This window comes from Carassius gibelio, chromosome A14 (assembly GCF_023724105.1).
Source record: "Carassius gibelio isolate Cgi1373 ecotype wild population from Czech Republic chromosome A14, carGib1.2-hapl.c, whole genome shotgun sequence".
NCBI lineage: Eukaryota > Metazoa > Chordata > Actinopteri > Cypriniformes > Cyprinidae > Carassius > Carassius gibelio.
In genome coordinates this window covers 14852955-15141312 of record NC_068384.1, presented here as the reverse complement: position 1 = coordinate 15141312, position 288358 = coordinate 14852955, and the positions used below count along the sequence as shown (strand labels likewise).

General features: G+C 36.9%; 9 protein-coding genes and 2 long non-coding RNA genes across 18 annotated transcripts; 7 read left to right on the top strand and 4 right to left on the bottom strand.

Annotated features, from left to right (window-relative positions):
- Positions 1-49900: 49900 nt before the first annotated feature.
- On the bottom strand, positions 49901-143504 carry LOC128026968 (transcription factor COE3). 5 transcript variants are annotated; one of them, XM_052614271.1, is made up of 16 exons: positions 142815-143504; positions 131410-131566; positions 129105-129168; positions 127526-127581; positions 125044-125117; positions 119766-119834; positions 80952-81033; positions 80752-80869; positions 79407-79540; positions 78786-78912; positions 68566-68654; positions 56944-57009; positions 55952-56126; positions 53455-53637; positions 51723-51938; positions 49901-50853 (listed from the first exon to the last, which is right to left on the bottom strand). In XM_052614271.1, exons 1-16 carry the CDS (start codon positions 142946-142948, stop codon positions 50822-50824), a joined length of 1776 nt encoding a protein of 591 aa, XP_052470231.1. In that variant the 5' UTR covers positions 142949-143504; the 3' UTR covers positions 49901-50821. The 5 variants fall into 5 exon arrangements, with proteins under 5 accessions (XP_052470231.1, XP_052470232.1, XP_052470234.1 ...); XM_052614272.1 differs by having other exon boundaries at positions 79407-79537; XM_052614274.1 differs by having other exon boundaries at positions 51723-51812; positions 142815-143503.
- A 2598-nt stretch (positions 143505-146102) lies between these two features.
- LOC128027609 (uncharacterized) lies at positions 146103-153697 on the bottom strand. The gene is made up of 3 exons (XR_008186770.1): positions 153577-153697; positions 147149-147299; positions 146103-146758 (listed from the first exon to the last, which is right to left on the bottom strand). It is a non-coding gene; the product is annotated as an uncharacterized LOC128027609 (long non-coding RNA).
- Positions 151073-184719, top strand: LOC128027608 (ubiquitin-conjugating enzyme E2 D2). 3 transcript variants are annotated; one of them, XM_052615374.1, is made up of 31 exons: positions 151110-151430; positions 155719-155782; positions 155874-155905; positions 156049-156126; positions 156784-156889; positions 156983-157076; positions 159659-159691; positions 162080-162129; positions 163218-163252; positions 164144-164243; positions 166730-166770; positions 167001-167099; positions 170078-170226; positions 170350-170513; positions 171673-171831; positions 172612-172716; positions 174564-174655; positions 174795-174933; positions 175131-175274; positions 175396-175491; positions 176699-176866; positions 177024-177165; positions 177332-177446; positions 177557-177758; positions 177849-178018; positions 178812-178914; positions 179115-179251; positions 179339-179399; positions 180156-180322; positions 180809-180935; positions 182708-184719. In XM_052615374.1, exons 1-31 carry the CDS (start codon positions 151407-151409, stop codon positions 182800-182802), a joined length of 3291 nt encoding a protein of 1096 aa, XP_052471334.1. In that variant the 5' UTR covers positions 151110-151406; the 3' UTR covers positions 182803-184719. The 3 variants fall into 3 exon arrangements, with proteins under 3 accessions (XP_052471333.1, XP_052471334.1, XP_052471332.1); XM_052615372.1 differs by lacking the exons at positions 151110-151430; positions 155719-155782; positions 155874-155905; ... (3 more) ...; positions 159659-159691; positions 162080-162129 and adding an exon at positions 162176-162295; XM_052615373.1 differs by lacking the exons at positions 162080-162129; positions 163218-163252; positions 164144-164243; ... (19 more) ...; positions 180809-180935; positions 182708-184719 and having other exon boundaries at positions 151073-151194; positions 151325-151430; positions 159659-160536.
- A 5346-nt stretch (positions 184720-190065) lies between these two features.
- On the top strand, positions 190066-191936 carry LOC128027134 (uncharacterized). 2 transcript variants are annotated; one of them, XR_008186629.1, is made up of 4 exons: positions 190066-191074; positions 191176-191241; positions 191527-191595; positions 191766-191936. It is a non-coding gene; the product is annotated as an uncharacterized LOC128027134 (long non-coding RNA). The 2 variants fall into 2 exon arrangements; XR_008186628.1 differs by having other exon boundaries at positions 190066-191241.
- A 3776-nt stretch (positions 191937-195712) lies between these two features.
- LOC128027606 (diacylglycerol kinase theta) lies at positions 195713-225753 on the top strand. The gene is made up of 23 exons (XM_052615370.1): positions 195713-196373; positions 200051-200130; positions 206584-206683; positions 210534-210619; positions 211587-211712; positions 213281-213437; positions 213579-213653; positions 213734-213834; positions 213988-214202; positions 215572-215656; positions 215929-215983; positions 216553-216614; positions 216782-216932; positions 217823-217861; positions 218999-219114; positions 219606-219757; positions 219859-220007; positions 220115-220293; positions 221019-221119; positions 221220-221366; positions 221445-221556; positions 222111-222263; positions 222513-225753. Exons 1-23 carry the CDS (start codon positions 196166-196168, stop codon positions 222591-222593), a joined length of 2730 nt encoding a protein of 909 aa, XP_052471330.1. The 5' UTR covers positions 195713-196165; the 3' UTR covers positions 222594-225753.
- On the bottom strand, positions 225733-235616 carry LOC128027607 (metal cation symporter ZIP8). The gene is made up of 8 exons (XM_052615371.1): positions 234905-235616; positions 234573-234732; positions 233465-233634; positions 232781-232903; positions 229386-229508; positions 227371-227563; positions 227016-227200; positions 225733-226195 (listed from the first exon to the last, which is right to left on the bottom strand). Exons 1-8 carry the CDS (start codon positions 235118-235120, stop codon positions 226046-226048), a joined length of 1320 nt encoding a protein of 439 aa, XP_052471331.1. The 5' UTR covers positions 235121-235616; the 3' UTR covers positions 225733-226045.
- Positions 235617-236466: 850 nt separating this feature from the next.
- Positions 236467-242667, top strand: LOC128027610 (protein ABHD18-like). Its single transcript, XM_052615375.1, has 13 exons — positions 236467-236625; positions 237175-237293; positions 237543-237627; positions 237762-237862; positions 237985-238060; positions 238382-238467; positions 238577-238603; positions 238697-238835; positions 238977-239066; positions 240035-240136; positions 240317-240671; positions 240756-240918; positions 241723-242667. The coding sequence occupies exons 2-13, from the start codon at positions 237202-237204 to the stop codon at positions 241775-241777; spliced, it is 1371 nt and encodes a 456-aa protein (XP_052471335.1). The 5' UTR covers positions 236467-236625; positions 237175-237201; the 3' UTR covers positions 241778-242667.
- A 751-nt stretch (positions 242668-243418) lies between these two features.
- LOC128027603 (protein FAM193B) lies at positions 243419-257823 on the top strand. Its single transcript, XM_052615366.1, has 10 exons — positions 243419-243742; positions 245969-246244; positions 247374-247557; positions 247898-248113; positions 251188-251596; positions 251685-251871; positions 253445-253678; positions 254506-255544; positions 255646-255721; positions 256889-257823. Exons 1-10 carry the CDS (start codon positions 243578-243580, stop codon positions 256983-256985), a joined length of 2883 nt encoding a protein of 960 aa, XP_052471326.1. The 5' UTR covers positions 243419-243577; the 3' UTR covers positions 256986-257823.
- A 1285-nt stretch (positions 257824-259108) lies between these two features.
- On the top strand, positions 259109-267447 carry LOC128027604 (probable ATP-dependent RNA helicase DDX41). Its single transcript, XM_052615367.1, has 17 exons — positions 259109-259330; positions 259718-259807; positions 260015-260168; positions 260576-260650; positions 260742-260802; positions 260908-261044; positions 261133-261205; positions 261455-261608; positions 261792-261928; positions 262085-262247; positions 262425-262556; positions 263365-263436; positions 263525-263621; positions 263963-264112; positions 265535-265606; positions 266640-266750; positions 266918-267447. The coding sequence occupies exons 1-17, from the start codon at positions 259304-259306 to the stop codon at positions 267052-267054; spliced, it is 1842 nt and encodes a 613-aa protein (XP_052471327.1). The 5' UTR covers positions 259109-259303; the 3' UTR covers positions 267055-267447.
- Positions 267448-267589: 142 nt separating this feature from the next.
- Positions 267590-277701, top strand: LOC128027605 (docking protein 3-like). Its single transcript, XM_052615368.1, has 5 exons — positions 267590-267783; positions 268441-268749; positions 270740-270821; positions 273258-273427; positions 274170-277701. Exons 1-5 carry the CDS (start codon positions 267727-267729, stop codon positions 275391-275393), a joined length of 1842 nt encoding a protein of 613 aa, XP_052471328.1. The 5' UTR covers positions 267590-267726; the 3' UTR covers positions 275394-277701.
- Positions 277702-278405: 704 nt separating this feature from the next.
- atoh1b (atonal bHLH transcription factor 1b) lies at positions 278406-279541 on the bottom strand. Its single transcript, XM_052614431.1, has one exon. It carries the CDS (start codon positions 279445-279447, stop codon positions 278749-278751), a length of 699 nt encoding a protein of 232 aa, XP_052470391.1. The 5' UTR covers positions 279448-279541; the 3' UTR covers positions 278406-278748.
- Between the last annotated feature and the right edge of the window lie 8817 nt (positions 279542-288358).

Below are 288358 nucleotides of genomic sequence, written 5' to 3'. Positions count from 1 at the left end.
TGAACTCAGAGGGAGTGTCAGCCACATTACAAAAGTTAACAGCTTAAGTCATTTGTGGATTAATGCGTATTGGAGACGCAAACCGTTTCAAACGATTCAGTTCGATTTGGTGAACTGGTTCAAGAAGATCCGGTTACATTGAATGATTCTTTCCCGAACCGGATATCACTCATTGATTGATTAATCATTCAGTAATCATTAATTGATTCTACTTTTTTATTCTACTTCCTATATTTTATTAATCTCAGTTTCAGAAAAATGTATCAAGAATCAATTAGTTTAGAATATTTCAAATTTATTTAAACTAGAAATACCATAAAACGAAAGAAAGAGAACTTTAGAATCTAATTTATTTTTCAAAATTAGTAAGTTACTACATTGATTTCTCACATTTCCAGATGATGTGATCATTTGGAACATGGTTAGTTTTTGTAGCATGCCGTGTGTGAATCTATAAAAGCTCAACTCTTTCTTGCCCTCTCCCAGACCTTTCTGTATGGGCCAGTTGCTCTGGGAGTTGTCCGTACTATATGATAAGTCCAAAATGACCCGCTTGTAGAACGAGCTCTGGATGTTCAGCAACTTTTACATGGTTTTCGCTTTACTCACGGCCCCCGTCTTCCCCGCACAGATGTTGGATACATTACGAAACCTATGAAATATAAAGAATGGCTCAGGGCTGCAAGGCTGCAAACAAAAGAATGTTCTAATGGCAGAAAAAAAAAAGAAAAGAAAGAAATTTGGACAGGTTTAGGATTCAATTACTGTTTGATTGAGTGTCGACATTTTTGAGGCTACATGACAGGAAATTCATTTGAAGCAGAGCAGCTTGGCAAGGATAGTGGGCTGCCGTTAAAGGAAATGGGTGATTATGAAAAGGATGCCGGTGGAGGTCGAGAGGTGAGTTTAAAGGTGAAAATGTTATTCAGGGTTCGCTGCAACTCCTGACATTAATTGAAGTGCCCTGATTTTGCAATTTGCTGTAAAAGTTATTCAGTGATTTGATTTTGGGGAGAATGACAGACATATAGATGAAGTGCTATGACATGTTTTTTTTTTTATTATTATATGAGAAAGTGTGAGGGAAAATCATATAGAATAATGTGCAGACTAAATGGATGTTGAGTATATTCAGTCTCACTGGATCAAGAAAAACCAAAGTAGATCAGCAAAGAGAATACTTTGATAACTGGTTAATGTAGGTGATTTCATAAAAAAACTAAAACAAAAGCAAGCTGTAAAATAAAAATAAAAAATACATTATGTTGTATTCAGACTCTGCTAAACTAAAGTTGTTCATTCAAATGTAGTTTTACCTCAAGATAACTACCTTAATTTAACTAAATTTGTTTGCTTTTTATAATGTTATCATTTACTTGTATTAAGTTCAACATGGAGTATGCTATTAGTAATTTTTCTAAAACTAATTTTAATACAGTTTAGATGTATTATTAATTATTAATAATTAATTCTTTAGTAAATTGTATATTTTTACTTCAATTATGTAATAGCTATATTTTTATTTATCCAATTAAATGCATACTGTGTGAATGTTATGACAGTAGCTTGTTGTCCTGTGGTGTTTGCATTAACAGATAACTGCAGAATCGGGATCCAGTATTCAGCTTAATGAACTTTTCAAGCCTTCTGAAACTCTCTCATTCACTGCTGAACAGTCAGCTTCACACAAACCGTCATCTGCGTTCCCCACCCTCGGCAGCACTGACATAAACACTATGTTGTTCCTGTCAGTCCCAACTTTATGACCGGAATATGTTTCCAAATCATCTCATCCACTCTTATAAGATGCCTGTGGGTTGATTTGGGTGGGGCAAGAACAGAAAGATTTCTGGGTTTTTCAAGGGATAATGGGAAGCATTTAAGAAAGCACAAACAATTTTAAGTGTCAGTTGTTTACACAAAATCCAGCTGTTTACCAAGTTTAAATTAATAACTGGCTTCTTTATTACCTTTACATTAAACTAGTAACTGCATGATTAAGGGACTCACTCTGTGCTATTATGCTATAAATATTTAGCAGGCTATTAAACTTGTTGCAGATTTTGTACAGGTATATCCCATGAAACTGTAATTAGGGTTTTTAATACTATTTGAATGCACCACTGATTCATTAATCAATGCATAGATATTAAATAGTAGCACCCAAATAACTTTAAATGAAAGCTGAATATAATGGCAACATTTATATTGATTTTACAGGATGTGGCTGACCTTTATTAATCTGATCAATTGCTGTAGCTAATGAACCTCTAGATAGATCATTGGAATTTGTCTTTCTTTCTTTCTTTCTTTCTATCTAATGTATTATATTTTGATAAAAACTCTGCAGTGCTTCAACATGTAACACTTCACTAAAAACTCAAGTGCGTTTTCCTTTGGAGAGCAATTTGTGTGTACAGCAGATTGTAGACAAGGGCGCTGGAACAGATATTCACGAAAAGCCAGTTGTTTTCCTTCTGATGGTTGACGGCTGAAGTGGAGGTAGGCTGTGGAACAGATGAAAGAGAAGCAGGAGAATAAGAATGTATTTCTCGCTCTCATCGCCTGCAGTGAGGCAGAGGCTAGAGAGAGATGCAGATGGGCACATCCTCAGGTAACGAGCATCCTTCTCTCTTCATGCATATTCCTGTATCTTTCCGACATCTCTTGTCACTCTAACTCTCATGTATTGAATTGATTATTTTTTCCCGTCCATCGTTTATTTATTTATTAACCATCCTGGCACTGAGAGGCTTAGTGGGATCTGGGAAGAGCAAGGATGGATAGATGGAGGTGCTGGTGGAGTTGGGGGGCCGCAAGGCCTTGTAAAGATTGCTCCTAACACATTTTCTGCCAAGGATTTGCGAACTCTATCTCGGCTAATCACAATGGAACCTATTAGCGCTTGACATTTTTATCCGGTAGCCAAAGACTGCGTCTCTGGCGCAGGAGGCTAACAGCCATGGACAGTGTTGCGGGGCTGCGCTCGGGCACCTCTGGGCCCACCTGAAATCCAATACCTGAGCCCCCACGCCCAGACGCCATTGATTTCTTGTCAGCCACAGAAGTTTTCAGCTTGTGTTGAGGGCCTGGGGTTGGTTAGGGAGATGGGAAAAAAGCAGAAAAAAACAATTTAGAGGGGTGAGAGAAATCTTAATTAGAAGAGTTGGAGGGAGGGGGGATTTACCAAACCTGCGTTCAGCTTTAGGTATCCGGTCAATGAAATGAAGGAATGTAGAAGGAGAGAGGGATGATGAAGCAGGAGAGCAGGAGAGATTAGACAGTGACAGGACGAGGTGATTGATAGAGAGGTGTATAGAGTTGTGTGTTTTCTCTTGTTTTGGGGTGGGGGTGTCAGCTGGAGGGGTGGGCTCTCTGCGGATTTGCACTGTTGAACTCATTACCAAACATCACCCACTAAGAAAACACTCTGCTGTTCTAATTGCCCAATTTAGGACTGCAGCTGGTCGTACAGGGTTCAGCTAAACTTGGACCTGCTTACGGCACCATTTATTTTACTTTTCTCACCCAAGCCCCCTTTTTCATGGACAGGGTAGTCAGTTAGCCAATTTTTGTTTTCAACTTTTTTTCTATTAAATATATACAATCACATTTTCTTATTTATATATTTTCCTTATTTTTTACTATTATTATTTTTTATATCTTCTTTCCATATTTTATTTGTATTTTATATTTTGTATATTTTTCTTTTCTTATTTTCTTTTTATTTTCTACACCTAAATAATTGTATGTATTTTTATGTCTCTTATTAACTTTTTTTTTTTTTCTTACATTCTATTTATTTCTCTCATTATGTAATACGTTATTTTTTAGTAATATTCTAAATATGACTGCTGCATTAGACTGCGTGTGATGGCATAAACATGATGAATAAAATATTTTATTTACTTAATAGTCTAACAAAAACCATGATGTGCTGTGGTAGTTTGTGCACAGGTTATGTAGTAACAGTTTGTGGCATCTTCATTTATGTCATTGGAAAAGTTCAGCAGGTCTGCCAATCGCACTTCAGCACCTTGGAAAAAAATAAATCAAATTTTAAATCTGATAATTCTGATCAAATGTACCTCTCATATGAAAAATATTGTTTTGATTACTCTGCAAACAGTTACTTTCGAGTGCTAAAGCCAAAGCACAAGTTCTTTTGTGCGATCTTTGAGGGAGCTGTAACTTGACTTTGAAACCGCAAGCAACTTCACAGACAAGACACACAATTAGTTCAGAGCGCAAAAAGAGCAGAGCCCACTCGACGCAGTGGAGCAATCCTGCATCACACATCTCTGATCTCCACAAAGGGAAATGATGTCATGGTCCGCAGCACCGTTTGAAGAGGTGTGCATTTATGAGGGGTCAAATACTGTAATGCCTGCTTACGTCCAACCCTTGAGAAGCAACTGAACTTTATATGAAATTACAATCCAAAAAGCCACTGGGCGATGTAACACTGCTAAATCATGTGCTTTCAGTGTTTAGCAAATGGAAAAGAAGGGGAATGCATAAAAATTTATTGCCGGCCACTGAGGTGGCACTTAGCTGATAATATATTTTTGGTCAAGTTAGTCGAGGTACGTCAAGCACAAACTGGGTCAGTTCCAACAGTGAGGGAGATTTAAAACCCCTCCCAATTTCTTTCTTTCCAACTGTATTTGACGACAGAAATGAGGTCTGATGGGTTTGTCAACAGGTAATCCACCCGTTTATGAGGAGATTGATGAATCTGAGGCAAACACAACTGATGCAAAGCCCACATCTATCTTGGTTGAAGGATGTGGTCCGCCGACAGGGTGGGAGGAGGAATTACACGCACGAGAACAACGGCCCCTCATAAATCACTGCCGCCCAGGTACGCCGTGAAAGCCCAGTGGTAGCTGTCAGCCTCCGATTTACAGCCATCCACTGCTTTGCTTTCCATTAAAATATATGTACATGAGACTTGTACTAGCATGGCAAGAGGGCCAAAGAATTTATGAAAGGAAATAGCCCTACATTACTTTTCTATTTTATTGTATTTTCCAGAGAAAGTGTCACGTTCCAGTGCTTGGTGGGAATTGGTCGGAGGAAACAGGAAAGGGAGCCGATGACAACATCTGGTTGTGATTTCAGAGATGCGGGTGAAATATTAAATTGAACCGAGCCTTACAGAAACACATGTTTCAGCAGCAGCTGCTAAGGGCAATTTATTACAATTAATATCATCTTAATGTTACCTTTTGAGTGACAAAATTATTTGCTTTTCATTTTGCCCAATATTTTCTAGGCATGCTTGGGACTTTTCCAGACCAAAGCAATCATATTTTTGTCAGCACGGCTATCTCTTACCTGCTGCAGAGTGTGAATGAATAATTGAAATCCTGACCTTGCAGCAGAAGCTGTCACAAAGCTATGAAACCTGTTGGACCTCCACTGAAGTGAAGCGTGGATACTATATCATGCTTTTTGATGACAGGATATTAGTAAGTAATATGATATTTCATTGCTAATCTGAATAACATGTATTTTACTCAGTTTGAAACACACATTTTATATATTAAAATATCTTTAAAAAATTATGTTTTGTCTGTATGTTTTGTTTTAAAGTTCGTCAACATCACTGTTGCTATATGTGCTGTTAACTAAAAATATTGCTTCCTCCATACATAGATTAATTTGCGATCGCAACATCAAAAATGTTTCATTAAACTTTAATTAGTGAGAAATGTTCTATCTTAAAGGGAAGCTCTGGCAAATTTAGAGACTGGGGAATATTCTTAGAGTCGTACAAACGATGAAACTTCTTCAGATCTTTTGTCTTTCTAATAACTCTCACTTTATTGTCCTTTAATTTGCCATGGAAGATCGTGTTTTTATGTCCCACTGTTGTGGATTTGCCCCAGCACACAGAGTCTCCTGTGATATGGGCAAATATCTGGTACCCTGGCAGGCAATTAGAATAAATATTATTGCAATAGTGGATCAAAAGAGAACAATCTCTTGCAATCAAAGTGGAGTATTTTTTTTTTTTTTTTTTTTGAAAAAGGTATTCATTTACATATAAAATGCTGTGTTTGGGGTGGGAGCCCTGAAGGCAGGGGCCTCTGAGGACATCATGTCTCTGTTGTGCTCAGTTAGAAACATGAGAAGAAAGTGGTTAAAGTATGTCATAAGTCTTACTTAATAAAGGGTTTGAAAGATGCAATCAAGCATGTATTGCATATTTACAGCCTGAAAGAGATACTTCTGATCAGTTATGTTTCGTATTATCTTTCTTATTTCCTTGCTTGATTTGTGTGTGTTGTCTGGTCAGAACAAGTCCAAACAGTCCAGCCAATTAAAACGTTGTTGGTTTGTTTTTATCAGAACTAGAATGATATATATATGTTACTTAAGTATAAGAATAATCAATATTCATTTGAAATGCAAAAGGTATATTATATTTCAATGAAATAGTCAATAGTCAATATATCAACTGAAAATAGTTATTCATTAATTATAATTTTAAATAAATAAAACCAAATTTGAAATGCAAAAATGTTGAAGTGCTTAATCATTTAAAAAAATTATAATAATAAATTCTTATTGACCTGCAATCAGAAACTGCAATAATTAATTAATTACAGTTACTAAAAAAAACTATTGACACAATATTGTATGCCTAGTAGTTGAATGAAAGTTGGAATATATATGGTTTCGTTTAAGTAATAAAGGTGATAATAAAAATAATACAAAATGAATTGACCTGCAATCAGAAACTGCAATAATAACAAAAAAGTAACTAAAATGCTTCTCCATAACTCTTCTAAGACTATTGTTCTGACATGTTCGCAGAAGTGTATTCTTGTGTGTCAGCAAAAACACCACAGCCTACAACCTGTTTTTCTATATATATTCAAACGTTTTTATTATGGATAAACTGAAACTGGCATTGATGAATGGCTGGGTTGTTTAAAAAGAGAGATATTGGATATTATGTGAAATCTGAGGCTGTTATAATACGGGAAAGGGAGGGGATTTTATTTTTTAGGTTTTCATTGCCTGAACTGCTTGTTCTGATAGTTTTGACCAGCTGACCTCTTCCCACACATCCATTTTAACATAACACTGCCGTGCGCTCTAAACGTTCCCCTGCACAGCCTGGAGGTGGAAGTGTTCTTCAATCTCCCCCAGCTGACCTTTGACCTCTTGCTAAAGGGTTAATGCAAGGCCACTTCCCCTGACATGAACACACCCACACACACACACACACACACACTTAGTTAAACAAAAACACATTTACGTAACTATTTAGCAAGTGTGGTTACAAAAATTTCATTGTATGCATGATCAGACAGTACATTTCATCACAATGATTATAAAACAATGTTTCAGAGAATGTTTAGATAGATAGATAAATAAATGTTTAGAATGAATATTTTTCTAATTGTCTTGTTTAAATATCTGTGCATGTAAAATGACTAAACCACTATACAAAAAAAATTATATTGTTATATTTGCATGAAAGCAGTATAATAACACAACATTCCCGTTCTGTTCGGATAAATCACGCAGCCCGGTGCAGTGAGCGTGGCATGTGTGTGCTGCGGTGCAGTCGTGGTGCCCCTGTTGTTTAGAGCCCCTCACCTTCGCTCGGCCTCATTAATCAGAGCTGTACAGGACTGCGGGCTTCAGGTCTGAGGTGCCCACAAGAGCAGATGTGCTCTGAACCTCTCTCTCTCCTGAGCAGGTGACCAGTGGTCGGCCCTGTAGTGAGGGCTTGCTGCAGGTGGCATGTGTGTGTGGGTGTAACCGGCTTGCTACCATGACAACGGAGGCCCAGGAGACCCTGTGTGATTGGCCGGTTTATGAAGTGACATCTGCCGTCCAGGGGGCCATATGGATGAGCTGACATTTAGCGACACTCTCTGTGCTATACAGGGCCGTGCAGCTGAGAGAAAGAGAAGACTTGCGCTGTAACCTTTACACACACGGACACACACAAGCAAGCCGTAGTCCTGAAGCCCTGCTGTGACCCGCAAAGGCCCATGCTGGTGCTATGACACATGTGCATCAAACAGAAGAACAGGCATTAGATCAGAAGGGCAGGCCGCATGTATTAAAGAATCAGCCCCTGACAGATTTTCTAACACACATCACTGAGGAGGACGCAGGGAAAATCTCTGCAGATGGGAGCCTCTCTTTCACCCTGGTGTGAGCTCAGCTGTGTGTTGCGCTGACATCACCCCGTCCCCAACGAAATGATGTCAGATTCCACGCTGAAGTTTCCTCATCTCTCTGGGACGGCAGTCGAGCCGCTGGAGACTGCTAATGGCAGATCGCCAGGTTCAATTCATGTCTTTCACAACATAACAAAGTCTGGGAAAATTGATCTGTATTTGGGAGGATTAACTTCATGAACTCATCTGATTAGAAGCAATTTGGGGTTTACCATGTCAAGTTAGCAATTCAGAGATGAGATTTTGAGTAATATTTTCACTTTAATAACAGCCTTTAAAACTGAAGTGTAATTTCTGCACCACTAATGTTGCCAAATCCAATTGCAAAAAATTAAGCTTGCTACTTATATCGTCATGTCAAGTTAGTGATTCAGAAATATTAGGTTGCTTTTTGACTATCTTATCATTTCACTTTCATATTAACCTTTCAAAGTGAAGTGTAATTTTTACACCACTAATGTTACCAAATGCATCAACAAAAATAGTTGTTTGCTGCTTACTGAATACTGTGAAATCTGAGAATCGCTTCTGAACACGAGCAAGCTGTCAATATTATTAGCTCTCTTTATACTGTATACACACCCCTACATACACATAGAACATTGCCAATGTGTGTGTGTGTGTGTGTGTGTGTGTGTGTGTGTGTGTGTGTGTAGAGAGAGAGAGAGAGAGTCATAAATATCAGTAATTCATCAGAATTAATAAAAATTTGATGTAGTATTTAAGAGGTTTCAATTTGTTTTGTTTTTTTTTTCTGTATAGATTTGTGTGTGAGTGTGTGTGTAGTTATGTTATTGACCAGACAAGATCATGGTAACCAGCCAAACCTTGACCCCTTGTTTTTTTGTTCATCATTTTGAAAACTAAAACCGCAGTTTTGCATTTTTAATCCAATTTTGTATTTTGTATTTTAAATGTCTTCTGACATTTTGTTATTTGGTCGCTTCATTATGTGGTCCAAGTGACTGTTGTTAAGCCAGACTTTGAATGGCTTACTAATACTGGTATAGGAGAAAGTCTTTTAACATAAAAAAATTTAAATACAGACTTGAACTGTACATATCATTTATAAATCAGTTTACTGTATACATAAAATATCACATTACATTCAGTGCTTCAGTTTACATAAGAATACATTTCTAAACAAGTTACACAGAAATGTATTTTGTTTGTGTGATGAATATGGCCTTCTCCTTAAATTATTAAAAAATCTAAATACATTTCATGAAAACTGGCATGATATCAAACTTATTTTGATTATAATTTCTGCATTTCAGAGAGCTTTTTGCTGCAATAAAAAATGTTAATGATTTTCTTCCACTGAGGAGAAACTGTCTCTGTATCTTTGTTTCCGGCGAGAAGCACGTGTGGAGGTAATTATTTTTCTCTCTCCACTCTAACACATGTCTGGCACAGAGATCGTAATTAATCGTCAATGGTGCTTCTGACGCCGTACGCTGAGGCTGCTGAAAAAGAATTCTCACCTCTCACGAGATGAAGAGGAGAGAAAAGGGACTTTTTACACCACAATATTTTTCTCCGAGCTCTCCATCTATGATCAACACACAAACAAAACAAGAGAAAAGAAAAGCCACAGAAGGAAAAAATACAAAAGATCCACCGTCACTCAAATGCTATTTGTTTACTTGTTGGTCTTGTTCTTACAAAGAGCTGCTAATTGCTGCGTTTTTGAAGAGGACATTCCTTTTTATCACTTTTATTTTTATCTTGAAATAAGTGAGACAAATGTTCTGTAAGGGCTAAATATTTTTTCTTGCTTTGTAGTTTCTGCATGCAACCTTGTCATAATACCTTATATAGTAGCCATAAATTTGGACATTGGGACCAATTGGTTAAAAGTAGATGTAGTGAAGTTAGATTTGATGTAAAATGATTTGATTACGGATGCCGTTTGAATTTATATTTAATGCAAGCTCATGCAAAGTGTAATAATTATTATTTGCAAAACAAGCAAGCTAGATGCATTTTATATTTCCAAATGTGTAAACTATAACTTGTTTTTTTTTACACACACACCCATATATATATATATATATATATATATATATATATATATATATATATATATATATATATATATATATATATATATATATATATATATAAAGAATGTTATTTTATTAGTACAGCTATACAATTAACTTTTCTGTGAATGTATTACTGTATTACCATTTAAACAGAAGGATTAGGAATTTTCAGGTATTAGTGAAATTGATATTCTCATATCAACCTCGATTGCACTTCTCACATAGATGGCTTTGATTTTCTCACGATGTCTCGTTTCCTCTCCCTCAGATTGTTTTCCTCTCTCTGATTCTTAATGGTACCTGCAGCAGACAGAATAGAGTCCCTCTGAGCTTGTTTTAGAGGACCCCTCACACTTCGTTCACAGCTCTCGCTGTCTCTATATCTCATGGTGCTCCTACATAATTTGTAAGGGTGTGTGTTAGATACATAGAGAGTGCTTGATGGTCTATGAGTGTGTGTTTGGGTCAGTGCTTCACTTGACTTTGGTGGAGTGTTAAAGCTGATTTGTCCCTGTGGTGTCTGAAATTCTTACAACAGAGTCCTGCGTAACTCTAGAGACCCAGCGCAGAGCGTAGAGCATGAGACAGTTTAATATTTATGTGTTAATACAGTAGATCTAGCAGCGCAGCTGGGATAGTACATGCTGGAGGACTCATCGATTGTCCTGACGTGCAAAAAACAGTAGAGGAGAAAGGAAAAGACAAAAAAAATTGTAAAATGTTTCTGGCATAAAAGTTTAAGTCACTTGGTAAATGTTATTTGTGTAATATATTTTTCAACCAGTGAAGCTTTGGACACTTTACATTTTCTGATACACTTATAATAATTTGTGATATAATTTACAGCTTAAGTGTAGGAATTTAAGTCTAAACCAGATGTATGGCAAATGTGTTCCTTTTGCATCTTCCAAAGATGTTTAACTGCAGAAAATATCTTATTATTATTTCATTTACTTTTTACTCCAGAACTTCAACATTTATTTTCCTTGTAGTCTGATGCAAAGCATGCTGGGAACTAGAAAACTCAATCATTTTAACTTCAGCTTACTACAACCACATTTTGAGTCCAATGAACTTTCATTATTATTTAAGTGAAATTAACTCATTTAATTTAATTCATTTTCTTGTTCGGTTTTACAAACACTGGATAGCAGTAATCTGGCTATGGAAGTCAATATGTTAATTGAGCCCAGAGTGATATTGTTTAAAAGCCAACATAAAATCAATATCTTTTTTTGTCAGACTGTTGCATATATAATTCTTATACATCTTGAATTGGCAGTCTGTCTGATCTAACGTACTCTCTCTAACTTTTTTTTAAATGAGTTTCTGAAATGCATTTAGCTGTATCGGAAACACTGAATTTGTTAAATTAACACATTACATTGATAGCTCTAATAAAACTATAATTGTGCTAAAATGTTTACGTGTGCTGCTTCTTTTTGTAGTTCATGTGTGATGAAGAGCAATTTTACTATTATTTGATCAATATTCCACAACAGCCATTTTCAGGTATTCTTTTAATACACTTTCTTAAAGAAGCTTTCAATAAAATTTTTTAACATGAAATCAGATGTCTTTGCCTCCTGAGATACTTCGATAGATAGTCGATTGACATCTTTTTGTGTAGTCCAGTCTTCACTTTAGTGTTAGTTACATATATTGAGATTTCTGACATGGGAAAATGCTGTGGACCAGAGGAAACATGTTCCAGCTGATGTTATTTTGGGTCGGACCCCAACTGTGCGTCCAAGGATCCCCAGGAAAGCTCAGACACATCTGCTGTCGGCATGAGCAGCGAGAGCCTGAGTCAAGTACACATCCACCAAGAAGTTTCCAGAGAGGTTTCATCAAAACTTTTCAACTTGGTCCTCAAAACCATTCAATGGTCATTTAATCAGAATGCATACATGTAGCTGTGTTATTATTATTTTATTTATGACCAATCGTGCACTGGACAGGTGTAATGAGACTCAAAGCTCTTTAAGAAGAAATAAATGCAATGGTTTGACACTTTCAGGGAGAAACTTAAAGTTTAATGCATGAGGGTATCCTGTATCATTGAGACACTAATATTTATGTATAAAGTGGCTCCTTTAGTCACAACAATTTAGATGCACTGGAGTTAAGATGTTTCCTTCTTCCTCTTTATGCTCCCGCTCTTTCTTTTTCTCATTCTTACATGCGCTGCTGCAAACCGAGGTTAATTTCTTTACAAGAGCGTGGCACTCACGGAGCAATTACAACAGTGATGGAGCATTTCCTTGACTCCCTGTTGTTTAAAACCTGTAATTTATTGCTTGCAAAGAGGCCACAGTTAATATCTCCTCTGTGGTTTAAGAGGGAGGCAGATGTGCTCTCTCTTTTCTATGGCTTGACATTTTAATAGGAGTTTTGGGAGAACTGCACCATCTTAATCTGGTTCTGACCCAATGGGCACTTGATCATTGTTTCCTCGTTTTAACGCACCATGTTACCTTGAGGAGAAAAAGTCGCTGAATGTAAAACGGACCTGGGAATAGGCAGTCCTTGTAAATATTCTTGCCATGGAAATGTGTTGCTAATTGTTCCACCACCATTGCTGAGGGATTGTGAGTGCACGTGTGTTCATGTTTGTGTGGAGAATGTAGGGTTCTCCTGATGTGTTTGACTGTGTTTTGTATTGACAAGGCCAAATTTAACAAAGAATTTACTTAGCTAAGTAAATGAAACGTATGTGTTTTCATGCATTGTGTACAAATACAAAGGTTGCTTCTGTATCTCTAATCTCAGAGTCACATGGAGTGATTTGTGTGTGTATGTGAACTTGGTGACCACTGAAACAGATGTGCACCATGCCTTGTTTTTCTATGTGGAGGGGCTTGTCACAATCCAGTCGGTATTTACTGCATGACATATGAAGAAAGCTCCTATCTCCCATCATTCCTACTAAATGACATCCTACTGCAGATTTTCTCTTTGTTCTGTGAACCGTTGTCAGCTGCTTTAAACACACTCACATTTGAAATGTTTTGGCCCTAGATTTGAGAGAAGGTTGGGGATTTATTTAACTGTTTAGACATTTTCTAAAATTCCTCTCTTTGGTTTATCCTTTAAATCACAATTAAATACATGTGTATTGCATGTTAAGGTATTTTAAAGTACTTTTGCACCTTCTAATGACATATAACTTTTTATATAAAGTAAAAAAAAAAAAGATTTATTATATTAATTATTTTTTACAAATCTATACACGTGTATACAAAAACCTCATGCTACCTTTTAAGACAGCTTGTTTTGTCCACATTCTAATTTTTAAAATTTTACAAACTGGGAATTGATGTATGAATTCATACAGTGTCAAATGCATGGATGAATTATACATGAAAGTCCACTCCTGAACCTCACCATCAGTGGGGTGTTTTATTGTTTTATGTATTTGTATAGTTATTATAGTATTGTGTAGTTAACTTAACATGCTATAATTGAAAAGTATCTTAAATATAAAATATTTTATTTTTATATCATCACACTCATTATTTATGTGATGTTTTTAGAAAATTAGCAATTCTGACTTTTTTAGTTTCCACCTTGGAATAAAAACAAGTCAGACTTTTTTCTCTCTCTCAATTAGGTTTATACCTGAAAACTTCAACTTCTCTGGGTTTACAGTATATCTCATGATTCTGACTTTTTTTTTACTATTATGAGGAAAAAAACTGTGAGATAAAAAATTGCTATTACCTTTTAAATGTTTTTATCCCCTGGCTGAAACTAGCTTCCACAGCAGGTGAAAGCAACACAAAGCAGTTTACTAGTATCTGGAACTGAACTTTTTATTTCCATATTTCTCTCACAGGTCCATCTAGTTGTTGTCAACCTGAACGGAGCTACGTTATACAGAAGGCCAGTTACTCCTCCAGCCAAGAGTAAATTAGAAACAAGCTGCTGAGAGAGTGAACCCACAGGAGATGTGTTTTGTGGCACGGTATGCCAAGAAAGCTTAAATAAACACACATTGACACTCTGCACACCCGCAGTGGCGATCAGGGGTCGGCTGTGGACATCTCACTGCACTCGTATATCACACTAACGCTCTCTCAGTGCAGACCCCTGGGCTCGGAAGCATTCGCTCTGATCATGAGGGTGAATCTGCAAACGGCTGACACTGCATCCATCTCTCTCCCCTGGTATGCTCCACTAGTGGACAGAGTGGAGAGTAGATACCTTCATTCTACCTCCACATTCTGCCTCATTTACATCTTAGGGGTGGCTGGGAGCAGCCCCACTGCTCTGTACGGCCCCCAGCTGTCCTCTCATTGCAGGCCATTTCGCCTCTGGGTTCATCTTCGTCCAGGCTTGTAACTTCCATAAAGTTTGTCCCTCACTGCAGGCCTTAAAAATTGTGCACTGAAACTGCTGAACTGTATTGGAATGGTTCACACAAGCACAATGGTCCAGAGACCGTGCAATCTGGCATGGTGGCTCATCATCTTGAATAGATCCAAACTTATTGTGATTTTGAGTATAGATTACTACATTTATAGAAATTTACTGAAAAGAACAATCATTTTACCATGATTCAAATTTTAGACATAACTATAGTATGTATGTATAGCTAATGTTACATATAAATTTTTATATTAGATGTACTTAAGCAAGATATATATAATATTATAATCTGTACACAATGTCAGATATATATATATATATATATATATATATATATATATATATATATATATATATATATATATATATATTTCAAATTCACGCTCGCAAACAGAAAAATTTCAATTTTTTCAATTCAGAATTTTATACAACTCTGGTCAAAATACATGGGGACTTTTGAATGGCCGTCAATAGGGAAAGATTAATAAGGGTCAGTTATCCTGCTGTGAGAAACTGATCACCTTTCGTGAACTGTAAAACAAAAAAAACAGATAAACAACCGCTCAGCAGTACTTGTCCAGAGGATCCATATAACCCAGGTGTGTTGAAAAGAGCATCTTTTCGATAGCAAAGCAGATGCAGATGTCAGGGTTTCCACAGCGTGCTGTCGTCCCAAGGTAACAGTGTTGATTTCTTTTGCATGAACCTGCCTGAGTGAGTCTTTGATGTCAGTCTGTTTGATTGGCAATATATCAATAATGAACCAGGAGGAGTAACTCTCTGAACGTGTCCTGAATCGGGAGAGCTGGAGACAAATTAGTGTGTCCAATGGTTCTTTTCCTGAACGGAGGTTAGACAATCCTAGGGAGAAATCCCATAAGCATCAGCTGGGAGATTGACATGTGGATTAGACGGGTGTTTTTTTTTTTTTTTTTTTTGTCTTCACCTTGCTGATGTTCTGTGAAACGTCTGAATGCTGGGGCTGATAAATAAGAAGGGAAAACAGAGAGGGAGAGAAAATGAATATAAATTGATGTTTTGACAATGTCAGTCTTTTTCCTCCACTTTCTGCACTGGTTTAAATCAAATACTGTACTGAATAGGACACTGGTGTATTTGCAAAAAAGAAAAATAAGAATAATATAAAAAAACACAAGCTCTTCAATTTGTTTTGATCTTGGTCTTTGTTTGTAGAATCTATTGGCTGAGAATGTGCTGGCTTCTCCCCTTTCTTTACCTACAAAGACAGGAACTGACAAGACAACACATTTTAATTTTGTGACCCCAGATACTCAACATTTGAACACTGAGCTTGACATTTCATGAAATAAATCATATTTCTCAACAACGGGAAAGTGAAAAGCCCAGATTTCCAAATATGTTTCAAGTTTTGTGTCACTGGGCATCTTTCCAAACCCATTTCTACTGTAACGGCGTGCCAACATCCCTCCAGCACAATAACATCACCAACCCTATGATTGCTGACACATGAAAGCTCGGCAATAACCTGCCCCGTACGTCCTTTCCCATTCAGAGTGCAGTGAGATTCTGCTGCTGAGTTCACTAACCACAGAAAAACATGCCTTCATTTCAACCTGAGAAATGCACAGGAAGGCCATGTTTGAATTACGATTCCCATGTCACTTGAAAACGTGCAGAGAGAGCCGCAAGTATAACGAACGCCCCTGTCAAATGAATTGACATTGAAATGATTATTACAAAAACATTTAACCATTTTAACACCTTGCTGGTGTTTTATTTTTACAGCAGGAGCAGGACATTTCCAAAGGCATAAATCTGGATGTTAATTAAAGGCGTTTATTTGCGACCAAATGTTCGCTGTAGATGTGTAGGAACTTGGTGGTCCTTTAACTGATGTTCAAAACGTACTTTTTAGTTTTAAGGCCAGCTCTTTGTTCTCAGTGAAGATAGAGCTTTTAGTTTGCCAGTGGTTGTTGGTTGTGACCCAAACATTGGAAAAATTAAGAAAGTTTACATTATTACAGATTTATTCTGTTTTTTAAAGACTGATCAAAAATCATAACATTAATTGTCATTGTTTTATTTCTTTGACAGCCATAGTTTGTAACAGAAGTTAAGATGTAAAAGCAACTGTGCATACAGACAGCAAGTAATTAGGGTAAGAAGGAGGCAGTGCGATCATATGACAATTCAGATACAAAATAAGGTAATGTTGGATTACTACAAAATTTTAAACATTTACTTTGTTGTTCCAAACAAAGCCATAGCAAATGTTTCTTTATTTGATGATTCTGTGTTGTTGAACAAATCAGTAATGATTGAATTGCATGTTAATGAATCCTGAATGAATAAGCATCAATTAACCAATTGGTTGTATGTATGGTTCAGGATTCACCATTTGTTTTTAACAGATTGATTGCTGTGCGTATGCTTCATATTTTTCTGAATCAGTTGAATGAATTGTTGAGAGGTGCATAAAGCCATTTTCTTTTAGTTCCTGAATGAATCTGTGTTTTTCAATGAATTGGTTGAGTAATTGATTTAATAATGACTCACTCATAAAGTCACTTGTCACCACTAACAAGAATTAATAAAATATCTGAAAACCCCTAATCTAGACAACATCAAATGTTATTAAGTTATAATAACTTGTTTTCTGTGTGGCTGGCTTCCATATAATTGAATTTAATTTTAAGGACAGATTCACGTATTAACTGTAGTTACATTTAATCCCACATCTGCATATCTGAACCATTTTTTTTTAGTAACAGATGATTAATGGCAATTATTAATTATGCTGATACATGATGTTATAATCAGATGAGAAATTAGGAATTTGAACTTTAAGGAAGGAAGTAAAACCAGATCCTTACATAATCTGACTGATTTTCAGACTGGAAAAAGGTTGAAGACTTCCCATTCTCATCAGCCGTTACTGTTTATTTTTCAGCGACCACAGCAGATGACTTTCCCTGAAATGTTTTTACTTTGGTTCAGAAAAAAGTCGTGTGAATGATGGTTATCCAAAGTAAACAGACATGCTAATGAGTGTGAGGACAGGACTGGATATGCGTTTGGAGTCCAGGAACAGATAATGAGATTTTGGTTTAAGGAAATGGGTTGCACCTTGATTCCTGCCCAGAACCTGGCTCAGGAAAGGCTTCTTAGTCTGAGAACACATCCAAAAAGTATTAAAAAGAAAAAATGACAGCTACACAGCTCTAGAGGTTTTATTATTTAGAGAGAGAATGGTATTATTTATAGTGGTTAAAGACAAATTCAGGGAAATATACTTTAAAGACCCATCGAATACAGCACTGAGACTTAAACTTCAGTCTAATTAATTGTGTGCAATAGAAATTATTACAACAGAAAAGGAAAAAAAAACTTGACAGCATATTCATTAAATGTTATGTTTTCTTTTGAAAACAGTCCATTTTAATGATGTCTCCCTTTTTCACTTTCTAACTGTACCAGTAAAGGCTTGCATCATGGGTAAAAACACAACATATACCCTGCAGAGTGTGAAGTCAGGATTATTGAACAATACTGCTTTGTAACTGGTGATTTTATGGAGCTGTTTTATTTGTTTTAAATGTAATATTAACTGAATGTCACAATGTACTTATTACCAAATATATATATATATATATATATATATATATATATATATATATATATATATATATATATATATATATATATATATATATATATAAGACTGTGTTGCTCTTATTTATATTTTAATTTAAGTTTTAGAATATGCTTTGTACCCCCCCACCCCCCAGTATGAAATAAGAGTTAAAGGAATATATATATATATATATATATATATATATATATATCATATCTTCAAAGCAAATGTTTTATAAAGAGACTGACACATTTAAAATGACACTTCCTTTTAAATGATATATAAAGAGAAGTGAACAGTATGTGTATTTTACAGAGCACCTGAGGGGTTCCCCAGCTCTGGGTTCACAAATGTTTCCACCAGAGACTTGATTTACCACTCCAGAAAAAGCACTTCAAATGAGCTGCATCACATGATGCCCAGTCCATGATGTCACAGTGGCACAGCCGATATGACATCACTGGCTGGATGTTCTTCACAGAATGACCACCAACAGCTGTCAGACTTGTCATAATGTTTTCAGTTCGAAAGCGCCCATCCCTTCCTTGTTTTCTCCCTCCGTATAAAGTCAGACCTCATCATTGTACATGTGGTGACGTTTGTTCCACTGAAGTGTAAATCTTGTGTTTTATCTTGTTCTCTTTGAACTAGGCCCAAACTGTGCTGCTGGATCCTGGCCGCTTTCTCAGAACTGCAGTCCAGTCCAGAACGCTCATGTTTCATTTTAATTGGCAAATTGTAGAGTGGTGAACAGCAAACCTTTTTTACACAGCCCAAGTGATTTCAGTCGTCTGTTTGTGTTGGTGAGAAAAACAACTGTGTGCATAATGACGTGTCTGGTGTGTGTGTGTGAGATAATGTGTAACAGTGAAATCCTTAAAATACTTTTCACCAATTAAACAAAAACTAAGCTAACAAAACAAAAAGAACTTGTGTAATTGAGTTATTTTAAAATGTTGCCATCATTTCCCCACATTTACCTGTATGTCGTTTTAAACCCAAGGAGTTTAAATTCTTCTCCTCTGCATCCATTTTAGAATTAGTGCTTAGAACATATATATTTTTTCAAATATAAAACTTCAGAGTAATATTTTGCTATGCATGAACTTGAATAATTAATTGATAAAAACATTTTTTTACCAATGAATAAAGGGATTCACTAAAATGAAGGCCATTTCCCAGTGCAAAATGACAGTTAATGTTTTATTACTGATTATTGTCTCGGATATCTCTGACTTACTGCATTCAGTACAATATGAGAAAGCAATGTTGTAACATTTTGTTGTGATAAAAAGTAGCTTGTTAATATAAAAGACTCTGCAAGCATATTGTCATTTTTGACTAAACTATTCCTTAAAAATATGTATATGAAAAAGCTTGTGCAAAAAACATACTCAATAAGATACTAGGCATAATCCCTTTTGCCATCTAAAGACACTTGAACAAAATAAAAGGAGAGAGGAAATGAGAAACATCTTCCCCGGTAACACACCTTCAGAATACATTCTTCTGTGTAGAAAAATTAAGTTTATCCACAGCCTCGGTCACTTTGTTTATTATGATTGTCATTCTGTGAGTGACATTGTTGCCTGATTTGGGATTGTTTTCTGCTTTCTTTGCAGATTTCATTAGACAAAACATTTTGTTAATGGAGGTTTTGAGTTGTTCGGCCTGTCAGCCTTGTCTCATGGTTAATCTCCCTCTAATGCTAAAGATATTCAGCCGGGTCCTGATCACTTTTAAAGACTTTTCTCACAGAGCTTGACTGATCTAATTAGACAATAACTAATCTAATCTAATTAGAAAGTATGTTTCTTGTATTTGTCTATATATTTCAGTAAGTGTGTGTGAGATGGTTTCACAGAAACATGAATAGCCTGCTTGAGGTGCTGTGATCCCCAGACGTGTTAAACATGCCTGTTAACAGTCCAAACCATCAATCTAGGAGCAGATAATGCATCCAAATGTCCCACCATTCGGGAGAGAGAGAGAGAGAGACAGAAATGGAAGAAGTCTAAAGACTATTGGGTGAATTTATTAAATGTAGTACAGCACTAAAACCTTATTCAATAATCAATAATCGTCTTCATTTCGATGATGTGCTAGTAGAGTATTTAAATTGATAAATAAATCTTTTCAGTGACTAATGTTTGTGTAAAGATGGCTTTATTATGGAGTACACCATATTCTTGAAACTCTGTTTGTGCTTTACTCCTTTAGTGAACTGGATGCTAAAAATTAGCAAATTCCCTTATGCATTAGTAAAAATGACACTGAAAAAATCTGGGATTTTGAAGGGATTGAGAATATAGAAAAAAAACGAGAATAAGAAAGAGAGGAACATGATTAAAAGCCCATATGTCACCAGTTAAAGATTGGAGGATACCAGTACAAACGCAGGCCCGGATTGTGAATGGCTTGCAGATTTCTGCTCTGAATGTGCAGGGTAAGTGCTGGGTTCACAAGGTGTTTAGTGGTAAGGCACGTCAGCCAAGTATGATCTTACTGGCTTCCCATGTTAATGTTCATTCAGGAAGGACCTTTATTGCAGAGCAATAGGAGGGCTCCAGCCAGCTGTGAAAACACCATTAAAGAGGCTTTAGTACTCATTTCACGAATACTTAAAGTTTACTTATAAAAAAAAAAAAAAGTTAAATTAATGAACTATGCCTAGGCTTTTCCGTATTGTTCATCCATGGGCTTTAACTTCCAGGCGTAAACGCAGGGGCCAGGGACAGTCCTTTGTGTGTAAGCATCCAGATAAACTCAATTGCTAAGTTCCAAGAATACTGACTGTTTTATTTTTTATGCTTTCCTTTTTTTTTTGGAGAGGTGTTCTGGGATTGCCATTTGGCCAGTGAAATGTGCACATTCACTTCAGAGTGATTGTGATTTGAAATGAGGCTGTTAAGCAGGAAGATTGAGAGGTGAGAGGTCGCACTCATAACAGGCCTGGAGAACTGCAGGAGATCTGAGAGCAGTTGTTTTGTTTGTTAATGCTAATTGAGAAATCCATACTTCCACTCTGTTCACCTAAACTACCCCCCAAAACCAAACACTAATGTGAGGATTACTAAACAAGAGGTGAGCAACCTTTTAGACATGAAGTGCAATTTAAAAACCTGATTGCTTAGCGCTACTAAACTTGTGAATCTTATTTTAGTGAATTCCTTTATTCATTGGTAAAAAATAAATAAAAAATTATCAATTAATTATTCAAGTTCATGCTGAAAGTTTTGTGACACGTGTAAGTTGATCAATATCAGGTTATTTGTTCAAGTTTATTGTAATTGTGGTAAACAAGCTTGGTATTTTTCCAAATGTCAACATGGCTGTTATTACCTACGGCTACAGCACTGTTGCTCATTGCTCGTGTAATATTATTCATATAGTAAAAAGATGTCTCTACTCAAAGGGACCATTGTTTTACAATAGTTTAAGGGTTTACAGTGTATGTAAATTATTAATTTGGCTTGTCAGCAAATATAGCGTACTATGTGGACGGTTTTATACTCAAAATATATGTTTTCAATCAGTTGGTTACATTTTCAGGCTTTTGTTCTGAAAAAAAAAAAAGTTTTACACATGCACACACACACACATGCACACGCACACACTAAACTTTCTACATCCCGATCTGTATGTCTTAAAAATTGCTTCATTGCTTTGTTAAAGACAGGGTGGGCTCTGAATGAATTAGGAACAAGAGTTTTGTATACACAGTCAATCAACATGAAGAATATATTTATTTTGGAAATGCACAGCAAAAAAGTATCAAGGACCTGTCCGTTTCTCTCCAAGATATCCAACATAATATATTTTGGATGGTAAAATCAGTTACACAAATTAGCAAAAAAACATATTACATGCTCATAAAAAGATAATGCTGTCTGATCTGAGCAGATTTGATTTGACTGGATGTGTTATGACAGGGGTTGAGAAATGAAAGAATAAAGCCAGAGGGGTAATGTAACCTGTTCCTGCTGCCAAAAACCATTCCTGCGATATTCCAACAGCAAGAACTACAGTATACTAGGGGGAAAGACAGCAGCGAGCATCCAGACCTGGGAACGGGCTTCTCACATCTGGAACATGTTAGGATATACTCCTTTATTGAGCCTTGGAATTCCATCATTACATGAGGAACAATCCCACCCATGCACATTGCTGTACTCCCCTTTTTTTCCTTCTTTCATAAGTGCACACTCCCTCTCCTTACCAGGACAGCTATAGGGCCGAATGAGGGATTTTTTTTTGTTCTGGTTCACTGACCTCTGTCCTGGATGAATGACCTGCTGGGCTTATGTGAGCTAGAGAGCATTCATTTATAAGAATTACTGGCTTGGAGCTGAGGGACTGGGATGGTCAGAGTATCCGGGATCGCTGATGTTCCTGGTTTATTGTAACGGGGTCTCCACACACTTCTGGTTCCATCTGAGCATTACGGCTCCAAATGATGTGGGAATGATGGTGAGACTGAAACTCCTGAATCCTCAGGGGCAGGAGGGGGAAATGCCCAGTGGCACTGTGGGATAATCAGAAAGCCAAGAGCAAGTCCTGTATTTTTATTTGCAATGGCAGACAGTCCCCAAGGCTTGAGTGGAAGGGTCATATATTACTCCGCTATCATATCAGCAAGCTTGCATTTCCATGTGGATTTCCAATATGTTCAGTACTGCTGACAAAAACACACATGATATTTTACGGCCTGTCAGAAAATGGTGCATATTGTTTTGTGTGGTTGCATTAGATAGGAGGAGAGAAATTTTTACAGTATCCACAGGAAGTTGTTTGTTTATCCACAGTAATGCATCTGTTGCAATAATTCAGTTATAGTTAATATACTTACCTATTATTACATCAAAAATGTACGACATAGCAGTGTATTATTCCACATGACATCTGACATTTATTTTATCATTATGTATAATCTTTACAGAACAGCCAAATATCTGTCGTCAGAACTATGAGCCCATTATGAAGACTGACCATGGCTTTACTACAATGACCAAATCAAAAACAGAACCACATTTAGCATGCCTGTAGCAAAATGAGCATGTGGGTAAACCCTACCTAAAAGCTCTAATCAAAGAATAGTTTACACTGATCATATAAAGCTAAAAACACCAACATCTGAAGAAATAATTTTTTAAGTGTTTGTAGGCGTTTGACGCATAAGTATAAATTTGCATTTAGCTAGCTATCGGAGCCAAAGAGCATTGCCCTTTGTTTACTTTGCTACAACATAAAATTAACGATTAACGATTCACTTTTGGGTGAATCTGGTGTTCTAACAAATAATGGTTAGGGTTGGGGTAAGTATAGGCTTTAATAAAGCCTCAAACCACATTAATATCATGCTGGAAACACAATCTGATATGTGGCATTTTTCACTGTCAAGAGGAAACTGTCCTCCATAAAATATAAAGAGCAGAGAGCTATATTGGAATAATCATTTTCGTAAACTGAGTTAAAACATAAATTTTAACCATTGTTCCATAAAAAGGCAAAAAAAAAAAAAAAAAATCAGGGTGAAAATAACAACAGCACTTTTCGATGGCATGGCAACAACACTGTACTTAACCACTCCTCCTCTTCTCTAAAGCAGCCAAACATGGCCCCCCTCTGTTGTGTGTTCCAGGGGGCAGAGTTTATTTTAATTTTAGGGGTTTGTGATGGCACCAACCGAGGAAGAAGCTTTTTGTAGCTTTTTGTAGCAACTGTTTGTTGCAGACCTTAAAAAGCAAATGGTGTAAAGAAAAAATATCTCCATTTGCATTGAACTTTGAGCTTTTGAACTTTTTCCAGATGTTGTTTATGCTCAAACAGTAACATTACACGCTAACTAAAGTTAAGAATGTTAAATCATAAATAATGACCCCTTTAAAACACATGTAGCAACTTGAAAAATTAAATATGTGACAACTTGCCCTGATGTGACATTTATGAAAAAAATCTTGTTAACTCAAAAGCATGACTCACTGTGATACACTGTCATTACAGTCATTTACAAGAACATATGTGACCCTAGAACACAAAATTCTTAAGTTGCTGGGGTATTTTTGGCAATATTTCGATTTTTTTGCAACCTCAGATTCCAGATTTTCAAATAGTTGTATCTCGGCCTGATGCTAACAAACCATACATCAATGGAAAGCTTATTTATTCAGCTGTCAGAATTTGGGAATCCTTATGACTGGTTTTGTGGTCCATGGGTAAAATATTATTATATTTTCGTCTCCACATCAAATTAAATTTAAAAAAGCAATTTTATATATGTAAAAAGCATATTAAATAGGCTATACGTAAAGTGTGTAATTTAATTTATGTAAAAATTTTACTACATATTTATTCTGACTAGCATTAAAATATATAAAAGAAAAAGTGATCATATATCATAAATTGTATCATATTTTAAATAATCAAAAACATCTTGCTGACAACTTGGTAAAATCTAGTGGTCTGAAGGATGGTAAAGACCGGTAAAGATAAAAGTTTTAATTTTTAGAAGATAATTTTAAAAGATAATTGTTTTAATTAATTAGTTTTGGGGGGCAGCAATGTGATCCTTTAAGTCTTTTAATATCAAGCATTCTTGTTCTAAATATGCTTGCCAAGATGTTTGTTGTTATATGAACTGCTGAATAACATTTTAGTGGGAGTCTTCTTAAAAAATGTATTATAGTTATTATGTTTTGCTCAGAAAAAAAATTTAATAAAATAAAAAAATCAAACAAAATATTTAAAGCTGTATTAAACGTATTGCTTTGATTCTTGAACCCATTTTCATCTTTGATCCACATACAGTACATAGAGAATTATAAGGCAGTACGAATGCATGATATATACATTATGATTTCAGCACATAATGCTCTGTCAGCTCTATGTGATTGACCCTTGAGCTAAATAATGCTATCTAGAATCACTTTTACTTTCTTTTGTCTATGAAAGATTTCAGTAAATCCCCAACCGAGTCCATAACTGAAGCATTTTCCATTTATTATTCTGTGATATTTCTGGCTTAGTGCTTTGGCATTTGCAGCATCTCCATAAAACTTGACCGGCTGATGTTACACTGCTGATTTATGGGAAATGATGAACTTGATTGCTCGGAGCTGATGTGATTTTCTCATGCACCTTTTAGTCGTTAACAGAACACACAGCAGGAGACACACAAGAAAATGAAATTAGGAAAGTTAAATGACTTAGGGCAGTAATCGGCCATAAACCACTTGAGTAAGCTCAGCAATTAGGTTTAATGTTGTCAATATCACCAGCGAACTTATGCAGCTGACTTCGTTTGTAAAATAACATACTTTGCTCTTTCAAGACAACGCCAGTAGCTATTTTAATATGTGTGTGTGTGTGTGTGTGTCTATTAGTGTGTTCTGAACTCTAGTCTAGATTTTTAAATGTTTTTTCAGTCATGTTTTCTTCGCACAGAACACACAAATCCTTCTATTAAAATAAGAACTTATGCACAATAACTTAATAATTCAATGTGCATCGCATCAGTATTCATAAGCACATAACATTATTTTGACTAATTATGTACTTAAAGCCTGCCTTTCACACAAGTGTCCAAAGACCTTGATCGTGATGTTTTATGCTGCAGATTAAGTCTTTGTTGCGTTTAGCACCTAAACATGTGCACAGACACCTGAAACTAACATGAACATATTGTCACAGATTGCTCCAGGTTTTCTGGTCCTTACTGACAAAGGACAAATGTTCTTTAATGTTGCCTGGCTGATATTGTAGAGCTTATCTCAGTTTCCTCCTTTGACAGGAGCTGTGTTCATTGAAAACAGTGACATCACATCCTCTTACATGAGCGATCTTGACCTGGGACTTCTTGTGTGAGGGCCTGTGGTTCCCCTGAGAAGATGAAGGTCCTTTTATATTCTTCCATAACAATTAGTACCACTACAGCATTTACTTAAAATAAATAAAATAAATGTTTTCCCTGACCCATGAGCTTGTTGTGTGAAATGGGTTTTGATTTTGAGATAATTTGATCTAACATCTATTTGCACATAGCTACTGAGAAATCCTAGAAATACTTGCATTTATTCTGAATTTGAAATAAAAGACTATGATTTTTAGTTTGAATTTACATGACTTTCAGATCAGTGTTGAATGAGTAATAAAATAGATTTTAGGATAAAAAAAAAACACAGCTAATGATGACTAAAAACAAAATAATACAGAAGTACTTGATTTAAACAAAAAGTGTTTTTGGTACTATTTCATTATTTCATTATTTCATTATTTTTATGTGGGATAAAAGCAACCTCCCACCTTTATAATTTGCTGATTTTTAATAAAATGCATTTATTTTCTAATTTCACATAAATTGAAGAGATTTATAAATCCTGCACACTACTCAAACTTACATAATTACTAAATTTTATTAACAGCATTATAATAACTCATCCATTTTTATTTGTATTTACAGTTTTTCTACACTTAATACATATTTAATGTTTAATTTGATCCGGCACACCTATAAATGATTCAGGTGAGTGAGGCACTATATTTTTTATTTTTATTATTGTATTATTATGTTTCATTTAATGTTAATATATATAATGCTGTTGTAGCCATGAATCATTCTTGATTTTTTTTAATGACAGTGAAAATGATATTCTGATGACCTGAATTCTTAGTAATAATGTAAAAGATGTGAGAGAGAAAGTGAAAGACCTTGCCATAATCTGACACACACAGAGAGCGAGAGAGAGAGAGAGAGAGAGAGAGAGAGAGAAACAAGGAAGGGGTCAGGGAAAGAAAAATAAAGCTTTGTGCACACATTGACCTCTCTCATAAAGATCTGCCTGAACAGTGTTTTAATATTTTTTTTCTTCTGTGCACAATTAGCGCTGAAGCAGAGAGCCATCCACCTCTATTCCCAGCCTGGGCTGTGTGTGACAAAACTAGAGGAAAAGAGCTCATCTAATGCCCTAAATGTTTTTTTTTTAAAGGCCACATTTGTACTATTAAAATCATTTGATTTGTGCAGATATGCTCCGGTGTCTCCGAATCAGACATATAGGTGTCATTTAAATTGCTAAGGCAATCACTGTTACTTAGGCTAAGGGATTTGAATAGGCCTCTTATCATAAAGAACATCATTGCTATGATTTGTTAGCAGACTCAAGCCGGAAATGAAGAATGGCGTTCACAAAAGAAACCCTGAAGCATCCTTTGAAATATAAGCTTTAAAACAGTATTTTGTCAAAAAAATCCTCTCACATCAAAATTCAACTAACATATTTGCTATTTTAGACTGTTTTTGTTTGTAAACTGTGCATATTTATCTTCTTTAATTCTCTTCAAGGTAATTGATGGATTGGAGTTGTGTCACTTGTGGATTATTGTGATGTTTTTATCAACTGTTTGGATGCTCATTTTGACGGCACCCATTCACTGCAGAGAATCAGTTGGTGGCCAAGTGATGTAATGCTAAATTTCACCAAATACGTTTAGATGAAGATAAAAAACTCATCTACATCTTAGATCATCTTGGAGGGCCCAAGGGGTGAGTACATTTTCTAAACTATTCCTTATTATTAATTAATTCATAAATAATAACATAGTTTGATCACTTTTTACGAATTAGATTGTCTTTGTAGTTATTCATGCATTCTTCTTCTTCTTTTTCTATTCTTCACATAATATCGACAACCACAGCCCTGTCTAATTTGAGGCACGGACAGGTTTGCAAATAACTCGCCAGCCTTCATCTTAACGATCCTTGTGATCAATAAATGAAATGTGCTACAACATTTAATCACATCTCAATTATAGTTCACTTCAAAGACTTATTTGAGGAAGTCTAAATGACCAACAGATCCTATTTCATTTCATTGCAACCTACTCGTGCTCCGTGGAGAAAATCACTAAAAACGGCTCCTTCACTGAGAGCCGGTCTGATTAGATTGCAGCTTCCCCCTCTGTCTCTCTACAGATGAGTATAAGTTTGAGCTGTACTAATTGATTCATCCTAGTCCTGCGCCTGTACGCAAGGAGCCTATACCTTGTGCCAATTTAAATGTTCCACTCACTGAGTTTTAATTGAGTCCACATTAAAATTTACTTATAAAATAATAATGGGCTTCCATGCAAATGATCCCACCCCAATATTGCCATAGTCGGATTTGCATATCCACAAGCAGCAAGGGAGTTCAGAAATCAATATAGATGATTAATAATATATTGGGCCACAGCAATAATTAAATTCAATTCATGCAGGAACTCACTCAGGCTTGGCAAAGGAAAGGTGCCGTTTGCCACACATTAATTTAACACAAGTTGCCGGGATTGCAGTTTCAATTACCGGGATTGAAATAATAAGGTGTGTTCAAAATTACACTTTCAAATATATGTTATTTAATTTCATTTGACTGAATACATTTAGGGATTAATCCCCCTTTCTTTCCACATTAACATATTGCAGTAAATTGCTGAATGAAATTGGTGCTTACAGTCAGGCGTTCCCATTTGAATATGTGCAGATCTTTTCAGTTGGGCTTAAATAATCAACATCTGCTCTGTTTCACTCTGCAGAGCACTGCCCCGGTTTCAGCATGCACAAATACAACTCTGCGCACTCAATAATGTACTGCACAATAAATAATTCCGGGCCTTAAAGTTTGTGTGTAAATAACACCGCTTTAATGATCCATGGACTGACCAACTTTTTTCTTTTCCTTTTTTTTTTTATCTCACTTAAATGAGACAATTTGGCTGGATCTCATCAACTGCTTTTTTATGACGGTCTTGGGGAGCCGGGATTCTCTGTAGAGTGATTTGGCTGAAGTGCGTTCTTCACTGGTAAGCCCCATTATAGGATTATAATGTCCTAGATTATGATCATGATTCTGTTAACAACTTTTTGCGATATTAGCGTTAAGCCGAAAATGATTCGGAGAAGCTTGGTTGCTTTAATGAATGTTCTGCAGGTGGCTAAAACCATTTACCATATTTGTAACCTGTTTACCCACAATCCTCCCGTCTCCACCAAAGGGACCCACTGTCATTGTCTGCATTCACACATTACCATTTCATTTAAAAAACAAACATCTTTCTCTCCTGTGTTTTTTAACAACAACCTCACATCCCATCAGAATTCGGTTTGCATAATGAATTAATCATATGCATTTGAATCTCCTCAGCGATCCGGCCTGATCATCTTGAACTGCCGACATGAAATTATGGATATTATGTTTTCTGCAACCTTGTACATATTGGGCATTGCCCAGGCATTGTCAACAATGCCCAGATTTTTGGTCTTTGCCCGTAATGAATGCACTCCAATATGTAATGACTAAGTAATCACATTATCTGCTGCATCTAGTTTGTGCTGCCTGAGATATGCATCTGTGGCTTGGTGGTAATTGCCAGGCAGAGAGACGGAGGAGGAGGATATATGCCCTCACAGGGGAGATGCACCGCAAATGATTATGCTGAATTGTTTTTGCAACAGGAGTGTCCGGCGTAATAAAGTTAATGATGTTGGAAGACATGGGTGAAAAAAATCTATTAAAATGCAGATATTTCCTTCTTTTCCCAGGCATTTTGTGACACATTAGGAATGACATCAATGCAGCAGAGAAACCCTTGCTTTTACATTTGGATTAACCTCAGGTTATCTATTCTGATTTTTGTTGTTATTTACAAGTCGGGTTTGGTCCCTACCAAAGTTAAGAAATTACTCAATTTTTTTAGGGCAATGTAATTCAGCTGTTCTTTTCAATAGCGATATAGCTCGTTCCTATCATGTTTTCATTCACAAAATGAGTACATTTTATTTCCCTTTATACATTACCTCTTCATGCTTTACACACTGGTGTGAACCAGTGTAGACAGCACACAGACCTGTAATTTAAGAATCTGAAAACGTTTTTATGTATATTAATTATTTAGAAATTTAAACATGCAGATATTTATAATTATATACTTCATAATTTATATTATACAATATAACTGTATATTCATACAGGTTTGGAATGACACAAGGGTGAGTAAATGATGTCTGAATGTCTGAAATAATGGGCATTGATTAAAAATCAACTGATTTTAGGTGTTTGGATCCTTCAGACTGTTGTGGAGTGTATAGTGTTTTGTTCCTCTGGTGTTTAAGAATAATAGTATTTATCCCACGTTCTATTTATAGGTTATACATATATACGTTTCCTAAATAATAATAGGCATGTACATCTGGTTTTTTAGCTTATTTTCCATGAAATGTTTTGGTGGATTGGAAAGGGAATTTTGTGTTTTAAAAATAATTTATCAAACTCTATGACAAAACAGCCAGGAGAATTCTATTTTCCATGATAAGGTTCCTTTCAGATTAACAGCGGAAACATTTGCTCTGTTTATCATTTTTAAGAGAATCTATTTCTCTTTTGTGTCAGATTTTCAATTCTACATTTCGAGCCAGAAAATTCCCAGACAATCCCCATAAACATTAATAATCATGCCTCTTTTAATTTCAGGTGTCCCGCACTACTGGATACAACAATTACAGTTTCACACTAAGTTAATGTAAGTTAATGCTCAGTCCATTGTCAATGACTTTTTGCCACTTAGAATTTGCTTGCATTTGACCCGTCATTCAGTATCTCTCAAAACTGTCTCGTTCCACAGCTCTCATGCTTTTTTGTTTTCATGTTTAATTATATGGCTTCTGTGATTACCAGGTAAAATAAATTATGCACTCCACTGGCAGCAGATAAATCTTGGTTTAAATTTGCTGTAATGACCCGTGTAATTTTTAAGCTGTGCCTACATGCCCACTCTTTTAACGGGCATCATTAGTGGGCCGGTGTATTAGATATACATTTCTGTGGCTTAATTTGGTCTCTCAGGAGCACTTGTAAGGATGCAGCTGCTTCTGCACTGCTACACGACGGCCTTAATTTATTTATTTTAAATGCTGTGATTAATTGAGTTCTTGAGGAATGCGAGACATCCGTGCTGCTGAGGTCAGAGCCTCCTCCATATCTGCAAATTTCATGAGAAAAGCAAAAAAAAAATAAAAAAATGGTAATGGATACAAAGGAAAAGACTCCCAGAGCAGTCTGTGCAGTGAATTATCCAGGGGGAGCCCAGCAGAAAGGAGGGGAGATTCAGATTCATGCTTGCCATGAGGATCTAACTGGATTCAGCCATATATCCAACTATCACCTTCATTCATCCTTTAGACATCAGAATCAGACTTTGTCAGGCTTTACTGTAAGGAGGCTATTTCATTGGTTATATGAGCATATGAGGCAGTTAGAAATGATTAGGAAATTGCTGAGGGTTATTTTAAATTGTTATATGGATATATATATGTGACAAATTATTTTCTCAAGAAGCACTTTCATATGTTGTGTAAGGTCTTCCACTTCCAATAATATTTAATTTGGAAGGCATGCACTAAATACTGACTCACGTTTAGTTTTCACACACGTGTTCATGTTCACTTAATCCATAAACGACTGTATTTACGTGAGAGTCTCTACACAATAAACATCTGGACTGCTGTGTGTGTATTTGAGCGCTGAGAACTGATCATGTGCTGTATTTGAGAACTGAGGAAGGGGAGCGCGCACCAGAGAGAGAGCTTCTATCGACTAGATATACAAACGGCCCTTATCCGATTGCAATCCAATGAGAGGGACGCACATTTTGAAGGATAATAGCCTATAGGATGCATTTTGAATGTCCAATAGTCCTCAAATGACATAATAGTCCAGTCTCGTATAGTTAACGAAAACGCTGCATACATTTTGTCATAATTTCGTCATCATATATTATTTTTAGCTCATCAAGATCTCGTCTCAGTCACATAAAAAATGTTTGAATATTTTTCGTCGTTGTCTTCGTTAACGAAATTAACACTGCTATCGCGTCGTGTATTGATTGACTGTCTGCAACTAACTAAGGCCTGGTTCACACCGGACGTGGAAGCATCGCCGAATGGAAAATCACGCGTGGTCCGCCGCCTGCCTGTTCACACCAGACGCGTATTCTTCGCAGTGGACAAGCACTTCACCTCCCACCCGCCCTGTAGTCCACCCACTCCCGTTGCTCTGTGTGTGCACGTGCCTGTTGTGTTTTTTTTTTTTTTTTTCATTTTTCTAGTCTGTTTAGATACACAAATATGATCGCATTTGTCACTCGCAGTATTTTAATTAGAAAATTTCTTATATTTTGACAATTGATCGGATTGTCACGTGTTTCTTGGTGAGACTCCCTTCCGGAATTGATGCGGATCGCTCGCCGCTCGTGCAAAAAATAGACCAGACCCGAAACTGGCGCTTCACGGCGCCGCAGCGCTCCGCGTCTGGTGTGAACGACACCATAGGTTAACATGGGCGCCGAAAGGAAGCGGCCTCCATTCCGCGCTGCTTCAGCGTCCGGTGTGAACCAGGCCTAACCCCTCATTTACACTGAACAAGTGTGCGGCGCATTACGGCTGCGACAAGGTTTTATTCCGTCCTCCATGCGGTGCCAACTCACACCGGGAGCATATCAGATGTGGAGCGACTAGATGCGTGAGACCACGTGATTTGTCTGTCCGACGTGTTTTTCTGATTCCAGAATGAATCTCTCGTCGTCCATTTCTTGTCTCCTACCAAGAATATATTGCAAATATACATGTAATACGTTTGGGAGTTTGCACAGGGTGTTTATTTTGAAATGTACAGGGATTTTTGACTTTTATTTTGTATTTCCTGTAGACTAGGTGCCTATATTTAGCGAAGCAGCACGGAGAGCCGCTTCTGGGAAGCTTCTGAAACGCGGTGTAAACACAAGCATTGACTAGAATGGGCGCGATCAGCTCCGGTAGCCGTGTCGCAGCCGTAATGCGCCGCACACGTGTTCAGTGTAAATGAGGGGTTAATGAGGGGTCAGTGATTAGTGCGCTAAGGCAGGACCAAACCATTTCATGCAGATACAGGGGGGTGGTCGGTCAATGTTGATGTTTTATTTTTTGGTCAATGGTGATATTTAACTTTTTAATTGCCTAAATAAGTCAAATCAAAGACATCATTCATTTTATTATTATTTGAAATATACTCAATTATGATGGTTTATATAGTGTATAATATGATAAAAATTTGAAAATAGTTTTTCCTATTTGTTGGGCCCCCTGACAGCCAGGGGCCCTTGGAATTGTCCCAACTTCCCCCCCATACGGCGCCCATAATTTTATGTTTTGAGTTGATACATGTTTTTCTGTATCTTCTTGACATTAGATATATTACGGTAATACATGTTTTAATGAGCACTGGTGCTGCTTGGTAGCACATGGCACTGAAGAAGGGTTGATACACCAAAATGTTCTGCACCTTTGTAAATTTGCACTTTTTTGTACATATTTTTTTGTGACCTGAATTTGGAGAAGTGCGGATCTTTTTCTTCTCCATATTTTGGCTGCATGGTTAGGACATAATGTAAACGTAAACCTTTTGGATTTTTAGATCTAAATGAGATTATTCAGTCTTTTATGAATAATTGTTTATAACTAATTTTTTTTTTCTTCACAAATGTGGCCTATAAAAGCAAAGACACACACGTGTGTTCAGCTAGTGCTCAGATTCTGCATCTGAAGTAACCCCCTGCCTTATGTTTCAACTAAAGATGACTAATTGCAAGCTATGTTCTTTATGTTTGAAGACAGCTTTATATCATAACACATCTCTATATATAGCTCTTATACCCAGTGACCTGTTAAACATCTGGAGTGGTTCAGAGAGCACTTCTTCATTGAGAATTTCTCTCTTTCTTTCTGTAGGCCCTCTATAGTTTGTTGCTGGTTTAACACACACTCTTTCTCCTTCTCTATACATTCATCCATCTCCTCTTCCCTCACTTCCTCTCTGCTTGTGTCCAGAGAAAGAAAGGAATGCTCTCAGACAGATCCCACACCCGTAGCTCTACATGCAGTTTCTCTCTCCTCTGGACAGAAAAGTCCTGCCTGTGTGAGGAGGTTCCATTGGGAGCGCCAGCTTTGGACGCAGGCCCAGATCAATGTGACCTAAATTCAAATGCGAATTAGAAGGCTGTCAGTGGGAAAGGACACTCTGCAAATGAGCTCAGACAGTGCGGGGCCCCTTGGGGCCTGCCGAACCTGGGCCTCACCCCGCCTCGCCGTTTTAATAAGTTCCAAATGGGCGACCTGGCTGCAGAGTTTCTCATCAGCTCGCCCGCCCCTCCACCTCCATCTCAGAGGCTGTTCGCTGCCTTCGCACCCAGAGCACAAGAGTGATGGGGCCTCAGCAGGGTCCACTGACTACAGGCTTGCCGGCGCACCTGGAGCAACCTGCTGAAGGTCACTGGAGAAATCTCAGTGAGAGAGGAAATACCAGAGCTTTCTAACGGGAGTGAGTCTTGATTGTTATAATGGCTTAAACTGGAACATACTGGAGCAGCGTATGATGGATATATTATGTGAATTTTATGGCTCAGATCAAGCTGTGAAATACGATAGTGTAGGTGAAAATTCATTGAGGGCTGAATTATCTGATATAAGTGACTGGGAAATTCTGTGAAAAGAAAGCCTTTAAAACTGGCCTTTTTTATGTCGCAGTTTTTTTTAAAAGAGAGGTAAAATAATAAAACTATAAATTGACTATTTATGAAAGAAGCATATGGTGAAATCTCACATTAAAAAGAAATAAACTAAAGTATTAGGACATTTTACATATTGTTTCAAATATAAAAAAATAATTAAAAAAATAAAAATAATTTAAGTATTAAAGAAAGAAACAAATATGAGAAATATTTAATATCTTATTTTCTGTGTAAAATAAGCAATTTTGTGATTGATAGTGTGCATTTTTTTTGTATTTTGCATACATTCAGTACAGTTTACATTATATCAGTATTTATCATAGTTTACATTATATCTGCAAATTTCTTTAGAATTTAAACATTTCCATTTTAGAGGTTTGTTAGTACCTGAAGTATTTATATTGATAATTCGCAAATCAAACTGGAAAGGTTTTACACAAATTTGTGGAGTGCATGCAGATTTCATTAAAGCAAATGCGATAAACCAACTTTCAATCTTTCAACTTTCAAGTACAATCTACACTAATGTTCGAAATGTTTGCCTGGGAAACACTTATCACATGGGACACTAAAAACGTCTGTTTTCAAATAGAAAACAACCGATTTGAATTGAAATATTATTTCACAGTATTACAGTCTTTACTGTATATGTGATCAAATAAATGCAGTCTTGGCAAGCATAAGAGACTTCTTTCAAAGACATAATAAAAAACCCTGAATGACTGTATATTTTAATATTAATGTTTCAGTTTTCAGACCTTTTACTCATTGCTAATAATGTGCACTGAAAAATTATGAAAAATAATAATTGTACACTGACACAAACATACATAGCAGCCAGCTCTTACACACACCACTATACGTTGTGTTATAGAGGTCATGTCTGCCACACGGGAGGCGAGAGAGAGAATGAGAGGAAGAAAGTGGAAAGTGCTATAATTCACATCCCCCATAACGCCTTTTCCTATATATAGGGTGCGAGATCCATATGGGAATGCAGCCCTTTTGATTGTTTCAATACCATATGCTAATTGTTGGCTGTCTTCAATATTATATGCTAATTGTACCGAATTAGCATAATTCATTAACATTTAGGTCCTAATCACACAATGAAAAAATCCGATCTCTGAAGCTACGTTGTGTGCCTTGACTTACTAATGCATCGAACAATTAATGCAGTTCCTATTTGCAGGAGCTTGAAATATTAAAAGCATCGTAGAGTGAAATCTGTGATTAGTCCCTGATCAAATGTTGTTTCTTCTCCCCATTTAAAACACGTTGCTTTGTTGCCCCTGAGGTGAGGTGGAAATCTGGCGTAGGTTTATTTACAAAAACAACACATTTGCAGACTTAAAGACGTGCCTTAAAATGCAAATGACAAAGGATCGGCAGTGTGTTTTTGAATTGATGTTATTCAACTTAGGAGGAAATTTAGAGGAACAAACGAATGAATGCGTTTTGTGTGTATCACGACAGCTGAACATGTTTGATATTTGATCTTATATTCTCTTTGAAATCCTCTGATTAAGCCCAATTAATGAGGCCCACAAAGACTAAAGCCAAATGATTCTGATTTCTCTCAATGAGGTAGCCTAGTCAATTATTTAATTTTTATCAAGATGATCATATCTGCTATTTCACATAGTTTTCCTTTAGTAACTATAGCAGAATAATAAAAAATACATAACAAAACACACATAATACATTTACTTTTAAAATATATTTGTTTCTTAGTTTTAAGCATAAACAAGAATTTGATAGTGGGAAAATAATTATTAATAAATTCTTTTACAAGAAAAAAAAAAAATATATATATATATGCTTGTGCACACACACACAAAAAAGAAAGAAATAAACAAAGAAACCACTTTAAATCTTTTGTTCCTTTCTAGTTCTGGGGTCTGACTCCTTAGGATAGGATTAAGGGCCACATGGCGGGGCCCCGTGAGGAAGGGCCAACACAGAGGTAATTGAACAGAGCGTCTCTCTCTTTCTCTGAGTCTACCTCTTATTCGGAGGTTCCCCCTGAGAGTGCGAAGGCTGGAGATCTGGAGCCTTTAATGAATGGAGAGTGTCATTAAAATGATAACCATTTCCTAAGAGATCATATCCAATTTATATGCATAAGAGAACAAGAAAATACGCAGAAAATTGTTAATTGAAAAATCTTTGAATTTTCTGCCATTCAAACAGTAAATTTAAAGCTTCTGAGGAAATAAGTTCTTGTTTGTAGCTATTCCGCCTAGTTCCAATTACTTCTCTCTCTTTTTTTTTTTTTTTTTTTTTTTACAGCCGTTTAATCCGTTTGGGAGCCCCTCAGAACGTTCTTACACCTTTGGCCCTGAAACCACGGTAAATGACTTTCTGCACCCTTGTGGAGGAGCTGCACTCTGTTATACAACAAAAAGTGCTTCTGTCTTCTTTTAAAAAGGATATATTGGTGGAAAAATGCAAATAATGAAATGAAAACTGATATTTCAAATCGGATATGAGTGGATCTGAGCAGGTGTGAAATGAGAAACAATTAACATCCTTGCTGGAAATGATGGCATCAACCAGATGGTAAATTTCTCAATTCATTTCAACTTGGTAATGTTGAAGTTTGAGTGTATGAGTGTGTTTGTGCCCAACGGAAAACAGAGCTAATCCAGGTGGCTTCTTGGATAGTTGTCATGAGAAAAAGCTTACTGCTTGTTTCTCAAACTTTTCAGCATAAACGCAGCAGTGATATTCTCTCCGTCTAAAGTAAAATAGTACGAGTGGAAAAAGACATTCAGTTTAATTTGTTTATAAAAGTCCTAATTGATAGCTATTATGTCTTTAAACAGCAAAGCATGGCCTTCTGGGAAACGCTAATGCAGACAATCTTAGAGGTCTTTGGGTGAGTGTCACACGAGGGGGCAGCTGTCTAATCTGACGTTATATTCTTCACAGATTAGTGTAACAAAATAATCCAATAAAGGTATTATGTACGCTAAGAGCGCTTCATTTTTTACAGCAATACATGATTTGGACATGGTTTCATTTAACGTGACAAGCTTTAGCACATAATATTAAACCACTAAATTGAGTCTTTGACCTCCCTCTCCTTGGCCTTGATTAATATTATACAGTAAATCCTTTTAGCACAACAATATGAATTTGAAAACTTTTCCCATATTAGTTTGTGCATCCACATGCTGTAGTGTCTTTGTTAACATATTCGGCAAATAGCTAAAAGGCAAAACTTTCTGCATGCACTGCGCTCCAATCAAATGTCTCTATTAGTTGGGCTTGGCAACAAATAGAGCTGAGATACTCTTCCACACAAAGCAGCTCGCTGTGAGATCGTATCAATGGGGGTTCTGAGTGTTTATCAAAGAAATTACTGATCATAACATCACCCACATTGCTCTCCAAAGAGATGCCAGACCCATCTTGCATATTAGTCCTTGATGAGAAAAATGCAATTAAAATGTCAACTACTTTTTATTAGAATCTGCCCACCCCGTGGAGCTCAGCGTCCTCTGGAGTCCACTGCAGGCAGTCGGAGGATGGCATGGCAAAAGGGTTTCGTCCGAGTTTCAGCTGGAGGAGAACAGCCAATTTGACTTGTCCTATCTATCCTCGTATTCTACACTGGCCTTTAGTGTGTCTGCCTAGAGTGGTTTACTTGGAGTGTCTTGGAGCTTTACAGAAAGGATTGCTTGTGGTTTTGGTGCTGTGATGGCACAGGTGATCGCTCATTGTCTGTGTGACCCACATTAGTGGAAATGGTAAAGAGCTGCTCGTTCTTTGTAGCCGTGCTCCGACATTATGGAACAAAATGGACTTGTATTTTCACTCAACAAGGGAAATTTATTCTATAGCATTTGAACTCTGAATGCAAATGAGTAAATATGACATAAATCGGCCCCTTGAAGTATTAGGAAAACTGAAAATGTAAAGTATGATTATTATTGCATACGTTAACAACAACAACAACCACAACAAAAGCAAACCAAGTAGCATTTATTTTATTAAAAGAAAGTACAAGCATACTTTACAAACAGAATATAAATTGTCTAGGACACCTGTAGTAATTTATATTTCTTTATTGTTGTCTATGATGAAAACAGTTGTGTCACATAATATTTTTGTGGAAACCGTGAACATTTTTTAAATGTTTAATAGAAATTGATTAAAAGAAAATTTCAAAAGAGCAGCATTTGTTTGATATATACATATATATATATATATATATATATATATATATATGTGTGTGTGTGTGTGTGTGTGTGTGTGTGTGTGTGTGTGTTTGTTATATAAATGTCTTTACTGTCACTTTTGATCAATTGAATGCACCCTTGCTGAATAAAAGTATTAATTAAAAAGAAAATAATCTAACCCCAACTAACATCAAAATTTTATTATATGCATATACATATATATATATATACTTAGCCAAAGCTTAAAACAGCCCATTTTGAAATATGAAGACATGCTTTTATGTTGACACTGTGCGGTTCCTTCCTCCTCTCTTTCATATCTGTTATAATGTGGATAATTAGTTGGATAATTACATTAATAATTTATCAAAGGAAACTTTTTACTGTATAATGACCTTTAAGAAATATGCTTTATTTGTTGTGTTACATCTGATGACACTGATGCCACAGAAAAAACAGGGAAAAAACTGAGAAAGAATACATCTTTTTAATGGAATTTAGCAATAGGTCTCTGGTGTGCTCATTAGGATGACCAGTTTGACTTATTTTACAGCCATTTGTAATTAGTATCTGTGAGAGTTATTGCCATAATCAGCCTAGCGTTGCTCCTGACTTCTTTTGTTAGCTATTAACTTTGCTGTTTTTTACTTGCTATGTGAAGGCGGCCATTCGTTAATGGCAGCAGTTGTAAAACTAATAAAACTGTACGGTTCCTAAAGGAGAGGTTTCATAATTTCATAGATATGAGATTTTTCTCAACCTCCAAAGCAGCCATGACAAGACTGTGTTTGACCGCATGTTGGATCCGAGAGTGATATTAGTGATAAATAATCCTGAAGTCATCCAGTAAACCAGTGGTGCATTACCACTAACAATAAATAATGATACAGTGGGTTATATTACAGTATGTACTTGCTTACTATTGCCCTACATCAGCTAACAGGTGTGGGCGGAGCCTCCCATTTTCAGTGCCTGTAATGCAGCTGGTCACATGACCCATAAATCACAGTGCAGTAAAAAAAAAAAAAAGAGTCGAGCTCTGAGCTGTGTTTCAGAATCGTGATGAACATCTTTGACCCGGGGGCTTTAGTATATCATTCACCATCAGTCTTTGAGTTCAGGCCAATCTCTGCCTTCTCCTGCACTGGGTTTTATTTCTTGCGCCTTTAGTGCCCAGCTAATGGCTTATTTATTACTTCCATACTTTATAAAGAGGATCCTGTGTGGCCTAATTAAGGGCCAACCTTCTTTGGAATTCTATGATAATTATGGGGGTTCGTTGTTTTAATATTAGTCCTAGGCAGGCTGGAACTCTCATACACTCTCACTGTTCCCGGAGGGGATTTTTTTATGGCCGATTTCACTAAGGGCAGACTGATGGATCTCAGGCAGAGCGGCAGTGAATGTTTATACGGCTGCAGTGAAAGTTGAGTCATCTCAAATCTCCTGTTTCAAAAGTCCTTCAACAATCTGCTTGAGCTGAAATATATATGAGAGCGCCGCTCACCACAAGCTACCTCACATAGTTACCGTAGGACCGGCTTCGACGCCGGCGCTTTGCTGAGAGTTCGGGCTGCTGTGTAAATATGCACAATGACCCATGAAAGCTCTCACGGGACGCAGCACTATATGGAATATTTTCTCAATGGATTTCTTGTAGAAACAGCCATTCATGCATATGTATGTGCTGAAGCTCTATTGCAACATAGATGCACATCGTGCCATTTTCCACATATGTATTTTATTACACTAGACAAATACATGAGTTCAATATATACCTTTAGTCTATCAAATTTAGTCTATCAAATCCTATTCATTTTCCATGGAGAGATGTATATATTTAAATTTATATAAAAATATATTACATTTCAACTTTCAGGACAGAGATTCTTAGGTTCACTAGTCTGTTAGATCCCTTCAGTGCTTGTATGATTTCGTATTTTTCAGTTACATCATCAGTGCTTCACAGGATGTGTGTTGTATTGCTTCTTTAAAGGGACTATTCATAAAATAATACAATTTTCAATTCCCTTCTAAAATAAAAACAAATGTAATAATTTTCTCATGTCATTTCAAACTTGAGTTACGAGTTCTTTCATCTGCGGAACACAAAAGAAGATATTTTGAAGAATGTGGATAACCAAACAGTTGCTGGTCTCCATTGTATGAAACACATAAAGGTTTGGAAAAACATGAGAGTGAGTAAATGGTGAACTATCCCTTTAAGTCTTAACCCCCATCCTCAAATGCATTTTGCTTCTAATCAAATTGTGATTAATCTCATTGAGCTGGTTCAAGGATCCCAACTAGTTATTGACATATTATTTGAAATCCTTAAGGAGAAAATGAGTGTGGAAAATACTTCTGGAATGAAATCCGCTGAGAAAGTGGGCTGTCACTGTCAAACTTTATTTTTGCATTTCCTTGCATGAACCTCTCTGAGAGCCAGAAATAATGCATTAAAAATGTCATGTTAAATATTGTGATTGAAATCTAAGAAACTGTTTCAGTGCTCAGGAAAGACATATCAGATCTCCCAAGAACTGTTTGCTTCGGACAGCATGATACTATAGACCAAAACATGCAGACATGCAGCAATGATCCAGCCAGCACCTGAAGTGAGTGAACGCAGGTTTGAAACATGTGCAGCTGCAGTGCTGATTGCTGCTCATCTGTTCATTTCATCATCTTGTATTAACTAAATAAGTCTGACATCTATAAAAAAGGCCTGGATTGGAATCATCATCAGACTTTCTTTACATTCTGCTGTTGTAGCTATACGCTATGTGCATTTGAGTGCTCTGACAGTTCATTGTCTCTCCAAGAAAAGTCGCATGGTCTTCTGTAAATCTGCCATGGAATGAGAAGCTCTCCTACACGGATGCCGCCGCAGCCTCACTGACTTGGCCGATGCTGTCTGCTTGCTCATGTTTGCTGATTCCATAAGAGGTATTAGTTACTTTACCTCCACCTCCTCCCTGTGTTCTCATTAAGCATGCAGAATCCATTTGTTCAGTGAGCAGCGGAGGGAGTGACTATGAGTACACCCAGGCTGCAGATTGATTTATTAACTCTGATTTGTACCTGGTGTCTCTGCTGTTTGAATTTTAATCGGGAAGGGCTTCCCTGCTCACAGTGAAACTTCTAAAAAAACTTTTCCTAACTGGTTTTGCTTCAGGACCTGGATTTTACATCGGACATGTGGTGAACCGGCTGAACAAAACTGAATTTAGTTTTAATACTTTTACTGTTACATTTACTGTCAAAATCAAAATTGTACTATATGCACAATATATCATTACTGGATGTAATGGCCTTTTGTTTTTAAGTGTGATTTTAAAGTACACACCAGATTGGAATAGTTCAAGTGAGGTGATACATTACAATGGTTTCAATCTGTTTTGTAGTACTTTAAAATCACACTCAAAGATAAGAAACTAATGCAACCGAACAAAATGTTACATATCTTACTCCAACGAACATATATTATAAAATAATAAGAAATGTATATGTTTAAAACATGATTGCAGAGGTACTATTGGGAATGTACAGTAGGTGGACAACTTAAATGGGGATTACCGCCGCCGTGGTGCCACAGCGTTAACTGTAATTCAGTCGCGTGTTAAAATCATTCGCGAAACCACCGGCAGGTGACGCAAAGGGACATACTGCTAAATGGATGTAACTGTAAAATAAGATAAAAGGAGGAAGTAAAACAACAATAACATTATGATATAATATTGTAACATCTTTAAAAAAATATTAAAACATTTACAGTGAGTTAATTACAAAACGTAGGATAGTCTTGGGCTACAGTCTACTCATCAAAAATTTTAAGAAGACCTTTACACAAAGGACCATAATATATAAGGCCTCTATGTATGTGTGTGTATATATATATATATATATATATATACAGAAAAAAAGCTAAATGTTTTCACTTCGGTTCATTCTTGGTTTAAAAAAATTACAACGGTGCAGCGTTTAGCAATAATCAACTCTGTTTTTATTCTTGATTTTTTTTCAAACTACTAACACTGCATTTTTGAATTACTGTACTTTTCCCATTTTCACAGTAATTTATACAGTTACCATTTTTATATACAAAACTCTTATTTTAGCATAATTTATATACTATTGTAGTATTTATTAATATATTAATGAGCTTTTATTTATATATTTTTCAGTTTTCATTTTAATTTTAGTTTGAGTTATATTTATTTTATGTGTTTTTTTGCTTTATTTCAATTTTAGTTCAACATATTTATTTCAGTTATTTTATAAGGTAATGTTTTAGTTTATCTACTTAATTTTATTTCAGCTTCATTTCAATCACCAAACAACACTGTGCAAAAAAAAAAAAACAACAAAAAACAAACAAAACAAAAAACATTTTAAATCACTGTAAAATTGTGTTGTTAAATTTACTACAATTAATATATTTTTCTTTCTTTCTTTTTTCTTCTTCTTTTTTTACAGGGTTTTGAGAATGAGGATGTCATGAGTTTTATTAAGCATACAGCCTTTGACATAAAAAAAAAACACCTTTATGAGTTATGAGGTGTTTTCTTTTCCTTATACAAGGCGATAAGCGTATTATTTTTTTTTTTATTCTAATATGGTTTGGATGAATACTGTCTAAAATGAAAGTGGAAATGTTAGCAGCTTATAAAGACACATATTGAAAATATAATTATTATATAAATTATTTGTTTGGAGATATATTATTCCCCAGATGTCTGGAATGATTCTGTCGGTGTTATTGGGAAGCATTCTCACCCTGCCTCCATTTCCTGTCTCGTTTAATCACTTCCAGGTGAGAGGTGTTCTTCTGACCTCTTCTGGGAATGCTTATTAAAAACTGTTTTCCTATTGATACCGTGGTTTTGATATTTACCAGATTTGACAAAGTAAAGATCTCATGTTTTTTGGCATAATATTACAAGGGTAACATAAGTAAATTATTCAGCCTGAAAGCTACAAATATAAACATTGTTAAGGTGCAGGCTTGCAACTCAATCCTTGGTCCCACACCACATTTGGTTTTCATTCTTTTTCTCGAAAATTTAACGATAGCACCCAGCGATTAAGTCATGAGGCAGGTCGCAGCCAAACCAAACATCCTGCCTCCTACAGAATAATGAAGACAAATGAAAAAAGGAAACAGGTGTAAAGTGTACTTTTTTTCTTTGTTTTCTCAAGGAGGCATTTTACACCGAGGTTGTCTTCGAACGAAACGAAGCCCGTCTAAAAAAGAAAAAAACACATAGCAAAACAAAACAAGGGATGTTATTCTTCTTTCAGCACAAACAGGGTTCCAAGTACGTGAGCTCTCAGGGATTTTGCAGAAGTGAAGGGGCTTTCTCCAGCTCGCCTCTTAGCTGCTAAGATCGAGTTTCCCGCCAAGGGGGGTGTGACAGCGCTTCTCCCCCAGCAGAGCCGACCTACAACCAGAGTTTGCAACCACATCCAACGACACTTCGTCTCGCTTCAGGGCCACACAAGGTCCGGTTGGCAAAGAAAAGGATAATATTTCTTCAGCTGATACCGCAAGCGGTTTTGAGATGGAGCGATCGTGGTGTTGTAGGTAGAAGTGAGGATAGGAAGAAGGGATTAACTGGGAAGAAAAGCTGCTGCGGTCACACATTTTCTAAGCCTTATAATTAAAGTGAGATTTTCTCCAGCACGTACAGTAGTGGTACAAACTGATTTGGTTTAAAAAGTCATTCTGACAGGTGATTTTTGCATCCACCTAGGCTGTGAAAGACATGCATCTTTAAAGCAGAATTCATCGAGAGCCATCCTGTAACACTTGTCATACTCAATGACAGGTGGAGGAAAAGCAAGTAACAAGTGTTCAGCATAGAATGTCTCGCTTCATAACCAAACATACATCAAATGACGTCAATTCCTCTTACTTTAGATCACCGTATGACCCATCAACCTCACTGAGATCTTTCCCAGTCCCGCTCTGTATGGGATTCTCTTTGCTAGTACCTCTAACAGATATTTAATCATATCTCACGATCAAAACCGAGATTGGCATTGACAAGAATGATGGATCACTTCTCAATAACTCACACCTGCAGAGGCCATTTGCTTGTGCCACACTGTAACACAATCGTTAAATCCGGGAGGAACCCGCAACCTACTGTAGAAGATACTCCTAAATATGTGCTCCTTCGGTCTGTAGCACAACACATGGTTTTGATGGGCCGATGTGATATTTCCAGAGCTCCTTCAGTGATCGTGGCTTCCCTGGCTGGAGGTGAACTTTTGCAAGGGTGATTTATGCACCTTCTGAACTGTGCAGAGTTGGTGGAGGGCTCCTATGTCATCGTAGTCTGAGGCCTCAGGCACTTCCTGTTTAAGATGACTTACAGTCCTCTGGGCCCATTTTATTGCCCCCCAGCCCCTCGCAGGACCAGCAGCGGGCCAGTGCTGTCAGTGTGACATCATCAGCGGACAGGAAGTGTGCTCATTCCTTACTCATAGTATGCAAAGATCAGCCGTACTTGAGGAGTGACATCATGGCATCAAGTCCTCTGCCTCTTCTCACAAGTATTTCTTATATTATTTTTAGATATTAACAGCACAAAGAACTGTCAGAGGAAGGTTTTCCCACTGAAATGGCATTTTATAAGGCTTTTACATACTATTTCCTCTGTGATTGCCATCCACTTTAAGAAACATCAGCGTTCTGTTTGTGGTTCTTGTTAAATCAACTAAAACACAGTCAAGCCAATGCCTCTCACTGTCTTACCACATACTCTTTACATGCAAGGCTCCTTTTTTTCTTCTGAAAAATCAATCAAACAACAGCATAAACATGAAATATTGAGTCTTTCTATAAATGTGCTGGTGGCTTCACACTTTGATGAACTGACTGTAATTGACCCCCCTTTACACAAGATGTCTGTTATTTGGCTGCTCCAGTGGTTGGTTATTGGAGGTGCTGGAAGCGTGGATCTGTTATCATAAGGCTGATGTGTGGATGGCAGTCTAGCACAAAGCTCTCCATTGGAAAACTCAGACAACGATAGCAGCCTTGCATCTTAGAAGAAAGACACTCTCCCACTCACACAGACAAGTGGATACTCATTGAGCAACAATCGGAGGGTCATAGTTCTGCTGAGAAGTGCCCATTCAGGGCAGTGGAGTCTGGAAGCAGCGTGCGTCTGCTCATATGGACTGAGAGATAGACGGAGCTCTGATACTCCCACACGTTTTGGAGATAGCAGGCAGATTTCCTGTTTATGAGCAGAAGCTTTGATACAAGCTCTGCTGCACAATGGCATCAAAGGCTCAGTGAACACCCACAAGATAAAGACACAGGACTTCAAATGACTCGCTGACTCTTTACTGTGTGTACAAAACACACACTTGCTCACATCACATCAACACGCCCATTTCTTAATTACACAAGCATTATGATGTATGCATTGAAACCCTCACTACGTTACATTCATGTGTAAAGAAATTGTTTTTGTACTATTTAGTACTATTTAAAAAATAGTTTGCCTTTGTAATCTTTGATCCAAATCTGAAAATGCAACCCCCCTCTGAAATGACGGAGCTCCTCTGGTGATGTCAGTATGACGGCTTGGGCTTGAGCATAACATCCTTAAAAATATATATATAATATATATAAATATATATATAAAAAGTATTAAAAGGAAAGAGTATCAATTATACATTTAAATGCTATTTTGGATAAATGTAATATCCATAAGTGTAACTACAGTAAAACCAATCCTTTATTTTTGATTCTTAAAAAAAAAAAATCTAATTTATGTCAAGACGATTTTTTATTTATATAAGAAAAAAGCAATTAAGACTGTCTCCATTTTACACAATGTTTAGCCCACTTCCTGGCTGTATGTTCACTTTATATTAATTTTGTTTGTGTGTGTGTGTGTGTGTGTGTGTGTGTGAATTATTGTACTCCTAACTGTACTTTGTGTTTATTGAAGTAAAAAAAAAAAACTTAAACACACCCCTCCAACTGTCAGTGTTGTTCTGAATGAAACGCCTACTTTACTACAGCCAATCAGCTCACAGTAAAAAAGAAACAAAACAAGACATGCCCTCTGTTTTTCTCATTCAGTTTGTCTCAGAAGTACGTCAAAATACGGAAGTAAAGTCGATCGCAACTTCCGGTTGATGCAGACTTTAATTACTAATATTTTTTGCAAACATTTTAGATTTTAAAGGTTGTAAAATTATATATATATGTATATTATATATATATATATATATATATATATATATATATATATATATATATATATATATATATATATATATATATATATATATATATATATATATCCTACAAACAAACGCATGTAGACACACACATACTTTTAAATATATGTTAATATATTTATACTTATATAATTTTGGGAAAAAAAAAAAAAATTAAAGATGTAAATGTAAAACTCTCTCTCTCACTAATTATTAGTAAAATATTTATAAGAAAATGATTTCCCCCCTTTCTGATAAGTTCTCTCTTCAAACTTTTCCTTTTGAAATTCTGCTCTAAGATATAGATGATATCTAGTAAGAGTGATTTCATGCATAGACAGATGTGCTGTAAACTAGCCAGTGTCGACTGTGCAATTTGTGAGACTGTCAAATGCTAGAGGTAATCAAAAGGCCACCAGCTTCACATCTCAGATATTTCCCCTTCCTTAAACATTTCTTTTGACATGAGCACAAATCACATTTGGAATATCTCCCTCATTCTCTCGTGTCCAAGCCGAAAACTCAGGAAAATTACTGTGCTGGAGTGATGTCAGGAATGATCGAATCTGATCTGCATGGGTCACTTTGTCTTTACACAGGTTCAGCGCGTTGGGTTTGAGGGCCAAAACTCAAAAAAATTTAATGTGGTCTTTGGATAAGGTTTCAAAAATATATCTCATCAACTGAGCAGTGCTGGCAGGCAGAGCAGACCAAAAGGTCGAAACCTTGGAAGGATGAGCCTCGCTGTGAAGTTTGGAGCGAAGCTGGAGATTTCTGGCCTGATATGGATCACCCCCATGCTGAGAAGCATAGCATAAAAAGTGACTTTTTTAACTCGATGGACTGTTGATGTTTTAAAACATTGTGAAAGTTAATAAGAGGCTGGGCTTTAAATAATAAAGACGCTTGACAAAATATTTTCAAGCCAAATGTAATCTTTATTTTCCTGTTTCTGTACAAAAAGCATGGGATCACGGGAAAAAAATGAAATAAAAATGAAGGAAAAAACATGCACTTATTTACAGCATGGTCAGAGAGAAAATAAAGGAAATTAGAATACATCTCCGTATCTGAATTCTAAAGACATTAATTAAACATTGTGCTTTGATATATTTTGATATAATATTTCATATTTCACAAAGATGCAGTACCTTTTTCCATTTCACCTCAAAGTCAGCATTTCCAAACAAAACTGGTTTTGAAAAAGAAAACCAAAAGCCAGCTTTATAAAAAAAAGAAAGAAAGAAAACCTTTCACAAGCTATTAGGAAACTGAATGCATGGGTGAAATGGATGGACGTGTGTGTGTGTTTTTTAGACAGAGATGTTTTCATGTGAACTTTGAGATTGAATTCAGCTGTTTTAGTATAATAGGGAACTGTCCAACTGTATTTTCTTTACCCCATTTATGTCTAAACCCGAAAAGGACGGATAAAAAAGTAATTAGGTCACCTGTGAAATTAGAAGATAATTTTTTTTTCATTACATTGTAGCACACACCTTCACTCACTTAAGGAAAATCGAGAAAAATCATGACTGGAACATTAAAATGACATTGATTCAAAATGGTCAGTCTGTGATACTTAATCGCAAACAGAAACAAAACCAATCATAACTAAGAAACCACTTCATGAAGATGACAACCTGCAATGCAATGATTAAGTCATCGCAATAAGTTTCCACATGTTCCCTACTAGGACCTAAAACATTGCCGTTTCGAAAGTATTTAAATGCATCATATCACAGACAATTGTTTTGATTTGTGATTTAACCCACTGTCCTGGAGCGCATCCTGTTTTAAGGCATCATTATATCTTCCTCCATTAATTAATTTCACAGCTAATCCACTGAAATGTGGATCGCGAGTTGCATTTAAATACAAATTGCATAACTTGTGCATATGTGTGCAACAACTAACAATATGACCAGCAACACTGACGTCAATTCATTTTTCCATGTCAAAATGTGCTCCATTTCAGGTTTGGACTTCTCTGATATGATTCTTTTCTGGACATGTGATACATTAAACATGGCATATTTATCAGCAAATTAGATAGAAATTTAGACTTTTCACCAGTTGACACTATGTGGCAAAACAACACATATCTAATACAAAATAAACCCCAACAAAGACAGAGAAGTATTATGGAAACATTTTAGAAATATTAACAAAATCACATGATGAACGATTAGCCGTTTCAGTTATCATGACCAAAACAAAGAGTAATCAATCCAAAAAATAATCTGAAAACATACTGGTGCATATTTCTTTGTTTTACCTTTTTTGTCACTTTTATTATTATTATTATTATTATTATTATTATTATTATTATTTCAATCTGCTTGCTAAGATACATAGCTCTTGTAAGTGCCCCAACAAAAATAGTGCATTAGGAAATAACAATGATCATACACGTTTCACGAGAACACACAAGACAAGAGGAGGAACAAGAACACAAATGCATTTTACAAAAAACATTAAATATATGATTTAAAAAATGTTTTGTCCGTTTTTTTTTTTTTTTTTTACAAAAGTGGTGAAGCGTTGCACCCTGCTTTGAAAAAAAAAAAAAAGTGTCCTGGTCATGTCCGGATGTTTATTTATTTTATTTTTTTTGTCATAGACATTTTAGTTTTTACAAAAAAAAAAAAGTGTTATCCCTTTTATTTTTCATTCTTTTTACAATATCTAAAAGGTATTAAGACATCAAATGTGTTGACATAGATATTTGATACTATTATTCTGGCCTAACTCACCAAAGATATCCCGAAACGAACTTTATAAATACATACAAAAAAAGCACAATAAGAAGTTCAACATGTCTGGTACCTAAATGTGATTAAAACTGCAGAAAGCATTCCTGGCTTAAATCTACCTATCCACACACCTGGAACTATACTGGAACTACAGAAACGGTATGAGTAAAAATGACTGACATTTAAAATCCTGACGAACACTAAATTACAGTCTGGGATCATTTTGTGTTTGTTTGTGCATCATTGTGTTCTCATTTGATGGTTTAAAACAAAAGAGAAAGGAAATAAAATCAGCTTGATGCCAAAAACCAAAGACACTGCATTTCATAATTAGGAATGAATCCATTCGGAATGGACTTGTGAGCCGTCACAGTCCCAGCTGGATGAGTGGCATCTCTCTTCTCACAGTGGAAACAGGACGGACACACAGTATGAAACGAATGGTCTACAGACAACATCAGCCATGCAAAGAAGCCCCTTCAGTCGTGGATGTATCAAAACCTCGGCCTCTCGTTCACATTGCGATAATATCCAGCTTTTATGCGTCCTGTTCGAAATGCCGGTATAGTGAATCTCCAAAGATGAAGTCATAGAGGGCAAAACAAACACATCTATTGACATTTCAGGACATGGGACATTTTCAGGCCAGGTTTACTTCTTTTTTTTTTCTGTTAGCAATCCAGGTGTAGATGTTCTTTTCGGGCAGCTCCTCATAGGACTGGTGAAGTTCAATAAGAGAGTGTCAGACAGATTTGGTGAGCCAGTGAGTTTGTTGTGGGCTCTATGAAGCCTTAGAGGAAGATCAGGTTCCTCTTCACATGGGAGGGACTATCAGACCGGCCATAGCTGGAAGAGATAAAAAACAAGAAGTCAGTCGACAATAAAAGAGATGGTGCAAACAACACATGATCTATCTGAACCATAAAATGACAATTTTCAATACTGCAGCTCATTCCACAGTCGGTCTGGACTGAGGAATATTTTTAGAGAATGGGTGTAGTTAAGCAAAGACTTCTACAATTTAGTGTTTTAAGGTTAAGTGTTCCTTCTAGAACTAGATTGCAGCATCTTCAGACAGATTTTGGGTTCAAAACATGCAAATAACACGGGAAATGATCATATTTTATTAATAATTTTTAATGACAAAATCTGGTAATTTTAATACTATTTTACACTAATTTGCCCCAACATCACCACCTGCATGGAAATCAGATGAATTTGAATTTATTATTTATTGAAATGCAACTATTATTATCATCATTATTATTATTATTATTAATAAGTCTTATAAGTAGAAATTTTGGATCCTTGTTGACCTAAAACATGTACACTAGTTTTCTTTGTCACATGCTCCTTCAGAAATCATTTTAATATACTGATTTGGTGATCAAGAGACATTCCTATTATTACTATGTTGAGGAGTTTGAATTTTTATTTAGGGAATTCTGATATTATTTCAAACTGATTTGCCCCAACAGACATCACCACCAGTGTGAAAAACAGCATTTTCACTCTTTATTTACTTAAAATGTATTTTAGTTTTTTTTTTTTTTTTTTTTTTTTGCAGCAAAAACAACAAACAACATGTCTTATAAGTAGAAAGTTATGGATCAACTTTGTCCTCAAAAATTTAGTGCCCTTCTTTTGTGACTCATTGTGAAATAGGGTCTTGTTTCCTGATTGGCTCAGAGGCAGGAGAGGGGTGGGGTGCTCACCCTGTAGACTGCTCCCATTGGTGCTGGTGCAGGTGGGGGGCGGGGAAGTCTGTGGCCGGACGACAGGCGCGAAGGCGCTCTTCTGTTTGACTGCAGAGATCATATGGACAGGAGAGAATGAGAAAGGGCCCGCAGACAGATAGATGGAAGTAGGGATGCATGAAGAAGAGGAGGAGGAGGAGGCATGATGCTCCAATAGAGGACTGGTGGGGGTGACTGAAACAGACACACACACACACACACACACAGAGACACACACACCCGCACGCACACAAAGATGACAGTTATGAGATGGGTCATGCCGATTGTTAGAAGGTTAATTGGAGTGGAAGGGCCATGGCAGAGTGAGGCATTATGGGAATGAAACTGTGTGCTACCTGAATGGCAAAGTTGATCCATAACTTAGAACTCTTGAGGATTTGTGTCAATATAGTCCACATTTGACTGCCAAATAACACTTTTGCTGAAGCATCAACAAATAAAACCCCTTTCGTATTGACACACAAATACGTAAAGCATGCCTGGAGATGATAGTACCATGACATCTAATATGCAGTCATCTGAACGCTTCGAGAAAAAGACAGGTAATAAAAACCACTGTACACTAGCCAACAATCTTGGCACTGAATCTTGAGCAGAAACCTTGAGCTTTCTCACCAATTTGGCAAAAGCCACAATTAATTTTCTTCAATGAAATTCCAATCGAAAACGCTTGCCAATTGTTTCCCATTTTTGTAATGAATGGAAAGCAATCCTGCCATGAAACAGCTTTGCACGAAGCCCGGCCTGCCAAACAAGTGGCAATCACACAAAATACAGCTGCTATATATTGAATATATGAACAGTCCTGAGTATATAAACCTCATTTGTAATTGTCAGGCCATTAGCATTGTGACCCCCCCCCCCCCCCCCAAAACAGTAGCAGCAGACGTATCCACAGGAAAGTGCAGACAGAAAGCTCACTATCCTGACCGCAGTGAGAAAGCGAGCATGTGACGGAGCGAGATGCATGGAGAAGTCGTTACAGTGTTAGACATGAAAGGAGATGAATAAATATGAGTGTTTGTGGAGTTAGTTCATATGGAGATGTTAACGTACTGTACATGGAACAGCAGACAGACAATAACCTTTTCCTCAAAGAACACGAATAGACAAACAAGCAACCTTAGCATTTCAGATGCAACACCTTAGCAAGTTGCGACCAAATATGACTATTGTGATACTCAAAATCACAAATATTTGATTTTAGCTGGTTAAATCCGACAAATCAGAATCCAAAACATGCCGTGAAGAGTTAACAACCCTGCTGAAATTACTAGTATGTAGTATCTAATATTTCTAAGCTGGTTTGTAGCTAATCAATCAGTCTACACTCTTTAAAATAAAGGTTCTTTATCTGTATCTATGGTTCCATGAAAGGTTAAAACCTTTCCATTCCACAAAAGGTCCTTTATTATGGAAAAATGTTCTTCAGATTATTTAAATGGTCTTCACACTATCAAGAATTATCAAGAAAATAACTGTTAATTGGAAGACTATTTGGGGAGCCCAAAATGGTAGTTCTACAGTCTAAAAAGTTTCCAAAAGGGGAGCATCACAGTAATGCCAAAGAAGAACCATATTTGGTTCCCCCCAAAAAATATTTTGCCGGATAAACTACTCAAGAAGCCCATTATGCTGGTCTTTTCAGCAGAAATGTCAGGATCTGTTAGCTTATCAACAGAACACTCACTTGCGTAAGGAGAGTTGGCGGCGGATCCATTGAGGAAGCTCGGGGATCCAGGGACGCCCAGGTTGGTCATCCCGGCTCCGTATCCATTCATGGTGGAGGTGATGGTGTTGTAGTTGGATTGCTGGGGTGTGGAGCTCGACACGTACCCACGAGGAGACACGCTGTTTGAGTTACGAGAGTAGCCTGGAGTATAAGACAGGTTAAGACGACAGGTTAACGAGGACACTTGTGGATTGAAGATCAAATATAAACCATGTTTAAGCACTGGGATTTATTATGAGTTTGCTCATTAAGACGCTTCATGTGATTTGTAGATGTTGCGGTTGGACTAATGTGTGTCTGTGACATGCTGGGTTTGTGTTTCTAGTGGGTGGGATTCCTTGGTAAGTGTGAGAACATTTTAAAGATGTCTGGCTGCTGTTAAGAAAACACCCATTACAGCAGTCAAACAACGTTGTCTATGTTCCCACAAGCAGTGTGTGTGTGTGTGTGTGTGTGTGTACTGGGGGTTTTGGACTCTTTTCACCTGGCAGACAATAAGACAGACAGGACCTGGACTATACTGAGAAACATGGATATCGCAGAGACTTGAGAGTGGACTCTTTAACCAGTAGCAACCAATACAAAATGTAGCAACCACCAAAAACCAAAAACAACCCAGCAATAACCCTGCATAACAATGGCCTGTTAGTCATCACAACATACATGCAAGCATGGTGGTATGTTTTGAACAGACATTTCTAAAGGAAGCATCATATTCTTGATTCTTTTCCTTTTTTTCCTGTTCTATTCACAGTCAGCCAAAACTAAACAGGAAGAGAAGAGAGACAGAGAGCTTCGAATACCATTTGGCATCCATCTATGTCCACACTCTGGGCCTTAAGCCTACTTCTCGTATCAAACAGTTGAGAAAGAAAGTCAGAGAGAGTATGAGGAAGAAGAGAAAATATTGATTTAAGAAATGCTGGTTAATCTGAGAACTTCCCTAAATAAGCTGTGCTCCTATATGGTTTGATTAGCTGCAGGAAAGAGTTGGTGTTTGCAACTTAATTAGAACTTAATAATTAATAATTAGTTTGATGGATGAACGAGTGGAGCAGCAGGCTGACCGAATTTAATCCTGCTGAAGTTTCACTGCATACAAGCATGAAGTATGAAATGCAATATTTTTATAATGGCTAACGGCCCTTTCCCATAACCTCATGGATTCCTGTAGGTGCTCCTTTCCTGCGTGAATGAGGAAAACAGACGAGAAGAAAACGGGATGAGTGCTAGCAGGAGAGAAAGCAGAGGGTGACAAGGGAGAAAGAGTTCCCCTTTCTTCCTATGTGTGTCTCTCTCTCTCTCTCTCTGATATAAGGAGAGTGATCTGTTCGTCTCACATCCATTCCCACTTCCTGTGTGTGAGTGTCAGAGCCGGTGGGTGAAGAGAAACATGCTGCGATATTAAAAACATACTTGCATGGAAATGCTCACACTCAGGGTATGAAACACACATACTCAAGTACAAAGGAAATGTCTATTCTATTTAGTGATGCTAATGGTGTGTAAATTACATAATTAAGACGTTTCAAGTGACTTTTTACAGATTTTAGCTTAATTTTAAGCAACATTAAGAATACAAGGTTCAGCTTTAGCAGTCAGCTCATGTTACAATATTTTTACAATTTAAAATAACATTTTCTATTTGAATATATTTTAAAATGAAATGTATTACTGCAATAGCAAAGTTGCGGGCTGTGCTTATAAACTGTGTTTGAAGTTGCAAATAGTGTGTTTCATTCTTGTGGCGCTGTCATCCTGAGTCTCTCAGCACGTTCACAGCCAGTGCCGCTCACACTTCTCTCAGGAGTGACAGGGAGTGTGTACACACACAGACACACTCTGATGAATGTGTCATTTCTATGGGCAGGTGAGTGTGAGTGGCAGCTTTGAGTGCTGTGGGTGACAGGCTTGCCAAAACACAGCCGTGCAATCATCATGTACAGTGCTGCTGGTCCAGGGCTGTGGGTGGGTGTGAAGCTCACCAAACGACAGATGACAAGGTCCAGACTAGGACTGACAGACCATGTGACTGAACTTAAGTGTTGAGGTTGTCGAGCAGCAGATTTTCGGGAAGTCATGTTTCAATCAAACCCAGTCAAACACTTTGTAGGGCTGTCAATGCCATGCATTAGTGTGATTATTTCGAAGGAAAATAGTGTGATAAGAAAATTAACACAATTAATCGTGCCCCTTGATCTGTATGTAAATGAAGTAACACCTTTAATCGAGTTTTGATTGTAAAATGGTTTGCTGTGAACTTTAAGCCAGTGATAGGCTTCATGTTCAATGACATAAAACAAACAATATACTGACTTATATTAAATATTGATATATGCTATAAATATTGATATAATATTATTGATAAAAATATATTTCATAATTTTTTAATTTCTTGACAGCCATACATGCAAGTGTTTGAATATGTGATTTGGGACTCACAGCACACACTGACCTTGGTCTCCCTGTGAGGCCTCAGAGATGTTGACGGCGAGCTGGCTGCTGAAAGAGTTAACTCCCATCATGCCCGAGTGAGCGCCGGAGCCTGTCAGCGAGGGCAACTGGTTATGGCTCCGCGGCACGCTGTACAACGCCTCCGTCAAGTCTGCAGCACGCTTTAAAATGATATCCTGACCAATTCAGAGAGAGAGAGAGAGAGAGAGAGAGATGATACACAGTGGTTCTCAATGGGTTCTGATTCAAGATTACATGAAAGAAAATAATGGTTAAATAATTTTAATTAATAATATTATTATTTATTAATCCAAGAATATTTAAACATTAGATATAGTTCTAATAAGATTATATATATAGTATAATCCTATTTATATTACAATAATTATAAAATAAAATAATTTAATTTTCCCATATATAAATATGAAGCTGTTTAAAAATATATGTCGTTAAAAATGTAATGTTCTTATTATGTTACTCTATTCAAATTGTATTTACATAATAGTTATTACAAATTTTTAAATATTTTTGATTGTGCTTGTGTGTGTGTGTGTGTGTGTTCTGGTGTTTATGGTTTATGAGGACACAAATGTGAATAATGACATGGGTACTATGACGTTTATTACGATACTTCCTGTGTCCCCGTAAACCAAAAGGCTTAAATAACATACTAAATTGTGTTTTTTTTTTTTTTTTTATTCAAAAACTTCCAGTAGTTTCCTATGAGGCATATGTTTAGGTCTAGGGTGATAGAAAACAGAGTTTGTAAAATATAAAAACCATTATTCACTTGCAAGGAAGTATGTGTGTGTATACTGTAAAGTAAATATATAGCCTACACACACACACACATATGTATTATATATATATATATATATATATATATATATATATATATATATATATATATATATATATATATATATATATATATATATATAAAATGAAAGAAACTTGAACATTATCAGCTGGCTAGATGAGTGATTTTCATACCTGATTGTTATGAGGCATTCCATACAGCGCCTCCACCAGATCTGCAGCTCTTTTCAGAAGAACCTCCTAATAACACACACACACACACACACACAAACACAGTTTAGTCCTACACTCCACCTCTGGTCCTGTAAATCGACATGGTTTGCTTCTCAAACTGCACAACACATTCATTAAAAAAACTTGAGGCAAACCATAAAACAGAATCATTATATTAAATGATTAAATCAGTTCCAAAGTTGTTTCCTATATACTGTATAAGCAAGCCGTGTTCAAAAACGAGAAGCTAAACGTGATGAGGTGGATAGAAAAAGAAGCTGTCGGAATCTCATTTACACCAACCTGTCACACACACACAAACCACACAGAACACACACTCAACCTGTGCCAAATCACACAAGCAGTGATCCAGGGCTGGGATCCTTTCAGACTGTACACATATGCTCCACTGTCATTCTTCACACAGCTTTTTTTCCTGTAGTGTTCCTGTGTAAGTCACACATCTCCACTGGCCCACAGACTCTCACTCTGGTCTTATTAAGAGTACTGAAACTAAAACAGGACATAAGCATCTTTCAATGGCTTCTTGTGCATACTTATTTTCCATCTGCCTCATCTGTACTGAATTAAAGTCTTCACACTTCCTTTCCACTTCATATGGAAGCATCAAATCATCACTCTTGCCCAACACTTTTTTTTCATCTATTTAACTTTTTACAATAATTTCTGTCATTTCTACTCAAGGTTTTTATGATACACATGATTGCAAAGAAATAATGAATATATACATGTCTTGTCCCGCTGAAAAAAATTCTGTTGCTCAGAAATACATAACCATTGAAAGTTTGTGGGTGGTAATTTTTTTGAATAAACAGTAATATGTGGAATAATGTTGCTATTCAAAAATAACTGTTTTCTATTATAATATATTTTAAAATGTATTTTTTTTCCTATAAATGACAAAGCTGAATTTTCAGCATCATTACGCCAGTCTTCAAATAAAATAAACTTATTCTAATATGCTGATATTGTGCTCAGAAAATATTTTATTCTAACAGTAGTGCTGCTTAATATATTAATGAAAACTGTAATACTTTTTTCTTAGTAATTTTTTGATGCATAACATTTTTTAAATAACAGCATTTATTTTAATTTATATATATATATATATATATATATATATATATATATATATATATATATATATATATATATATTTATCACTTTTGATCAATTGAAAATTGAAAAACAGAAAATTTAAATTATGTTCTTTCACAAAAGAACAATTTTAAGAACATTTTTTTTTTTATATAGCACATATGGACCTTGTGTTTTATCATTTGTTTTTCTGCTTTGAAAGCTTAAGAGATGGTCACCATCTACTTTTATTGTAAAGAAGAGTGCCACTCAAACATTCTGCTAAACATCTGTTTTTGTGTCCCACAGAAGAAAGAAAGTCATAAAAGTATAAAATGACAAGCCTAGTATACACTGTAGATAAATGTAGATATGTAGATCCTGTATGATCAGGCTTAAGAGGAGGCTTGCCCTCTCTCTCGCTTTCTCTCTCTCACACACACACACACACACACAACACACTGTTCAGAGACAGACAGAGAGGTGTGGAGGTGATACAGAGGAAGCCAGAGCTGGTATTATGGCAACCTCTACTGGAGCTCCCTGGGGTATTACACTGAAACCTAACCCCCCACCCCCCACACTCACATAAACACATACACACTTCACATGACTGTATGAGAAGAGAACGGAAAACAAAGAGAGAGACAGATAAAAGTATAGAGTAAACACAGAAAAAGAGAAAAGATTGAACTACAGATGCAGTTCATAAAATCAGAAGAAAAAAAAACAGGTTGGCAGAGAGCAGGACAAAGAGAGGAAATGGCAGAGTAATTGTAAATCTCATGACGAGAGGTAAAAGTGAGAGATGCAGACAGAAAACAGCGCTGAAAGATGAGCAAAAGGGGAAAGGTTGGAAGAAAACAGAGGAAAAAAGACTCGAGGGATGAAGAGAAGACAGAAGAAGACAAAGTGAGGGAAATGTGCACAAATAAATTGGAAACAAGTGAGTTGGTGAGTATGTTGGGAGGAGAGAGAGAAAGAGTGAGAGAGAGTGAGAGAGAGAGAGAGAGAGAGAGAGAGAGAGAGAGAGAGAGAGAGAGAGAGAGAGAGAGAGAGAGAGAGAGGAAGTTCTAGAAGTTTTTCTCCCTCAAGTGTTGCCAGGTAAGAGGCAGCTGGGGTTGCTGGCAAACCTGTCATTACTGTACTGTGAGAACAACAGTCTGTACACACACTCACGATACAAATATTATGCTAATTTTACATTATGCATAATGAAATAAAAAAACGTAAATATTGCTTAAGCTTGTTTGTTATATTTGTAACCCTCAAATACTGTGTCGAAACCCCTGCCCCTCACCCCACACACACAAAAACCTAATATTTATTGACAAATATCAGTACATTCCAAAGGTATAAAATCGTGTAAAATACATGCAGCTTTATAATGGTGGTGTTCCAGTTAATTAGTGTGAATGTAGATTTTTACATTTAGTAACTTGTTATTATATACAGTATACTGTAAATAGCAGGAAAAGAAAACTCATTTTAAACTAAATAAGTTAAATTTAAAATTAAATGTATGCATTTAGCAGAAATTTTATCCAAAGCGACTTACAGTGCATTCAGGCTAATAAATAAATAAAATCTTAAAGTAAATCTCACTTTTCAGTTAATTGTTGTTGATTTTATCTACAGACTTCCCAAAAAAGGGTCAAAAATAATATTAACGACAATTTAAATAATAAGTAAACACATATAAGTAAAAATTAAGTAAATCTTATTATTATTTTGTGCATTGTTGTTAAATCTAAACTTTCCGGAACTTAAAAAAAAAAAAAATCTCAAATTAGAATGCCATGGAAGGTTCATTTATTTCAGTAATTCAACTCAAATTGCGAAACTTGTGTATTAAATAAATTCAATGCACACAGACTGAAGTAGTTTAAGTCTTTGGTTCTTTTAATTGTGATGATTTTGGTTCACATTTAACAAAAACCCACCAGTTAACTATCTCAACAAATTAGAATATGGTGACGTGCCAATCAGCTAATCAACTCAAAACACCTGCAAAGGTTTTCTGAGGCTTCAAAATGGTCTCTCAGTTTGATTCACTCACTGCAATCATGGGGAAGACTGCTGACAGTCCAGAAGACAATCATTGACACCCTTCACAAGTTAGGGTAAGCCACAAACATTCATCGAAAGTTGAGTAGAATGAAAAAGGGTGGAAGAAAAAGATGCACAACCAACCGAGAGAATCGCAGCCTTATGAGGATTGTCAAGCAAAATCGATTCAAGAATTTGAGTGAACTTCACAAGGACTGGACTGAGGCTGGAGTCAAGGCGTCATGAGCCACCACACACAGATGTGTCAATGAATCTGCTGATCCACAGACAACATCAGAGGCATCTTACCTGGGCTAAGCAGAAGAAGAACTGGACTGTTACCCAGTGGTCCAAAGTCCTCTTTTCAGATGAGAGCAAGTTTTGTATTTCATTTGGAAACCAAGGTCCTAGAGTTTGGAGGAAGGGTGGAGAAGGTCATAGCCCAAGTTGCCTGAAGTCCAGTGTTAAGTTTCCATAGTCTGTGATGATTTGGGGATGATTTGCAATGTCATCTGCTGGTGTTGGTCCATTGTGTTTTTTTTTTTAAAAACAAAGTCACTGCTCCCATTTACCAAGAAATTTTGGAGCACTTCACGCTTCCTTATGCTGATCAGCATTTGTAGAGGCTGATTTAATTTTCCATCAGGATTTGGCACCTGCCCACACTGCCAAAAGCCCCAAAAGTTGGTTAAATGACTATGGTGTCGGTGTGCTTTACTGGCCAGCAAACTCACCAGACCTGAACCCCAGAGAGAATCTGTGGGGTATTGTCAAGAGGAAAAGAAGAAACAAGAGACAAAAAAATGCAGATGAGCTGAAGGTCACTGTCAAAGAAACCTGGGCCTCCAAACCAATTCAGCAGTGCCACAAACTGATCACCTCCATGCCATGCAGTATTGAGGCAGTAATTACAGCAAAATGGGCCCCTACCAAGTATTGAGTGCATGTACAGCAATTTAACATACCTTCCAGAACAACAACAATGCACACACACACAAAAAAATTTTTATTTGTTGAGATAATGAATTGGTGGGTTTTAGATAAATGTGAGCCAAAATCATCACAGTTAAAATAACTAAAGACTTAAACTACTTCAGTCTATGTGCATTGAATTTATTTTATACACGAGTTTCACAATTTGAGTTGAATTACTGAAATAAATTAACTTTTCCACAACATTCTAACTTATTTGAGATGCACCTGTATTTAATTAAACCTAATTTAATATAAATAAAAAACTAAAATAATTGAATAATATTAATTATAACCATATTATTAATTATATAAACTCTAAACTATAATTTAAACTAACCTTAAAATAAAGCTTTAATAATTTTAGAGCTGAATAAAGACATTATTTAATCTCTTTATAAACCATTTAATCTTTCGGAAGTTACAAAAAAAAAAGAAGTGATTTTTCTAGGGTACTTGTAGACATTTTTTCCCCAAAGAAACAAATTCAAACACACACAAATGGACCTAAAATACACTGCATACCTTAACACATGCAGAAATGTAAAACCCATGCTGGAACATAAGCTCTCGGGTTTCTCACATCTATGCCATGCAAAAATAAGCAGGGCCTGCATCTGTGAAGTGCAGCTCTTAGTGACTGTTTTATGCCTGGCCACGAGGCCCTGAAACTGAACACTTTCTGGCTGAGTTTCTGAACACACTGTGTGGAAACTGTTACATTTACGAGGAAGAACAACAGTGGCCTTCAGATCAAGCAGAGAGGCAGAAACAGACTCAGGAAACCACTGAATATTGTGATATTCCTTTGGAGTTTAGCTTTAAGAGCTCATCTGGGACTGTGTTGCGTGGTAGTGCACAACATGCACACACGCAAGAGAGGATTGGGGGGCATATGGAAATGGGGGGCACTAAGCTTCCTACTCATCCCTTATTGACTTGCATTTCCCACGACAAAATATGACCTTAGAACTAACAGTCCTCCCCCAGCCAATCATCAACGAGCAGTAACGATCCTCACAGATGGCTCAAGTCAATGACAAACATGGGGCGAGAGAGAGAGAGAGAGAATGTCCCTGTTACAGATGAGACCTTGTGCTCTGTTGTTCCTGCATTATCCAATCTAATGTATTTATCCAACCTTTACATTAGTTACAGTGTAATGAGTTGGGACTCTATTTGTAAAAACAAAATACAAAAACATTAAAAGGATATAATTAGAACAGAACATAAACAAGAGAGCACCTTGAAACTCACGTAAAGCAAGACTCAACAGCATCATTACTGTACATTTTCCATAATAAAGAAGTATTTACTCACTTTAATCCAGGGTTATTAAAGTTGACTAAAACTAAAATTAAAACCATTAAAAAAAACTTGTTACTTGAAATATAATAAACGTTAACCGATATGAACAATCTAGAACATATTAACATACAGTATAGAACAATCTATACAACAAGAACTACTAATATATATATATATATATATATATATATATATATATATATATATATATATATATATATATATATATTCACTGTAAGTACTAACAATAACAAACACACAAAAAAAATCTTTAAAATGAATACTACACAATACTAAATCTTTAAAATGAAAATGAAAAAAAAAAAAACTAATTCAAAATATTAATAACAACAATAACGAATTTAAATAATAATAAAAAAAACACTGATCAAAACTATTATCGCACTAAATCATTACAAATGGAAATATTAGAACAATTTTACAGTTGATCCCCTTAGCTTGAATCGCTTGAATTTTAAAAAGTCACTTTGCATTGAAGCATCTGCCAAAAAAACTTTAATAATCAAATAATATAATAAAAAAATAATAAGAAATAATACCAAAATAAGTGCCATGCATCATATTTAAGTGATTTCTGGACTGTATCATTTATCGTTTTTGTTGCACTGTAAAATGGTTTGCCAGACAAACACACACACACAGTAAAAACATTAAACCCCAAAATATTATTTCACATAGCAAACTCAACCAGTTTATATAAAGTTATAGAAAAAAAAATTAAGGTAACAAACAAACAAACAAAATACTTTTTATTATGAATTATTATTATTATTATTATTTTTTGGCATAACTGTTATCACACCCAGTTTTATGCATTATTTACTGTACAGTGTGTGTATATTTATGCTTTTCTTTAAGTGTATGTGCACCTGTTCATAAAGAATTTCTATTTATTGTTTTAATGTACGTCTGTTGTCTCTCTCCTATGGTTTTCCTGTCTGTATTTCTTTATTATACATGCCAGTACCCCTTCCCCTTGTCTGCCCATCTGTACGTGTCTCCAAGGTTTGTTCTCCCCTGCTCTCGTGACTGATGCTGTCCAGGTATGGGGCTCTTGTTCCAGTCTGCCTCCCCGCTGCAGTTCCCTGTGTCCTGCCCCAGTCATCCAACCTGTCCCTCGTTCAGCAGCGCTATGCTATCCACACCCAGTGGGCAATCTGTCACTAGCACATCCTTGGCACTGGCAGCACACCCCTCTCTCTCTCTCTTCTTTTTCATACCCTGTTTCTCCTTTGCTCTCCTCTCCTGTCCTGTCCTGTCTTCCCCCTGGCCACGGCTCAGTTCATTAATCTCCATTATAAAACACAAGTTAGTTAATGTCTCTGATGCTCGCTGGCTACGATACCCTGCCACGGGCCCTTTGGCACAACATGAACGCACACACAAGCACTTACGTAAAACACACACACACAAACACACACACACACACACGCACACACACACTTGCTTTAGCTATTCATGTTGACACACTAACAAATACAACAATGTATGTTCTGAGTTTGAAATATGAACTTTAATTTGATAGATACATTTTTAAAGGTCAAGTATGACTAACTGGTTTAGTGCCAGATCTGATCAAACCAGAAGTATAAACTTAATTTATCAATATTTGCCTGGTGGACAATAAAGTAAAAAAAAAAGTCCCATAGACTTGAGCAACCACCTAACCACACCAACCCAGAACACTCTCCACTGCAAAGATTCTACACACTTTTCCTATGAGAAATGTAATTTTTTTTTATACTGCAGCAGCTAAAATTTATATTAATAATAATGCTTATTAATGTAAATAATAATTAGTATTAGTAAAAAAAGATTTTTGCAAGACTGTCTTAATGTTTTTATTTAAAATAAAATTAAATAATACTGATAATAACAAAATATACTTATTTTAGATTCATAGCATTGTATTCCTTATTTAAAGAAAAAAAAAGAATAAATATAATGTAAAGCTAAAATATTTTGTTAGCCTGTATAATATATATATATATATATATATATATATATATATATATATATATATATATATATATATATATAAGAATGTGAGGTATGAAGAAAAACGACTAGGCAAGAGAGAGAGGTATGAAATAACTTCAAACAGCCACAAGGTAAATAAACTTCACAGTTTTGCTCAGTGGACTTAGCTTTACTTCATTATTTATGTGGCGTCTATAAAACGACCTGCGGCTACTTTACACACGTACCCCTCACACGTCTCTACAAACAATTTCACATCACGCTTTCTCTGCCCAAACAAAAAGTCCAGCGCGTTCCCTCTCAAATTAAGTGTGCCAGCACAATTCAGCACTGCGTTCCCTGCAGTCAAGCTGCACTATAACCTCAATATCACTTGGAGGCTCAATACTCACTCTGTTGAACCCCTAATGAAATGCAATCAATGATTGATAAGGTGGCAGTTGCCCTCAAGTAGACCTGCTGATGATTACAGCCGGACAGCCCGAGCACCTGACCTCGCTCTGGGCTCCAGAGGTGTGCCACCTGGCCCTGGGAGAGACTGGCGCTGGGCCTTTTGTCTTATTAGCTGACTGTTGAGGTGTAAAGATCTGCCGCCTGCCAGGCATACAATTAGTCATCCTGTGATCTTTATTACTCTAGAGTGGTGGACTTTCTTTGCAAAGCCCAAACTTGACACCCTCTCTTCCTCACCCGGGAGCCCTAGGCAATGCTGGGGATCAGGTGATGGGACCGTACAGAGGGTCCCTTGCGTCACAGGTTAAGGACAAGGCAGGAGTCGCTCTTGTGCTACCAAGAAGACTGTGAGCGAACCTCTGCAGGGTCAGCGATCGAAGGAATTGTCCCACTTTGTGATTTCTGGTTCCTCCTTTTACTCTTCCTTGCAGCTTCGTAAGACCCCCTTGATATGAAAAATCTTTTTTCTATATGGTTGTCTATATGGTTTTTAGGACACTAAATAGTACAGTGGGGTCAACTTGAAAAAAACTATTTTTTAGTATCCTATGAGCAATTATATGCACAGTTGCATTTCATTATTTGCATTTTGCATTGTTCTTAGCATTGGCATCATCTGAGATTTATGAAATATAAAAAGTTCTTTGTGGAAAACTGGTCTGTAAAACTCTTTTTCGGTTCTAATTGGAACCTTTATTTTTAAGAGACAGGCCAGAAAGCGTTTGGACTCTACGAGAGATTCGTTTCGGGGAGGCATGTGAGCGGCTCCCTCCCCTGAGAGGTGTCCTGGATGAGCTGGATTCATGTCTGCATGTTAATCTCTTCACTCTACCTGCCAAAAGGCAAGGAGCATGTGTTACTGCACATTGAGATGCTGTGTTCCTCTCCTTTTCCTTTTCGCAGACCTCCACAGCACAGCATCACAGCATGAAACCATCTCAACACTCCCGGCCCCCCGCTGTCTGTGTGTGTGTGTGAAATGTATGTGGGTGAATGGGTCACGAGGAGTCGCTCAGATGCGCTACAGTTCATTCAGCACAGGTAACAAGGTGAGTCTGTTTGACTCTAGATTGGCCTGGCTCTCGACTCTCTAGCCCTGAAGGCTGTCTCCTGACAAGCCTGTTTCTATCTTCCTCCTATCTTTTCTCCCTCACGTTTTCCCCTTGCTTTCTTTCCAGGGGCTCAATTATGGGAGGATGGTTCTCAAGCGCCCGGTGAGAGCAGATCAGCTGACCTGGGAGAGCAAGCCATCCGACAGGTCCCCTAACAATGATAAATCACATACACACACTGAGCCTGGTGAACAGAGGTCCACCACACATGCATACATGTACAACATTACAACAGCAACCTGCCACTTGCACACACACACATTAAAGCTTATTGTGCTAATAAAGAGCAACTGATGAAGTCAAATGTGCTAATATGACAAGGCAAAGGAAGTCAATAATCTACTTCCTCTTAAAAAGGGAACATACTAGAATGAACAGGAAAGAATGAAAAGGAAGATGGGGCTAGCTGTCACAAGGACAACATCTGGATGAAAACTGAACAAGGTTTTTGAGTGAAAAATCCAGCTGCACAAATGTATATTTTCTTTATCACTATCTTTTTCTGTTGGTTTCAAACATATAAAACACTCTTTATTTTAAATTAGAATTTAGAATTTTATTCTATGAACTAAAAATAAAATGAGCCTGCACGTGTATTTTATGCTCTAATCTTTTTATTGACCAAAATACTGGCTGTTTTGTTACATTTTACATTTTCATACATTTTTTTTTTTTTTGCGGTTTAATTTTAGATAATCAATTTGCTGTTTATCTCATATAGTATAGTATAGTATATATATTTTACCTCACATAGTTTAATGTCTGCTAATCAAATTCTTTTAACTCACCCCCCTTATAGTGTTACAATATGCCTTACCATTGGTGCATGTTGTCACAAAAGATCAATGTGTGCAAAAAAGTTGTTAAAGTTCAGTAGCATTTTAGTATCAAGATTTGCATCCGTTGAGAAACTGACTAAACACACTCAAGTACAAACTGTGACGACTCGCTCCAGTCTCCCATGTCTGCTTTGTCCAGGGCTTTTTGGGAGCTGCCACATGAACATAAAGTGCATATTCTCACTGACTGAGCAGAAAGTGCATTTCCAAATATTTCATCATGCAAATAGGAACTGTCCAGTACATAGACCCCACTTCTCAGTTTATAAAACACGCCATAATCCAGGCGTCCGTTAGAGTGGATCTCACAGGTCGTTAACCTTACAGTAACCTGGGAGCTTTTTTGTGAACGTCTCTCCCAAATGCCAGAGTAACACAGCTGCCTGCAGGACAGAGCAGCGTCCTGAATCACATCCATATTCCTGATCTATCTGGATGGAGAGGTGTGTGCTCACGGCCAAACCCGGGACTGGAAATGAAATTATAGATAAACCTGATACATGCCTGGCCCCAGCAAAGGTCGTCAGACAAACACAGCTGGGTTTCTAAATGCTGGGGCCATCACTGGCACACACACTGCAGATCTGATCAAGGATTTGGAAGGAGTCAAGTATATGCTAAAACACAGCCAATCAGCACATGTGTGTGTGTGTAATAATATATATTTCTATGTCTATAAAATATATGCACAGACCAACATTTTTATTTATTTATTTACTTATTTGCATGCTCAATTACTTATTCATTCACTTAGTTATTTATTTACCCACTTACTGCTTTATGTATATACTTGGTTATTTATTTATAGGACTGTTAGAAAACTGAGGCACCAGGAACTGAAAAAAGATGGCCTGAAAAAAAACCTGTCTACATTCTTATTGAGTTTTCCTCCTGAATGTATAAGTATATAAGAGGTGATAGCTGGCGGTCTCCCTTTGCCACATATCCCAGCATCAAAGCGGTCAGAAAATGTATGCTCACTATTAGTATCAATTTACAAATAAACTGCTTTTTTGGTGACTGGATCTCAGATGTCAGATTTTGATAAATGGTTTCAATTTGGCAGCTGTTTTAGAGTGTCAGTCCGCATCAGATCTGATCCCCTCCTACACCAGCGCCCTGCCCAAAAGAATCTCTCTCACTTAGCTTCCTGCCTTTTTAGGGGAAAATAATCTTTTCATACTAACCAGGGAGCAAACTGCCCAGGGCACCTGATGGTACATTGAGTTTTTGTGTGCACACGTGTGTTTTGTGTATATATACATATATATTCACACAGTCTGCACCCATTGCATGTCAGCTTTGTTCTTTGATTTGTTGCTTGTTGCTGCCCCAAAGCTGCAATGTGCCACCAGCATGCATAACAGCGCCAATCTAACCTCCATCTCACCCTCTCAAAGCCAGCATCACACAAACAGTTGTTTTTTCATTCACAAGCTAGTGCGAGCTGCTCTTCTACTCTATCTAACAGAAGACCCTCAGGCTTTCAGAATCAAGGTTTGCTACACAGACATAAGAAAACACTTGTCTTTTTTTGGCAAGACTGGAGATGCAATGCCAAATCTGAGGATTAAATATTCAACACCCATTTAACGAATGCTTTACAACTATTTTCAAATTTATGTCAAGCATTTCTCTCAAATGCAGGAGAGCCTGTGTAAATCCAAAGCATGGCCAGGGGAAACAAAATCTGTGATTTTGATAGAGCGGAAAAATATGCAGCGAAAGCATTTTCTGCCAGCCACACTTACCTTAGGTAACCTCTCCGGGTCTCCAGGGTGACGAGGGATGACCTTTTGTAGCCTCTGGAAGCCGTAGTCTATGGTGGGTTCGTTTAGAGCTGTGGGAGAAAATGAAAATCAGAAGTTTATTTAATTTAACTGACTGCAGTTTTCTCAGAAAGAGGCCATTATGTCATCTTGTCCATTTCCCAGAGTTCTCTGCCATGATGTCCCAGAGTTCAGCGGAGCTATCAGCATGTGTCCATGTACGTTTCTCCCTATGTGACCCTGGACCACAAAACCAGTCTTAAGTCGTTGGGGTATATTTGCAGCAATAGCCAAAAAAACATTGTATCGATTTTTCATTTATGCCAAAAATCATCAGGATATTAAGTAAAGGTCATGTTCCATGAAGATTTTTTTTTGTAAATTTCCTTCCAAAAATAAATCAAAACCTAAATGTTGATAAGTAATATGCATTTCTATTTCATTTGGACAACTTTAAAGGTGATTTAGATTTTTTTGCACTCAGATTCCAGATATTCAAATTCAAGTTTTATATCGGCCAAATATTGTCCTATCAAACCATACAGCTTCTTTATTCAGCTTTCAGATGATGTATAAATCTCAGTTTCGAGTAATTGACCCTTATGACTGGTTTTGTAGTCCAGGGTCACATATTTGTTTATGCTGATCCCTTTGGCATCAATCAAGGATTACCCCTGTGTGAATTTGTTTTATGAAGTGTTTAGTGAAGCCCTATGGCCTTCCTGTCCTTCTTTACACTTCTTTATTTCCAAACTCTAACCTTTCCTGCCTAATTCAATTCTTTTCTTGCAGACGTTTATTTCATTCTCTCACTGCAAACAGCACCTCCGCTTAACCCCTCTTTCACATTTCTGTCACAATACGATGGCAGAAAGAAAAACCCGGAAAGCAGTTAGGAAAGATATTTCTCCATAATCAAGCCCATTAATCATAAAAGGTTGTCAAATTTGACTTTGGGGACAATTTGTCAGCCTTCTTGCCATTCCGCTTTTGTCACTGTTGCCTCTTGTATTCCGTAAGGATGATTGACAGTCCAAATGCTAGCGAGCAGAATACCTAGTTTGCAGTAATATGCATAAATGATACTTTCATGAATAAGAATAAGGTGGCTGTGCAGGAGCAGGGGTCTCTTTTCAAAGGGCCCAGTACCGTTTGTCGTGCGCGGCAAATAGATGTTATTACCATTATAACAATATTTGTTTTCTTTCCTCGGGAATGGGTCTCAGCGAGACGCTAAATCAAATTTGTTTGAGCTGGTTTCACGGCGAGGAGGAGAATAGAGCTAGCGGAGTGACAGCGGTTGCTGAGGAGGCGGTGTGTGGGGGTCTTTGTGACTCAATGACCCTGTGAAAGTGAGGGACCAGTCTCTCAGGACGCTCTGAGAAAGGCTCTGTGGAAATGATCACGTTCCCTCTTCAAGTCGGGAGAACTGCGGTTTGATCAAACGGCAGTGTGATTAGACTCAGAAAGCGATCTATGTGCCGTTGTTTTGTTGTGTCATTTTTGGACACAAAAAAAAAAATGCTATGCGATAATCACCGCCATCTAGATATAAGGTGTCAGGAAAAAAGAGTGTAAGACAGAAGGAGAGATAATGAAAAAAATAAATAAATGAGAAAAAATGGAATGTAACGAAGGAAGGAGCGAACAAAAGAAAGGAAGGAAGGAAGGAAGCGAACAAACAAATTAACAAACTAATGGACAAATAAACAAACATATGAATTAATAAAAAAAAAGAAAAAACAAACACATATACAAACCAACAAAAAATACAGATGAATAAATAAGCAAAACAAAACAAAAACTCTATAGAACAAAAGAAGAAAGAAGAAATGAATGAAAGAAAGAATGAGACACGTGAACATCAGAAGTAGAGCGTTCATAAGAGCAATTTCACAAAGCAATCCCATAAAACTTGCAGTTTAATGAACCGTTGGACAGGGGACAAGAGAGGGAGGGCTTTGTCTCTCTATAACCCCCCAAGAAATTAAGCCCATTACTTCTCTTATTAAAATCCCCCTGAACTTTGACCCCAGCGCCCCATTGGCTGCCTGCAGGGCCTCTGTCCTCTCAGCCAATCAATACGACTGCCTCCCGCAGAGAAGTGGGAGTAATTGGAGAGTGTGTGCGCGCGGGCCGAACCCTGACCCCGCCTGCATTACACAGCCCATATGAAGATAGATTGCCTGATTTAGTGTAAACATATGCTGCAATTCTAGCCATCAGTGCCACTTTCTCAGTCGTAATTTGTATTGATTTTTTTTCTCCCTTCCTCTCAGCCTTCCACACGTCTTTGCTGTGCCTGACGTGCGATTGCAAAAAGGGAAAGATAATGCAGTTCGCTGAAGAGGTGGCGAGTTTATGTGTGTGTGTGTTGGAGGGGAGAATAGAGGGATGTATGTTTATTATTAATTTAATAATCTCCTTATTGCAGGCACTGTGGGGCTGCACATCTCTTTTCTCTCTCGCTCTCTTTCTCTGTTTCTCGTTTGGAGGTTATCACACACTCCACTGAGATCTACTGATGCTAAATAGAAGGTTGCTTTGGAGTGTGAGGTAACAGTGAAAGATTAACATGATTTCCTCTTTCAGCTGTCCAGTGGGACGGGACAACACAATGAGCCACCATATAGGAGACAAAAAAGCGTATCCACATATGCTTGCATAACTAGGTCTATTACTGTCAAGATTTTGATCATCAGCACTGCAGGGTCGGGTTTGAATCGTGTCCCCCATCATCATTGACACACATCAACAAAACTGTGAGCATCTGACCTCTGATATGCAGTTAACCTGCCCTGCACACCTGAGTTTGTCCTCTCATATGAGCTCGCCAGAGCTCTGACTAGCAAATTAGAGGTAGTGCGTGAAACTCTAAGATCAATTCCAGCATACCTCTCTGTTCTTATTACACGCTCTGCAGAAGTCAGAGGTCAAATAGTGCTGACTGGAAAACCACTCAACATGCACCAACTCAGGATAGCCAGATCTAATGAGGGCAATGCTTTCTAATAAAAGGGGGAGGAAAATATAAAGGAAGTGCAATTCAAACTAATTCAACACCTGTAATACCTTGTACACAACTCACAATCTAGTCAATAGAGTTTATTAAAAACACATTGTTATTAATCATGTTTTTTCCATCCATCCATCAATACATCTTTCTATCTATATCTATTTATCTGCTCATCCATCCATCCATCCATTGTTCATTAATTAATTCATTCATTCATTCATTTGTTTGTTCGTTCCTTTGTTCCATCCATCCCCCAAAAAAGTTGCAATGCTTTAAAAAAAAAAAAAATTCTAAACTTTAAAATCAGGCTTTGTCAGGCCACATTTTACAGTTTGCTTTTATATTTAGATTATCGTTTTTCATAGATAATTTTCTTTGAATTTCTTCTTTGAAATTGTCTTTCAATTTTTATTTCACTTCCTTACACTGAAATTCGAATTGCAGTGTTGTATCCTGTTTGCTACTTCAATTTAAATTCAAATTCAGGAATGTAATTGCAATTTAAAACTATTCTGAGTTCAAATGCAATTCCAATTAAGGAGCGTAACTGGAACTTAAAAACTATTCTGAATGGCACACAACCCTGCTCCACAAGCTAACACAGCGCCTAATTTCCCAGCCCAGCCACAATAACTTGTCTCCCGCCAACTGTATACGTTCAGTCTGCACTTGTTTACATCCATGCTCTCCAATGGGCTTACATTTATTTACCCTCCTCTGTTTTTCTATTTACATTCTCTTGTTCCCACTTTGCAGCAGGCCCCCCAGCTGATCATGTTTTCCATCTCCCTGATGGCGTCTGTCTTTACAACACAGGCTTTTTAGGTGCCATATCCATTCCCATGCTCTCCTCCTTAGCCTCTGTGATGCAGCGATTGTAAGCGTAGTCATGCCCCTCTAGGCCGCAATTGCAACTGCGTGTCTTCACCATTCAGAGAGAGGCTATTTCAGCAGTCTCCCTCTAACACAGACTGAACGATTTCAGATGGAGCCCTCGGCCCATCTAAAACACTTGATCAAGCCCTGCTCTGTCTGTGGGAAGCTCATTGATGGAATGAGGAATTTGATTTGGGTTCGGATTCCGATGCAACATGCCTCAATTTCTTATTTTCATGTGCTACATGATTGATATTGGAGAGAATGGCTCCAAGCGGCTCTTTCACTTGCAGATGGGAATCTCGCACTTAGATGGCCCCACTACCCTTTAGGGGGAAGACATTTACACACATGCAACAGGGCGATGAGAGAAGAAGCGATTTGTTTTCTTGTTCTAGTCTGTCGTTGCGAAGTCGCCAATCTGGCTTGTTGACAAAAGTCTGAAGGCCCCCTGTTGCGTTCCATCGATTTCCACCCATCCATCTCCTCTTTGTCCTCACGTCAAAACAGGTTGTGGCACGTGGAATCTCACTGCTGTGAAACTGCTGTAAAAATCAGAATGCACTTCTTCGCACCACTCTGAAGGGATAAATAAAGAATTGAGATTCAAAGTGCAAGTTCAAATCAATCATTACGGCCCGTTCCCCCATCCCTAACCCCTGCAACCCCCAAACACTCCTACCTCCTCCTCCCTGGATCAATCCTCATAGAAATTTCATGAACTTTAAACTGTGATTGACAGTAGAGGCAGGCGTGCAGGGTGCTTTAAAGTGGAGAGCCACCGGGGAAGATGAAGAGAAACCCACCCCAGCCTCTTCAGCCACGCAAACAACCCAGACTTGCTTGCACTAAAGACCACACACTTTTCATTATGGCTTGAACACACTTTGCTGTTATGGCAGAAATTAGGAAAGCTGAGCTAACCTCAGTTTACCCCTGTGAAACACTGCACTATGAAAAACCTTTTAGGAACAGATCATAATCAACAAATGATACTACTTTTGGTCAGCTGTTATATTAAGGGAACAAGATGTTCAGAAAGCGCATGTGCTATATCACTTCACGGGTGTCTGTCATTATGTAGATGAGAAATAAGATCAGTGGAATAAAAGAGGAGGTTGAGTATTTGATAAATTGCTGAGGGCTTTTCTCCACCAGGGGAATGTGTCGTTCCTCTACAGAGCCAAGATTTATTTCACTATCAAAGAAGTCACTTTTCTCTTAAAGAGGAGACCTGTGGAACCAATGTTGGGTAATTAGTCATTTCATGGGGGGAAACTTTAAGCTGTGACTCCAAAATAATAACAGGTTCCTCAGGTGGGGGAAGGATGGCTTTGAGGCACACTTCCTTGATGTGTCACTCAATTTAATCAAGGCACTACAGAGGCAATTACCCAGCAGACGATTAAAATATCTTGCCAGTAAGGCAAACGGATGCAAGTGGTAATCAGCAAGGCTGCGTCTCTGCTCGGTCTCCAAGGAGAGAGAAAGAGAGAGAAGGAGTAACGGAAGGAGCTCAGCGTGTTAATGTCACTTCCACTTCAGACTTTCCACACTGGAAATGTTCGCTACATTCAATTTACTGCACACAATTCCATTTATCAGAGAGTTGGTGCTGTGTAGTTATTTTAGGGCTGGGAATTGCCAACTAACTATACAAATGGACTACAAACATCATGATTAAAACATCAATACAGTTTTAATATCTCTTGGGGCTCATAGTCTGATGAACCAACATTTTGGCCATCAAAAAGTCTTTTTACCAAAAGAAAAAAAAAATCTGTTTTATGGAGTAATATTTTTTTTTTTAAATGATTCAGTATTTTAAATTATTATTTTTAAATATTGTAAAATTATAATTTAAAATAAGTTATGATGTTTCTGCTTTTCTAAGCTTTGAAATTTGACATTATATACCACATACAAGCAGATGGGTTATGGATTCCACTAAAAGGCTGTACTTCAGCTACTGTGAAAGTATCTCACCAATATATGTCATAGTCAGGATACTGCTGACAGTTCACCTCCTAGTGCGAGACTCTCGAACACATCAGCGTCCAAACTGTGAAACAACTGCACGAAATGATGACATCATGCCGGGTCCTGTTCTACGTACTCGACAGCCCCGCAGAGCTCATCCAATGGAACGTTCTGCTAATGTGTTCCATCTGCCCGTGCCGAGGATGAAAAGGCAACAAAGTGGCCCATTGTTCCGCGGCTTGGGCAACAAGTGCACTGCTCCTGGTCCCTCTCCTAGCTCTAACTATGGGAACGGTCTTTGAGAAACATCAGCCACTGCATCCACAGAGCCTTTGCCATTAAGCTTTAGTGCCAGTTTTAAAGAGCCTATGTAGTGGATGGCGCCAGAACTTCTGGGTGATGTGAGAACACGGCAAGCATGTTCAAAGACCAGCCCATGATTTTAAGCTGCATACCGGCTGGGTGCTCCCCTGGCCTCAGGCGGCAGCAATGACATAGCTAGATTGAGAAAATCTTTGTTATATGGCTTTGACATCCAATCCCACCCTTACAATGATTCCCAACATCTGTTCCAGGAGTAGGTTCCTGCATTTCCAGAAGCTTCTTAGTATCTTCCTCACATTGTTACAAACCTAAAGATATGCAGAAGAATGTTTCAAATGTTTCTGTCTGTATATGGAAATCAATGGAGTCCAAAACACAACATTGGATCCTACTTGCATTGTATGGACTTGTATTGTAGTTGTGTTCTACAGAAAAAAGATTGTCATACAGGCTTATATAGAGTAGCTCTTGGCTTTCTATTAAGTAAAACAAAAATGTATATTAAGAACATTATCCAATTAAAACTAATTAATCAATTTAATTAAATAAGTTTATTATTATTATTATTTTATATATATATATATATATATATATATATATATATATATATATATATATATATATATATATATATATATATATATATATATATAATAATTTTCAGTTTCCATTTCGGCCAATACTTTTTGAGTACATTTTCATTTTTGGGTGAATTTTTTTTTTAACAGTATAATCTGAAGTAAGCTCTAAAAGGTTTACAGTACATTCACCATTGGACAATTGTATAATTTATATACTTGTGCACTTAGAGCAACCAAAAAAGTATACACCCTTACCTTCCTAACCCTTTGGGACTATGCCAGCCTACTGCACAACCCCATGACAATCATTAACTTCACCATACAACCCCTTTTCTATAATTTACACATAAACAAACCAAAATAAGGTACTGGGAAGGGATTGATCAGTTGGTCAGAGAGGAAGTTCCCCCTGTCCCTGTCCGTTTTGTATCCCAGCACCCTGTTTAAGCAACACTGAATCTTTTAAACAAAGGGCCCCACCCAGAAATGATGCTCCAGCTCTTGTTTGCGATGCCAAAGGCTCACAGCCTGGAAGGCATCAGGCATGTTCTGACAGGCACACTGGTGCCCAGGAGAACAGCACTCTTCATTTTAACAGTCCCACACCTCCAGTATCCTCTCAGACTGTTTCTAGGATATTGTGCAATTGCTTGGAATGCATGCAGCACCGCTAAGGGAATATAAGCCCTCCCCTTTCAGGAAGTGGAGAGGATGTTTCAGATACAAGTTTTATTTCTACTGGATATTCTTGACTGAAGCAATCAAATAAAATGTTATACCCAAAAGGCCAAGTCAAATGCCGACTTTTAGATGCCTCAAATACAGCTCGAATGCTTGCAGACCAGAGGCACAATTTGCTGTTGTGCATCTTTATTATACTGTATACATTACTTCTGGTCACATGCATTATTATTATGATTATAATGACAGAGGCAGTAACTTACAGATGACTGGGAAGGTTGTGTTAGCATAGGCTGGATTCATGCTGCCAGTCTCAGAGCTTGTAATGTATAGATCGATGTGGCCGTAGGGGAAAGAGGATCAATGGCTGTTGAGTTATTGCAGTATTTGGCTACTGAATTTTGAGAGCAGTGTTTTCCCAGGAAAGTCAATACCCTTAGGCTGTTCACACTCCTCTCGCCATCCTTCCTCTAATCCAACACCTGGGGAGTCTTAACCCCCTGAGAGACTGAGAGACTGAGAGAGACAAGAGCTGGTGGACTGAAGGACTTAATGCAGGCAGAAAGGAGAACTAACAGAATCAGAGTGAAGATCTCTCAGAAGGGAGAGCAGCAGAGAACAGAGTAAATGTGAGAAAGCAACAGAGCCGTAATAGTTATCAGGTACCAGCTGCAACACTGAAAGTGAGAATGGACTTAACATTCTGCTAATCTAACAAGATGTCCTAACTATAGCCCATGCCACACGTGAAATGCTTTCGGGGAATTGGACCGAGCCAGTCTTTGACATTTCCCTGTAGAGCTAAGAATGGTAAAGCCACAGCCAGCAGGTGCAGAGCAGACTTGTGTGATATTCAGAAATGAACTGAGAAAGCCTTTTAATTTACAAATCTTTATGTCTTATATAACATTCTGTAGTAAGGCATACTCAATTTAAATTTAAATTCCATGAAACACAATTTGAACAGGAAAATTTAACTGAATTCTGGATTTCACTAAGCCATATCTATTTAACAGCCCCAGATGCTTCAGTGTGAAGACTGTGAGATCACTTCCTGTGATGGCAGGGTTAACGGCGGTGATATTTGAACACTGCTGCTCTGGCGTTCCACTCCAGGATAGATAAGACAGTCAACCTACAATCAGTGGAATGGCCACATTGACCGTCTTTGATGCATTTCTGGGGTCCATTACTGCTAATAAGCCAGATAAAAGGAATATGATAAAAAATAATGTGTCTGCACAGAGATGCCAGTTTCCTTCGCCAATGTACGTATCCCCCTCCCAATCCCTACGGCCTGAACTCTGAATTTCTGATGACCTAAATGTATCTCTTTCAAAATATTCAAACTGGCTTGGGTTCATCTAGAAGTGTCTGACGATAAGGAGTGAGCTTTTTTTTTTTTGAGCTGGAATGCAGTGTAAAGTTGAGCTCACTGGGGCTTATGGGAAATCTCTGGTGGGAAAGACATCACTGAGGTTAGATGCACTCTCATTCCTCTTCAATTATACACAGTCTGCCTGTTCAGTATTTAAAAGCCTGCTTCATTTCACATTCATGAATATCATACATCTCTGGCACAGTAACTAAGTTGCTGGATGTACGTCAGTAAATCCACAAGCTAAAATATGAATGCGTGAATCGAATTTGCAGTGTAAAATGAAAATGCTTTTGAGAAACAGAAAGATTAGGCATAGTATCCAACCTGTATTCTTATAGGAAATGCTTTATATATATATATATATATATATATATATATATATATATATATATATATTTATTATTATTATGTATATATGTTATTATTAATAACTATATATTTAATAGAAAAGATAAAGTAAATATTTTAAACACTATTTCATAATAAATAAAAATAAATAAAACACACACATCACAGTTAACTTTCTTAGTATTTTAATTTTTTTTATTATAAACAAATAAACTTTTTAGTTTTTATTTTTCATGAATATATTCCCTCTGTCCTCTATCTTTTGTGACCTTTCATTTATTTTTTGTCTCTGCGTTCAGATTCAGAGATATTCTACAGGTCCTGTTTCATTCATCTTTACAATTTGCAACACGCTTTCTTTCGCACTGCGAATATTCTTTTGAACTTTAAGACAGATTCATAAAAGCGATGTGGCGTACTGCTGTCAGTCAAATCATCCTGTCTGTCCGAGCAGACAGGGCTGTCCTCTCCATTGTGAAGTTGTCTTTTTTTTGCTGCTTACACGGCAAATGCATCTGAATGAGAGGTGCTTTGAACAAAGAACACCGGAAATGCACCTGAGATAAAGCTGATGTATAACAGAAAGCCTGAACACAGGCCTCTTTTTATTCTCTTTTATGACCGTCGCTGTGACATTTTCTTATCACACCAAACAGTCCTAGATCTGACCTTTCGCCTACTTTGACTGGCATCTGGAATATTCTGATGGAATAATCGGTGTATGAAAAGCACTGATTTGGCTAAATGATACTCGTCTTGCCCATTGAACACAAGAGAATGGACATCAGCCAAAAGTACAAACACAGAAATGACCTGCTAACAGTAAGCCATCGCGGGAAAGCATCTTTATGGACTGCAAATAACACAAGTCCCAATATTTTAAGCTAACAAAGGCGGGCCCTTGATAAAATGGACAAAGACATGTAAAGATCAACCTCCGAGAAAGATGACAGAAATGTATTCTGATGCTGGAGATGGTGGCAGGGACTCCAGGCAGTTGCAAAGTGTTGTATACCTGTGTAGACGAAGCGTCCCGGAGCTCCTTTGCAGAACTGCTTGGACTTGTAGGAGAGTGTGACCTCAACAACCCCAGGGATGTGTCTAGGGGGCGTCTGCACCCGGATAGCATGAGGTGTGATGAGCTAGAAGCCATGAGAGCACACGTTCAGTGGTCAGCACTCAATACACAAGCACTGTCTCCAATGTTAACACAGTTAATGCTGAAACTAAAGAGTGAGAAGATTCATTACTTAAAGGACACAGTTTAAGGATTTTAGACATATACTGTAATAGGACCTGTTATGTTATAGTGTATTGTTTGTCTCTAAAAAAATATTTTGAAAATAATATTTTAAAGATGATAAATAAATATTTAAATAATAATGATTTTTATATATAATGTTTTTTATAAGTAAAATAATTTGGATAAAAAAATAACATAAAATAAAATAACAAAATCATGAAAAGTAATAAATAAAACATCAAATAAAAATACATCTTTTAAAAATAAATACATATTTAAACAACAGTTATTTTAATATTACAAATTTAAATTGTAATGGTAAAATAATTTGGCTCTTTAAAAATAAATAAACAAATAAATAAATAAAATGTATAATATTATTAAAACACTTACCTCACTCCAAACTAACATTGTGCCGAAGACCACTTGTAATCCGTCAAAGAAGTTGTCCCCAATGATGATGACAGTGGCCCCCCCAGTCGTCCATCCTTCACTGGGACTGATGGCCTTTATGCATGGAGTGGCTGCTTCGGAAAACAAGATCACAACACAAGCACTAAGTTTGAGCAGGTCAGTGAAAAAAATAAAAATAAAAAACCTGAAAAACAGGAGGTCTGATGACTGTAAAAGCTCATTTGTTTTTTTCTTTGGTGTCCGTGCATCACTCAGCTCCATAAAACCATTAAGGTTTTTTTTTTTTTTTTTTGATCTTTTATCGTAAATCCGTCTTTGAGCAGGCGGTATGGAGACAGACAGGCTGACTGAATGACTGGCCCAGTCTCCACTGGCAATGGATGGGAATTGATTGGTCGCAGCTTGAATGAGCTAACGGGCAAACCGAGGGGTTCTTTGTGCAACTTCAGACCACATTACTGCACGTAAGGCTGTAGACCAGCAGCCACTTTCCTTGAACAGCATCATGGGAATGCAAAGTTCCCAAACTTTGATTCAAAATCACTTCTGATTGGTTTCAAAAGTTCTCTTTGTTGTGCAAGTGAACATCTCTGGAAACAGGGAATTTTGATATCTGTGAAAATGAATAGATGAAAGTAAACAACCGCTGGGCGTGATTTGCATTCACCTGTTGGGGTGTAATGGAACATCTGTTCTCTTTTACTATATCTGCATGGGTATACTAGTGTGTTCAAGATGAAAGCCTGCCCATCTCCCACAATGCACTGCCATCAGCGACTTCCTCTTCATGTTTAAGTCTTTGGAGAATTACAGAAGAGTCTTACTAAATGTAGAGCAGCGACTTTCCTTTTCCTCGACTGGGACACAGGTGACGGTTTTTACACAAAACAGTCGCAGAGCTAATCACACAATTTCCCACATTCAGAAACTGTTCTGAGTTCAGCTGGGAGCTAATGTTCTATGCAAACTTTCAGCATTTCATATCAAAGTGACATTACCCAATGAAGCCCCTTCAGACAGTCAGATTACCTGTACTCTAGGTGAGGAAGTAAAAAGTAGCATTAGCAAGTTTGACTTTTTTTTTACTTTTTTGCGATTTGAATGTCAAACGTATACAATTGTTCAGAAGGCTGGGGTCGGTACAATTTCTTGATGTTTCTGAAAGAAGTCAAGATGCTCTTCTTTTTTTCCTGTCATATTAAAGCTAAAAATTTCAGCAGCCATTATCTTCCAAAATCCAACACTTTTGAGAAGTGTATAGAAGATACAGTATAAAATAAATAACATCACAGGAAGCAAAATGTGTGTATTTTGGTGAAATTACCTTCAGAAGGGTCCAGGCGTCGCGCCCTCCGCCCATGTTTGGAGTTGTTGTGGACAAACATGTTATCTGACACGGCCAGGACATGGCCATCCACGTTCACTGTGGTGGACACCACCACCTACAGAGACACCAAATTATCTTTACTCCCTGCTTGTGTGCATCTAAAACAAAATTTTTCGTCCGTTCATGAGCATTTTCACCTGAAATCGCCTCATGTCTCTGGGATTCCCTGCATTTTTCAAACAGTTCTGATTACACTTGAGAAAGAATTTCAGGAAAAATCTGTAAAAGAAGGACAGACATTTTTTAAGTGACTCAAACACAACGAAAACACTTAAGGATAACTGCTTTCATATATAACAGACGCCAATGAGTGATTTAGCCCACTTTCAAAACCAGCTCAGAGAAGACTCTCTGTGTAGACGTATGATATTCAGTTAGAGTTGAGGTTTGATTTTTCTTCATTTATATCGAAGACCAACTCTAGCTTTGTTGATTTACTCGTATATTTTACCTCAGCCTGACAATATTGATCGGTAATGGATATCAATGAAGATGAGCCGTAATAGCCTCCGCTGCTGGAGGTGTGCTACAGTGTGAAATGGATTGCAGTCTTAATGCATTTTCCCTGGCTGGTAATCTCTATGCATTCATCTCCAGGACCATAAGCCCCACTATTTTGATGGAGTGCTTGCCTTTTAATTGCCACATTATCACAATAATAATCTGGGCAGTTAACAACCAGCAAGGTCGCAGACAGCCATGTCACATTAACCACAGGATAACCTCCACCGCTGCCGCCCCATAGAGTGTGCAGAGAGAAGGATGCTGGGAGAAAAAGTGGTGAGAGAAGCCCTGTCTGCTATATAAATGGCCAGTATCTGCAGACGCCATTGATTTCTCCCTAATAAGACAGTAACAATATCTTTAAAAACACATGGTGCTAATTCAAGCGATTTTTTTAGAACCTCACTTTACCGCGTGACATAATCACCATACATACTTTAACCCCATCAGTGCTCTTACGAAGAGAGATAGGAAAGAGAGAAATCTGACAGAGAGAAATGAAGCCTGCTCTCTTTAGCTAGTATCGACTGATACTTGATCTGGATTGCTCTGTTGGCTGCTAATGCCCTTTATGGCCATGGAATACAATAATACGGGGAACCCATCCCTGAGCTCCATTCATATGATATTAGAGTCCTTGGAAGGAGAGATATGGATCAATAAGGATTGAATTAAAACACAGCAGGAGACAAGGGCTGTAAGTGAAGCTTTTCTCAGATATTAGAAGAGTACTGTGTTTATACACCGCCCCAGTCACCATCTGAAAGTAGAGAATCCATCCTGAACTGTTCTGGAATGGCAGAGCCTTCAGCATGGTGAAACACAGGGAAGAGAGAGAGAGATGAGGGCATGGAGGGGGAGAGAGAAATCCGTGATGGGAGAGTCTCGTAGGTCTAGACTTCTCCATCTGCCACTGGGCAGCAGTTGACAGGGAATGTGAGATTCCCGGTCTCAGCCTGGAAAAGCGGCAGCACTTCAAAGCAGGTCGGCTCCCTTCGGATCGGGGCAGGACTAGCCCAGTGTTTGGAAGCGAGCAGGATGAGGGAAGAAGAGCTGCTATTAGATGACAAGGCTCAGGGTGGAATGGAGTCCTCAGACAGGAAAACAGGGGCGAATGGAAAGACACGCGCAGGGCAGATTCTGAAACAGTCCACACTGTAACCAGCAGACTTTAAAGGAATATTCCGGGTTAAATGCAATTTACGCTGGATCAACAGCAAGTCTGACCTACTGTTCATAACCACATAAAATATTTAGACTAAAATCAAACAGAAATGCAAGTTTATGGGCCAGTTTTTCTATGCTCAATTTATAGTTCTCATACAATTCTCAAATGTATCATATTGAAAAGCTTAATAATTCTCCTTCAGTTGCTGGTCCCCATTTACTTCCATAGTATGAAAAAAAAAAACACTATGCAAGTCAATGGGGACCATCAACTGAAAGTGAACTATCCCTTTAAAAATGAATGTATTTGTACTGTGTAGTTAACAAAATTTAGTAAACAAGTCAATAAAAAAATACTGAATATTACAATTTGTCACTTTTATTGTCACTTTCAGAAATACAGAGCGTTTCCATTTCCAAGTCCTGAAGTCCCCTCGAGGCCTTTGCAATGACTGATATTGTACGTGTGATACAAAGACCCCAGTATGAAATCGACAGACAGCTATAGGAAAAGACAGAATGACAGAACAGGTGAAACTGAGGTGTGGACAGGGAAAGACTAATTCTCCCTCCCCATCTAAAACGTATTAAAACAACATAAATAATTAATGACCTTCTAGAGCCAGGGCTAGGTTATTAGTCTCAGCGTTTCTTTTTCTCCATCCTTCTCTCTGTCTCTTTTTCTGTCTTTTGCTGTCTCTCTCTCTCTCTTTCTGCTCTTAAAAAAGTAGGTAAAGATAATGAGGGAGTTGGCGACTCTATTGTAAGCCGTCACCTCATTACGCTGGCCTCCAATCAATTACAGGTGGATGTGTGGCTCTGTCAGACCCTAATGTGCCTCCAACTACGAGTCAGGAATTACTGCTGCTTTACAGCACCCTCTCCACTTCTCTCTCTCCATCCCTCTGTCTCTAACTCGAGGGACTGGCGAGGAAGGGGATCTGGGGCCGAAAAGAGACCAGAAGGGCTGGTCCAGTAGAAGCTGCGAAGGCCAGGGTGTCTTACATGTAGCTCTGAAAAAAACCCTACGGAAGCCCCTTGTCTAGACCTGACCTTAGCTGTGTGAGACCAAATCACCATTTCCAACCCTTCAATACATGCAAAAAGAAAGTTTGGGTTGTTTTATGGGTGATGCTGGTGAACAAATGGTATGTTTGGGACGTTTTAAAACCTCTGATGGACAGAACCTGAGAGCTTGCGATAAAAAAAATACAAATAAATTATTATTGAATTAGAAGTCCCAGAAGAAAAGTGTTACTCTTTCAAAGCTCAGGACACCTAATGAGGTTTGAATTTACTTTTCATTGAAGTGTCAACTTTGTTTCTCCTAAAATGCCATAGTAGAAATAAATATACACGGTTAAAACTGGGTGTGAAATTGTGTACGGCTCAGATAATCTGGTCTCTGAAAAAAAGAGTTCATATGGATATTGTTGAGATCTTTTCACTTGAGAGTTACTGCCACTGGAGAAAAATCATTACCATTCAATAATCTTGGTATATATTAAAAAACTGCAATATAAAAAGAATGTCATTATTTTGAAGAATGTATTAACTGTTTCAACCTTTTGTCATATAACCAATGTCATTTTGGACCCCACTGACTTTCATAATACTATATTGCCCAAAAATACATACAATTCATACAAACTATTTTTCAAAATTTTGTGCTCCAAAAAAAAAAAAAGGGTCAAACAAGTTTGAAATGACTAGGGGATGATTAAGGTTAACTATGCCCTCAAACAACCCTTTGTCCACACTGAAAACTATTTGATATTAGATTTACTTTGAAAAAATATCACCCAGAAATTGCTAATAACTTCCACAATTACAAAGAAATGACAAATTACACACAGAATTAAATTAAACACTGAAATTGTGTTTTCTTGTAAAACATACTCCAATAATCTGTTTTATTTATAACTTGGATAAATAATTTTACAGTGCAGACACACTTTCCAAGAGTAAGTGACTATGACTATAGTACAGCCGTACACACATTCATACACAAATGTCCTCACGTGATGTATGAAAAAAAAGCATCTCTTGTCTGCTTACCCATCATTTCACACACATACGCACACATCCCTGGAGTCTCTCACTTATTACGTTAGGCAAAAAAAAAAAAAAAAAAACATCAATATTTCAGAAGAGGTATTTTTAAAAGCTGCCATGGCTCTAATTCTCGGCCACTGTTTGCTGTGAGCGCTCGTTGCTTTCTACGTAAAGATGCTCTTTCTTTGGGACACTTAAGCTGGACGCCGATCGCTCTCATAGGCTCTGCATTAGATAAGCATGCTGCTTTCTGTCCCATTCATAGATCTCTCAACACACGGACTGATATCCATTTAACTCACTGTATCAGAAAAGATAGAATCAAAGCGCAACCATTTGACTGCATTTGCTCTTTCTAGCCATCTGAATGGACCGGTTATAGCTAACGGTATGTGTAATTATTTTAAAGCTATAGAATTTGTAGCAATAATTTAGTGCAGTCCAATAATTTATTTTGTTTAATAGCAAAGAGAATATTCTGGAAGCGAATTAGAGGTTATAATATAATTTAACTGACTTTGTCCTGAATTCAGAATCATTTTAGTTAATGAGGACAGTATTATATTAACAATAAAGGTGTACAAAAAAAGACAAGGTGTGGATATGTGCATGAGAGAGAGAGAGAGAGAGAGAGAGAGAGAGAGAGAGAGAGAGACTGGGGCCCTCCTTTGCTCTTCTACATGTCATCAATTATTCACTAGCCAAGATGGCAATTACAGGACCATGTACAATCAGACTAAATATTTAATAAGGCACTCAAACAGTCTCTAGAATGGATCTTTGTCTCTCTCTCTCTCTCTCCTCAGTCTCATCCTTTACACTGTATCTACAGTGCGCTCCCCTGGCTTCTTACCTTTGTTATTAGTACAAAAACACTTTATATTATATTAAAGATGAGCATCTCCAGTGTATTTCAATTACATGAAGTCAAGTCCCCTTTATTTATATAGTGCTTTATGCAGTACTGATTGTGTCAAAGCAGCTTTACAGTGTCATACAGGAAAATAGTTTGTCAAATAGTAAATATATGTTATATGCATTTGGGGAGTTTGTAAAACATAAAGGCAACATTAGGGAATTTATGTGGATTTTTTTTTAAGAATAGGAAAATCAACTTCCTGTTAAAAGGTAGATTAAAGAGATAGTTCACCCAGAAATGTAAATTCTGTCATCATTTACCCACTCCCATTCCTTTTCTTCTTCTTCTGTGTAACACAAAGACTGTTTTTGTCTGTTTAATGAATGTAAATGGGATCAACACATTAACTTCTTTTTGTAAATCAGCAATAGTAGACTGATTTCTGGAGGATCACATGACTATGCAATAATCGCTGCTAAAAAAAATGTTTTATATGGAACAATAGAACAGTTATTTTAAATGGTATGAATATTCCAAAATATTACTGTTTTTACAGTATTTTTAATCAGATAAATTTCTGAGCATAAAAAACAACACAAACACTTATGCGCCAAACGTTTATGCTTAGGTTGAAATTGTGTTCAAATCCCTAACTCTTGAATATAAATAATAATAATAATAATACAGCTGAAATAGGATTTTAATAAATAAGTATGTGTAGGCTAACACATTTTTATTTTTTTATTTATTCATTTTTTTGCTTCTTTCTGTTTAACATTAATTTATCAATCTCATAACAATGTGTTGAATTGCTAGAGACGAGGATGGGAAAATGTATCCATGATCTGCACTCTGGGAAAATGTGAAAGAAGTTAGACAGAGACATAGTAATTAGTAATTAGTAATTAGAAGATGGTGGGATGTTTGTTTGAATCAGTGAACAGTGTTTTTTGTGTCCGTTTGTACTTGACGGGTGAAGATGAAGCAACTCAAATCACACACACACAATCGCACATCACTTGCTATCAGATTTTCCTTTCTAAGAATTATTTTGGCCTCTGTTGCCATGGCAAAGTACACATTTGTAGCTCCAATCGAAATCAATCCATGACATAATGCAGTAAAGAGAGAGTGTGTAAAACACGTGAGCGCGGCTGACCTCACAACGGAGGAATGGCTCAGCAATTACTGCAAGCTGCACTTCCTGAACAGAGCACAGTCACTTATTACGCCCATAAACGAAACCCCAGAAACCTACCACACTTTCACACGGCCCGTTATGTGAACAGAAACCACATTTCCTTGTGAAGCCTGAATCATTATACTCAGTGCAATAAATCGTATATTTTATGAAACAACATACTCCTTAATTGACTGTCAATTGTCAAAAGTGACTTTGTAGAGACTGCAGGGAACTAGAAGTAGATGTTACAGATGATTTGGTCACCATCTGATGCCCCAGTAAGCCTTGTGGGAAGTACGGGATGAATGTGATAGGATAATATTTTGCTCTACATGACAGTAGATCAGCAGAGGAAACAAAACACACTCTGAGAACATTGTGTCGATGTTTGAGAGACCAGATTTACACTGAGAAATCTAATTACTAATGGGTTGTCAACTAATGAGATTCTCAAATTCTTATTTTTGGTATAATGCCATTTTTTTAAAATAGAGAAATAAGAGGAAAAAGCAAATTGGTGTGTGAGAGAGAGAGAGAGAGAGAGAGAGAGAGAGAGAGAGAGAGAGTCCAACCTGTGTTTCATTTTTCCCAAGAAAGCAATTTCTTATATAATGAAAACTTGACCATTATGTTTTTATCATTCATTGTGTCTGATCTCCTACAACACAATAATTATATATAATATATTGTTATTTATGAGGAGAGGCTATTATTTTTATTTTATAAATTAATATAAATAATATAATAACAAACACACACACACACATTATATGAAAATTATTTTGTATCAATTATTAACTAATTATTATATTCATATAATAATGGACTTTATTCATTTAATGTTTTATATTAGCATATCTCCTCATAAATGTGTGTGTAACGTGTATTATATTTAGATTTTGTATTTATTTTGTATTTTATATTACATTTAAAATGAATTATTAATTAATTTATATCATTATCTGTAATATATACTTTTTTTTTTAAGTGCAAATCAGGCAAATATATGGTATTAAGGTAAATTCACAGATTCAGTTTATTTTTTATTTATTTTTTGTATTTCTTCATCCTTCCCTGAGTCAAGAACTATAGTGGAAGGTCTGAAAGCAGTAAATCAACGTCCCAAATCCCATCTTCAATCTCAACCATCACGGTTAACAGCCTGTCCAGTCAATCTTTTCCTCCGATGGAGGAACAGAAAATAAAACAAAGAAAATCCCTTCTTGATGTGTGTAGCTGACAGCTCTATCCAGGCCCCCCAGTGTTGAAATCAAGCTGTCACTCTTCCACCATGGAAATAGAGGAATTGTGCGCTCAGATTTAAATACCGCCTATAATAGTTTCCCATCTATCAGGTCTGCTGGCCGGTTATTCTTAGACACATACATTAGCCCTTGGCCCAGATAGGAATGTCACCAGATTAAACATCCAATTTGTTAACCGGGCCAGGCCAGGGGTGCTGCTTCTTGACAGAACTTACAAACAAGCCCAAATGGCTCCATTTGTCACCCACAGTCCTGCTGGATTTTCCTACTCAGACAGAGTGAACCACTATGGATGGGGAGGGAGAGATGGAGGAAGCGTGGAAGGATTTTTTTTTTTTTTTTGTGGGTGGAAAGATGAGGAGAAATGGTAGGTGTTTTCTGAGGCCACTTAATCTCAGGAAGGGCCATTAAGACAATAAAAGAGTTTTTGTCATGCAGTATTCATTTCAGGAATATTCCCTCATTAAAGCACAGCAGAAACAGATATTCTGTGGAAGCTGTACAGTAAGTCTCTCTTTCTCTCACTGCCAAAACACTAGCGTACAGGTTGCTAAATAACAAAATTGTAAAAAATTAGCTCACCCTAACTTCTATCATTGTTTACTCCCCCAAATGTCTTACAACTTTTTTTTTTCCTTTCAGTGGACTGTTAACCACGTGACCGTCCCCATGCACCTTTATTATATTGAAAAATATTAGTATATTGCCTTTTTATTTTCCCCATAAGAAGAAAGAAATTGATACGGATCATATGTTAATAATGCCAGAATATTCATTTTGGCCTGAACTATTCCTTTAAAGTGCATGGGATGCTGAACATCCCACGCTGTCAGACAGCACTAATCCTCAGCAGCGGCCCTGTCAAAGCCTAGCGAGCAAACAGATATATTCACTCAAGATGAAGTTGTAGATTAGAGTGCGTGAAGGCCCTGTGGACAGATTGGGAGCATATTGGGGAACAGAGGGAGAAACAGTGAACCAGATGCCACCAGTTAAAACCCTCCGAATGGGAGAAAGAGTGAGAAATATGGGCGTCCGACACTGCTCGGCTGGTGAAGCTGTCCGTGGGGAGATATCTCACTCAGGGGAGGGAGTGAATGAAGCTGTGAGGTCACTGCACGCTACAGCGACTGTCAGTGCTTTCACTGTTTAGAGCAAATGATCTGTGTTTTCTGAAAAGATTGTTTGTTAATGATAGAAAGCTCATAATTGATCAGATGCAGAGAATATTAAAGTTTTTTTTTTCATTTACTTTAGATTAAATATTACAAAATAAAACTAAATCAAGGACAGTACCGTGTAGAAAAAAAATAGAGAGAGAAACAAGAACACAGAATCGCTAAATAAAAGCAAGCACAAAGATGATTAGCAATTTTTAGAAAATAACATATTTCGATTCTTTATTTTAAAAAAAAGTTAAGAGGACATTTTGATGTATTTATATGACACTGTTATGGTGCCGTTTTTAATTTTTAGCTAGACAGTCTCTGTCCCTAATCACTTTTATAAATCGCAAAAAGGATAAAATAAAATAAAACTATTTATGAATTTGTAATTGTATGCATTAAAAATATATATATAATTATATTTGTCTAAAATGCTTTTTGCCAAAATAATCCATTCACATTCATATTTGGCCAGTCCAGTTGGGTACCACCTTCCACAAATCAAATGTTTGTAGATAATAATGATTCTGTCATTCATCCAATATTTTTTCAAAATGTTCATACAATGAAAGTAAATAGCGCTCGCTGTCAAAATTGCCCAAAACAAGAAAAAACTGGATTCCAAATATATTCCAGGAAGTATGAAGCCCCTATCTCTCCCTAAGTGATCCACAGAAGAACTAGATACACATGGGTTTGGAACAACATGAAAAAAAATCCAATGATGACAGTGTTCCCAAACCTTTTAGAATAATCACAAAAATCTTAACACTAAGTGAAAACATAGATATGCTGGACTGCAATCCAGTCAAACAGTCAGATGTTCCAGCGTCTGAACCGAAGCCAAACGCGAGGTAAATCAGAGGGCTAAGTGAGCGCGCACCAATACATGTGAGAGTCCTTTAATATCAGGAGAATAAAAGAGTCAGCCAGTGAAATAGCCTCTGCCTCTTTAAGTAGAAACTAATATAATTTCTCTCACGCCAGCAAACAGGAGTATTTTATTATTCCAAAATCGTTCTTCAGGGGAAAAGTGATTTATACCTCACTTTATCTGTCAGACAAATGTTTCTCTTTATGGCTATTACCATTCCGAACCGGCAGGCAGGCAACACAAAACTAATATAGTGTGTGAAGTATTTAATTAAGTATCTGGGTGGGGACGGCTGAACGTCTTGCTTTATTAAACCAAAATTAAAAATAACTCCTCCATTTGAATAACGCCCGGGGCTTGCCTCTCATCTGCCTCATTTTAATATCACTCATGCCACTTTAACCTTTTCAAGCACCACGTCCAACGTTCGTTTGTCAGTCGAGAGAAATCTACACAAACACATACGCACGCGCAACTTGAGTCGTTCTCAAACAGCTTTACAAAACTGTGTGTATTCGCAACCTCTTGAACATGGAACACAAATACCTCCAGGTCAGTCGGGCTGTTTTTCGACTGTGTTTTGCTTTGTTTTTGAAGTGGGGCAGAAGAAAAGACGAAAAAGAGCCGACGTATCAGCCCTAGATACAGTATGTTGATTTGAAATGCACACATGATGCAATGCTTACATAGTAAATGTAATTTGCACGAGCTTTGAAGTGTTTAGAGAGCGGCGGCCGTTTTGGGGAGCATCAGACACTGGGTTTAATTAAACACGACGGGAACACAAATAATGGAGGGAGAGAACTTATTCTGATCATGAATGCCGCTGAAAACAAAATCAAATTACCACGAACTGGGCCGGGCTGCCAGAAAAGATGAAAGTTCACTCTTCATTCAGGGTGAAAAGAGAGCAAGTGAGGAAGAGATAAAGAGAGCGAGAGAAAAAATCCAGATGCAGGTTTTAAAATCACAGAGCAGATATTATCCATCTGTTTGGCACCCCTCATTCTCTGCTGCGTTGAGGAGACGGTCATGGACAAGGTGAACCCAGCGTCACCATCTGGCTGTGTGCTGGCCTGGACAGAACTGAGGACAGTTGCACACTCCAGCGAAACACACACACACATACACACAGACGCCAAAATCTTCTCCAAATCTTCCAGAGCAGATTGCAGCATTTCAATCATATGCAAGTTTCCTCTTTTCTCCCTGATGGGGCTTTGTTTGGAGGAACACGTTGGCTTGCCAGTCAGAAATAGGTAGTTGGTTGCGGTCCCTGGAGAGGGATTGAGTCTCACTGCGAAGTTCGAAAGCGCGCGTGTGTGTGTGTGTGTGAGGAAGTTCGGGTTCTTGTTCGCTCAGGCGGACTATGAGTGTACACAGCTGGGGTGAGTTTGACTTAATGAGAATCTGTTCAACAGTTCCGTTTGGAATCCATGCCTGCAGGTGAAGACTTTATGTTTTGATTTACATTTGGCGGAAATTGGGACTTTTTTCCCCCTGCATTTTCAAATCAGCATCTCATCTGGCGAGGCTCAAAGTTGCCAGAAAATCCCTGAGTGACGAGTGAGCTCAGACGTGAATGAGTAAGACAATGATAGAAAGCTGCCAAAAGAGAGGTCAAGTGTTTATACACGGCCGCCTCCAGATTGCAAACCTACACGCGCTGAAGACAAGCGCTCTTATTTGTTAAACAGCAGAATGGATTTCCTCTATGTACTCGGCCGGGCCGTTACGCTCAGATAGCGTATTGATTTATCGGAGGCCGGTCACTTGGGATCGTAGATTTAAACTGTAGCGCACTTTGGGGTTCGGGGTCATGTGATTTGTACACCATTACATCCAGCATGACTGAAGTAGACTGTTACAGGTGCTGTGTGCTTATTAGTGGTCATAGAAGGGCTCCACTCTCTGTACAGTAAGAAATAGCAGAAAAACTCCCCTTTTCAGGAAAAATATGTTTCAGTCTACATTAGATATCCATTTTAGGATGGTGTGCTTTCACTGTGCTAATAATTAATCGTGCATATTTAAAACACACACACACACACACACACACACACACATGAATTTCCCTAAGATGTTTCAGGAGTATATACTCTCATCACTGCGGCACAGCTTCCAACAAAAGTTTTCCTTTTCTCTGGGATGATAAAAGTGGCCAGAGTAATTCAGAGAGGAAATAGAAAATAAAAAGAGAATGAATTTGATCAGACCGCTATTGCCACGAGTCGACATATTGATCCTGGTGCGGCACTGGATCCAGGTTGTAGCGTATTTCATTTGTGCAGATGTGCTGCTAAGTTCTGAAAGATTTGATAAGTGATGTTAGTGGTGTCCTGTGAGATTTACACTCTTCTTTATAGTCTATTAGACTTTCGTCCCGTCAGGCGTGATGTATTGCATTATTAAGAGGACAACGGCCGGGATCTCCTTTTTTTTAGGACTGTTCCACACAAGTTCCCATATCACAAAAGAACAGGATGGGCACAGAGCCACTTTCCAAGGAGGACAAAACAGAGAGAACAGCTCCTGTCACGTCCCGTCAGAACGTGTGAGATTAAATAAAAAGCTGCCACTCAATTAATAAATCACCTCCTCCCTTACAGCTGTGGGAGCAGCTGGTCTCTCTGGCACTAATAACACAGAGTGAGGGGCTGAGGAAAACGACGAGGCCCGAGGCCGATGTGTGACAGCACCTCCTCAGCGGTCTGAGAGGAGCTAGCACCGCCCACATGCCTGTGGAGGACTTCATCACCCAGAGGAAAAATTGCACTGCTCAGATGTTGCTCTTACAAAGCTCAAGAGACATATTATAGATCTCATAAATGTTTCATTAAAACTTTGTATCTCCAAATAAATAGAAAAGATTCTTTCACAGAAGAATAATCTGAGAAGCAGGACGCTACAAATTTGCACCCCTGTCTATTGTCTATGAGAAATTATTAAGGTATCAAGATCTCATTTGTGATTTTCCCTTCCTAAAAGAATAGCTGAGGAGGAAACAAGTGTTTCCCTGTATTTCAATATTCAAATAATCAATGAAACACTAATGAGAGAAAAGGTCTGCGTAAGTGGAACCAAACTGCTGTAAAACAGCCGCTATTTATTTGTTCAAATTTTTATCAGAGGAATGGAGAGTGAAAAAGAACAGGAAGAAGGGGCCCAAGGAGAGTGGTGCAGGTGCGAAGCTTGGATGTGTCCCAGCCCCACACACTCCGACCGCACATACACACTCAATCACGCAGGTCACAAACCAACACACCCTCCACTGCACTGATCGCACCAAATACCTCTCATGACAAATGAATTATCTCAGCATCAGCTGCTGGGCGTGCTCACTCACATTCTCTCATTCTCGAGATCTTCAGCCAATCCAGTGTCATCTTAGCAACTGAGTTTGTGTTTGTATAATATGGATACTGTATACAGCACAAAACAAACAGAGCCGTAACAAATAGCAACAGGAGGCCGAGTGTGCTGATCAAAACGGTCAGCATAAACAAACACGCGCATGCTCGCACGCACGACACCAGAGTTTCCTGGGAACGGTCTTATCGCATGATCTGATTGGCTGAATTCTGGATAATGGATGAATGTGATGGTTGAAAAGCAGTGGAGCGTATGAGAAATTATACATCTCGGAATTCTGGAGCTTTTCAGAGAGTAAATGTCATTTTACTGCCATGGCATAATAAGATTTCTTGCTCTTCGGAATGGAATAAGTGACTCATCAGGGACTGCCGGCTATGGAAGCTTCCGAAACAAAATTAAAAATTAAAAATAACAAATAAGAAGAATTGCGACTTATGTTACAAATCTAACTTTCTGATAGAAAAAAATAGATATAAACACTGAATTGAGATAATAGACTCAAAATTGCAAGAAAAACGTCATAATTTGGAGATAAAAAGTTAACAAGATATATTTTCTTTCTTTTTTCTTTTTTTTTTGCCAAGAAATTAAAAATATACAATTCAGAATTTTCAATCATAAATCAGAACTGTTAGATATTAACAGATTTGTGAGATATAAACTATTCCCCTTGGATGAAACAAGCTTGATAATTGCAACAACAAAAAAAGTGCCAGTGATATTTTAGGAATGTTGTGGAATTAAAAACTAAAGTTGAAAGCTAAAGTTTTGGCCGCACCCCTCGTTTCATTGTAAACGTGTCATCTGGCCTTTTTCAGAGTCGAGCTGATGTAGTTCAAGTCACCTGTTTCTCTTCTTTATCGCCGCGTTTTATGATGTCACCAAGTTCTTGCAGAGAAAGGAAACATGGGAAGGAAGCAGAAAGAGAGAGAGGAAAGTGCACGCACACACTTACACAGCCCTGATCTGTACGGGAAGCCACGGCAGAATTGAAACAATTTGTTCTTTGCCATCTACGACACATGGTCAGACGAAACGCAGCCCTACTAATTGCTCTGCCTGTAACCACAGCCACCTCACACACACACACACACAAACAAACACACATGCAAATGCACACGCGTTCGAGCCAGGCAGCCAGGTCAGAAAGGTCACGGGGGGAACTGGACCGATTCTGGCTTTCTCTCTCCTCCGTCCAGTCCGGATTCAGTCTCCATTCAGTCGGGCTGCTAAATGCCTCATCAACATGTTTAATCAAATTAGTAAGCAGCCAAAAATGGACGCTTTTCATTAATTATACAGGATAATTCTAATTGCAAATTCAAATGTATTCGCTCTGAACAGAAGGTGTTCAGTAATATTTCAGGGAATTTGCATATTAAATGGGGGTCGTTCTGCATTATGTATGATAATATATGCGCATTGTCTTTATTTTTAACTCGCGGGCCATATGTGCCGCTGCTTGCCAGAGCAGGTGAAAAAAGTCCGGAGTGTTTAATTTTGCTGAACAAACGCGTTGAGGCGGCTTGTCGAGGGTTGTATGGTCGGTGTCAGTCTTTGTTTTCTTTTCTGTTTACCCGACCCTTCTTTTGATTGCAGCCGGCAGCGTGGCCACCGGTAAACAAACTCCGAAGTGTGCCCATACAGGGAACAGGAAGTCCCATGTGTCCGCCTCTTCTTGTGTCATTCATCTTTTGTTGTCGCTGGGTCTGCTTCATCTCGTCTAGGCTGAATCAGAGCCACCCCGTCAGCAGTTCTGCCCTGCCGGGGGTGGACGTCTCCTGCCATGTGGGCATCGTGGTAGTCTGCATTATCCCAGACAATGAGCAGCGTCCACAAAATCTGAGCCAGACACAAACCACACACTCAAGAATACTGCATTACCTTCTATAACAGCTTAGAGTTCTTCAGATCATGTCTAGCCATAATGAGCTACACTTCAGAACTACATTCTCACAGTGAGAGTAACAGGCATTACTTTCCAAAAGAAATAACACTATTTTCTATTTACTTTACTAAAAATAGTTGAAAACCATCATATTTAACACTGAAACTGTTTTTTAATATATAGCCTTACATACAATAGCGTTCAAAAGTTTTGTTTTCAAATTATTATTTTTTTAAACCTTTTTATAAAGAATCCTCTCATGTTTACCAAGACTGTATTTATTATTCAAATATACAGCAAAAATAGATAAATAATAATAATAATAATAATAATAATAATAATAATAATAATACTTTGAAATATTATGACAATTTAAGATAACCGTTTTCCGTTCTATTTTAATAATATATTATTGCATTTTTTCTAATATACGGATTTGGTGCTCAATAAACTTTTCCTATTATTATCAATGTTGAAAACATTAATACTTTTTTGTAAGCCTTGACACTTTTTCAAGATTTTTTATTTTATTTATTTTTTATGATTAGAAAGTTCAAAAGAGCAGTATTTACTTATTTAATTTCACTGTAAAGATCTTTATTGTCGGCTTTGGTCAATTTAATGCACCCTTACGAAATAAAAGTATTAATTTATTTTTTTAAAGTCCTACTGTCTTCCAGTAAAAATCTATTTAAAAAAAGATATATAAAGACATAAAATACAATATAATACATTTATATCGCATATACAATTTAACTTAAGAAGCAACATGGCTTAAGGTATTAAGACTTGTTTAGATAGAGTGTTTCTTTAATATGCGTGTGTTTTGGCTTACAAATAATTTATTTATTTATTTTGCTTGTTTACCCACTTATTTATAAAGTGAAATATCTGCCAGTGCAGTAAAAAAAATAATAATAATAAAAATAAAAAAACCTAATAACTGCATACAAGTCCAGCTAATGTTGCTTCTCAAATACTTTTTTTGTTTTTTGTTTATATGGACAATACACTATAACTCTAGCATGATTTACAGCCTACATGTTATTCTCTTCCAGTTTTTAAAACAAAAATCACTTTCAATGTAAAATAATTAAAAGAAAAATAGACCGTGATGAGGAAGAAAAAACAAAAAAGTTACTTGTATTTTAATTTCAATTATAATGGGTAATGCAACATTGTAACATGTTACTTTAATTTTTTTTAAAGTAGCATTCCCCTCCACTGCTAACCGCAGTCAGGTGGGGGATCCACATACATGCAAGTGAAAACTGATGCTCCAGTTGAACCGAATACAAAGACTCCAGGAGCCCAAGTTGCATCTCAACTGTCATTAAATTTGCAAGCTATTTTATTGGAATCATTTTAAAACAAGATAGACGTGTAAATGGGTATCAGCTTCTGTGTTACCACCTGGCCCGGTCCCAAGTCAGTTTTCTGACTGAAAAAAAAAGAAGCATTCTTCAAAAGGAGATAAAAGGAGCGTTTTTTTTTTACCATGGAGAGAGCAGAACAATGATGCCATTCGGGAAATTGAACTTAGTTTATTAAAAATTACTTTATGCTGTTTGAACTTGACGCAACATTACCCAGTTGCACGTACAAGGAGAGTTGGCTGAATTGCATTAGTAAGAATCACAAACTCCATCCCTGTCGTTTCAGATACAAATCTCACTTTCCTTTCAATAAGAACACACAGCTACACTCACAGACAGATGAGAAATAGACTCGGACCCCATTTGAAGCAGTAGTCTGAAGTCTCCTGTATAAAGCTTAATGATTTTTGTAAATTCTTATCTTCATCAGCCTGTTTTTTACCTTTTAAAACAGTTTGGCACAAACTGACATGTACTTTAGAGCTGTTGCAGATGTGTAGAGGAGGGGCTCATAAGACCCTTTAAAGGTAAAGATTAATTACAGGCTGAGGTGAGGTGACGAACAGCGAGTGTGCATGCCTGGGTGAGGGATGATGACAGCACACCTCACAGATGAAGGCACGCTTTTAATGAGCTGAGATCACAGTTTCCAACGTTCCATCTCCGTTATACAGGATGGGCCTTTATTAAGTGCCTTACACTACGCTGTCAAACGCTTTAAACATGTTCACACCAGCGCATATTCACCTGTCCGACACCGTGCGCACGCTGCTTTAAGAAACCAAGTTAATCTATCAATTCAGAGACACCCTCATTCTAAACAACAGATTGCATACATAAATTAAACATTCAAACAAAAGAAGACATCAGAAAGAAGAACTACTTTTAAACTGTAACTATACAAGCTTAAAGCTTATGACCATTTTAAATAGTTAATAGCTAAAGACAAACTTAGTTAGCTACTGTACACTGTGTAAAATTGTGGGGTTAGTTCTTCATTTCAAGACTCTTTGATGCATAGAACAGAGCACAGAAATAGACATATTTGGTTCCAGTGTAAAAGTCTTTACTGCAAGTTTTAATCAGTTTAATGATTTACAGCTGAAAGTTTTAATTTCTCTCTCTCAAAAGTAATATATATATATATATATATATATATATATATATATATATATATATATATATATATATATATATATATATATATATATATATATATATATGTTACAAGATTGCTAACTAAATAACTACACTGAATCTATTATAGGAAATTTTGCAATTTTAAAAGAAAAATACGATTTTGCAGCACAAGAACAAACAGAATAATTTTTATGACCCATTTGATTTACTGACTGACAGCGAAACAATATAAAAACAATGATGTAGTATTTTGCTACTTGTTGGATAAAATAGTTTATTGCATGAAAAATACTGGTGTTGTCATGCTACTAGGAAAAGCAGCTAAATTTTAATTGGCAAAATGTTAGCCCCACAAGTCTGAGTCTGGCATCATATCCTTAAAAAAGGTATATATGTTGAACCTAAATCAAAGAAAACACAAATCCTCTATATTGCATTTGCAATCATCTCATCACAGGAATTATTTCTATCTCTCCTCTATTAAAGTCAGTCGGGAGAGCCAGCAGTCCCTCAGGGCGCCAGCGTCATGGCCGCCAGCAGCGTACTCAAGCCCAGCCATGGGTAAGTGTGAGCTGGCAGGCCTTAGAGAAGCTTTGGCTCCGCTAGTCTGTGAATACTGGAGTCCACTACCACAGCATGCCCAGGACGGGGGGTCTGTCCAAGGACACATTGCTCCTGGAGAAGGACCCTGGACAGATGGGCGGCTGGAGCTCAGAAGTATACATTAACCACTGATGTTAGGCCAAGAACTGCTCTCTGATTGCCAACGGTAACATTATGCTCACTTTCTAGTCAGTTATAACTGAGGACACTTGACATATATTGCTCGTTTCTATAAACCTCTCACATGTAGTTCATTGGCCATACAAAACAAGCAAATATTAATTCAAATGCGCGCACAGCACATAACAGCTTCGCTTCATCGCCGTTAAGCTACCGATGTTTACCCGACACCCATTTGTTTGGCATTTTTCTGTACGTGTGGCCTGACCCGGTGATTTAGAGGCAGCTCTCGATAGCACACAGCCTGCTTAATGACAGTTATTTCCTCCCATAAGAGCAGCTCTGAATTAGTGCTCAAATATGATCCCTTATTACAGTCAATAAAACATGCCATTCTAATTATGAGCAAGTGAAGCAGCTCCGGAAGAAAAAAAAAAAAATAGATGTCTCTGTCAGAATGTTTGCTGCTAATGTTCAAGAACGAAACAATATCAGTAAAAACAAGCCTTTAGATTTAATCAAAACCCCTTTCGATGGTTATTTCAAATAAAGAGATTACACTCTGCAGCATATTTTCATGTTTTCCCCCAGCTGTATAAAACAACAACAACAACAACAACAACAACAAAAACAAGTGCTTTGGTTTTAATAATAGTCATATATCACAGCATGCAACACATAATATTCTGTGCTGGTATGATATCTAATGATGCCCAGATGGATGTTGGTGTGTGTTTGTGTTGTGGATGCACCTGAGCACTTAATGCCAGTAAAACTCCTTTTCCTCCCCAGTGGCACTGCAACTTCACCACTGAAGGAAAACACAGAACACTGCCAAGGCTCTTGTGCGCTGCCCAGTCGCTGCTCTGCTCTGCCAAAAGCATTTTCTCACTCGCTCACTGCCATTTCCATTTCAGCCAACTTCCAGTGACAATGTTACGCTTGTTTGCACCATAAATACACTTAACAGGTATTATGACAACATTCATAAACAGACAGATCAGAATCTGATCTCCTCCACAGAGTAATAAGGTTTTGCATTTAATAGACTGTATCGTTTGAGACTGAAACACTTCAGGGATCTTATCCAAATCAAACATTATTATTTTGGTTGAAAAGCTAGGCCAGAATTCAATCTCGAATTCATCAGCTTCAGCTTTCACATTTTCACATTTCATTTTTGTGTCGAAAATACATTTGCGTCACTGCATCACCATCATAAACCCCGACAGTCACTGCTTTAACTTGTCAATTCAGTTTTTATTTTATTTTTACCCCCATTTTAAACAAACAGAAAATAATAATTATTATTATTCATAATAACTCATAAGTATAATAATAATAATAAAAATATAAGAACTATAATTATTAGTATTAGTACTACTGCTATTACTATTATTAGTTTTTACTTGCACACACATAAAAGCACAATAATAATAATAAGTTATTATATATTTTATTATTATTATAATTATATTAATTATTATAAATAAATAAAGTGGTAAATGATACATTGCCAATAGACGTTTCCTTCCTTGACTTCCAGTGTACCAGCGTTCACATATCAAACCTCAAGCTTCATTTTCAAATGGACTTTACATCTTTAACAACAACGAAGTGACTTGGGTCTGCACAACGCTATCTCACGGCCAATTCGTATGTATTTTAAGAGGTGGCTTATTCGTACGAATTTGTACAACCTCACTCGTACGATTTTACACGATTTGTCTATACCCCAGTGACGGTTAGGTTAAGGGGCGGGGTTAGGTGTAGGTCATTCGTACAAAAAGGTGTAAAATACGTACGATTTGGCAACAATCTTATGAATTTTTGTACGAGTGTGGTCGTACGAATTCGTACGAATAAGCCACCTTGTGAAAAATGTACGAATTGCCGTGAGATCGGGTTGGTCTGCACCAAAACTCTAGTAAGAAGCACTCTGAAGTTCTCAGTTAAACTAAATACCATTTCTTTGAAGTAAAAAAAAAAAAGATAATCTCAAAAGCAAATCTCAGAGCTGTAAACTGATCAGGGCTTTCTTTCGTTCTGAAATAATGATTTGTTCCCCCGCACCGCCAGGATCTACAGACCTATTCCACACTTCTCACACATTTGGATTATTTATGTTGGAGTTAACTTCAAGCAAAATGGTCTTTAAAGCTTCAGACAGTGTACTGCAGATGCTGTAATCCTCATATTTCTGCCGCTCTCTCTCATTGTCTGTTTCATGTTAAAACACCACACTTTGTTAGTGTCTAGGCATCTGTTACTGATGACCGCTCTCTGGGAATATTCTGTACGTCCAATTCACAAACTTGTTATTGTACTTACGACTGAAATGTGTTCAAACAACTGCTTTTAATTAAAGTTCTCGATTCGTCATGATTGCGAAATGCATGGGATTTTAGACGTTTTGTTTGGAGGAGGAAGTTATTTTGGGTTTCTCAGGGCTGCTTCTTAAGAGGCGAGAGTCTGTCAGAGATGAGAGGGTTAAAGTGCACAGTGAAGGGGTCAGAAGTTTGCTGAGTATACCGGGATGAAAACCACTGCGGAATCAGACAGCAGCCTTGGCTCTGACTGTGTGAACGTTAGGGTGTCCATGAAACTCCACTAAAACTGTCCAGTCATTCTCTTGGGAATGAACAGCCACTTCCTTCTTCTATTTCTCTGTTTGCATTTCTTCTGGGAACGGGAGTGTCTCTCTTCAGTTACAGTTATACATACTGTATAAACTTTTACAACTACATAAAAAAAGGACGTTCCTAGTTCTGAGAATTTCTGAAAATGTAAGTACCATGTTCTCAACAAAATCTTGCCAATCTTAACAAGCATGTCGATGAAAAAAAAAAAAAATCACTGGAAATCATTAGAAAAAAAAAACTAAAATTATTAACAGTATCTAATCAAGCATGAAGACTTACAGAAATATCAGAAATTATGTTTTCGAAATCAGATTTATTTATTTTTTTTGGTCTGTCTGTTTTTTTGTTTTTATTAAAAAAACTAAATTATAATAATAATAATAATAATTTGACTACAATTATATGTCAGTTTTAAAAAGGAAAAAAAAAAGGTGAAACAGATACATAAATGCACAACTATCATTTTTTTAATCAAAAACACAACTTACACTTTAGCAGAGACCTGAGACACTCGCATAGAGACTTAAACATCTGGACATGCAATATTATGCAAAGATGAGCAAAACACACCCACGATTTACACTAACAATCTACAATTGCAATACGGAAAGGATTAGGGAGGTTAACACTATCAAACTGAAATGAATTTCGAAATCAACTCTTCTTTTTTTCCAATCAAACAGGATATGGCTCATGACTTACAAAGATTGTGGGCGGACGAACCCCTGACGCAAAACTCCACACTCCAGAGCCAAGAGTCACAAAGGCTATCGCTTCCATTTCTTTTGTAAAAAAGAAACGTACAGAGCGTGGACTTGTGGACTGGACGCTATTTGAATTTCAGAGAACCCAGAGGTCTGATGAAGAAGGTCTACAGTAATAATGGCCTGAGAAAGTTTCAGTTTGTCAGAGAAATCGAGCATTAATTAATGACCAGCTGCCAAACGGCAAAAACGCTAATAATACTTAAGCTTGTGTGTTGGGCCTGTCAGCCGCACACAAATCAATAGATCGACAGTTTCCACTGTACAACGTATGCTGATGTCCATTTAAACACACGCACACACACAGCTAGGCATTAGAGAGAGTTCTGGTTGAATCGGGCTGGATGTCTCTGATTGCTGCCAGTCTCTTTCTCTTCCTCCAAGACTGTTTTCCCAGCGCGCAGCCCGAGCTAGATTAGCTAACTAAGGGGGGCTGAGGAAGATCTGGAGCTGGTGTGGCGGTGTGTTTTGACAGGTGGGCTTAACGAACTGTGATTATGGGAGAGGCCACGGTGAAGCGGTTAAGCCCTCCGTAAGCCCCGATTCGAGGGGCAATGCAATGCATGCAGACCCCTGAAAACCTTCTGCTGGTTTTGAGAGGGAGGAGAGGGTGGGTAATTCATGACTGACACCTTGAAGAGCTGAGATTTTGCCCCGTCTTCAACCTGTCCCGCCTGAAAGCTGTCATGAAAGGTCTCACGAATACACCTGACTTTTGACCAACAGACTTCTTGGACTTTTAAGAGACTATTCTGCCATCAGTACAGGTTAAAGTCAAATAACATTATTTCTGGCATTATACAGTTTTTATCACAACAACATAATTTCAACAACAACAAAAAATCTTATCATGAAGGTGAACGGGGCCAAGAGTTTGAACAATCTAAAAACAAATTTTTGAGTAGATTATAATTTTCTAAAAGCACTTACATGTATTATCATGTATTTTTTATTTAAGCTATAAAGCTGTTCAAATGATCTCTCTTTTTTGTGTCAAGGAGGATGTAAAACTGAACCTTAATCCAGAGAAAACTTTAATAAGTGATTATTGTCCCCAAAGTAAAAGCATATTATCATAATGTTTGGCTATATCTATGCATCTTTTGGCTAAAAAAAAGTGAATATATATTATCATTCACATATTGGCAGTGTTATTTTACCTGAGATGCCATTATAGTTTTTTACTCGTTTTTATTACTATTGTAGTCCTGTTTTACTATTTTTCACTGAAGTTTTAGTAATTATGTTCTGTGTTTTTATCAATCTTAGTATTTTTTTTTATTATTATTATTATTTTACATATGTGTCTGTATAGTTTCCATTCATGTTTATTTCAGTTTGAGTTATTTTAGTACATCAAGAAATGTTGACTTGGCAACTACCTGAAATAAAAATGAATATATCAATATATATATATATATATATATATATATATATATATATATATATATATATATATATATATATATATATATATATATATATATATATATATATATTTATTTTCAGGTAAGAGCTTTTATATAGTTTTAATTTTAGTTTCAGTTTTAATTTTAGTTAAGTACTGTATAATAACCCTGCCAACTGACCCTACTTACTTCCATTGTGATAATCCAGAAGTCTTTGAGCACTGGAGGTAAAGCTGCAGCTGATACTTCACTCCATAGAGTTCAATGCATTGAGCAACTCTGATGTGGGGCATCAAAAGAGCCGTCACACTTAAAAAAGCAACAGACAGCACTTGCACAAACAGTAACTGTTGGCAAGCGTGCAGATATGACCAGTTCGACAGTTTTAATAAACTCTCTCCCCCTTACACCAGAAGCTCTTTGTTTTCTCTTGGGTTCACAAGTGTTTCTTTGTTTTTGCGTGTATGTGTGCGCGCACATGTGCTCACGAGAGTTGCATGTGTGCGTATGTTTGTGCATTCAGCTATTTGTGAGCAATTCCTCATAGAGCTTTCTCAGCAGGTAAAGATGTGCTCGTGTGGGTGATGGGAGTAGGATTAGCATTATCTAAAACTCTCCAGCCACCCCGAGTATCATCCAGCGTGCTTAAGTTAAGGTGCAAGAACGGGTGATTTGCATAAGTAATTAGCTAATGTGCTGTTCAATTTCACTCCCATCTGGCTGCCTGAGCAGGCCCTCATTTCTCAAATTGACAGGCTGGTCTCTATCACTACCCACACTGCAACAAGGCGCACACAAAATTAATTTGTCAACCTTCTCCAGTAATGGGATGTTCACCTTGAAAACTCAATTTTCCTGAGTCCGACTGAGAGAAAAGGTAGGAATTTGCTCTAAAAAATATATTGCAAAAAAAATAAATAAATAACAAAAGCATGGCTAGATGGTTTCTGATAGCTTTTTGGGAGGTGACAGTATAAAGCGCATGTGCTTCACACACCAAATGTACGCACAAGAGGCCACGCAAGTATCAAAAATGACCTAATTGGCCATTATATGAGAGGTGGATATATTTGTTTTCTAAAAATAAACCAAATATATATATATATATATATATATATATGACTCATTAATACAGTATATTTATTTGAAAAAAAGTGCAATAACTAAACATTTAAGGGGGGGGGGGGGGGGGGGGGTGAAATGCTATTTCATGCATACTGAGTTTTTTACACTGTTAAAGAGTTGGATTCCCATGCTAAACATGGACAAAGTTAAAAAAATTAAGTTGTACATTTGAAGGAGTATTTCTGTTCCAAAAATACTCCTTCCGGTTTGTCACAAGTTTCGGAAAGTTTTTTTTCGAGTATGGCTCTGTGTGACGTTAGATGGAGCGGAATTTCCTTATATGGGTCCTAAGGCACTTCTGCCGGAAGAGCGCGCGCTCCCGTATAGCAGAGCAGAGAGAGGCTGAGCACAGCCTGATCAGAGCGAGAGCATCGCGAAATGTCACAAAACAGGGGCAAGACAACCCTGCACAGATTACAAAAAAAAAAAAAAAAACAGCATTAAGGGACCAGTGGATGGAGTTTATTTTTACAGAGCATCAACGGAGTTGTGCAAGTGTTTGTGTTTGTTCCCTGCATTTCGAAGATGCTTGTTTTACAAACAAGGCCCAGTTTGACGACGGATTTGCGTAACGTTTATTTCTTAAGGATGATGCAATCCCAACGAAAAAGGGTCACGATCATGTGTTGGAACCGCAGGCGGTGAGTAAAACTGCTTAAAATATCTCTGCCTCCTTGTTAGTGCGTCCCCTCCCATGCCGGAGACCCGGGTTCGAGCCCCGCTCGGAGCAAGTCGTTACTGCTGCTGCTCTCATTCAGTTTCAGCCTCGGGATCTGATTCTGGATCATAAATAAACGGCTGAATCTGACTGTAAGCCATGGTTTGTTTTGGATGATGGTTTTTTCCTCAAGGTAATGTCACATCTTCCAAACGCTCTCAACGCAAAAGCCTACTGGCGCACCTGATTCTTTAGCTCTGCCCACACGTCACGCCTCCAGTCGGTCGTGTTTTTCCGGGAAAAATCTTTCTCTTATGAATATAATAAAACTAAAGACTTTTTGGAGTTATGAAGGATGCAGTACTACTCTATAGGTACTTAAGATTAACAGGATATTGAGTGAAAACGAGCATTTCACCCCCCCTTTAACTAAATAAAAAAAAACATTTAAAAAAATTGTCAAACTGATTTAAAAAATATCCTGTTGATCAGCTAAAATGAAGTAAAAATATTGTTTTAAAATATTCAACATAAAAATAATGTAAAAAATTATAAAATAAATAGAAATATAATAACAATTTTTAATTAAATTAAATTAAATGTATGCATTTAGCAGACACTTTTATCCAAAGCGACTTACAGTGCATTCAGGCTATGAATTTGTACCTATCATTTACAAAAAATTAAAATATAACATAAATCTTTTTTTAAAACTATTTAATTCTACTACATTTCATAATATAAAATATAAAAGGAAATAGTCCAAAATAGTTCCCCTCACAAAGGGTGATGTTAAATTTGTATCAGTTAACACTGTAAACGGTGGCAACTGTTCAATGGGAAATGTTTATACTTGTATATGTCTGGACATCTAAGCATCAACTTTTCCGTCATGTCTTTGTTGTGCACAGTGGGCCTGGTTATTCTCTTATGGGTGTAGTGCTGGGCATTGGGGGCTGGATTGGCACAGACGCCACTGATGCCAGGGTGTTTAGCTCAGGGACCACTCAGGGAAATGAGCCAAAAAAAGAATTTGATGAAACCCCCAGCCAGCCCAAAATTAATTTCCAGTTTCATCTCTGGCTGGGGGCACTGTGAGTTCTGAGACCCCCGGCCCATTTGTGGAGGTCTGGATTGAGGGTGAAGGGAAAACAGGCTCATACAAATAAAAACATTACTCCACCCAATACCTTTTGTTCTCTGTATTTTATTTCTGCTCGATGGCGACTGCATAGTTATTAAATTCCTTTGTGTGTTGTGCCTGTTATTGTCTCACTGCTCTTAAAATGGCTATTCATTTTGCCAGCTGCCACCCACTACAACATAAAGAGTCACTAAGAACCGCACGGTTGATGTGGGATTTCTGGAGTGGGCCAAGAACCCACTCACACATGCACAAATACCTAAATACAAACACTTATGCACACAGACCATAATGTGTGCCACTATATCACACTTTATGGCAAAGTCTAATCCAAACAAAGACACTGAGACAATCTTTAAGATTTTCTGTGACCTGAAACTTAGATGCCGCATTCACATTAGATGCCGCACTTCCGTGCTTAATTTTCAGTAAATTCCTCTTCCTGTCAATCGAAAAACATTTTAAAGATTTTCTTGTGTGCTGCAATCAATCAGTGGCATTTAAACAACATTTCTGTGCTTTATTATTGTCTAATAAAGCAGCAGTGGCCCTGGTGTTCATTTAAGTCTGCTTTTGCTCACCGGGGCGTTCAGCGTCTGTGCTGATGTATGCTGGAAGATGCATTCTTGGCCCTTAGATGCCTCGCTGTCTGTCCAGCGCACCATCAAATGCTTTCCATGCCATTTAGCGCCGTGAATCCCACGCCACATTGCATGCCCGACCTTGGCGTTTTCTAGTGGCTCTGCCCGTGCCATCTGCAGCCGGCAGGCTTGGGTAGTAAAGCATCTCGACCCTGCGATTCGGGCACATTACGCCCCCACAAGGGGCTCGGCCAGATGGCACTACCCACTAAGAGGGTTTTACTGCCGCTAAAGACGCCTGGGCAGCAGCAGTGCCCACTCTCTCTCTCTCTTCCTCGTTTGCCACTGCCAAATGCTCCTTCAGCAGACACGGCGGTCATGATTAGCAGGCAACGAACAATCCTTTAGCATCCACCAGGGCCTGCTGAATAGTTCCATGCAGCCAGAGCCTTTAGCGTAAAGCCGAAAAAAGAGAGACAAACGGTGTGCCTTTCATTACTCGAGACTGATCTCTCTGCTCCCGTCATAAAGCTGCCGTTAACTGCCTACAAACTGCACCTGATGAGAAACAACTCCTGAATTTGCTTGATAAAGCAGTGGATTTGTTTTCCCGCAATAGCTTATGGTCTGCAAAGTTGGCCAAAGTTGGAATCAAAGTGATCACATATAAATGATTAGGTATAATAGGGTGAATAATAAAAATAAGCAAAAACGTCTGACAAAATCAAGTCACTCTCTAAAACATGAAAAACCTCCCACAGTGCATTGGTACATAATGCTGTTGTTTGGGGCTTGTAGCTGCTCGTTCCAGAGTCAAGGTTTGGATCATTGACTTTAGCAGTTAAACCCCACTGGTAGTAGGCAAAAAATGTACTTTTAGCTTTGAAGATTGATCAATAAAGTGTTAACGCAAACTGCAAGGCCTGCACCAGTATTTTTAGAGCCAGCATGTATGGTCAGTCCGGCCATTACCCCACATCAGAGGACATATAGATCACTCGTCTCAGGAGAGGGGGGGGGGAAATAAGCAGTGGTCAGAAAGAAATCAATAAATTCATATATTTTTTTTGGGTGGTTTGTAGAAGTAGAGTACAGAGGTGTAATGGAGACGCCATAGATGGTACCTGCTACAGCTCAAACCGGGTTGTGAGAACAACAGATGGTTTTACTTGGGCTTCTACATGTATCTGTTATAATTAAGGAACTTTAAGAAAACCTGCCCTTGAATGAGGGATACAAAACAGCAGGTACATTTACCAATCCTGGCTTAAATATCTCTAAGGTCTAGCTTAACTCATGTGGAGATCTCTTAGTAAGCTTGTTAGTATTGCAGCAGTGTCTGAAAGTCCAGTCAATCACACAGATGGTAAAGCCCTGATCGAGAAACCCTTATTCTCAGCAGACTAGGTCTTACCGGTAGAATCCGCAGCACGGATGCGTGAGAGGTGAGCCGTGGCCCTTATGTAAAGTGTTGACAGGATCAGAGGTGGAGGAAGAGATCTTTACTGGACTCTTGGCCCAATTAAGCGTCAGCCGCTGTGGTTGATTAAGGGATTAAAATGGGCCGGTTGATGAGCTCGGTATTGACTGCTAGAAGAGAAGGAGCAAACCTAAATCCCCCCTCTCTCTGGAGCCACTAGCCCTGCAAACTGGCTTCTGGTCGAGTGCGAGAGCGTGTGTGCCTGTGGAAGCTGCATGCATCTGACTTTTAACATCCACTTTTCATCATTCAATGAATTCACATGAGAGAAATCTCCTGCCCTGTTTTTTTTCCCTCTGAAATCCAGATGTAAATTGGCCTGCAAACAGCATGTCACACTGACTTCAATTTGTGTGTGCTTTATTTGTACTGTGTGTGTAGTGTGGCGCTGGGGTTTTATCAGGAAAGTTTATTGCTGCTGGTGGTTTTACTTGCAGAGGTAAAAACGGGTTTTACTTTTTTTCTTTTCTTTTTTTTCTCCCCTGTTTTATGACATGATTGATTTTCTTTCATCGGCCGAGACTCCCCTGGAGATGCGAGGTGGGGGTGGGTGGGTGTAGGGTTTAGGTCAGGGAAAACTGAAGCGTATGTGTGTGCGTTTTCACCAGACTTATCAAATCACTCTTTCCATGTATGTCGGACAAGTTGAGCGCCTCATACTGTGTCTGGATACAACATGCCAGGGAACACAAGCAGAAGAGGGTTAAACATCCTCTTTTCCACACACTCAGTCTATTCACCTCTATTGGCCTGACAGCTCTCTACCCCCCAACTGTTGGAAATGACTGCTGGAGAAATTCCACTGGAGAAGATGATATATATATATATATATATATATATATATATATATATATATATATATATATATATATATATATATATATATATATATATATATATATGTATATATATATATTTGTTTTATCAAATTCACTTCATTAAAAATTATTTATTATTATTTATAGTATAATTGGTACCTGCAATTAATTACAAGTGTACATAACAAAAAAAAAAAAAAAAAAAATAATTATAAGCCTTTTTTGTACCTAAACATACAGAATATTTCATTTGGAAGTCTATATAAAAGCATGCAAAAACTCTCAGTCTTACACGGAAGAAGGGATGTCTAGAGATTTAGAGGTACCACCCAGAACAGCCCAGTAACCACATAGCAACCCCCTAAAAAGCTCTTGAAACAATTACAAATCCACAACACCCTAGCAACACTGAAGTTTTATGGCCAATAATCACTAATAGTAAAATTCTACAAACTATTGACATATTTAATTATTAAAATGCTGTAAAATATTAATATTGTGCAGTATTATATATATATTTTTTTCATTATGGTAAATTCACTGTGACAAACAACCTGAAGTGGCTCATGGCTTTCAGATATTGACAACATGAATGAATAAAAACATACATTAATGGAAAAATTAGTCCACCAACTAATTACCATAACTGTAGGCCATATATGGTTTGATTTTATTGCTCTTTTACATCACTTTTGAATATGGCTTGTCCAATCAGATTTTAAAGTAAAACTTTTTTTAAAAAAAAAGTTTTATCCTCGTCACAATCATTTCTGTAATTTCTAAAATGTTAGTTCTAAAAAAGTTTTCTTTATCTTAACTTATATTCAATGTGGTTAAAATGTTGTGGCACTAAAATTGTATTTAAAATTTGTTTTACAAAGTAAAACAAGTTTTAAAAATGACTTAATAACTGAAGTTATCTAAAAACAATCTGACTGGCCACTAACTCGCTCCGTTCTGGCAGTCGAGACTGCACCCCTGGCTCCGGTCCGAGTGATCAATGTATTACAAGACAATGTGTTTTTACTTAGGGCATAAATTCATGTGAAAGTGCACCCAGTTCTAGCTACCAGAGGGGACACGGCTCAGACAAATCACCCCAATTATCCCAATTCCAGCTCTCCGCAGATTTGGGGGGGCATCCCCTTCTGCCCACCATTAGCCACTATATTTCATTCCTGGGATCAAATTTGTTGTCCAGTTAGGCCTCTCATCATCAGCTCAAAGGGAATAAATAAAAGCAAGCTTTATTGCTCGGCACCCTGAAACAAGAAAGGGGGCAAGGAGATGGGAGAGAGAAAGAAAAAAAATATCTCCAATTCATTCGGATCCAGTCAATAACACTGTAATATTTATGAAGGCTGGATGCTGGCCTGCCCTAAAACCCAAACTCCAGCAATCCTGAATTATAAATTGGTATTGATTTGTGTTGTGTTTTGTGTGAGAGTGTGTGTGTGCGCACGGGTGTGTTTGTTGGAGAGACTGAGAAACACTGTGTTTGTGTAAGAAAGACAGACAGAGAAAGTATGTGTATACTTGCGTGTAGAGGCAGTATTCATTTGGAAAACGAGAGATGGTGTGTTTTTACGGAGCCGATAAAATTCTAACAAGAGGTTTATATAGCTTCAGGTGGGTAAATGAGTGCGAGTATGAATGAGAATTGACATGCCTATGCAAGAATGTCTGTATATAATACTATAAATTTAAGAAGTTGCATTTGTGACTATGTGCACATACATACTGTAGATGTGTGTGAGGTTTAAACTATGGGGTCTTACTAACAACAACAAAACATCAAATATACATGATCCTCTGGCTCTAGAGATCTATGTCAGCTGCACATAACACAACAAAGGCCGACCCAGACAAACACCAACACAATAAACTACACCGCCACAACTCAGACACAAGCCAGGCTCCATCTAAAGTAATTCCTGCACTCGGAAAAGCTCACTATGTAATGGTGGACACTAATTAGTGGTGTTTACTTAGGCACTTAAGGCAAACACCACTATTACAATTGCTCACACTTACTAAACTTAATTACACTTAATAAATTCAGCTTAGCCATCACATGAATAATTGACATTTTAAAATATATCTAAATTGTAATTCTATTTCACAATATCACTGTTTTACTGTATTTTCCATCAAATAAATGGGGCTTTAGTGAGCATAAGAAACTTCTTTCAAAAACATGAAAAAAATGTTTTACTGACCACAAACGTTGATACTGAAACTGTGGTTTTGTTTTGTAATTTCATTCTAGTTGGCTGATTTTAACCTATATAAGGAAATTAATGTTTTGAATGCAAGTCAACCTAGCAGTTCACAGAAACAATGTAACATCTCAGTGGGAGGATCTATGTGTGTGTGTGTGTGTGTGTGTATGCATGTTTGAGATTATGTAACGGTCAGTCCCTAAAGCAGTCTCCTGTGGCTGGATACTACACTGACATGGTCACCCACATCAGATTTATGGATCTTTATATAGAAATCAATACCCTCTTAATCTGCTCCTCTTTCTCCCTCCAATCTCTTCTGGCCTCCACCCCTCCCCCTCTTCCTTTCTGCCTTCGTTTCCATTTCTCTACCTGCCTCCATCCAGCCCCTGCCTTTCTCTCTCGTTTGCCCTCCACCACCTGTACCCTCATCCACACCATCAAATCTGTCCTCCACACCCCTCTTTCTTGGTCTCTGTTTCTCTCTCTGCTTATATGCTGGTCTGGACATGTCAAGGCCAGATTGCACCCTTAGACAGTGAGAGCCCCAGAGGACATAGGGAGGAAAGAAAAAAGAAAGCATAGATGGAGTGGTAGAGGATAAATCGCACTCATTCGAAACCACATCAAGGACGTTCTATACCACTGTGTTTTCCTGCTGTTCAGCTGTGTGGGATTTCAGAGGTGAGGTTGACTAGATTTGGATCTGCAAAGTTCAGCTCACAAATCACTCACTGATCCAGGTGGAAAGCTATCTTTCTTCTGCTTTTGTTACTGTTTACTGTATTTTTATTGTGATATGTTTAACTGCATAACACTTAAAAGCAGTTTCCTAATCATAGAGAACCTGACAAAACAAAAACAAGAGATAATATTTTCTGTCGGTCCATTGGGTTCTGTTTTTGGCCCAGTGGGCTGGTTAGGTAACAGTATATTCTCAATAGGCAAAAAATCCCACTCCACACAGTTCTATATTAGCATTAAACTGCGTTTACAAGACATTTTATGTCTACAATGTGAAATTTCAGAGTGAAAAAAAGATATATAATGACAAAAAATGCAGAGAGAGAAAGAGAGAATAAATGAATATTGAATGAGGAAAAATACTTAATATACTTAAATATTCAAAGTGAAATTGGAGGGGGGGGGTTACTTTAAGTGTAGACAAAAAAAAAAAAGTTGCATCTGTACAAGCCATGACATAAAACTAAAATGCTTACTAAAATGACAAGAACCTAAAAGAAAGGCAGATACATACCATGATTTAGATTTAAGATGCACATGCATTCTATATTCAAAACCACCCTTATATATGAGCACCTCTCAAGAACATCTGCAGTTTGATTGGACCATGACCTGCACAGAGCACCACGCTAATCTGGATCTCCGTGGGGTGACAGGACTGCTCTACCCTTTCAGCAGCTTAAGGAGGAGCATGCAAACCCCCTTCACATCTGCTAGCCAGAATCAGGACCATGGATAGAGACACATCAATGAAGCATGGCACAATGATGCAAAGCAGCAGGGCCTCGTTAGGACTGTTTTTAATTGGAAAGACATTTGTGTAACTAAGGTAAGAGGGGGTAAAGTCATTAGAGAGTAAATAGAAAGTAAGTTGGACGTATTGGATATTAAACTTTACAAATTTGATTAAATATTTGTTGTTAGAGTTTGTTTATATATATATATATATATATATATATATATATATATATATATATATATATATATATATATATATATATATATATATATATATTATACTGTAAAAATCCTATGTAAAAAAAAAAATTGTTAATTTGTTAACATCTTTCCTGTATGGTAAAAGCTATAATAAATGTAATGGCATTGTGTGTAATTGTGTTCATTTACAGTTAATTTCCTAAATTTATAAATTGAAGAGAATTCCCTGTGTAACACTTCACATTTGGTATTTATTTATTTAAATAATAATTATTATTATTATTATTTTTTTTTTTTTTTAAATCAGTGCACATTAGGGATTTTTTTCTCCATCATATATTCTTAAATTAATGTTCCTTGCATTATTTAAGTGATATGTTTGCTACCATGATCGTAAGTGTATTTGTGTGGATGACACATGTGCATCTTCTATATACAGTATTAGTATTTTTATATCGATATTTAATAGTAATTAATTTGAAATAGAACAAAATGCATAAAAAAATGAATTGGAAAAATGCAAAATACATTCTATGAGGAAAAACCTATAACAAACATTTGGGTAAAGCTATCCGAGAGTACATAGAACATTATCTGGATGTGTTAGATACTGAAATTTAATAATTTACAAAAAATAAAAATAAAAAATGTGTTGTTCTTGCTTGAGACATTGAACAAGTCAAATATCAGGACATCCACTGAGAACAAAAAAAAATAAAAAAAAATAATGCACAATAAATGTAAGACAGTAGATAGGCTGGACATATTTGATATTTAAACTTTCGCATTTTATCAACTATTTGTAGCTGTTATATAAATCATTACAGTGATTTTACCACAGTTACGGGGCAGTTTTAGACAAAATACAAAGCGTAATTATTAGATTTTAGTCTGAAATCATATACAGTACCCAACTCTGGCATCAGAATATGGGTAAGACTCTGAGTTCAGGCCCAGTTCGCAATATCTCAGACAAGTCAACATGATCTTAGTCAATACTGGGGCGTGGCTAAGAGGGCCCCTGACTGTGTTTACTTTCCCAGATTACACAGCACCCAGCACTCCTTCTTTGAGACCCGCAGGAGGCAGCGATATGTCGACAGAGGGATAAGGAAGACGCGATCGATAGCTTTTCCCTCACAGAGGGGTACCAATGGATAATGCTAGCATTAGTGACAGGCACTGAAGGGGTGGATTTAGATGCAACACTTCCATGCTCGCTGGAGGGATGAGATCAGATTCCCATGACCCCAAAAACGCTCTGCCATTCAGTGGAAGGAGGAGATGCTCACCTGGATGTTTAGAGAATCTCGCTCCGAGCATCTAACAGCATCCCTAAAGAAGCTGCATGAAATCCCGCATAATGGTGCAAGAACTGACAGATGTGTAGCTGTTGTTTTGTTTGAGTTCTTCCTACTTCTGTTCCTGCCTTTCTGCTTCTCTCTTTCTCCATCAGAGTGGGCCCTCAGGAGCACATCCATCCCTGCAGGGCCCGGGGCCGTTCTGCAGGCTGTGACTAAGCCTGGGCCTAATGTTGTCTGCCCCACAGGCTCCCAGACACATCTCACCTCAGCCTCTGGATGCAAACACAACACTCTCCCCATAGACAGCAGTAAACAGGCACTACAGATGCCTCTCGCTCTGCTATAACTCCTGCCAGCCTCACCTTTGTCTGCTTCGTCTGTTTTTAAGTGAATAGAAGTGTAGCCCTTTTGCACAAAGCTCTTTGAATGTAAAAAAAAAAAAAAATGTTAGCAGCAAAGAAGAACCAAAATAGGTATGTTTCACAACAAAAATAGCACACTGAAAAATAAACTTGTTACCTATTTCTACATGATCAGACCATTAAAATTACTTTAGTTGGTGTAACTGTAATGTAGTGAATAGTTTAATTTCAGTTGACCCTGAAGTAAGGAAAAATTTGTAGCTTGATGCACAAAATGACAACTTGAGTAAGGACATGGATATTTGTCAAGGCCTTTTCAGGCACTGACTCAAGCCATAATAGCAATATTTTTTATATTTTTTATATGCTGTGTGAAGTTAAAAGTACTTTTAAAACACTAATAATACATAACTTTCAGCAAATCATTTAGAACTGCTGAGTGGTGGCTAAATAATCTAATTCACATTCATGATCCATGTATTAGCCAGGATGATGTGGTTTATAATGTGTTCACCAATTTTCAGATAATTTCTATACCCTCAAATTCAGTCAAATAATAAAAAAAGAATGAAAATTAAACCTTTAAAAAAAAGAAAAGGTGCATGAGGACGGTGGTGCTCCAGATACAGTGAGTTAACCTTCTGCTCAAGGCTTCTGTGCAGCAGAGGGTGAGACTGTAACAGAGCCGAGAGGGAAGGTGCTTGTGGTTGTGTGGCTTTCTATTTGCAGGCCTGGCCGTGTAGCTGGTGTAGCACGAGTTGAAACGGATAGCCCACATGAAAAAGGAGAGGTCTATAGCACAAACAGCGACTGCCATATTTCCCTTCAATCCTCTCAGTCGGCCACTCAAGGTCATCATTGTGTTACGATTAAGATAAAAAAAACATGTTTGCATTAGGTTGTGGCTGCGATATTAGTGCTGAAATTGTCAGATATGATATGTATCAGAGTCGTTGTCAAAGACACACTGGGCTGTGGTGCTTCTGAGGGTAGTATGGGTTCGAATTAGGCCCGCAACACCTCATTATCCCATTCTCCCGTCATTTCCTGTCATCTCTATATTCACTACGTGAAAAAAAGCACAAAATCATTTAGAGTGTAGGCTGAAAGCTCAGGAATGGTTGTGTTCGCAATCACTTCTACGGCTGATGGGGCTGCTATGGGTAAAAATGGCTCAATAGATTCAGGGTTAATGAGAGATGACCATTTTAAAATCGCTATGGGAACTTTATGCTCCACATCGTCATGGCGACTGGCCTCATTTCACCTGCATCTGTCAGTGTTTTTATCAGAGTGCCACCACCAGGCTACAGCCGTGCCACAGCAGAATGCTCAAAAACCACTCTTTCTTTCTAGCGCTGTTTTCATACTCTTGCTTCTTCTTCTTCATTCCACATAAGTGTGTATGAGAAAGGAATGGGGGCAAGATGGGTCCCCCTGTGGGGGACAGGATATACTAAATTATTGAACCTGCCAAACGGGCCACATGCCCCTACAACACAGCGTGATCATTTAAATTTCACACATAAAACATACACATACACACACAATATAATATACCTGTATAACAAACAGACCTAGCATGGTCCTAAAACACTTGAATAATATTTGGTATTAATACAGAAACAACACACTTCACCTTTAAAGGGATAGTTCTTTAATTTTTTTTAATTCTGACATCATTTACTCACCCAAAAGTTGTTTCAAACCTGGAAGAGTTTCTTTCTTGCTGCTGAACACAGAAGAAGATTCTTAAGAATGTTGGTAACCAAACAGTTGACGGTAGCCACTGACTTAAATGACATGGGAAAAAATACTATGGGAGTCAATGGCTACCATCAGCTGACAATCTTCAAAATATATTTATTTGGTGTTCAGTGGAAGAAAGAAACTCCTAAAGGTTTGGAACAAGTGAAGTATGAGTAAGAGATGACAGAATTTAAATCTTTGGGCAAACTATTCCTTTAATAAGCATTGTTATATTATAATAAAATGCTGCTTTTGTGATGGCTAAAAGTGATTGCAAATTATTATTCCAAAACTGATTAATCAATAAAATATTTTCATCACTCTTCTTGATATTCCACATTAAAGCACATTAAACACTTCCCAGGCCTGAGTGTATAATGCCATACAAGTACAGTATGTCTGTAATGCATCTCTAACACACACTTACATAAAATCTGCCTCTTTAACACCCTTCTGACTCATCTCCACTTCCAAGAGCTCATCATTTTTTCAATTTTACCCAGGCTGCCCAGTAATGTCCTTCTTTTATTGCAAATCTATACTCTTAATCTGGCCGGCACCGATGGGCGCACAGCTCGATCAATAGAATGCGATTGCTAGGAAGAGTCCAGAGAGGCTGATAACCAAAAACCAGCAGCCACCCCCACAGGGTTAAGCTCTGACATAGACATGCACTTATATGTACAACCATACACAGCTCTAACGCATACAAACAGTCAAACAAAGGGTTAAGATTGAGTAGCACTAATGCACATTTGTATATACACATGCAGACATAATCCTGTACAAACAGTCAACTATAGGGTTAAGTTCTGACATAAGCACACAAATAAATGATCAAGCAAAGGGAAGGACCGTTAGAAAAAAAGCTTCTATTTTGTACTATTAATATTTTGATATATTAATTTATATATTAATATAATAGTTTTACATATATTAGTTGCTTTTTTATTTTTGTTTTATTTCAATATAAATATATTTAATACTGTTTATATTTATAAAAAAAAAGATGTTAATAAAATACTTTCAAAAATATATATTATTATTACCCTAAAAATTAAAATCCAATGCAAATGCATTGTTTATTTCTTTTTTTTTTTTTTTTTTTTTTTTTTTTTAAGATTTCCAATGTTGTCCCAGACTTTTGGGTCTCACTGTACATAAAACAATATAACGCTTAACACGCACGTCTCAAGAAGTTGCTTATCTTCATTTACATACATCTACTGATCTGTGCCATACAGGACCTTTATGAAAACGTGCTTTCCTGATAAAGACACAAGAGGAGAGACACTTTGTGATAACAGACGTTGAGCAGAGGTCAGGAAGGTCACATGGAAATGCAGATAACCCTTATCTATGGTCACATTTCAATGCTTTACTCCTTGTGCATGACTCAAAATGAAAAGCATAGAAGCGAATTATGAACATCATGCTTGCGGCTGGATGGGAGAGAGGCAAAAGGAGGTAATTAGACCAAACTCCCCTCATCCTGCTATAAGCGCTGACAGCACTGCGCAATTTATTGCCCGACTAAGAGAACTCTCTGGACAATCTAATTGCAATATTAGCTTGTACTAACACCTGTTTTAAAGCTCGCACAGCAATATTTCACTTTACTCTTGACTGAGTAATTCTTGTTCTGCAAATGGCATGTAATGTTTCCCAGTTTGTGTAAGTAAAGGAGTCATGAGATATTACCCCTGACCTTTCTGACCCATACTTAACCCCTAACTAAGTGGACTCGAGAATAGACATTTACGAAACTGGAATGAGACAGGAACTGTCTGTGTCACCGTAATTACCTTATTTCCTGTGACAACCAATAATGGGCCGAAATCAAAAAGAATCAAGTGAAGCTCTTTATTTGTTGTTGTTTATCGTCCCCATTAGCGGTAAACATCAAGATCGATGGGACAAAATTGACGAGACCAGACTAACAGAGAGGCAGGTGTGAAAAATGTTTCCTTCCAATGCCACCAGGTCTAGTTGTGTTAATGCAAGTGTGCGCGTGCAGGGCCTCTTATTTGTGATGCATGGGGCCGCACAGCCATGCACAGCAGGTCTTGATTTACAGGGCAGATCTGTGCTTGAAACAAAGGTAGAGATTGTGGAGGGCAGGATGAATGGCCGTCATTAAGTCTTTTACAGTGACGGGCGCTACAGCTGATTTGCATGGTGGACCGGCGGCCGTCCCTTGCGCCAAACTGATTTATCTGTTGGTTTAAGGAGCTCAGGGCGGCACTCCTATAAATACTGCCCATCTTAATAGGGCACTAAAATGCAGTCGTATGGACCGGTCTGTCTTAAATCACATGCATCACATAAACACTTTAAAATGGGTTTTGGTCAGCGTAATGAGGAGTTTGGATGTAGCTGGCACACACACACACACACACGCTAGACATCAGCGATTCAGCCCCCACGTAGCGCCTTTCATTCCGACTACTCCCAGAGGAAACATTTCAGACGGCAATATCAGCCTCATTGTAGAGAGATGAAAAATTCAAACACTCTCGCGCACTCTTTTGTCGTATTTTGTGACGCATTTGATGGCTTTCTCACCCCGTCAGTTGTTAGTAAATTGGCATTATTGGTAGTTTGCTGGCTGGTGCATCTGCTATAATGGCAGCAGGGTTCTGTCATTTACTGAGCGGCTAAATAATGGTACATTCCATAAACGACACCAATAGCATGAAAAGGTGACATCATCTCTGCAGGTTCGGACCTTACACCAATCAGATGCACTCCATGGCAGCTAGAGGTGAGAAGATTTTGTGTGTAGTTGTACGTACATGCTTTTGTAAGTGTGTGTGTGTGTGTGTGTGTGTGTGTGTGTGGAGAAAGAGGGTGGGTCACTGATTTCCGGCTCCCTTGACTTCTGTCCGCTGGATACGCTCCAAGGCCAGTCTAACGAGCCAACATGGATTTGGTAATGACCCCTGTGCCCTAGAATGACACTCTCACTGCTGTCCTGTTTGGAAGTGCACACTCTCTCACAAAATCACATCCACTTCATTCCAGTCATTACAGAGCATCCCTACAGACGCTTTTAGCGGGTAGAACTCCAGTCAGCAGGGTAAAGAGTTTGAGAGATGGTATTGAGAACACAATAAGCAGTTTTCAGTCCTAAAACTAAGAACAAGTAGCATTAAGCCATGGGAAAAAAGCAAAATTGATGGGAATTATGCAATATATTCAATATCTCTAAATGTTTCAGAATCCCAGATGTGGTTGCTGCGAGAGCTGCATTTTTCAAGCGGAGCAAGTCTACACACACTGTCTTTCGCTCACTTGGCGGCAAAGCTGATTATGTCCTGTTGTGGGATGCGGGATTTGCTCCCCAAACTGAACATTAATCAAATATCCAGATGCCTGTAGATGCAGACGTCTTTCCATTTTGGTGGGCAAGAGGAAGATAGAAGATGCTCTTACCTGTCGATGATGACAGGATCAGATGGCGTCTCATTTCGGTTCCCGCAGCTCTTCTTGTCACAACACCGGCTGAAATGGATAAAAGACATGTTACATGTCTATTTAATAGGTTTGGATCAATATTGGAATGTTTTTGGGTTTGATATTGGTAACTGCTACCTCTGTACTGCTTGCAATATATAAAGATATCGATATCTTTTTTTTTGTACTTTTTTATTTACATAATTTTATATATTTATAAATTCATTTATGTTCACTATTGTTTTAGAGAGCAACACAGTATTAGACTGTATCTTTAGTCAAACAGCCTGATGTTTGGTAACTTGAATTGGAACCAAAGAGAAAGGACAAAAAAGTGCCCAATGACCACAGAATTATGTATGTGTAGAAAAAAAAAAAGTGTTCTGAGATTTGCTTTCATGCTTCTAAGAAAAGCTCTGCTGTGTTCTTTAAAAGATAGGGATGGAGCTATGTGGTGACCGGCAAGTCTTTCACAAGCTGGTGGCTGCCTGACAGGTCGCCCTCTTTCTCCTCTTGCCCCGTGCTCCAGCTGGGCTGGGCCCCCGCCAAGGTCACTCAGCCAGCCTCTGACAGTTTGGACAGCACCCAGAGTAGTCCTGGTGCAGCGGCTCTCTCCCAAATGCTCCTCTCCAACACTGTCATCACCTCTGCCCTTGCCCATGCCCTCGCCCCAGGCTGGCATCTCATCTGGTGGCATGTGGTTCCCCTAAACACATCCCGCCTAGCACATTCACCCCTTTGCCAATCGGTGGGACCACTGGTGTCACCTGCTTTGTGAAAATGGTACCAATTAAATCTAATCTCATCAGTTTGTAATTAAATCCATCATCAGTCAGAATAGAAATATTTTTGCAATAGTGTTTCCTGCAGGACTGAGTTCTCACAGCGAGAGGCACGGATACCCCTAAGAAATCTGGACTATCAATATAATAAATAATTCTAGTACATACTATATTATTACATGTTAACATTATAATACAATATATTTAAGTAAAAATATTTAAATTAAGAACATATATAATTTATATTCCTTTAACATAATATATGTTTTTAAAGGTATTTTTATGAATAATGCCTAAGCATAATCCAAATTAATCATGAAGAAGTGTGGATCCTGAACTGCAGAGCGGGAGATTTGCAGTATCTGTTCCATTCTTCTCTACACAGTCTGATGAAATGATGAAGTAGATGCCGAAACAAAAAAATCATTACCCTCGACTAAGATTAGCTAAGCAATAACTTCAAATCATATTGTATGGATTTTTTCCGACCACTAAGACTCCTGATATATTCATCCTACTTGCTTCATGCTGTCATGCATTAGATTGCCATTTGACAAATAATCCTCACTCAGAGCCACTGAATGCAAAACGATCTGACTTTATGAATCATTTATCACGTTGTATGATCTTTAAGAACCTGAAAAAAACATGAACCGTTCGTTGTTTTCCTGTTCTTTGTGTGTGTGACTGTTGCCATAGAGCGCGTCACTATAATTTATTCCCCCAGCTACTTGGAACCATTAGCAAACTTCCAGGAGACCAATTAGCATTGGAAACCCAATGGTGAGGCTGTGGTGACAACCTCCTCAAACTGCGAAAGAAATGTTATAAACAAACTGGACCCCAGGAGCACAGCCGGGTCCGGAGGGAGTCCCGGTACCCGTTCGCAAAAACAAACCTTGGCGGGGCGTCCGTAATGTGGCCTTAATGGCATTCCCTCCAGGGTCTGAGCAGGCTAGCCCTGGCTTGGCTAATGATCAAGGGCCAGAACCACGAAAACAAATGCGGCTCCTCCAACCTCAAACCCCTAAAATGAGTTCAAGACAAGCTGTGCTCCTGTACAGAGGTTACAGAGGTACAGAGGCACCGGCTCTGGTCGCGCCTACTGATTAGTCATAGATTGGGGAACCGATGCTTTAAGAGCTACCTACTCAGCTTGCTATCTCTACTGTGGCCCTCACTAGACTATCTGAAAGACCTCTGGTATTCTGAAGTAGATTCACTCAAAAACTAGAAAGGTGGGTTTATCGAATGAGGGCACAATATCAGAGTGGAGCTTATATAAAAAACAGCCTTCAAAGCTTCCCTGGGGAGTCTTAAGACTAACATCAGATAGACTGGAACATGCTGAAGGAGTAAGATAAGACATGAAACGATAGAGAAGGACAGAGAGAATGGGATGTCAATAGAGGGCTTGTTTTCAAAGGGCAAGTGTTGTAATTACCCAGCCAGGCACAGAGAGGATGCAGCCAGGGCTAATCATATGCACCAGGCTGCCTGACCGGAGGGTGAGAGCCGATGGCAGAGCTCTCCAACACAACATCCTCATCCAGACTGGCAGACAGAGACCGGTCCATGCCCACTGTGCACTGTGCGCCATGATTTGTAGATGCACCATGCCAACTAACCGCTGCGATGCCTCAATTGGAGACTCTGAAGTGCCAGTTTCAAGTCATTGGGATGAGCGGGAAGGACCTTGAATGGTTAAAGGCAGACCAAGTCCAGTCCCATGATAAATTACTTCCTATAGCACATTATAGAGCACACATTATAGTTAATTATCTTTCATTTTAATTATTTTTAAAGGGACTTTTTTTTTCAACCCATAAAAAATGCACTGTTATTCGTATGGCATAAAAGTACATTTAATCAACCCATTAACTTATAGTCTTATTCCTAAAACTTGAAAATGTATTACCTCTTATTAAATTAAAACTAACGTAAAAAGATAGATATTGGCATATTTTATATAATAATTTTGTATACATTTTATCTAAATTATTGCTAACACTTTAGAATAGGTAATACTTGTTAACTATTAACTATGACATTTCAATAAATTCTTAATTTGCTGCTTATTAATAGTTAGTAAGATACAGTAGTTGTTAGGTTTAGGTATTGGGTAGGATTAGGGATGTAGAATAAGGTCAAATAGAATAAGGCATTAATATGTTCTTAATTAGCACCAATACATGGCTAATAATCTAGTAATATGCATGCTAATAAGCCACTAATAGGTGTTACCTATTCTAAAGTGTTACCAAATTATTTCTCCCGAATAGAAGTTCATTTTGAATGGTTTCCAATTGAGATGACTGTTAGCAGATGGCGTGGTTACAATGTCTATGGCAAAATTGGCCATGCTAACCAGCCAAATCTGAAAACAACACTTCTTAAAGTTCCTTGTGACTGTATGATGTTCACGTGGCAATATTGTAACTCTGCTTACAAGAGATACAAATCAAAGTCGTTTGGTAAGATCATTTAACACAAAAAGGAAATGATCTCCAAAACTAGCACTATTTATTAAAACTGAAAGGGACCATAGGACACTCATCCTCACATCTGGGACAAGAACATTAAGTTTGCTATGAGCAGCTGCTGTGCTTTCAGTCTGTTGATGGGTGTTGCAGGTGAGGCAGACTCCGTCAGGGCCCTGATATAGAGTTATATCACCTGGGAGTGAGAGACAGGGGAAATATCTCTCATCCCGCTCTCATTAGCGAATGGAAACACACCATTCATCAGGGGAGGCAGTTAATAATCACACTCAATCACATAATGACCAACTCAAACTGAGCCATCATTATGGAAATGGAACCTGAATCGAAATCATCTCAGAGAAAGCCCGGTTCCTTGAGGAAGAAAACCATCCAGTGCTGTGTGGTGTAAATAGGTGTTTTCTGGAAGTGATGTTGTCCACTTTATAGGTTGAAGCATTTGTGATTTATGTAGCGCTGGCGGCAGCCAGATGGAATCACTTCTGTGATGAACATAATTAGCAAAGTCCATCTTAATGATTCGAAATGTGTTAAAATACCCATCAACACTTTAATAACTCAACAGGGTCCCCATAATAATTGACTGTCTCTGTTCTTGGCAAATCTCTGTCAGAGCAAAGCAAAGAACATTAGCATTAAATATAAAAAATATCGGACGTGAAGTGATTTGGTAGTCTTTTTTTCTTTTAGCCAGATAGAGTGTTTTTAAATTATGTATTTTTTTTAAGCCAAAATCAGAGCACTTCTGGGTCCACTGTCCAAACCTCAATAGGTTTTTTAAATGGGTTTTAGTGTTAAATGCCTGGAATACGGTCTGTGGTTCAAGTTTTATTCTACAACATACACTATACCAGTATTAACCCTTTACTTGTGTTGAAAAAGATGGATGCTAACAAGTGGCTAAATGGAACTACAGAGGTTGTTGGGGACAATAAATGTCATCAAAACGAACATGAAAACTCATCTACGCACTAGCCCATTTTTACTGCCTCGCTGTGTTTATAATTACATTCTTGCAAACTATTCTAACTCAAACTAAAATAGCTGTCAGCTTAATGATGGTGATATTAAACTCATGCAACTATGGTGTAGTTTGTTTATTGTCTACGTTTGGCTTTTTACATTTGGCAACTGTATTTAGCCTTTTATAACTCATAAAAGCTGTGTCCATTTGTGAAGATTATCATAACGAACAAAACGTGTAAAAATCATAAACTTTTGTAGGTCACAGAACTTATTTTCTGCGATAATCCAAAAGCCAATGGAAAAATCTTATTGGTTTTGTTTCCGAGGGAGCCGGAGTGATGTTAACTTTAGGGTTGGCCTACAAAAATATAGAATCACTGCTACACTATATTGGAGGATTTGCATCTCCCGCCGGCCCTCAGGAGCCCAATGAAGCCCAATAATTTCTCCTCACTACATTATTAACTCTAAGTTTGCCCCCCCTTTACCCAAGATACCAGCATCTGAGCCCCCTTAACTTCATCGACCCCCCAGCACTGCTTCCCTACAGATCCTCACCCACCTCCAGTGACCATCAGGCAAAAATTCATGGACAGTACACCTCTATCCTGGCCTCCAGCCACGTAAGCCCAATGTGAACCCATAATTACACTGCATTAAGGTCAGTGTAATGAGGAAAGCCCTGTAGGACTTCACAGTGGAGCGGGAAGAATCATGTAGGCCCACCTATTCAACCCTGAGGTACACCCGTGAGCTGAACTCCCAAATCATATGTTAATATTCTTCTAAAGCCTCTCTCACATAGTGATACTGAATCATGATCATTGTGAGGCGAAATACATTTTTTTATGTTAAATAATAAAAAAGGAATTAATAAGGCATTAAAATATACTTCAAAAACTGCATGTTACGTTGTCTTCCATATGGTAGTGCTCCGAATATGAACAGAGCTGTGTTGTTATAGAAGTCTCAGGTTGTTCTTATAAGAAATGAGAGGTAAATACTGACCTGCACATGATCTCATGGGTGAGGAGAACGCGACACATCTCTGGGTTTTTGTCTTGGCCTTCATATAGGATTGGCTAAAAAGAAGAAAGAGAGACAAATTCATGATTTCCACAATTATTGTTGAGGGGGGAAAAAAGTTAATTTAATGCAATGTGACAACTTGCCCCAGTAGTGCTTTGAATGTCTACTGGTCAAAAGTTTGGGGTTGGTAAGATTTGTAAATGTTTTTGAAAGACGTTTCACTAACACTGCATTTATTTCATTAAAAATAAATAAATAAATAAATAGATAAAAAAAATAACACTGTGAAATATTACAATTTAAAAAATGTTTTCTATTTGAATATAATTAAAAATGTAATTTATTTGTGTTATGGCAGTGCTAAATTTTCAGTAGACATTACTCCAATCTTCAGTGTCATATGATGATTATTTGTAACATTATAAATGTCTTTGTTGTCACATTTGATCAATTTATTCAGTCCTCTTGTTTTGTGACTTTGCCGAATTCCTCTTTTAGCTCATCCTGAAACCAGTGAATGCTCAAGATGTTCAGGATGCTGACGCCTGGTCGTTAGTCATGTTTTTGGTTCGAAGCATGCTGACAACTTTAACATATGCTAAAAGCTAAATCTGGTCAATGGCGGCTGGATGTATGCAGCAATCTGAGGGGGATCCAGACTCTGCTGGGGCTCATGTGGAGTAACAATCTTTCCGTTCTCCCCATCAGCATCCAGCCCGAGCAGCCAGATGGTCAGCCAGGCCCCAAAAGAGAGGCTTCATCCCAGGCATCCGTCATCGGCTGTCATGCCTGGCCTGGATGACGGATGATCGGTGCATATCAAGAAAGTTAAAGGACCCCCCTTCCTACCAGACTTCATCGCCATCACCAGTGAAGATGAATCCATCATAAACACACATACATAATCACAACATAATCCACCTCAAACTATCCTCCATATTACTCGACTTTGGTCAGTCGGCCAGATAGGGTTGACCCAACGCCCTAGGGAACAATACTTTTAGTATAACGACCACTTCTACATTATTGATCTATCTCTCTGCTGCCTATGAAAGTCTCTTCCTCTTCATCACCATCCTCCATTTTTGTCAAGGGGGGAGGGGGTCAGGAGGTGGATCGGCTCGATATTTATATATCATTGTTCTTGATTCACTGGCGCCAAGTTAGTCGCCCCAACCCGGTTTTTCAGGCACATCTGACTCCAGCGATATGGAATATTGCTACAACTCTTCCATGAGCTCCAAACACCCTTTTCCTGGTACCTTAATTAAGTCATCCCACCTTACAAGAGATATTTCGATTAGCAGTACAAAACTATTTAGCCAAATTAATTTTGCGTAAACGTTAAAATGGGAGGCGGCTTAACTCAACCAAGATCCTTCACTCTCGTTCTCAATTAGAAGAAAAACGGGTTGCTCTCGAGCGATGTTTGCAGCGTCGCTGTTGATGCGCATATGTAAAGCCTGTGTGCGAGGATAGGGTGGGGGGTGGGATTTACAGGAGCGCACAACTACAGCCCTTTTTTGTCGTCGGGAGGATTATTGTCTCCAGCGTGTCGGCTCTGCAGCTACATTAAGGCCTATTGATTGGTCTCCAGGGTTGATGCTTTGTCAAAGAACTGGTTGCCATATTGATCTGAGAAAGGCTGACACACAGTGACAGTGGGACCTGCTGGGCTAAGGAAAGGATAGGCCATACGAAGACCAGGGGGCATGAAATCTGGTCCATTTCATGACGGAATGAAGAACGCAGGTGCAGGACTGAGTTGAGATGATGAGAGGCATCTCTAATGGGACTTTTATTTGTGCGTGGGGTCCATCACATGCACTTTTAGTCAAGTCAAATTCATTTATTATTTATTTATTATTTATTTTATTATGATATCTTCATAATATATATTCTCATTTAGCAGATTACAGCTGGGTGATAATATAGTTTACATTTTGAGAAGATAGCCTTCAAGCAGTTTATATTTGCTACATAGTATACATTGCTTTACATGAATATATGTATCCAATAAAGCAGGAAGTACTATATATTCCACTTTATATAAAGACCTGGGTGATAATATAGTTAAATTTTGAGGTTTGCTAAATTGCTACATTGCATATATAACTTTTTGTGACTATACTGTATGTACGTGGATAAAATTAGACAAATTTGTACATCAAACTTGTATAAAGAGCTGGGTAATACAGTTACATTTTGTGACAAAATAAATACATAAAAATATTTATATAAATGACAATATAACAATCAAGCAGTTGAGATTTATGATGGTGTATATACTTAGAGTATAGACGTAGGTGTACAAAACTTTATTAATATTATTAATTTGTTAATTAATTTGAGTTATATGTTTGTTAAGTGGTTATATTTACACTTTATACATTTTCGGAGTGGGACTTTCTGAGTGGAAAAGAATTTCAAAGAAAAAGAATGAATCTTAAACCGTCCTCACCTGTTTAGTCATGGAATCTATTAATCGAACAAACAGATCCTGTTCTGTCCTGATACCTGGAGGTTTAACATAGAAAAAAAATGGGTCAGATACAAAAACATTCATCTCCAAAACAATTTTTTTTTTCCTATGCTCTGTAATAAAATCCAGCTCAGCTCCATAATAAAATAAATAAATAAATCATATGTGCCATATTTCAACACAAATACTAGTAGAATCAAGTGTGTGTTCAAATTAAAAGGCTCTTTGAGCAAACAGCCAGTCCCAAACGCAAAGCCCAATTGTTCTGAAAAGTCTATATAAAGGGACTCATTTCTTATGGAAAGTCTTGGAAATTAATTTGCTTTATTATTCTTTTCCCTACAGTGCGTTTATGCGCATTCTGTTATGCTTGTCATGTTGACTGAGCTATTCCGTTAACACTTCTTAGCAAAAACAAACTCAGCCCAGCTTCTGAGTTGTTCTATTATTTATGATTTCCCCATCTTAAAGTGTGAGAGTTCACTTTTCTCCTGCCCTGCTGTCTGGTGGATGACAGAGAATCCACATCTACAGACAAATCATTCACCACTAGCTGTTATCATTAGAGCAGGAGTAGAGAAGGGCCTTGAACTCAGACTTTGGCTCCAACTCTTCTTATAGCACACACGTTTACCCACACTTTATGAAAACTTGCATTTTAATTTTAATTTTTCAAGGTGGCATTTAAATGTATGTTAAAGGAATAGCTCACTTAATTTATTCACCCTCACATCGTAACAAACCCTAACTGATTGCATCAGTCAGATTCATTAACAAATCAGTTTTCATTGAAAGAATCCCTCACAAAAGAATAATCTGTTTATGAATTGGATATCACCAAATCCTTCAGAAGTAGTGCATCCTGGCACACAAAAAGTTATGAATTCATAAGACATTAAATAATATTGTCCAAGTTGTTGGACCACTTCTGAAAATTTTATAGTGCCATTTCTGAATCTTGGCTCTTCTTCATTCACTGTAACTGTATGTAAGAAAAAGCAACCAGCATTTCTTATTTTGTAGTCAACAGAAGAAATAGTCACACTGGTTGTGGATCAGTATGAAGGCAAGTAGATGACCAGAACATGGAATAATTTTGCAATGTTTAATATTGTTATTAATGAAAGTGTTGTCATGACAGCTTAATAAGTTGATAACTTGTGCTTTAAAAACATGCTTCAGTGTTACATTATCATTCAGAAATAATTCTAATATACCGATATAAACTATGGCAAGTGTAACAGCACCTACTCTTAATGTAGCCAGTCTGTGTGTAGTTTACTAAGAACTAAGAGCTCAAATGAAGCCTTGTTGGGTGAGTAGCGTGGAATGACATTAGACATGAGCGTAAACTGTGAAAGGGTGGCAAATGTGTTCAGCAGCATGAACTCCTCTCAGGGTAAACAGATGGAGCTCTCAAATACTCTCCCAGATGTGAGGAGACAAGTTGGATGATTGTGGTTACATATCGTTTACAGCTGGCCCCGCTCTGCCTTGCAATATGTCTTTGTTATTGATGGGATATGGAAAGGGTTTGCAGGAGCAGTATGGGTCTCACCGTTGCTGTAGAGAAGCTGTAACCTGTAGTGGATGCCATTGTTGGTCTTCTCGCCATTGTATTCCTAAAAGAATACACAAGCAAGTAGAACATGAAAAATGTTTGAAAAAGAAATTGTCATCTATTAAAACACTGACCATCAAGACAGGTAACCTCAGCATGTTGACCTTCAGACCTGAATTGTGACTCACTGCTGGTTATGGCTCTGCTAATTATGGGACCAATGTCCTGGCAATACTTGCAAAAACTATTTTATTTATTTGGCTTTGACTACCCATTTTTCTATATACTTGTTCTATACATCTTTACACCAGTCATCAGTTTGGGGTCAGTAATCATTTTGTATGTTTTTAAAATAGGTCTCTAATGCCCACAAAGACTGCATTTATTTGATTTATTTGATTTTAAAAACAATACAATTGTAGAGTAATACAGCAATAATGTTAAATATTATTACAATTTACAATAGCTATTTTCAATCATAAAGTATTTTAAAATCTAATTTATCCCTGTGATGCAAAGCTGAATTTTCAGCATCATTACTCCAGTTATCAGTGTCATATGGTCCTTCAGAAATCTTTCTATTTTTGTGCTCATGAAAAATGTCTTATTATTAGCAATGTTGAAATGTGCTGATAAATATATTTCTAAACATTTTTTTAGGATTCTTTGATACACAGAAACTTCAAAAGAACATCATTTATTTGGAATAGAAATCCTTTAACTGACATTATAAAAGTCTTTACTGTCACATTTGATCATTTTAATGCATCCTTGCGGAAAAAAAAGTACTAATTCCCTTCCAAAAAAGGGACTGACCCCTATATATATATATATATATATATATATATATATATATATATATATATATATATATATATATATATATATATATATATATATATTAGCTTGTTTGAAGGCTTACTTAAAATCTCTTTTGAGAATTACAGAATCATTCACTTTATAATAATTCCAGCAAAAAAATAAATAAAAAGCAATGAATGCAAATTCGAGCCCAGTTTGGTTTCACTCTTTGGACTAAGTGTGAGGGTTAGATTTAAACATCACATTCAGGCTTCAGGTGAGTTATTTTACCCTAATGTGACATCAATCCAACGAGACGCAGGAACACGACACACCCACACATGACGTCAGTCTTTCTCGGTCTCTTCACTGCCAAGTTTAATGGTAGCATCTTGGCAGCGACCCAGGGTGGAGTGGAGGAGTGTTGGGGGGTGGTGCTGGGTGGGGGTTATGGCGGAGGTGAGCAGACAGTGAGGACAGAGCACTGACCGTGCCAGCTGGCCCCCGTCCCATATGACCCGTGGGCGGAGCTGTTCTCTGTAACCTTTTACTGAGAACAACCCCCCGACACACACACCGCAGGGTGAGCAGGACTACCCTCCGAAACACACCACAGGGCTACAAAGTACAAACACAGGACTACACTCCAGAATGGAGTTTGCGGTACCTTGAAAAGGCCAATTTTTTGAGTAATGCATTGGGAAAGAGTGAGATTTATTCCCATGATCCAGAAAATCACACTCAAACGATAAGCAAAAATTAAATGTTAGTAAAAGTGGATATTTTATAATAAATTCAAATAAAAAAAGAACATTACATTTAGTATTGGTAATGCAATTCTTATGACAAAAAGTGGTCTCATCGGTGCCCCCTAGAAGTATTTTTTGGTACTGAGAATCACAATACTGTGTGATAATGTGAGTTTGATACCCAGTGCAATTGCATAAAGAAAGAAAAGATATAATTTAATAAAGAATAGATTTAAAATATAGAATATCTTACCATTATTTATCACCATATATATATATATATATATATATATATATATATATATATATATATATATATATATATATATTGATGAAATTAAAAATAAAAAATAAAAATACACACACAAATTAAAAACTTTAATTTTTTAGGAAATATTTTATGTCGTTTTTCAAATAATGTATGTATTTACGATCAAAAAGAGGTATTTACGTTTATTTTGTAACTTTTTTTAACTTAAAAAAAAATCCACATTCAGATATATTGCTAAAATTAAGAAAGAAAATTAAAAAAATAAAAAAAAAAGTAAAAAATTAAAAATTGTTGCAGAGGATTTTGATAAATGTTCAAATGTTTTATGACTTTTTTTATTTATCAAAAATGCACCTAAAAACTTATTATACCATTGCACAGTACATTCTTAGCATGTTCTCCAAGATCAGTATGCAAACCCCAGCATATAACAAATCCTGCTGCGTTGTGTAGCAGCATCTATTAGTGACAGACTGCTTACTTTGTCTTTTTCCACAAAGTCCACATAGGAGGTTCTCTCGATCTCGACAGGCTGTCCCTGCCGGTCATACAGGGCCAGAACGAAGTGGAAGAAGTTTGACTTGCGCAGGTTCGAGGGAGGCTGTTTCTCATAATGGGCTCTCGCCAAACCCACACCACTACGAAAGAGAGAAAGACACAGAGAGATTAATGTACTATAATCATTCGAAATATGAGCTTGCAGAAACACGATTTCACAATGTTTCACAAATAATATCTCAATGCATATAAATACATGACATTGATCAATTTTTTAAATATGTGAAAAGATAAAGACTACAGGAAACACAAACAGGAGATTAGAGCTGTTACAATGTGAGATTACAGGAAATAACTGAGGTGTTAGAAAAGAGATATCTGGCTTGTTTTCTCATGCCCTGTGTGCCATGAACTTTTTTGTCTGCCCCTCTCTGCTCTGCCACCTCAACAATTGGAATCTGGCACTGAGCGGGGGACCCCAGAAGGCACCGTCTGCCTTTGCAGCTGCCAATCGCTACTGGGTACAGCTCGCCTTGGCAACTGCGGAGTTCCTCTTTCCCTCACCTGTCAGTCAAACCTGCTCGGGCCTCCCCAGGGTTCAAGCGATAGAAGCCTTTATCCTGACTCTCACACTTGAGCATCGATTAGAACGCCTGGCAAACGACGGACTGACAGAGACCGAGGAGCTTTGCGCAGCCCGAAAGGAGGAGGCCCGCACCTCTACACCAACCCTGCACGTCCACCTATCAGTCAAACCATCAGCCCTGGTCCACTGACGCAAACGCTGATCATCTGTCCATACCTGGATCAGTGGACACATGGGCCTCAGAGAGAGAGGAAGGCCTGAAGTAAAGGACAGAAGATTCAAATGCATGTGGTCTATTTTCAATAGGGTGGTAATGTATGCATCCCTTTCCTCAAGAAGAAACCGATGTCAAGCACTTAATCTGACACTGTATTTTACCACATTATAATTGAACAAAGGAATACTTTTATTTATATTGATTCAATTAAATGTTTTAAACATAATATTATTATAATAATTAAATAATACAATATAATAAAAAACAAACAGATCTGCCATTGGTTGCCAAACAGATGCCGTCCCCGTCTCTTTCGTAGAAATTAAATCAGTCTACAAATGGCTTTATACACTAACATTCTTTTATTATTTTATTCTGTAAAGATGCATTAAATTGATCAAAAGTGACAGTGAAGATATTTATAATGTTACAAATATTTATATTTCAAATAAATGCAGTTTTTTTTCAATACTGGGAAAAGGTATCATGTTATCAACATTATCAATATCAACATTAATAATAATCAGAAATGTTTCTTGAGCACTGAACACTGGACTGGAGTAACGGCTGATGAAAATTCCTATTTTCATCAATGTCAATGCATCGAAGTAGCATCTTAATATATATTTACAGTGACACTGCTATTTTAAATTGCAAAAATATTTATAATATTCCTGTGTGTGTGTGTGTTACTGTATTTTTGATTAAAAAAAAATTAATCCTATTTAAGAATAACTGACTTACATCTTACCAACCCCAAACTTACACATGGCAGCGTACTGCAAGTACATTACTGCATATTAAGATGGGACAGGAAAAACGTTTTTTTCAAATCATTAATAAAATAATGACATCACCTTCAAGTCAAAACAAGTGGCTTGTAATATTTATGATTCCTTAAATCATCAAATTAAAAAGCGTTTAATGTTCACATACATAAATTGCCTCTGTCATAGTTAAGTCTGTTCATTATTTACTCGTTACTGTGATGAGGTGGGTTAAAATACATCTGAATCTCTAAAATATGCTCATACATAAATATTTGTTCATTTGCTGCGCTCGGGGTGGGGAGTCAGTGTTTTGGAAAGCGGCCTGCTCTCTGTCTCCGCTCGCTGAGATATTCCCCCGGTACGACATTAATAAAGCCTGACCCCTCCCCAGTACTATTACCAGGGCTTAATGCTTCATTTGTATCCGAGCCTGGTGAAATCTCATTCGTGAAGTTGAGGTTAAAACACTGAAGGCAAAAACAGCTTTCACAGAAGAGGCTGTGGGAGGGGAATTCAGGGAGGAGCACTTTTAAAGCGGATGACTTCAACGTAAATGGGAAATATGATCTTCTTCATCTGTAGTAATTGATTCCCAGTGAAGATCTTTAGCAGTCTGACTGGTCAGGGCGGTGCTAAGTCTGACAGATGCCCTCTAAATGCAATAAGAAAAAAGCATGCAAAATAAGACAGTAAAAACAGCTTTAAAGATTAGAATTATACTGTAAACTATATAATTATATCATGTGAAGAATGTTGGGTAGTCAACAGATTACTTGTCCATTAAATCAAAACATCAAGATTTTAGTAATTTATAGATAATTAAATTAATTATAATTATAGATAAATAAACATTTATATTTTTTCCATTTATACTTATTACTATTATTGTATCGCACTACAATAAACAATTATAAAACATTACAAATATAATAGTTTGGTATTAAATATAGCATGTTACACAGTAGGATGCATCAACAGTCTGGGCCTAAATCACTGCATGAAATGCACAAGCATACACAAACACAAATTATCACCTTCGCATAGGTATACAGAATTACAAAACGACACATTTGCGGGGAGCAAGAGGAAAAAGACTGTATCACACTTAAACACACACGTATTGCATCATGAGCTCCTCTCCATTACCCCATCAGCTCAGTTACACAGCCAGGCGTCAGGTTTCTGATGGGGTGAGGGAGAGAGACATCGTTCCTGCATGCTCTCGCAAAGGCACGGATCTTTACACACAGGAAACGATCGACTCAGAAAGCTTGTTAGTGTTATTATTTTAATTATGTTGATTGCTGCCATATCCACTCCAGCAGTCAGAGGCAGAGGCGCGATTGGACGCTCTGTATTGAAATAACTGCTATTGAGGTGATGAACACACACACATAGACAGCAAAGCTGTGTAAATCAGTCACTAACGGATGGCTTCAGCACACGGCCTTACAACAGTCTCCGTTAAACACACTGTTTGACATGTTCTCGCCACAGAGTAGAGAGATATAAAAGGAAAAAAAAAAACGTGTTAGCCAGAAACAACCCTAGTTCTGACACAATTCTGGAAGTAAAAACACCCTCCACTTTTATTTGAATCAATAAATACAGTCTCACAGAACTGCTTTAACAATAAACCACTCATAGCAGGAGCTGAAGGGTTTGTAATGAGGACATTTCCGAATACAAGAGCGCTGTCTTTCTATGCAGCGGTGGCTCAGTCTGCGGCTCTTTGCACACTGCAGCCTTAATGCAATACAGCAAAGTCTAATTATGTTAAATGAAAAAAGTAACCCCAGGCTAAAATCCTCACTGCTCAAGGGCCTGAACACTTGAGGGAAATGGATACTAAGACTCAAACTCTGAAATCATCCGCTAATGAACATGCAGAGGAGAAGAACTGCCAATACACAGACACAGTGGGATGTGCTGAGTTATTGAGGAGTTAGCTGACATGTGTGTGAGTAAAAAGAGGTAAGTGATGTTTTGCATGTACATCTCAATAAAACAATTATCTCACAGTGAAAAAAAACTGATTGATCATAATGATTGCAAATATTTAATCTTTAGATTAGACAGAAAACACTGCAAATAACGTCATTTACAACACATTTAACTGCCATAACTTATGACATAATTTCAGAGTAAAGCAGAATATTTGGTCTTCAAATTCTGATTTCATGTTATCTTTAATGTACACTTAGCGTTCAAAAGTTTGAGGTCAATAAAAATGTGTCATGTTTTCATAAGTATTCTCTCATGCTTACCAAGGCTGCACTTATTTTATATAAAATACAGTAAAAACAGCTAGTTATTATTATAAGTACTATTTTGTTTCTATTCTAATGTTTTAAAATGTAACTTACTCCTGGGATGCAAAGCTAGTTTTCAGCAGCCATTACTGCAGTCACCAGTTACACATTCCTTCAAAAATCATTGTAACATGCTGATTTAGTGTCAGTAAACATTTCATATTATTATCATCAATATTGAAAACTGTGTGCTGCTTAATATATTTGTGGAAACTATGATATATAGATTTTTTCAGTATTCCTTGACGAACAAAAATGTCAAAATAACAGAATTTATTTAAAATAGAAATCTTTTCTAACATTATAAATGTCTTTACTGTCACGTTTGATCACATAAGGACACCATTTCTGAATAAAACCATTGATTTCTTTCAAAAAGTGTAGTGGATCAGTTTTGTATTAACTGTATTAACCAGTATTCTAACTACTTTACCATGAGGTGTCTGTTAAAATGCCTGCGAAAGATAGATATTTGACACAGGTAGTGTATGGGTGGCATCTACAATCCCTAGATCTCAGTGACATTAATCATGCCTGTGATGGACTGTGACAGAGGGAAGTCTTTAACTACAGCTCGCCTCTCTCTTTCTCTCTCTCTCTCTCTCTCTCTCTCGAACTAATGAGCCGTACAGCAGCACTCTGTTTATACAAATGTGACGCGGAAAAATCATCTCTGCCCTGGCTGAGAGCCAACGTGCTGATCCAACAACTAAATGTTCATCACGTTCTCTCTCTCTTGCGCTCTTCCTTCCTCATTTTCGCTTTTTTAAGAATTTGTTCTCATTTGTTGCATCCATCCTGACAGTTTCCCTCTCAGAAAGGTCTTGATGAAAAAGAAAGGTTACAAGGCTGGATGGCATCAGCTGAGATTTGGTGGATAAACCCACTGCCTTCATCAGAAGTCTGCAATGGGAGATCATTTTCTAAATTAACCGACATAAGGGAATCATATTTAATTTGACCTTTACTATAATAAATGACCAAATGAGAGAAGAGGAGGGGAGAAACAGAGCATGCTTGCCTTCGTGTGCTCATCAGGGTCCAAGTATTTTGAATAAGATATGCACATACTCTGTGTTTACGTTGGGAGTAATTTATGCAGAAAGATACAATTACTGTGGCAGCATACACTTGCTCATGCTTACGAGTGTATGTGTGTGTGTGTGTGTGTGTGTGTGCCGTGCAGTGTTAGGGGTGGCAGCAGGCAGTCAGCATGGCAGCGGTATGTTTGGTTAGCACTTATTAGCTGTGTAATAAGATTTAATGAGTTGAGGACCAAAGCATATTGGGATTAGAGGAGAGCAGACACAGAACGAGAAGAGGAGGAGAGAGAGAAGAGGAGGTTGTTTGACACCCGTATCTCACTTGTGGTCAAACCGGGTCTTTTTTTTGGGGGGGGTTCACTTGGCCTGTTGCAATGTCATCTCTGTAGCTCTTATTCTCTCTTGACTCAAGTGTGCGGTGCTTTAATTGTTCAACACAAGCCTTGTGCATAGTAAATTGTCGAAATGGGCAGTTAGATCCCCCTAAAGTATAAAAATTTGTATTTTATATGGCTGTTATCTGAGGTAAAAGCGCTGCGCCAGATGTGCTGATTGTGTTTATGGATAGTCGGCATCTTTGTTTCTTTATCGCTAATTGGATGTTATGATGTGGAATCATAGGAAAACCTTCCTGGAATGACTGAGTGCAGAGAGTAATAGAGGCATCTGTCACCGCTGCACAGTAACGGGTGGCCGTAAGTCAAAGCGAACGTGTCCGAGAGGATCTTTGCATAAAGAAAGGCCTGTCATTTCTCCATGAAATCTATTGCCACACAAACACAAACGGCCTGTCTGTCACGTCTCCCAGCAATAAGCTGGCACATACATCACTACTTCTCACACACACAAATATATAAACATACTAGCACTTTTACAGACATCAGAAAGTAGACGGTGTCTTTACATGCCTGTTCCTGACTGTGTTCCCTTAACCTCTGATGATAAATTAGGTCAGGTTTTCTGTTTACTGAAAAAAATTATTCTATGGATTGATATAAACCCCAAATTATGTATTTTCATTGAAATATGCATATGCAATGCAATGCAATGCAAAAAAACAACAACAACAACACAATGACATTCAAAGAAGACATACAGAATTATGGGTAAAGTTCCAAAGTTAAGACCTGAGGTGGTTTGTACATCTTTAAACTTGTGATAAGGTGTTTCTCATTGAATGGTGATAAAATAAATATATATATATTTCTTTTAAATTGGTATATTTGTTCGTTATTATATTGATAAAATCAAAAAATATTTTTTTTATTTAAAACTAAAAAAAAAAGGAAAAACAAAGAAAATTACTAGATATTTGTTTTTTATGTCCCTAATCATTGGGATATTTTGGCATTGTTCATTTTGGATAATCTCAATCTAAATGGAATCATGCAGTGGTTTAAAATAGTCAGTCACTAACAAAAATAATCACAATGCAAGTAAGGGACCAACAACTGACGGTGAACTATCCCTTTAAACGTTTCAAACAAACACCCTGAACAACATCTGAATTTACACACACACACACACACACACACACTAAAACAATAATCCACAGTAAAGATATTCACTTTCACACACAGAAAATGCTGCTTTTGCCTTCAGTATTTTGCTGAACAAAAAGAAGGTGCTCTGCTGAATGGCCTGTGTCGTCAGAGGGGTTGATGTGCTATCATTGCTCACTGAATGAGACTCTCAGCACAAGAGGAACTGAGTCAATAGACTCGTGGCTCTCTCACAGATTAGACATCTAATCAAATTCAGCCCCGTGTGTTTATCGCTCGCTGTCGTTGGAACGCTCCACAGCTGTGACAAAACGACGACATGTCACATAATACACATAGAACACAGACTTTTTTTTTAATGCAAAGTAATGTTCTACAAGTGTATCATGTCATACAGGTTTTATCAGGTTTTCCTTGCTGTTGATAATGATAATAACAACAAAAATCTAATGATCTATAATGCTGATTTAGTTTTAACTTTAACAGTTGAGATTATTACACACACACAAAAACAAACTCAAACAGCTGACAGCACTGTCAGACACTGTCACACGTCGGAATCATAATACATTTCTTCTTTAATGGTAAAAGCGTATTATCAGCCAGTGCTAAACCCTTCCAGCTAATTTCTAATTTGTTTGTAATTGCACCGAGACAACTAAACCATTGCACAGTTAGAAGTTATTTCCTGGAGCTGGACGGCTAAATTACAGGCAAATGTTTCATGTGATTAGGACACTCTAATTGAAAATTTGACATAGAATAAAGCTGCCTGTCTAACGCAGAAGAGCATCAAGTGCATAAAGCATGGAGGAAACAGGTATTTACACTGCTGCGTTCTGATTTTTTTTCTTTAATCACAGTGAATTCCTTTTTGATTATTGCATCCCGTCGAATTGCAATATATTTGTTTTTCTTTCCATCAAAAATTAGTCATGGCCTCATTGCAACTCTTCTCCTTTGGATGCCTCGATCAATGCACTGGTCACATGTCTTTCCTCAGCTGATCTCTACATAAGAGTCAGAGTTGTGTGTGTGAAGTGCTACCCCTACACTGTGGTGTCTGTGTGTGTTTTATTAGTATTGTTCTTGTGCATGTTTGCCATTTGCTGTAGGTTTAGCCCTGACTGCACCTGCCAGACCTGCACACACACAATAAAAAATATAGCACTCCTTTCTCTCACCCTCACTCTTGCCGCTCCGTTCTAAAAAAAACTTACAGTATTTTCTAAAATCGTTAGTGGCCTACAGCTGAAATCATTAGCTGGTCACCTGTACATTTCTAATGGGGTCATTACCGAGGTGGCCCTGCAGCCGGCCGCTAATCACTAGCATGTTATTGGGCAGCTGTTTCTAAAACACTTGTTTCTCTGTGTTACATTCCAGCGTGCAGGCGTCGACTGAGAAAGAACAGAGTGTGACCCTATAAATCAGGTGTGTTTTGTTATACGGTGAATGCTTTGGAGTATTTAAGAAAGCGGAAATGTTTTAAACTTGCCCTTTTTCTAAGTGGCTGAAGTCCAATTCTTGTATTGTTAAATGTCATTGTTGCATATTTGGTTGGATTTGCAACATGCAGAAATAAAATGCATCATGCAATTACACACAAAGGAGTGTGGAGACAAATTTCCTTTTTTATATATGTATATTTCCGTTCATATATACAGTTTTTTTTTTTTTTTACCTAGAGCATGGGGGTCTGGACTTCATTAGTCTGACCCCCCTTCTCTTCAAACACCCCCCCCCCCCCCCCCACCACACACCAGTGGACAAAACAGAGGCGACATAATTCACTTTGCCAGGTTTTACAGTGTAGGGGTACAGAATCGGTGAAAGGGTCAAATGAAATCTGTTCCCCAGCTGTGCGGCCCTCTCACTCACCCCTAGGCCCAGAGAGAAGGCCAGAGAGAGAGAGAGAGAGAAATGCTCGGGGGGAGATGGACCCCACAAACGTACCCCTGAGCTGCCTGAGCATCACAAACCCTTTCAGCTAACTACATCAGTCCAGTTTGTGTAGGAATGCAAACAAGTTTAAACTGAATAAAAACTGTGCAGTGTTTCTGAACTGTAATTATTTATTAAAATAATGTTGGTAATAAGGATGGGATCATGCACGAATCCTCATTTCTGCAGAGCTAAAATTCAATGCATGTTGTCCAAACAATGATTTTCCTTCTCTACTCTGACAGGACTAGGACTAATCCAAAAAAGGTTGCACTTTCCACCAAGCTCACCCCTAAACACCCACCCATCATCACCACAGCCAACACATGATATTATTTGCAGGATCACATGAAAGTTGCAAATCAAATTAAGCTCTCACTTTTGCTCTTTTATCCACATTCACTCACTTTACTGTCTCTTAAGAGAACACCCTTTACTTCATCCCTACCCATAAAACCCATATCCTGCCATCAGTGTATATTTGAGATTAAAATAGAACTAAAATGTGATGAAAATGCACTAGGATGAATTAAAACGAGTGTGAAAGAGAGAGCAAGAAAAAGAGGAAGAGGTGATATTTCAAGCAGCAGAAGATGTGCATGTGTTTTTTCGCCTGACAAATGTACATAACATACTGAAACGTAAAATACTAGCAAATGAAGGATTATAATAACTATATGTTAGGCAAAATTAAAAATATGATTTTTAATAATTTAAGTCGTTTATTTAATATTTTAGTCTTGGTTTAAGATGGCATCGTGCTTCGTGATACGTTCGCCTCTTTTGCTTTTGTATAGAATTTTGTTGTGTAAGAGGCTGATAATTGGCTAGAGCAAATTAATTATTATGAAGGAGCTTGTTTTACAAATGATTTTTTATGCAGCGCTGCTATATTATGGTAGAAAACACTGCTCTTTATTACACTCCATTTATAACTATATACATGATAAATTATTTAAACGGGCTTGATATTTTGACCGATATATTTTTTTTATCCTCGTTTTTTTTTTTTTTTTTTTTGCCATATTGCTTATGCTATGCATTGCAACTTATATGCAACACGCATATTTATTTTTCCATAAAATAAATTATTCAGAATGCGAGTTTTTATCTCATGTAGGGTAATTAGATGCCCAAAGACGTTGGATTTTTGTCTCTAATTAATAATAAAACATCAGCAGTTTGGTTTGCAAATACTGGTGATCTACAAGGTGCTCGCGACTTTTCCATGTTAGCGATATGACAGGGCAGGTATTTCTGCCACTTGTACATGGCAGCTGACCTGCACTGTAAGTTTGAAACAACCCATTTATCCAGCATACACAATATGCAATATTAATATACCGCGGGGGTAGCTACATTTATCACCCCAGTGTATTTAAGGGATTCACGAAAACATGTAAACGCAGCAGATCTCTCTCTCTCTAGCCTACATGTTTTAAAGTTTCAAATTATTTGTAGCCTACATTAAAAAAAACGCCTCGTAAACTTATGTCCTGAAGAAGTTTTGATTTCAGGATGCATCCTTTTTCACACTAGCAGAAAATAACCCGTCTCATTAAGTGCGTTTTGCTCACTTAAGTAGGCTACATATAACATCGTAATTAATTATTAATTTATTTCAGACCACATGTTTGGCCATGCTTGATGCAGCAAATTAATTTATCTATATAACAAATAAATACATAAAGATTTAAATGAGCTTAAATATCTGAAAATACCATCAAATACACTAAATGAGCAGTCCCAATATTCCTCAAATTCTCGCCCGTTCTCTCTGTGCTTTTATAGTGACAAAAAAAATCGAACATTTCAGCCCTAAGACACATACGTGTATTTCATCACAGAATAGAGGTATCTTACTTATTATTCCATTAATATGCAATTAATTTTAAAGAATTAGTGTGATGCTCTGTTCTTCCGTCTCCCATTTTCTCCGCTTCTATATTTTTATAACAATTTTAACATGATATCACGGCCTGTGTAATAAAAATTAGTTTAAAAAAAAAACTAAAACTAATTTTTTGTCCCTCTGCATAAAACTTTAGCAAGTCAGTTTAAATGTAACCTTCACGTATTTCTCGAAATCTCATGTCTCTCTTTGAAGGGTGATACAGAACATCCTACATCTCCTCGGTGTTTCAGCATCATTCAGGAACCCAGAAGATAAGAGAGTACATGCGGAGGATCTCCCGGTCCAAAAACTTTTCTTTTTAAACTTGTTTCAAGTGTTAATTGTTTATTTTGTATGCATTACACTAGTGAAATAGAAAGACCAACCGAAAGACATGTTGTGGTACCTCGATTGGACTTTTCTTGATTTTTATTATTATTACTATTATTATTATTATTATTTAAACAGGCCTAATAGTTTTGTCTAGCGCAATAACCTCACTAACTCCACTTATCTCTCGCACTTTGAGCAATCTTTAACATCCTATAAATTATATAAATCAGAATAAATTATTTAGGATAATTTTGAAATCACCTATAGTATTGCGTATTTTCTTTACAAACAAAAATATTAACTCATGCTTGTTATTGATTCTCACTAGACCTCTCTGTCCCTGTGATGCACGTTAAATATCATTAGATGAGTGCGATTTTGAAATATCAATATTTTCATGGTAAATAAAATGGCATGAGCGGGACATTCCTACACAAGACAATCTGAAAGACCTCCAGCTCTGTTTCAGCCACAGATAAATCAAGTAGGACAATGTTTTCTCATGTGTGACTGGCAGCGTAGCTAGAGTACGCCTTTCTGGAGCGACGCGAGTAGACTTATACAGCGCATAATGATGCGCAATCTGTTTCAGCACGTCTACAACTAAATAACAGCTGACAAACTTAAAACGACCTTGTATTTGTACGAGCACTTAGATTCAAAACAATTGATTTCGAAACACTTCTAACTGTGCCCAAGCGCTTCCTCTAACACGCCTCGGACGCTCTCTTTCACACACCCAACTACTTGGAATATGAACAGCTTGGAGCTTGTTGGTGATGTTTACCTTTGCGCAGCTGTGTTGGCATCTAGTATCCCCGCGCTCTGCATCCAAGAGCGCACCGGCGTCATGCCACTCGTAAGGGGCTCTTCTTTCATGGTCAAGGCTCCCCGTGGGAGACCGTCCTGGATGGAGAACATGAAAATAGCCTTCTAGGGGATGTCTCTCTACACCAGCTCGAGTGGAATAATCCTCCTTGCACCACCTGGATTAACCAAAACCAACTGAAAGGGGAAAAAAATCTTCCCCAAAGTGCAACAAGGGGAAAGAGGTCCTTATCCAAAGACGCGCTGCCGTATCCCGTTGGGTGTTCCTCTTTCTTTTAGATTCCAAACCCAAGTTCAGTTCACTCAAGATTTACCGCTCTCTAGTTAAAAGAGGGTGGAGAGAAGGCAAGAGCTGTGGAGCATCTCAAAGGAAACGATCAGCCGGGATCAAGCAGACCTTCTCGTCGCGGGGAGAAAGAGGGGAGAACGCGAACTTGCTCTGAAGAAGAAGGCGAACAGACGCGCACGGGATTGTGAAATGAAAAGTGGGATAAAACGCGCGACTGCTTCAAAAAGGAGTAAAATGAAATGATTACCAAACAAGAGGGAGGGATGGACCAGGGAAGGCTTGCTGTCCCTGGGGAAAAGAGGGATTGGGTAGCAGGAAATCTCATTCCCTCCCTCCCCGTCTCTTTATGCCTCCTCTGTCCCAGCGGAGCGCACCTTCTCTCGGGTTCCGCGGCTCCAGCGCTCTCGGAGGGGACAAGCGTGGATTTGCCGAGGGCGGAGACTTGCCCTTAAAAGGCAAAGTCATTTACATGTCAATCTTCGTTCTGAGCTCTGATTGGTCGCGGTCATCCCTTGCGTCATTTTCAAAATTCGCCGCAAAAACTCAGCTGATGTTAGTGGGACTGAGCGCTCTGGCAGTGGAAGTGGTCTCATGCCTTCTAGATTTAGCATGAAACATGCCCTTACCCAGGAATATTCACGATGCATTCCATACACCCAGCATGATTAAAGTATAATCGACTACAGAATAGCCTATCGTTTTCAAGAAGTCAAATTTGCCTAAAAGTTCAGCCGGGTATGATCTGAGATTATAAACAGTGACTGAATGAGAAACCTAAGCATTTACAGTAAGTAATTTTTCACGTCGTTTACGTGCCCTGGTACTCAATGGAGTTTCCACAGATGACAAAAGCGCAGTAATATTCCATAAAACTGTCAAACATCTCTTAATGAACTTGTCCTCCTGACTTGCCGGATTAAAATATCCTACTCAGTAGATGAGTTAGAAGAAATGTTCAAATACGAAAAAGCACGGGGTTATTTGCAGCTGCATGAACTAATAATATTATTATAGTATAAATTATTATTACTATTATTATTATTATTATTAACAGTCTTCCTGCAATACGAATATAAAATATATTAAAATTAAATTAAATTACATTAAGAACAATTATTCTATAATTTAGGTCAAATTAATCAAGTAGATAAAGTTTTTACTCATACCCAATACTTACCCAAAAAAGAAATGATAAATTGCGCAAACTCGCATTGTATTAAGGATTTCTAGTGTTATTTTGACATTATTTTGAATTCCACCAAATTACGCCTGATTAAATAGTTATTACAGATAATTATAGAGCTCATAGTCGGAAAACGACCCCTTTAGATTCAATAATTAAAATATAACTAAATTTCATCTTAAAAAAGAAAAAAAGAAAGAGAAAATCGACTAAAGCAAACAATCTCCCCTCGTCGTAACAACAAAGCAGTCATCTGTGTTTTCTATTAGAGGTTTTTCCTTCAGATTCTTAATTTCACACATCATTATTAATATTATTTTATTTGTTTAATAATTATGTGGGCCTATGTTTGTAAATATATATATTTATTATAATTTTTTACTAAAGCATCCTCACAAATCATTCTTGCTTATACAGTTTGAAAACTCTTGATGACACGAAAATCTTGCTTATGCTACACTTCACAATCAAAGACAAAATACTCGTTTATAAAAGACAGGTCCAAAACAACACGATCCCTGTCTGCCCTAAACTGGTTCAAACGGATGATGACCCCAGTCCAATAATACAATATTCTTTTCTATTCTTTATTTGAGAGGAGGCTGGCGGTCATTCGGAGTTATCACAAACTTGTTACGTTGTGAAACATGCCAAAACTAAAACATATAGACTATATTTACGTCCATATAACTTATACAATATTTTCTATTCTATATTTTAGAGGAGGCTGAAGGGTCAATACCCAAAGCATAGCAGCTACAACATGTTACTTCCAAACTAACACAATATGTTATACACAGGACAAGGACATATATAAAGACTCACTTCAGTGTCTCATGATCTCCCGTGATGTCATTTTCTGCGATGTTTAAAACAGAAAAAGATCTAATGCCGCATCGGTCAGTTACTTTCGGTTGTTGTTCATGGAGATTTTTTTTTACTCTTTTAGTCCTATAATATTTTGTATTCCGCGGAGAGAAACGCTGTTAAATTGTAAAGCATGATTTTAAGAGCACAGGTAAGAATGTGTTTTGCTATTGAATAGGCTATTATACGCAAATCCAACATAACACATCTACAAACTCTTGTAGCTATATACTCGCACAAATTATAAAATATTCCTGGACATATTTAGAAAAAAAAAAAGATGGGTGTATTTTATTTATTTATTATAGATAAAAAGTTAATAAAATAAAAAAAACGGGGAAACGCACACACACACACACACACACACACACACACACACACACACACACACACGTACTTAATATATCTTGTCTTTGCACACATTTTCCATGTAATAAGTTACAATATCAATCATTTCTGTCAGATTCAAGCGGTTGTTTCCACCTAGTGGCCATCAAAAAATAAAAATAAATAAAAATAAAATAAATAAATAAATAAATGTTTCTTGCCAGGAAATTCATCATATCAAAAATTCATGAATTTGATTAGAGCATCTTGATGGTGTTCTGCAAAAGCTCAAGAGAAAGTCCCTATCTCTCATTATCTATTTCATGTCAATAGGTGGTCTCCTGCAATCTTTTGAATCACAGATCCATTGTATGTGAAATGATTGATTGATATTAAATTAGGACCTCAAGAGTTCAAATATAAATTAGCTAATGGTATTTTCTCAGATCTGAGATTAGGGGCTTGCACAAGCACTTTATATGGGTCATAAATTAAATAAAGATACCACAAAGTGTAGCACAACGGGAAATATGTCTTAAATGATCGCAGTACAAAATCAGATGTGGTCATTCATAAAAGCACAAGAGACTGTCTGTTATCCTAACTGTTTAGAAATAGGCTGAGTGCTCATAGTCTCTACTAGACATCAGAAATTATATTATAATGATAATTTGAGCAAACAGAATCATCGCGAAGTTTAAATGAATATTGTAAAGTGTACTGAACAGTAAATAAATATAGGCAATAGAACAGCTGAACGTTAACGGGATCATACTATTGTTTGCAAGGTAAGGAGCTCCATCTAGTGTTCCAACAATGGCCTGCAGGTCTGTGAATGACCTTAAATTAGGGACAAGTACAACGACCTCACTGTTAAACTGAGAACACCATTAGAATTCCTTAGATCGTCCTTTCAAATACACATCGGGCCATCATTTTGCTACAACTCAAAAAAAGATTGCATTACAATGAAGTACGCAAATCTTTAACTATGCATGTTAAATTATGTTAATTAAAACATTCAGGGGGAAAATATAAAAACACATTTACATTTTTAATGAGGCCTAATATTGTAATGTTGGAACTGAAAATGATCTTAAAACTTGAAAACACACACGCGCACACACATACACTTAATACATCTTAATTTTTGTTCACAGTTGCAGTTCTCCAGGTTAAATGAAGTGATTTTATCAACCCACAGGTCATTCCGTCAGATTCAAGAAGTCATTTCCACCTAGTTGCCAACAAGATAAAAAAAAAAAGAACATCAAGTAATGTATTTCATATTTCATATAATGTATATTACTAATTTCTGTGCTCTGATGATGTTATCATAATATTAGCATCATTATGCAATATGCTGTATTTCTATTTAATACTGTACTACAACTGTTAGCTTACCAATATTTTACTTTTAAAATGTTACTTTCTTTGTATGAAATACATGAACTTATCATAGACGTTTAAAAAAGAATAAAATTCTACATCATTTTCTGTTTGTGCTTCAACTAACTAATCTGTTAAAAAGAAATCTCAAAGTCTGCTCAAAATATATCTTCTATTCATACAAATATATAACATACATTTCTACAGAAATAGTTCATTCAAAAATGTGCATTCAAACCTGGAACCAGCAACTGGGAGACATCATTGGTTTTCCTGTGTCTCATCATCAACAGAAGCCCTACGATGGAGAAATGTGCCTGTAACCAGTAAAATATGTTGTAGTAAAGTCTAGGCAGTCTTCTGCCGCTATGAAAGGTGATGAATCTAACCTGAAATACATGAAAGAAAAAGTTACACAGATGTACTACGCATAATGTAAATATACAAGCATCTTGCTAGCATCCAATCAGCTTTGTGCAACAGATATTATGGGTCATTAGACAATTTAATATACCAAAATAAACTTAAGTAAACTGCCCATAAATCACATAATGTAATTTAGTCACAGTTTAACCTAATGATATTTTGGCTGTGTGTGTTGATATATGGCTGGGGTGTCAAATCCTGCTCCTAAAGGGCCACTGTCCTGCAGAATTGAGCTCCATCCCCAATTAAACACATCTGATCCTGCTAACCAAGGTCGCACTAAGCATACTAGAAACTTCCAGGCAGGTGTGCATTCACAGTACATACACATGTTTGATACAGACGGTAGTTTGCACCCTGGGTGAGATAAAAAGAAGCAAAATTAGAAAGTAAAAACAAATGTTTTTTTACAGACAGGGTCACAAGGGAATCCAAACTGGTTTAGCTGCATGGTACATTTACATTTACATTTATTCATTTAGCAGACGCTTTTATCCAAAGTGACTTACAGATGAAGACAGTGGTAAAGCCTTTCAAAACATTCAAAGCATTATACAAATGAAGACGGATGCGGTTTTTGTTTTATCCAGCTGTATTAACTGAGTGCAACTTACAACATCCAAGTGAAAGATACAACGCCAACAGATATACAAAAAGTAAAAAAATAAACAGAATCACTGAGCTGGAAAAAGGACCACCCTTTTGTGTCAGTATTTTGTTATTAACCCTCTTTTTGCTTTAATTACAGCCTTTTGTCTGCTTGGATATTTCTTTACTAACTTTGCACATCTAGACTTTGTAATATTTCCCCACTCTTCTTTGCAGAACTGCTCAAGTTCATTTCAATTTGATGGTGACTGTCAGCCTAGACTTAAAGCCCATTGGAAATCTTTGGAATGATTCCACAGATTTTCAATGGGCTTTAAGTCTAGGCTCTGACTAGGCCATGCAAGGACATTCATCTTTTTCTCCTTCAACCACTATGTGCTCAGTTCTGCTGTGTGCTTTGGGTCATTGTCATGTTGGATGGGTAAACCTTCTTCCCATTGACAACTTTCTGGCAGATTTGACCGTATTTGCCCCATCCATTTTTCCTTCTATCTTGCTAAGTGTTCATCTTGTATTCTTACTTTAACAAGCTGTGTAAAAATGTTTACTACAGCCAAAATCTTTTTTTTTTTTTCTGCTGCAAACGTAAAATATATATATATTTTTTGTTGTTGCTTGGCCTAAAAGTAAATCAAACAAATGACTTGATTAACAAAAAATAACCTCAAACAGTAAATATTTAAATATATATGAACATAAACGGCAAAATCTCTTTTATTTCAGTGAAAAATTATTCTCTGATTTAAAACTAAAAAGACAGCATTGACAGCAATCATGTAATACACTACAATACACAACAAACTCTACAAATAAGAAATAAAACATTTTCTTGGTACAAAAGAAATTAAACCAAAGTTTTTAGACCAAAACATCTATGACAGGTCTGAATATAGGTTTGATCTGACCCAACACCTCCTTCCTCCAGCCTTCGATTTTATAATCGGCACATAAATCTACAGATGCCCTACAGACTGTCCCTTCAGAGGACTTTGACTTTGAGGATCTGAGTCTGATAACTCAAGTTTATATTTAGATATTTATTTATTTAGTCATACAGTGCACAGTATACAGTACACTCTGATTAATTACAAAAAAACATATTTTTTTAATGATCACTAATACAATACGTTGAAAATGGCAAAATTGAAATGTATTAAACTTAGTAAATATATGTCATTCATAATTGTAAAATAAGTAAATTAGCCAATTTTGTTTAAATGGAGGATTGCAGAAATGAGTACAGCCTTCAACTAATCTATAATATTTTATTTAGTATGTCCTTCATAATTTTAAGTATTGTGTTCTGACAATTCTTGGCACTGGGTTGAATTTCTGTTACTTTTGCTATATTTTCACACTTGAAACAAAGATTTGGGATTCCTCTAGTAGCACTGTCCTCTTTTTTGTTAAGAAGTCTCAAAAAGTCTGATAATGATTCATGGGCTATTCATACTTACCTGTTGAACAAATGCCTTAAACTTACACCAGAAGTTTTTAAAGTAACTTTTACTCATTTTTGCATCACAACATTTTATCACTATGATAAGAACATTGTATTTTCCTGAATAATTTTGACATGCTTCTTTGGTAATTGATCAAGCAGTGTTGCTGGAACACTATATCTCGAAAGAACCCTAACATGTCTTTTAAGTAAAGAGTAATTGCTGAATTTGGTTAGTTTCAGAGGGGGTGTACTCATTTATGAGGCACACTGCATATTTATCCCAAATAAATGCAAAACCTTTAGGTGTGCAAGATTGTCATTGAGGCAGTACTTTCAATTTCTTTACCCCTAAAGGATTCATAATATAGCTAGACTAGTACTGTATGTACGGTAGTAATTCCTATGGTATTTCAAGCAAATAAAGTCAATTTCCACTGATAATAAAAATTATTTTGATATTATGTATGACGAAAGCATGCAAAATGCTTAAAATCACGAATCAAGATTAATGCAATTTTAATTTAAACCCAAAGAGAACAGAAGAGAAGGATGTTATAGTTCAACTGGCATTAAAGGAACAGTACTGAGTTTGTTTCTTTATCTGAACAGGTTTGGAGAAATGTTCATTACATCACTTGCTCACAGAGATCCTCTGCAGTGAATGGGTGCCATCAGAATGAAAGTCCAAACAGCTGATAAAAACATCACAATTAAGTCCATCAATTAATGTCTTGTAACGTTTAAAGCTGCATTTTTGTAAGACACAAACTTTTAACTTTAAACTGTAACTTCCGCCAAAAAACTAATCCATAATAACACTTGCATTGAAAAAGTCCATCCTCTGTTGTCCTTACACATCTTATACAAATATTTGTTTAGAACTGTTTTCATTTGTGAAAGGTGGTTGATCTGTGTATATTTCTCTCCTGATTCAGATGAGTTTATTTTTTTTGTTTTTGTTTTTTACTGGAGAAAGCAATGAATAGAGGAACTGTATTTTAGTTGGTAGAAATGGTTTGAAGTTAAATATTGAAGTTATAATAGATTAATTTCTTACAAACACACATCTTTTCACTTTACAAGACATAACTTGTGTATTATTGTGATGTTTTCATCAGCTTTTTGTACCACTGGTCTATATAATTATATAGATTTGGACTCTCATTCTGACGGCACCCATTCACTGCAGAGGATCCACTGATGAGCAAGTGATGTAATGCTAAATTTATCCAAATTAGTTTCAATGAAGAAACAAGCTCATTTACATCTTAGATGGCCTGAGGGTAAGTAAAAAATCTTAATTTTAATTTAGGGGTGAACTATTCCTTTAAGAAAAGTGTTATTTTTTTTATAGCTCAGAAGACTTACAGCACAGCATTAAGGTTAAAATAAATTTAAATTCCTAAAGTGAAATTGTTCCCGCGGTGTAACAATGGCTAAATTATATATATATATATATATATATATATATATATATATATATATATATATATATATATATATATTAAATATTATTGTTATTATTATATTTTTTATTAATTAAAAATATCCTCATATTTTTTAATACTGATTCGTAATGTCTTTTCCTCTCTGTTAGTCATCATCGTTTCCAGCATTCCCCGAAAACGGATGCTGTGCATAGACGTCAGGAGGGAGTAAGAAAGAGGACATTTTGTAAAGAGAGAGAGAGAGAGAGAGAGAGAGAGAGAGAGAGAGAGAGAGAGAGAGAGAGAGAGAGAGAGAAGAGGAGGAGGAGACACACAAATACCTATACAAGTGTCCAGTGTTGAAACGCAGGCCATCCCGTTCGTATTCAATATAACATTAACTCTCGTCAAGTTTATTATCTGTCAGCTGGGATTTTGTCTGTCCATTTTAACGGCTTGTTTTGTTCGTTTCCGTGTCGGTCTCGTCGGATTTGTGGTGGATGTTCAGTGTCTGGCTAGCGAGCACAGCTAACCGCAGCTAGCCGGATCAATCTGTTTCCTCGGCCTCAGGAGCCCATTACACACACAAAATGGCATTAAAACGAATTCACAAGGTAAAATATAATATTTTATGTTAATTGTTTTACATTCACTACCAAAACCATTTGGGTTTTTGCGTGGTATGTAAAATATATAATGTTAGACGTTAGCAAATGCTAAGAAGATAGCAGGCTTGTTGTGAAGCTTGGCTGTTTTTGTTTTATAATAATAATATTCATAGTTTTTGTTGGTATTTATTTATTTTAATGTTGTTTGTTGTATTATTGTTTCCTTAAAATGCCAAATAATGACATTATCTATCTATCTATCTATCTATCTATCTATCTATCTATCTCTATCATTGTTTGTATCAATCTATTTATCTACATGTAACACCCATAATATCGGCTGCTACATACGTAGTTTTATCATTTAAATCTAAAATTACTATTTACAACATGTCTTCTAGTAAAAAGGTGGAAATACTAAGGTGGATAAGGAGGATTTTATGTGGATGTGTTTCATCTGTGAGTCACATAGTTAAACAGAACCTTATGTGATTTCTGGTGATGTGGAATCAGAAGAATACTATTTCTGAATCATCTCTGTCACAGACATTACTGGTTGAGACAAGATTTGCCTTAACTGGTTAACGCTGGCTTCTTATTGGTCTTATGGTTTACTGTTGTTATCCTTTGTATTAGTGACATTCTTTCATTTTGGTAAATGCACAAACTTTGCGTCATTGCTGTAAGTTCTTCCTGGAAAGCTACGAGTGCTCAATACTCCAGTTAGAAGTATCCGGCTCATACCAGTGTTAAGTAGTTGCACAATAGTTGCTGAACTTGGCGACATGATGATTTTTCCCTTTTTCGCTGACTTTGAGAGCTTCTGTGAGTAAGATTGACACAGCAGATTGTTTGTGCGCTGAAAGCCAAATACTTAGTTGGTCCCACATTCTGTGGCTTGTTACTCCCGTATCAAGCAGTTTTCAGGGCTTTGGCTTGTTTAATAGGGATATGTGAAGTATGGCAGAAACAAAACTTCAGCTGAGAAAATTTTAAGACAGCAAATGCCAAGTGGGTGCCACACAGATGTCTGGTTGAAAATACCAGCCATGTATCTCTTAAGTGATGGCAGGGCTGGTTTATTCCGGACACCCTCATCTGAAATATGCAGGCGTAAAAATAGCTGCCACTGGTAGTGCTGATGTTCACACTGTCCTATATTGGTGTCATACATTGATTCTCGCAAAGGGTTACCTTCACATACATCATCCATGCTGCTTTGATTGAGGATGACAGATAATTAAAAGAACCCTACTTCTTGAGACACTTGTAATTTGGTTGTTTGCGTGTTGTTTTTAAATTGATTTGTCTGCAATATAATAATTAGCTCAAATATTATTTACCAGTTAAGAATGGCCTTGATTTAACTCTCCAAGCTTGTTGTTTTTCTCGTGTGGATTGTGACAGTGTTGAGTTCCTACTTTGGTTTGGTTAGTTCCTCATTAGTAGCTCAGAGATCAAAGCGGATCTCACTTTTTCATACAGATTTTTCACGTTACACGGCTAAATTATGTCATTTCTGTTGAGCTTTGCCAGAAGCATTCACATTTAGTTTTCTTAAAACTAGAACGAGACCAATAATCAATAATATATTTTTTTTCAGGTATTCATAATTTATTAAATTAGATTTAAATAAATGTTAGATTTTATTGGTGTAATTTTTGCAGTCTAATGTGTCAAAAAGAAAAATTCATTTGGCTGTTGGAGGAAAGTAATCAGTATTTTTATAAAAAAATATATGTATATATATATATATCTGTGGTTAAATTTTAATAATCCCTCAGGTTTATGTTCTCATAAGTCACCTTTATGTATCAAAATCAATAATGCAATCAAAATATGAGGCAAATCCAAATCAGCTCTAACAAGTCATTAATCAGCTCAAGCAGTTCAGTGTTGTTTCAGTTCAGTTCAATAACTGCGTGAAGTTCATCAATTCTGAAACAAGGTTAATTTAGCTCTACAGAAGACAATATTGTTGTTCTTCAGCTCGAGTCAGTTCAGTTTTGATTCAGTTCGGTAACCGTATAGATGTTGCAAAATTTGTTAATCATGAAACAAATTCGATTCAGCTATTAAGAATATAAATTTGCAGTCTCAAATGGTTTTTTATTCAGACAAGTGCAACAATATTAGGAACTAAAAGGTCTACCTGTGTTTGTTTTGATGTTTCCACCTTAGACACCCTCATCATCAAAGAAACCTCTGACCTCTATTTCCTGTCTGCTCATGCTTACACGCACAGGCAAGCGCCACCAGAAGGTTGTCTGCACTTTGCATACATGAATTCTCAGAAATGTGCTATTTTCTCAGAAGTGGTTTATATAGTCACTGTATTTTCCCATAAAGAGAGACCTAAAGCTCCAGAATGGCAGTTACTTCTTTGTCTTAATGCCTTGGTGTGGCTAGAGATCAGAAAACTGGTTTATGCATATTAAATAAGTTACCTTTACATTCTTTTTTTTGAGAAACCCTTTTGAAACACTCCATGAGTTATATTTATCACTAGATTTTATATTAAAGATCCAATAAACAGAAAAGTGAATATTAGTTAAAGCTCCTTGTCTCTCTGGTCGCATCAACCAAGGCTTTGTCCAACATTACTACTTTTTTCAGTTTTTGGTTTTGACTATGAGCAGTGATGACAACTGTAGAACAAGTAAAATCTTGCTAGAAAAATATTGAATGTTATTTTAGAAAAAAATAAAATAATGATTTGCTGAGAGATTGTGGACTTGAGTTTTGTTTTCCAAAACTTTCAATCTTACATCTAACTACAGTCCAGACATTTATATGGGCAACTTGAACTAGCTTTCAGACAAGCTCTTGGAGGCTCCAATAATCAACACATTGTATCGTTTGGCTGTTGTTTGGCTGATTTAGCACAATAACTTCAATTGGTTTGACTTTAAAATGACCTGTCATGTACATTAAATTAAAGGAATTATTGATTGTTCATAACATCTGTAAACTAGGTACAAATTGTACCGATTTGTTTCTGACATTCTGACACCAAAATCAAAACTGATCCTTTCCTGGTGTTTGTGGCTTTTAGGTGACTGAGGAAACCAAAAGAACATTTTACTAAATCAACCTCTGTTGATGTTCTTCTTAAAATTGCATTAAGAAGATGACTACTGTCATTTCCTGCCTGTGGTTTTTCTAGAGTGGAGAAAACTGTCAGTATTCACATCAGTGAGGGTGAGAGTGAGTGAAATTGTTCCCATCTCACCCTGATGACACATGACATGAGTCTCCGCTTTGATTGTTCTCCAGGATCAACAGGTTGGGCCTCTGGGACAGAAGAGCCATCAAGTTGTGACGGTTCATAAATTGTGTTATCTGTCTGGGAGAGGAATACATCAGTGTGAAATCTGGATTAAAATGAAAGGGCTCATCATATCTATTTCCTACAGAGACATCTTCGATTTCAGCTGCTTAAGTGTCTAAATCTGGATTTTAATAGAACCAGTTAAATGACACAATGACTGATAATGTACTTGGAGTCAAATTTGCTCCACCAGCAAAATTAAACGTCTATCAATCAAAGTATGGTACAAATTAGGGCTGCATGATATATTGTATGTGATTGTAATGGGGATCTCTTCAGGAAAGCCGGATCTGTGGTTAGTAATAAATCTAGAGTATCACCTGCTTTCAGATGGAGCAACATTTAATACACAGAGCTGTGGTTCACTGACAACTTACATTTTTTAATTAATCATTCTCTACTTAACTTTATGAAACAGTTGTTGCACTATGTAGATACCCACCTTGATGACTGAATGTTTGTACTGTGTCTTGAATAGAGGCCTGTTTTATTTATTTATATATATATATATATATATATATATATATATATATATATATATATATATATATATATATATATATATATATATATATATATATATATATATATATATATATATATATATAATTACTATTCAAACATGTATGAGTTTAATCTGTTGAATGCAAAAGAAGATATTTTGTAGAATGTTGGTAATCAAACAGTTGACAGGAGACTTCTTTAATATGGGGGAAAAAGTCATTGTCTACTGTCAGCAGAGGAAGTAAATGATGAATTTTCATTTTTGCGAGAACTATCTCTTTAAAATAGTTTTACAGCATAACATGTTATAGTGCAAAAAGTTTTTCATTTTGACCTTAGGAATGAAATGTATAGGAGCTGTATGGATGGATAAAAGACGGCATAGTTGATTGGATTCCCAATTTTCATTTGTTTATGTTTCTGTGCAGTACTGAGACATCTCTCTCTCTCTCTCTTTAGGAACTGACTGATCTGGGCCGGGACCCTCCAGCACAGTGCTCAGCAGGACCGGTTGGAGATGACTGTGAGTTATTTTGCTCTTTGTTTTCTTTACCTGCCTCAGAGCATGACACTGAGCTCACCTTAATGAGACATTTTGTATTCTTTATTTACAGTGTTTCACTGGCAAGCAACAATTATGGGACCTGTAAGTGGATATATGTTCTTATTTGCATATGCATATTAATAATGAATTGTGACATTTATTTGCATGTGATATCTGCATTATTTTACCACTGCATTCACTATCAAGTAACTTTGCTCTGTTGTTTGGTCTTTATTTCCTTACAGAATGACAGTCCATATCAAGGGGGTGTGTTTTTCTTGACCATTCATTTTCCTACAGACTACCCTTTCAAACCACCTAAGGCAAGAATGATTAACTGTCAAAACAACCTACAGGTTAAGCTGGCTGTAAAGAGCAGGGTTTTTTTTTTAGATTGTTTCATGATATTTAGCTTTTCCAGCAGCTTTTTAGCACACACTATAGTCAGACACCACCAATATTACCTTTTTTTTCTTAGTGAGCAAAACCTTTCTCTATTAGGCGTATATTTCAGTTATCTGAACATCCCTAGTAGAGTTTGCACACTACTACAACTGTGTGCGACTGTAAATGAGTTTTGTTACTATTCTGTGCCCATCATCCGCTGTTTCCACATCTCTTCTTTAAAACACAATGATGTTTACTTTCACATGTCATTGCGTTTGTGCTGGTTCTTGTGTTGAGCTATTTCGTCTGCAACAATTACTGCGACTCATTTGGCGCACATCCGTCTCTTTCTATGAAACCTGTAAACCGCATTCACCGGTTTTAACTCTGTAGTGACACCAACTCTAGAGCAATTTGCCTGAGCATTGCAATTACGGTATTTTGTATTAACTAGAATTGAATCAAATGGTTTTCCCAACTCATTTTTGAGCTTAGAGGAAACATTGGAACATTCTGAGGATGTACAGTAAAATTTCAATGGTAAGTTTGAAATGTATGTGGTCTTATTCTCTATTTCACCCTCTAATTTGTAGGTTGCATTCACCACAAGAATTTATCACCCAAATATTAACAGTAATGGCAGCATCTGTTTGGATATTCTAAGGTCACAGTGGTCTCCTGCGTTAACAATCTCAAAAGGTGAGCAAAAGCTTTGACTTTAATAGAGTACCTTTAATAGAGTAGCCACTGATACTATCTATATTATCAACCTCTCTCTTCTTTCTGTTGCAGTTCTATTGTCCATCTGTTCACTGTTATGTGATCCAAACCCAGATGATCCATTAGTGCCAGAGATAGCACGTATCTATAAAACAGACAATGAAAAGTAAGTATATTTGTGTCTGAAGCCTCATAAATAAAATGTTTAAAATTATATATTAAAAAATAATAAGCTTATTTTAATAAAATATATTTTTACTGTTTTAATCCAAGTTTATTGTATTATAGCTGGTTTGTATAATAGAGATACCTTTTAGGTAGTGTGAAAATTGCTAGTTTGGTGTCTCCTCGCAGGTATAATAAACTAGCCAGGGAATGGACAGAGAAATATGCCATGTTATAGGGGTTAAGGTGAGCAAGGCATTATGGAAGAGTGTAATTGTGCGAGCATGAAAAGGGCTTACTAATCTCTGGACGTAACCAAATTTGCAGCACTGCTGGTCACTAGTTAGCGTTCGTACTACTGGATGTGCCAGTATTACTGATGGCCTTCATAACTGGATGCAGCTTTTGAAAATCGTATTACATAGTAGACAAACACTAGCATTTAGAAATTTGGGTTCATTAAGATTTTTTTCAATACTTCTATTCAGCAAAGTTTCATTAAATTGATCAAAAGTGATGGTACATTTACATTTACAGAAAATTGTATTTCAAATCATTTCGTTATAGAATGTTGAAAGAAATCTACCTCAGTTTCCACAAAAATATTTATCAGCACAACTGTTTTCAACATTGATAATAATAAGAAATGTTTCTTGAGCAGCAAATTAGCATATTAAAATGATTTCTGAAGGGTCATGTGACTCTGGAGTAGACTGGAAGACTGGAGTAATGGCTGTTGAAAATTCAGCTTGGCTGTCAATAAATAAAATGTTAAAATAAATTAATTAGAAATCAGTTATTTTAAATTGTAATTAGTGCTGGGCAACGATTAAACCTTTTTATCGCAATTAATCGCATTATTGTATGCGATTAATTGCATGCTTATGCACAAAAATGAATAATGCATTCAAAAGTAGTGTATTGTGCGCTTTTTTTTGTTTCATTTAAAAATAGGCCTACTGCTATATGGACAAAAGTGTAGTAACATTTGGTTTACAAACACTTTAAACAAATAAGGTGCTTTTTACAGCAGCGTTCATTTTACATAGTAACAGTTAAAATATTTCTTGTAGCCTAAATCTCAACTTAGAACATTAATGTAATGAAATTAAATATAAAACAATCTATTTGTCATTAATGCGTTAATGCGATAACTTGCCCAGCGCTAGTAATAATAATAAAAAAAATAAAAAATAAATTATATATCTATATATAAATATATATATGGCTTATAGTTCAATTCATTTCCATGACTGGAAAAGACCACTTTAAAAATTCTATTGAAATCCTGTGTATGAAAAAAAAAAAAAAAAAAAGTGGCTCACACTCATGCCAGCCAGTTGTGGCCCATATATGTTTTTTTTTTTGTATTAATTTTTTTTTTTTATAGAGGGGTGACCCCAAATAGTCAAATAATCAATGCTTTGTTAGGAGGAGCCTGATTGGACTACAATCTCACAGTCCTCGCAGAGGTTTTATAAAACTAGCATCATGCCATTTCTGTTATATGGGGGTGCACAATGTCAGATTTCACATAGAACTATCGTTTTTTCCCCCTAAAAAGCCAATAAACAACCTATTATGATAATGCTGTAAATACAAATGTGAAAAGAAAAAAACGTTTAATATCTTTAACGTGCGCAAATAAATCCAACCACCCCTGTGACAGATTTGAGTTTCACTTTCCATTATCCATGACCAACAAAAGAGCATCTTGGCAGCCGGGATCTTTAACAATGACAGGGATAAGATTTCTTTATTTTCATTTTATTTATTGATCACTCAGGGTTGTCTAATTTAACTCTTCATGGCTTGTGTTTTCAATATATGTTCCCTTGCACTTCAACATTTTCTACACATTTGTGACTTGATTGACCCCCCCCCCTTTTATTTTTTGTATTTAGAAAGGTATATTATGTTCTAATTTAATTCTATAAATTAATTCTTGATTGTTTTTCAGTGCCTCGATGTTGCACTGTAATTATTTCATTGGATTTGCCAATGTGTGAAATGCAAATCTTGTCTGCAGTGCGATTCCAAAATGTTTTATACATTTTCTTCTATATCTTTGTGTGATGTTCTCTACATTGTGGTTTTAAAATGTTATGAGGAATCGTTTTAATGAACGTTTATCCACATTGCCTTTCATTATCACCTGGCAGGCAGTTTTTATGGCTTTATTAGAGTTGTTTCGGTGTGCTGTGTAAGAAACCCCACACACGATTCGACTATCAGATGATAATCCGTTGATTATGTGCAAGACTTGACAATTTTAATTTGACTATGTAAATCCTCAGTCGGGGACACATTTAGCTTTATCATAGGATTAATGACAGGAGGTTTAGTTGAGGTAAACATTTCAGGCGTTTACTAGCACCAAGGTAAACAACAGAAGGAATGTTTGGAGTTGCAGTGTAGAAGTGAAGAGGATGCTACTGTTTGACCTTGAGTCGTTTCTGCACTCAGTGTGAGCCAAGTTGGCAGATGGTCCGCTTACCCAGCATGTGTGACACTGCCTCTGCAACAGCGTTTTTGTACCAGAGCCACACTTCATTTCTCTTTCTTTCTCTTTCTCTTGTACAGGTACAACAGAATAGCTCGGGAATGGACTCAAAAGTATGCCATGTGATACCTGAAGAACATCAGACCAGTCTGCAGTATAGCTGGAATTTTTGTTTTCTTCCCCTAAATGAATTGACAGCTCCCCGTGTATTCAGACCATATCAGTTCTGCTTGGTTATTTCGACCCCCTTCGACCTTCATTCAAATGCTGTAAAAGAGACCACAACATTGCAAAGATCACAAACTTTATGTTCAGAAAAATGCTCGCGTCAAAGAAGCATGTTTTAACTACGAGCTCAGACGTTTTTTTTTTATTGAGATAAGAAAAGGAAAAGAAAAAACAACATCTAAGGCAAACTCATCGAATGCTTCTGACTCATGCCACTGGCTAGAGGTGCTATTTAAGAAAAAGAAACAACGATTCTGAAGGTGCCAGAGTACCAGGAGAAGTCAAGCTGTTGCTCGGTTAGCCTTCATGTTTTATATGCTTTTCCAATAGCAATGAGAACTATGGTCTGTGAAATATATTATTGCTTATTACTGACTGTTTGTTACCAAATCAGTCATGTCATTGTATCAGCAGTTAAGAAAAATATATTTTGCATGTTAATGGAACAATTAAGGTAATTGGTCTGTGGTCTGCCAAAAATGAATATCTGCAGACAATGTTAAGTGAATACATGTCCACTTTCAGAGTCTGAGAACTTATTTTGTTACTCCTTTTCTCTCCTCTTTTTGATGTTTTTAGAATGGGGAGCTATTAGTTTGTCTATCCTCCTAAACACTGTTCTCTCGTTGCACTGAATGTATGTGATTGGAAGCTCTCAATGGATGAACGATCAACTAATAGCTCTACTAGCTGTTAATTTTGTTTGCTCAATAAAGTTGCTAAACTATCATTTGAAGTTTCCTTCTGCAGTAACATTGAGAGAGTTTTTTTTGTTGTTGTTGCTTTTGCTTTGAGAGCCTTGATTGTCATCACAACTGTACTTGATTCAGTTCTTTGTATTTAATGTCTGAGACATTAATCTGGTACAATATCATTAGGTGAATGGACAGAATTTGACACTAGTTGTTCAGCCCATGTTTCTAGATCTCTCAGATCTCTCAACAGCTGCTGGACTGGAACTCGCATTTGTTAGGTGAATAGCAGCTTAGACCCACTCACTACCATTGACATTGATGTATATGTGGACAGATGTAGAGGAGTGCCCATATTCAATAAGAATTTGAGTTTTTTAATCGCCTAATTAAAAAAAAAGGTTCATTTGATGCATTCATTCTTATGTTTAAGCTATTTTAAATCTTGTTAATATTTGGTTTGAGTCTCACAGACACGCGGTCAGGTCCAAAAGTGGTGAAAATAAAATTGTTTCCAGTATACCTTTATACTAGAATGCATGATGGCAGTACACATATATGCGCTTGTTTATATATAAAATACAAAGAAAAACAAGTATTTTGCAGTGCATTAGACCCCAAACCAGGGTGTGAGAAGCAACGCAATGGGTTTGTAAATTAATAAAGCAAATAATGAATTAAATCATAAAAATGTTAAACTAAAATAAATATTTGTAAAATAAAGTAAATACAAATAAAAAGATGGGACTATTAAGAACATGCAGATGTGTTGTTAAATTATTGACTTGTGGAAAATTGACCCGTTTTTAAAGCAGTATGCTTTGAAAAGACAGAAAGATTAATTGGGGAAAATCTATGAATTATGAACAATTCGATCTGTCATTGTGTGAATAACATGTAATCTAAAAAGTAACTCTAATCTGATTGTGAGTATTTTAAAATATAAAATAATATAATTTTAAGTAGGAATCTGATAGTCTGATAGTAATACTCGTTCCAGATCACGTATAATCAGTTACTGTCCACCAGTGTAATATTTACTCGTCTGCTGCTAAAAATGTATTAATTTACTTGTTTGTTTGCTGATCTTAGATGGTTTAAAGAGTCTCCTACCCTGTCCTCTATAAAAACCGGCAGCTAGCAAAGCAGCCTGAGAGACCCGTAAACCATTTTAGTTTTTTTGTTTTCATATTCACATATAGTACTGGGTGCTCACACCGGTGTCCACGCGTGGGCGCAAGAGGACGTTTTTGAAAGCAAGACATGTCTCCCCCCAAAGTTACGTCACAGGGAATTTCCAGTAAGGAAGTCGAGCTACTATTCAAACGATCGCGTAGATCTCGACATGATTTACTCTGACCATTCGCGACAGGCGATTCAAATCGATTGATCCATCTATCGATCTGCCTTTTAACCTCAGTGGGCCTTCTGCATATCCATGTCTACCAGACGCAACAGTCACCCTGAATAAGGAACCTGCCTTGAACTGACTTTCTATCAGCCTACAGTAGTTAACCTAACTTCAGCGCAAAATGAAGAAATAAGCTGTAACGAATAAGAAAACTTGATCCTGAATCCCAGACCTCAGCTGTTTGATGTTGATTCTGAGCATCGGATATCAATCAGGAAAGGTAAGCAGCCTCATAGATCCAGCCATACTTGATGTCTTTGAGTGCCCATGTTGCCATCTAAAGGTTGTTGTGATACTTTGTATCAAGTGTTGCTGAACTTCCTACTTCTGCCTTAGAGGCCAAATTCACATTTCAGCTATCAAGGACTTTTGATACACTGGTTTGGGTGAGTACGATCACCTCGTGATGCACATTAATGTGCTGGAATTTTAGTGGAGTGGCTAAAATGTGTTATTATGCTGGCTGTGTGTCAAAATGTATCAATACAGTAGTACAGTAAAGGGCTTCAAGGCGCGTTCGGTTCGAACATCCGGGGTTGATTCGAACACAAGTTCTGTTCGAACAGCACTTTTCTGGTGTTTCAAACGCGAACTGATGCATGTAGTTTGTTTTAGATTAGCGGACATCTATCACATAGATAAAAAGCCCACAGATGATTTGCTCACTGGTTCCGTTCTGCAGGTCACAGCAACACCAGCAGGAGGCGAGACAATTGCGAAGTTTTTTTTTTAACCCATTCCCTACAATTCACAACAGATGTTCTTATCCTTTTTGAAAACAACCGTGCAAGATTTTTACATAAACACAACAGTAGCCTAGTAGCAGCTTTGCCTATAACCATATAATTTATTTTTACACGTTAAATGCTTTGGCCTTCCTCTTGACTCATAGCCAGGCTTTGAAATTGCATTTTTCCCCCCTCACCAGTCAATTTGGCTATTAAATATTTAAGTAGCCTACCCTGCTTCTACTTCTACTCAACTTATACTAGCCATAAAGGCTGGTCAACACTATATGTGACAAACCCTTGAAAAATCATTTGTACTTTGTGTCAGTATGTTATAGAAGGAGGCATCAGTTTACTGTTGGAGATTTGTAGTGTCGCGCCGCATCCAGTGTAAATAACAGGTTCTGTTGTATTTGAACTAAAAGATTCGTTCAAAAACAAACATTTCTACTGTTTGTGTAACCAATAAAGAATTAGCTTTTAACTTCCCTTTCATAGGCATATGAAACTGTGTATCATACACTGTGTGACTAAGAATACAACTATGAAATGTGAATTAATGTTTTACTTTTCGTCGCAGGAATCATGGCTGGAGAGGATCCTTACCCAGGAGTGGTAAGGAAGAGATTTTCTTTCTTCGAACTCAATTAACATCAGCAGTCTTACATATTTCTGAGTATTTTGTCTTTGGCGCCAATTGTAAGACCAGAAAGTGAATTGGTTCAGTTTTAATTTCATGCTGACTTTAAGCTTCTGTTGATACCTGCTAATTTATTTATGAAAATATTTATTTTCATGATAGCTGATAGCAGATGGATAGCATGAAGCTCGTGCCTTGTAATTATCTTCACAAGATAAACCCAGACCTCAGAGCTCTTTTTTTGTGTGTTGTTTGTAACAGATGTACGCCTTTGAAGGCATAAAAGCCTGATAGTAAATGATTAAATTTGAAACAGGACATATTAATTTGTGTAAATACCACAGCATCACACAGGAAGTGTCTCTTAGAAAGCTGAGGAGGTTTTCCTTTTTCCTGCCTTCTGTGGTTTGCTATTTAACCCTTAACACAGCGCCAAATTAAGCTAAACACTGTAGTTTGTACAGTTTTGTATTCACATATAAGGTCATATTACTGCCTGTCTGTCTGCACATTCTACAGTGATGCATCTCACACCTGTAGCAGTAAATTCAAACCCTCCGTTTATGACACAAAGTCATGGAGAAAAAAAAAAACAGTTTTCAAAATAGTCATTGCATGCAAATCTTTTTGTGATGTCTATATGCTAGTTAAGCCTTTAGTTTAAAAAACTTCTACATTCTCTAAAGCATGCATAGAAACCAGCATGTGTGATTTCTGTTGTATTTTTCAATCGTTCTAAAATTATGGCTTTTAATGTGATAAATATGTTTACATGACACGTACGTTATCTGAATATGTTGGAATAATAGTATAACCTGTTCTTGTGCATGTGTGTCTGGTTGTTTTTGTTTATATTCTCTCTGAAGTACATGGAACATATTGCCCCTTTCCATGACGATACAATGTGGATGACCATGGACCCGACACCGTTCCCGGGCATCCACAACAATAATGTTATGAGGACAGGTAAGAGTCTCCTTAGAGTTTTCAGATTTGTCGTTCAATCAAGGTCTTGGGAAAGAGATAACTTGGCGAACTTTGCAGAATGGATGCGGTTCCCTTTTTACTTCTTGTTTTATTCTTTTCTCAAGAAAACAGTCACCCTGCAATAACATTTAGTAAGAGGTCAAAATCCAATAAACCTTTCTAGTGAAGTGCAGACACAAAATCCCAGAAACATGTCATTCCTTGGTCCAGTGATTTTATACACCGTAATTAGTATATTGCGTAGGATTGCGCTACAATCTATTTTTCCCCACTTTTTTCATTTCCTCGTTGGATTACAGAGACTCGACTGAAAACCATGAACAGCTTTTCACCACCATGTGGTTGCATGAGAAACCTCTCTGAGATAAGTGCCTGTTTTGGGCCTGCCACCATTCAACACCTGTGCTTGATCTGCTGGAGCACAGTATAACTGTAAACCTGTGCAGTTTTGATTGAAAATGCATCTCTGCTTTGACTGAAAGGCTATCTAAAGGGCACTCTTAAAGGGATAGCTCACCCGAAAAAATTATAATTACAATAATAAATGCATGGCATTCTTTCATCTGTAAAACAGAAGATATTTAGAAAAATGCTAATGAAAGTGCTAGGTTGGAGAAATTATAAATTCAGCATTACATAATTTGCTCACAAACTGATCTTATGCAATTAATGGGTGTTATTATAATGATAGGGAAAACATCTGATTAATGCATCACAATAATCCACAAGTAATCCACTCAACCCCAGACCACCAGTTAACGTCTTGTGAAGTGAAAAGCTGTGTGTTTGAACAAATGAATCCATCATTAAGGTGTTTTAACTTAAAAGTTTTTCAACTTTAAAATGTCAGTGCATAATAACACTTTCTCCAGTTCCCCTGTTGTCCTTTTACATCAATATCCACCAGCAGATTTGTTTAGTACTCTCATATTTCTCTCCTGATTCAAATTTGGTTGTATTTTTTCACTGGAGAAAGCAGTATTATGGAGAGAGGACTTGTATTTTAGACAGAAGCTACAATTTCACGTTGTCAACTTCTTAATGATGGATTTGTTTATTGCAAACACGCAGCTTTTCACTTCATATCCCAAGACATTAATAATTCATGTCATGGAGTCCTGTGGATCACTGTGATGTTTTTATCAGCTGTATGGACTCTTGTTAAGTCTGACGGCACCCATTCACTGCAGAGCGTCCATCGGTGAGCAAGTGACGTAATGCTGAATTTCTTCAAAACTGTTCTAATAAAGAAAAATGAATCTACATCTTGGCCATTTTTGGGTGAACTGTTTGTTTAGGTGTTTACTACATGGAGTTGTCTCGGCGGACGCTCACATTAGCAGCACGAAAGCATCATTTACTAGCATCATTTATTTTAGGTGAGCGCTGGTATTTAGAGGTGACATGAGCGATATATTGGTCAAACCGGTTAGACAAAATTTTAGAAGAGAGTTCAACTCTATTCAAGCATGCAGCAGCACAATGTGGAAATACTAGTGATACAGTGTACTCAATCTGACAATTGAATAATGTATAGCTATTTTGAGTTCAGTGCAACTTGTGGTTTGGACATTATTAGACTTGAGACGCCTCATCAAGCAAAGAACAGGTGAGGAATGGTGGAAATACAACTAGATCTAATCCAGCCAAATAAAGAACCTGTCCCTGTAATATCATAAACACTCATAGATCTAGACCATTTCATAAAGTCAGTGTACTGGGAGAAGTGGACACATTCGAGCTGGGCTGTGTGAGTTTAAATTCTGCAGGTTTAGTAGCTGATTGATTTAGCTGCGCTTCACCAAGGATGTGGTCTCAGTCCTTGTAGTGCACAGGAAGAGGAACACGCTTGCACTTCTGTGGAAACACGTGGTGCAGCAAGAGCTCTGGCCCTAAAATATCTGCAGAACACCCGCCTCTCAGCAAAAGCTCTGATATGCTTGACGGCCCGAAAGTCTGCAGTTCAACTCCTTCTGATTTTCCTACACCTGGTTGAATTAAATCACTTCAGCTAGTCATATTTGCTTCTGTTTCTGTTTGAATTGCAGCGGGACATTGACATTGTAAGCATATGAGTTCCTTTTTGGCATAAAATACAAAAAGAGATATTCAACACAATGTTTACTCTGCCCTTTTGCCTTTTGATTGCCTTTTTTTTTTTTTGCTTTGTGTGAAGAACAGATATTTCAGTTGTTGCATTCAATTATGTTGTATTCAAACATTCCATATCAATCTTTGCTTAAATGATGCTAAGGATAAACTTTTATTAAGACTTGAAGGGACATTCACAATTAACTAAACGGCGCCGGTTTTCTGTTTCAAAACAAATCATGATCTAGCAAGTATAAAGATGTGGAAGTGTGAAAGATACTTGGGTGTGACTGCAGAGTGGAAGGTTAACAGAATAACTGGTGAGGGAATTTCATTTTACAGTTCAATTAAAGGTTTTTTCATCTCTTTTGCAGTCGATGGACCTTATCTGCGAATTGTCGAACAACCAAAACAGGTGACGCATACAATATTTTTGCACATGCTCTTGTTAAATGATTTGAACTGGTCAAAAAAGCATCACCACTGAAATGTTCTCATGCTTTTGCAAGTGATTTTCCGAATGTGTTAAGCTAAACACACTGTATTGGCACAGAGGCTCAGAAGAGACTGGTAACTCTGGCAACAGGCAGTGACAATAGCGAACTCATTATTGCAAAATATTCAGTCTGACATTGTCATCTCCAGAGGGGCTTCAGGTTCCGGTATGGATGTGAGGGCCCCTCCCACGGAGGACTCCCAGGGGCCTCCAGTGAGAAGAACAGGAAGTCTTACCCACAAGTGAAGGTAGGTCCTACCAGATAGATCTCTGCTGATGCCTGGATATAAACAAACCCTTCTCTAACAGTTCGCTTCTCTTTGGGAAATGGGGTTTAGATCGAGTGCATAAACATATTTAAAGCTGTTTCCGTTTCCAAGTGATAATCAAAAAGTCAAAAAGTTATTTTTTATTTTATTTTTTGGTCTTGGCAGACTTTGTCTTCTCAAAGAAATGTAAAAAATAAAACTTGAAAATCTCTCTTTGACTTAACGCTATATATATATATATATATATATATATATATATATATATAAAAATTTTATCACTAATTTTGAATCAGCAAGTGTGCATTAAATTGATTTAAAAATAAGAAATATTTCTTGTGCACAAAATTAGCAAATTATTATGATTTCTGAAGGATCACGTGACACTGAAGACTGGAGTAATGATGCTGAAAATTCAGCTTTGCCATTACGGGACTAAACATTTTATATAAAAATCAGTTCATTTGAATGATAATCACATACAGTTTAACCTATTTCTCATACAAAGCTTGTATGGCTTGAGAATATTTTTTGTTTTGTATGTTTTTTGTATGGAAAAAGAGCAGAGAGAAGAGTTAGTAAATAACAAAACTGTTTCTGCCAGCTTGCAAGCACAAGTACTGTATTCCCTTCAGGTCTGCATGGTTTTGAGCTCTAAAGAGAGAGAGAGGGCTGTCTGATATGGCAGATCTTTCTCCAAATGATCCAAATGATGCAATATTTATGATGCAATAATCCAAATGATGCAATATTTGCTGGAGCACTCAGTTAAAAATAGTAACTGCTGTCTCTTACAACTGCCATTCAGTGCCAGCTCACTTATTTCAGGATCACGGTGGCTGAAGGTTGAGAAAGTGAGTGAAGCAAAACAAGGGAAGAAAGGAGAGAGTTGAAAGTAGGACTCTGTTCTCTATTACCATGTTCTTCTTCGTGATGGCAGTCCGTTTAGGAATTTCTTCAGAGTGTCACTGGGGTTAATACTTGGAAGACTGGTTCTATGTTATGTGTCAGAGATGAGAAACGAAGTGTGAAGCAGCTCGTCCCCTCTCGCCTAGAAACACTCTGACATGCAGCACACAGAAATACACATTGAAGAAATGTGTGTGTGTGTGTGTGTGTGTGTACATTGCACATACACCTCCGCGTAGTGTGGGCTTTACTGAGGTAATAAGTACTTGATCTTATGTTTTCATCAGAGTTTCCTCTAATGTTTAATACAGTAACTTCTTAATATAACGTACAAAAGGACAAAAATGAAACTTGATTGAGGGCCATGGGTCAAAGTAAATGTTGCATTTTATCAGATGATATTATATTAAAATGTATTAATTTCTGTGCTGAAAACCAATTCTGTGTACAGATTTTATTGTTACTTATTGTTTCTGGTCATAGATGTCAAAAAGTACAACAAGGTCCCATTAGTTATTAACATTAGTTAATGCATTAAATTACATTAACTAACAATGAGCAATACATTTGTTACAGTATTTATTAACCTTTGTTAATGTTAGTTAATGCAAATACAACAGTTCATTTTTTAACTAATGTCAGTTCAAGTCCAGGGTCGGAAATTAGCGGGGGCTTGGGGTGAAAATGCTCCTATAATTTAAGGTAAAGGAGCTAAAAATGCCCCACAACAATTAAACTATTTCGATTACGAATCTATTACAAAAAAAAAGTGTAATAATTTATATACAGTATAGTGTAAACTTTCTGCATTCTGCAATTGTTGTGTAAGTATGTGTATGCCCCCTTTGAGCAGCATTAAACTGTGTAAACAAACATAAATTCACAAACATGAAATGTTAATAAATGTTTATTTTTAATTAACATCAAATAAACATGAATTAAACGTAATCTAATGTGCTTCCCTAAATTCGTCTTTCCCCTTCAATCCAAACGAACTTGATTTGAATTTGAATGTGGAGGAAGAGGAAGCTTCATGAAATGTCATGAATTTCCATTGCTAGTGGTGCTATTATAAAAAAAAAAAAAGTTGTTCAAACTTTTTACCAATGTATTTGATTTCACCACTGCAAACACAACCTATACTGTATCTAGATCAGTAATGCAGTCTATTGTTTTGAAGCAGTCAGTTTTGGTTATTTGAACAGAAGCGCTTAGATTCCCTGTTTTTTTTCATGTATTTTATTGTGGTCTACTATAAGGGCATTTAGTTTATTGCTCTAATTCAGGTTTACGGTATGCATTTCCGGGTTGATTCATTTTTATATCATTACTCTTGGCAAGGGGAAATGAGCTCAGATGCTCTTCAACTGTTCAGCCAGCTGTCTTCAGCGGTGTTTGCCTCTCGGCCAGATCTGAGATCTGATAATCATCACGTATGGATGCACATGTATGTTTTCATGCATCACTGCTTTCATGATATCATCAAACGATTCTTCTAGAGGGGCTCATGCTCATATTCTTTGATATCCGCTGGGTATTTTTTTCTGGGGGCTGATATTGCTTTGTGCATGAGTCATTTCGTCCCAGAGAAAGTGTCTTATGAGCCATATTTGAACTTGGCCTATAGAAGCAGTCAAACCACACACCTTGGCCTATGAGTCAAGAAGAGATGCTTTTAAACCTTTTATCATTGTTTGGGATTTATTTGTAATTCAGTCCACTGTGGCACTTTTTGTTTATTTGAACTCTTTCGTGCGTTGAGGTTGTTGTTGATAAGGATGGCCAAATTAGGCTGTGGAAAAGTCCACAAACGGTCTGCCCACTTTCCCTGTGAATGCTGGGATTTCCCCCACCAAAATGAGATTAGCATACCTGTGACATTCCTTTGCTATTAATGTCTTCTCATTTGCCTTTTAGACTTAAGTATGTGTAGAACCGCTTCGCAAGTACTTCACTATGATTTTTGTGTATATATTTATATTCAGCAGATGAAAGTCTGATTAAATATGAGCCACTTTTTTTGTTTTTATTCTGTGTTTGTTGGACAACAGATCTGTAACTACCAGGGTGCCGCTCGAGTGGTAGTTCAGCTGGTGACACACTCCGCAGAGATCCATCTTCATGCTCACAGCCTGGTGGGCAAACAGTGCGATAAAGGAATCTGCATTGCCGACTTGCAGTCAAAAGATTCAAGCATCAGGTCTGAATTTGTCCCTCAACATCCATTTATTCAGAATGGCTTTTTCTGAGCTACAGCACTCTTGGTCCATGCAGTGATGATAGCGAGGGCCCTTATTAATGTTCACTTGCGAATGTTTCACAGTTTTCCTAACTTGGGCATTTTGCACGTGACAAAAAAGAACGTAAGCAAAGTTTTGGAAGAGAGGATGATCGAGGCCTACAGGATGGGATTTAACTACGGCATATCCATCCATCCTGACATTGATGCCCTACAAGGAGAGGTTCGCATGCCCAGAGAGCTCACAGGTGTGTTTGTGAAAGCCTGAACCCTTCCTGACAGATTATGTCACTGTCTCTTGACATATTCATGATATTCATCCATTTTTCTCCTGGCCCCATCACGATGGTACTTAAGATATTTACTTGCCCTGCCAACATTTTTTCCTGCCTCACCACAAAGACTTCTAAAAACTAAAAATAACATTTATTTACGCTACCATTCAGAGCTTTGGCGTCAGTAAGATTTGTTCTTTTTAAAAGAAATTAATACTTTTTATTAAACAAAAATGCAGTAAACATATTTGTAATAACTCAGACAAAATATTCCTGTTTTAAATAAATGGTGTTCAAAATTTCTATTAAAAATCATAAAAAAAATTATCACAGTTTTCAAAAAATATGAAGCAATGCAACTGTTTTTTAAGGATCATGTGACACTAAAGACTCGAGTAATGGCTGATGAAAATTCAGCTGGAATAACAGTTTTTAATTATTTACATTTTAAAATATATTATAAATAGAAAAATAAAATGAAAGAAATAAAGGTTATTTTAAATTGTTAAAACTAGTGTTTCACAATATTACCATTCCTTTTTACAGTATATTTGATTGAATAAATGCAGCCTTGGTAAGTATAAAATAAAAATGATACTGCTTATGGTCATTGTAGCTTAAAGGTTGAAAGTCTGGGATAGTAACAGAAAGGTTGTAGGTTCAAACTCTACAAGGAGCAGTCGGTTTTCACTTTGTACCAAGACAATTTGCTCCAGGGGCACTGGCTGTATAATATATATATATATATATATATATATTTTTTACTGTATGTCACTATGGATAAAATTCTACTGATGATCTAAGAATGCTTTTGTCAACAGAAAGGTTTAAGAGATTATTGGGTAACACTTTATTTTAAGGAGTCCTTGTTACACATGTTACATTGTACTTACTATTATTATAACAATGAATTATGCATATTGCATGCAAGTAAGCCAAACCCTAAACCTAACCCTAACTATATATTAAGTGCACGTAGTTAATTAATAATACTCAGACCTTAAATGAATAATTACACTTTAACAAGGACACCTTAAAATAAAGTGTAACCGATTATTGATTCTGAGAAAGTAATGTAATGTAATGTAAAATAAAATTTAAGAAGCTCAGCATATGTGTTCATGTATTTTAGATACTGAGAGGAACCTGATTAGCAGCGCATCTATTCATCAGTCAAAGGAGATGGATCTGAGCGTGGTGCGGCTCATGTTCACAGCCTTCCTGCCCGACAGTGATGGAGGCTTCTCCCGCAGACTGGAACCGGTCATTTCAGACCCCATCTTTGACAGCAGTGAGTATCATCCTCCTTGACACTGACCATCTCCATCAAAAGCATTCATAGCAGTGTTATTTTAGTATCATTGAGATACTAATATAGTTTTTATCATTGTTGTTGTTGTTATATTTAATGCATTTGTATTTTAGTTTTAGGTAGTTTATGTCTAATATATATATATATATATATATTTTTTGTCTAATATATATACATATATTTATAATCTATGAATAATTTTGTCTATTTTCTGTCATTTTTGTATATAGGTCTTATTAATTTAATTTCAGTTTTTTTATTACATCAAGTTAAACTGACTGAAAAAGGGGAATGTTACATTGGCAACTATCTGAAGTCAAATAGATTTTATTTTAAGAAACGAAATGGGTTTATTTAATGAGTTTAGTCATAGTTAGATAACTCCGATTCATAGTCATTAGAAATGATAGTTTTTAGCATGATTTTGAGTTTTGGGGCTATTACTGATATATTTTTAAGTCTCACTCTTGATCTCATTCTTGTTCTCATTTTCCTATTCCATTTCTCGTACTCTCACTCTCTGACAGAGAACTGTCAGTATTGCTTCCTCTCTGAAACTAGGCCTACACTTTCGATTTCCCCTCCCTTTTCTAATAATCTGTCTCCATTTCTGCCTCTCTTCTCAGCACAGTCAGACTTCATGTTTGTAAAACGAGACTGCTAAAGAACAGAAAGGGAAAATGAGAAATCTCCACAAAATTGAAAAGCAGAAAGAGGTGTTTCCTTTCTAATACCTTTGACTCTCTTGTGGCATTTCAGAGGCCCCAAATGCCTCCAATCTGAAGATAGTGCGGATGGATCGGACCGCCGGCTGTGTGACTGGAGGAGAGGAGGTCTATCTGCTGTGTGACAAAGTCCAGAAAGGTCAGAAAGCAATATCGGCATGCTCTGCCTGTCTGCTATTGCTGAACAGAATTAAGGACATAAATTTAAGAAAAGGATTTTTCCTTGCTGCTTCGAAATAAAGGGGTTGATTTACTATATAGACAAACTCTAACATCCACAGCAGAGATACGTGACCAATTCCTATTCAGCAACTTGGTTGTGGTTACATATTAACCTTTAAGAGTTTAGTAAATCATAAAGATAATTTGCATATGAACTACATTTCAGAAGTTTGGGGTCAAAGCTGGACAAAGCTTGAAAAAGGCTATTCATTTGCATGATTTCAGCTAGAGAGGTTATGACCCTATTATTGTCCAATTGTATTTCTGATTTGAAATATGTTATTTAAATATAATATTGACATACGGTTTCAGAGATTTCAGTCTCTTAGCATTGAAGCAGATAAGAGCGGTACCTTCGTGACTGGAAAAAGCTGCCCAGGGGCATTACCAAATTGAGTCGCCGAAGGGAACTGAATTTTTAAAGAGCGCTTTGCCAAGGGTCAAAAAGAGACTGTGGAGAATGGTCTTTTGAAACTAAATAGTGACTGTTTTAGACTTCAGGAGAAAAAGGTATAATGGTGTAGATGTGGATGACTTGGGGATCAGGAAAATTTAAACAAGCCAATCAATGGATAGCTTTCGGTCACATGACCCACCGGCTCGAAGACGTCCATAGAACCGCAGCACAAGCCTATCAGTTTTCTGTCTGTTTCACAGCCACAAATATTTCGATCATCTCTCAAAAAAAAAAAAAAAAAGTAAATATAAAGCACCCCTGGCAATATCATTAAACAGTGAAACAAAACATTGTAAAAACACTTAAAGTGCCTGTATATGTAAAAGATATTTGATATTAAACGATCAAATTCAGTAATCACTATATTAATGTTGCACATTGTGTTTATATTCTGGTGCCTGTGATATGCTTAGCCTGTGCAAAATATACATCATAAAAAAGATGTTTACTGAATTTCACCTTTTAATATCTGCGTTTTACTGCATGACTACTTAATGCATACTGTGTAAAAATAACTGGCGGTCAGGTGGGCGTTCCTATGAGTGGGTGACGTGAAAGTGACGTGAAGTGAAAACGATACATTTTTCTGAATGAAATTTAGCCTTTAACCTACAGGTGACACGCCACCTTGTTCTTTTGACATGCATTGCCACTCTTGAAGGAAGTTTTCACTGCAAATTTCCATCTGTACGGAATTCCCCTGGTCATATGCAAATTACAGGGCAAAGGAACGTTCACCTATACATCCGTTTTTCATCCATTTCTCTTCTCTCATATTGTTTCCTCCTACCCTTGCTCGCGATGGAAACTGGATCTTCATGGACAAGTCATGTAAGATAAATAGATGATCCTAAAATACAAAATCCTCAACCTTCACCATACTACGCACTAAATCCTCTGAAACACTTATTTTGATCAGTTGCAACATTTGAAATGACAAGTTTTGCTGTGTGAATCATATAGCGGCCATACCAAGCCCTAATAATATGTAAATGCAGTGTTAAATGATCATGGTATATATGAAAATACCATGCTATTTCCATCTGATACCTAGATTGGATATGTTTTAGATCATGTGTCCATAATGTGCATATCAGTTGCACCATAAAATGAGGTTTGAACCGTGGTAAATCATGGCTTTGCAGAAGTAACGACGCGCTGCATGCTGACGACAGATATTCAAGTTGTACTTTGTGTGCGGCGACAATCATTTCCTCTTTCTTTCCCCGTCGGTTCACATTAATTTAATTTTCTTGTCTTCCTCATACTGTATGTGATGTCATTGTTTGTTTTTGTTGCTGTGACAGATGATATCCAGGTGCGGTTTTATGAAGAAGATGAGTCAGGTGTAACCTGGGAGGCCTACGGGGATTTCTCCCCCACCGATGTCCACAGACAGGTCAGCACAGGAACTTGTCTGCCGTGTTCACTGTTACATCTTGCCTTAAGATGAATGTGATTCTATGGTGTTATTGTTATTATTAACATTAATGTTCTGGCGGAATGAATAATCCACACTCTACAATTCCAACTTTTAGTTTGCCATCGTCTTCAAGACGCCTAAATATCGGGACCAGAACCTCCAGAAGCCCATCTCTGTGTTTGTGCAGCTGAAAAGGAAGTCAGACAATGAAACGAGTGAACCCAAGCCTTTCACCTACCATCCACAGATTATAGGTATAGTCTTTAACCAACTCTCTAAAGGTTAAACGCTCTCGCGTGTTTGTATATTATATTAAATATTAATATAAAAAATATTAAATCTTTTTTTTTTTACATTTTTACTGCACAGTTAAATAAAAAAGGTTCCAGTATCTGTCCATATACTATATGTTTACTTTGTTATTGATATACTGTTTCTAAACTATTTTAAGACAAAGAAGAAGTCCAAAGAAAGAGACAGAAGACACTGCCAAACTTTCAGGACTACAGTGGTGCAGGAGGCGGAGCTGGGGGCATGTTTAGAGGAGGAGGGGGTGGGTCTACAGCAGGGGGCGGTCCCAGTGGAGGAGGAGGAGGTATATGAATAAGCCATTACACTTCATATATCATATATCAGCTTTATTATTAGAAGCCTGAAATTCTCAGCATGCATGAAAGGTTAGTGATGTTAGCTAAATACATTCTTTCGTTTTCTAGGACATTACTTCCAGGGATTTCAAACCTATAACAATTGCGGGACTGGATATAACTTCTCCTCAGGCATGGGAGGAGGCGGGACCACCATCAAGCATGGTGGGTGTCCAAGCTGTCAATCAAGCTGCTGCCATTACAGCAGTTTTGACTGTACAATTACATACATTCAAAAGTGTGGGGTGAAAGAAGTCACTTATTCTCACCAAGGCTTCATTTATTTGATAACTAATACAGTTTAACCCTTTAACTATCACACCTTCCCGAATACGGGATGCCTACGTTTACTTCAATATATTACAATCAAATCTAATCTAACCTTGACAAAGTTTTTTTTTAAGAATTCTCTTCTGCTCACCAAGCCAGCATTTAATTGATCCAAAATACAGCATTTAGCATTTAGCATTTATACAGCAATAATCAGCATTTATCTGAAATAAGCTTTTATAACATTATACACAATTTCTATTTCAGATAAAGGCTGTTCTTCTGAACTTTCCATCAAAGAAACCTGAAAAAAAATCTACTCAGCTGTTTTCAACATAATAATAATAATAATATATTTTTTTACATCATTTATTTTAATACAGAAAAGGATAATGTCACACAAAAAAATTCAGCTTTGAAATCACAGGAATAAATTACATTTTAAAATATATTCAAATAGAGAGCATTGCATATTTTGTTTTATTGTAAAAAATATTTCAAAATGTTACTGTTTTTGCTGTACTCCAGATCAAATAAATGCAGACTTGGTGAGTAGAAGAGAATTATTTAAAAAACATAAAATCTTAAAACATAAAACTTTTGACTAGTGTATAGATACATACATTTTTACATTAAAATTATGAAAACATTGTTCGAACCAGTGATTCAACAAAAACTTCATTAACCTACTTCACTTGTTTCTCTACCGGATGAATCAGCATTTTTTAACGATTCTCTTGAATGAACAATTCATTCAATGACACATACATTTTTAAGTCACTTTTCAATGTGAAAAAATGTAATCGACACAAACGTTATTTGAAGCGCAGTAACCGTAAAAAAACGGAATTTGCTCTATTTTGATCGCTACCATTGAGATCAGGGTTTATATCTGAACTATAATCTTTACCCCAGTGTTTCTGTGATAATATGAATGACTTTAAGACAGAAATAATACTGAGTAGTTGAAGACAGTTTGTGAAGATGTTTCTTGACCAAACATGGTAAGTGCTCTCTCTGTGTCAGCGGCAGTACAAACACAGATTTGAATGATCAGGTAACATTTTTTGATCCAGTTTCTCAGTTTTGATTTCTCTTCTAGCATATCAAGAACCAGTGGAAGACAGTGATGAAGACAGTGATGGTGATACCGATAATGATCCGGCAGCAGGTGGGGTGGTGCGAATCTGTGCCCATCCTGATCCAGTTGATTTGGGAGTGACAAGTGAGGACACAGAGCCTACAGAAAATCTGGAGTTAAACACCACAGGTTAGATTTAGTTTGAAGCTAAACCTTCAGATGCTCAAATAAGCTTGTGTGAAGTTCTCTAGCACTGGTCAAACAAGACTAAAACCCAGACAAGCTTCGTACTGGTTGTAGATACTTGGGTGTTAATTTGTGTGTTTGTGTGTCTGCTCTTTTTAAGGCTGTGTGTTAGAGCCGCATTTGGCTGAGCTAGCTGGAAGACAGGCTCAAGCTCTCTTTCATTACGCAGTTAGCGGTGATGCTAGAATGCTTCTGGCTCCACAGCGCCCCCTCATGACCACTCAAGACGAGAACGGAGACACGTAAGTCAGGAAAAACCAACTTCGTATTTCCGTAGAAGTCCTATTTCCATTAACTTCCCGCTTTCCGCCAAAACACGTCAATGTGAATGTATGACTCCAGATGTTTCGTCTTTGTTTCCCAAAGATCAAATCTTTATTTATGTTCTGTTTTGGATCTGACTTTTAGGAGTTTACATCTGGGAGTGATCCATAGTCAGACAGATGCCGTGCGAAATCTAGCACAAGTCATCTCGGCTCTCCCTGGAGAGGACATACTCAACATTAGGAATGATCTGTACCAGGTATTCTGTGCTATACTTTTAGAATTGAATCTGTTTTTCACTGCAACCAAAGCTTGTGAACTTCCCTAAAGCTCTGTGGCCAGTAAAATCCTCTGATACATCTGTTGCAGACTCCTTTGCACCTAGCAGTGTTGACACTGCAAAAAGAGGCGGTCGAGGCCTTGTTGGAGGCCGAGGTGGATGTCACGCTCACAGATCGCAATGGAAACACGGCACTTCACCTGGCGGCTCAGCAGAAAGAGGGTAGCATGCTGCGATTGCTGCTAAAGTACAAATCAGTGGAGCAATTAACCAGCATCCCCAACACAGCAGGTATTTCAGACTGGCTGTCAGATCCATTAAAGCTGAATTTGAAGCAGTCAGCCTTTATGCTCAGATGTGTTTATGCGCGTGTGTGTTCAGGTCTCTGTCCGCTTCACCTGGCTGTACAGGCAAACAGTTTGAGTAGTGTGCGAGCCCTGCTGGATGGCGGGGCAGATGTGGACATCCAGGAGATCACATGTGGCCGCACAGCACTTCATCTGGCTACAGAGCTGGGAAACCTTTCCCTCGCCGGCTGCCTTCTGCTGGAGGTACAGTGATGGGTTTGAAGCGTGTTGATTTAGTGAAACTACAAATGCCTGATATTGTAAAGTTTTGCTTTACATACTCTTAACCTTTGCATTTTCCCCCATGAAGCCAACCTATAATGTTAATCAATGCATAATTATTATCATCGTTTAATCTTGCATGACTTTTTTACCCAAGTCTTTTATGCTCACCAAGGCTGCATTTATGAGATCAAAAAAAACTGTAATATTGTGGAATATTTATTACAGTTTAAAATAACTGTTTTCTATTTTAATGTATTTTAAAATGTAATTTATTCCCGTAACGCAAAGCTGAATTTTTAGCATCATTACTTCAGTCTTCAGTGTCACAAGACCATTTAGAAATCATTCTAATATGCTGATTTGCTCAGGAAACATTTATTCGTATTATCAGTTTAGAAAACTGCTGTGCTGCTTAATTGTTTTTTTGGGAAACGTGATCAATTTTTTTCAGTATTTTTTGATGCATAGAAATTCCTATGATTTGAAATGAAACATTTTTGTAACATTATGTCTTTACTATCACTGTTGATCAGTTTAATGCGTCCTTGCTAAATAAAAGCATGAATTTCTTTAGAAAAACTGAAATAATTTGTTAGTAGTCGTAATTATCTCTTAATGAATGAACTGACCTTAACTGAAAGATTGACTGATTGTTTTTGTCCTCTTGCGTTATTGACCAACTATGTTCCTGTTTGACACTGTAAAGCTGCTTTGACACAATCTGTATTTTATAAAGTGCTTTATAAATAAAGGTGACACTTTGTCTATGCAGGGTAATGCATATGTAGACAGCATCACTTACAATGGTTCGACTCCTCTGCACATTGCTGCGGGACGTGACTCAACCAAACTGTGCGCGCTCTTGATGGCTGCCGGTGAGGAAGTGTGTTTTTTATTACAGGTGTCACTAGTGAGCGTTGCCGTGCTGAAAAATAACATGACATGTCTACAAATAACTGTCTGTAACATCCTGTTCTGCTGTCATCAGTGTTCTGCAAATATGTCTGGCAGAATTTAGTAGATTAAATTATTTCGACATGAGGTTACCAGTTAGTGTTGTGTACTTTGCTTTTAGGAGCAGATCCTCATAAAGAAAACTTTGAACCACTGTTCTTCAAAGAAGATGAGTTGTGTGGTACATGTGAGGAGGAGGAGGAAGATGAAGGCTTTATTCCTGGGACAACCCCTATGAACTTGGCAACCTCCCCAGAGGTGAGATAGAGGGTCAAATCTTTGGATAATTTTTGTATTATGTAATGTTGTTATTGGTTCTTTATGTAATGTATTGCATGTTTTCAGGTGTATGATATTCTTAATGGAGAAGAGTATCAGCTCACCACCACTGTTGTTCCACCACAAGGTATGAACATGGAGATGAATACGAACTACCATTCAAATGTTTGGAGTCAGATATGTATGCATGAATGTATGTATGTATTTATTAATGGAAAGACATAAAAATACATCAGTTAGAACACATTGAATTGATCAAAATGACAGTAAAGACTATAAGGTTACAAAAGATTTCCTTTTCAACTTAATGCGTTGTTTTAAACTTTCTATTCATTGAAGAATCCTAAAAAATCTAAACCATCAGTTTCCAAAAAATAGTAAGCTACACAAATGATTAAAAAAAAAAAAAAAAAATTGTAATTAAAAAAATATGTTTCTTGAGCATCAAATCATCATATTTGAATGATAATTTGACACTGAAGACTGGAGTGATGACTCCTGAAAATTCAGCTTTGGCAACAAATAAATATAAATAAATAAAACTATATCTTAATATATAGTAAAATAGAGATCAGTTATTTAAATCATAATAATGTTTAATTGTTACAGTTTTTTGATCAAATAAATGCAGACTTGATTAGCATAAGAGACTTTGATATTTAAAAAATATTTAAAAACTTAACATAAAGACTTACCGACCCAGACCTTTTGAATGGTAGTGTTGTTGACTCTGTGTTAACATTTATGCTTCAGATTTTTTTTTTTTTTGTATTGTTCAGGGCTTCCACTTTCACAAAAAAAAAAAAAAAACAGGAAATATATGTATGTTAAGAACGGTTTTGTGTTCGTGTACATTTAAATATTGTTTGGCTTGTGTTGGCAGGTGACATGAAGAGCTTGAGCTCTGACACAAAGCAGGAGCTGTGCCAGGCCCTGGAAGGACCGACGGGAGGCTGGGAGAGTCTGGCTCATGCTCTGGGACTGGGCATCCTGGCCAGTGCCTTCAGACTCAGCTCCTGCCCTGCTGGAAAGCTGCTGGACAGCTATGAGGTCAACTCATTTACTTCCTTTTTCACTACAAATAATTTTGACCTGTATCTAAAATGAACAGCAGAGTATAAAAAGATAAAGATGTCTTCACTTAATATGATTAATCTAATCTAATTAACTGGCATATTACAGAAGCTCCAGTTCTTAGTTGTTATTCACTATATATAACTAATTATGAGGTCACTTATCTGAATTGATTGTGATGTGGGCCTGTAAACAGAAATACATTTTTATGTTAAATTTTCAATACAACTTTTGGAACTGAAAAAGTTCTGTATCATATATCATTTTTATTATATTATTGATTTTTAAATATCCAGAATTAGTGGACCTAGTTAAGTCCTATCATCTGATATCTCTCTGAACAACATTTAAAGAAATGAATTGCTCTAACATTGGCTATATCAGTAGGCTTAACATTTATGTTGTTTTGTGCATTCTGTAGTTGCTCTGGTTTCAGCTGCTGCTGATCTGTCCCCTCTGCAGGTGTCTGGAGGAACGGTGCGTGAGCTGGTTGAGGGACTGAAGCATGTTGGGAACAGCAGTGCTGTCAGTTTACTCCAGGCCATGTGCAAGGAGCCTGAAGCGGTTCACACCACGCCTCAGCTCACAGGTAATATTGACTCAGCGTTTCTTGGTAATGTGGCCTGGGTGGGTGAACATCAGTCAAAAGTGTTGGTTCTAGCCCCTCAAAAGGAGTGGTCCATGAAAAACTACTATTGTTCCCTGGTATGCATAACCACAGGCTGGTCTCAGGGACTTTCCCTGTAGTAAGTGCACTGGGAGTTCCTCTGGATGTGTCAGTAAAGGAGTAAGTAGTTAAATGGCTTTAAAAAAAAACATTTGAATGTTATTTCAGATTAGATAAGAGGAGTTCAGAATAGTTGCGACATTTACACAATCCTGTGACAACATCAGTTTAATTATGTTCACCAAGGCTGCAATTGATAAACTCAAAATTGAAAAATATTATTGCAATAAAATAAGTTTTCTGTTTTACTGTATTCCCAAATCTGTTTTATTCCTGTGTTGGCAAAGCCATATTTTCAGCAGCCATTACTCCAGTCTTCAGTGTCAAATGACAGGCTAATAAACCTGGCAGTGGAATAGTTTTTATTATTTGATTAATACATGTGACTATGTTTAACTGTGTTCATATTGTGAGTCACATTTCTGTTTTCACTATTTTCTAAAACCATTTATATTTGATAAAAGATTCAGCTATGGTAAAATCACAGTAACCCATGGTCTTGAATGGCATAATGCTTTAATTTCTAAAAGCACAACCATAAATGTTAGATGACAGTTTTTAATTTTTCCTTTGCTCTGTTTGCCAGAACATAAACATCAACAATTCATCTTCTCAAAACATGTTTTTTACTCATCGGTGTAGCATTTTTGATCTTTTTCCAACAGCACATCATCACTGTGGCATTTTGCAGTATGAGTGAGAATTTATTCTGTACTGTTCTGTTGAGAAGGTTTTTTTTTTCTTTCTCCATATTATGGTTTGTAAAATCCCCAGATTAAATCACTGTCTGTCTCAGTCACCTGCCCCCCTCTCCTTAACAATTGTATCACATTGTGGTTCTCCCTGACATTACCTCATATGAACTCAAGCATGATGTCAGCAAAACATCATAGCCACTGCATTCTGAGGGAGTTCCCCTCGGTCTCAGGGTGACCCAACACACTGCGGTAGTGTTCACATATAGTCTCTGCAGAGATGGCCATGTTTCAGGGGGAAGCAGACACTAGAGAGGGGGATTCCCAGGAACAGAAGTGAAAGCCAGATATGGCACTTCTGGGTTTTGTCTCTGGAGCAAGTATTTCCACCTTGCTGTCTGATTTGAAGGGTTGACATAGTTTTAGAGATTAATAAGCGTCTGTAACAGCAGTATGCTAAAAACGCATCAATGTTCAATAAATACAGTGGGATCCAAAAGTGATCAAATTTGGGATTCAAAATCTATTTTAAACCTGGAAACAAAACGTTTTAGGAAATTTTATGTGGTAAGAAGGATCAGAAATATTTAAGTTTCTGAGTATTGCTGTTAATAAATCAAAATAAGGACCAATTACTCAAACTGTTATTTTATTTCATTTATTTTATCCATTCAGTTTGTCAAGTGGGTGACTTATTTGTTTTATTTAGTATTTTCTTCAGTGGTTTCAAATGCTTAGACCCCAGTGTAATTAAATCATATAGTATATAGAGAATATGCATGTGTTTTACATGAATTCTATTCATAGAATTATGTTATTTTCATAAAAAACATGCATAATAATTCCCTGTAAAAAAATATTTGGCAAAAGATTTGAATTTTTTTTTTATAGTCATATTAATAATCACCTTTCTTTTCCTCAAAACAAACGATTTCTCAGGTCCAGGGCTCTGTAAGCCCATTCAGGGATTGACACTGGGCCCCCATCAGGAAGAGAGTGGGATATGTGACAGCGGGGTGGAGACCTCTTTCTAGAGCCCCAACCTCAGTCTTGCCGACTCCAAACACAATCGCACAAACTGAGGCCTGACCCTATAAAACAGCTTCTCCCTCCTCACTACAGCACCACTCAACCTCAGGATACGCCTCCAAACTCTTTGATTGGTCACCGTCCAGTGTGGATGCTCCGCCCACAATGCAAATGAGGGAACTTTGAGTCTTTAAAGGGATAGTCCACCCTAAAATGAAAATGTTGTCATTAACCACTTAATTCATATGTCGTTCCAAACCCGTAAAAGCTCTGTTCGTCTTCGGAATATCATTTAAGATATTTGGGATGAAAACCTGGAGGCTTGAGACTCTCCCATAGACTGACAAGTAAATAACAGTGTCAAGGTCCAGAAAAGGTATGAAAAGTCATCGTCAGAATACTCTGCCATCATACATGCAATCTGGGTTATATGAAGTGATGGGAACTCTTTTTGTAAGCAAAGACAACAGTCTCCGACATGAACGACATGGGGGTAAAAGATTAATGACAAAATTTTCATTTTGGGATGGATTAATAACACTTTAAGTTTTCTGGCCACAGGGATTATTTTACAATTTTATTTTATTTTTTATTTTTTACTTTTAATAGAAATAATACCAAAAAGCACTTATTTGAACATTTTATTTTGTCATTGTATAGGAGCTAAATTTTCTTGCCATTTTTTTTTTAATTTCCAAATATCTATTTTCTGTTGTGCTAAAGCTGAGGGAGCAGATGAAGTCCAGAGCCCATGTGTAACATCTATAGTTATATTAAGAAACTGGTTTGATTAGTCTGGCCTCAACTATTTGTGTCCTTTTTGTTATTATATTTTAACAAACAATCCGGTTTAAGAACAGCACCTTCAGTTTAAATAATGTGCAGACTTCCTCCTGTAGCCATTTGGTTACAAAGGGTTTTCATCTGTAGCGCAAAATGCAATGATGTATAGGAAGAGGAAGAGCATAAGAGGAGGTCTTCTGGATTATTATGACCCTCTCAACCAATACGTCTGTTGAATGATGGAAAAAAAACGATTCTCTTCATAAAAAAAAAAAAAAAAAAAAAAACTCCAAAAAGACCTATTCAACTCTTGTGTGTACTTGTGCTGTGATGTACAGCATTATTTGGGGTGGCAATTGGATTTCTTTTGCATTTAGTGGTGCTACCTGTAACTCCTATATTTTGATCATGGGTTTCAAAAATAAATAAGCTTTGAGAGAATATACTCTCTTTCACATTTTTGATACATACATATATATATATATATATATATATATATATATATATATATATATATATATATATATATATATATATATATATATATATATATATATATTCTGTTATAAAAGAATAGGGAGGTCAGTCCTGGGCAGTGATTGGAGAGTGTTTGACTAGATTTTGATGGACTGTGTGTGTGTTTGTTTGTTTGTGTATGTGACTTTGAGGAGCTTTACAGGAAGTATTTGTATGAGCATTGTAATAGCCAGATGCCTCAAATGCCCTTCATGAAACATTTGTAGTTACATACATTGAATCTCATTCCCTTCTGCTGTGTAAACTCAGGCTGTATAAAACAAAATATCACTCCGGTAATATGCTGATCTAAGATCAGTTATGTTCTTCTTTTTTTTTTTTTTTTAAACATGGCCTTTGACCTTTGAACTGACTTAGGGACTCGTGTCACCAAAATGTGTTTAGCTGGCATAATATTTCCATACTATGGTGTATAATGTTTAAAAAGCAACAACATCACCTGAAACCCCAAAATAAAGGTTTGACAGGCACTATAATTTTTTTTAGCTGTAAATTGGTATTTATGTCTGTACCCTGTGAAGCAGTGTTGTACAGAGAGACAAATGTGTGCTTTGGAACTGGTTTTATTGTGATACTTTTATAATAAAACAATTCATTGTGTACGACTGCTTTGACTGTCTGTCTATATTGCACACGTTTTCTCTCCATAACGGTGTTGTCATCTGTAAAACCACCAGCAGATGGTGTCATATCTTGTCTTTTTAAACACATCCAATTATTTGGATTCCAATTATTTAACTTCTCATAAATTATTATTATTATTATTATTTTGTAATCTTAAAATAATGATAATTACAATAGACTAATCATTAAATAAAAATAGCATTTATAGAATTGAATATACCTTTTCCATTACCTGTTATTCAACATTTCTTCAACTTACTCTTTCAGTTTTTAAGTTTGTATTCCATAGCTACACATAAGCACACATTAATGTTTATATGTGCATATACATATATGTATATACATGTTTTGTCCATATTAGTGCCTGATTACTGACTGTAAAACAACTCACGCAAACATTTGAAACATTAGTTTACAAACTTGATTTCATGGTTGATGATCACTGCACTATATTATTGGACTCAGATGGCCCACTTATTAAAATTTATTCCTGGACCCCGTGAATTTAAAGGAATAGTTCACCCAAAAATCAAAATTTACTGAAAATATGCTTACTCTCTCAGGCCTGCAAGATGCAGTTGAGTTTGTGTCTTCATCAGAACGGATTTTGAGAAATATTGCATTTCATCACTTGTTCACCAATGGATCCTCTGCAGTGAATGGGTGCTGTCAGAATGAGAGTCCCAACAGCTGATAAAAACATCACAGTAATCCACATGAATACCATCCAATTAATGTCTTGTGAAGCCTAAAGCTCCATGCTAGTAAGAAACAAATCAATCAAGGCATTTGATAATGCGTTTTCCAGTGAAAAAAGAATCCAACCCTGATGTCCTCTCACATCAAAATTCAGAACGGTTTTGGACCATTTTCATTGGTAAACAGTGCTGTATCACTAAAGAAATCAATGTTCTGGATAGAGGACTCATATTTTAGCGAAGCAATGGTTAAAATATCTTAATGATGGCTTTGTTTATTACAAACACTCATCCTTTTGCTTTGCATAATGTTAATCGATGGACTGGAGTCATGTGGATTACTTGTGGACTCTCATTCTGACGGCACCCATTCACTGCAGAGGACCCATTGGTGATCAAGTGATTTAGTGCTACATTTCTCCAAATCTGAATGAAGAAACAACAACTCATCTACATCTCAGATGGCCTGAGGGTTTTTAAGTAAATGTTCATTTTTGTGTGAACTATTCCTTTAAGCAATATCCTTGGGGCCTGTACACATTGTTGTTCCAGGTATGTTCAAGGCGTGTAATCAGTGTAAATGTGACATGTAAGATACGTTTTTACCACCACAGGAAGCATATGTACGTCACAGGAAGCATATGTAATTCAGAACACAGTGGTGTCACAATGAGCTGTGACCACCCAGTCTGTGTGTAGGGGATTGTGTCTGTCAGATTAGCTACACTTTGGGCACAAAATTGTCTCCAGAAATGAGCTAAATCTGAAAAAAAACTTCATTTGGGGATGTCCTCACAAGCAAAGTAATGAGTCATACTTTTTCTTTTTACTCTATGATATATATATATATTAAAAAAACATTTATGACTGTGAGTGAGCAACCATGAGGGTGTGGAACTCTCACCCCTGTAGAACATCATAATGTCCTGCGAGCGTCAACGTCACAAAGGAATTCCGCATTCTAAAAACAGCCTGTGGATCATGCTTGGAGCTCTTGTGTGTGTGGCAAGCTGCTAAAACATTACACCTTACACCTAACTAGTATATTATCTAACTGTCAGTAAACAGATCGTACTAAAATGTGCATTGCACAAACACTCTCAAAAAGGATGTTAAATTTTAACATATTTTGTTAGGACTATTCTAAAACATTTTGTGTAAAATGTGTGTTAAAGGCAAAGTTCACCCAAAAATGGAAATTTGATGTTTATCTGCTTACGCCCAGGGCATCCAAGATGTAGGTGATTTTGGATCAGCGGATTGCAGACTTATAAGTGCATTACTGCAATCAATGGTCCACTTGAGAGATAGGTGGTGGTAATGCACTTTTAAGTCTGCGATCCACTGATCCAAAATCACCTACATCTTGGATGCCCTGGGCGAAAGCAGATAAACATAAAATTTCCACGTGCTCAGGAGAGTTCTAACCAATCATTTTGTGTCTTTACACATCAATGTATTGTCACAAGTCGCAGGGTTTAATTTGGTTTTGTTTATGTTTTTTTTTTTTTTTTGTATGTTTTAGCCGTGATCCCCATCCACTTACATTATACTGCACAATAGATCACATGCTATTTATCGTGCAGCCCTAACTGCAACTGTTTGAGCTAAAAATCTTGGTTTGTGTTCTACTGAAGAAACAAAGTCACCTACATCTTGGATGCCCTGGGGGTGAGCATATAAACATTAAATTTTCATTTTTGAGTGATCAATCCAAAAAACTGTCTCACACAGTATGTGTATTTATAAGACAATAAAATTGCTGCTTGTGTCACGTCATGAACCAATATTCTTCTCACAAGCAAGTTTTGTCGCAATTCAACTTTTCATTGGTGGAACACGCCCCCACACGTCTACGTCACTGTGTGGGAAGATTTGCATAACACTTCCCAAATGTTCACACAAAGAAAAAAGGCGTGACTTTGATTCTCGTTGTATTGTGGTGTGTTTTTCGTTGAGAAAGTGAAACTACTTTGTTTGGCCTTCCAAAAGAGGACACAACTAGAAATCAGTGGTTTTCCTCAGCTGGGATCGTGTAGAGCCTTTTGAAGCTGCATCAAATTTGCAGTTTGTTTTCAACCCATCATGTTTAGAGTGTATTTGTGAATTTGTACATATTGTATATATTCATATGAAATAGCCACCAATTCATCAAAATGTAAATTGGTTATGAATTACCATAAGAATGAGTTTGGGATGAAATTACCAACAAATGAACAGATATAAGTAACTATTTCTAGTATAATGAATATAATGACATTTAAAATTTGTCACTACTGGATTGTTTAAGAGTAGGGGAGAGCAGGGGCGAAAGTACCATTCAGAAAAACATAATTTTAAAAGATCATGTTGTAGACAGAGATATATTTCTGCTGTGGCCAGTAACCCAGAAATGTGGTCTATCAATACCAGGTGGTATTTTGTAGAAATGCAGAAAGACTTCAGTATAATTTCACTAGGAACATAAGTTGCACATTGTTACTTTCGACCCCATCAGTTGGGACGAAAGTAACACAACAATATAAGCTAGATTTTTTTCTGTTACTCTTATCTTTCTTAAGTATACCTGATTGTGGCCTTGTTAATATGTAACTGCAAACATATTTTGTCCTTTATCTTTGCAAAAAAATATTAAATTACATCTTCATATTTTCATTTTAAATTTAAGTTTCATCAGATGTCTCAAAACCTGACTGTATTTTTTTATTGTCAGTTTCAATGTATTTTTTTTTAAATCAACAGAATGTACAATATAAACATTTAATTGCATTAGCATAATTAAAAAAAACTCTAAACATAATGTAACATAATATTTATGTTTCCATCCAGTTGTTTTTATGCATAAATTAAAAATGTGCATTAAAACATCTGGAAACACTGCAAATTCATAGGTGGAGGTGTAAAGGCTAAGATATGGCTAAAACCTAAATATAAATGTGATGTAGCAGCTTCCCAGAGAGTGATGTTCCTCTGTGTCAAGAAAACCCCTCTTAAAAACATCTGGATAAAACCAGACCTCTGTCTGTCTTTCTGACCCTCACTAAGACATGTTTTTTGATATAATACGACATAAACATTTGTAAGAAATGATGCAAGATGCAGAAAGTCACAATATAGCATGCACTGGAATAAAAATAAATACTTTTTGTCACTGTAGCGGGACAAAAGTAACAATTGTTACAATTGTCCTGATATTTAAACTCAATTTAATTTTATACTGAAAAAATCTGAAAATGCAAACTTTAGGCTGTGTTAAAGCACTAAATAACCTGTAGATTGATCATTACTGTGACACATGAAACAAGAGAAATAACACGACTAATTAAAAAAAATATTACCGCTTCAATAATTTACTTTTTGTAATCGAAAACAGTTTTACAGACCTAACTTTGGGAAACGATGAGGAAATCTCATGACATTTCTCAGCTCCCTCAAGGATTGCATGCTAAATATGCTGTCATAGCTGGGAATGCAAATGCAGAAAGAGGCTCGGAGAAAATCGATTAGTTACTTTCGTCCCACGTTACTTTCGACCCTGCTCTTCCCTAGGCTAAATTTAAAGTCATAGACACTACCCAGATAGCAAACATATCCGGGCCTCATCTGGGCCAACTATGGCACATCTGGCTCAGTTCTGGCAGCGGCAGAGGTTATATGGGCCATCTCTGGCCCACACACATCAAGCCGGTTTTAGTTTGAGTTGTGGCATGCTGTTTATGGGCCAGATCCGGCCCGTGTGTGACAAACCGGCTTTAATTTGAGTCGTGGCTTGCTGTGTGTGGGCCAGATCTGGCCCGTGTGCGACAAACCGGCTTTAATTTGAGTCGTGGCTTGCTGTGTGTGGGCCAGATCTGGCCCGTGTGCGACAAACCGGCTTTAATTTGAGTCGTGGCTTGCTGTGTGTGGTCCAGATCTGGCCCGTGTGCGACAAACCGGCTTTAATTTGAGTCGTGGCTTGCTGTGTGTGGGCCAGATCTGGCCCGTGTGCGACAAACCGGCTTTAATTTGAGTCGTGGCTTGCTGTGTGTGGGCCAGATCTGGCCCGTGTGCGACAAACCGGCTTTAATTTGAGTCGTGGTTTGCTGTGTGTGGGCCAGATCTGGCCCGTGTGTGACAAACCGGTTTTAGGTTGAGTTCTGGCTTGTTGTATGTGGGCCAGATATGGCCTATACCAGGTGACCAGATGTGCCATTTTCTGAAGACACGTCCTGGCAGATCACCTTACTTTACCAGTCAGTGGTTCTAAAACTATTTTGAGTACTGGACGCCCATAATATTTCAGGACACGTAATATAAATACATACACACATTTATTTGACCTACACGGACCTGTTATGAAGCTGCAATGTTATTCCATTTTTTTTACATTTTTGTACCATGTCCTCTGGTGTGACCCCATGTCCTTTGAACTTTTTCGGAACCACTACAAATGTTTTATGCTTTGTTGTGCATTAATATGACACCCCTAAATTATATATTTTTTAAATTAAAAAGTGCATGTTAAGATACATAATCTTAGAAAATTTAGCAAATGTGTCTTGCTTGCCACTAATGACAGGTTAGCTTGGAATAGCAAGGTCATTAATTGACAGAAAAGGCTGAAACGTCCTTTGGTGTGATAAAAAAAAAAGTCCTCCATTGTGACACCTGTACTGTCACAACACAGGACAAAGTTTCTTTAAAAATCATTTTAAATAATTAAATAATATTTGTTTAACTCCTTTTTTTACTTTTAAATGTAATAATTACATTCATTAAATTAAGCTCTAATCATCATCAAAAAAAAAAAATGAATCTTTAGAATATATGAAAATTTCACTTTTTAATACAAAAAGTTACAAAAAATGAACTTTTTTCATGATATTCACATTTCTTCAAGATGCACCTTTTACACACACACACACACACACAAACACACACACACACACACACACACACACACACACACACACACACACACACACACACATATATATATATATATATATATATATATATATATATATGAGTGTTCGTAAAAGCAACAATACAAAATCTTAAACTATAAAAGTGCCACTTTGTCCCACTATTATGTGCAGGCCTGGCATTTTGCACTGGGCTATAGAACTACAAAATGAATTTTAAATTAGAAATATCACGATTGAATGACATTTTGAATTATGTAGTGATCTAATTCTATCCACCAAACAATTGCATGTGAATTTGTGAGACTTATGGTCATGGTTATAGGGAAATAACAAGAAGAACAAAGTGCAGTAAACTGTAAAACTGTTTGCACTACAAACCAGTACGTTCATAATTAAGACAATACATTAAAAATAACATGGTAATACAGCAGTTTGCAACAGTAAACGGCAAAACAAGCTGTTTGTACAGCTAATATAGCTGGAATGACACCGAAAGCCAGACACATTAAATCTACAAATGGCCGCGGCCCCTCTTACAGAAAAAAAAGGGGGCATATGTTTATTCATATGTTTATTTATGTAACGTAAGCGTGTGACTTTTAATTCGTGACGTGCTTTCATGGGCGTGCGCCGCGCGCGGACCGGATGGAGTTGCCATGGAAACGGAGCGCAACACTGCAAATGTCACGAGGAAGCACCCCGTTTCTCGCTGATTTCACTGTTTTCAGGTGAGTTAAGTCCATAAAATCACACAAATATTACTTATAACTGTTGTTGACACTTCTCTTACTTGTATTTGACTCGCTTCTGTTGTTTATTTACTTTATAGGAATGGTTTAATGTCTTCGAAAAAGTCCGTTAGCATTTCTACCGTTTTCAGACGACGTATCGTCAGGTATGATAAGTCTGTTGTTCTCTTATTTATGAAAGTTTGGGCTTTTAATCAAATCTTCATCTGTAGATGATAGCTTTTGACTGTTTTGTTGGTAATCTTTCAATGGATGATTGGAAATTGCTTAATTTATTTAACCTTAACATTTACACTTTACTGTTGATCGATGACGTCACGTTATCAAGGCGCGCGAAAATTGGCAGAAAACTAAAGTTGTTTTGATCTTTTATGGTAAACATAAAACTGTTCTGCGATTTCAAGAATAATAAAATAATCCTTCTACAACAGAAGGGAGTGTCCAAGATTTCAATATTTCTGAAGGGAGCTGCTGACAGAGATGTAGGAAGCGCTGAAAAGGTTAAGTAACCTAATATGCATTTTTTTCACAACATATATCGCAATGAATTTGTTATTTTATTTATTTATTTTTTGCATTTCACCTGCTCTAGCTTGTTTCCGTCTAATAAACCTGGAACTGCAGACTAAATATTGTTGGCTCTGTGTCAGATTGCTTGTTTTGTTCCTAGATTCTTCAGTGCTGATGGCCTGCTGCATCCAGCAGAGTCGGAGTGAACCTACTGTAAGACAACATCTCCAAGATGCTACTGACCACACGACTAGTACAGTAAGTCAAACCTCAAATATACTGTACACTAGTGTTCAAAAGCTTGAAGTTGATACAATTTGTAATAATTATCTTCTGCTCACCTCTGTAGTAATTATTTGATTAAAATATGTAAAAAGATTAATATTGTGAAACATTATTACAATTTAAAATAGCTGTTTTCTATGTGAATACATTATAAACTAATTTATTCCTGTGATGTGCAGCTGTATTTTCAGCATCATTCCTCCAGTCTTCAGTGTCACATGGATCCCTCAGAAATGCTGATTTGCTGCTCAAGAAACTTATTATCAGCTTTGAAACAGTTGTGCTGCTTCATTTTTTTTGTAGAAACCGTGATGCATTTTATTTTTCAGGATTCACAGATGAATACAAAGTTCAAAAGACCTGCATTTATTTATGCAGACGCTTTTATCCAAAGCGACTTACAGTGCATTCAGGCTATCAATTTTTACATATCATGTGTTCCCGGGGAATCGAACCCCCAACGCTTGATTGCACAGTGCTCTACCAGTTGAGCTACAGGAACACTATTTGAAACAGATGATTTTGAACAATTTGATGCATGTAACACTAACATTAAAATGTTTAGAGTCTATGTAACAATGAATCCAACAAAGAAACAGTTCAGCACATCTGTATTTTAACATTGATCATAATCAGAAATGTTTCTTGAGCAATAAATCATCATATTAGAATGATTTCTGAAGATTTGTCACTGAAGACTGGAGTAATGATGCTGAAAATTCAGCTTTGATCAAAGGAATAAATGACATTTTAACATAATATTCACATAGAAAAGAGTTGTTTTGAATTGCAATAGTCACAGTGTTACTATTTTACTGTAATTTGATTCAATAAATGGAGCCGTGGTGAGCATAAGAGATTTTTTATAAAGGCATAAAATATCTTACAGACCCCAAACTCTTGAATGGTTGTGTAAATTACAGTTATGATGTTCCTCCCAGTTAAACTTTATTAAAATGTATTAAATGTTACTCTGGCATATGCAGTCCATTCTATAGAGACTGTGTCTGTTCCCCAAAAACAGAAAACAAATAATATGTTTATTAAGGGATCTAGAAAAATTATTTCAGTTTAAACCTACTAGATTAAAAATAGTACTCAATGTACTCCATTGATGAAATAGTAAAAAGTGCACATTGCCTGAAATGATATGAACAGCAGCTATGCTAATCTTTCTCCCTTTGCCTTCCTATTTCTGCAAATGTCCATCCCAGGGTTATTAGAAACTGCACCGCACAGGACTTGCAGGACTTGTGAGGACTTCAGATGATACCAGTACTCAAAAGACCTTAGATGATGGCAACTATAGATGGACATACAAACTACCGCCACTGCATAAAAGGTAATGTTAATTTGAAAGAGCTGTGTCACAGTAGCCGTGTTTCCACTATCGAGCTAAGACCGGGTGTGCTAGTGCGTGCCAGGGCCAGTCGCGTTTCCACAGTCACTTCCGGGGCTTGATCGTGCCTCGCCGGGGCTTCCTCGGGGCCAACGGCCAGGGTTTTTTGGCCCGACGAAAACCTTGGGCCAAAGCGGGCCAGCTGGGGCTAGAGGAGGGGTTATGAACAAAAGGCGCAGTTTCTCCGTGTCTGGAGAGCATCAGCGTGGATCATTTCAGAAAGATAACAGCTTTAACACCAGCATTAAAGACGTTTTAAAATCAGTTGAGCTCAAAACTCACTCTTAGTAAGCAGCAAGTGTTTGAAATAACTTGATCCGATGCGGGTTATAATCACTAAACAAAGCAGAAATATGTATAAGCGATGTAAAAGACTATGCACGCTAAACATTAACTTTACCATAGTAAACATGTTAAATATGACCGCTTGGAGAAATCAGACGTCAGCTTCTTATTCTCTATCAAAATTGTGTATTTATTAAGTAACATTTTATCTGTCGTCTTGTTTCAAGAGTTTAGCTCCACGTTGCATATCACCAAAATATAAAAATGATTTTTGTTTGTGAGCTTTTATAAAAATATCGAGTCTGCGCTGCGGATCATTTCAGAAAGATAATAGCTTTAACACCAGCATTAAACACTTTTTTAAATAAATCAAGCTCAAAACTCTCTTTCAGTCAGCAGCGAGTGTTTGAAATAACTTGATCCAATGTGTATTATAATCACCATACAAGGCAGAAATATTTATAAGCGATGAAAAAGATATGCACGCTAAACATATTACCATAGTAAACATGGTAAAATAAGACCGCTTGAAGAAATCAGACGTCAGCTTCTTATTCTCTATCACAATCGTGTATTTATTAAGTAACTTATATTATCTGTCACAAGCCTCGTCTCGAGAGTTTATCTCACGTTGCCTATCATAAAAGAATATAGCCTAATAATGTTTTTTTGTTCGGGAGCTTTTATAAAAATAGAGATATTATCATTCATTATAAATATGACAGCTATACTGTGGCTAATAAACAGAAACAGACTCGACTGAATAAGCAGGCTATTTTCATAAGCGTTAAAAATAAATAAATAAATAAATAAAATAGAAATAAGTGTGTTTATGTGTGATTAATTTTGCATGACGTTGTTCTGAGAGGCGTGTAAAGGGCATGTTTTAGTGACGTGCAGCGGTGCTTCAAGCTCCACTGTGGAAACCCTGCGCTATTCTGGCCCGGGGCTATGAGCCCCACCCGACCCGCTTTAAGCCCTGGCTCGCACTGGCCCGACAGTGGAAATGCGGCTAGTATCAAGGGCTCCCTTATCAGTTCTGCTTTCAGTACTGGAGAGTAAAAGATACATTTTTTTTTTGTTTGATGTTTCTATTAGTACATATACGTTATCTTGCACATTTTATCTCCCCAACAGATTCTAATTTGAAAGAAGTTTATAATGCATGTTCGCTACTCCCAATTCAGAAGACTGAATCAGCCTGTGTATCTGAATGTTTCTCATACTCACTCCTCTCTGCCGCGTCTGAATTTAGCTGTCAGTTATAAACATCAAAATTAAAAGAAATAAACATTTGAAATATATCAGTCTGTGTGTAATGAATAAATATAATATACAAGTTTCACTTTTTGAATTGAATTATTGAAATAAATCAACTTTTTGATGATATTCTAATTATATGACCAGCACCTGTATATCATTGCTCTTTTGTTGATTTTGATTGCTTCCATTGTCCTCATTTGTAAGTTGCTTTGGATAAAAGTGTCTGCTAAATGTAAATGTAATGTTAATGTGTATTTAACTATATTTATAAATATGTATCTGTATTTTTTATTTTGTAATAATGTAAATGTATTTGTTTTATATATATACATGCAGTTGTATTCATGCATGTATATTTATTTGTCTAATTTTTATATTTTAATAAAGCAGTTTAGACTACATGAGTGTTTTCTTTATTCTGGATGAATTACATATTCTTTTGTGTCTAGAAAGGGTTAATATGGGCCATATCTAACCCAGAAGTCAGCCACAACTGGGACGGATCTGGGCCACATGTCAGAAATGGCGTGGTTGACATCTGGGCCAGGTGTCGCCCATGCCATTTGTGAGATGCGGCATGGATCTGGTACAGTTGTGGCTGACTTCTGTCAGACAAAACTGGGCCAGATCTGGCCCAGATGTCACCCACACCATTTCTGAGATGTGGCCCAGATCTGGTTCAGTTGTGGCTGACATATGTCAGCCAGACTCAGGTTGAGTCATCGCCGTCATTCCACGCGGTATGTGGGCCAGAAGAATATGGGAGATGTGGGCCAGAACTGGGCCACATGTCATTTGCTATCTGGGTAGCCACTCTAATGGAATAGGCCTACTACATATTAAAACGGCTTGCCATAGCTGCGGCTCCTGCTGTTGAAGCTCGTATGTATATGTTTCCCTTTGGCCGGAGCTCTACTACAGGCGGAAGTTATAGGCGCTTGTGTTGGTGAACATCTCCCGTAATGAGAAAGTGAAAAGCAGCCTAAATGATAAAAAGCAGGCGTTTGTGACAATTTAAATCACATCATATATGTGGACGCGGTGGCTTTATTTTCTCTTCCTGCATTCACAGACTGCTGGTTTTCGTCAGTAAAGGCAGACTGGCATAATAATTGAGTTTGATGTCTGCTCAGATGGTCAGATCGAAGCTCTCACAGTAACTAACACAGGCGGGAGCAGGAGAAGAAAAATTCACTTTATTCAGCGATGACTCGATTGGGTTTAACGTAACTGCTACATCACGTATGTGACTTCCACAACAGTTAACCTAGTGGAGCCTTTTATCTATCTTGGCGTTTTGCACTGGATTTATATTGTAAGTGACAGAGATGGCAGACAGCGATCGGGTGAAGCACGACAGCTCGAGCTCGAGCCCCGGACCCAGGAGGAAAAGGACGCAGCAGTCGCCCGGTTCAAAGGCGCGGTACTCGGTTAACGCTCCCGGACACCGCTTTCGGAGAGTGACCCTGACCAAACCGACCTTCTGCCATCACTGCAGCGACTTCATATGGGGGATTGTCGGGTTTGTTTGTGAATGTAAGTTGCTTCATGGATTCACCAATGCAATGTCAACAAAGCGTCTTAAAATTCTCTTGTGCTACATTCACACCGAAAAGGTGGTGATTTACAGAAGCTCTTTTACAGTGGTATTTAGATGTCTTTACAGAATGTCTAATGCTGCTCAGAGGTGAAAAATGCATTTACACAGATATTAATTCAAACGTATATTTTGAAGCTGAGCTGGGTCAGAGACTTTGCTCTATCAGAATTTTGAGCAGGCACAGAGCAGCCATAACTGGGCTGTTTAAAGACGCCTTTACGTAGCTAAAGGTACCGGTATTATTATGGTATTGATAGTGCTAAATGAATAATCTTAATGTTTATCAGCTGACCATTTAATGCATTTTAAGTCACTTAACAATTTATTTTAAAGTGAAAGCTTCTGATTTGGTTTCAGATATAATTTTCCCATACCAGTTTGACTGACAGTTTTGATTGACAGATTGTGATCTGTGCATGTGCCATCTTGGAAAGCGAAGGAATGAAGAAGGTAATCTTAAAAAAAAAAAAAAAAAACACGCATGCAGGCTGTCCAGCATTTCTCTCTCTCCTCCACACCTCTCTCTCGACAGAATGATCGAACAGACTGCTTGTCTACTAAGTGGGGAAGACAGATTGATGCAGATCGATCCAACACACTCCTCCTGTTGGACAGGAATCCGTGATTGGCTGGTCATGTGCAGGAGGACACTTTAATGAGATCCATCTAACTGATGGAGGCCAGTGGCAGAGAAGATCTGTGCTATTCTCTCTTCAGTCAGTTAGATGTTTACCATACGTGTTTTTCTTTACAGAGCTGCTTATTTGAGTTACAAATAAGCAATTACTTGTCTAGCGTGTTTGATTCAACTTTAATCCAAAGCAGTCCGTCTAAACGAACCTCAGTGGTAATGGCTCAATGGTTTCCTTTTGCAGGGTTCAAAGGTACAACCGACAACCCAGCTTGCAATGAATTAAAACAAAACAAGATGCAAAAAAACCATAGCTGTGGTTCATATGACTCTTCAAGTATATTCCAAGGTTTTCGAAGTCATACAGTATCTTTGTGTAATGAGCAAATCAACATTTGACCCCTTATTCCCTGCTAATCTTCCTCTCCACTGAGCTTTACATGGCTGCAAACAAATAATTGAATCAGTGGACTGAACTTGACTACTGGATTATTTAATTTAGTGAATAAATCATTCATTTCTTCTTTCATAAACTCTGATGAATGCAAGTTAGAGTGGATACTAATCTTTTCAGTGAATAACAACTTAAATTTGCCACACAGAGAATGCCTATGGAAAAGCACCAGTTTTATCTTCTTTTGTATTCAGTACTGGGTTAGTAAGCATTGGCTTTGCAGAATCTATGATAGAGTATCTTCTCTAAAGACCAGCCAGAGTATAATCTATAGCTGAACTGATTTCTTTGATAATTTATCACTGAGCTGTATGGATTAATTATTATGTGCAATTGACTGCAAAATAATCATGACCTTCCATCTGATTTCTTATGTGCAAAACATGTTTTTTTTCCTCATGCACATAGAGTGATTGAAAACTAGATCAGTCGTGACCTTTTAAAGCCTGTCGCTGTTTCCTAGGTAGATTTTAATCCACTATGTTATGCTGTTGTTCACCAGGGTTTCACTACAGATCAGATGTGTAAATGATTCTGGCAGATTCAAGCAGCGTGGACTGGATTGATGTGGCCGTGGGATTGGCAGGGCTGTAAATCAGATGTTGATTGACAATGTGGATGTTACCAGGCAGAGTTAGGCAGAAATAAGACATTTCTGTTACGTAATGTGCTGCAGTGAATTTGTGATCGACTCCTCCAGGTTGGCATGGCAACACATATTCCAATGGAGTATGCTGTAGCCAGATGGACCAAGAGAGAGTAGAACATAAACACACATGATCTACATTGTCATTCTTATTGTGTGTTTATTGCATTAGTGAAAAGATTAGTAACATGGCAGGCTCAGATGAATTAATTAACGTACTTATGTAATGTAATACATGACTTATAGTCTTTTGATACGATCGGCTGATATAATGAAGATGCAGTATGTACAAGAACAAGATTTACTTAAAATGTCCAAATTAGGACTTATTTGAATGAAAAAATCACATAAATACATGAAAGCTAAATATGTGCATTACCATACTGATGCACAGAAATGGAAACTAAATTCTGAATATCAAGATGACAATAAAATAACTTTCTACATGATTTTTGGAAATAATGCGTGAGGCAGTTATTAATCAGCTTGTATAAAAGAGGTCTATCTTGAAAAACCCAAATATGTTTTATATATATTTTTAATAAGTATTGCAGTTGGGCATGCACAACTATTAACATTACCATTACATTAATTCTGATTAAAACCCAATAATTCTAAATCCAAAGATTTATGGCCTAACGTGATGAACAGTAACATAAAAAAATAGTTAAATGATCTCTAAATTAACTGGTTTTATTCAAGTCAGAAATATTTTTAACATCACCGGATCAACCTAAATGTATTAGTTTATACAAATATATATATATATATATATATATATATATATATATATATATATATATATATATATATATGTATGTATGTATGTATATGTATATATATTTGTGTGTGTGAGTTAAATCAGGTAGAAATAACTGCAAAATACAGTTGGCATTGAAATTTTGGGCATTGAAAAGTAAACTGAGAGAATTTAGGAAAAAAACTAATAAAAAATACAAAGACAATTTATAGTGTAAATATATATATATATATATATATATATATATATATATATATATATATATATATATATATATATATATATTGTATTTTTAATAAGTTTTTTTCTGTCTTTTTTTTCACAATTGTCCATACTTTTTAATGACCCCTAGAATTCTCCACCACTTTCTTTAGATTTTGGAATTAACATGAGGTGAAACTCCGGCCACATATTCTGTCACTAGAGTTTTGCATGTTAGACTTCACAAAAATGTTGCTAAAATATTTTCATGGGTTCATACCACAAAGCTTTGTGTTGATAATGAATGTGTAAACAGAACCGTCTTAACAGTATGTGCCTGTAGTTTCGAACTGTTTCTGATTTCACAAGACGATGGGCTTTAGAGTGTGCGTGAGAACACGACTGTGGTATAGTAAACTTTAGAATGTTTTCCTTGCTCTTGTGGTTGTGATAGTGAGAGGAGCTCAGCCTGACCAGTGAGATCACTTCCTGTCTCTGTTAAGCATGAAAACCAACAAATGCATCATTGAGGTTCAGTCTGTACTGATGGCCAAAGTGGGCTCTGAAAGAACCTTAAATTGGGCACGCAACGATCCAGCGGTCAGTGCTCTCGTCTTTTGTGCGAGTTGTTCTCTTAAGCAGTTAATGCGGTTGCTTGATGTTTGAAAATGTTTGTGAAATTTTGCCCAGTCATAGGTTGACTGTTATTTTGCAATTCATTTTGGTGCTTTAAAAGATTTATTATGCACTGAATTCAGTTCTAAATTGTGAAAATTACGACATGGTACTGTAAGTAGGCTGCTGAGAAAGAAATGCAAGTTTTCTTTTTACTAAAGCTGCTATACCCACATATCTTGGCAACATAATGCACTATAATTCTGTGGCATGCACTACATCTCTCTCTCTCTCTTTTGTCTGCAGTGTGTAACTTCATGTCACACGAGAAGTGTTTGAAGCACGTCAGGACCGTGTGTTCCTGTATGGCTCCCACACAAGTTCGGGTGAGTAAAGCATGCCACATATGACAGGGTAGACATCTTATGCGATTCACCCTTATTGGATATTACACTTATAAGGCAAGACCAGGTTGCTTTCACTAACACAACATTATTGAGGCATCCCAATGCTGGGAGGATGCTCTTGATAAAAAGTCTTGGACAATTATGCTGTTAAAGAAGAATGATCAAGCTGTTTTGCAGGGTATGATCGTGCAAGAATGATCGTAATTAGCAGTTGATGCTTTACCTGTCTTATCCGTGGCTTTGCATTACAAACAAGAAGTGCATTACACCCTGAATCTCCATTGAATAATTTAGTCCTCATATACTGACTGGAACCGTTTTGCTCAGTGACACAGCAGTCAGTTTAGCCCTTTGTCCGGCCTTCATAATAAATTACTGATGGCTTCCAGCCAGGTTGTGGTCTTTTGTGAAGGCCAAGTGCCAGCCAGCCTTTTGTGCATTTTTTATAGCAGCTCATCTAGCATCTAGAGCTTTATCATAACAGCCTATACTGGAAGATACCGGATATTTCTGTATAGCTTAAAAAAATATTTAAGTTTTAGTCATTTCTAATTTTAATTGTTTTTTTGTGTTTTTTTACATCCCAATATTTATATTTTATTTTATTTAAGCTTTTTATTAAAGCTGTAAGCTTTCAGAATAATGGAAAAAAAAGCTTTCCTTCATGTTGATTGTATCAATCAGATATACAAAAATGCTTTGAAGTGTTGCTTTGGCTTGAAGAAAAACTACTAAATATAAAACAGGAAGTATGTTTAGCATGAAAAAAGTATTAACCGTTCTGGTTAACAGCATGTGATAAAGTAACCGCACGAGATGCTCGCTGCTTGGAAACTGCATCCTCTCACTGTGCTGATGCTACATGTGATGCCGCATCAGGGTTGAGTTCAGAAAAAGAAAAGCCTGTCTTGTTTTACCCAAATGGCACGGAGGTGACACAGACTGGCCAATTGCATCACAGCAGCTGCAGGGCATGACAGGAGGCCAGGTCAAGCACCATGCCACAGCAAAACTTAATTTAGACCGAAAGATAATGAGGTGGAACAGAAACCACTGGTCTGAATAGAAGACGGGCCTTCAGAGACTCTTCTAGAAGTATGCCTTCATATATAATGCATGCAGAAAGTGCATGCAGTGTTTTAAATCTTTTTTTTTTTCTTAATAGAAGACCGTGTTCAGTTTGAAAAGGAAACAGATGTGATTTTTTTTTTTTTCATTTTATTTCATTTGTTATTTATTTATTTATTTTTACTGGCTGAAGACTTTTCTCAGCTGTGTGTGTGTGTGTTGTGTGTGGGGGCAGGTGGGTGTGTGTTGTAGGAGTGAGTCAGTCTCTTAGCCAACTGCTCCATTAACCTTTACTCAACAACCTCACTGAAGCGCATCTGAGGAAATACGAACATAACAGTTGCAGCCATTCGACACCGCTATAACTGAAAATCGAGAATATGTCCTTTAAGATTTGAAAGAGTTTATAATATAATATAACATGTATCGATTTCTGTGAATAAGTGGAAAAACTAAATTGTTTAATACATTTGAAATCAAGAAATCATGCACACACGTTTAAACTTCTGAAATGTGACAGATTTCCATATGAAACGAAACATATTGGCAAGATAAAATGTAGGGTTATGTTAGTGGAAAAGTAAAGTAATTTAAGGGTTGGCAAAAATACATTTAATGAAGTTGTGAATTTTCTGTAGAATAACTTATTATCTTGACTTATTAAATTTTCTGTAGAACAAGTTATTATCATTATTTCAGTACAGGGTTTCTGTGGGTCTTAAAAAGTCTTAATTTGCGTTACACAAAGTAAGGCCTAAAAAGGTCTTAAATCTGAGCAGAATCATGGCATTAAATGTTGCATGCACTGTAAAAAACAAACAAACAATATCTTCTATAGTATTTTTGTTTTGTTTTCCAATACAAATATCTAAACATCAAGATGCATTTACTTAATGCAAACTGAACATTTAAAGTCTTCTTTTCTGAGAAATAATAATAAAATAAAAACGTTATGCATAAAGCAAGATCAGATATGGCTATGGGGTATGAAAACCTTGGAATTAAGCTGATTGAGACTATTGGCAAATATTTTCTTATTGTTAGTCATAAACTCACCTCATTTTATCATTTTCTTATAGATATTGGCATTGTTTCATTCAATTTATTCTCTCTCTCTCTCTCTCTATATATATATATATTAATTGGTCTTTATAATTTAATTATATTATTATATCATATCAAATGTTAATTTATTTATATAATTTATCATATATGAAAACCTGCATAAACCCTGTAGTAGTATTTATATGCTATTAATCGTGCAGCCCTAGTATTTATGAGTAACAATAATGTACAGTGTGTGGAAAATGATGTGTTTTTTTAATCTTAAACTGCATAAACACATTTACTTATACCAAATACGCAAAATAATGTTCTTTTTAGCTACATCATATGATCCCTTTGAATTAATTACTCACAATTTAGATTCGATGAATCATGAATCTTAAAGAACAGGTCATGTGGGTTTTTCGAAAAAAAATATTTATTTTGCAGTTTGCAAGGTAGCTATCCTTCAATGGAAACGGTCTGCAAAGTTGTTAATCAAAAAAGTGCATGATAAATAAAGATATTGTCTCTCAAAAGACAGAGTTTACCCAGAATTGCATTAACGAGACGTTATATTTCCGAATCTTCTAGTTAGCACATTAGCATAATCCCGACTGCTCACAAAATACGAACACTCTCTGTGTCGAGAAGATTGTGTGTTCCATGATACCACAGCAATACAATTCAAAGCTTTTGTAAACCTAAAGTTTAGCAGCTAAACTTTAACTGTGGGCACGATTCGCTTGCATACGTGTTAAACAAAAGGTTTTTGTGTCATTGTTTTAACCGATTGGAGCACTATATTATCGTTTAATGAAAAGGTGCATGCTATGGTTGCCAGGTTGGCACAACAAAACCCTCCCAATTACCACTCAAAACCAGCCCAATCGTGTTTCGAGGGTGGTTCCCCTTTAAAAAAATCGCATTTCTGGGGTGAAAAATACATGCTTTCAGTCGGGGATCCCCTATTAAATTCGCAATCTAGTGCTAAATATGACATTATTGGGTTCGCTACAACCTGCAACATCAAAAACAACGCAGACTTTGTCAACACAGATGGTAGCAATCGCTAACTTGCTCAAGCACTCTTTGTGCCAATCACAACAGGCTTTGCCAGCTAACCAATCAGAGCAGAGTAGACTTATGGGAGGGAGGGGTTTACAGAAATTTCACTCAGAACTGAATCGAACAAACCGTTTTTCTGACCTTAGATGCATTTAAACCTGTAGTAGGGAATTCCAACACACTATATGGACATTTAAAAAATCCCATATAACCTGTTATTTAATCTATAATATGAATATTAATCAAAACAACAAAAAGAGTGAAAGCTTTATGTATCACATATGAAGACTTGCAAAACCAAGCATAACTTTTCCATCAATTTTTTTCCAAAAGCACTATTTCAGTTTTAGTAGAGTACCTCAGCAGTAGCCAGTGGCCACAGAGCAGTGGGCAGCCATTTTTGAGTACCTCAGCTGGTCAGTGGCCCAGTACCCTCAAAGAAACACCTTTGCTTCTATTAGTATGTTAAGGGTATAGGAAAAAAAAAATTCTATGAACAGCAATGGTTACCATGAACGGTTTGCTCTGGAGTAAATTATGACAGAGTTTTCATTTTTGGAACCATCTCTTTAATAATAGTATACACTATTTGAGGTTAGATAAGTTTGGGGTCTATATTTTATTTTAAATACTACTAATTAAACATTTTATTCAGCAAAGATGCATTCAAATAATCAAAAGTGAAAGCAATTTGATTTAAAATATTTTTATTTCAAATAAGTGCTGTTCTATTGAACTTTCAATTTATCAAAGATTTCTGAAAAAAAATGGTTTCCACAAAAATGATAAGCAGCTACCTGTTTTAAACATTGATCTTAATATTGTTTCTTGAGCACAAAATAGTAGAATGATTTCTGCAGGATCTTGTTTTCAGTGTAAATGCACTGGTTTACAGTATGCATACTGCTGCAGACACGTACCATTTTGTCTTTTTTTTTTTATCAAATGCTGCATTTTTGTTGATTGATTCTGAATTGTTTAATAATGATGCACTGGTGCAAAATGGAGAATGGCACTTACCATTTTTTATTTTTTTTTTGTATGCAATAATGATCCAAATGCATGCAGTTTCCTTGATCCGATCACAGTACATTAAACTTAGATTTTCAAGTGTTCATGTGCTATCTGATAATGAAACAATCAACTAAAACTGCATGTTAGATTTAAATGGGGTCTCTATAGGAAGTAAATGTGTGAAAGGAAAAGGAGAACCACTCACAGACCATTTGGCTTTTCTTTGAGTGCATTTAAATAGCACATGTTTGTTTAAACAGGTTAAATGCTTTTAAATATAATGCTTGAATGCACTCTAACAGAGGAAAGATTAGGTTTCAGTGTTGTATTACGCTCACTTATCTGAATGTACTTATTTACTGTAAGCTTAAAGTGGACATCTGAGAATGGCCCATGTGTTATATGGCACTTCTTCTATATTCTGTTATTTTGATACATGCTATACATCGAAACTTTCCTTTTTTAGAAATCTGAGGTGTTTCTTTATGGTCTGCCTGCAGCACAGTCAGATCCTGTTATGCACTTCCATGGGGAATCTTCAGTTCTTTGCTGGTACATGAGGTCAAAAAGAAAAGACATCAGCTATTTAAATTCTAAATGCCCTCTGCATTTCTACTCCCCTCCCCCAAACAGGAAGGAAGTGCGGGCATCCGCGCGCTTTCCCACCATTCTCTCCACTCTGATAGGAAGTGATGTCACACAGAGGTACATACAGATCGCGCAGTGCTCACTGCAACGCAACTAGCCCATTAGTCATGTCTGATTTGTGATGAAATAGTTAGAACAAACCAGTTATTTATAATGACTCTGTCGAACTGATTTGCAAAACTGAGAACTTTAGGTAAAATGGTATGCAGATGACTAGGCACAGATGAAATCTGCTGACAAATCTCAAAACATGCCAAAATGTGTTAAACTGCAGAACCCTAGAAATCTGGTATGGTGTAGATTTCTGGTGGGACTGGAAATGACCGTGTAGAGATTAGTTACTGAAAACCAAGTCTTTTGTGCATGGTTTAATCACTTTATATTCACCATTTGGTTCACATACAGCTGTGATGCCATGTATACTTAAAGGTAGAATTTGTAAGATATTTGCAGTAAAATATCCAAAAACCACTAGGCTAGTGTTATAGATTTTGTCCAACTGATTACTAACAATATCTCTAATGTTTTCAACTACTTTTAAACCATGAGAAAATCCCCATTCTAAACAGTGACATGGGGCAGTGCAGTCGCCTGTCAATGATGTTAGTTACCTTTTGTTACCGCCTTTACTGACGTAGAAACCACATGACAACAGTGTCGAGGACAAATGCGGAAGTAGTGTCTAGCGTCCAGCAAACCACTAGCTTGCTTCAAGCAGTTCCTTATTTAATTCTTCTTGCATGTTTTGTGGTGGATTATGTTACTTATGTATGGAACATAATTACTGTTTACCATCTGCCGCTGGTTCTGTCAACAAGAACAGCTCCCGTGAACTTTTGTTTTACTCGACAGGTGAGTTGTTTTGATTCGTATGTTTACAGAAAACGTATGCTAATATAACAACCAACAAGATTAGTATTATGGGGCATACACGCCAAACGCGGGGCATCGCGTATCTAGACCTTGGCGAGGAACATAGGCTGAACGCATCTTTGCATTGTCTTTGTATGTAATCTACTCACGCAAATCGTTGAACTCGCATTTGAAAATTATGACATCACGCACAACATTTATAAAACTTTACCTCATCCATTAAATCCATGATTTATATTTCAGTCTGATTGATGGCCGTCAGCGGTTGGGTAGAAGACAACAAATCCCATCATCCAACGCTCCTCCTTAGCATCATCAAACCACGCGATTGTTATTGTTTTGGTAGTGCGCCCTCTTGTGGCAGGTCCTACAACCTGTACCTTTAAGTGATAGAAAATAATAGTTTTCTTTTTGGGTTTAGATTTAATAAGCATCTGAAAAAAGTATATATATATATATATATATATATATATATATATATATATATATATATATATATATATATATATATATATATATATATATATATATATATATATATATATTGAATAATAGATGTTCACAATATGATTATTTTGTTTTGTTTTTAGATACTTGCGTGTTATGTTTTAATAACGAGCTCCTGAATCTGAGATATGAGTTTTGCTGGTGCACTTGAAGGCAGCACAAGTCTCAGGTATATTTTATGAATCATTCTCCTCCTCGTTTGTTGTATAGGTTCCTGTAGCGCACTGCTTTGGTCCCGCCGGTCAGAAGAAGAGGTTCTGCTGTGTTTGCCGGAAGCATCTGGAAGGTAGTTCGGCTCTGCGCTGTGAAGGTGAGTGTGTGTGTTTGTGTGTGTGTGTTTTTTCAACAGCATGATGGCATGAGGATGTTTCCACCCTAGTAATGATTCCAGTGACTTAATTTAAGGGCATTGATCACATGACCTGAGATGACTTTGCTACAAACAGAATACCAAACCTGTCCAAATAAAGAAATTTGGGCTCAATTCTGACCTTTTTTCCTGTCGGAATAAATGCAGAAGTTACATTCTACATTTACAGAAGTAATTTACATTTACTCTTAAAGGGATAGTTCACCCAAAGTAAAAAATTCTGTCATATTCTTCGTCTTGTTGTTCCAAACCTGTATGACCATCCTTTTTCAGTGGAACGTAAAAGAAGATTTTTTGGTCTATACCATTGAAGCAGTAAAATTATACTGCTTGGTTAGCATCATTCTTCAAAATATCTTGAAGGGTTTAGAACAACATGAGAGTGAATAAATGATAAAATAATTGAATTTCTGTTTAATAAGGGTCAGAGAGAGGGTAGAAAATGTTCATGTTAAACTGAATTACAGTCTCGACTTAGAAGTGGTCTTTTGGGAAAAGAACCAAAATTTGATCTGGTACCTGTCCGGTACGTACAGTACCTTGGTTTTGATGTCACAGTTCGGTACAGTTTCAGAACAGCAGGGGGAAAACTAAACATAAATTTGTATTTTTTATTATTTATTATTATTAAACATTGGTTCACTGAACAAATTGCTCTTTCTTTAAATAAATTCAGTTAGCCTATAATACAAATTTTCTGAGGGATAAAATTTTACCTCAGCTTATGCTCTAAACTATAGTGAGCCCTTTTACATTAGGCCTACTGTAACATTACATTAAACAACAGAGCCCAAATTGAAATTTAATTACCATTTATTTTTAAATATAACAAGCAACAATCAACTTAAAAAAAAAGTATGCATATATGTTAATTGCACATAATGCACTTTTTAAATGAACTTCTAAACTTTTTTTTTTTTAAACAATGTTTTATTATTTTTTTAAATATATTAATTTACTTAATTAACTTGTGTCATAACAGATTTATTTAAACATCAAATAATTAAGACATCACTAACAGGTAAAGTAAACTAATGACTTGCCTGAGGTATATAAAATGCTATGTGACGTTTTGTTTACAAGCTGTTTTATTGATGTCTTTCTGTGGTTGAAACACTGATTGAGCAATTATATGAGGCATGATATTTTCATTCATGTTTATTTCACATTAAAACTAGTAGTAAAGAGGAAGAGATCACCCTGCCATTTGAATGGAGGCGTTTAAACAGCGATCTGTCGCGCTGCATCAAATAGCACCTAGACAGCATTTATTGTTTGAATTTCCTGAGAAAAAAGACATAATTTGAAAGATGAGACTTTGTTTTCTCAAAAGTAATATATAAAACTGTAAGTTTCAGTGAAGTTCAGCTTGTCCAGTAGTAAAAATAATGTATTTGTTTGGTACAAATGCGCACCCAACCGAAAGACCTGTATTGAAAAACCACTAGTTGTGACCTATTGAAAGTCTTTCAGCTGTTGTTGGTTAGATCTTTTTTTCTTGCTGATACACATTAAAGGGACAGTTCACCAAAAAATTAAAATTCTGTCATTTCTTACTCACTCTCACGTCATTCCAAACCCGTAAGACCTTTGTTTATCTTCAGAAGACAAATTAAAGTGCCCCTATTATGGGTAATGAAAGTTTCATATTTGGTTTTGGGAGTCCCCAAAAAAATGATGACATGCATGCAAAATCAAAAAACACTTTCATTGTCTTAAAATGTACATTTATAAAACTGCATTGATTGGTCTGATGACACAGTCTGTAGTGACTGGTCTGCTGATAACAGAACGCCCATCACCATTACTTGCCCACAGCTTGGTGGTAAACACCCAAACAAACATGGTATATGTGTTAGCCCAATGCAGAAACTTATTGATAAAGCAGTGCAGTTTGTAGACGAACGTATTGCTCAATTCTTTATCAGAACTACAAGTTATAACATGACAAACATTCACTATTCATCCATAGATTTCTAGACAATTGAAAGCGAACATATTTTGCTGTTAGCCAATTAGATGGAGACCTACAAGCTTCACAGAGCAAACACAACACAGAACTAAATGCGTATTTTGCATGCTACTGTACAGCATGCTTCAGAGTACATGACAGCAACAGATTTTTTAAAAGAGTTACTCCATATTCAGAATAGGGAAAAGCGACCCTCCTTGCATGTTAACTTTGTAAACATTGAGTCGGTGCTTCTGAAGTGATGTAGGATGATTTTGAAGTTGGTAGAGAGTTGGGAGTTTTTCAACATATTGGATTTACCCTCAGCGGCTTCTCCACAGGAATCCGCTTCAGTGTTTGAGGAAGGGGATGTTCATGTTTTCCCAGGTCTGTGTGCGCAACAAGTGGACAGGCATATATATGCTAATGTTTCATTTTGACATCACCTTTTGAAACAGCTAATGATTCGTTTTAAAAACAACTTGTTTTCATGACTCGGAGTCGACTCTTTTGAAAGATAATAACTTTATACGCAGGATGTTTTAATTCACTTTGGGCTGTGTTACACACTGCGTGAAAGGTAATTTTCAAAAATCCATAAGAGGGGTACTTTAAGATATTTTTGATGAACCTGAGAGCTTTCTAAACCCTGCATAGACAGCAATGCAACTACCATTTTCAAGGCCCAGAAAGGTAATAAGATCATTGTGTCACATGGATTATTAAAATTATGCTCTTACTACATGATTATTATTATAGTGAGGGAAGTTGTGGCCTAGGGGATAGAGAGTTTACCTCTTAACCCTAAGGTTGTGGGTTCGAGTCTTGGGCTGGCAATACCATGACTTAGGTGCCCTTGAGCAAGGCACTGAACCCCCAACTGCTCCCCGGGTGCTGCAGCATAAATGGCTGCCCACTGCTCCGGATGTGTGTTCACAGTGTGTGTGTGTGTATGTTCACTGCTGTGTGTGTGCACTTTGGATGGGTTAAATGCAGAGCATGAATTCTGAGTATGGGTCACCATACTTGGCTGAATGTCACGTCCCTTTTTTTTTTCTTTTTTCACTTTCATTTCTGGGCCTTGAACATTGTAGTTGCATTGCTATCTATGCAGGGTTTAAAAAGCTCTCAGATTTCATTAAAGATTTCATGCTCCAAAGATTAATGAAGGTCTTATGAGTTTTGGAATGTCATGAGGGTGAGAAATTAATGACAGAATTTAATTTTTTTGGGTGAACTCTAACCCTTTAAGATGGTTTGCCGTTCAGGCTGGTTTGTTTTAGAGGTGTTTTTCACAGTTCTTTCAGTTAGTTTCTTTTCAGTTCTTTGACCAACTTAACCATCTCAGCCAGGCGAGCAACCCAAGCTTCCTCTAAAACCTTTTTTGATTCTTCTGTTTCCCCAAACTATCTTGGTCTTTTTTTTTCTTTTCTTTTTTTTTATTCTGTTATTGCTCATTTGCCTGTGCTGGAAAGCAGCTGTTGCCGTGAAAATGGCAGAATGGCCTTTTGCAGTGGGCTGAATTCTAACAACCAAGCTGAAAAACATTGCACTCCAGCTCTCTCTTTCTATGTCTCTTCCTCTGTCTGTGCTTAAAAGTTGGTCTTTAATTCCCACACCTACTCAAACATTTGTGACAGCAACACAAGTTCAGTAAAAAAAGAAAAATTCTAGCAGACCTGTAACATCTCACAGGCAGTTTTAGCTCATCACATTTCCTCTGTCCTATGGAAATAAAAATGAATTTACCAACTGTTTTGCCTCATGTTTGCTTAGTGGATAAATCACACAAAAAAGACTCCATGATCTTTCAGTAACCTCACCTCACATGTCTTTCAGTGTGTGAGCTACACGTGCACAGCGACTGTAGCCCGTTCAGCGTTAGCGACTGTCGTGTCTGCCACCAAGATGGAGGGCAAGATGTTGTGAGTATGAGAACGAGGACTGCACCATCTACTGATGTTTTTACCTGACTAAAGCCAGTACACCAGAAAATAAAACCATGGCTGACCTTACTATATAAATATAAGTGAACATAAATTGTTTTATTTCATAAATTAGAGCTTGCATTAACTGAACATGTTACATAATTTACCAAAGTCATTGATGTGTAATGCAAAATGATTTCTGACATTTTGACATTTAAATTTTCCGGACTTTTATATACATAAGAAACACTCCCACAGCTAAGGATGCTAATAGGGATTAGAATAAAAAAAAATATATATATATTTATTTCCCATTGGAAAATAGGTTGTAATATGAGTGAAAATTGGCGAGAGAAACAAGAAACTTCAACTCTAATGGAATAATTCATAAGATGTTGTTTCTATGTTGAGATTGCAGGGTTGCGCCATGCTTTCTTTTACATTTTCACCTTAAAAAAATAACCACAACACGGTGATTGAAACAAAGAGCTTGTGCCACTGAAGTTGTGATGTAACTGTCACAAATACAAAGCGTTACATTCTCCTGACAATAATCGAGAGAGATGGAAAATTTAATAGCACGTCCATCTAAGTGATGGATAATAGTTATTTGTAGTGCATCCTCTTAGAAACACATATGACGTGTAAAGGTGTAAAGAGAAAAAAAACAACAACACTAGATTAGTAAAGTTGTTCCCTAGTACTCACAATAATTTAGTTTATTAGAACATGATCATCTTCTAATAAGATTTACTTAATTATAATTGGATCCTTTCGGATTATAGAAGCTTTATCCTACCCCTTAAAATTAAAGAGAAAAGATGGGTTGATAAGAAGCGTAACACAGATGTTGATCCAAGAGGATGTCCTGGGTTAATCAAATTTCCTAGCTTTATTTTTGCTCTAGATTGTGTTGCTGGCCACATGGCTTTTCCTAACCCATCTTCCCCTCCTGCTCTGATAGGACATGTTCCAGCACCACTGGCGGGAGGGGAACATGTCCTCAGGGGCCCGCTGTGAGGTGTGTCGTCGCACCTGCGGTTCTTCGGACACCCTGGCTGGCATGAGATGTGAGTGGTGCGGTGTTACGGTGAGTGTGTGGTTTTTAAAGTGCACCAAGTCTTCACTTGTCTCATCATTTAATGCTTTCAGGTCCAGTGGCTTCATTATTTAGTTATAAGAATGAAGGTGAGTGGGCTTTCAGGTTGCCATATCTCACCATGAATCAATATATTATTTAAAAGGTGCAATGCAGGATGCAGTTACTGTCATCACTCACAAAATTGGACTTGGTTAAAGTTAAATACAATTCAAAAGTTTGAGGTTTGTTAAGATTTATTATTATTATTTATTATAATTTTTTTAGTCTAGTAAGTCTCTTACACTCACCAACACTGCATTTAAATAAAAAAAAAAGCAAAAATATAGTAATGTTGTGGAAAAATTATTACAAATTACATTAATTTTTTTTATTTTAATATATTTAAAAATGTAATTTAATCTTGTGATGTAAAACTGAATTTTCAGCAGCAGGTATTCAATATAAGGTGATCTTTCAGAAATCATTTTAATATGCTGATTTGTTGGTCAAGAAACATTTCTTATTATTATCAATGCTGAAAACAGTTATTTACTGGGACAATTTTAATTTCAAGATCCTTTTGTGAATAGAAAAAATAACAGCATGTATTTGAAATGGGAATCTTGTAACATTATCAATGTCTTTACTGTCTCTTTAGACAAAGTTTAAATTTCTATCAAAATCTTACAGACCCCAAAATTGCAATGGTAGTATTGTGTTTGTCCTCGTGATGCCTTTTTCCAAATCAGTTGTCAAGACGTTTATTTTACATACTGCATTTGTGTCATTAATCGTATGACTGTGTTCCAAATCACTCTTTTGACCAAGGATGCTAACTTAGAAGTCACCTTCCCATGTAGGTAGGCAGGTTTTGGTAAAGAGCCATTGTGTGTAAATGGTATCGCAGCTGGGCGTTCCAATGACTCACTCTCGACTTTTTCCCACATTATGTTTTATTTAACTCCTGGTGCTAAAAAAAACTCGACTCTACTGCACTTCATCTATCAGACCATGTCCCTCTTAACAGTAGCATGCATTTTATCCCTTCCCCAGTACTCATGTTTTTCAGTATGTAGGTTAGTAGATGATGTAAGCACCAGTGCCTGAACAGAAGGTTTTTTGAGGACAGAGACTGCAGGGTACATTATTTGAAATGGGTTGCTGCTTGCTTTGAAAGCAAGGTTGCTGTTATACTTTGAAAGCATAAACCTAGAGGATTTAGAGGGATTTGAGAACAAAGACACAAGTACTTACGCACACACACACACTCACTATGGTTGAACTTTTATTTTAGTCGAGTTGGGGTGGTTTAGTGGCCAAATATCAGTACTGGTAACCGAAAGGTTGTTGGTTGAAACTCTGCAAAGGTCACTCCATGAATAGTAGAGCATTGTGCTCTTTAGCAAATCACCTAGCCTCTGGTTAGTGTAGCACACTTACTACAGAGAAAATCCTCCTGTATATTGCTTTGGATAAAAAAAATGCAGCATCTGTTGGCATTAAACTGCAGTTGTCATAAAGCTGTACTGCTTGTAATCTTTTGGCCCGACCACTTATCTATGTTTATATGTTTGCAGGCACATGCATCGTGTTACATAATCATCTCCCCAGAGTGTGGCATGGGACGGTTGCGGAACATGATTCTTCACCCCAGCTGTGTGCGGATCTGCTCGCGCAACTTCAGCAAAATGCACTGTTACAGAATCTCGGAAAATTCCCAACACGGCGAGATGGGTAATGCCTGGACACGTTTGCACCCTCACCGAAATCTGAGCGGACATCTCAAACTTAAAGAAATGTTCAGGTTTACAAAACGCTCTGTGGATCTCACATGTCTGTGAATGCTAATATTAATAGGAGAACTGTTTTCTCCAGATAACCTGGATGATGTCGAAACTCAGAGTCCAGTAACTTCGAAGGAAACTCAGTCTACGGGATCACCTGACACGGGTACAAACCTGGGCAAAAATGACGTGGATAATAGCAATCACCCTTGTGCCCAAATGAATCTCCTTTCTCCTGGTCTACAGGTAAACAGACGCTGAAAGTGTTCGATGGCGACGATGCAGCGAAGCGTAATCAGTTTCGCTTGGTTTCAATCCCTCGAATAATCAAGAATGAGGAAGTAGTGGTGAGATGTTTTTTTTTTTTTTTATACCTGATCAGGTTTCACCAGAATTAAACTTTTACATTGTATAACTCAAAGGAGTTATTGTAAAGACCATGCCTGAATAACACTTTCTTTGTCAGTGTTGTGCTGATTTCTTACTTCCTGTCCTGACAGGAAGCAGCGCTCAGAGCGTTCTACATCCCAGATGAACCGCAGGATTTCGAGCTACAGAGTTACAGCCAACAGGGCCTGTTTACAGATGACATCATCAACCGTAACGGCTCGCCAGACAACAAGTCCGTTTTCAAGGATACAGTGTCTGATTCTTGGCTGCTCAGATCAAAACCCAGAGAAGTGGAAGTGGTGAAGATTTATCCCGGCTCGCTCAAGTGAGCTGCACTTCTGCTTTTAGTGCATATTTGCTGTTTTGTTTTGTGCTGTCCGGCTTTCATAAATGCATAGACTCACAAGGAATATTGGAGGTTAAATACATCGAGTCATTTATTTAACCAATTCATTCAAATGTCTGATTCATTCACTCATTATGTATGAGTCGTTTAATCACTGACTCACCCGATTCAATCAAAAACACAGATTCATTCCGTAACAAAACACTGTTGTGTAATTCTCAAAGACGTGCAGTGGTCTGATTATTTCTGGAATTTTCTTTGGGGAAATAAAGCAAACAACAGACAATATTGTGTCTAAAACTTGTAGTATTAACCTGCTTATTGAGCTGCTGGATAAAATCAGTTTTACATTTGCAGTTGTTCTGATATTCAGGGAAAACCACACTGTAGCTCATGTGATATTGCTAAAATATATGATAAAATTAAAACAAAAAACACAGAGGGGCATTTAGGTCCCCATATCTTGAATTTTGAGGGCATTCTAATGGTATTGTTACAGTTTCTAGGCGATACATATCGCACACCACTATATTATAGTTGCTTTATATAAATAAACAGAACACAATGGAATTTTTTTTTACATACAAAATGGTGTTCTATAAAACTTTAGAGGCTAACACATCGTAAAGATGTGCAGTGTTCTTATGTAAATATGGGAGATCCAGCTTACAGTTTACTTATCTAAGGGTTTTATGGCACATCAGTCGTCTCGCTATTCCAAACAAACCCTAAATCATCTCCAAACATCGCAAGGAAATTGACAATAGCTGTGTCGTGTGCCACTCGGCGAGGGCAAGTGTATATGAGACTCATCAAAACACACATGGCATGACTGATGACAAGCTTGCTGTTGTGTGTATGGTTGCCACTGAGATGGAGTGACACAGCATCCATGCTTTGCCTTTGATGTTGTTGCCATGCCAGCAGGAAATGGATCACAAATGGAGCCTCGTCGCCAACAGAAACTCATCGGGAAACCTTTAGAGTTCATGAAAAGAACAGCAGTGCCACTCATGCTCTTGATGTTTCCATTAGATCAGGCATTTTGTTTTGTTAAAGAGGGTCTGGAACTAATGAAGTATTTTGTGTTTTATTAACAGTTTGGAGTCAGGGAGGCAGTGAGTCAGACTTAACACATGCTGCCAGTTAGCGGCACAATCAAATGTTAATGTTCTTACGCAATATTTGATTACAGTAAAGCAAAACATTGTCTGAAGTTTCAGTGGCAGACCAGCGTGGGATTTGTAGGTTGCCAAATCGCTGATGAATCACGGGACGGAACGTTTTTCGGTGCTTGACGTTTTCAAATGTTGCCGTAATGAGGAAAGTTTTTTCATGTGTGTTTCAGGGTTGGAGTCATCTCCGTTACCGCTGGGAAAAGCAACACCGTAGACTCAATCTTAAAGGAAGTGCTCTCACAAATAGGAAAACAGGTACCATGGAATTGAATTCTCAAAAACACAACTTTAACTCTACTTATTAGTACAGTATCTCAAAACGTGGAGATCTGTACCATTATAAGCCATCAAAAGATTTCTTGCTTGCCACATAGCAACTTGTATCCCTTGTATCAGACCCTTGTATCCCAGTGGGAACTTTTGCACAGGCAAACGCCATGTATTTTAAGGAAAATGCAAAATATAGTTATTTGTATTTTATTCACAATTTGTATGTTAATCGACATGGTTTCTGCAAATGTCCATAGAATGAAAACCCTGCCGACTTCAACCTTGTAGAAGTTTTCATGAGCAGCAAACAAGGTAAGGTGTCTGACTTAAAAAGGTATATATTTTAATAAATAAATGTTCGTTATACATGTATTAATATTTCATTATTATGTTCCAGTCTGGTTGCATGCATGTAAATATTAATCAGGAAAATAACTTTTTCTAACAACGTGTTAAAATGATGTATTGCAAAAATTACTATGCTTTCCAGAAAGCTACACAATAAAACCAAATGAATTTTGGGTAGATATGTTGAACCAAAACATGAAAATTATTTAAATAGGAAAACTGTTTGACATTTAAAAGTGTTATATAGTTAATTTAATCAAATATATATATGTATATATATGCACATATTTTTGTACTTCATTGTATTTATTTCTGGAACTTTTTTTTAAATAATTTAATTTCATAGATTTTATAATTTAAAAACGGCTTCAATAATATTAAATATGATTTGTTTGGTTTTTATGTCATTGTCTTCAAGGATCTTTAAGAATCTGATATTAAAGGTGTTTATTGTGCAATCCCTTACAACACTTAGAAAAGCTCAGAAAAATGTTTCACGATATCCTGACCTTGCATTTCTTATCCGTCCTCAGTGCAACGGCAAGTCCTCAGCGGTCAGGAGATTTTACTGGACAAACTGCAGGAGATACGGAAGGTATGTGAGGCAGGTTATGATGATTTTGCTTGGCATTTGGAAAAAAAAAACCCATTGGCTATAAGCTCTAATAAGCACAGCACATTTACAGTGTGTGTGCTTGTTATGGAATAGATGAGAGCTTCTTGGTTGTCTCAAACTCTGATTCTGATCTTGTTTCTTTTTAGACATCGTTGCGACAGATGAATCAGACACGGTTTTACATCGAGGAAAGCAGGAATCGAGTGGCACAAGTCGATCTACTCTTGGGAGGCTTTCCAACACAGCTTGACAGAGAGGAATACACACACCTGCTCTCCGAACACCTCGCAGTCAAAAGTGAGTCTGCGTGTGCTCAAATGATGTGTAATCTCAGGATTTAAATGTATCAGATCCTTTGGATTTCATCTCATTCATCTTGTCAGTCTCTTAGGATTTTATTAATCTTTCCATGAAACTGTCCTCGCACGATGCTGACCTATAAGTCTGACATGAGGCATCTTGTGTACTCATCGCCGCTCTGCTGGGAGGGATTGAAACGGATGATAAACTGACTGCTGAGCATTTATTGGGATTGGATCTGATTTAGCATTTCATCATTTTCTCACCAGTGAATCCTCTGCAGTGAATGGGTGCCGTCAGAATGAGGCTGATAAAACATCACAATGATCCACAAGTCTTTTGAGATGATTGCTTGTTTGAAAAAAACAAATCCACCATTAACTTTAAATAGTTGCTTCTAGAAAAAATACTAGTTTATAATCCATAATGCTTCTTCCAGTAAAAAAAAAAAAAAATGCTATCCCCTGTTGTCCTCTCACATCAAAATCCAGCGACATAATGGTTTAGAACTGTTTTCAGTGCTTATGTAAATATTTCACACCTGATTCAGACAAGATTACTTTTTCACTGGAGAAAGCAATGTTATAGATAGAGACCCATATTTTAGCTGGAAGCAATGGTTTGAAGTTAAAATCTCTTCATGAATGGGTTTACCAAAAAACATAAGGCTTTCTGCTTCACATTAATTGACTGGTGATGTTGATAACTTGTGGATTATTGTGATATTTCCATCATCTTGGACTCTCATTCTGACGGCACCCATTTACCGCAGAGGATCCAAGTGGTGAAATGTTGCATTTCTCCAAATTAGTTTTGATAAAGAAACAAACTCCCCTATATCTTGTCATGATCTTGTCTTTATTTCTCTCTCGCTCTTCCCCACCCAGGTCATTTGGTCACCATCACCCACGTGTACTCTGGACAAGGTAAGAGAAACGGCATCCATAAATCATAGGGTTCTGTGGGAGAATGGCCTGTTTCCTCATGACAGGAAGTGCATCCCTCCTTTAGAGGTGGCTCATAATATCTGTCTTTGTTCTGAGCACAACTGAACTGCATGACTTTATTTGATAAGACTGAAGGGCGCTGGTGCGTGCTGCAGAACAGACTCCCTGCTGTGTGCATGGGTCAGAGTCTTGCCTACTCTCAGTGCTCCGTAAATGAGAGCCCTTGTTCTGCACACAAACGCTCTGAACTGCCGGTTGTTCTCAATCATCCACCACATGCCCACTGGCTCAATCGACGTGATGCTTTGAACTCTTTTCATATTGCTGATGTAGTAGTGTGTTGGTTTGTGTGGAGATCTTAAAATAAGCAGTGGTTAACACACAGGCTTTTACAACTAGAGCTACTACTCCACTTCTTGCTAAGATTTCCTGTTTGTTCGCTACTGTACTACTGAAACAAAATGATACAAAGGTTGTTTAAAGTTGAAAATAGACCGATCTGCTTGACTGATACAAAGTGAAAATATTAACTATATATATATGATTAAAAGATGAATATGAGACAAAACTACAGAATGTCACATTTTATTATTAGCTGTTTCAACATATTCACGTTTTACCAAATAAAAACGACATCACTTTTAGACTTTCATGTCCTAATCTTATGTGAGAATAAGTATTGAGACAGTCGAACTTTAAGCAAATGTAAAAGTTTAAAAGCGTATATTTAGTACCAAATCTCTTCCATGAAACACGGCAGTGAGTCGGCCACCCAAAGACATCACCAGACTCTTGGTTTCATCCTTTAAAATGTTTTACTCACCCTTTAATACAGAAATGTTCAAATGTTGCTTGTTTTGGGGAGTTTCTGCCTTTAGTCTTTATTATTAATATTATGTGACACATTTTTTTTGTATTCTTCTTTATATAGGAAGCTCAAAAGAACATTAAAAATGTCTTAATTGTTGATGTATAGAGGCTTGCTTTGGGAGTTTTGCCTCTTCTGTTTGTCTTATTCCATTAGTTTATGATAGGTGGTAAGAATAATTGTGTCCTAGGTTGTGAGCAGGTGTTAGTGAGTGTGTTTGAAGAATTGAGCCGCTGTGCTGTTTTCAGGTGCAGTGGTTCTGCAGATCAGCTGTTTCTCAGAGGCCGAGAGGATTTACATGCTGGCCAAAGACACAAGCATCAGCGGCAAACAGCTCTACTCACTTGTCATACCTGAGATCATGGTACACCATCTTTTTGCAAAGCCATACTGCACATCAGTGGTTGCAACAGACTTCTTTTAAAATCTTTAAAACTTGCTTTCTTTTTTGAAAAATCTCCAAACAATGAAAGTTCAGCTTGGATCGAAGTTGCACGGAGCCCTTAAAAGGGACTTAAAAAAAAAAATGAAACGGGAAAAATTTTGCTCAAACTTTTGAGGTCGCTCTCGATTATTTCGCATTCTTCAAAGAAACTTTACATTCACTCACAAATGTTTTGCGAGAAAGTTTCTTGGAGGAACACAATCGTTTTGTGAGATAATGCAAATGTTTTGTAAGAGAAGGCAAATTTCTCTTAAAAGCAATACCAACAGCTGATTCAAAATAATCACCTGTGTTAACTTAAATGTGATCAGTAGGTCTCGTGCTGTTCTGGCCCAATCTTTATATGCATCTGCCCTCTAGTGGCCAGTAGTAAACTACAGTAATGTAACTCTTATTTTCTCTCCCCACAGCAAAGCAAGCTGGCCAAAGGAAGTTGCCCCCTGCTAGTCTTTGTCAATCCTAAAAGTGGTGGGTTAAAGGGCAGAGAGATCTTATACAGTTTCCGGAAACTACTAAACCCTCACCAAGTGTTTGAGCTGACCAGCGGAGGACCACTTCCTGGGTTAGTCCAACACTTATTTTGAATGAAGGATCATGTTGTGACTGGCAAATGAAGGAATGCTGCCATTTCCCTTCTCACATATGAGCGTTTGTATTGTACAGGCTGCACACGTTCAGGGACGTCCCTCACTTTCGTATCTTGGTCTGTGGAGGAGACGGCACAGTGGGATGGGTGCTGGGGGTTCTGGAGTCCATCCGGCACAAAATCACCTGTCGAGAGCCGGCAATCAGCATTATACCAATGGGCACCGGTAAATGATGGAGGGAATATTCCTAATTTAATTCTAGCTTGCTATATGTTTTACTAACTGTTAGCATCCATCGTCGTTTGGGTTCAGTTATGCTCTGTGTTTGGCAGGGAACGATCTGGCTCGGGTGTTGCGATGGGGGCCGGGCTACAGCGGCGAGGACCCCTACAACATCCTGCTGTCTGTGGACGAGGCAGAGGAAGTGGAAATGGACCGCTGGACAATTCTTCTGGATGCACAGGAATTGACAGAGGATGGCGAAGTGAATGGCTTCCTAGAGCCACCCAAGGTACATCACGAGTCCCCATATTACAATAAATATGATTTCTTCAATAGTAGGCCTATTTATTAATTTTTTAAAATAAAAGGAATATGATTTAATTAAACATTTTAATTATTTGTAATAATTTATGTAATTCATGCACTTATTATAATATATATTATGTCTTGGTTATCTATAATCAATATTTAATAGTAATATAGAATAATGAGAATATAATAATTATAATATTCATTAAACTTTCTATTTTTTATTTTGTAATGCAGTATTGTTTTTCTTCATTAAAATAAAATGTATATGATTTAATTTTAACATTTTAATTTTTGTAATAATGTATGTAATTCATGCACTTATTATAATTTATATTCTGTATTAACTATAATCATTATATAATAATAATAAGAATATAATTCATTATAATTCATTTATTTAGTAATGCAATTTTTTCTGTAATAAAATAAAATATATTTGATTTAATTTCACATTTTATTTGTAATAATTTATATAATTCATGCACTTATGATATATATTATGTATTAATTATCTATAATCAATATATTATAATAATAATAATAATAATAATAATAATAATAATAATAATAAAGCATAATATAATAAATCATAGGATTTTTTTTTGTGTGTGTGAAAAAAGCTCCACTTAGGAATTTTCCCACATGTGTAAGGTACTAGTGTGAAGAATCAGTCATAACTGGGTTAGCCTGTCTGTGTTTTAGATTGTGCACATGAATAATTATTTTGGGCTGGGAATTGACGCTGAGCTGAGTCTGGACTTTCATCATGCACGTGAGGAGGACCCAGACAAGTTTAATAGCAGGTGACTTGTTATTTTACCTCAAATGGGTGGCCATGTGACCCTCAATTTAGGTGAAGGTGGTCTCTGCCTAGGGTTTTTGATTTTGTCATTGTTCTCGCAGATTTCACAATAAAGGTGTGTACGTAAAGGTGGGCCTGCAGAAGTTGAGTCACACACGTAACCTTCATAAAGACATCAGCCTGCAGGTGGACAGACAGGACTTGGAACTGCCCAGTATAGAGGGACTGATATTCCTCAACATTCCCAGGTAAACACACACCAGTCTCACACAGAGGTGGTAAAGACGTTTGTTGTTGAAGGTTAAAGCTGCTGTATGTGTGTCTAGCTGGGGTTCTGGTGCTGACCTGTGGGGCTCAGACAGTGACTCTCGATTTGAGCGGCCCAGGATAGACGATGGGATGCTGGAGGTTGTGGGAGTTACTGGGGTTGTGCACATGGTGAGTTCTCGTGTGTTTTGTGTCACAAAATACAGTAAAACAAGAATATTGTGAAATATTATTGCAATTTACAATAACTGTGTTTTTTTTTATTGGAATATACTTTAAAATGCAATTTATATCTGATGCAAAGTTGAATTGTCAGCATCATTACTCCAATCTTCAGTGTCACATTATCCCTCAGAAATCATTCTAATATGCTGATTTACTACTCAAGAAACTTTTTTTTATTATCAATGCTGAAAACACTTGTGTTGCTTTATATTTTTGTGAAATCTGATAAAAAAAATAAAAAAATCCCAGTTCGATAAAACAGCATTTATTACCTAAATTAGAAACATTTTGTAACATTGTTTTGATTCATTGAATGTGTCCTTGTTGAATAAGAGTTAAGTAATTTATTAATTTTAGAAAATATATAATAATTTTTAATAAAAAAAAACTTGCTGACCCCAATTTTCATATTGTTTATATATATATATATATATATATATATATATATATATATATATATATATATATTAATAATAATAATAATAGTTTTTTTTCTTCAGGGTCAGGTTCAGAGTGGGCTGCGCTCTGGGATTCGTCTCGCTCAGGGCAGCTACATTCGTATCAGTGTGAACAAACCCATTCCAGTGCAGGTGGATGGAGAACCCTGGATACAATCACCTGGACAGATCATCATCTCCGCTGCGGGACCAAAGGTGCTTTTATATACTTCTAAACTCATTCATACCCCCTCATTGGCCTGGTTGCTTCAGTTCTTAGCAGCTCAGCAGTGTGAAGACAACACAACATTATGACGTAGAATATCTGAATTTAACACTGAAGAAAGGTCACAAAGAAAGCAACTACCTCGTTACTAAGAATGGCAGAAGAATTGTGAACGAAACCAAAGGTCATTCCCCTCCACCATTTTTGTGCATTTAAAATGGGTACATTCTCTATTTTAGGTGTGCATGCTGAGAAAGTCCAAGGCCAAGCAGAAGAAACAATCAGGCAGTTTGAAGGAAGGCCAGTCCAGCTCCCAGTGACGGTGGGCAGTGACAAAGCGCACAAACATTGCATTGACAGCCCTTTACTGTCAACGTGACAACATTTCTTTTAGTCTGTGCTCTGTTCTTTGTTACATTCTGGGTTGGTATCAATGCTACTTTAATTACTTTAGCTGAGGTATTACACAGACATCTCTATCATCTCATAGTCAGTAGCGTTCAAACCCTGTCTGACAATAGCACTGCAGTCTGTTACTCAGGACTTTAGCTGCCCTCAGCCTGGTTTTGCCTTAGATTCAAACTGGTGTAGATATATATATATATATTTTTGATTGCCAAACTTCATCTTGTTTTCAAAGGGGATATTGTCTTAAAGTAGTCAATCACTGAAAGGCTACAGTGCATATTAATAATCAGTAGTTAATCACATCATGTGCATCACAAATGCCAAAAAAATACACTTTTGTGAACATCACCAAGTTATGATCATCACTCCTCTTTCACATATGGCGGCCTTTTTGGTTTATGATACATACTTTGACTCACCTGGTCATTTTTCATCTTTATAATTATTACCTTTAATGTCTTACTTGAAGTTTATTTGCAATAGCAGCCCTCTAGTAGCTTTCTACAAGTATCTGAACCAAATGAATGCAGTATAAATGTACAAACCACTCCATTAAGAGCATATTTGATTGTATAAGTGTGTCGGGGAGAGATTGTTGTCTTTTGTATTTCAGTTTTGTAGCTTTTCTCAGCTGTGAGACTGTAGGCGCAATCATGCGCCTCACCAAAACGCGCGTAAACAAATTTGCCGTCATCACAGCCGTTTTGTAAAAGGCGGATTAATATTAATAGCTTTTCGAACATGTGTGGTACCGAAAAATACTGTGAAACGCTAAAGAGTTGTGGATTTTATGAAGGATGCATGTTTGTAAATTCCCATGCGATGTTTGTGGACACATGCACCACTTCTGGTGTTAATCGTAATATAATGCCGTATGATACTTGATAAAACAGTCCATGCAAGATCACGCAGCATATGTGGTATTTAACATGGTGCCAGTTAGTTTAACTGGTTATATGAACCTTTAAGCCGACATAAATTTATCATGTTCTGGTGAAAGCATCGATTTGTAAGTAAATACATTTGTTACTGTTTTCTGACATAGTCGTGTAAAGTTACTCATCCTATTGTAATGCCAAAACTAGAGGCGAGCGCAGTATTGTGATATACTGGCTAGTTTAAATATGCCGTCTGTACAGTGACTGGTCAGCCCTGGATTCATGAGGCTGGCCTTAGATTGTGTGTGTGTGATTGGTTAGACTCTCCAATCCCCATCGGTCTCGCATTATTGGCAGGCTGTTGCTCTGAAAACGTGCCGGACGCAGTGCGCAGCCTCAGATGTTTGACTTCATCTACCTCATCTCACCGGCACACATCACTTCAAGAATCAGGTTCTGCCAAGTTCTCCCAAAGACTTCATGGGTTGTGTCTGGGAATATTCGGAATAGGTCAAATAGGTCAGGTTGGACGCCTATTGAATTGACCAGATGAAAATGAAGCTGTGAGGGATAGATTTGCAGTCTTTACCACTTTATAAAGTAACTATATCATGTCACTTTTCACAGCTCACAACTTTCGAAACCGGTTTACGGAGGATTTGTATTTTCATCACCGTTGCAGCTAAACAGTCGTAGTACAATCCATTGAAGACACTGGACTTCTGTCACTCACAGCCTCGTTTTCATCCCTGGCAGAAATTAATTATGGCGCTACCGTAAGGTCTGTGATGATGAATATGGAAATCTGAACAAGATTAAACAGCACTGCATCTTGAAAAGGAAAAAAAAAATCAGCTAATTTGCTAAAAATACTTTAATATTAGGTCAATTTGAGTTACAATATATCACAAACTTTCCATCATGTACAGTTTTTCACAAAATAAAATATTAAAATCATATATATATATATATATATATATATATATAAACAGCTGACAACTGAACAATAGTTTAACCTTAACCTCAAATAAAGATAGGAATGTCTTTGTGACAGTTTTTCTGCTGATTAAGAGATAAAACAAGACTCCATCACTTTATAAATGTTTGTTGAAAGCAAAAATGCTACAAAATGCTAACATTTTGTTAGAAAGTGTGACATGCTAATAGTAAAACATACAGTTTTTTGGAGTCAGCAGCTCTAGTATTAATAAACAAGTATTAGCATTACCTAATATGGTGCAGTCCAGTGTTCTTTATAGTATGCCGGATGGTTTAGGTCTCAGTGGCTTTATTTTATTTCTAGTTCGAATCCAAGATGAAGATGCTGTATTCTCTCTCTTGTGTCGTTCTTTTGCCAGCGATGTGTACAGTGGTGATTTTCTGCATTAGTTGTGCCTGTTGACATGAAATCCCCTCGGGTTACGTGCTGTTCTGTTCTGTGGTGTGGTTTGACCCGATCTCTTCGTTTAGTGCCTCATATAAGTGCTTGCCGTATGTGTGTGATTAACTCTTGCCATTCTGTTTGTTCTGCTGGTTCAGTGACTATGAAGTAGAACCGTGCTGTTCTAGGTTTATTAGAGCTGATGTGCCTCCTAATTGGGTGAATCGCATGAAAACACATCCCAGTTCACCACAAAAATTCAAAAGAACAAAATTCTCAATTATATTAAATTTTGACATTCTTTTGATGACAATTTTGTTGTTGTTTTTCTTTAAATGTAATTCCCACTGGTGATCGACGTTAGATCTCTCTTTTTGTTTTTTGCATTAAAGAGAGTGCAACAATAACTACAATTCTGATAAATACTTGACGACAAGACCTTGAAAAAAAAAAAGACAAAATATCTTTAAGCAAAGTATCATTTCTTTTCTTTTTTTAGAATGAAATATGACCTTGTTTTGTGAGATTCACCCAATAACCTTGTTCAGTCAAAAAACAGTTTAAGATATTTTACCTCCTGGTGTGACTGAAGGTTTATGAATACTTCTTGTAAAGTGGGTTTAATTATAAATGTATATTTTTGGAGAGAAAATGTTTTTGATTTGATCTGTAAATATATTGCACTGACTGTACGGTTTTAAAGATGCTTTTAAGTGTACATTGTGTTTAATGAATATTAAATAACTAAATGTATAGATATATTATGGATGTCCAATGAAAAAAAGAAAAACATAAATTTGACTTTTTAATACAGTTCTGTTCTGTCTTTTTATTTTGCATGATTTCAGAAGCCATAAATCACTCTGTGCCTTCTTTTCTACAAAACATGATTAGTAGGTCAGTTATTTACAATGGTATAAAATGTCTAGAATTATATATATATATATTGAGAATAATCAGCTTACACAAATCATCAAATGATTTTACTCCTAAAGATTTTCAAGTTTCCACAGTATAAATGATTTTAAAATAGTATGAAGTAGTATCTTCTCAAATAAATAGCTTAAATGAGAGAATGATCTGGAGTGGGCACAGAATTGAGGGCTCAGCCCAGGCTAATGTTCCCACCATACAATGTGATGAGAAGAATCATGGCAAAACCTGACAGCATTCCTGCGTTCTGGATCGCAAAGAAAATGAGATCGTCCTTCGTGCTCTGCACTTGTTCACTAGCAATCATGTTCATTTCAGGCAGCTATGTGTGAGAGAGAAAGATGGTCAGTATTTGCTCAGCTAACACAGATTCGTGTTTCATTTAGGCATTAAGAGTGGAACCAAAGTCATTTTCTACTCATTTTAATCCTAAATAAATTAAAAATGAAGCAAGAAATTTGACAAAAGTGGTAAAATAAGATTTCTTATTCAGCTCCGATAATGTGGGAAAAACCCTAAATATATTTTTACTTCATAAGTAAAAATGAAAGCATTGAAATGCGTTTCCTTTTTACAAGTTTAAGGGTCAGAACTATTTATTTTTTTATGTTTTTAAAAGAAGTCTTTTAGGCTCACCAAAGCTGCATCTATTTGATCAAAAATACTGTAACAACTGAAATATTAAAATAAGTGTTTATACTATTTTTTTTATACATATATATATATTTAAAAATATAATTTATTTATGTGATGTCATTATTCTTTAGTGTCATGTGATCCTTCAGAAAGCATTCTAATGTTCTGATTTGCTCCTCAAGAAACATTATTATGAACAATTGTGCTACTTAATATTTTTGTGGAATACTTTTATTTTTTTTCAGGATTCTTGAAAAAGAAAATTCAAAAGAACAGCATTTATTTCACTACAAATATATATATATATATATATATATATATATATATATATATATATATATATATATATATATTATTTTTAGCTTGTTTTTGGCTTGTTTTCCTGTACAAATATAAAAGAAATCTTTCTTTCTGAAAAATGTATGTTTATGTTTAATACAAGAAAAAAAGATCTGACAGTGGGGTTAGAAAAATAAAATTCTAATTCTAACCCACACTGCTCTTACCATATCAGCCAAGGAAATGTAAAGGAACATGCCGCCAGCAAAGGCAAAGATGACACTGGGTGCAAAAGTGCTACCCAACAAGATGCCCAGGACCAGACCCACGTAGCAGGACATAGCAGACAGCAGGTTGAAGAAGGCGGCCTGAGGAATACTCAATCCAGCGTTCAGCAGGATGATGAAGTCACCTACAGGGGGAGACAGAACACAAATGTGCTTCACATGTTGTTGTTGTTTTGTTTTTTTCCATTAAGGTCAACATTCAAAGGGCAGTAGTCACAGAGGTAGTGTGGCAGAGGGGTTAAAGGTCAGAACTGACAACATTTCCGGTTGGGTAAAGAGTCTGTATTTCTCTTACCCAGCTCATGAGGGAATTCCTCACAGACGATAGCGATAGAAGTGCTAAAGCCGCTGAGAATAGACACGGTGAACGAGGCGCCGATGGCCAGTCCGTCAATGAAGTTGTGTAGAGCATCGCTCAGGGAAATCATCCATGCCACCGTCTTTACATTGGCCAGCCGCTGTCTCCCTCTGAGCCATCTGCAAGTGTGCTGCAACGACGTTCACGTATTAAAACCTCATTTCATACTATAACAACATTACTGTACCCTCTTGAGCTTCAACCCTGGCTTCATATTACAAATACTATTTACTTTTAGCCCCGAGGTCTAACTTTTTGTATTGTTGGAGTGTCAAAAAGACGATCCCAAGCATGGTGCTTGTGATGTAGGTCAAAGAGCAGAAGACAATCTTGTTTCTGCTGGCAGATGTGACAGATGAAAGCAAACACAGCTGTGTGTGTGTGTCTCTACAGTTGGACTGACCAAATTCTTAATTCTGTACAAAAAAAAACCCCTGCTTTTAAAACTAGTCATGTCGTGTTACATTCTAACAACACTTGAAGACTGGGGGCTTTCAAATAACTATTTGAAGGAGTACTGTTATCACATTACCCAAGATTCTGGTTTAACCATTGACCACAGTGTGATGTTACACTTAATAGTGCAATAGCCTAGTTGTCATGACAAACTATTGGTATTATCTCTATTTGATAATGGCAGACACTTTCAAGTAATCTTAAATTGATTACTGTTGTGATAATCAGTATTTAAAGATATCATAACAATTTGAGGTGTTTGCTAGTCCAAGCATTACTGATACAATTAGCAATTAATTTGATGCATAACTTTTCCTGCACAGTTTGTTCCGCAGACATTAATGTTCATGTGGCTTGTTGGGGAGAAGGTTGCACAAAAGTAGAAAATCACACACATTCAAGGAGGTTCCTGAGCCCTTTATAGAGACCAGACTATCATAGACTTGAGGAGGTGGGCTCTTTAAGAGCATGCAACCACCCAGCACACCTTAGTAACCACAAAGTACTTCCTTGGCATCCTGTTTTTAGCCTGGACAAGCACCACAATGTTACAATTTTTACTACTATATATATATATATATATATATATATATATATATATATATATATATATATATATACAATATTTCTTTAACTAGTTTTACCTTCATTTTAAGTCGGAATGGCTTGCATATTTAGATTTACACTTCTTCTCAAAAGTTCGGGGTTGGGAAGATTTTTTAATTGGTAAGATGGCTTAAAAAGAAACCTCTTATGCTTAAAAAGGCTGCATTTATAATATATATATATATATATATATATATATATATATATATATATATATAGTTGAAAAGCAATATTGTGAAATATTATTTCACTTTAAAAATGAATGTTTAAATATGTGTTTTAATTCCTGTGATGCAAAGCTGAATATTCAGTCTTCAGTGTAACATGACCTTTCAGAAATCATTTTGTATGATGATTTACTGCTTAAACAAAAAAGTTATAAAAAAAATAAATAAACATATCTTATTATTATCAAAGTTGAAAGTTACTATTTTTGTGGTATAATATATATCATCTATAATATTTTTGTGGAAACTGACACATTTTATTTAGGTTTGACGAAAATAAAGTTCAAATGGCATATTTAAAATGGAAATATTTTTGCTGTCACTTTTGATTTAATCTTTAAAAAAAAAAAATCCTATGAACCCCAAACTTGGTAACATTATTTACTAAAAGTTAAGTTATAATATAAAATAAGTTATACTATTTTCATATTATAATTGTATCAGTAAGCAACCATAAAACAATCCCATTAGTGAGGTTTGCATGGACAAAAATGTAGTTTTACTATAGTTAATTTACCATTTCATATTTTAGTTTCATTTCATGTGGGAATAGATTAGTATATCCAAACTGTTAGCTATTTTTATACTGTTAGGCCATATATTTAGGCCGCTCACATATCTCTTGGCATTACTTGTAGTTTTGTGAGACCTGACCAGTTGTACCTGCTGCACTGGAGGGTCAGAGGTCATGCTGGCTTTGTCGCTATTGGCAGAGTCCACCGTACTGATGACGCCGTTCTGTTGGACCCCCTCTGAGGGCTGGAAGTGACTGTGTCCATGGCCATGCTGAGGTTCAAAAGTCAAACATATGATTACTGTATATGGTGTTAAAGAACATACACACTAATACACAACATATCTGACATGTACCATTAAGGAAGCTCGGCCATGTGCTTGCTGTTAATTAGAATTATATATAGGTGCATCTCAATAAATTAGAATGTTGTGAAAAAGTTCATTTTTTTCAGTAATTTAACTCAAACTGTTAAATGTTGTGTATTAAATAAATTCAATGCACACAGAACGAAGTAGTTTAAATCTTTGGTTCCTTTAATTGTGATGATTTTGGGTCACATTTAACAAAAACCCACCAATTAATCTCAACAAATTAGAATACTTCATAAGACCAATAAAAACATTTTTAGTTAATTGTAGGCCTTCTGGAAAGTATGTTCATTTACTGTACATGTACTCAATACTTGTTAGGTGCATGGAGGTGATCAGTTTGTGGCACTGCTGAGGTGGTTTGGGAGCCCAGGTTTCTTTGACCGTGACCTTCAGCTCATCTGCATTTTTTGGTCTCTTGTTTCTCATTTTCCTCTTGACAATACCCCACAGATTCTCTCTGGGGTTCAGGTCTGGTGAGTTTGCTGGCCAGTCAAGCACACCGACATCATGGTCATTTAACCAACTTTTGGGGCTTTTGGCAGTGTGGGCAGATGCCAAATCCTGCTGGAAAATGAAAGCATGAAGTTCTCCGAAATGTCTTGGTAAACGGATGCAGGTGACTTTGGTTTTCAAAAGACACAATGGACCAACACCAGCAGATGAAATTGCACCCAAAATTATCACAGACTGTGGGAACTTAACACTGGACTTCAAGCAACCTGGGCTATGAGTTTCTCCACCCTTCCTCCAAACTCTAGGATCTTGGTTTCCAAATGAAATACAAAACTTGCTCTCATCTGAAAACAGGACTTTGGACCACTGGGTAACAGTCCAGTTCTTCTTCTCCTTAGCCCATGTAAGATGCCTCTGTATTGTCTGTGGATCAGCAGATTCATTGACACATCTGTGTGTGGTGGCTCATGATGCCTTGACTCCAGCCTCAGTCCATTCCTTGTGAAGTTCACTCAAATTCTTGAATCAATTTTGCTTGACAATCCTCATAAGGCTGCGGTTCTCTCGGTTGGTTGTGCATATTTTTCTTCCATGCTTTTTCCTTCCACTCAACTTTTTGTTAACATGCTTGGATACAGCACTCTCTGTACAGCCATTGCCTTCTTTGGCAATTAATGTTTGTGGCTTAACATTATTGTGAAGGGTGTCAATGATTGTCTTCTGGACTGTCAGCAGTCTTCACCGTGACTACGTTTACAAGCTGTTCAAATTCGGGTTATGGTCAGGTTAAGGTCACTATTCGGGTTTCTGAAACATTCGGGATAACCCGTTTACATGCGTGAGCAGAGAGAGTTACTCCTGTATACATGGAATGTGTAATCAGTCGCCAATATCCCGATGTAAACGGCGACGCACGGTTAGCATCTGGACGTAAGACGCAAGACGCGTCATTTCCGATTCTTCTTCCTGTATCCAAAGACTCAAAAGACCAAGATTCCTTGCGAACAGAACATGCGCAGAACACACATTTTGATGGGGATATGCCGAAACGCGTTTACAAGACCAAATATTCGGGTTAGAAAAGGGGTACCCCAGGGATAATATCCCGTTTTTTTTTTTTTTGCTGGTGTTTACATAGCCGTGCGCGACCGGGTTATTGCTAATATCCCGGTTTTGAACGGGTTATTGGCTGCATGTAAACGTAGTCCATGATTGTGTAACTTAGTGAACCAAACTGAAAGACCATTTTGAAGGCTCAGGAAACCTTTGCAGGTGTTTTGAGTTGATTAGCACATCACCATATTCTAATCAGTTGAGATAGTGATTGATGGGTTTTTGTTAAATGGGAGCCAAAATCATCACAATTAATAGAACCAAAGACTTAAGGTCATTGCAAATGTCTGAAATTTGCATGAGAAATTTTCGCACGTCAAAAAAATTTGTTCGACCTCACGTTTTGTCAATCATGCTTGCACACTGCCTCCGAAACTTTCGTCCTTCAAAAAAAAAAATTTGGTACAGGTTTGATTTTCTGCGTTTTTCGCATCCGTAAAATATAGACTGTATAAAAACACATTTTGAGAGATGTTTTGACAACTCAGAGCCACTGTAAAACTGCCGTCAATCATGGTGAATGAATCACCAGTTCTCAAATACCTAACCAATTATATATCCAAATGTTATTGTATCAAAAATACTACAAATATTATTATATCACAGTTAGAATTATAGCACACCAAGTCCCTGTAAACAGTGTGTGTGTGTGTGCGCGTGTGGGTCCATACTGCCAGTCTCTGTTCAGGATCAATTTATGCATGGAAATTGGTGGTCTTCTTTTTAATATGTGGCTCCAGTATCGCTCACAAAACATCAAACTGAGCCACTGAAAACCTGAAGTAAACTTTAAATCGGTCTGGATAATCCCACAGCTCCTCGATAAGGAGGTGGAATTCTTCTTCCTCTCTACGTGATCGCAGTAGTGGATGGACCCAATATTTCCCCTTTCTTTTTCTCTTTTTAAGACAGAGGACAAAAAAAAAAAAAAAAAAAAAATCATCCTCACTACTTGAAAACATGATTTTGTATTGTTTTGCGTTTTTTTCCCGTAACATTCATTAATACGCATCAGACTCAGTGTGCAAGGTCTCTGTGCATGACAAATGTTTCGGATCACAAATACGATTTTTACAGGAAAATTTCGGACTCAGTGTGCAATGACCTTTAAATCTACTTCAGTCTGTGTGCATCGAATTTATTTAAAACACGAGTTTCACAATTTGAGTTTAATAACTGCAATGAACTTTTCCACGACATTCTAATTTGAGATGCACCTGTATGTGTATTAACTATGAGATAATATACAGTCAATAAATCATTATCTCAAAATAAAAATTTTATAACCCTGAAGGAGTTGTTTTATCGATAATGACCTGCTAACTGTGCACTACCCTGCTCACTATCCTATGCATCTACTGTATTTATCAATTATGCTATATTGGTTTGAGTGTAAATATTTTATTACATATGGAAAAGTTTGCATAGTGAAATATCATTTTATGAGACTATTTGGCAGCAGAATGCTTTGACTTACCGATTTTAATTGTGCATTTTATTATTGTAAATTAGTTTTAAATTATTTAAAGACAACTAAATTAATAAAGATATCACGTGAATTGAGTTCTCAATGTTCAGTCTTCATAATCCTGAGATGAACCCACCTCATGTTCTGGTTTCAGGACTATCCTCAGGATTTTTTCAGTGACGTACAGCACATAGAATCCACCAAAGATTCCAATAGATTGGAAAATGTAACCATCTGTTTTTGGGTCAAACCCAAAGGCCTGTTCAATTAGAGGATTTAATCATGTAATCATATGTGTATGAGCAAGTTAAACTATATACCCAGAGTTCCTCGTGTACACATACACTTTATTAGTTAAAAGTTAAACTGCAAACCCAAAATAAATACTACAACATGTGTTTACTGCAAAACGAACATCACGTCATGCAACGATCATGTCATCACATATCAAGAAATGTCTGCACTTTTCTAGAAAATAAACCTGAATTAATAAGTCCAGTTCAAAGAGCATTTAGCATTTTAGAATTGTGTACCGGTAATCACTGTAAGCATAAATAATCTGCATCAGCATCATGGTGCTGATAAGACCGCAATTAAAGATGTGAAATAGTAGCTTATCAGTTGGAGGTTGACTTCATGGCTTCTATGAAGCAAGAATAAACCAGTGTAGGTAACTGGGTTAATAATCCCGTTGAGCCACCAATGTGACCGTCAACAACCTCTTGGAAGACTGTCCTAAACTGACCTGAGGAAAGCTTTCAGAAGACTAATGCAAACTTTGAACAATGAAAAGAAACTGAGAAATGGAAAAGCAGTTGACCTCAGGTATAAGTTGGAGAGCAGCATTGGAGAAGAGCGTGCCTACTGCCAGACCTATGAAGTAGGAGAGCACTTTTGGGAAGTAGGGCTTTTTAGTTACAGGAATGAGAGTCAGACCCAGCAGTGAGGCCAGATTAATGATGGTAACAGCCAAGAAGCCAAATCCCCATACTGTGTGCAAAAAGAAAGGGCAAAGCTCACACAGCTAAAATTAGGCATGAGGGTAAATCACATTTCACAAAAAAAAAAAAAAAAAAAAAAAAAAAAAAAAAGCTTTGTGATGTTAAGGCAACAAATCATAATTGTCTGTAATCTATTTTATTCTCAAAAGTGATTTTCAAGACTTTATTACGATTACTCGATTATACTGATATACAGCATTGTTTTAAAAATTAAGAAAGCAGTGTAAAAATAATATATGTACAAAAATATGAATTCATGTAGTGTTTGTTTAAATAAAGAAAATTGTGTTTTGCATAGTTTTTATGACATTTTCATTACTGTTAACCAGAATATTTTTACTCTATTATAGTAAAATATTTTGCATACTTTGCATTTAGTGTTTTAGTATCATTGAGATACTATTATAGTTTTTATAAATAGTTTGAATTGTTATATATATATATAGTTTTTTTTTAATGCATAGATTTTAGCTTTGCAACATAATTAAGACAATTATTCTCAATACATTATTCATAACATTATTCTCAATACAGTAAATTTTTACTTTTATAGTAAAAAAATACATTTTTTTTATTTAAACAAGTTTACATTTTTTTATTTAAATGAGCATAAAAGCTGTACAGAAATAACACTAATACAAAAGTTCTTTTGCAAAAAAATAAGATTTTTGCTTTATAACATCATTTTTATGAAATTGCATTATTCTCTAATGTGATTTTTATTACTGTAATCAAAAACTATAGAATACCATCTTCTATAGAGACTTTGTTTTGCATTAAGTTAATAAAGTTAATTTTTTTATTTAATTTTTTAAGCAGCTAAACACAATTGCTTGTAACTGCAGTTATACATCAGGAGAAAGGTCTTTGACAACTGTAGACTTGAAAGTTAAAATATGAAGAAGTATTCAGCAGATGAAGACTCACCACGAAGATCAGTGTCACGGTGCAGCGGAGGTTCAGTTGAACAGGGTGGCAGTACAGCTTGGTTGAGCAGAGCTGGACAGACAGTGACCAGATGCTCCTCTGTCAGCTGAGAGAGGTTCTGAAGCCCATAGTGCACCAGAATATCTGCTCCAGACACGCACTGATAAACAGAGACAGAAATCAATGAGACAGGATTGAGAATGACAAACCTTTTTCAAATTATACAGTTTTTGTGTATGCTCTCTAATGTAGCTTGTGCCTAAAATATAAAATGTGAAATATTATTTACAAGTTTAGTAAACAACTTTTAGTAACTAAAGTTACCAGATTACCTGAGCATGCAGAGGAATGTCTGGATCCAACTTGTCTTGCACAATAGTCTCCAATAATCTGTTAATGCCACTGATATCCAGTGAACCGTTTTCTCCGTAAACAGCCACAATATCCTTCACGAAAACCTGCTGCAGAGAGCTGGCTCTTAATCCTGAGATTACAGTTATTAGAAAGCCTATGAACACATGAGGAAAAGATTTGGGAATGCCTGCCATGCTTACAGACCACACGTTTCAGTCTGAAGCGAGCAGAATGGAGCAAAAGCAGCGAGAGTTTGAGCGTCTTCTGGAGATTATCCAGGGAGCAGAGGACACAGTCTGACTCGAACACAAAACAGCAGCAAGCAAAGTTGCATATTAAGAACAAAGATAAAAAAAAAAAAAAACGATTAAAGTAATTAATTATTTCTCTAAACTATTCGTATCCTCGGTGACCTGTCGCTCCTCCATTCGGCACCCAGCCAACCTTGATAAACTCCGCTTGTTTCACCCACAAGTAAACTAGTCCTGCGGTCAAAACATCTCGACTGGAATCCAGCAGAAGGGGCTTCATCAAGGCAATTATTTTGATATGAGATTGAATACAAATTAATTTACACTAAAGTAACTTTTGCAAGACACTACAGGCTAATTTTCCAGCTAGTTAGTTAACTGAGTGAACAACAGCATGTGAATAAATGCGCCGTGCTCAATTCATAACCTGGCAAACATTGCACAATTTATTGATTGTAGGCGGGACGTGGGCGGAGCCCGCATGTAATTACGATGCTTTTCCATGTGCATATATATATATATATATATATATATATATATATATATATATATATATATATATATATATATATATATATATTATATATATATATATATATATATATATATATATATATATATATATATATATATATATATATATATATATATATATATATATATATACGGTACGTGTGTGTGTGTGTGCGTGCGTTTGCCCATTCTGTCAATTGTAAAATTTGTAACGCTATAAATAGCATATTTTATTAGAAAGGCACAATAAAAACGCGACATGCCTTAATGTTTTACTTTTTAGAGCTATTTTTATTTATTTAAATATTCATATTTTATATTTAAAATCATCTTAGAGAACGTTAAAGTTCCCCTAATTCAAGTAACGTTAGCATTGTTTCAAATGTTGAATTGTGTTATTAAGTTTAAATTTGCTCTACAGTGATGCTCAAGATAAAACTGGCTAAATCTTTAAATACAGCATACAAAATGAACAAGTAAATATATTACTAAATTAAATAGTCTCATAACTATAAACATTTAAGGATTTTCTTAAACTTAAAGCGATGGGGTGGGAAACTGAATCTGGGGCAATGAAGAAATCCTGTTAGTTCTACTGGAATGTGCTTTTAAATATATAATTCATTTTGGAACCCAATGAAAATAGGATCCATAGTTCTGGTTTAAAATAACGCTAGAAAATCTGAAAGCACTCCTGGAGAGTTCTACTATGAATATAGAGCTCACCTGTAATAACTCGTTAAAATATCCTTTATAATACCGCCATCTACTGGTGCCACTGAATACAGCACCACCGATCGTAAGCGTAGAAGAAGAGTTACTTCCGGAAGTGTCACAGTGAGTCTTGCGCTACACCATCAACTGGAGTTTGCCCTGTCATGTGCAGTGATCCGGTTTCCTCAGAGACAACCACATCTACACCCTTTTAGATTGAGGTATAAACTCATTTCCTCACGTTCATTCATACGCAATTTGTTTTAAAGTTTTGTGTGGGCTCGGAAACGCCAGCAGCTGGTCAAACTATAACGTTATGTACAACTGTACTGCAGCTTCATCACTGATAGCTGATTAGATTGACAACATACGGTCTTTGTGGGATGTTCACAACCTGTTCTTCTTTTAGGGACAATATGAGAAACCAGATTTTTAAGGTCAAAATAAGAAGAACTAACTGAAGTGTCATTGTCCAGGGGTTACTCAATAGTCAGTACTGTCAGGAATGAATGAGAGGTCCAATAACTAACGTATGTTCTCATTCAGAAACTAATGAAGTTACAGCGCCCTGTAAAGTTTGATCACCAAAGATGTGTCTTTTCATCGTCTAGCAGGAGCTATTTTAGTTTCTTATAAGTGTGTGTTGTGCTCCTAAACCCACTCGGCTGCTCAGTTCTTAAACGTGGGAATGTGTAAAGCCACAAGGCTGCTGCTGACTGATGGACTATGACTTCTGTCTCAAATTCTGATTACGTGTATCATTATTTAAGTCTTTGCAGAAGAATGTGTTTTTTTCAATGGGTCTGAGTCGGCTGGATGTTCTGTATAGAAGGCTTCTCCTCACTAAACTCTTTATCCAAGGATGGGGAAAGCCGGAGGACCTGAAAAGGTAAACTACAAAAATCAATAAATAAATAAACGATGAATCTTCAATGACTTCACTTATAATATGATAAAATAATGATGCTTCAACAATGATTTGCAGTGGTATGGGTGTGATGGATTATGTTCATATTTAATTTTAATAAAGTTGAACTTTAAAGTGTATTGTATCTAAAGAGTCCTTCAAAGATGACAGGTATGTCGTCTGCACCAGATTATTTAATGATTTATTTTATTTAATTTGTGGATAATACAGAATATTTGAGTTCCGGAAGATAATTGGCAACCGGGAGAGATGCAAGGATCTGGTTCAGAGGGACTACCCAGTGTTTATTGACAAGGTAAGAAACATTCAAATGTGTATATATATTTATGTATGTACATTTAAAAAAATTAAAAAAATAAACACCTAGTCAGCATAATTGAAAATTGCATTATGACCCATATTAACTGTTTGTTACCGCTGTGCCCAAAGGTAGAAGATCAAACTGATTGCAAAATTCACAACGGTCATTTCATATCGCCACTGGAGCACTTTGTCCCGGGCATCTTGCCAGCTGAGTCTGTCAAAGCCCGGTAACCAAAACAAATCGCCCACAAACACTAAATGCAAATATGAAGGATTAATGTGACTTATTGTGTGGCTTGTATTCAAATTTCTTTCAAATGAGCACATTTTGTTGCAACTTTCCCACTAGATTCCAGTTTATTGTACCTAAGAAATGGAAGAGGCACAGACCAGTCTGTATTCACCTGGCTGGAACAGGAGACCATGTGAGTGAGCAAAAACTGACACTGGGCTTTTTCTTAGGGATGCACAATACACTATTACCATACACCAGTTTCACAAACATCAGAACAACCCCAAACTTTTGAAAAGTAGTTTATCAGTCACATATGGTTCTTTTTTTCTACCAAATTGTTATGTAAAATATGTATCTGTTTAATTGAAATGAATATCCTTCTGTATACTATATGCCTAAATTCAGCTGTAACAGCTTAAAAATTATTTAGACAAAATAGTAATAGCTTTTAGTTGGCTTTTCAGCATTATCCAGAATTTTATCTGTATTTGATGCATCTTCTTTTTTGCAGTTTTTCTGGAGAAGACGAACACTAATGGCCAGACCAATGATAAAAGAATCAGGGATAGCATCTCTACTGTTGGAGAATCCTTATTATATCCTTTGAAATGTTAAGCTACAGTACACATATTAGTTTGCCATGTAAACCCTAGTATCAAGAATTACTTTGATCTTATCTGACGCCTCCTTGACTCTCCACCGTACACGGATACAGGAAACCTAAAGACCAGCTGTGAGTGTCTGTTTACTGGCAGCAGCTAATGATGTCCGTGTTCGAATGAACAATGCATATTGACGATGTGTATGATTTGTGTTTTTGATGCAGTCGCTCCAGTCTGAAGAACGTTTCAGACCTGTTTGTGATGGGTGGAGCGCTGATCCTGGAGTCTGCTGCGCTGTTACACTGGCTGGAGCGAGAGGGTTTCTGGCCTCTAGGCATGACGGGCATTTCTATGGGTGGACATGTATGTTTTTAGATCGTCGTTTACATTTGACTTAATCAGTTCAGGTTGTTTCCGATCAGCTGTGTTCCGAAGAACCTGTTCCATATCCTGTCTAACACATCCGATATCTATTGTTCATTTGTTTATTTCTTTTCCTCCTAGATGGCGTCACTAGCTGTAACAAACTGGCCCAAACCAATTCCACTCATACCTTGTTTATCCTGGACGACTGCTTCAAGTGTTTTTACCACAGTAAGAATTACGTTTTAGCATCATATTAGACATATTGTGGCGAATTAAAGTTGTCTACAAGTCATAATTACCAGTGAAACACGCAAACGTATCAAGTCATTCAGTCAGTGGTCAAAATTTGGTTTTAAATGTGAATATTGATTGCATTTTGTGAACTTTTAATGAATAAGAGAAATACTGTTTTCTGGGAAATACTGCTTATTTAGCAGTTTATGAAATTCAAGGCTCTGTGGCAGCACACAAATGTAAGTAATAATAAAACACATAGATAAAGCATCAATTATGAATCTAATGCATATCTTTGCCCTTAGTTTTATAGCATTACCGCCGAAGAGCGCACCTTTGAGCTTATATTTGTCAGAAAATGAAAAACAAAAGTGAAAGTATGTAGCAGTGTTATTATTTAGATACTATTATAAGTTAAAGAAAATGTTTTATTGATGTTTTGAATTAGTATTTATTTTATTTAGTTGTTTTTGACTTGTTTTTTTGTGTATAGTTTTATACATTATGTAATTTAGTACATCAAGTTCAAACTAAAAAAAAATGATTAGCAATGTTATGTATTTCAACTAGTTGAAATAAAATGTTTTCCCATTTTTTTTCTTCAGTCAGCATGTATTATTCAAGTTTGTTTTTCATGTTTTAATGGTTTTAGTTTTAGCGTACTGTTAAAACCCTGGTATGTAGGAATTTAAAGGCAATATTAGTCACTCAGCTGCTGAACTTGAATAACTTGACGTCTTCATTCCTGTGTGCGTGACATCAGAACATGGCAATATAGACGTCACCATGTGTCAGTCACTCCCATTTACAATTTTTCGTTCTTGAATGAATAATCAGTCTTTACATCAGAGTGATTCCAGAAATCGAAAATGAAAGGGAATCATTTGAAGTATTTTAGGTTGATTTCCCTGGAATTGTTTCCTTTTTTAAAAAGAAATAAAAATGGATCTGCTTCTCTGCAGGGCGTTTTAAGTGGAGCTGTGAATTGGAAAGAACTGGAAAAGCAGTATGCAGCGCACACAGTCTATGAGGAAGAAATCATCAATATGCTGGAGTATTGTGGGGTAGGGGTATTATTCTGTAGTCAAAATGAGTTTTCTTGTCATTTAGCTTTTTTTTTTTTTTTTTTGAAAGACACTACAAAGGATCACAGAAGATGATATGATTTGTTCTTTGTCACATGACTCATTTTAAAGGTGTGAGATTTTTTACGTAGCACTAACTGACACAACCTTGATTTTCAGACGGACTCTTTCCGGATGGGTCAGGAATTTGTAAAAAATGCCCCAGGCAGCTTTGACAGTCTCTCTGACCTTGATCTTACCCATGAGCTTCTTGACCTCCATGCACCAGAAAGGGACCACCAGATGGGGCTGCGCTCCTCTCGCGCCTCAGACTCTGCCCTACTGATGGGCCGCAGAGAGAGGGACGGGCTGGATCAGATGCTGTCTGCTGTGAGCAGCAGCGGGCCTCATTTGGACATGCTGCATGCTAAAAACATCACCTGGGGGGCGAACCGGCGGCAGTCGCTGCAGCGGGAGTCTCTCTGCTTCATGAAGGGCGTTATGGACGAATGCACACACATCGCCAATTTTTCAGGTTTTAAATTTTTGTTTTGTTGACACGGTTTGGATGGGGTTCCTGTGTTTGACCTTCTCTCTGTCTTGCATACTTTGTCTCCAGTGCCTGTAGATCCCAGTCTGATCATTATAGTCCAGGCAAAGGAAGACGCTTATGTTCCACGCACTGGGGTTCGCAGCTTACAGGAAATCTGGCCTGGCTGTGAGGTTCGCTACCTCAAAGGAGGCCACATCAGTGCCTATCTCTTTAAACAAGGACTGTTTCGGTAAGTCAGACTTTAGAAAAAAAAATATTCATCGAGTTTAAAGTGAAATCAATTCTTTGTCATCATTTACTCACCCTCATGTGCTTCCAAACCTATATGACTGTCTGTCTTATGTAGAGCACAAAAGAAGTTCTAAAGATTAATCGGCTTACTTTTTTCCTTCCATGAATTAAAAAAGCTGTGACTTCAGAAAACTTTAACGTACACAAATATTACACACACCATCATGATTCTTTATGGTGGTTTTGCATAAATTTAAAAGTTTTTTTTCCATTTCCCATTCATTGAAAATGCTTTGAAAAGATCATGAATATTACTATTTACATTACGTTTACGTTTTTTTTTTAAATAAATGAATACTTTTTTTCAGCAAGGATGCATTTAATTGATCAAACTTGACAGTCAAAACTTATAATGATGTGAATGATTTCTATTTTAAATAAATACGGTTTCAACTGAAAAATGAAATGCTTCTTGAGAACTAAATCAGCAAGATTTCTGAAGGAGACTGGAGAAATGGCTGCTGAAAATTCAGCTTTGCATCACAGAAATAAATCACATATTCAAATACAATAAAACAGAAAAGTTAAATTGCAATTGTATTGTTTTTACTGTATTTTTGATCAAATAAGTGCACCAGTCTTGGTGAGCATCAGAGACTTCTTACCAACACCGTTACTAATGCTAATTATTTGGTTAAACTGTTGCACATTGCTTCTTATCAAGTAAATGAACTGTATGGTTCATCAATTTGAAATATATGTATTAACATTTAAATTTCATCCATGTATTGTTCACTTCTAGGCAAGCAATTTATGACGCCTATGACCGGTTTCTTCAGAAGTATTCCAGCTTATAGCCATGGGTTTTTTGGTACTCAGTACTGACAAGAATTGTTGGATTGTGAAATATGAAGATGGTGAACACTAAATATGATAAATGTAAGTTTTACAGAAGAATGTGTAACTGGAACTAGCAAAGGGAGTCGTAGTGACAGAAGTGTGTTCCTCTGTGTGGTACACCTCAAAACTCAGAGTGACCTGAAGCCAACTTACATGTGCTCTACCCATACAATACCTTGTCTTCCTGACCTCACTGCCTTCATTCATGTACATCTTCATGACTCAAACACTTCACAGAACGAATCAAAGACGTGCCTCCAAACCATAATTCACTCACACATCGAGGTGTCACTCTTAATGAAACAGATCTCTGAAAATGTAGTATTTTGAATTGTAGGGCAAATCAATGAACTTGATATGCATGCGATCTTTTTGTTTCACCAACATAGAATATCCTCATTTTTAGAGCAAATGTTTCCTGTTTTTATAAAATAACGCATCCAGAAATGGCCTTGTCATGGGCGGCCTGTTGTTTTAATCTTGCAGATATCTCAGAAATTAATAATAATAATAATAATGTTTTACAATTTCAGTTGAGTTGTTTGAGAACTGATCAATTTATATATTTCCAGTACTCAAACAGGTCTTTAGCAATAATTGCTGCTCATGAGACATAAATATAACCACAATTCGAAATAAACATTTTCTGTTAAATGCAGTCCCTTAAATTCTAATCACTGCCAAACACTACAGTAACAGCTAACAGTCCTATGGTTTCTATAGACTGTAATGTTTTATGTATTACTGCTGTCAACTAGTCTGATCTACCATGTTCAATATTCACTGTATTCATCATGAGCCACTCATTTGTTTCTCCACTCTAAAAATAAAAAGACAATCCTAAGTATTTGTGTCTCTTTTTTTTAACTGCTAAATAACAGTAAAAAATGCTGACAGTGAGATATATCATAATGACAATATGGAAGTCAGAGACTAAACTAATATAATAAAAAAGAACAGTATTATTTGAAATATCGTTATTTTGGGTTAAGAGATTTTAAGAAATTACACATATAAACAGTAATATTAATAAATGTTTGAAGTGTACTAACTAATACCATGTTGCATCTATTGTCATACAATCACCCATAATAAATTATGTGTACTGTGAGATAACAGCTAGATAAATCTAAGATATGGAAGCTAATATTATGTAACAAAAATATGAGAGTTTTGAATGTACATGCAGTGTTTTAATACAGTTTCCGTTTTGTATAACCTATGGATAGCTTTATGTAAATGTAATAAAAATTGTAAAATATTAATAAGTAATAATTGACATGTTTATCAAATATTCTAAAACACACAACATAGTGTACATACATAATGTACCATTTTAATGGCGTTGCCTCTAATCAGAGTATATGCATGTATTTATTATGTATTAAATCTCAACGTGTTTACTTTGTTGATATTTTTCCTTCAATCCTGCGCTACTGTAGTTTGACGGACTGTATTCTGTCACCTGGAAATATTGCCCTCATTAAACATGGAGTCCTCGGGTTTTCTCAAGCCTAGTGAGGCCGTTTGCCATCAGTACGTATGACCCCTGAACCTACTCGTGTGTGTGTGTGTGTGTGTGTGTGTGTGTGTGTGTGTGTGTGTGTGTGTGTGTGTGTGTGTTAGCCCTCCGCCATATTCACTGTTGTCTTGCCTGGTGAAAGAACAGGAGCATTCGCGACTGCCTACAAGAACCGAAACTGTGTTTATACACCGAACCTGGAGATCAGCCGACGGGCATAATACGGAATAAAGCGATGGCGAGGAAAAAAAGCAAGCAGCAGGGCGTCGGGGCCAAGGATTTAGTGTCGGGACAGCAGCAGCAGAGCCTGCCGAAGAAGCCCAGCGATGCGGGAGCAGCGGCGGCGGCGGCAGGAGGCGCTGGCGGTGGAGGAGATGCAGGAGCGAGCAGGACCAATCAGGTAGCTAATGCTAACTCGTACATCCAGCAACACACCTCCTTGAGCCGCCTCGGGCTGTTAGCGACTTGATTTTGTAATGATTTTAACTGGTGCTTTATCCTGGGCTCTGCTGCACGTGCAGTTATTTGTGTTTTCGCGCTTATTTTGCGTTTTTGTAGCGCCTGATTAGCGATGTCCGATTCATGAACGACTCGGATCTTTTTGTGTATCGGTTCACCAAAATTTGTTCAAAGGATTCGTTTACGAAGAGGACTGAGTCTGTCAGAACAGTTCTTAAATCAAAACAACTGACTTACTCACTGAACCGAGAACTGTGTTGAACGTGTCCGATTCTCCAGTGATCAGGGCTATCAACTCTACTCTTTATTACAAGAGACGTTTCAGATTCGAAATGAGCCAAAGCACTTAAGTGAGCTAATAGTAAAATTATAAAAAGTATATATTTCACCAAAAACGTGCTGGAAACGTTTGACAAAACAATTTATTTTCGTGAAAAGCCTTTACTCGAACATAATGGGGTTTTAATAAAACCTCTTTTTATTTATTTGATCAATGAAATGTGTAAATTCAAACGAGTTTAGTATAACTCAAAGTAAATGTAAATTATATTTAAATAAAAAAAAATAATATCCTAAAATATATTACTATATTATATATTAATATATATTTTAATTAAAATTATTTATTTTTAATTTAAATTATGTTTACGTTATAAATTTATTTAATTGGAAGAGCTAAATCATGTCTAAAACTAAGATGGGACACATGAATTTACACATAACGATTATTAATAACACTTAAAAGAAAAAAAAAAGAAAAAGGAAAAAAAGAAGCAGCATGACATTTGATGCCAGGTGTGAGGTGATGACGTATTTACGTCCGGACGTGAAAGAATATCTAAATCTGTTTTTGATCCGGTTCTTTGCAGAGAACTGTTCGAATGAACCGTTTCGCGGAAATGAGTCGGGTTTCCCATCACTACGCTCGCTCTCGAGCTACACGGGCGAAGCAGCACTATCTCGCCCGCCACATATGCCAACGATATAAATAAATAAATAAATATATTGCCTTCAAAGCAGTGCAGTACCTTACATCTGAATGTTTTATACGACACTGATTGTATATGAGTAACTGGTCAAACAAAGCTAAACGAAAGTACGTGAAGCACAAAGCTAACAGTTTGATGCTGTCGTCTGCTGTGTGGCTACTAAATTATTCCCGTAGAAATCAGTCTAAACGCGGTGCTACTAACCCGGCCACGGAGTCTCACATAATGATCTGACATAATTACCACGTGTTTGTGCATTCAATAACTTCGGAGGCATATTTACTATGTGCCAAGTGTTGTATTATGGCCATGCTATCCAGTTCTGCTAGCCTTTCATAGTTACCAACCTGCTAATGATTGTTAATACTTTAAACACTCTAAATGTTACATTTGCAGAGCACAAATACATACTTTTTGAGCTGATGTATTTAACATGATTTTGCGCTGATGGTGTACAGTGGTGTGTCACAGTTTGGTATTTATTTTGGTGCCTTACAGTAGTCTTGCTGAACCTCTCCATAAAAATGTTATTGTCAGAATAGCTCTATGTAGAAAATCTTTATTCCTGGTGTAATTTTTCTGCATTTATTTCTGTTTTGCAATGTAACAACTCATCTGCAAAGAATCATGCTTTAATTATTGAGTTTTGGCTGTAAAAAACCTGCCCCCCTGACCAGTCAGTAATTAACTCGACAGACAGCATTTTTATATAAAGGTTTTTTTTGTATGCACTTGTTTCAGACAGGCTTCTAAAGCACCATAACATTATCTCTAATGATCTAGAACAAATTAAAATGAGCTTTAGACACAACCAAGAAAGTATTTAATGTCTGCAGTGCTTATTTCCTTGTAGAAAATGAATTGTACTATGAACAAAAATGTAATTCATGAACTCATTTAACTTAATTTACTCCACTGGGTTCCTTTTTTTTATTTTATTTTTTCTACCAACCACTGAACTACTTATATCTACAGTTCCTGTAGTCTTGAAAAACCTGGAAAGATGAGGGACTTTAAAATATATATATTTTTACCCTTGGAATTTATGAAAATGAATAGTTATTATAGTCAAATTCTTTATTTATTATTACTGGGTTGTGGATGTAGCTAACTTAATAAATCTGTTTTTATTCATTTATATTTTTTTAAATTCTCATGCATTTTCTGTCTTCCCACAGTCCATGCACACCTGCTGCTTGCTGTGCCATCGGGAGTTTAAAGACTGGGGGGCAGGCCAGGTGAATGGGCTCCCCAGTCACGGGTCCAAACTGGCAGAAGCTGTACCTGCGCTCTCCCAGGCTCTGCTGAGGGACGTTCCAGGCCGTAAGCTGGCAGACGCCGTGCCTTCGCTCTCCCAGTCACTGTTGGGTGAAGTGCCGCTGTGGATCTGCCAGAGCTGCAGGAAGAGTGTGGAAGAGGAGGAGAGGAGAACGATTCAGGAGCAAACTGCGCAAGTAATTGAGATTATCTCTGGGGTCATGCATAGAAATTCAGATTTTACGGACAAGGGACTGTTTACAGAAACAGTCAAAACTAAAAATATGATCTTTATAACTTCAGTATGATGAATGTTGTGTTGAATTTTGTGTGGAGAAATAAATTGCGCTTGATAATCTGTAATGTCTAAACTGTACTCTATAGATTTCATTGCATTTAATTCAAAATATGAAACAGATTGGTAAACAAATCATGCTAAAGTTTGCCTCGCTTTTCTAAACCATTCTTGGTAATTTGTGATTTTTAACCAACCAATATCGCAGTGATTAGTGGCTATATGAAGTCAATTCCCCTCAAGGTCATACTGATGTGTTCAACAAACATACATTTTAAAAAAGATTTTTCAAAGTTGTATATAAAACAAAAATATTGGAGTGCATTTTAAAAGAAAATACAGTTTCAGTATTTCTTAAAAAAATAAATCACATTTAATTCAATGTGTTATTTGAAATTTCTTCGTAATAATGAAATGTACTAGCAATTTTTGAGTGAAAATTGTTTATACATCAATTACGTAATTGCATACGTAGCAAACTTTTAAATTATTTTTAATAGTCTTCCTTAAAAATGTAATAAAATGTTAATAAAATTACATTAAAAAAATCAAATGTCAAATCAAAATAATTTAAAATGCTAATAAAAATGTATCTTATTTATTAAACATTTTAATATTTTCTGAACTAATGCAATGATATTCTTATATTAAGTGTGTAATTTTTTAGGTCTACTGTACATCCATAGAGTTGTAAATTGGTACTGTATCCATTGATCCATTTTTTGGGCTTATTTCTATTGGAAGGTTGCACTAGAATTGGAGGAGATACTTCATTCAGGTTTGCTGATGTTAAGTTAGCATCCTTTCTTCCATTTGATAAAGAACACTGTTAAAATGGTCCTCTTCTTTGGACCGGAAAGTTCAGTATGTCATTGAGGACAATCCTGTGTACACAACAGCAACAAAAAATCTGATTGCACGGACATGTCCGCAATTTTCCATGCACCTTGTAGATCCCTAACAGTTTCCGTAGATGTGCATTTGGAGGTGTTTTTGTCACTTGTCTAAAAGATGAATGCGTTGTTACTCAGGTGCTGCTGTCCCACTCGTCCTCGTGTAAGTCTCAGAGCTGTGGGAATGGTTATCCTGAGCATAGCTCGGTGGATTGGGACCCCAGCTCCTTCCTCTCCGCACGCAAACTGTCTGGTCTGTGGAATTCGGCTCATTCTAATGGAGGATCTCAATGCAACCACAGCTCAGCTACGCTTTCACAAAGTATGTCTCTTTTGTTCATTACATCGTGATTCTAGTTGGTGATTGCAGCATTATGTAACCTTCTCAGTCATATTTTAGTTTCAGCTTTTATATCACTCAATAATTAATTTTTTGTCTTCCGATTAGGAACTCAATATGTCATGCTCATTTATTTATTCATTTATTTGGTGTTTAGCTGTTTAATAAGTGGGATCATGTACAGTATTGTGGCAAAAAAAAAAAAACTGCAGCAGACATGATCAAACTTTTCTGGTTTTCTTTTTACAGATGTACAAGAAGTATTTAGTAGAATTTGGCTGTAGAAATAAGACAGACTGACTGTTATTTATTGTCCTGAAAGGCGGAACGGTGGGAGCAGCTTGCCATGAGAAGAGATCTTCTCATGACGCTCCCGGGAAGGCTGCCAAAACATTCGGGACTAAAGTCTGTCCTTACAGTCATCCCGCATCCCAGAATTCCAGTGTGGCGTCACCTGGGACACTGTCTTCCTCCACTGATCTATGTAAGACCAACCCCAAGCACTTCAAGACCATGTGTCGACGACCAACTCCTCCAGGTAAGAACACAATTCATGCCACAATGAAATATGGGCGACACTTAATATTAGCTTGTAATTTTTAACATTAGTTAATCCATAAGGCCCAACATGTTTTTGCAGCATTATTAATGTAGCTTAATATTAATTTGTAAATATACTATTTTTAATTCATGTGTATTTTATTATCCATTTACAAATTTTATTTTATACACCATAAAATGTAAAAAAAAAAAAAAAAAAAAAATAAAAAAAAAAAAAAAAATATATACCACTTTGTTTAGCTGATTTTACATACAGTATCAGACGTTGTTTTTAATCTCAGTGTTTCTGTTGATGTTGTGTGTAGGGATAGACGATAATAGATTAAGAGATGGAAGTGCTTGTTCTAATTTTAGCGCAGTGTTGGAGAAGAAGGACTGAAGGAAATGGTGTGGGAGAATATGTGTTAGAGGTGCAACTACAGGTGCATCTTAATAAATTAGAATGTTGTTGAAAAGTTAATTTATTACAGTAATTCAGCACAAATTGTGAAACTTGTGTATTAAATAAATTCAATGCACACAGACTGAAGTAGTTTGTCTTTGGTTCTTTTGGTGATTTTTAGTGAATTGTTGGCCTTCTGGATAGTATGTTTCTTTACTGTACATGTACTCAATACTTGGTAGGGGCTCCTTTTGCTTGAATTACTGCCTCAATTCTGCGTGGCGTGGAGGTGATCAGTTTGTGGCACTGCTGAGGTGGAAGTCCAGGTTTCTTTGACATTGGCCTTCAGATCACATATTTTGGTCTCTTGTTTCTCATTTTCCTCTTGACAATACCCCACAGATTCTCTCTGGGGTTCAGGTCTGATGAGTTTGCTGGACAGTCAAGCACACCGACATCATGGTCATTTAACCAACTTTTGGTGCTTTTGGCAGTGTGGGCAGATGCCAAATCCTGCTGGAAAATGAAATCAGCATCTTCAAAAAGCTGGTCAGAAGAAGGAAGCATGTATTGCTCGAAAATTTCTTGGTAAATGGATGCAGTGACTTTGGTTTTCAAAAAACACAATGGATCAACACCAGCGTATGACATTTCACCCCAAATCATCACAGACTGTGGAAACTTAAAACTGGACTTCAGGCAACTTAGGCTATGAGTTTTTCCACCATTCCTCCAGACTTTAGGACCTTGGTTTCCAAATGAAATACCAAACTTGCTCTTATCTGGAAAGAGGACTTTGGACCACTGGACAACAGTCCAGTTCTTCTTCTGCTTAGACCAGGTAAGATACCTCTGATGTTGTCTGTGGATCAGCAGATTCATTGACACATCGGTGTGTGGTGGCTCATGACGCCTTGACTCCAGCCTCAGTCCAGTCCTTGTGAAGTTCACTCAAATTCTTGAATCGATTTTGCTTGACAATCCTCATAAGGCTGCGATTCTCTCGGTTGGTTGTGCATCTTTTTCTTCCACGCTTTTTACTTCTACTCGACTTTCTGTTAACATGCTTGGATACAGCACTCTGTGGACAACCAGCTTCTTTGGCAATGAATGTTTGTGGCCTATCCTCCTTGTGAAGGGTGTCAATGATTATCTTCTGGACAACTGTCAGTTCAGCAGTATTCCCCATGATTGTGTAGTCTAGTGAACCAAACTGAGAGACCATTTTGTAGGCTCAGGAAACCTTTGCAGGTGTGCAAAGGTCTGTCTGTGTGCACTGAATTTATTTAATACATGAGTTTCACAATTTTAGTTGAATTACTGAAATAAATGAACTTTTCCATGACATTCTAATTTATTGAGATGCACTTGTATTTACCAATGCCACGGTTTGTTTCATATTGCTGTTTTGGAGCCACAGTTCAGTTTGGTTCTGTTTGCTGTGGTTCATAGCATGGCACCAGCACACTAGTAGATTCACTTTTAACTTAATAATTTAAATAATTCAAATTAAAAAAAGCCTAAATAATGCAAACAAGTCATTGGACAGTATTACATAAAAATGCATGTGCCATGGATAAATAAAATGGAATAGCCATTCAATAAGGAATTAGTTTCATAGCCATGTTCATGCTATAATGCATAAATGTTTGCAGGAATTTCCTGCTTTATAATAGCGAAACCTGCGGGAATGTATAAAATTATGCACAATGCTGTTTATCTGGCAGCGAAACATGGCAAGCTCTAAAAATACACAGTGTTATATTATAATAGTGTTCTCATTATAATGTTATGTATATGACAATCATAGTTATTAATATTGTGCATTGAAGACATAATCACACTAGTAGGCCTACTTTGAAGCACTTTACTGCAGCATAACTCAACCAAATGCATCTTTTATGAGATAAATAGTATATACACAGTTCCACAAAAGGCTTTTAGTGGTTGCACAAGCGACTGTGATAGTCATGAAGATATAACTCTGTGGGCGCATTCTTTCTATAGCAATGCCTGAAACATAGCCATATTCTTTTACAATCATGTTCTCATTATAATTTTACGTAGGCTATATGAAAGATTTTTTCTGCACATGTTGCCCTTAATGGTATATTCCTTTGCAAAGTGATCTAAGCAATTCAAAACCATTAAGGCCATATGCATGTGAAGTATCTCTGCAGGGGGCGTGGTAGGCTAAGAGAGTAATGCGATATGTACCGTGGCGGGTGTATCACTTTTTTTCAGTTCGGTTTGAATATCGTTATACCCTTATGCATGCACAGCTTTAATGTAATTAGTGACATTTAACATTTGAATGCATTTACATTTTCAGTCCTTTACCATTTACTCATATTGCACTACATTATGTAATGGGTGTGAACCACAAAGCTTTTAAATTAACACCATGCCCCAATGTGTCAAGTATGTGTCAGATTATGATAAAAAATGAATTGTTGCTGTAGCAGTCACATCCAATTAGAGCATTTCGATGTTTAATAAACTGTAAGGTGAGATGATGAACCAATGAAATTTCAGTGGGCTGTACCATTGGATGCAACAAAAATAGAACCAAAGCGACCGATAAAATGTCCTGTTGCCAAGATTTAAACTAAACAGACATCACCTAAACTACTAAATGACTAAGAATTAAAATATGCTATTTTCTACAGGTGAGGCGTTCCACCCAAATGACCACCACCAAGCTGCAGACCTGTCAGTGCCGCCCAACAGTCCAACGGGCCTCTCATCCCAGCATTCCTCGCTGCTGCCTCCCAAGCAAAACTCCAGTCAGCATGTTCACATCAACTCCGCTAGTCCGGGGCTGCCTTCGCACGCTCCCTTCACCCCGCTGGTACCAAACGTTCATGCTCCTGCAGCTAAGCACTCGAGTGGGGCGGACAGTCCGGTGGCCCTACACAAGCCCATCGCCTGCAAGAACTCCCACATTCCCCCTGTTAACCCACAACACAGCAAAAGCAGCAACTCGCTCACAGGGTGCAGTCACCCATGCAACGGACACAGTAACGGCAGCTCTGTAGCCTCCTCCAATGCTGGCCATCTAACGTCTGGGACATGCAGGTGAGCATCAGTGGACGTACAATGGGCATCGTTTGTTTTTATTGCTTAATACTTCTGTGTGTTAAGTTGTGTTGTTCTGTAAATACAGAGACCAAGCGTGTAAAGGGCACAAGTTACCCAACGGGTCTTTGTGTCACGCCCCACCTTGTGAGCTTGAAGAAGGAGACGATGAGGACAGTAGCTCGGAGCGCAGCTCTTGTGCTTCCTCCTCCACCAATCAGAAGGATGGGAAATACTGTGACTGTTGCTACTGCGAGTTCTTTGGCCACAACGCGGTATGTTTTCTTTTAAAGTGACCCCATTATTAAATTTCTATGGTTCCTAATATTGTTTTGGGAGTCTCCTACAATAGGATGTAGCGTGTCGGAAACGATTCGCATATTTCAGTATTTCTTTTTTTTGAACGTTCGATTGAAAATATAAACATCTATTATTTATCATACTTACAGGTTGCTATGCAGTAGAGCTGTGGAAACTGATCCATCTTTCAACAGCAAGCGTTTTGAGAATCCCGCGTTGAACTCGCAGAGATTAGAGTCGTCAGTAAAATGACGTGTTTGTGGGCGGGGTCAAGTTGTTCGCTGCCAGCCAACGTTGAACATATGCGCGCATTATGCAAATGTGTTACCCCCTGATGTGTACTGTAGCTGTCGCTGATAGTGGGACTCGAATTACTAACGATTCGTTTCAGCTGTTCAGAGTCGATTGTTTATTTTGGGAGACAATAACTTTATTTATCGTGCACTTTCAGCTTTACAACTTTGGAGATCGTTTACATTCAAATACAGCTACATTACACACTGCATGAAAGGCAATATTGGAAATGTCATAATAGGGGCAATTTAAAGGGTTTCTGTGGGTCTTAAAGGTTTTAGTTAGCCATTGCACAAATTAAGACCTTAAAAAGTTCTTTAATCTGAGCAAAAATGCTTAAATTCATTGTGTGGAGTGACATTACTGTCGGATCCAATATATTTGGCACCGCATCGTCTTTCTGAAAATCCTGTCAAATTGTATCTTGTTTGTAAAAGAATCCACAGTAAATTGAAGTGAACAAAGGACCAAGTTCTTACTGATGTGGTCTGGAACTTCATTAAAAATATTTCATCCATTCTTTCCTAATGTCGGGATCAGACATTCAGTTTTTTTTCTTCTTTTCTTTTTTTTTCACAACTTGGCACCGCACAGCATCTTGTTTTCTTCTGAGCATATTTATTGTTTGATTTCTGTGAAGACCTGCTTATATCTCCTTCGTTATTTACACTACATGCGTGAATCATGGGCGGGGCTAAATCGGAAGTGATGTAGAAGCAGGCATTGATCTTATTCTGCGGAGGCGGTGTTTTTGTCACACTATTACGTCATAAAATGGCAGATGGTTTTGGCATATTGGCTTCATTAGAAGCTGTTTTTAGACTAACAAGAAAGTTTTGAGTTCTGAAACTTACAGGATGTTTTTATAGTACAATGACCTCTTATATTCCAAAAGGTTAAATTGCAGGGTGATCAGAAAAAAAATGAATCCATATTCTAGTGTTTGGAAGCAGAGATATTCAAGCCTTAAGCATGAATGGAAAAGTAAATGAGGTTGTAAAAAAATGAAATTTTGCTAATACAGTTAATTTTGTGCTCCCTAGACATTTAGATTTTGGGAACATATTGACATAATGTGTTCCCTAGAATTTATTTCTTAAATCTTCTTTACTTGGTCTTAAAAAAGCTGTTTACTTCAATTAACCTACAGAAACCCTGTCCTAATGGTCTGTCTTTAATCTTTAGTCATTGCACGACACATTATGTTTGCGTTTTGTCTACCATAACTAAAAATATTTGATTTCCCCTGTACAGCCCCCAGCTGCCCCCACCAGTCGGAACTACGCTGAGATCAGGGAGAAGCTTCGGTCCAGGCTGACCCGCCGTAAAGAGGAACTTCCTCAGAGGCAGGATCTAGATCCGGCAACACCGAGTGCCATCGACCATCGAGACGTGGATGAACTCCTGGACTTCATCAACAGCACAGAGCCCAAACCTGTCAACAGTGCCAAGGCTGCAAAACGGGCACGGCACAAACAGAAGAAGAAGGTGCACTGTTTGTTATGTGTATACATGTCCTGAAAAGAGATAATTACAGTCATTATTTCTAGTTCATTTGTTACATCGGAAGTGAAAGATCCTGAATTATCAAAAGAAAAAAATAATAATAATAGATTTCAGAGAAAATAAAATAAGCACCAAATCATAATGATTTCTAAAGGATCAGGTGACAATGAAGACTGAAGTACTGTCAGCTGAAAGTTCAGCTTTGCCTTTAGAAATGACAAAAATATTTAAAATAAGAAAATACATTTTAAAAATACACTACTGTGCAAAACCCTTAGGCCACTGCTATTTTCAATAACTACAAATGGTTTTAAGTCAGTTATTTCTATCTTTTGCTGTAATGTGTCAGTGGGAAATATCAGTTTATGTTACCAAACATTATTTTTGCCATTTATTGTGATAATGCACTGAGATTTTTGCATGTACAACAGCAAGTGCTCCACACAGAGATCTGATCTCATCATCATCATCATCATCATCAACAGAACAAACTCAGACAGACTAAATCCAGAAGAACTGTGGCAACATCTCCTAGTTGCTTCAAGAATCTTAGCCCCCCAAAATAAATCTGACCAAATGTGATCAGAAACTATTTGAAAAATTCGCTTAAAATATTATGTTTCTGTTAAGACACTGTTTTGATGATTTCTAATGTGCTTCTGTTTCAAGATTTTACTTTTTTGAATCTCTGCCCTCTTTGATTTCCAGAAATAGTTTATTTTCAAGTCAACTTGCTTATTGCATTCTTTATGCAAATGCAGCATTTACTCTTCCATGATTGTAACTGATTTCTCAACAATCTTCATCAGGAGAAGGAGAGGGCTCTTCATGTCAGCGTCGATGCAGCCAGCAGTGAACCCCGTTCGGCATCTCCCCCTGACCCCATAGATGATTCGACTACGGATGGGGAAGCAAACAGACTGTTGGAGTGGCCTCAGTTGGAACTGGAGCGAGTTAACAGTTTCTTGACCAGCCGTCTGGAGGAGATCAAAAATACCATAAAAGACTCCATCCGTGCCTCCTTCAGCATGTACGACCTCAACCTGGACGTCAACGACTTCCCAAAGAAGGCGGCGACACTTGAAGGAAACCATCTGCTGTCTCACCTCAATGGATCTTCTGATCTGCAGCAGATAGACTTGGATCTGGCGCCGCTATCTCTGAGGAACTTCAAGAGAGACCTGGATATAGTTAACGGATGGGAGGACACCACCACTGCAGCCAAAGACATCCAGAGGCTCCACTCCACGCCAAGTCTTTCCAAGCTCATCCGTGTGCGGTCACCAGAACGAAGCCCAGCCACGGGTTCAGACTCCATCCAGCCTGGCACTGCATCTGCGGCCAAGCCCAACGATGCGGTCCTTGAAACCAAAACCACAAATGGAGCTGGATCCAAGGCAAAGAAGGGTAAGAAACAGCAGAATCAGAGGCACCCGGACCAGGTGACCCAGGACCAGGTGTCCAGTATGAAAACGGCAAAAACTGAGATGCACCGAGTGCAGGAAACGAGGGTAGCTGATTCAGATAAAAGCACCAAAGGTGGATCCAAACAGAACCACCAGACGCAGCAGCAGGCAGACTCGCAGAAACCGGGAAATAAGAGAGCAGAAGAGGTCAAAGCTTGCAAGCAGTCATCCAATGGAGCCTCAAACGGTCACCACAATACAGGGTCCAACACGCAGAGGGGGAAGAATGACCTCTCGGACGCACGGGGAAACAGGTCGGAGCATGACATAGACACTAAAACCACATCCAACGCTCCCAGTTCACAGCAGCAAGCACAGCAACCGAAGGGAAAGACTAAAAATAAGAACAAAAACAAGACGGAAAAATCGAATAACACAATCGGTAAGTGACCTTTGGGCAATAGCAAGCTGGTCTGGTCTTGTAGGTCTGTTGCATCAGACCATTTTACAGCTCTTCATCATGTTTTTCCTTCTCCCTGATAGATGATGTGTTCCTTCCCAAAGATGTCGACCCTACGGAAATGGATGAGATTGATCGTGAAGTTGAATATTTCAAGAGGTATAGTCCAGTCATTACCAAAGACAAACTGCTCTTTTAATTAGCGGTGTTTGAAAAGCATCACTATTAATTAGGGCTGTGCGATTAATTGAAATCATAATAAAATCACGATTTAAGCGTGCGCGATTTCTAAATCGCTTTATTGCTTGTTCCGTGGCCACGACCTCCACAAGATGCTATCTGAACCAATCAGGATACAGCGCGAGAACAGCACAGACTGGGCATATGCCTAAATCCAGGTTCACACACTCTGTCTGTGATGCGTAGCCTTTTTTTCCCGAGCCCATGTTAGTGGATCAGAACGTTCACACTGCACACAGTAAAAGATGAGAACAGAAAAGGTTAGGAATAGAAACGTGCGAAAAGATTTAATATCTTGCGGATGAGTAAAGAGAGAGTTGTGAGTGCACAGGACACCAGTCCTGAGCAAACAGAGCAAAGGAAATCTGCGTGTGAGCGGATAGATTCGCGTTCGCGCATTATTTTAATGTGCTTTCGCGTTACAATAACGCGCTCTCGCTGCTGCTTCTGAACCGCGTACACATAACTTACTGTATACGCACTGCAGACGGAGTGAGTGTGAACCTGTATAATGTATAACAAATCAGTTTCATCACCTGAGTCACCGCTACCATGAGCTCTATTGTAATGTATTGCAAAAAAGAAAAAAAATCCCTGGACATGGGCTTCATTTTATTTTATAATTATTATTATTTTTTGCCGTATAGACATTTTGTTTGACATCTTTACTTAGTGATTATTTTGACTTATGTCTGTTCTAGAGACATGTTACAACTTTTTCTTTTGGAAATATGTTTCAAATTTATACCGAAAGCATTTATGACTGTATAGCATGTCTGTGTTTGTCAAAATCGTGATTAAAATCGAAATCACAAAATTGATAAAAAAAATCATGATAGAGTTTTTTTTTTGTCCATATCGCACAGCCCTACTATTCATATTGTTGTTTGTATTTAAGATACAACAGAGAAGTTTTTTTTTTTTATATAAATATCATTTATGTTCTAGTGAGATGTAACTGTCATGGCATCTTACCAGTGCAGATATAGAAACCCACATCACATTACAGGTCATTCTTGGGACAAGATTGTCATAGAGATGTAAAAAATCTTAACGTGTTGCTTAACATTTTTTTTTTTTTTTTAGGTTTTGTCTTGACTCTGCTAAACAAACCCGACAGAAGGTGGCTGTGAACTGGTCCAACTTCAGCCTCAAAAAGATGCCCTCAAATGCAGCTCAGTAACAGATAGGTGATGGCAAGACTGAACTAAAAACCAGTTTGGCCTTTGGTTACTTCACTCAACACCTGATCGGCCTAAGGTTTCTCCCTCTCACATGCCACGGGACCTTGATTTTGACCACCAGTCATCTCAACTCGTTTTCATTTTACCTGTTGTTCACGGGGGATCACACTGCATCCTGACCTCAGTCTGAAAACTTGCATCTTGTTATCGCTTAAAACAAGTTTGGGTACTGATTCAGTGCATCTACATGCTTTATATGTCGTATGTACACAGTTGTTTTACAATAAAAATGTTTTAAATTCACAACAATGGTGCGGTTTGACCCATCATGCTTTTTTCAGCTGTTCATGTGTTATAAAAGGTACCTCTATGGTTGCACCATCATGCATTTTTGCATACTCCACTCACCCTGCAAATATACTGTAGTCTTAGAATAGATGCAAAAAAATGTGGGTTTTTTGATCATACAAAATTCTAATTGCTGTATCATGTCTGATTGTCATAATGGAAGCAAGGCAGCAAGTACTGTTGTGTTCACTGATGTGTTTTAGTTTGCAGAACTGTCCATGTGAAATGCAAAGCTCTGGATCGATTATGCTACACCCATGTAATTTCACAGTCAACTTTGTAAGGCCAAGTGCAGCTGTGACAGTTTATATGCACAAAATGTGAACCGTGCACATGTTGACTATGTTGTCTTTTAGAACAATGAGAGCATCAGTACCTATGCTTACAACGTATGATGTGTGAAACTGTTTTGTTTTATTACTTCGGACGTTTTTAAGAAAAGAAAAAAGGAATCAACACTAAAAAGAAAAAAGATTTTAAAGACCTGTATCTGTTGACTGTGTCACTTTAATACACAGAATCTGAGGCTGAGCAGATGAGCTATGTTTCATTTGCATGATGCGTGAAAACTGACAAGTATAGGCAACTACAAATCTCTCCCTTTTCCTTCAACTCCTAAACTGACTGTTGGCAAAATTCCCTGATTCCCATACTGGATTCTTATGGTAGTATCCCTGCTGATGGTGTGGTGGTTTGAATCTAGTTCTGTGCTGTGACCACGTTCTCGATGCTGTTGTTGTGAGTTTCAGTTTGTAGTAGGTTCTCCAGCAGTGCACCCTTGTTTTGGCTGCATGAATTTATGCATTAAGACACTGGCAGTAGTTCTGCTTGTGTAGTTTCAGTCCACTGGTGCGTAACTAGACCTGTTCACAAATGTTTTCAGTTGTTACATTTGCAAATGATTTAAATGAGCTTCTAAATTCCCCTCAGTGGTACGGTGCTTGTAACATCTGGTGGCCCTTGCCATAGCTTTGTATGTCCTCGTCATAGTAGTTTAAACATGTATCCCTGAAGCTGAGCCCCTTCTGGTAAAAATCCCAACTACAGACATGACACTTATTATTATTATTATTAAATTAGGGTCTCTGGGTTTATGACAGAGTAAATCTTCTTTGAAGGTTTGAGATCTCTTGAGAAATCAGTTTTGAGTTTTTGTTTTCATATTTTCCGACATCTTCGACTCTATCCAGGTTATATTAAACTAGAAATCATTATCTTAAACATTTGGAATGTAGATTTCTACGATACCGTTAATGGCCAAGTGTATGTTGGCTTTGTTTTATTTTCGTTTTTTATTATTATTATTATTATTCACTTTTGATACTGTGAAAATCTTTCATGCCGAAAGATTAAAACATGACAGTTTTGGAAAAAAAAAAAGTGTTGTGTTTGCTTTCTAAACTTATTTTGGCAACATGCAAATAAGGTAATACACGAAATAGCATAAATTGGAATGAGAGAGAAAATATTCCAATAAGAGTATTACGTTTTTGCCGTCCCAGGCTAAAGTTATTTACCTTGCTTCAAGGTTAAATAATAAGTTTAATGTTTAAAAAAAAGAGTTAAAATGATTTTTTAGTTCTTTATTTTTTCCTTCATGAATTAACAATAATCCTCTTAAAACCGTGTGCTTTTAGACAGAATCTTTGAGAATTCACATTCTGCCTTGCATCCGCTTGTTTGTTGCACAGAAGAAAGAAATCATGCTGGTTTTGAACAATATCTTGGTGGAAAAATTTATTTTTTTACATCTCCGAAATACTTTCGTTTCGTTTAGTCCTTTTGGGCCACCGTAGTATACGTAACCTGTACGTCACGCTTCCGTTGAGCAGCAGCAGCAACAGCGAAACATGCTAGCTAGTATAAACAATGCTTGTTTGAGTGTAATGTAACATTTATCTGACGTTTATGTACTAAATATTATCACTAAATTATAACCCTAAAGCCAGTAACGTTAACGCCGAGCATCATGGAAACGGAAAATCGACCAAAAAAGGTGAGTTTTACTAATATGTATGTAAACGCATCTCAAAGTAAATGTTCGAGTAACAGAGATTTAACCATATTCACTGTATTAAACATGTGATTAATCATATCTCATTAAGATTTTTATGCACAGGTGTACGTTACTCTCAAATAAACGGCGTTTTGATATTTTATATAGCAATTTAAAATATTGCGAAATTAAGCAGACGTCTGTGTGTATCAGCTATGTTTTTATATGTAATTTATCTATTAATCTGTACTAATTTAGCCTGCATTTTTGTAAATTATACAGTAGTGTAAGAAGAGAATATGTGCGTCTGAACTGCTATATAACTGTGATGCTGAATGCAGTTTGTATTAAAGGCCTAATGCTTTGTGACTTTTATGTAATTCTCAGAGAAACTACTCGGATAAGTCTGGATCAGATGGCTCAGAAGATGATGACTATGTGCCGTATGTTCCTGTTAAGATCAGAAAACAGCAGATGGTAAGCAACCTCTACTAAGATCATAGCATGGCCATTCATTTTCATGATAATTGTGTTTCTGTTTCCTGTGGCAGCTCTGTGGTTCACCACCACTGTCTTTGCTGTTGCTGTATGTCACACCATGGTTTTTTTAAAATATATTTCGCTCTTTTGCCAACATAAGTCTGTGCATCCTAATTACATATGTTTATTTGATTTGACCCTCAGCTCCAGAAGGTGATGCGTTTCCGTGGGAAAGGGCTCACAGAGGAGGAACAGAAAGATAGTGGCGGAGAGCAGAAAGATGAGGATGATGGTCTGGGTCCCCGATCCAATGTCAGTCTTCTGGACCAGCACCAACACCTCAAGGAGAAAGCTGAAGGTCTCTACGTCCTCTCCTTTTCTTCATAACTTGTTTACTGTCTAATGCAGTGGGTCTCAATCAGAGTGTCAATATAAGGTCAATTAAAGGGATAGTTCACCCAAAAATGAATATTCTGTGATTATTTACTCACCCTCATGCCGTTCCAAACCTGTATGAGTTGATTTCTTATACTGAACATAAAAGAAGATATTTTGAAGATTGCTGGTAATCAAACAGTTGATGGTTCCCATTGATTTCCATATTGTTTATTTTCCTACTATGATTCTGCACTATTTCTAAGTTTCTTATCAAATAAGCAAAATTATGTGTTTTTGTAAAGAACATTTTTAGAATTTTTTTTTTTTGAGTGGACTCTGTGTGTTTCATTTGTTGTTCATTTTCAAATTGTACATTAATAATTGTAGCTCGGAAGGAGTCTGCCAAGGAGAAACAACTGAAAGAGGAAGAAAAGATTCTGGAGAGCGTGGCTGAAGGCAGAGGTAAGCAAACCAAATCATTAAATTAAATGTATAGGTCGGAAGTATTTAAAAAAAAAAAAAAAAAACATGCATCTTTCCATATCTTTATCAGCTCTAATGTCTGTGAAGGAAATGGCCAAAGGTATCACATATGAAGACCCAATAAAAACAAGGTGAGCTGCCTTTAACTCTCCTTTGTTTAACTCTCATTTGTCAGATCAGTTGTGGGTTTTTCGCAAATAAAGACAACAGCAATCAACTTCTTATTTACTCTTCAGCTGGAAAGCGCCACGTTACATTCATGGCATGCCAGCAGCACGGCATGAACGTGTACGGAAGAAGTACCACATTCTTGTTGAAGGTGAAGGCATTCCACCACCCATTAAGACCTTCAGAGAGATGAAGTTTCCTCAGGGTAAGATCCATCCCACCTGTTGTACATTTAGCACCTGACTCTAAGCTTCACTCTAATGGCACGCTCTCAACTTTAATGCTCTTTGCAGCCATCCTTAAAGGACTGAAGAAAAAAGGAATCATTCACCCGACACCCATTCAGATCCAGGGAATACCAACCATGTGAGTTTCGCTTAGGCCAATATTCAGGCATTATCATACAGTGTCAGCTGGTAAGACGGTTTTAGCTTTTTGTCTTTAAAAAATGTGCAAATTAATAAAACACATCTCTTACATTTTAATAAAATTGTGTATAGATGTAAAATAATTTATATATAAATTGTTAGAATTTATTAGGTAATAAAATGTTAATAATAGATAATAACTTATATATTTATATTAATAATTTTTTGAATTTGTTTGTTTGTTTAGTCTCTCTGGCAGGGATATGATTGGCATTGCTTTCACCGGCTCAGGGAAAACTCTGGTTTTCACGCTGCCCATCATTATGTTTTGTCTGGAGCAGGAGAAACGGCTACCCTTCTGTAAGAGAGAGGGACCCTATGGCCTCATCATCTGCCCTTCTGTAAGCCTACTTTGTCAACATCCTGTGTCGTCTGCCGGATATACAGCAGAAAAATGAGAAGCAGATTACCCATGTGGAACAAAACTATTTCATCATAGAAATCATAAGTCAAGAGGCAGACAGTACAGGCACCAGACAGCAACAGTATGGCCAAGTATTTATTGTCTTTCTCTCCATCTGTAGAGAGAGCTGGCGAGACAGACACATGGAGTCATTGAATACTACTGTAAACTCCTAGAGGATGAAGGGGCTCCTCAGTTGCGCTGTGCCCTGTGTATTGGGGGCATGTCTGTCAAAGAACAGATGGAGGTGGTGAAACAGTAAGTCACTTTGTTTCAATTTAGTGTTTTAATTTCCACGTTGTGACTTTTGAAAAGAAGGACAAAAAATGACTGGGAAATTGTACTTGTTCTTTATTTGGATGCTGATTGCTTTAGAAATCCCTTCTAAACTTGCAAATGATTGTGTGATTGTAGTGGGGTGCACATGATGGTGGCCACTCCAGGCAGACTGATGGACCTGCTGAACAAGAAGATGGTGAGTCTGGATATCTGCCGCTATCTGGCTCTGGACGAGGCTGACAGGATGATTGACATGGGTTTTGAGGAGGACATCAGGACCATCTTCTCTTACTTTAAGGTACTTTTAAAGTAAAGTATTTAGTCAGTAAATATATTAAAATGTTACCCTACTTTTTCAAAGTTTTCCTGAAAATGAAGTGTTTAAGAACTAGAATAATAGTCTTTTAGAAGTAATGAATGATTTTTAAAATAATTTTATGATTATTATGAATTTATTAATTATGATTTGCTTTAGGGTCAGAGACAAACACTGCTTTTCAGTGCCACTATGCCCAAGAAGATTCAGAACTTTGCCAAAAGTGCTTTGGTGAAACCTATCACCATTAATGTGGGCAGAGCTGGAGCTGCAAGCTTGGACGTCATCCAGGTACGATATTAAGATTCATGCAAGGCCCAGCATTATTCTTTCCTCATGTTCCATCCCATCCTTGTAGTTGTTTTGTGAGTTTTGCTAAACTGGATTTTTCGAGTGTCGTGAAACACACTACGGTTTCAAAAGTTTGGGGTCGGTAAGATATCAATTTTTTAAATGCATTTTGTTCAGCAAACTTGCATTAAATGGATAAAATGCTATAGTAAACACATTTGTTATTATATATACATTTGTTTATTTTATTGTTTATTTCTGTTAAATAAAAATCATGGTAAAATAATTCCTGGTGTCCACAAAAATACACAATGGTAATTCAAAGTGCTTTTACATAGAAGAAAGTAAAAATCATGAAGGAAAATAATTACAAAAATAAAACAAGCAATTTAAACACTTTGAAAATGATAAAAAAAAAAACTTATTTAAAATGAATTTAAAACATTTAAAAATATAAAATGATTTGACAAAATACCGTGAATATGTAAAAAACAGTGCAATGTTTCTAGATCATGTGACACTGAACACTGGCATAATGATGCTGAAAATTCAGCTTTTCAACCGCAGAAATAAGGTACATTCAAAAAAAAATAATACATAATATAAAAATATAATATAAAAATCTAAAAATAGCAATAATAGAATTAATATTTCACAATATTCCTGTGAATAACAATATCAGCCGTGATGAGCATAAGTGACTTTCAAAAACACAAAAAACCTAAACCAACCCCAAACCGTTGAACGATATCGTGTAATACTTAATCAGAACAGAAAGTTTTACTTGTATACATCCTGTCACTTTTAGGAAGTGGAGTATGTCAAAGAAGAGGCCAAGATGGTTTACCTCCTGGAGTGTCTCCAGAAGAGCCCACCGCCGGCACGTAGCTTTTAACTCTTTTATTAACCACATCTGAGAATCCTGCATAAACTCTTCCAACCATCACACTCCCCATTTTGTTTTTTAGGTATTAATATTTGCTGAGAAGAAAGCAGATGTAGATGCCATACATGAGTATCTTCTGCTGAAAGGTGTGGAGGCGGTGGCTATTCACGGTGGAAAAGGTACGACATCATCCATCTCAATCTGCTTGCAGCACAAGCCCCATCAGTCAGGTTTATGCATGGCGTTTCCTGCAGCTACAGCTGCTCTCCACTGGGTGTCAGCTTCTGCTGCATTGCGGCTCCTATCATAGCACTAAACCAGTGTTCAAACTATGTCCGAAGGTTAACCTCAAAGCAGCAAAGTGTCTGTGGCTTTACTTCACTCTGACCATACACTAAATACTCCAGCTCATGTTACCTAAAATATATAATAGTTATGAATGTGACTGTTCAGCACAAAGTTAAACAGGTCACACAGTTCAACCACGCTCTGCTCAATAAACTCTACGTGTGCTTTTCAGACCAGGAAGAGAGAACGAAAGCCATTGAGGCGTTCAAAGAGGAAAAGAAAGATGTTTTAGTGGCTACTGATGTTGCTTCGAAGGGTCTGGATTTTCCAGCTATCCAGCATGTTGTCAATTATGACATGCCAGAGGAGATTGAGAACTACGGTAGGTGTTCATATTATTTGGCATGGTTTATTATTAAAGCTTATTGGCTTGTATACACTACCTTTCAAATGTTTGAGGGTCCGTAAGATTTATTTATTTATTGCTATAATCAGCAAGACACATAAAAAATGATTTAAAAAAAGTGTATTTTTAATGCTACAAAAGAGCTCTGTTTGCGAATAAGCTTTGAGCTTTGTTTATCAAAAATATTAAGAAGCACAACTGTTTTCAACATCTCAGCATAACAATAAATGTTACTTGAGCACCAAATCAGCATAGTAAAATGCTTTCTGAATGATCATGTGTCGCTGAAGACTGGAGTAATGACTGCTGAAAATTCATCACAAGCATAAATTACATTAAAAATAAAATTTTTTAAATAGCAATAACATTTTACACATAGGGCTGTCAATTTAAGAGTATCAATTAATTTTAATTTTTTTCATTTAACAATCATTGATTCAATTTGATTTGATTAATTGGATTAATTTACACACCATGTAATTAATTACATTAAAAATGTAATTGCTAGACAGTTCATAAAGTATATAGAAACCACAATTAAAATCAAAATAAATATCAAAAGTTGCATTTATGTTAAGTAACAAAAGTACAAGCACTTCTTTCAGGCAAAACATTTGACAGAAGTTTATACAACCACTAAACCAACTTTAACTTTGAAGCCAATTGGTTAACTGATGTTGCAAAAATGAATCAGAAAAGTGAAGTTAGTTCTGAGAAACTTCAGATGCCACTTGATTTGCATATTCAGGTGCATTTCAATAAATTAGAATGTTGTGGAAAAGCTCATTTATTTCAGTAATTCAACTCAAATTGTGAAAAGTTCAGTGCAATTGTGATGATTTTGGCTCACATTTAATAAAAAAAAAACTTTTCCATGACATTCTAATTTATTGAGATGTACCTGCATATACAAAAAAAAAAAAAAAAAAAATACAGTAAGATTTTAAAAGTTTTTTAAAGAATTCTCTTTTGCTCACCAAGCCTGCATTTATTGATCCAAAATAAAATAAACCTGAAATATTCTACTCCGCTGCTTGTATATAAATATATATATATATATATATATATATATATATATATATATATATATATATATATATATATATATATATATATAAAATAAATAAAAAAATCAGAATATTAGAATGATTTCTGAAGGATCATGTGAAGCTGAAAACTGGAATGATGATTTTGAAAAAGCAATTATTTTAAATAGTAAACATATATAAAATATAATATTTCACAATATTACTGCTTTTGCTGTATTTTGGACCAAATAAATGCAGGCTTGGTCAGCAAAACACATAAAAAAAACATTACAAATCTTACTGTTCAGAAATATGTATTTATATTTATGTATGTATAGTTTGAAAAGTATGTAACATGTTTATTCCACAGTCCACAGAATAGGCAGAACAGGTCGATCCGGAAAGACTGGAATAGCCACAACATTTATTAACAAAGGATGTGGTAAGTTTTATTATTATTTATTTATTTATATATATATATATATATATATATATATATATATATATATATATATATATATATATATATATATATATATATATATATATATATATATATATAGATATATATATATATAGATATATATAGGGGTGCACATAATTTTTTCAGCCTGGAGATTTGGTTTGGTCCTCACACTTGGTCCTCACACTCATGTGACCCATCAAATGCAACTATAAAAAATGAATTAATAATAGTTATAATATTATTACACTTTATTTAGTATTTTAAAAATTAAATGATAGTAAATAAACTAAATAATAGTGTGTTATATTATAAAAAATAAAAACAGTCCTAGTATTAAATACTAATGCATTTATTTTATAGTAAAAAACTAAAAAATTAAATGCTAATATTTCCTACTATGTTTGCCTCTTTAAGAAGAATCGCTTTATGTATTCCCCAATTTTAAGTTGCTTTGGAAAAAAGCGTTTAAAAATAAATTAACAAAAGCATTTTCATCATATTCAAACTTAAAATCAGCAGGCTTTTATTTTGGCGGATTGCTGGCAAGTAAGTACACGTGCTTCTGGATTAAGCGCTGCTGATTAAAGAGCGTCAGTGGATGAATGTCACAGTCTTGCACTGTGCTTTGAAACGGTAGGCGTAGCCTAGATTTATGCTTTCAGGTTGAAAATAAAACTTATATAGTACAGTTTGTGATCTAAAATGGCAATTGTGCATTAACAGCTGTCAACCACGTGGGTACGCAAATGCGCTGTCAGTACTTATTTATATTACGCATTTTTTTTTATTTTGGTCACGCATGTGGACCTGCCGACCACTTATGTGCACCCCTGTGTGTGTGTATATATATAGATATAGATTGAACTTTGGTGTCTCTCTGTCTGTTTTCATTTCTTTCAGTTCTTGTTCCCCCTTCTGAGATTAAATTACCACACACAGTGAATTATAATTTCAGAGAATAAACTATATAGAGGTAATTGTGCATCAAAATCCTTTTTTTTTTTTATAGATGAGTCTGTACTAATGGATCTGAAAGCTCTGTTGGTTGAAGCCAAGCAGAAGGTTCCTCCTGTGCTGCAGGTTCTCCAAACGGGAGACGAGACGATGCTGGATATTGGAGGTACAGATGATGCACTTATAACTGAAACAAGCTTATATAGCCAGTCGAGCGCATGCCCAAAATTATTGCAACATTTGCCTGGTTGTGCAAAGAGGATCTTCAGCGCTCAAAAGTATAACATAATACATTGTCTAACATGTTTATTTTTATTGCCTTTTCCATCCTAGAAGAGAGAGGCTGTACATTTTGTGGTGGTTTGGGCCACAGGATCACAGTCTGTCCCAAACTGGAGGCCATGCAGACAAAACAGGTCACCAACATCGGCCGCAAGGACTATCTGGCCAGCAGCTCCATGGATTTTTAATGCTATCTGCTACTTTGTCATCAAATCTTTCCTTGAGAGAGGTTCCTGTATCATGTCCAATGTCATTTTGTGCAAAATGCGTTATTCTTGGAATAAGATTTTTTTTTTTCAGTGACCTATCTTTTTTGTTGCAAAATACAGTCAAAAAGCTTTGTGTAAGAAAAACAATATATTACAGTTAGATTTTGCTAGACTTTTCAGTAGGTTTTGCTTCATAATGATGTTGTCATGTAATAATGTAACAGCTGAGTTATTACAGTATGTATCTGAAACCCACTCTGCATGTTTTTAACAGTTTATTTGCTACACATCCAGTGTAGATAAGTAATGGTCAGCTCATCCACCCTCTTTACTTTATGAAGCCATCTGCAATAAAATTCTTCTCTGAGATTATCTCTGGTTACATCTCTTCGCCATGTCCTGTTTACAACTAAGCTTAAGGTGATTGTTAGCGAGACACATCAATGTAAAGTTTTCAAGGTTCGAGGAAACCAATGTGGACCGTTTTTAGCTATGTGAATGACGTGGCCCTTCAACCTCACGGAAACACTTGCTTAATATCAAGTTTAGCATCACACGCAGTCTATCTCTCTCTCTCTCACTCGTCATTACTCTTTTGTTAGCTTCTGTAGAAGATAGAGGAACTGGAGCACTTAGAGGCAAACAAGCACAATGGATGTGATCTCTAAAGAGGGTCCGCTCTTTTTGCAGGGCGTCAAGTTTGGGAAGGTGAGATTATTCACAAAAAAAGATAATTTTACACTTAATTGGAACTTTTTCTCTCTTTTTTTCAGTATGTTATTTAATTCTAGTACTAGAGCTACTATTTGATGTGCCAGTTCTTATGCTTTTTATATTGCTTCTATTAATAGTATGTTTTATATGGTTTCCTGCTCAACTACCTGAGTGTTTAGCCAGGTCATAAAAAGAAAGAGAAGAGTTGTACAGGTTTAGAATGACATGAGGCTGAGTGAATGATGAAAGCATGTTCATGTGAACTATCTCTGTGATGTAATTAGAATCTAAGGAGGTAGTAATGGTGTTTTTGGAATGAAAAATGTTGGACATACCATTGATAATCAGAGTTATAACATTAAAACATCCCTTTAATTATTTACACCAAGCCTTGTGAATTATCAGAAATCTTCAACTGTACATTATTAATACAGAAGGGAAACGGAAGCTGGTTAACCACCTGAGGTGCTGCCATCTTCATGGTAGCATTTAGCCGCCATGAATCATGCATGGAAGATAAAGCAAAGAATCGTTTCAGAACCTCTGCTCCCTCTGGCTTGTTCTTCTAAAAATCTAACTAGTCCCAATGGAGGAGTGCTGAACCAGAGAGTTGTGGTGCCACAAAACAAACATCTCTCCTTGTTCCTGCAGAAGATATGGCGGAAATCCTGGCTGATTTTGTTCGAGCCCAGCTCTTCAGGGATCGGCCGTATGGAGCTCTATGACATGCGTGATAGAGGGGGGCTGATGGGGTCCGCCGCTGCAAGGCCTTCAGGGCTCAGAAAGACAGACAAACGGGTGATCCGCCTGACAGACTGTCTGAGCATCACTCCAGCCCCAGGAGAAAGCTGCCCCAAAGATTGCTCCGCCTTCTTTTTAAACACCACCTCATGCACCTACACCATCGCTGCCCCCTCCCAGGAGAACTGGATGACTATTCTGTGCCAGCTAGCATTTCAGGTATGGAGGTTGGGGGATATTGCAAAGTATAATGTGTTCTTGGATCGAAAAGATAGAAAAATACAGGTTTGCAGCAATTAACAAAAAAAAATTTATTCAGTGATGCCAACTTCATCAAATATGAGACAAATCTGATTTCTATAATACAATAGTGTCATTATTCTGCTGGAAGAATAATGGAATGTTTGTTCTAATTCGTTCAATAACTGTAAAATTCAACTATAAGCAGCTCTACAGAAGACCGCAGTGACGTTACTAAGCTTGAATCAGTTCAGTTTCAGTGTTGCAAAATTCTTTAATTACATTTGAACAAATTAAGCAATAAAGCAGCTCTACAAAACAACAGTCATCATCGAGATCTAATTAGGTTACGTTTTATTCTCATCCAATGGTGTAAGTTCAGTCAAATCCTTAAAGGTATAGTAAGAGATTGTGGAAAATGCTAACATTAGCCTGATAGCCCTGAAAGCGAACATCACACCCTCCCTGCAATCGCCGTCCAAAGCCTTGCCCCCTGAACGCATTAATGCTCACAGACCAGAATAGCAGAGATAGCAGTACTACAGTAGGCTACATCAGCAGTTCCCAATTCTAGATCATGTTCCGAAGTGAAGTAACCCCTGCTTAGGGAGTAGGGAGCAATGAACACAGTGTAGGGATCATATCGATCAGAACACAGTTAATTCACGTAACGTTAGCTCATTTCTAACAAGTTGGTCATCTGTATCGGTGTGTTAACAAAGCAAGGCATGCAAAATATGTGCATGAGGACTGGAATTGGGAACTGCTGGGCTACATCATGTGTCATTCACCAGCAAGAAAACTTTAAAAGTACTACAATAACAGGAGGGAAGACCGGGTTGTTGATGTCTGTCTGATGACTTATTTTGTCTGCGCAAACAGGGTGTACAGACATATGCAGATACATACCTTAACAGGCAGGTAGGAAAGCCATTTAAGACACTCGGACAGAGCGTTGTGATTGGATGCACATTTCCTGGTCCTACGCCTTCCACAGAATATATAAATAGAGATAAATACATTTAGACCACTCAACGTAATGATTGCTATAGGGATGTTAAGAGACTTTCAACCAGTGTAACAAAAACGGTTTCTGAGACAATCACCCATTGCACCTTTAATGTTACTGAATATCAATTGGCTTTTAAACCCCAACTAAGCAATCCAAATGTGGATTATGGTTATGGACATTATGAATAAACCATATTTGGGAGATACTTTTTATTTGAATCTACTTACAGTTCATTCAAGGAATACATTTAATCAATGTATGCATACCCTGGGAATCATTCCCATGACCTTTTTATTGCTAGCACTTTGCTCTACTGTTTGAGCTACTGCTAAAGTCAAAATGAAATCAATAAATACTTCAAGAATCTAACCCAGGTAGGAACAAGAATGTTGATCCAGGAACATTAGAGATGATGAAAAACAAATAAATAAAAAGAAAAGAAAAAGGAAGTATTGGCCTTGTTTAATTCTGCAGGCATGTTCCAGACTTCTCCAGACCCCATCAGTCCATTTTGATCTATTCTGATATCCAAAACCAGCCAACAGCAAGTTTGTCTGATACCATACACTAGTTAACACTGTATTTTGTCTCATATCTTTTAATCAGCCAAAAAAGGAATCATCTTTCAAGAAAGAGCAGAAAGCAAAAGACAAAGCATTGGGTAAAACAAGCTGATTGAATAACATGAGTTGCCATCCTCATGACACAAGTCATAATTAGAACGAAGGACATGTTACCACTACTAAAGTGACTAAAGTCAACACATTTATAAAGGACTTCATTTTCTGATGTACATTTTCACACAACAGCTAAGTCGAAACAGAGGAAGTGCTGATAACCACACGGAGTCTTTGATTGCACAAGAATGTACATGGTCTTTTTTTTTTCAAAGACTGATACGATAAAAAAAGAGGAATTACTAATGCACGCTTGTTATCAACTGTCTTATATTTTTAGAAGACCCAGACAACCGAAGATACCAAGAAAGATAAATACACAACACCGGCTGACAATGAACTGTACTCCACCTGGGGAGCAGGTGAGAATGGGCTCAGAAACACACTTCTCTATCAGCAAAGATGTTTCAGAACCACAATAACAATTATCTGCTGTCAAATTAGGTGTTACCAAACTGTTTGTTGCAGTTGAGCAAGAGGGTGTGTCTTATTGGTGCAGATGTACATTTCCATTGCTCAGTGTTTACTGAGGTCAGACACATCTGTGGTCTGTCATCTACGTAGGTGTAAAAGAAAAAGAGTACAAAAAATGGTCATATTGATTGAATTTATAGTGTTTAGTCTAAGTTCTTTTTTTCTTGTAGTCACATCTTTGTTGGTTTTCTGTACTCATACAGACAGACATCCTTGGTGTTGGATCATATTGTAAGTTTTTTTTTTTCAGCTTCAGTAGGTTTTTGGGGGTCTATCTTCTTCCTCATAGCGCATACTTAGTTTTTCTTCTTATTACAGTGTTAAATAACACATGCTCTTTTGCAAAGTTACTTTTTTCTTTAGTGAATAAATAGAAGTCAAGTCTAAGAGAAACCGTTCATCTCAAGCTGATTTGTAACACTGATAACACTAATGCTTTAGAATAAGAACACAAAATAGCTTGGGAAATTCCGATCTAAAACAATTCATTTATTTATTTATAAAGCACATTTAAAAACAACCCAAGGTTGACCAAAGAACTGTACAGATCAGAAAGCTCAAATAAGAAACCGAATCCATAACAATCTATAAGGCAACATATTAAATTAACAGTTGGAATAATACATTAAAGACACACACTGAGAAGATGTGTTTTAAGTTTTGATTTAAAAGAGGAGAGTGATGATGCCAGGAGGCTATTCTAGAGTTTAGGGCCTGCTATTGTGAAAGCATGGTCTCCATGATGTTTTAACCTTGATCTACGATCAGGAAGCACTCTAAGGTTGTCAGATCTAAGTGCCCTGGATGGATTCTGACAACGTAAAAGATCAAAATAGGTTGGAACTAGCCGTGTGGTGCTTTAAAAACAAAAACTACTTTTTTAAAATTTTATTATTAGTTTGACTGGATGCCAGTGCAGAGAAGTTAAAATGGGAGAAATGTGATCGAATTTGCGACTACCAGGCAGCATTTTAAACCATTTGAGGTCATCCAATCAATGGTTGGTTTGCTCCATAATAGAGTGAATTGGAGTAGTGAAGGTGTGAAGTAATAAATGCATGGATGACTATTTTGTGGGAAGTAGTGGCCTAGTGGTTAGAGAGTATGACTCTGGTTGTGGGTTGTGGGTTTGAGTCTCGGGCTGGCAAAACCATGACTTAGGTGCCCTTGAGCAAGGCACCGAACCCCCAACTGCTCCTCGGGTGGTGCAGCATAAATGGCTGATCACTGCTCCGGGTGTGTGTTCACAGTGTGTGTGTGTTCACTACTGTGTGTGTGTGCACAGGGTGGGTGGGTTAAATTCAGAGCACGAATTCTGAGTATGGGTTACCATACTTGGCTGAATGTCACGTCACGTCAAAGTTCTTTAGAGAAAGGAAAGGTTTCACTTTTGCAAGATGTTGTATATGATAAAAACATGACATAACAACAGAATTGATCTGTTTATCGAACTTTAGACCTGAATCAAACAACACACCTAGATTTTTCAGTCGCTGTATAAGAACATTTATATCTGAAAATGTGTTTTTGAGCCACACAGATAATAAATGTGTTTGGGCATAGACGTATTCAGACGTTTTAGGAACTAAGGGCCCTTAGTGAATTTAGTAACAAGTGTTTGTTACATCACTTAATCTTTATTAGTACATAATAATTTGATAGTTGTTTGTTTGTTATAAAATGAAATTGTTTTATTCCCCTTTTACCATTTCTTTTTCTTTTTCTTGCAAGAGTTTTTTTTTTCATTAAATGAAATGGACTTTGAGGACTTTGGTGTTCATATATATAATATTAGTACACATGTGTTATATATTTAACTAGAACAAAACTCTGAATACAAATTAAAAATAATATATAATTTATAATTATTGCGGTGTTCAATTTACTAGGCCAATTGTTAATACACTGGGGGATTTTTTTCCTGAGAGTGGAAGCTTTTAGTTGGTCTATGAATAAGAAATCTCAGTTCAGATTAATATTTCATGCCTACGTACTGTTTATTTGTTAAGTTAGTAGTATACTATGTAAGTATTGTGAAATGTAGTGTAGCCAGATTACTATTAAATAAAAAAAGCTTTAGGGGTGATACAAGAAACTGTTAAATAAAAATGTTTAAAATGTTTAATATTCTAATATTCAACAGTCAATATTGTTTCAAGACCAGCCATTCATATGATCCATTTCACTGCTTCATAATTCTTGGCCACCCATTTAAAATTTATTTGGTTCTGTCTTCACTTTAAATTCAAGAGGTCTGACCCCAGCGATTGAGGGTTTGTCCAGAGAGACTTCAGTTTGATGTTTTAATGAATTCCACCCCGCAGGTCAGTTCCAGGTGACAGTGCAGAGCACAGATGCGTCTCAAAGGTGCAGGATGTCTGGGTCTTACCTGCTGTCTTCTGAGAAAGAGGCTATTTGTCTGCTGGATCTTAAGACCGGGCAGGCCATCTACCATTGGCCCTACAGGCTCCTCAGGAGGTTTGGCCAAGTCAAGGTGCTTCAGGAGGAATAAAAATATGGAACCCTCTAATACTCAACATGCCTGCTCACATAAAATCATTTCAGTAAAACTATATATACACTACACACTAACATTCAAAAGTTTGGTATAGATATATCTTTCAATGTTTTTGTCTCTTATGATGACCAAAGCTGCAGGCTAGTTGATGAAAATACAGTAAAACAGTTATATATATATATATATATATATATATATATATATATATATATATATATATATATATATATATATATATTCATTCCTCATACAATTTCAACATCATTACACCAGCCTTCAGTGTCACATGTTCCTTCAAAAATCATTTTAATATGCTTATTTACTGCTCAAGGAACATTCGTGCTACTTAATATGTTTGTGGAAACCGTGATGCATTTTTTAATTTTTTTTTATGAATATAAAGTAAAAAAAACAAAAACAATTTATTTGAAAATGAACATTTTTGTAACAGTATAAATGTCTTTACTGTTACCTGTGATCAGTTTAATACGACCTTGCCAAATAAGAGTGTTAATTTCTTAAAAAAACATTTTCATGCCCACCCCAAACGTTTGAATGGTAGTATGTATACATTTGTAGTCAAATTATATTTTTGATTATGAATTATGGCACGTGTAGGATTTTTACAAATACACATTTATTTATTTATTTTGCTTCAGTCTTTTGAATATTAGTTCACATTTGCTCTCTTTATTCAATATTTATTGTTTTTTTTCAGGGGGGAATTATGATAGAGGCAGGTCGTCGCTGTCACACTGGGGAGGGCCAGTTCATTTTCTTATCAAAACAGGGGTCACAAATAAAGAGGGCCATTGAGGAGGCAATCATGCACCAGAGTGTCCAAGAACTTCTGGCACAAGCCACCGCTCTTCCACAAGAGTTCGCGTCCCAGCCTCCCTCGCCTAAAAGCAAACCGCAGGACAAGCCTAAGGGGAAAAATCTCCCTCCAAACAGCGGGAATCAAGATCGACCGCTCCCACCATTACAATTCAAACAGCATATACACAAATCCACTGACGAGGCACTCATGTACAATAGTCTCCAAGAGCTGCTGCCACCATCCACACCCCTTCCACAAGCCATTCCTCCCCCACCACCTTTACCGAAATTCAAACCACAGGGCAGGGACAAAACTACGGTCAATATGAAAGTTCAGGATAACAAGAATCAAGAAAGACCTTGCCCACCTGCACTGAAAAAACCTGGGCAGCCGATACACAAGCTCATTAAAGGTGTTCTCGCATACCAGAATGTCCAAAAGGCATCATCCACTCCTTCACAACAAAACCCTCCACCACCGCCACCCTCGCCTAAAGCCAAACCACAGTACAGGCCTAATATTAAAAAGCAACCTCCGGTCATTACAAGCCAAGATAAACCCTGTCCAGTACCACGCAGAAACATCTCCTTACCAGATCCACCACCTTGCGTCAAAAGCCCTCCAAGGAGCCCGGATGATGTTTTATATTCAGTGATATTTCCACAACCAAAGCCAAGATCAAAAATGAATCTCCCAAAAATTCCAACGCCTCCCAGTCTACCACCAAGCATGGATACAGAAGTAACCATGGATAAAGAGAAGGAGTGGAAATCACCACAAGAACCTTCTGAGGACAACAATGAAGAGGCTCACTACACCAACTGGTCCGTGAAGACCACTGCCGAGCAGGATCAACCCAATATTGAGGACATATATAGCACAGTGAATTTCGCAGCTAAACGTAAGAACAGACAGACTGAGGGCAGTGATGATCAAGAGCAGCCTAACAGTGAGCAACACGCTCCTGTTATCACTTCCAGTGAAATCCCTGTCAACTTCAAACAGACCCTTTCTAACATGCTATTTAAAGACCCGTCCAAAATGCCACCCCCATTTCTGCCCCGGTCACGTGGGGGAAGTTCTGATCAGTTAGACCGAATAGATGAGCAGATGACTGATTGAGGTTTCTATTGTCTGCAGTTGAGGTCAGTGTCACTGCTTGCCTGATTAATGTGTGTGATATCTGTTTTCAGTGTAACATAACAGATACGTTTAAAGGAGCCATATGATGCTTTTTTAAAGATCATTATTTTGTGTATTTGGTGTAACAGAATATGTTGAAACGTTTTAATGTTCAAAAAACACAATATTTTTCAAATACTATACATTATTGTAGGTCCTCTATGCCCCGCCTCTCTTAAGCACGTAGTTTTCTACAAAGTCCCTCCTTCTAACAAGAGCCGTCTGCTCTGATTGGCCAACTGACCCGGTGTATTGTGATTGGCTGAACACTGCAAGCACTTGTCGGAAATGTGACGCCCCTTTGTCATAGCAAAGTCAGAATTACCTCCTCTCCCAGGATCATGAAACGGTCGTCCATAAAATGCATTGCTGTTCTGTTGTAAGTAATCTTAAAGATTCCTAAATGCATCTACTTTCAGAAGGACAAATAAAGTGCTTTTGCTTTTGCCTAGAAACACACAGCATCTCCCTGACATGCTTCAACACTAACTGCGTTTACTGAAACCGTGACATCTTTCTTTGCGTGAACATTTGGGTGGCATTACGCAACTATTTCCACATAGTGAGGTAGACGTGGGGGCGTGTTTAAACGAGGCGTTTTATGGGGGTGTGTCAGATTCTTAACTTTGATAAAGAATATCTCTTTGGATTTGAGACTCTTTAAAGTCTTTGCAACTTTACAGATCTTCTTTAAGCACCAAGAGCTTATAACACTCCAAAGAGAAAGGAAAAATTTAAATTGCATCATATGACCCCTTTAACATGAATAATAGTTTAACATAAGTTTTAACATAAGTTTTTTAATAACAATTCACAGAATATGTACTGAGATGATTAAATATAAGGAAAATGTATGCTTTGAATGTTTATGTAAATGATCTTTATTGAACGTGTCTTTGTAAGATATATTGTAAAACTGTGTATATTTAACAAATATAACACAAGTCATTTAACGTTTGGTTGTGATTTGGTATTTGGCATGACAGCACTGTTTCGTTGATTGTCTTTTAACAAATCCTTAAATGAATAGTTCATCCCAAAGGTGCTAGTTCCCATTGACTTTCATAATATATTTTTTTTCCATACAGGGGATCAGCCACTGTATGGTTTTCCACAGGGATGTGCAGAGAGTTCCTATATATATATATATATATATATAGGTCAAAAGTTTGCATACATTAGGCTAATATTTTCTATTTTTGCAAGAAGTCACTTATGGTCTTCAAGCCTGCATTAATTGGATCAAAATTTACTTTAAAATAAATTTTATGCAATGCGGATTTATTATCCATGTTGGAAACCTTTGATACTTCTTCAGGATTCTTTGATGAATAAAGGTTTAAAAAAGAACAGCACTTATTTAAAAATATAACTTTTGTAACAATATACACTACTGTTCAAAAGCTTGAGGACTGTTTTTATTATTATTATTATTATTATTATTATTAATATTTAATAAGTGTGTTTTTAATCAACCAAGGGTCTGTTAAATTGCTAGAAACAGTGGTAGTAAAGAGTGATATAGTGACATCTCTATTTGGAATTTATGCTTTTCTTTTTAACTTTCATTTATCAATGAACCCCCCAAGAGTATCACATGTTACAAAAATAAATAAATAAAGCAGAACAAATGTTTCCAATACTGACAATAAAATCAGCATATAAGAATGATTTCTTAAGGATCATGTAACACTGAAGACTTCAGCAATGATGCTAAGAATTCAGGATTTCGTCACAGAAATAAATGAGATTTTAAAGTATATTAAAATAGAAACCATTATTTTAAATTGCAATAATATTTCACAGTATTCGTTTTTTTATGTATTTTTGATCAAATAAATGTAGGCTTGATGAGCATAAGACACTTTTGTAATGCTGCATAATTATAAAAATGTTAATATAATAAAGTCCTTTCACGTCACCATTGCAGTAATTTCAACCGCTACACTTCACATAAAAATTGGTGGCTCTTGGGTTTCATCAACTATGATAGTTTTATGTAGCCTACCATACATAAATATAAGTGAATTTAATACTGATTCACAATATTACGACTTTTGGCGCTGCACGGTTTTGTGAAGTGCTTTAGTAGACATTTAGCACAGACTGTGGAGTCAGTCAAGCAAAACTTTTGAGTTACTGATTGTGTTTTTTTTTTACATATTGTCATGTTAATTATAATTAAAATATATTTTGTTTTATTAACAACTATTTGTCTGAGAGGGGTACTTTTCATTTATTTTTTTTATTTTTTAAGGGCAGGGGCTTGAGCCCCCAAAGCCCAATCCACCCCCACCCCCCAACAGCACCCCCACCCGCACGTGCCAGGTTATTCTCCAAAATATCTATTTTATGTTCAACAAAAAAGGAACTCATACAGGTTTGAAATTTGAGGGTGAGTAATTTATGACAGAATGTTCTTCTTTTTTTTTTTTTAGGTGAAATGTTCCTTTAAATTGTATATTGATTGAATGAAACATGTCTATCTTGAATAAGATCTTCTGACAGACTGAACAAGAGTCATATGAGTCAGTCTTCGAATTTTAAATATTTAGACTATTGTTGCTTTCAACAAAAGTCATATTTCCTTACCAAAATGGAGGAAAATATTTGCATTTATTTTGTTTTCAACTGTGGAGAACTCGTGTGACGCAAACACGTTCTGTGAACGTTTTAAATAATGACTTGTTTTATTCATGACTCCTTTGAGCGAATCTGTTGAGTGAATGATAAATGACTCGCACAGCACACAAAAATATTCTTTCTTTGTCGCCCCCAACTGGCGTAACTATTTAATATGAAGAAATAGCCTAACTGAATAAATCTTTTGGGTAAACTTTTTCAAAATATATAGTGCTGGTTATTTCGAATATGATACAATTACTGAAAAAAAAAAAAATCTGTGCTGTTATATTAAATAACTGAACGAAATGAATATATGAATCGAGGCAATTTGAATAAATATATGAAAAGAAAATTTATTAAACTTTTGAGTTAATAAAAAAATCACAAAGATACATAAATAACATTTTCATTTTTGTCATTACTGATGGGGGTTTTGTACATGTGAAGTGGAACAAAATCCAAATGTAGGTCTAAAGTGCAACTAAAGGGCTTGAATGCATGTTTTCTTTTTTCTTCCCTTTTCAGATTTTGTCAACCAATTAATAAAGCATAGTCTAGAACTAACCATAATCCACTGGGCCTGTCTATTTGGTTCTTTCAGTGTCTACTAAAACACAGACAAATAAATTCTGATTAATATTAGTGTCTCAATATCAGTCCACCAAAGCCATCAGCGTCCTCCAGTCTGTCCTTCTTCGATGTCGCTGAAATGGGACGATTCGCCATCACTCGCATTGGACGTGACATCATTTCTCTCGGCAACAAAATGAGAAGAAGGTGCCTCCAATGCGTAAGGGATGCTGGTCCTCAAAGTCTGCGCTGAGCTCCTCTGTCCGAGGTTACCATGGGTACAAGACGCGCCGCATCCGTCCCGCAGACCTCTGCACTCGGACTGCACGACACCTTCCAACAACTCGCACAGTTCTGTGATGTAAATCTGCGCCATCTGAAGGGTGTCATATTTAGACAGTTTTTTCTCGTTCTCCATGGAAGGAATGACGCTCCTCAGTTTGTCAAATGCCCGGTTCAGTCCGTGCATCCGCCGTCTTTCTCTCGCATTAGCGGCCACGCGTCTGTGTCTCTGGGGTCCGGTGAGGTTTAGCTTGATCCCACCATGTGCCTTAGATCCTCCCAGATCAGATTCCGCAGTCAAAGGACTGCTGACTACAGACATGTACTTGTCCATGGCGGCACCCACCGACGGGTGTGTGTAGTGGTCACCTGCGGGGGAGTACGCGGGGGTCGCGGAAGTCATCCAGGCCCGTGGGTCACTGCGGGTCAACCTCGGATGTTCAGAGACGGTGAACTCCTCCGCCTGTTCGCGAAGTTTTCCATCTGACCAGTGCAAAAGCTTGCCTTTTGCTGTCATTGCTGGTATATATGTGCTAAAAAATAAATTTTGGAGAACGCTGAACACGATCTGACTGTTTTGGGTGGGCCCTTTACCTTCAGACAGGATCTTTGTTGGCCTTATAGTGGCATCACCTCCTCCCCCTCCTCCCCTCATTGCTCCTGTTGAGTGCTCACAGCCAATAGAAAATGCTCCTCAAACTTCCATAAAGAATTGTTTTTTCCCCTCACATGTCAACTGTCCTGGAGTGATGGAAGATCTTTTCCAAAGAATGATCACAACACATAATTTACCCAGCTGTCATTTATTTTGCACATTTACATACATGACTGTAAATACGTACATTTAAATAATATTTATTTTTTAACATATTTAGGCTATTTGATACTTTTACAGCAGTTTATGTTAACATAGGCTATTACATTCATAAAACATAATCAGAGTTTTCAATTATTATGCATTGGTTTTTAAAAATTGGAAATAAAACACACAATCTCAAACCTCAGAGGACTTGATCTAACATCCCTGTCCACTTTATTCAAGATAAGCAACGGAATTGGCATCTAATAAAATCCAGCAAGAAACTTGCACAGCAGCGTCATATTTCTTCTCAAATAAACTGTAAAATCCGCAGCAATAAAACGAGCAGCTGGAAAGCAGGTCGTGAGTCGCACCTGTCGTCAGCGAAGTCCAGGAAAACGGATATGTCTTCAGTCTCGTCATAAATTATTTAGCAATGAAGCAAAACAATATTTTGACAAATCAGGTGGAGACTGCTAAGAAACAATACACGAATCGACCATGTTAAAGGTACATCTTATAGGCTAGGACTGACAGTCTACTTAAACTTAAAACACAATTTGAAAATGCTTACAGTAATAAAATAACTCTAAAAATCTGTAATATATAACCTACATAAAAGTGATAAACAATTACAGCATTTATGTCGTGTAGATAGACCTACGTCTAAACCTGAAGCTGATGGAAACTGCGCAATGCAATCTTAGCCTACCTCATCAGGCAAAGGGGACTTCTGTTCGCCAGCGAACTCATTATCTAAATTTGTGGTTAGCTACTGAAACTTTAAAAAAAGCAGCTGAAATGAGTAAGTGGTAGGTCTACCCAGTCTAATTTAGTGAATGTATAGATATAAGACGCCTTTCCTATACTGCACATTATATAGCCTATATATACATATATATATATATATATATATATATATATATATATATATATATATATATATATATATATATATATATATATATATATATATATTGTTCAAACAACAACAACAGAAGTATAACGTCCAAGTCAACGTCTTTTTAGACACGAGACTGTTTTGCTCAAAAGAGGTGATGGAGAGAGAGAGAGAGAGAGAGAGAGAGAGAGAGAGAGAGAGAGAGAGAGAGAGAGAGCGTGATGACAGCGGAGGGCCCTCTGAGACTGCTCTTCTTTGAATAGAGAAGCAAACAGTCGGCTGTTGTCCCCTGGCACCCGTCTCACAGTCAGAGGCCGATGCGAACGTCTCCCATATGCTGCGACGCGTCCAGGGATAGTTTAACTTTCACACTTTTTTGTTCACCCTCAGCCATGACAGTGTTAATCACTGAGCACTAACATAATCGTTTTAATTTACAGGGGCTAGCTCTCCTCTTCGAGCCTTACGCTTACGAAATTTATGGGAAAAGAATAATTAGGCTACTGCCCAAAATTCCATTGTTAAGGCTCTTTCACAGCAAGAACTTTAAAGGTTAATAATAATAATAATATATATATATATATATATATATATATATATATATATATATATATATATATATATATATATATATATATATATATATATATATATATATAAAGATAACTAGCTAACTATAAATATAACTATAAAAGATAAATACAACTATAAAGATAATATATGCCTAGTTCTATTATTATGCGCGCATTTATCGGGGGGATTTTTGATTGTCAATATTTTTATCTAAGTCGATGTCATTCTTCTGTGTTATTAATATAGCCTAGCTGTGTTGTGGATTTCCCTGTTCTCAAAGAATGTAAAACTTTATTTCATTATTGCTCATAGCGTGAACGGCACTTCCTTAAAGTCATTATTGTTATTATTATTATACTATTTATTTTAAACAAGTGCACTGTGTCATGAAATGTATAATGTTTAATTTATATAATTTGTTCATCAATTTGGTTCTTTTTAGTGCTATTGGTGGAAAAATAACAGCAACTGTACTCTGGTAAAATATTTTTAAGGAAGAAGACGGTAAATGGGCTATGGCTACAGAAAAAATAAAATAATACAATTATATATATATATATATATATATATATATATATATATATATATATGTATATATGTATATATATATATATATATATATATATAAAGGCCTACATTTGCTGAACTTAGAAGAAACATAAATAATGAAGCACAAGGTAAAAAATGAATAAAACACACACGATAGTAGGGTTGTTTTCTTCCTCTAAATTCCTCTAAGCCGCTCCGGCGCATGTGTTTGGAGACATGCGGTAAATGTTAAATGTTGGTAAAGAAATCAGCGTGACCTGCTAGCCAGTCATCGGGTTAATGAGGCTTGCGCGGGCTGAATAAACGGGCACGCTCTCTGTCCAGGGGTTCTCCATTCATTTTTTACATGAATATTTAATTCTCGCTACCCTACTGGCAGCGCAACAGCCTGCAGCCCTGAGCAGACAGGGACACACTCCCCATCTGCTGTGAGCCTGAGACGGGGCGGCGGTGGAGCACCGCGGAAAGTGTTGGGAACATATCAAAGGTCAATCTATGATCCCCCATGGCGTCATGGTTATTGATGCACAGTGTTTAGTCACGTTTTGGCAGAAAAACGTCAAAAGTGATGAGCTACTAATGAAAAGAAAAAAAAAATAGAAAAAAAGGATAGGCCTATTTGACTTGTCTTTGCAACTTACGCCTCTCAGTTTTGGAAACTCATGATTCCAATAATTAGCTAATTATTCAAATGAGAATTTGAATGATTGTTTATCCCGAACTTTTTTGGGGCACAAACGCAAGCCAAATTGTGACACTTCGCCAAACGTCAGCTTTCTTCGGAGCTCAATCAGCGCGGGTGATTAATCTGGGTTTGACTGGGGGTGCGCGTGCCCTGTTTTCTTTTCTTTTTTCCTTTTTTTGTTTTTGTTTTGTTCTCTAGTTAATTAAAGACCTGCTGAGATCGAACGCTTCCACTTTTCACACAATCGACAATATCACAGGGAATCTATCTACACCGCCCTTGATCTAAGCCCCATGTAATTATTCCAGTTCAGCCCGAGGTACGGATGTGCTTCTTTAGACTTGTCACTTAGAGTCTAATTTAGGGGTTTACCTGCAAATTAAGTAAATTAGCGGACTCGTTAATTTTGGGAAGGGAAGTAATATTGTGTTGAGCATAAGGGCTCATTAAAAGCCATATTATTTTACATGGATCAATGCAATCAATGATTACAGTAGCCATTTGTTCAGTGCATTTGTTCCATTGATCAAATCTTTGATATTAAATAGCTAGAATAGAGAATAGCCTCCACTATTGCTCAGATGATCCACCGAAAATATTATTTATAATATGAAAACCAAGTCTGTAATCATAGTTTTAAAATATTACTGTAACACATATAGCTTACCACATAACTACTTCACATTAGTGTTGTCATGACCAAAATTATGACTTCAATATTTAATACAATAGAAATATATTGATATAACTACTAAAACGATACCACGACACACACACACACACACACACACACACACAAGCTTTTTGAAAAATGGGGACATGGGTTATGGCCTCATAAGTCACCCTTTCCTTGTAATACCTGTGTCATACCCATGTCATTATACAAAGCCGTGTCCTGATATGTAACAAAAACAAGAGCAAACACACAAGTTTACTTAAATATCTACTCTGAATGAAATCATAAAAGCAATACTTTTGTATGTTTTTTTATGTTTTTGCCCCTTTTTTTCATGAGCCGAACTCAAAGATCTAGACTTTTTTATGTACACAAAAGGCCTATTTCTCTCAAATATTGTTCACAAATCTGTCTAAAATGTGCAGTTTTACTGTATTGGGGGAAAACCAGTCAGTATCTGGTGTGACCACCATTTGCCTCATGCAGTGTAACACATCTCCTTCACATAGAGTTGATCAGGTTGTTGATTGTGGCCTGTGGAATGTTGGTCCACTCCTCTTCAATGGCTTTACAAAGTTGCTGGATATTGGCAGGAACTGGAACACGTCATATACCCCGATCCAGAGCATCTCAAACATGCTCAATGGGTGACATGTCCGGTGAGTATGCTGGCCATGCAAGAACTGAGATGTTTTCAGCTTCCAGGAATTGTGTACAGATCCTTGCAGCATGGGGCAATGCATTATCATGCTGTAACATGAGGTGTAACAATGGGCCTCAGTATCTCGTCACGGTATCTCTGTGCATTCAAAATGGCATCAATAAAATGCATCATCTGTGTTTGTTGTCCATAACATACGCCTGCCCATACCATAACCCAACCGCCACCATGGGTCACTCGATGAAAAACGTTGACATCAGCAAACCGCTCACCCACGTGACACCATACACGATGTCTGCCATCTGCCCTGTACAGTGAAAACCAAGTTTCATCCGTCATGAGAACACCTCTCCAAAGTGCCAGGTGCCATCGATTATGAGCATTTCTCACTCAAGTCGGTTTACGATGACAAACTGCAGTCAGGTCAAGACCCCGATGAAGATGACGAGCATGCAGATGAGCTTCCCTGAGATGGTATCTGACAGTTTGTGCAGAAATTCTTTGGTTATGCAAACCGATTGTTGCAGCAGCTGTCCGGGTGGCTGTTCTCAGACGATCTTGGAGGTGAAGATGCTGGATGTGGAGGTCCTGGGCTGGTGTGGTTACACACGGTCTGCAGTTGTGAGGCCCATTGGATGTACTGCCAGATTCTCTGAAATGCTTTTGGAGACGGCTTATGGTAGAGAAATGAATATTCAATTGATGGGCAACAGCTCTGGTGAACATTCCTGCAGTCAGCATGCCAATTGCACAACTCCCTCAAAACTTGCGACATCTGTGGCAGCGTGCTGTGTGATAAAACTGCACATTTTAGAGTGCCCTTATATTGTGGCCCAAGGCACACCTGTGAAATAATCATGCTGTCTAACCTGTGAGGTGGATGGATTATCTTGGCAAAGGAGAAGTGCTCACTAACACAGATTCAGACCGATTGTGAACAATAATTGAGAGCAATAGGCCTTTTGTGTACATAGAAAAAGCCTTAGATCTTTGAATTCAGCTCTTGAAAAATGGGGGCAAAAACAAAAGTGTTGCGTTTATAATTTTGTTCAGTGTAAACGGGGACATTACATAGACTTCTATTATTTTAATAAACAGACACCTCACACTTTTTAACCTAAATCCACTCTAAAAGAACGGCATTAATTTGAAATGGAAAAATTTTTATATGTCAAAGTTGGTTTACTGAAAGTTATTACTGTATATTGTCTTATTGTAGTCTGTAAGTCAACTCTAATTTTGCATGGCCATTAGGAAAGCTGATGATGACGCATAATGATGGCATATGGACAACGAGAGACACATGGCACACTCATGACCCTGGGCAAACAATTCAGCAGTGACACCCATAATTCAATAGCTCCAAATTACTTTGATCACAACACATTCTGTGGCATGGGCCTGCCAGAGAGGTCTGCACACAATCCACACCTGAAGGGTTTTATGTAATTAATGAGTCTGTCTTTTTAAAACAACAGAGGGGAGCTGGTTTTAAAAAAATAATAAAAATGATATCAGCCAAGTCTTCTCTAGAAATATACTTGGCTACATACTGACTAATAATAAAGCTGATAATAAGAATATGGTTAATGATAAACCAGTAGATCATCTCGGACTAGCAAGATAACAACTATTGTTTTTTTGTAATAGGAAGCACATTCTGGCAGTTTTTTGGGTATTCATTTCAGGTATTTGCAACAAAAAGCAATAACTAATTAGTGATTTTCTATTTTTAATTTAATTTTTTATAAACTAAAATTATTTGGATGGATTGCCTCTGATGTTGAGGGGGTTCAAATGGTAACGATGTTTTCTCCACATTCCGACAGATGGCAGTAATGTACTGAGTAGAGGGAGCGGAACTTCCGAAATACTGACATTGTAACTTTACAATGTGAAAATGCCTCAGAGAGTTTTAACAAGATTTTATCAATCAGCTGGGACAATTAAGAAAGAAAGTAAAGACATTCGAGTCCTAATGTATCTTACATATTTAAACATGTGTGCTGAATTCATTTTCTTTTAATTTATTATATTATATAAATATTCTGCATCAAAGTTCTGTTTATTCTGCAGGCTAATTAGTTCAACAGACACAACATAAACCAAACAGAATACACTCAAAAGGCAGACCCATTTATTCTGAGCACTATGAATTCTTGCCAGGTCCGAACAGCTGGCATTTCATTCAGCTGTGCCCACTCTTTATTCGGTGAAGAGTAAAATGATTAAATGAACTGCCATAAGTGGTCTCTGACATCAACACTGAGCACCACGCATGCGTAAAACAATCTCCCGTTAATAATCAGTTTTTGATTATTAATCATTATCATAATTATTAATTTCGCCTTTGTAGTTGAGACAGATCGAAAACCTTTGGTGTTCATTTCTAGAGAACAAATCGAAAACACTACACTGTTAATTTTTTTTATTCAAATAAAATTCACATTCCTGTCTGATAAACAATTATTTAATCTATTTCGAAAAAAACTATCAATCAAATTACTTTATACAATAAATGTACAATACATTTCATAATTACGGCCCACATACAAGGAAACAAGGAATCATGATTATCATTCCCCTTTACTCCACAATTGCCTGATAGTAAAGTATTTTATTAGAACAATTTTTAGTTATAGTTTACTATATCGGTTACAGAAATAAAAATACTTTAAAGAGCTGTTTTAAAGCACAGTTTGTTTTATTGATTTATTCAAAGTTTAATATACATGTGCTGACAGATGAGTTCAAATGGCTTAATGTTTCAGATCAACAGATGGCAGTAGTGCTCCACTTTGTTGTTGGTGAATGGCAAGTTTCATTCTTGCAGTCTTTTTTCCTTTTTTTGCCATTGCCCTAAGTAACCCCAGTAATTAAATTCATGGTGGGAGAAATGTCATAGCGTCTTGGTGTTTCAAACTTAGGTTCCTGATCAGTGAAGACTCTCAAAAATGACCCCATGTCATACCCCTTTAGTGTTTCCAACATGTTCCTGTCTGTTCAATTTTTTTCTGAATTTGTCTGTTATTTCCGGTTCACCATCAGTTTATTTAGTAACCTCATTGCATCACCTGTTTTGCAGTGGAATTTTTAAAGGAGGTGGAATTAGCTTTACTGCAAACTAATTCATTATCAAACGAAGCTTGATTCTATGTTTAGTTTGCTGACAGTGATTTATTTAAGGGAGGATATATTTCATTTAAGTCATGCAACAATAGATACGTTTCTCATAATTGAGACATTATTATAAGAGATTTAACAGTCTAATCAGTAACATTATCAGAGGAGGTTTCAATTATTTGAAGCATTCTTATAATTGTTTATTAACTGACTGTTGTTGATCGTATATTAACCACTGTCACTGTGTGCGTCTTTTGGGAAATTTCTATAATGAGAATGAAAGTGACATTCACAGTTTGCATGAACGCTCCTCTCTCGGCGCATTGTATTTGATTGAGAGGAAGGTGAGGTGTCTGCATGTCTTTCACCGCCATTTATCTGGCATTTTCGTGACATCACCAATCAATAACCAACGTTCTGAGAAAAAAGTCAACAAAAAGGCTGCTGATTAAATCAGCCACTGACTCCTTCCGAGGTTCTGATGGGGTGAGAATACACAGAAAGCTGAATGCACAATGTCTGTATATCATTTCCTGAACATTCTGTAAACTTCATTAGATTTGGATTAGCAGGAATACATCTCACAGGTTGTTGTAGGCATATGAATGTTTCATATGGGCTGTTGGTTTTTCATTTGTTTCAATGCCATGTTTACATCCTCCGTCAGTGCGGTCTTGTCCTAAGCTGTCTTAGTTTGCTGCAGGCAGCTGGAAGGAGAATAAAGCAGGCCCCCCTTGGGAAAGGTTCTGGTTCAAGAGAGATGATATTGCGACCACGCTCTGATCATTGAGCCATTGCTTATGTGAGTTATGGCAAAATGGATCATGGGACTCATAAAGGCTTTCATGAGCACTGACTCAATCCTCCTTCATGGCTTCCCTCAACTCTATCCTTAGTTTTTTCCTCTTGTTTTTATGCTTTAGTTCCTCAAAAGGCCTTTTTGTTGCAGATTCTTTTTTGCTTTCCTGGATCGTCCCCTTTATCTTTCTGATCTCTTATTTCCATCTCTATACCTCTCTCTCTCTCTCTCTCTCTCTCTCTCTGCAGATACTGCTGGCTGGGAGAGGGCTTCTGAAGGGCAAATGTCAGCCTTGCGGCAGGGGGACATATTGAAGAACGGCAGAGCAGAGATGTCCCACTCCTCATCCCATTGTTCCTGTCACTCCGCTCCGGGTAATTAATATTCCCAGTTAAATACAGACACTGTAAATCATAACATGGCCATTATTTATATGGGGAGCCATTCTGCGTCAACTGCAGACTTTGACTCATGAGTCTATCTATCTATCTATCTATCTATCTATCTATCTATCTATCTATCTATCTATCTATCTATCTATCTATCTATCTATCTATCTATCTATCTATCTATCTATCTATCTTTCTGTCTGTCTGTCTGTCTGTCTGTCCGTCTCTTCATCCATCCATCTATCTGTAGTGAGTATGTGCACGTTTCATTGA

Coding starts and splice junctions, on each gene's coding strand:
- LOC128027604 (XM_052615367.1), top strand. CDS start 259,304: ATGGAAACGGAAAATCGACCAAAAAAG. Junction 261,609..261,791: donor GCCTCATCATCTGCCCTTCT/GTAAGCCTACTT, acceptor CTCCATCTGTAG/AGAGAGCTGGCGAGACAGAC. Junction 263,622..263,962: donor GGCTATTCACGGTGGAAAAG/GTACGACATCAT, acceptor TGTGCTTTTCAG/ACCAGGAAGAGAGAACGAAA.
- LOC128027606 (XM_052615370.1), top strand. CDS start 196,166: ATGGCAGACAGCGATCGGGTGAAGCACGACAGCTCGAGCTCGAGCCCC. Junction 216,933..217,822: donor CGAACACCTCGCAGTCAAAA/GTGAGTCTGCGT, acceptor TTCCCCACCCAG/GTCATTTGGTCACCATCACC. Junction 221,557..222,110: donor TTACTGGGGTTGTGCACATG/GTGAGTTCTCGT, acceptor TTTTTTCTTCAG/GGTCAGGTTCAGAGTGGGCT.
- LOC128027603 (XM_052615366.1), top strand. CDS start 243,578: ATGGCGAGGAAAAAAAGCAAGCAGCAGGGCGTCGGGGCCAAGGATTTA. Junction 243,743..245,968: donor GAGCGAGCAGGACCAATCAG/GTAGCTAATGCT, acceptor GTCTTCCCACAG/TCCATGCACACCTGCTGCTT. Junction 247,558..247,897: donor CTCAGCTACGCTTTCACAAA/GTATGTCTCTTT, acceptor TTGTCCTGAAAG/GCGGAACGGTGGGAGCAGCT.
- LOC128027605 (XM_052615368.1), top strand. CDS start 267,727: ATGGATGTGATCTCTAAAGAGGGTCCGCTCTTTTTGCAGGGCGTCAAG. Junction 270,822..273,257: donor GTACTCCACCTGGGGAGCAG/GTGAGAATGGGC, acceptor TCCACCCCGCAG/GTCAGTTCCAGGTGACAGTG. Junction 273,428..274,169: donor GGAGGTTTGGCCAAGTCAAG/GTGCTTCAGGAG, acceptor GTTTTTTTTCAG/GGGGGAATTATGATAGAGGC.
- atoh1b (XM_052614431.1), bottom strand. CDS start 279,447: ATGACAGCAAAAGGCAAGCTTTTGCACTGGTCAGATGGAAAACTTCGC.
- LOC128027610 (XM_052615375.1), top strand. CDS start 237,202: ATGGGTCTGAGTCGGCTGGATGTTCTGTATAGAAGGCTTCTCCTCACT. Junction 238,061..238,381: donor TGGCTGGAACAGGAGACCAT/GTGAGTGAGCAA, acceptor TCTTTTTTGCAG/TTTTTCTGGAGAAGACGAAC. Junction 238,836..238,976: donor GCATTTCTATGGGTGGACAT/GTATGTTTTTAG, acceptor TTTTCCTCCTAG/ATGGCGTCACTAGCTGTAAC.
- LOC128027608 (XM_052615374.1), top strand. CDS start 151,407: ATGGCATTAAAACGAATTCACAAG. Junction 170,514..171,672: donor CATGCCCAGAGAGCTCACAG/GTGTGTTTGTGA, acceptor CATGTATTTTAG/ATACTGAGAGGAACCTGATT. Junction 174,656..174,794: donor CCACCGATGTCCACAGACAG/GTCAGCACAGGA, acceptor TCCAACTTTTAG/TTTGCCATCGTCTTCAAGAC.
- LOC128027607 (XM_052615371.1), bottom strand. CDS start 235,120: ATGGCAGGCATTCCCAAATCTTTTCCTCATGTGTTCATAGGCTTTCTA. Junction 233,635..234,572: donor CCGTGACACTGATCTTCGTG/GTGAGTCTTCAT, acceptor TTTTGCACACAG/TATGGGGATTTGGCTTCTTG. Junction 232,904..233,464: donor CTCTCCAACTTATACCTGAG/GTCAACTGCTTT, acceptor CTAATTGAACAG/GCCTTTGGGTTTGACCCAAA.
- LOC128026968 (XM_052614271.1), bottom strand. CDS start 142,948: ATGTTCTCCATCCAGGACGGTCTCCCACGGGGAGCCTTGACCATGAAA. Junction 80,870..80,951: donor GAGACATGAGGCGATTTCAG/GTGAAAATGCTC, acceptor GTGTCTCTGTAG/GTGGTGGTGTCCACCACAGT. Junction 57,010..68,565: donor ACCCGGAGAGGTTACCTAAG/GTAAGTGTGGCT, acceptor GTGTGTTATTAG/GAGGTTCTTCTGAAAAGAGC.